Source organism: Ixodes scapularis, unplaced genomic scaffold, assembly GCF_016920785.2.
Source record: "Ixodes scapularis isolate PalLabHiFi unplaced genomic scaffold, ASM1692078v2 PGA_scaffold11__112_contigs__length_91849675, whole genome shotgun sequence".
Taxonomy (NCBI): Eukaryota; Metazoa; Arthropoda; class Arachnida; order Ixodida; family Ixodidae; genus Ixodes; species Ixodes scapularis.
This window is the reverse complement of record NW_024609837.1, coordinates 22,344,410-22,632,767: the sequence shown is the minus strand read 5'-3', so window position 1 is coordinate 22,632,767 and position 288,358 is coordinate 22,344,410. Positions and strand designations below refer to the sequence as shown.

The following is a 288,358-nucleotide window of genomic DNA, read 5'->3' as shown; positions in this document are numbered from 1 at the left end:
GTTTGTAGTAAAGTTTCTTGACGTCTGATTTGTAGAGTTTGAATCGCAGCACTAGCGCCGCTGTAGCGAGCAAACGTGCAGGCGATCTTCTTCGGCAAACTAAATTAACGACTATATGAAAAAAAAAATCAAAGAAAATTAAATCTCTTTTTGTTCGGTCTGAACTCATCGATGAACGTACCGACCGTACCAACCGTACCCGCCGTACCCGTGGTAACGCGGAAACCTTTTATATATGTTATTTGTTGTTTTGAGCTCATCCTCAAAATGGCCGACTGAGAGCTTCTGCTGCGGGCTAAGCCAGCCAATCAGAACTGGATTCTGCGGGATTGATTTCCGGTAAGCGGACGGAATGGAATTCGGTACTCTGAAGGCATTCAGTGACTTCAGGGCATACCACGAGTCCGGTCGTGGTGTACAGTCGCACGCAGAGTCCACCCTCCTCCCCCCCCCCCCCTCCTTTCCCACGGGTTGAAGGTTCTAAAGTATGTAACGGGACGGTCTCTGGCTTGTCTAACTCGAAGGAAAAACAACAACAACCGTGATATGACCCCGAGTACAAAATACAGAAAAAGTACTTTAAGACTCAGTTTAAATGAAGTAATAAAACTCCGGCTTGTCGTCCCAATTGTCATTGGTCTGCCTGTCTTTTCAGCCGACTTTAAATTATCGGCCTCTGAAATCCCCCGAAAGCCTCGCTTCGGTCGAACGAATATCTGTTCGCATTTCCAAAAAAAAAAAAAAAGGAACAAAAGAACGAATTATTTCCACTAAGGCATTAGAGCCTGAAGCAAATCCGAAATTAGATTGTCTTTCAGAATCCATTCCCTCCTATCACCATTTACTCTTGAACGTTGGAATTCTTCCCGCGCTTTTGTGGGTAATTTTCTTATTGTACTGTTGTTTATTCTTTTGTATTTTGACACGCTTCTCTTACGTTATTGTGTCCGCTCGACCTCACCTTGTATTGTGATGCGCTATTAAGCATATATAGGTTATAGTAGTGAATATATACCTCGAGAACGAGATCGGCAAGCATAGCCACCTTTTTAAAAGGGGTCATGAAACGATATCGGGTGGGAATGTTTTAGGACGTTACAGAGGCGTACTGGTTCTGGCCCAAGTATTCTCGCACGGGGCCGCCACTGTTCCCGAAGCTTCTTAGTTGAGGTGAAATTGCGTGGATAAAAGGCGTCTATTGCTTTGAGTCTTGCCCTCGCAAAGCTTAAATACGTAATTGTGGGATCGAAAACACCCACCTGACGACAGTCGAGCGCGGCTCATCAATTGGACATGAGAACTGTGTGAGCACTCGACTTCGACTCCTAGTGGTCAATGCCTCGGGGGACAGTCGGGTAGTGGCTCGTGCCCAACCACTGCAGTAATGAGAGTAGCCGAATTCTAACAATGCCTGGAGCTCAGCCCGAGTTTTCTACTTTGCCGACCCCAGCGGGTGGCTATCATTAACGTTGACAGGATCGGATAAGCACCAGGCCACGTGGCCGCTTGTTCTGGCTCCCTGTTGAGGAGACGAACGATGCTCACATTTATCGAATTTTCTTTGGTGAGCTGCCATTGCTTAGAAAGAAAAACTACGACAAGTTTATTCAGCTATTAACGTTAGGGAAAACAAAGCAGTATTAAGCGAAAGTAGAAAAATCGTTTCATGCCCTCTTTAAGAGGTGTAGAAGAGCTAGTTAGATTAAAACTCTCTCAAGCAAAGTTCACAACAATAAGCTCGCAGGCGGAAAGGTCACTGGAGTAAAGCGCTTATTAAAAAAGCCTTTCGGCGATAGTTGTCTGGAACCGTCCGATGCTAATGAAAGCTCTCCTAGAGTTCCCGCGTTTATGAAGAAGAGCTTATCTCTACTTACAAGAACCGTTTCGAAAAGCGCGCGCGCGCGCGCGAGCGCACATACGCACGCACACACACGCACGCGCGCACGCACAGACGCAAATACGCACACACACATGCCTAAATTTTAGCTACACATTTATATTCCTCACAGGTCACTCGTGATTGTTTAATTAGATTATACAAACTCTTTCAATTGAGGATCAGAGGTTTATATCATAGTCTCCCGTTGTAAATCATATCCGGTGTTCCAATAGAACGGGTGTTCCATTGCACCCTCGAAAGTACGGGAGTACTTTGCTTAAATGTTACTTAAATAAAACTGTTACCCTACCAGACGTGACATTAAGTGGAGTGGACTTTAACAATAACACGCAGTAGTGAGAAAGAGAAAGAGAGAGAGAGGAGGAGGAGGAATGTAGGTGAAGCGGATCGCGTAGCAAGCTCATCAGGAGCGCCCTTAATTCAATTTGGGCTACCAAAGATGGCGGCCTCTCACCTGGCGCGCGTGTTGCTCCCGCTCTATCTCGTTTCTCGCTCGACGAGCGTGTTTGTCGGATGCCAGCTGGAGGACACAAGGCCTGCGTATGACGTCATATGTTGAGGGTCTCCAACCTGACCGAAGCGAGGAAACTCGCTGAAACTCGACGAGATTCGCCGCAAACCTTGTCCTATGGCGACGCTGCGTGATCGCGTCACGGTCTTTGTGAGAAGCTGGGAGACGAGCTGGCGCTGACACTGACGCAAGGTAGGTAGTAAACTAACCTATTTTAAGGAACCGAGTATCTCGATTGACCATGTATTTCTTCTGTAATCAACAGCATATTTGAATATTTTCCGAGACGTATACATTTATACAAAGCACAAGTCATAGAAACAAAAGTTTCTAGAAACCTGGAGTACAGTACGGCGACGTCGCGACTTTATATACATTTTGTAGGGATAAGTTAAGGCGTAAATTTGCATGCGACCATGTTTCTACTCTGGAGACAATGCTCACTTAATCCCCACGGTGGCACGCTTCTCGAACGCTTAATCCCGTAAGCCGCGAGCGGAAGATTGCGGCTTGCACGTTAAGTGGACGGAGACAATGGCACCGCGATCCCCTTTTTGAGTGATACGTAAGAGGACAATGCTCTTGAATGTTATTCTTTCAGTCTGCCGGTCCCCACCAAGCAGCCAAATTTGCAGTTCTTATCTTCTCGGCGGACTGCGCAGAAGGATGTAAAGGATTAATAGAGCCTTTGGCTTAATTAAAATCCTAGTGGAAAGTCTGTGAGGACAGATTTGCAAATTTGTTTTTTTAAACCGCTGCAGTAGACTGACAAGATCGAGTTCGTTACTCCGGGGGATCGCTTGGTGCCTGCGCCGGAAGAAGATATTGCTGGGTTGTGTTTAAATTAGGTAGGATTTAAAATACAGTCAAGTTTTGTTCGTTTGACTTTGTCACGGTGACTTTGAAAACATGTTAAACAGCTCTAAAGAGTAGGTCAAAGCTAGATTCCCCGGTGATGAGCAGATATAATTACCATATGACAAAAATTTACGGGAGGTTTCTGGGTATGAGTTCGAACTCTCCGGACACTTTTCTTCTTTTTGCATTTTCGTTCTCTAAGAATTTTTCGTATCAAAAACGCACCCACGTTGTATACATACAGGCCTAGGGATAATACGCAAAGGCGATAAAAAGTGTTTCTGAACGGCTGGTGGACAAATAAAAAAAAAATCGAACCAACAACGAGGGAAACAGATTTATAAAATTACGCAAAATACTCCCAAAAATGTATTGAAATACAAATTGAAAGTAGTTCGAGAAAAATGTATTTAATTACAAATTCCATTACACTTTTAGAAAAGTATTTAAATAGAAGATACAAATACAGCGTGAGGTGTTTGATCATCTTCTGATACCTTCCCAAATCTATTTTGTTACCATTAACTCCTATCTTAAAACTAAACATAACCCTGCGTAAAAAAAGGGACTGCTCCAAAATACAGAGTGGAGTCTATACATGTATCTCTAGAGTCATGCGTTTAAAAATAAAGTTGCAGTTTTAAAAATAAAATATTTGTCATAATATAAGCGGGGAGTACACGAGCAAACAAAATGTATTCAATGTGAGTGTAATTTAAGGGGGACTCACCCGGTACCGTCATGTCCGCTCTTTCTCATAGATGGCGCTGGAGTTTGGCCAGAGGAAGTAAAAACACGCAAGAAAAGAGAGGTGGGGAGAAAGTGACAGACAACCAGTCTAACCAATCCTCGCCGCTTGGACTGTGACGTCTTGAAACGGGGTGGTGTGAACAGGGGGGTGGGGGGACGCTCTCCCGCGGTCATCTTCCGGCGACCTTGAGAGTTTGTCCAAAGGCACAGAGGATCGGGGAAAGTCGGGGTTTTTTTGGGGGGCACGAAGCGGCCTATCCCCCTCCTTCGCGTGAGCCTTGTCGACTCTTTACGGGAAAGGGGAAGAGAAGGCCCTGGAAGGTGCTAGTTAGTGGTGCCACTGACCTGGCTAGTGATGCCAACTTGATAAATTTTTCTCTTGACCTAATTGTTTTTGTTTTTTTGTTTTTTTTTTCTCTCACTTTATCATTTAAAGACCGGCCGGTCTGCAGATATAAAAAGCCGGCGAAAAGGGGTATTTACTTAACTGTGTACAATGCCAAGTGTGGTTTAGTGAGATTGCTGAGTTTTACGACATAGCCTATCATGCCAACAGCTTTTGTGGTCTGGCATTTAGTGTGTGACGAGTAAGCAGACAAACGTCGCAAAACAGAACCTTTGTGGCCAATAGGTCGCTCAACCTACAAGGGCACGGCTACTTTCTAATATTCTCGAAAGACGACTATATAGCTCTAACCGAGCTCCGAAGCAATCGGATAAACAGTTTATTGTGCCGGGATATTTCTTATGGTTATTATTTAACACACAGGAGAAATACGGGCAAGTAGACTTGCACTGATCCGAAATTATCAACAAGACAACACCTGAACCTATCGCCCCTTTGCATTTCCGCAAGCACTGCAAGGACGGCGACTGCATAGCCGGAAATACTCTGGCTGGAACCTCTGAATACGGAAAGGGGTTCTGTCTCCTGGGTTTTCGTGATGCCGTAATGCTCCAAATATTTACTCGTGCGTCCAAAAAAGTTGTGGTGTTTTGTGATGTCATTTTCAAATGTATTGTATTCGTCGTCACCCTCGTTCACTGGACGATGAAACGGAAATGAGGAGGGCACATCGAGCACTTCCTAGAAGTCGGGTGGGGTGGCGCCGTGTGTGTTGTGGTTTTCGGGGCCGGCGAAAGAATGCGACGGGGTCCATCATGGCTCGTTTGGTTCGTAGGCGGCTAGGCCTGCCTCGGCGGGCAGCATCAGGAGGATCCAAGAAGGGGCACTTGCTTCTCAAACTAGATTTCCCTGTGCCCCCGACCCCATCCGGTGTACGCGATCACTAGGCATCTCGATTATTGTAATGTGAAGTGCTAAAAACACCAACTGCCTGCGAATTGACAGGAAAAGGATGCCCCATAATTGTGGCATGTTGCGTCGGCTATCGAATCGGTTCAAGAACTCACCGCCTCTGGACATTATCTGGTCATGCTAAGAAATATCATGGGAGTATTCCGTTTTTCCCACATATGTTTGTGGGTAAAGAATATTGCACAAGGCGTAGGTAATTTCTTTTTCCTCCAGGTTGTCTCAACAAGAAACGCGCGCCGCAAAAAATGATGATGTTTTATTGTTGTTGTTGTATTCATTAGCACGGGAACAAGGAATCGACTCCCCTCCCGTTTTACAAAGCCCTGCCTGGTCGCCGTTTCAGCTTAGCTCCGACTCCGAGCGTCGCCAAAGCTGCGGGTGGCCGGGGCCAATCAAACGCCGGCGGTAGGACGCGACCTCGCATGCACTTCGTATATCACACCGCACGGAATCTGCGCAGAGGTGCAGAGGAGTGGAAGAGAGACATTTCATCTGCTACGGGAGTGTTGACGGCATCGTCTGCTACTTAATTAAAAATGCCATTTCGTGTTCTGAAATAAAACTCCGGTGCAGTGCAGTGGCTGCTGGGCTTTGCGGTGGTTCGTCGCACTGCCGCCAGAGGAAGGCCAGAGCTGGAACGCGGAAGTTGGTAACATTCTTTCCGCTAACGCACAACAGGAACAGAAACATACCACGTATCTCTGGTCGCACTGGAGTACGCGTTTTCTAGGCAGTCCACCGATACCGCATGGTTTTACATTACTTTCGCCTTTGACCGCCGCCTAGATACACGATTTTGACTCGTTTTCCATCGAAGAGCGTTTTCCTCCGTCGGCGGATCAGCCTTTCGTCGATTTCCCATTGTCTGTTGGTCCCGATGTTCGTTGAAGAGTTTACGCTGTACGACGCGGTTTGAGGCTCCCGACGAAGAGTACACATTCATTACGATCTTGCGCCTGACGTCTAAACGTGACTTTCTTCTTATCTTGCGTTGTCAGTGGTAATTAGAAAAGCACATAACCAAGGGATGTCCGGCAACTTGGCAAAATTCGGCCGTTGAGTGCACGGAACAAAAATACGGGAAAAATGTGTAGTAGACGGATCAGCGTTGCAAGCAGGTAGGCGTTTTTCGTCGGATCATATTATTACTATATTATGAAGAACGAGGTAAGTCATTTATTTCATTAATTTTTTGATAATTACTTCTTAGCAGGACACAACTGCGAAATTGTGCGATGTTCGCGCACAAATAAAATATTTATAAATTTTTACTTTTGCGAACAACTTCGTGATGCGTACGAACGCTGTTTTCCCAGTGGTCAATCGGCCCCTAGCCTTTGGCTGCGCTCGGAGCTCAGTTGAAACGAAGTATCAAGCCCGCGGAGACGCGGTCTCTGCTCATCTAGAAAAGGAAACGTATGTGTGTCAAAGGAAGGCCCGCATATTTACCTATCTAGGGAATTTTCAACATTTACCCAGAAACATGCCGGGAGATGATCCTAAGCGTCTCGTGTCCTGTTTCCTATATGAAATAATATAAGCTAATAACTGAGGCAAGGCAACAAAGAACGCAATAATTACATTTGTTTTAATTCAAGTTTTTTATTATGCAACCCGCTTGTATAAAAAAAAGTCCTACAAAAGTAGCTACGTAAAAAGCTCCAGCTTTATTTTTGCTAAAAATCGGCAAAAAATTCTTGCCATCTGTTTTTCGCCAAGTTAGTTTTTAATATGGATTAATTTTATACACCTCCGCGGTTTTGGGTTCTTTCAGCGCTTTTCATCTTGTAACTTGAGTGACACAAGGAATATTTGAACAAAGTATGCAACGCAGCTATCCTAACTATCGCTGCTAAGCAGAGCAGCACGGACCCCAGCGCGTCCTCCCCGAACGTCAAAAACCGCAAGCTTCCGTCCGACCCCGGCGACGCGACCCGTCTTTCCAGGACCACTCCGAAAACAACCCCCCCCCCCCCCCCTCCAAGACGGCGACTCGCTTCCTTCCCCCTGCGGTAGATTGGGACCTCCAGGCGTCTCTCTTTACTTTCCCTCTCTATCTCCGGAGATGTTCGCTCGAGCAAGACACACACACTTTTGAGGGAACCCACGTCTCGTTCTCCCAAGGATACAGAATGTCCCCCAGCTATTTCAAACTGTATGTTAGCAGACTTCTTTCCAAAGCGCCAGTATTTTTATTCAGCCTAATTATTTCATTAATTAAATCTAATTAGGCAAATTCTTAGATACTGCTTCAAGAAAGGAGGTGTCGATTGGAAACTTGTAGGGAGCCCCGAGGAAGCAGTCGGTGGAGGGAGTTGCTTGTATGCTTGCTTGCGGACATTTCAGTGCCTCCGGACACCGAAATGTCCGCATACGCACGGATACAAGAGATCATATCTCTGATCGAAACTTTCAATGTGTGTCGATGAAATGAAAGCTGTCTCATTACTACAAAACGACTTGTCGACGGAAGGTTGCAGCGTCGACGGACCGATCTTTCGATGACGCGTCGTTTGGTGCACAGCGTGATTGCCGCCGAATTGTTTTACCGGGTACATGGTTGTGTACAAAAGGTTTGTACTACAGTAGGCTCGTAGAACACATCCGCGCCAAATTTCGCACTCTGACTATATTTTTTTAAAGAAAAAAACGTGTGGCCTTCATGAACTGTTCAGTTCCACACGCTTCCCCTCAGCCCCCTGATCATATGACATGGGTTTCTCCACACCGTAAATGATGCACACAATCATCGACCCGCACTTGGCGACATGCAATACACGCGTCCGCTATTGGGTCAAGCTGAGGATGGCAGTATAGGCCGACCGGCAGTTAGCAACAAGCAAGCATGCCACGCGCCCGTTGTTGAGTCAAGCTGACTAGGGCACGAGGCCATTCACTTTGGCGCCCTCTATACCAGCGCAGTACCAGCCCTTTGCTCCGAGACGCACGGGACCTAGCTGATAAAGCTGGTAAGGCGACCCGACCCCCGCCCCCAACCACCCCCACGAAAAAAAAAAAAAGAAAAAGAAAATAACCGCTGTGAAGAGACGGGAACAACGAAACGTGCAACACATTCAGCTCGACGGTCCACGCAAGCCGTAAAACGGAGGAGGAGCGTGGGCGGAGCCTGATGTCACGAATACAAGAATATACTACAACGACAACAGCAAACTACAAAAAGACTCTCTTTCTAGACAGCGAGCGCCATCCAGGGCAAACTAGCTGAACTAGCTAGTTTGTCGTGACAGTTTCGTGAACAAATGCTCTGAAACTTAATTTTTGGAAAATATTATTTCACGTCAATGATCCAGAATACGATTTCCACAATGTGGATTTGTCGGAAATTAGTTATAGTGCCGCATTTATCTTAAAAAAAATATTTTTAGAATTTCTAATGCATTTCTATGAGGAAAAAACGTTTCACAGTTTATTTTTTATTTCGGTGCAAAATTGATATTTTTAAAAACTAAGTAATCCATGCCGTTAGGAACACTTACATGATTCTGTAAAACGCTTGTTGCTTCTTTGTGATGATTTTTAAGACAGCTAGTCATGAAATAGGAAGTCCCATAGAAATCTGATGAGGTGAGTCCCCCTTAAAAATCTCAGTTGATGCATCAAAGCCTTATCAAACACCGTGTTGTTATTGAGACTTCTTTAAAACATAAAGTCAGTCTAACAGAAGGTCAAGAGTGGTATCCATTCCGTTCATTCCTTGTTATACTGTTCCTTTCTTCTTCGGTGTTTATTATAAGAAAAGCGCAGCAAGTTTCATGTTTTTTGTGTCTAATTAACACTTGTTGTTTGGTCCGTTTTTTTTTTCATCGTTCCGTGTCTCTAGGTGCTATGGAAGACCTAACTCCCATCGCTAAGAGAGCCCAATGTCGCGTTTGCTTGCGCTGAAGACTGCCCGAAATTGTTTTTGGGCTGTATTTAAAACAAAAATAATTTAAATACGCGATTTTTAGTATTTAAATACAATTGACAAATGCATTCCCAAATGTGTACTTATGTACGAAATACAAAATTTTCAAGGTGTTTTAACTAAGCTTTTCAAATACTTGTATTTGAGATACCGCCCATTCCTGGTGGCAGGGTAGGGCAGTATTTTATAAAAAAGTATTTGAAATACGTATATAACATACTTCAAGCGCTTTGTGCTTCGTATTTAATTACATATTAGGGAATGTATGTGTATATTGCAATAAATTACAATAAAATTGAGCATTTCAAATACCGTTGTTTCAAATGCTGCCCAAATACAATGTTGTGCACTCTTGTTGGCAATGAAATATAATTTTGAGCACTCTCCTTTTGCGATGAGAGTGTGTGCGAAAAAACATAAATAACGATGCGCTTTGCGCACCTAACATTGCAGGAGGAATGAAAGGAAGGGGATAACAAAGAATGAAAGAAATTGGTAGAAGTATGCACTTCTTGAATGGGTGTCTATTTCGTCGCGCATCAACGACATTCTGTTTGAAAAGACTTTGTTGCTTGAATTAAAATAATGAAATTAAACCCGCTTTTAATACATTGTTTCTCCTAATGTACTCGCCCTTAATATGCTAAAAAAAATCTTTTAGTTTTAAGTATTGAAACTTTCTATTTAAGCAATTCTCTCTCTTTACATAAAGACCTCACTTTATATTTTTGAATAGCGTTTTCATCAGGGGCTAAATTTAAGCCCAAGATGGCGAACGATGGGAATCAAATGCATTTGAAAAAAAAATATTTGAGGATGATAAAATACAATCGTTGTATTTTAATCTTGCATTTATATACTCTTTTGTATATTTTACTATTTTGAAAATTGTGATTGCATATTGTAAAACCTGTAATTTTCGCGAGCCTTTAATTATCGTGAAGTTCGCAAACTGAAAAATGCGTGGAATTTAAGGGCACTCAAAAATTTCGGTTTTTAAGAGTCTCAATGCAGGCGTCTGGAATTCGCAAAATTTATTGGCCGCGATTATGTCCCTGTGAATGATTTGTGAATAATAGGGGCCGCGAAATAAAAGGGTTTTACGGCTAGTCGAATTATTTTGTTTTGTATTTCGATAAATGTTTGGAAGTATTTCGCCTATCTCTCACTGGTACCTACCAATAAAAGTAACAAGAAATTATGATAAAAGTGGCAAGGAAATAAGTTTTTTTATTTAAATGGTATTTATTTGTAATAAATCAGCATAATTTGATTTCAATCATTTTAGCTAGACATAGTCATTATTCATCAATATGTACATTTTTGAAGATATATGGCGGATTCATTGGACAATCCATAGCTCAATAAAAAGATGTACAAAAATTACTCTGAATTTACACTTTTAAGGTACAGTTTAATGAACAGCTTTTATATTGATGTAAACCAAGCCATACAAAAGCCACTCAGATATTTTTAATTATAGAAACATATTTTTGTTTCTTTTTTCGTGTTTTTATTCCCTTGCAATATGACATTGTGAAAGTAATGACCACAGAGAAAGGTGGAAAAAAGTGTAAACCTTTTGATTTGCTCATAAGGGCACCCTTTTTTGTTCGTGTTGAGACTGCTATAAATCTTTATCGATGAATGATGTTTGTTTATTTAGAACGAAAACAAATGCACACAAAAAGCATCAAATGAAAGCGAAACGAAAATAAAAATAATTTTGAGATTTTGTTATTACGGGAAATATTATTATAGTAAAACCGGTGTGATTTAAATCACAGTTGAAATAATTTGTTTTGTTTTTTTTTCATTACCCTGCTACCAATATTCCGTTTGACTAAAACGCAGAAAAGCACCGTTGGCGTGTTCGCGCCAACAGTGTCGCTCAGTATACCGCCAGGGATTAATGAGGTTGCTCTGCACAGGTAATCTTGAGGTTGTTCTAATGAGGTTACTAGAACACTGCAAAAATTCGCCGTTAGAAGACCAAATTCAGAAGCTAACTCCTAATGCAAACAGCGCATAGGAAGTCTAATAGCCTACTCTAATGCTCCAACACAGGGGAACATTTATCTCCCCCTTTCGAAGTTGTTTTCGCCTCTTTGTTCAAAGTCCTGCATCGAAGCCGTCGCCGTCGTATTCCCCGAGTAGTCGTTAGTGCGATCCTCGGCAGACAAAGAATGAGTCCCTGGCGACTTCGCGATATCAGCAAAGTACTTCTAATTCCTCCATCTAAGCCTATTTCCGCCTCACCTTCGCTCTCACCTCCGCGCCGTACTTACACAACACTCAAACCCCCCGAACAGAAACAACATGGCGCCGTGAGTTCGTTGACACCTTTGCTCCATTTGCAAGTGCAAAAGGCTCGGCAGCAGGAGACGGCGGGGGGCGCTTTTAGCGACCGCTGCGCCACCGGAAGTGGGGGTGGTAATTAGCGCGTCCAATCGCGGAACTTTCTCGCGTCAATGGTCTTAGAATATCGCTGACTCTTTTCACTGACTCTGTCGCCGGTCTTCGGGTGAGTTGTAGTCTTCGTCGATTTGTGGACATCCCCTGGGAAGAAGTCTGCGATTTGTGTGGCAGCTACGAAGACGAAGAAGAGGGGGCTTTACACACCATTGGGCGAAACGGAGTGCACTAAAGGCAATGATAAGGGGCTTTTAGCTGGCTCACGTCGGAAAGTTTTTGCGTGCTTGTGAACTCGGGGCATTGGCGAAATGGGAAACTCACAGCAGGCTCCTAGTGTAGTATGACGATTTTGTCTGGTAGTCGCCACATTTATTTTGAACATTGCGGGAAAGAAACGTTAGACGGGCGGCAATCAATTTGATTTTATTCAAAGGCGAAATAAAGAAGAAAAAAGTATATTGTATCGTGTTCTACCGTATTTCTTGGCATTACATTGTATTGCATTTTATTGTATTGTGTTGTATGTACTTCATCTATTGTTCCGTTATATGACAACATTTTCAGTTCCTAAGGAGTTCTGACTTTTTAGTTTAAAAAAAAGATGGCTGGATGGATGGTTTTATTGTATATCGCTTATCCGGAGAACTAGTGTTTAATTGCCAGTCTACATTAGGTGAAATAAAAAGAAAAACGATTACGGTGTCTTTAGGTCCGACATTACGGCATTACAATTTTGTTTGTGGGGATACACCGTAGAGGTGTGCCGTGTAGAAAGAATTTAAGGACGGGTCAGGCCGTAACGCTTAGCCCACGTTTCCCCATCGCTATTACTTTTCGCTGGCCTTCTAAGCGGCAGTGATTTTACTGCTGCTTAGAAAACAAATTTTCCGGCTGCAAAACGTGGCAGGACTGCTGTGGAGATTGCTTGATCCCTGCCGAAGAGCAGGCCGCGAGCGCACGTTTTGTAACATTCCCCTTTTTATATATATATATATGCATATTCATTTACAGGAAAGAAAACACGAGCCGATGCGTAACTAGTACGGGCTCGAGGTGACGCAGATGATGATGATGATGATGATGCCTTTTCATTTCAAAAACGGAGAGTTCGGATGAGTGTTGCGGTAACGATCGCCACTGGCGATTTCCCGTTGCAGCTCTAATGGAGGATCGCTTGCGCCAAAGCGGCCATCATTTGAATGGCGCGCGTGTTTGGCTTTTATTCGGCCGGTGTCGAGAAATGAATGCCATAAAGAAAGTTAAGCAATCTGCCCTTCAAAAAAAAAAACAAAAAAAAACATCTGTGTTTTTTTTTAAAAGCCGTGCGCAAGAAACGATAGAAAAATTCAACATGCAAATTGATGGGGACTTGTGGTCCTGTTTCAATCAGTTTAAGGTTAAACGCTGCCTGGAATTTCTAGTTGTCCAACACCTGTTTATTTCTCTCTCTATTCCTTTTTATGTTTTACTTTTAACGGATTTTATTATCTTAAGAACAATGTTTTACCTCTATTTCTTTTGAATTTGTATGTTGTCATCTATTTGCGGTATAGTATATTATCCGATTTTTTAAAAATATTTTATTATAAAATTAGACGTGTATTATAAAGCCGCGTACTTTCCGAATATAAAGCGATTTCACTTTTTTCGTACTCACTCTTTTTTCTGTTTCTTTCGCTCTCACATTCAGCGGTATTTTAATATTATATAAATTTCACTTTCTAGCTATCCGCCGTTTTCTTCGATATTTCTTCCCTCTCCTTCTTAATCTTTTTGCCTTTAGGATTTTCTCTTTCCCGACGTCAGCGTCGCTTCAAGTTCTTTTTTCAGTACTTTTTTTTTCTCTTTACAACTTGCTCCACTTTCCCACTAAAAATTCTTCGCGGCTTTTTAAACCCGAGATATTTTTTTTTCTTTCTGCGCGTACTTTCGCGCCACGCTACGATTGGGCCGGGCCCTTGTACCGCGGCGTTGTGGCTGCCACAGCTTGCCGCTTCCCGACGCCATCGAACTTTGCATAGCTCGCCGCGCGCGCGCGCATTTCAGGTGAGGTACCGCTAACATCACCGCGTGATCGCTGGCAGTTTGGCTTCAAACCACCCTCCTCTTCCTCCTCTCGTTTGCCTCCTCTCTTCAAACAGATGGCTTTCAAAAGCACGTTTTCTCTTGACTTCGCGTTGAACCCGCAGCCCTCGAAAGCGCCCCAAAATGTGATAGAAACAAGACAAAAAACAAAAAAAAAGCAAAAAAAAAAAAAACATTTCCAGGCTCTGCTGATCCCATTACGAGGAAGGGCTTGAACCACGAGCAACGCTCGTGAGTTTGCCGGGGTAGTTTGTCTGAGGAACCTCCGATGTTAAAGAATTCGAGACGGCGTTGTTCGTGATGAGGAACTGAGGAGGCGGAAGTAGTAAACAATCGAGAGGACAAAAAAAGTGGTATTATGCAAGGTTTTCTTTTTTCGACGGCAATAGTTGTTAGTGTCGAGGTTTCCAAGGAAATCCCCTGTTTGGTTCGTGCGCCTCGTGACCCACTAACTATAGCGGGATAGAAATTATTCGGTCAGTTTAGCGGGGAATCCCGCTGTCGTCACATTGTGACATCACAATGTTACGTTACGTCAAGTCGCATGACGTCACAACTTTTCCGCCATGTTGGGGAGGAGATAAGACCGCGGCGCCCCAACCGGTTAACTTTAGAACTACACGGATGGGGACAACAAATATAATGACGCAGCGCTGGGCTGACTTAACCGAACGCGGCAACAGTGTTCGACTGGAGCTCGTGTTCTTTGGTGAGGGAAAGGAGAGGCTCCTTTGTTACCACTCTGGCCTGCATGAACAATGCAGCAGAATGTGCACCCAACTCAGCACAAATCTAGAAGTGGGTCTAGACGCATTCTCTGACGACTGCTTCCGGGAGAGATCCGGCACTTAGCCTCACATCGTTAAATGTTAGTATTTTTTACATTGCACTGTGCCCCGCGCTCTATTGAAGAAGATGACACGGACGTGCCCACGAGGCCTGTGGGCATGTGCACGGGCCTTGAGTTGGGTAAACAACGAGGAATGGGGAAAACAAACGGGTCAGTTCGATCTCCTCGCCAATATCACGAGACTTCAGTCTTACGGGACTCCATGGTGCCACATGACGTAACGTTATCACGTGATGTTATGGCGTCACAGGTACACCTGCCATTAGATTTAGTGGTACCTAAGACCGCTAGTGTTAAACACGGCATGACGTGTAACCATACATCTAAAAATGACCCCAAAAAGTAACTAAATGCCGTAACCCCTTACTCGCTCAAAAAATACGTGTCTCGTTACCGATTCTCGAAATGAACGCTTTAATTTACCTCAAATATCACGGGTTACCTTTCTCGTTACTTTGAGAACCAAATACACAACTCTTTTGCTTTCATGGTTTATTGTTCAATTTTCACTAGTCGTTGCACATAAGCAGTCGCTGCCTTTCAAAATTTTCATCGGATATTCTTCCCCGCTTCTTTGGTATTTCATCTCTGGCTACTCAGAAGAGTTGTTCTACTGACGCCTCGAAGTAACGGCGGTGTTGCGCTTCAGGAAGAGCTGGCGAAACTGGGATTCCCCCTCTCTGTTTTGTTTTCTCTGCTTCTAAAGCTCCGAGTTGACAATGGGTTTTTTTCCTTTCCGTGTTGGCAACCTCTGGGTTTACATTCGGTCTGTACACGATTCTAGAAGCTTCAACCAACGTACCGTATTGTGTTCTCTGGGTGAAGGGCATTCCCAGCTGCAGAGTTCGACTGACGTGTTCAGCGATAAACGTTGCCTGTTGTTTTATCGGGTTGCCCATCTGCTTATGTCGCAATAGACGCGTACCAAGGTTGCAATTTAAACGAGGCTGTTTAGATGTCTGTTGTACACGTTACTCCTCAAAAGTAACTAGGTAAAAGTAACTCGTTGCTAGTAACGCGTTAGGTACATGTCTGAGTATCAATATGTGTGCGGTAGTGTGCAGTGCCATAAACACGCCAACGAAACGTGTTTTTTTTCTAAAAGAGTAGTTACGCTTGTACACCTTACAAAAGACACCCTGGTCGCTCTGGACACAATGACATACTTATGTGCGAAATCGTCTTAAGCATGCTTAAAGCATGTTTGCTTAGTACATGTGTATGTTTCGAACATGTTCGCAGATAGCTTTTGTATGATCGAACGTGACTTAGGCTAGGTGGCGCAAGCTACCGCCCGTCACAAAGGGTATAGTCATTGGCCATTAACATCCATCTGTGATAGGACTCTCATACGAGAAACAAACACGTCTCGGACACTGCCTGCAGACTGTCCTTTGTTCGAAGTAGTCACAGCGTGACGGCGCCTTAAGAGATCCGCTCTACACTCTAGCACGCCTGCATCTTTATAACATTTTTTAGACATCAGATCTGCGTGAAACATGTGGTTAGGTTAGGCGGGTGCTACCGAAATTCCGTCCGTGCTGTTAGCAGTCCTACTCAAATGGAACCGTGCCTGTTTGATCTGACTGCGTGAGACAGAACAAACGTTTTAACCTCTAGACTGATTCGAGGCTGTAGAGAAATATTTGTACGCCAAATGCATTTTATCATGTTTTGCGGGTAAAAGCTCCTCGCGAAACTGACAATCTGCAACGTCGGAGCGTTTCTTCGTGGTCCTCGTTCAAAAATTTGAGTAAGTGCATTATGTGCTTTGATAAAAAATATAAAAATAAGAAAAACGCATTTGATTCTTTTTTTCTTCTTTTTCAATGGCGGAATGTGTTAACATACCGAAGCTCGGAACACACAAAGCTATAACCTGCGCAGCAAAACCCAGACATTCTGAGTTTACTCCCCACACCTGCTCGGTTGAATCTGAATTAAAAATATGGAGGACGCTTAATGGGAGCCTGAAGCGGTTCTGTATTGGAGGAAAAACACTTCGATTGCCTTGATTCAGGCTCCGGAATCACGAATATTCAGATTTTCTTCTTTTTTTTTTTTCAATTTGGTTGACGGAGGTTGCATAAAATAAATTTCAAAGGGTCGCGGAATCCCCTCCTTCCTGGGGCGTGACGTCATACTAGAAGTTTTTGGAGTCTCCACTCTCGCGCATCCTCAGCGGCCGTCAGGGCTATGGACGAGCACTCTTGCTGTTCTCTAGAAGGTGAGAAAGAGACGTCCCGACTGGTGTCAGTGTAAGAGAATATATCGGGCGAGCCTGCAATGGCACGCTCTGCCTGCACGAGCGGCCCAAAGATCCTAGTATGACGTGACGACTGGTCGGAGGTTTTTCGTTTTTTTTTTTTTTGCGTTTAGTTACATCAACGGGGAAAACGAACGTGATATTCAAATTCACGGGATAAAAATACGCCAAAATGTACCTCTAACTCGTTGTTTTCAACGAGTATTTGAGACTGACTCCCTTTAAGCTTTGCCTTTAAGAGTAGAACGTGATAACGTTATCGGACCCCGTTCGCAAAACCTTCTCATATAAACCCGCGCTCGATCCCAAAGCGTGCAAGCGAGTGCGCGTGGCCTAGTCGGCAGCGTCACGTGTCACGTATGACGTCAGACGTCCCGTGACGTCGCACGTGAGCGTTGTGGCTTGTTTGAAATTCCCGTGCGAGGTCACGTGGTGTCACGTCACACGTGGTTGTGACGTCATGACCCTTTTGACCAATCAGGATTTTCCGGACCCACCGACGCCGGTGGTGAATTTTCTGTGACGCGATCTCCTTAACGCTGTCACGTTAAAATCGTAGCGGCGTGCGGTAGCGCATCGCCACTGCATGATGCACGTCAAAGATCCCGCACTAGTGGATGTACTGTACAGGCTACATTCCTCATCCACAGGGGGGACACCCGATACCCACCGAGGGTTAATTAACTGCACGCTGTCTAAACATACACGCCGCAACATATTTATTGCTGCCGAATGTGGGACAGCGGTTGGTAAACCGGGCCTATCGCTCTTTCACGAGAAAAACAAAATTGCAGGAGGACTCTGAAGCTTCCCCTTTAAGCTTCGCCTTTAAGAGTGGACTAATCAGTAGCGTGGCTGGCTCGCAACCGAAGGGTTGTCGGTTCCATCCCGCCACGCCCAAAATTCTTCGAATGTTTTTCTTTGAGGCAAATGAAGTAGTTATCGACCAATTTAAATTGATCGGTCCTACCGACGCCGACACCGAGGCCGACGCCGGCTTCTCTGCGACACTAGCTCCTTAAAGCTGTTGCATTAAAAGCATTTGCCGCTTTTTGCTTCCGTGGGCTCAAAATTAACTGCGGCAAAAGACGAGCCGCTGCACACTCTGCTGCATACTCTCCTGCATGGGCGTACCAACCGGGGGGGCAAGGGGGGCACTTGCCCCCCCAGTTCTCAGAGTGGGGGGGCAAGGCATGCGTTTTGCCCCCCCTGAAACGGCCGCCACTGGGCAGAGCAGACACAGGCCGGCGGCGCCCAAGGAATACCAAGGGCACTGCCCCTCGACCCGCGCGGGCATATTTTTAACGCGCAGGCGATACAAACCCTAGCAACGGTGCTCACGCACGCCGGATTGACTGGTTCGTAAAGCCTTGCTCCACGAACAAGGCTACACGGTAACCTTACGGAATCCATCCGCGAGACATGGGCCGGACGGGCCGTCCAGACCAGGACGTAGGCCCTTACACAAAATAAAGTTTTGCTTGCTTGCTTGGAGACAGGCGCTGCCGCCGTCAACATAGGCAGCGGATGCAATGCGAGTTTCCGAAGAGGTAGCGTAACTTAGTGGTGAGATGTCTGCCTCATACGTGTCAGACCCGGGTTCTATTTATGGTGTGGGCCGGCGTACTTCTTTTTATTTTTTTTCTCGAACATTTTGTTTTGTCGAGGCATTTGGCGATATTTACATTTCTTTTTTACCATTAACACTAAAAAAACGAATGTTGTTGACGAAACATCGCTAAACTAAATCGTATCGACTCTATTTACGGAAGTGCATGGGGGGCAGCGGGGCTTGGGTTGCCGACCGGACGCCGCAAAGCGGTGTGTACGGGGGGTGGGGGGGCTAGGTGGGTTAATAGATTTGTAATTAGCAGCCGCACACCGTCACCGCGAAGCGGCGTGAACGCAGGCGCGGGGGTGGGTTAACGCGCTTCGAGTGATACACGAGCAGCCCATCCGGCGTGAGCGTCGTTGTTAGGGGTTCTATCGCCTGCACCGTAAAAGGAGCAGTGTGTGCACCTCCTGTAGTGGGCAAGAATTCCTACATTGGAGAGAAGCGGGGACAAGCCCTTTCTTCAAATGCGTCAAGTCTCCTTGAGCTTCGGAATACAAAGAAACGCCACTATTCGGAGCTAATCCCACAGTTACTCGACCTCTCTCGCGTCGTGTCTGTTCGCTCCCCGCGCCTCGTAGCGGTGTTGTTGCAGTAGGGGGGCTCGTTAAAATTTTGGGGTTTTTTGGACTATCTAAATCACTTTCTTCCTTCCCATCCCCCCTTTTCTACTCCGCATGCTTCCCCCTCTGCAAATATCAGCTGAACTTCCGACATCTTTTCTCTGTTGATAGGCAAAACAACCACTAAAATTAGAAAGTAATTTGTAATTTGAGTGGAAGTCACTCGGAAAAGTAGTTAAAGTAAACTACGAATTACTACAATATAAATGTAATTAAAAGTTACTAAACTACCCAGAAAAGTAGTTAAACTACAGTAACTTGAGTAAAGTAGTTGAACTACGTACAAGTCTGGCCCGGCAGGCGCTCTGCGTAAGGGTTTTCACCTATCTGCCTAGCCCCGCACACCATCACATGGGCCAAGAAAGGTGTAGTTTTACTGCAGAGGATAAATCAGCAGGGTCCAAGATGGTGACAATGGAGGATGGGGGACTGTTCCAGTGGCTGATGGCTTGAGAAAGGAATGACCAATTGAAAGCGTTAGTAGAGCCAGAAATGTGTTTGATGGTGCAGACGTTGTTAAGACGAGAAGATGTTCGGTCGGGGGTAATAACAAAGTGGTTTTGAGGTCGGAAATGGTAGTAAATTTTGTGAATAAGGCACAGCTGAGAGACTTTCCTGCGAAGCTGCAAAAAGGACATGGTTAGTTCAGTTTTTAGCGCTGAGACACTGAAAGAAAAGTCATAAGTGGATGAAATGAAGCGAGCAGCTCTGTTCTGAACTGCCTCTATAGGGTATTGATGAGGTACAGTCGATGGGGAGTCCAGATGGTTGAAGCATATTCTATTTTTGGTCTGACGTACGTGTCAAAGGTTAGCTTACGGACAAAGGGTGGAGCGCTTTTTAAGTTTCGTTTGCTTAGTCCAAGAGTTCCAGATGAATCGGAAGTAATGACTTCAATGTGGTTATTCCAGGGAAGGTCAGATGTTAGTCTTACACCAAGGTGTTTATACACAGTAGCGGTCTCAATCAGATCGGAGTCCAAGAAGTAATTAAATGACAGAGTGGTTTTTTTCTTGGTGAAGTGGATTAGTTTGCGTTTATACTTGTTTAATGATTTAATCCACTCTTTGCACAAATTGTTAATTTTATCTAGATCTTTCTGAAGCTGGTTATTATTTTGCACACAAGTTACTTTGTTATCGATGACGCAGTCGTCGGCGAAAAAGCGTATTTTTGAAGACAGCCCAATGTGAATGTCATTAATAAATATTAAAAAGAGTAAGGGCCCAAGTACGAACCCTTGGGGAACACCAGAAGATACATTTATTAATGAAGATTCATGATTATTATGGACTTGACCTGTACATGGGAAAAAAGAAAGTCACGAATCCATGCAAACGGTTATTGGTCGAGGCAAAAAGAAGATAGCTTAGAAAGAAGGCGTTGATGGAGAACACGGCCGAACGGTTTGGAAAAAAAAAAAAAAAATGCGTCAGTCTGGACGTGACATTCAAGGTTAGTGTGCAAGTCATGGATGAAGTCGCAGAGCTGTGTTTCGCAGGAAGGTACCTTTTGAAAACCGTGCTGTTGTTTAAAGAGAAGAAATGGGATGATAGGTGCCTCATGATATTGGAGTAGAGGATATGCTCAAGTAGTTTGCAAGAAATTGAAGTCAAAGAAATATGGCGATAATTAGATGCGGAAGAGCGGCTGCCCTGTTTAAAGACTGGGAATTACCCTTCCCACCTTTTGGTCAAATGGAAGGCAGCTTTGAGATAAGGACTGAATAAAGATGAGTTTCAAATACTCACTAGAAATAACACTGGTGTTTCTTTTAAAGTTTAGAGTTGATGTTATTGGTTCCAGCGGACGAAGTAAGTTTTAGTTTGTCAATCAATGTTTTAATACCGGCGGAGTTAACGTTAATAGGATGCATGCGCTCGTAAAGCTCTTCAGGGAGAGTAAGGACGGAGTCCAAGCACTCGTTAGTAAACACTGATGAAAAGTATTCGTTAAACACAGAACTATCATGGTCGACGTTGCACATCCGACCATTCCTAACTCTCCCCATCTTCCTAAACGTCCGTGTGTGTCCTAACACCAGAAACCGGAATTTTAAAGGTTAAAAACGGCACGTTGCGAATATGGAACGCGCACTTTCATGCAAAGCTGACGTCAAGTGACTCAAATCGAAAAACATGCATATTTACAATATTGTTATCTCTTCTGGCTCAGCAACGGTTGCATCCGTTTTCGCGCACGAAACGGCGACTCCCAGAGAAAGTAAGAACGCAGTGATTGCCTTTATTTTAATAATGTAAACACACTTGCAGGCGTGCGCTGATGAAGCCTCAAAATCAAAGCTCTTGTAGTGTGATTCGTGACTGCGCCGGCTACTACCCAACCTCGTTGTCACTCCACTTTCTTCAAGCAAACACTAAAATTGCCAGTAAACACACAAAAGCGACATCGATACAATTATCTTCTAGAATATCACCTTACTTAGTCATAACTGTTTCAATAGGCACTACAAGTTGTATTTAAGAAGAAACAAAATTTTTTTCGTTAAAAAAACAAAATATCAATGTTAAGTCTGGTAACGTTGTAATTTTGCCGAATCATTGCCAAATCTTTAGAAAAGTTGGACAAAAGTTGCGCCGAATTTTCGATTTGGGGGGGGGGGGGGGAGAGGGTCTGGTTTGCCCCCCCACTCAAAAACAAGTTGGTACGCCACTGCTCTCCTGGCGTTTTAGGACGTCAAGATGTAACGCGAGAAGACGTGATGTCATCACGTCACTGGCGTCAAAAGACGTCACAATTTTCTTCTAAATTTTTTTTGAAGGGAGGGGATTTTTTTTTTTGTTGAATTTAGTGGGATCAACTTCCCAGCCAAGTTAAGCCGACGACGACTTAAAAAATGTACACAAAGCACGTCCCGGGACCCGCTACAAAATCACTCCGATACTCCTGTAGCCTTAAAATTTACTTCACTGCACATTACAGTCAGTGAGAAAAAAAAAAACCAAAGAGCTTTTATTTTAATTTAGCTAATGCAGCCTGCACGATAAACATTATTTTGTTCTAAGGAACATTGCACGTGAACATTTGCACGTGAATCACTTCGTACTTTATTAGCTTCGCGCCTTCAACGAGAACGGGCGGCTCCAGACTTCTAACGAAAAGTAACTCGGTTGAAGTGTCTTTCCGTCACAAACGGCAGTAGAGGGGGCAGAAGTTCCCTCGATGAAAATCAATGGTTGGTCGTGTAGTTTTATTTCCACGAAAAACGTTTTGGGCGTGGGTTTTTCCGGTTCTAAGGTCTAGAGACGATTTGATTCAATTTGCTTTGGACATTGTTGTGATTTAGTCGTCAGCATTGTCGGGCTATTGGAAGTGAGTATCGAATACCGAATCAAACGCCTCAACCCCTACGTTTCTTTTCTAATGTCAACATCTAAAAAACAATCTAAGTTAATAACTTTCAAGTTATGAACAATAAACCAGATTGCTGATTATAGTTCTCAGACTACAATATAAATTTATGCTTGTAATATTTTTATATATTTTTTGTAACTTTTACGGTTAAATACAGATATATTTTCGGGAATGATCAAAGCCGAATTTTAGTTTTGTTTTAATACTTACATTCTCACTTTCTACTCTTTTTTTGGGAAAAGAGGGGAAGGGAGGGGGGGGTTATGTTTGTAGCTGGACCGCTTTGGTTTTTTTTTTATTGCCGCAAAATGTCAACGTATGTATACCCGCTTGAGTAACATCTACGTAACGGGTAAATAACTCGCCATCGAGTGTGAGTGTCATTCTGACAAGCTAAAAGGACGACTAGACTGTGGCTACTACATTCCACGTGATCGATTAAGCCGTGGTTTTAATAAACCGAAGTTACCCTTTGTGAATACCTATATATCTGCTTAAAGCACTTTGTTTTAAAAACAAAGGTCTTTGCCGGGCGCGAAGGAAAACAATTAAAAATAGGTTCCCACTCCTTTTTAATAACTTTAGTTTGTTGTGGAAAAGACTTTGTTTGGCCGCGTTTTAAATTTATTCGTGAGCGCACGCTACCATCTGAAGCAAAGGTGGTAGAAACACCCATGAATGAAGGCAAATCAATTATGTGTCCTTATTCCTAACGCATTTACGACAAACGGTATCTAAGCACCCTTTTCTATTTGATTTTCGTTTTTAAATAAATTACATTCGCGTTTTTTTAGGGATTTGAGAGTCGTGACATGGACGGTCGAAATAACCCAAGTTACAATATCGCAGCTCAGTAGCGCTAGCTCACCATACAAATCGCCGCCTCAATAACAATGCCCACGAGCTGTTGTCAAACGCTCCAAAATATTAGAAACAGTGCGCCGACGCAATTCGGGCAACGTGCACACTATAAGCGGATTTAGCGTCGCATAAAATGGTAATGTTGCAGGATGACTCCGACTCATTACAGCGATTGCGTATGGCAGGTGCATGGGCGTGCAATGCACTACCCTTCGCTCGCCACGAGTATAATTGTAGGGGGGAGCACGCCAGTACGGGTTCTGAATATGAACGGGAGATTTATGCCGAGTTTCATCGAGCCTCACCTCTTGCACGCTCGGAATCGGTGTCACGGCGGGACGGCGGGTCGCAGCAATACGCACTATACTCCATTTCACCCAAAAGTGTGACTGCAGTCGGCGCTACGATCGGATATAAGCAATCTATTAACGCCAAAATTGCAACGTCACGTCGCTAGTTGTGTTTGTGCGTTTGCTATCACCGGTTGACCCAATCACGCAGAGCGAATGCGCCGTGATCCTGCACTTCTAATGCGTTAGTGCCCTGGTATATGCGTTGACCTTGGACTGGTTTCGAGCGCACGTATTCAAAGTTCGCAACGTCGTCACGGGATGGCACCACAGTCACACTGGCTGTGGAAGCATGGCTACGAAAAAGCTTCTGCAAGCGCCGACAGATGGCGGCGGGGTGAATATTTCGAGAGGCTAGGCGATAGGACGCGTAGCAAAGGAGGCCGCACTAGATTGGCTGATTATAGGGAGCGACGCCCTGACGTAACAGGTAGCAACGGAAGATCGCCGGCGAAGTCTCCTTTTCACCAATTTGAGCGCCGTGCACTGGTTGTCGGCGGGTGTATCACTGGGGCGCTTGATAGGCTTTAACTCGCCCCCCCCCCCCCCTTTCCCTGTTCACGGCGCTTCGCGGCCACAGCCTGCGGATGGCTCATTACAAAATATTAACCCTCCTTGGCCCACCCGTAAACGCCGCTTCGTGGCACCCCACCGGCGGTCCAAGTACGCCCTAGCCCAGCTGTGCCCCACTACACCTCGGTTACTGGGTGTTACGTCACGCAGTCGCTCTCAATAAGCAGCCAATCCAGTGCGGCCGTCGTTGCTATGCGTTCCATCACCTAGCCTCTCACAATAAGCGGCCGGGGTGCGGGTACGTGTTTTGGACGCCCTCGGAAGTTCCTGCTACCGGCTTCGGAGACCTGTGGACGAGCACGGGCTGCGTTTCCGTTCTTAGTCCTGCCACGGCGTGCTTGACGCGCAGTTACCATGTCGCCGGGCCGTAACCGCACGGTTTTGTCGCCCCTGCATACCTAACATGAATGCACAACATGTGTGCACAGAAAAACAAAATGGCTCTGTTGTTTTCCGCACAACGCGCTCACCTCCTTCATGCACACACTAAATCACCTGACCTACTTGCACCAGAGAGAAGGGTTTCGGGGGGGGGGGGGGGGGGGGGGGAGTATTTCACTTCGTGAAATCCTTACCCATTAAGATAATCGGCGTGGCGGAACTAGCGATTTCCACCCATTTTTGGTTTTGTGCCTGAGTCGATGATAGCGGACGCATAAAGACGACGTGATGATGCACTCCTCGCATTGCTTTATTGAATCCATTATATTGTACCGTCACCTGCGGTCGGGCTTATGGTAAACGGAGTGTAGTGATTCTCCTTCTTTGATTCGCCAGTTTCATGAACCAGAAACACTGCTGAAAAACATGCCGATTACTCGGTGTCCATAGTCTTATAAACACACTACACTCCCCCCAAGTTCTTTTTTTAATCAAGGCGCAGGGATTAAATACGCGCCTCATAAAATAGACTCCCCACCCCTTCAAGAAAAAAAAGAAGATACCTTATATTTAAAATACAACACTGCTTTTGAGCATCTTCGACGAAGTTTCTATTTGATGCTTCTATTTTAGAAAAGCTCTGCCCAAATAGCAACATGCTTCGAAATAACACCTTAATCAAAAAAGGGCGAGGGGCAGAAAAAAGGGGCTATTTCTTGACCTGTGTGTGCAGCCCAAACACCTGAAAACAAAACATCAAGGGATGTTTAGGGTTTTCATTAGCGATTCAGAATAATGTTTTTATTTCGAGTCGGTGTGCCCAAATATCAAAATGCCTTCCCAACTCGAAATAAATTTTACGACGGAAATATTGCGGTAAAATTCTTTTTCTCGTGGAAGCTTTCTTTTGTGATATAAGTTCAGGTACTTAAAAAGTTTATTGGCAAGATCCGTGTTCCTTTAAGAGCGTCACTAACTTCCCATACAGTGTAATAATAATAAAAATAATCATGAAACAAGAATCAAGAATAACTTTTTATTTGGTGTCCAGGAACGACCACGCGGTCTTGGTACTGGCACACTGAAACTTTCATACACACTACAAAAAAATTAAGAAAAAATTTAAACACAAAAAAAAAACATTAAACGAAACAAAACATTCAAAGTATTCAGTAAAAGACATGATACACACAACGCATGCTGACACAAAGATACAATTTACACAACAAGCAAAGAACGGAACACAATGTCCAAACGCAGGGTAGAAGGCTGCCACAAAAACAACAATAATAATATTAGTAATAATATTAACAATATAATAATTATATTCATATCTCCACAAACAGAACAAAGCGTATACGATGGTACACTGTCATAGAAAATAGAAAAGCACGTGCAAATTCCGCCCCCCCCCCCCCCTCCGCCCTTCTAAAAGAAAAAGAGAGAAGCGAAGTTTTAATTATGAACAAACTAGTGGCTCGATTGCTTGTCGAAAATTGTTTGTGTCACATCTGTTAACAAGCAAAACTGCGTTCTGATTGTTGGGGTCACTAAATAGCTTTTCTTTTTTTTTTCTTTTTTTTTTGAGGGGGGGGGGGGGGGGGGATCAAAATGAGTGAATTTCGTAACCTCGCGAATGAGCCATTGAGGACACGCAAAGCAACATAAAAAGACAATAGTAAACAAGGCTACAGAGACGTGTCATTTTCGACGCGGAGCACGTAGGTTGGCGAACAACTAAAGGAGTGTTCCCTAATTACCTCGAAGGGAAGACAAGCGCTCTCTTATCGGCAGAAAAGCCCAACTCCGGGGCGTCAGTCAGGTTGACTGACGGTGTCAGGTTCGGCACAGGATGTAAACGAAATCAAGACTCTTTTTGTGAAGGCATCGTGAACACGAACTCACACCTACGCACGCCCACACAGTAGTGGCGTTCACGAAACAACCTGACAAGACTGACGGGAGGTGAGCGTGGGGGCAAACAAGAGAAACAGTAATCGAACTCCAAGAACAGTGGATTCCACAAATAGTACGAGCAAGAGATTTACCAAAGAGGGGAAAAAAGTAGATAATAAACAATGCGGCTGACAGACTGACGGAGAAAATGGAAAAGATGTAGATTTGGGAAAAGGTTTTCTGTTTTCTCGTTGCCTTATTGCTAGGCTTTCGTGTTTTCTGAGTTTATTTTTCGTCAAATTCAGGGGGTGTTTTTCGAAGTTTATTTTATGTCAAAGATTCGGAGTTTATCAGAGTTTACATATGTTTGTTTCTCGATTCTCCGAAATTCAGAGTTTAATTCCTCGTTGTTTCCTAATAAAAACAATTATATCAATTATAACCGAATGTAAACGTATGCCAGATAAAGAATAAAACACGCTTGTATCAATTAAAATTTCTTCACTTGAATTGGTCGTTGGTGCCATTGCCATTAGCAATACTAATTTATCCCACGACAAATGTCGCAGACAGGTGTTGTTGCTTCGATGAACGTCGGTACCTTAAATCAATAAACTCCTGAAGGTACTCGCTAGGAAGCTCGTAATCATCCCATACTATTCCATCAATCTAGCCCGCGGCCGCGCGAGGTAGAGTGGTTAAGGATCTAATAGAGGAGTTTCAACTGGCCCCTCTTTCCTATTTCATACAATTTCTATTGTCATTGTTACAAAAACATACCCTCTCCTTTCTCTAAATCACAAAACGCGTGGCCCAAACTGGAAACCAAAAACAGTGGCTTTTGTCGTGACCCGAATGTTCAATGACGTGTTGCACTGAATCCACCTTGAAAAGACAAGCGCTAAGATCCCTCTTGAAAACGGTTCGAGATTTGAAAGATAATTACTGTGGGATTTCGCCTGGACCATTTTGATTTTTACATTAAAATGTAAAAAAAAATGACTTTTTTTTTTGCGAGGGGGGGGGGGGGGGAGTGGTAGGCACATAAAAGTTCAGAGTTTATCGGATAAATTTTACCGGCAGGTGTTTTTCGGAGTTTTTCTAAATTTATCCGAAAAAAAACGGAACCCTACTTGTAGCTAGGGCTCCGTGTTTTCGGATAAATCCGAAAAACTGCGAAAAACACCCGTCGGTACAGTTTTTGTCAATTCGGATTTATCCGATAATCTCCGAATGGCTATGTGCCCATGCCACCCCCCCCCCCCCCCCCTCGCAAAAAAAAAAAAAAAATTTTTTTGATTAGGTAGCACAGAGCATTTCTCGGGAAACCTGGAAGGCAGCGCACAGCTTTTGCAGCGGCGAAGACCCGAAACATTGTTTTCAAACCCGACGAGAAAAGATGCGGTAGCGCGAGGAACGCGAGGAGCACGAGCGGACATTTCCTCGCTCGGGGGAAGTGTGTTTCGGCGTTTCGCCGCAGCGAGGCGCCCGTCACGTGGTTCTGCTCTCATCCGTTGTCTGCCGCTCGGGAGAAGTGTGCTCGGGAGAAGTGAGTTTCGGCGTTTCGCCGCAGTGGGGCGCCCGTCACGTGGCTCTGCTCTCAACCGTTATCTGCCAATACACCTTTCCAATTTCGGTGGCCGCTTCTCCTGGCGATCTGCCAGGCTTGGTCAGTCTAAAGGAGGCTCTGCCAGAGGGCATGTCTGTATTGCCACAGTTATCCCTGAATGAAGGCTTTAAAGAGCGAGTAATTATAAACCACCACAAATATTGAAAGCGGAAACTTCTTCATGAAAACGACACATCAAGAGTAACAAGAAAATGTGGCGTTATTTTCAACTTAATGTAACGCGTTCCTTTTGAATCGCTTTGTACCGAGTAACGTACCTTGTTACTTTTTGAACGAGTACGAGTAATGACATTTGGTTACTTTATTTCAGTAACGTGTACGCGTCTGGAGGTGACTCCAAATGATTTACTTCAGCGACAGCGTCGATCCGTCACCTGCGAATGGACACCTGCGTCATCTTAATTACACCCGGATGATCGGTAGTTGACTGATCGCCGCCGCGAGCAACAGCCCTCTCCAGTTGTGCGCGTCCACACCTGGTGTTTACGCCTGATGCGAAGCTGTGTGCGAGGCGCCTCCTCGTCTCATCTGTCCCTTTTTCTTGTCTGTCTCGGGGAACAAACGATCTTGAATTCTGAGGCCGGCTTGTGTGTTTGTTTGTGCGAGTGCACAGACGTGCAGGTGAGAGTGCGTCAAGACGCGAAGACAGAGACAAGGCCAAAATCAAAATGACAGAAACCAGGAGCCGGCAGTGCACAGAAAGAGCCATCATAAATCAATAAATAAATATACAGGGTGTTTCAGAAAACTCAGGCGAAATCGCTCCTGCGAAAACTACTCATCGCAACGAAAAAAGGCTTGTGTCGTTTTGATCCTGGGCCTGGAATATTAAAGTCCGAGATAATTACGTTGGTAATTATTTTTGCGTAATTAACTTTATATATATATATGCTTTCAGTAAAGTGGGAGAAGAAACGGGTGTCTCTACGTGCGTGTGCCTAGGCATGGCGTGTGGCTCTTTCAGCGTCATTCGGTAGTGTCTTTGTATTTATATTTGTCTATTTCATTCTATGAGTTTGTTAACTGTTGTTATACTCTTTTTATTTTCTTTTGCGTGTATGATTTTGTACGTTCGGCTATGTGTATTCTGTGTTAGCGTTTTTGCTTATATTGTTGTGCTTGTTTATTTCTTCGTCGTGTTGTCTGTTTTATTTACTTTGTATTTTGGCTACTCACTAATATTTAATGTACATATTCTGGTAGTGATTGTCTGTATGTGTTTCGCTATCGATCTTTGCTTTCGTACTTGAATCTGTTTGCTGAAGTTTTTTTTCTCTTTCTCAATTTCAAATTTCATTTTAAGTTAAAATTCAAATTTTGTCTTCATTTCTTTCTGTTTTAAGAAGGGAGGCAGAAAAAAAAATGCAACTTTGTTGTTGTTTGACGAGCTCCGGCCTCCCCATTGCTGCAGAGAGGACAGCATGTGCATATAGGCACTGTTTTAGCATTAATACTTACGACACAAAAAATAAACAACAGGCGCTAGTGAGGAAAATGGCAATCGATTGACCCATATTTTAAAGATTCACAATTTCCACGGACACTCCCTCACAAACGCAGAACGAACACTTTGCCGGAATTTACTTCACACTTCTGTATTCAGTTCTGTCAAACAATTTAAAAACGTGGGACTATTAAAAACGTGGGGCTATATTTGGACCTTGTATTTTTTGCCGGAAAAATATAAGAAAAGTGAGTAAAATCTGAAAATAAAAAAAATGTAAAAGGTTGTGTGTTCTTTTCTTTTACCCTCGTTTACGGTTTTAAAATTTACTCATGTGTGACAATATGTAACATTCCCAATTGCACTGACCAATCATGCGGTTACTTTAGGGTTATGATTTTCAAAGTGATTTCACTTATACTTATGTCAGAAATAATATTCTAGAAACCCTCATTTAGCAAGATTTACGTCATATTGAGATCGCGAGAGAAAATGAGTAGTTCACAGCCACGGGGTAAAAAAGGTTTCCGAACAGCGCCCTTAAAGGTAGCTTTTCCCCGTAATCATACCTTGGGCGGGGATGCACCCTTTACAGGGGAAGGACTGTTGTTCAAGCTGTGATTGCTTGCCGAGCCACCTTGGCTGAAATAGTGCCGTTAATGTCACCGCAACTCCCTCGTGGTATATTCATCCTCGCGTTTCCCGCACCCTTTATGACTAATAGTTTATTCTGATACGTCCCTAATACCTGAGCGTTATATGAGAATCCGAATGCTTGTATTGATCATAATCCAAAGTTAATCTTGTAAATGTCGATATAAAGGCCCGTTCACACACTTGCGCTTTCCTACGACCGAGTTTCTGTGACCTCTCACCGCGACGGAACACACTGGCACGGCCGGCGCCATCTATGAGATGACCGTGGAACTGCATTTGACTAGTGCGAATGTTTTGCAGTATCTGCGAGATCAAATGTACCTGCAATATATGAGAAATGACCATTGAAAATATTGTCAAAAGCTTTTCACGCCATAAACGAATTATGCGCGATAAAAAAAAAGTAGAAAACATTGTTAATTGTTCTGTGGCCGCCCGATAGATGGCGTCATTGTGTTTTCTAGTCGTAAGAAATCTCAAGGAGTTTTAAGGCTCTCGCTCGGAAGTAGTCGCAGGTGTGTGAACCAGTCTTAATTCGCTCCGTTATATACGCAACTTTCCCATGAGTGGAACTTTGGGGGGAAATATTGTAGTTTCTAGGTTTTTGAACGTAAGCTGACGCCATGAACGATGGAGGACATGCCTAATTTTGTCTAAAGGGCTGGCTTGCAGTAGACCTGCTTTGGGTTAACTGGTGACTAGATAATGCTATCGTATTATCTAGTCGCCAGCTAACCTAAAGCAGGTCTACATCAAGCCAGTCCTTCAGACAAAATTAGGCAAGTTATAATTCGGTGGTCAAAGCTGTCTTACTTTGGGGTTACTATAATCAAGGAAATTTTGGGGCACCTATGTGCTACCACCTCTCGCCTTAATCTATATTTCTATAGCTCTCTAGCAGATTTTTATAAGTTGCGCAAGTAACACTCAATGGATGGATATTTAGTGTCGAGCTCAGTTGGGAAACGACTTCCACCTTTTTCCTTGGCGTGGTATGCGCTCGTGCCTACACAGATCACTTGTGTTTCTTTCGAATCGACATACGAGTATACTCGTCAGATAGTAACCGGACACTTTTTTTTTCGCGGTGTATTTTTGGGATAGAATAATAGATCTTTTCTTTAGCTTAATTTTTTCCAATATTCGCTGACGTAATCGTAGCAATAACGATGTAGAAGCAGTCACGTGGATCATCCCGATTTAACGGTAAAATAACGCGGCTTGGGTATTTGATAATAGCACAAGTCTGTGAACTCTCAACACTGGCTTGGTTAAAATCAATACATCGACATTTTTTATTGCATTTATCTATTTATCAATACTCCCAGCATACTGCGAGAGCCCCGAGGTAGAAAACAAATACACACCTCACTGTCAATAAAAATACGACTTAAAAGTGAAATAAAGACAACCACTCGACAAAAAGGTACCCAACTATTTCTTCATTAATCGGAAATCTACTTAACCATTTTAAGTGAGCCCAACTTTTAGCCGAGCCTGGGTATATCGCTTACGCATTATTCAGCTGCCACGAATCATGTCTTTTCTTTATTACTATTAGGACAAACTTTCACGGGCTGAGCGACTCTCGTGGAACAGCATTGCTGTTTGGCAATATATGGCTCCAAATCCAAGTTTGTACGATTATTCGAGAAGCAAAACTTTCAAGGTATGTCACTATTTTATACGTGATTGTTGCCAGCGTAAGCCATACAAAACATTGTGTTGCAGTTGATATGTAGCTCGTCACGTTTATTGGCATATCTCATTTGAGACCACGAGTAACGATCACGCACGATAATATATTTGTCTAAAATACATCACTCAGATTTGATGTGTAAAATACCCGGGGTAGATGCTGTTTACAAAAACAAGCTATATTCCGCGATTGTATATCCGCTGCTGATGGGTCGTCAAATTAGGCGTTTTTGTGCATTCGTTGCGCAATACTCAATAAAAAACTGTCCTCTTTTTGTGACAAAAAAAATCACAACAGACAGCGATTTTTATCTAGACTGGGGTTTTAGCAGAGGACGACACAAACATACAAATGTCTAAAAACAACATGTATAATTCTCAAACACTCCGTCGAGTGAAAAACACACAAACACGCGTTGGATTTCTGATTGAAAGCGGTATGTCGCTTTCAATCTGTAGACTTTTTTCTATATCGACCTTGCCTTAGTTGTCCTCACTCTAACATTGTTGTGTGCCTATCCGTTTTCAAATGGTGTTCCGATTGCAGCATTCGCTTATTCGTGGAAAGACGAAGCTTGAATTTTCCAAGCGACGATGTGAAAGTAGGTGAATGAGACCGAAGAAAATGATGCACAAATAAAAGAAGGGAATTGGTTTGGTTGAATCGGGCATGCCCTGCATGTGCAATGAGAAACTGCTGAACGGGATCTTTTTTTGTATTTATGTTGAATGTCGCTCAAGTTTTTCTGTTCATTTGTTTTGTGGATTCTGAACTTTTCTGCACTCTTTTTAGAATCCAGTTTTGACAAGTACAGGTTCGCAGCGGCTGTAGAGGCGGTGGGGTCTGAAGTAGTAAATACTTAAATAAGCGATGTATCGACGAAGAACCTGAATGAATGAATAAACAAAGCAGGTACCAAAAAATTTAAAAACGTGAGCGAGGCAAAAAGTGATGTTGTAAAGTTTGCGAATCGACGACAACTCAAAGCCCTTTTCGTGAGAGCCCAAGCTTTCTTTCAACCTTAGACTGAGCTCGATACCCCAGAAAGCAAATATAGCAAAAATTTGATTGGCTGAAAACTATACGGATTTACATTTTGCCGACGATTTGAAAAGAGGTCATGTACAAAGTTTTCCAACTTAAAACTTGTACTTTTCTATTAAGCGGTTTTTCTTTTTGATCAAATTGACGTTTAGTTTGCTTTTATGTTGAAGTTAATGTGAAATTGTTATTTTACTTCAAATGATAACTCTCTATGGAGTTTAAAGAGATGTATGAATAAAGAGAAAAAAAAAATTAACCTTGCTTCTTTCTATGGTTGATGTTTTCACAACCCAACCCACCCCATCTTTGTTCGTAACAATTGGTTTGCCTGCCAACGAGATACGTCACGTCTAATTTCGGATTCGCCTTTATTTTTTCCCCATTCAAACAGTCGAGTACTTACGAATAAGAATGTAGTCTCATTGTTGTCAGCCAATAGTGGAACTTTTGGTTTGAGCTAGCCTAATCCGATTCGTCGTGTTTTCGATCTATACGTTTCCAAATACAATTTATGTGTGCTTTATTTTTTTTTTGTACCTGGCCAATTTTTATGTTTGCGTACATGTTCAGGCCTGCATGCATATCTAAATATAAATTATGTATTTAGGTTCTGGAGAATTCTTTTGTCGCTTTTTGGTTGAGGCGCGTTCCTATGGGCGTGCGGACAAAGTATTGATTCTTCAATGAAAAAAAAAAAGAAAAGAAACACGCTAAAGAGGCATTCAAAGACGCACAGACTACCGGAAAAAGACAATAAGAAAACAAAGCCCTAACAATGACCCGCGGGAGGGTCAGCTATGCAGGATCTGAGGTTGTTCTACATGGTACGCTACTCCATGAAGCCATTCCATCACAATCAGTGTCTGTTTCTTTGCCTCGTTCGACCCTTTATCAGATCTTGTTTTCTTGCCTAGTTGTTTCTTCTCAACATCGCTTCTTTTCTATGCACCGTGCTTGGGTAACGGCAGAGCTGTGCCTCGCACCTTTATAACCTACTTTTTTTTTTACTCGTTCGTTCTATGTGAGAAGTTTAAGCGCTTTAGTTTAGGGTAGACTATATTGTTAACTTTTTGCCTCTTACTTTTTTCCAGCTAGCTTAGAAACGCTCATTTTATTAGTTTCTTGTTTTTGTCGTCTTCTAATTAGACAGCAAAAAAAAGTTGACAAATTTTGCTCGCCTGCTTCTGTACACCCGATCTTCTACGCGCAACTAAAGACACTTTTTTGTGTGAAGCTCTAAATTGATTTTCTTTAAAGGGGGCGCTGCGTGCGACAACCCGAGTTATCTCAGTTGGCCTCATATAGTAGGGTGTAAAATGATTCAGTCGCCATCTTTCTTCAATGAGCGGCCGTAACTGGCATGAATTTTTTTACCTGTATATTTTATTGCTATTTGTTAATCGCTGAATTTGTGGCTTAATTTTCATAGTTCTTTTGTGACTTGCCGGGAGGGGCTAAAGACTCTGGATAAAACCAAGCAGGGCGGGACAGCGTCAAATAGGATTAGTAATTATCTAGTGAATAAAGTAACAACAAAACCGGTCACCTACAATAAAAAGATATTTCATAAACTGGTCAAGAATCACGGATATGGTGTTCGATCGAACCCTTAGTGTAACCTAATTGTTTATTTGAGAGTGACCGAAAACGCAGAGATATTGTGTCTCTAGTCGCCGTAGACGTTTGCTTGTAGGCCACCCGAAGCAGACCCCAATACAGAACGGGACGCTGCGGTTCTCACCAATGCTTGCTTTTTCCTTGGTCTGTCGCTTCAAGAAAGTTGCTAATTGCGCTGACTGTATCGTGGAAAATGTCAGAGCACACTTAAAACAAAAAAAAAAACATAATCGAGTCTTTATGTGCGATATTCTAACGCGCAAGCATTCACAGCGCTATATGTGCCGCCAGTTTAAGTAACACAGATGTGGCTTAAAATGTTCATGATTAATGCTTTTTGCGATTCACTCTTCGGAATTCTTATTTATTAATACTGTATTCTCAGCGGCTGTGGAATGATAACAAAATGCCCGAGAAGCTCCATGCCTCGTGTTTCCTAAGTTGTCGGTGGTCATAGGTGAGCATAGCAGCGTGACAGTTTCGTAAAATAAATATTTCGTCATTGGTACTGCTAACTCAAACAAGTTTAAGCAGAAGTGTACATTATAAAAACAAGAAGACAAAGGAAAGATTATGGTTATAATTTTTTTGTGTTTCTTTGCTGCGATTCAAAGAAACTTCAGAAACTTACTACTTGAGGAGCAATGCAAGAGATCACGACTGGAAGCTCTTACATAGTAGGGTCAAATTCGATGCGACATACACGGACGCGGAACTGCGACATTGTAGTTGGAAGGAAGATTGTTCTGACACGTACCGGGCTATTTCCGTCGTGCTGAGATTTCCCAGTTTCGCAACTAAGTCTGTGGATTGTTTCGGCTAATTTGACAACACACTCCACCCTACGCAGTTATAAAAAAGAAAGCGGAATTTAGATATGGCCTGCAAAGTGGCCGTCTACGACGATTTCCTACAATGCTGCCGCAAGGAACCTTATATTTGTTAGGAGTTCATTTGTTGTAAGGCTAATGACGATCATACGGCTCAGCGGTGTCAGGCTTGAAGAAAACTAATTTGTTAGCATTTGTTTTTCTACGCAGGTTTGGAGCTATTACTTGAGTGTACTAATAAAGATATCGAATATGTCTTCAATATACCCATTTATTTTGTTGACATTGTTACTAATACGAATCCTGGGGTTTTTGGTTTAGCCATTAGCAAAGACTGCAGCTTACTAGCCGCGATTGATTCCATATTGCAGCCACCACTCGAATCTCACATGGCAATTAAATTTCAAAATTGAATAAAAAAGAGGGATCATTGTTGCGTCTGGATGACCTTATCCCAGTCATGCTTATTTCTTACCTTGAAGATACAGTACCAGCCGGCGAACGACAGACCAGAATAGCAGGTCCGGTTGAGGAGAAGAAACAGTGTTTTGAGAAAATATTATAAAGGGCTTTATGAAGTAATTGTTTGTACTGAAACGTATGGACATTGCATATCTCGTGTGGGTTATACCATCTAAGACTGTCACCTTGTGAGAGTCAGAGAAACTGCGAGTGACGCCGATCGTGCAAGTGCAATATTGTAGTTTCAAATTATGCTTCAGTTCCACAAGCACGCGGGCACTGAAGGCGAAGAAACTCGCGTAACTTCGAGAGTCAAAGGCCACGTATCACTGCATAATCTTAGCTTTTTTAAGCAGCTCTGTTTTCCTTGTGCAAAAGATTGGTATAGCACCGTCATTAGTGTGTCCGTTCTGGCTTTAGATACTAATAATTAAAATAATTATAGAAAAGCGTCAATGCTACACAGAGGGTTTGTTAATTGAATAGAAGATATCGCAATTGATGTGTGCTCTCGACACGCTTGGCTTGTGGCCTTCACTTCCCAAACTGCCCTATGGTATCTCAGACTGCTCTGCATTTTGTAAAGAATCTGGGGAACATGCCTTAAACTCCTTTGGCTACCAGAACTGATCGCTCTAGCGAACCTACAGTACCATCATAAAGATGTCATAGCCGGAGCATTCTTTTTTTTAGTTTCGTGCGACTATATAGAATGCTACACGAACCACGAACTATCCAAAAAATATACCCCTGAAAGCATATTGTCTTTTTTATTCAAAAACCTGCAATAACAATCATCGTGGTTTGAATGATGTAAAACACGCGCAGCGTTGGTTATGACTTATAGAGTTACAGCGGCTAGGTGAGCACTTTATTATTTCTTAAGTTTGCATTCAAGCGAATTGGGTAGAATAAATAAAATATTAGAAAAAATGAATTCTTCCGCACGTCCAGCGTAAGTTTAGAGTTTTACATTTATAATATTCCACTTTTTTAACGTAATGTTAATGGGCGAAATTTTGGGTGTAGTCAGAGACGTATTTGACTTAGGGAGAGGGTAGGCATTGAAATGGCGCTTTGGGAAGAAAAAGTGAGGAAGCTGGCAAACCGCTTTTCCAGAGTGCCTAATCCAGAAGTCAAACAGTATGCAAGCTTCCTGGATCTCAAGAGCAGCCTATGTATGGTATTCAAAAATATATTAATAATATTTTTATGATTCCTTCGTTACTAACATATCGATAGTAATAAAGACATGTATTTGGAAGCGAGACAAAAAAAAAGTTTGAGGTCTTCGGGAATAAAAGATGAGGAGGCCAAATAGGAGCGGGATTTGGATGGGGATAAGGGAAGAGGAAAGAGTGAGACTAGAAAAGAATAGTGTGCTTGTTATTTAGCCAGAAATAGAAGATCAGCAGAGTAGTGGTCTGAAGTGAGGAAAAGTCTGAGAAGAAAATTTGATAGTAAGAACCTTGTAGAATAATGGTTGAAGGAAGTTAAATAACCAGCACGAAGCAGATAGAACCGAAATCTAGGGAAATACCAAAATTAATAAAAAGCGAGCAGAAAATAAATCAACTGAAAGATAACGCAGAAGTTTACGGTAGCAGCTTTATTTATTGTAATTTGTAAAGTCAAGGCGGTCCGATTCAAGAGGATATCAGCAATGCATGGTGGCCATACTAGTTTCTTTGTACTACTCGTATTTTAGTAAGACTCATTTAAATTTCCTATGACGTCTCAAAACACGTTAGCAGAAGACTGCAGGTTATTCGGGGTATATGCTCAGTAAGGCAGAGGCTTGGAACATTGTGTGATCAGGGCACAATATTATTTCATGGGGATGTTTTGGATTATGTACTTTTTTGAGGGATAAAATGGCGTTTATAAACTAGCATTCACCCATCTAGGAGTATCTGAGATAAAATAAGAATAGCGATTCAGAAAAAATAGGGGGAAAATGTTCGATAGAAAATGACGGCTACCGGTGTAACAAATCGTCAAACGATTTTGGTGATTGGTTTTAAGTTCGCTTGCTTCTTTCCCTTTTATTTGTAGAATCTATGACTGGAGCTGTCCAATGCGCAATGTTTTAATTATTTCCTGTTTTAGAATGGACATGATTTATTTTTTCTTTTGTTGTTTCAGAGGGGGGGGGGGGGGGGGGGGGACGCTTCCGAGTGTGCAACAGATAAAACAAAATAATTAAGAATAAAATAAACATAACAATGCGGGTTAGAAATATTTTTACCATCTACCCTCCATTAAAAGTGTTCTATCGAGTGTACTGCTGGTTGATTTACGCTATGTTCATTCTAATAGTAAGGTCCCTCGATGTAATTCTAAATTTTTCCTTTCTTCCCGTATCTTCCTCTTTCAATCCTTGTGATATATTTCTATCATTTACTTCGTCTTCAGCTTCCATATTTTTTTTACCTTTTCTTTTTTTTACTTTTTATTACTTTCCGCGAACACCAGCTAGGTTAGTAGTATGAACGGTGGGGAGCAATACCACACCTTGGCAAGGTTGCCTTCACATCCTATCTTTCTTTCCTCTTTCTTTTTTTTTCTCGCTCCTTCCCACTTTTACTCTCAGTTCCGTCTTTTGTTCTCTCTCAATCTATAACTTCTCTTCCCCATATCCTTTATCTCCCTTTATTTAAAAAACAAATAATCCGTCGCTGTTTCTCTTTAGAAACAAGCACTTCGCACCGAGCAAGAAGGGGGCGCCATTTAACCTCTCTCTTCTCCCACCCCGGCACGCGTTACAACGTCTATTGCGAGCTGCTCTTCGTGCGGCTCTGACAGTGAGATTAACGGGCGTCTTTAACGAGGCTGGCGCGCGTCGGACGTTGTCAGAACGGCCGCTTTGTCGGCGACCTCTGACTTCCGGCTTCCGCGATCGAGAAACACAACTCCTGTCTTGAAATACAGCGCGTTGTTGTAGTGCCCGGTTAATTTCCGTCGCGCCGTTCCTGCCAACCCCTACGAACACATACAGACACCCAATCTTAAACGCATGGCGGTTAGAGGACCCTCTCTTATGGCTTTTCGCGTCCACAGATGTAGCCCCGATAACGTCATAATGTCATTTTAAAGGCGCTCTAAATGCGTACCGTTTATAAGTACTTCGTGACGCCGCGTCACACCATGACCAGACGTGGAATTGTGACGTAAGTTGGCACTGTCACGTCACACGACCCTGCGACTTCGGGTATCACCGTGATGTGACATCGTCATGTCACGTCACGCGACACCTTGATCTCACTTGATGCCAAGGTGTTACGTAACATTGCGCGTTATTGACACCTTTATACAAGGTGCATTTGGTAACACAAGCCAAATCGCTTCTGCGAAAACTGCACATCACACTGAAAAAAAAAAATAGTTTGATGCCGTAGTGGTTTGTGCCGAAGGACCCGAGAAACGATTAACGTTAACGCTATCAATTAAAAACGCCTCATACAATTTACCAAAGAGACAGCCAATGATTGTCCGCCAAAATGTCAACCTAAGTTTTTTAACAGTCCCAACGATCTGCCGTAGCCCCGCTTGTTCCCAAACGCGTTCCATTATGAATTGCCGCGGACACTCGAACATAGGACAAATATTGATAACAAAGGATACGTATAGCACGTTTGCGAGTAGTGTTTGTTTGTCGTCGCTGCAGCAGTAACGAGATCCCCCAAACAAAGCTAGCTCTAGGCTAAAACAATAAGGCAACGTGATCGTCGTGAAAGTTCGATCAATTGTGCTTTGACAAACAGTACCACAAACCTTTACGGAATGCCACGTACATATCCCACCAATAGCGCGCTTAACGTGACGTTAAAATATGCCTATATGTATTGATTTTTATTGAAAAAATCGCAGTCCGAGAAAGTTCAGCCCCTGACAGTATGACTGATTTTCCCCATTGTGTGGTAAGTCTAAATAATATAATGTGGATTTGAGATCTGGCATTCGCTTTTTGACAAAAAAGCGATCACACGTAAAACGCAAAAGGGCGGACACATTATGTAGGAACTACTTCGTGGAGCGTATACTCTTAAAACCTGTTTTTTTAGTGTAGGACAACGAGTATAAAGAGCATTCATGGCTGTGTTTCACTTTTTTTACCTTTTCCTTAAAAAAAAAAAAGAAACAATTTCGGCTGTTAAGAAGGGCAAATAATTATTTCTTGTTACGTGTATCCCATGAATATTCGTAATACAACAAAAACTTTTTAAAACTACATGACTAAGTACTTCTTTTTTTATAAAGAAAATTAAACCGAAAGCGGTGAATCAGGGTAATGGAAAGTGACCTCAAGTTCTCCGAATATGGCGAGAGTAGTTTCGTTCCCGGAACTTTACGCACGTCTTTCCTTTGGGTAAATTAATTTGTTTCTGTTTTAGTTGCAAAAAATATTCATTCTCTTCATTAGTTTTATTTATGCACATGCGCGTCAGACGGTTCAGTGTTTTTTTTTTTTTGTTTTTGTTATAAGTATGTAAATTTATTAAATAAAAAGAACTGCGTATCGGTTTACTTCAGAACAAGTGTTCTCGCAGTCTGGTTGATCGTAGTGAAGAACGAAGTACATTTAAGTTTTACTTCGCCCTGCATACTTATTAAAAATAACAGGAAGATCCATTGGTGGATTCTTAGGCAGCGCGTTAGCATGACCCTTGGAAACCCCACACACGTCCCTCTATGGTAAACGCTAAAGCTAACCCTTTCACTTTTCTCCTTTGTTTTTTATTCCTTCCTTTATTTGTTGTTGCCTCTTTTTGGCCTCGTTACAAGGTCAGTGTTAGAGTTTCTCAAGGGGGAACGTATGTTGCGTTTCCCAAGGGTCATGCTAACAGATTCCCTAATAATCCCACAATAAATTTTACTGTAATTATTAGCACCCCTTTTTTGTACTCTGCCTGTCACAGTACGTCGACGCCCTTGAATACTGTCATTCATATCTCGTAAAAATAACCACATCCATGCCACTCGAGGGGAGGAATCGCATCCATATCCCTCGTGGAGCGAAGCGCATTTATCGTTTTAACTACACACAAACATCATAGTTCACGCTCCGCTACTACAAAAACCCAAAGCGAAGAACAACCGGCGACGGCACAGGCGGAAACTGAGCACGCTCGCATTTTATCGCGCAGCGGCGCAAAACCTCCTAGATAACAAAGCCGTAGTGCTGAATGCTATGTCGTTATGAGAGAAGGCCAACACTGGGCACAGATTGAGCACAGCGATTGCGTCAGCGTTCGGCTGAAACTTGACTCGAAGCCGAACGCTGACGCAGTACTCGTTTCTTATCGGTGTCCAGCGTTGGCCTCCTCTGATTACGCAACCTCATTCAGCATCATGCCTTTCTTTTTAGGAGGTGTTGCGCGGCGCCTCCTCCGCCCTGGCTCCGCGCCAGCTGCGCGCGTGACTCTGACGAAAACGAAAGAGCTCGTTTTGACGAAAATCTGGCGGTGTCTGTCAGTTTGTCAGTGCCGGGGAGAGAGAGAGAGGCTGACGCGTGTTGACGTAAGCTCTTCGGACCAATGGGAGGGTCGCACGCGTCACCGCCACACATAGAAAATTTCGACACCGCCGGGTTTTCGCCAAAATAGGCATTCTAATGCCAACGCCTTAAAAAATTACGAAACAACTCTGTCACGCCGGAATTTTCGGGCAATGATAAACCCTGGGCCTTATTTTTGGCGGCACATTATTATGTGTTCTATGGTGAGATCTCCGAAGAATTAGAATGAAATCCGGTAGCGCTACATTCGTGAAATTTTGGTTGGGGTATTGAATGAAAAAGGAGAGGGAGCTAAAAGAATATTAGGAACTAATTGATTACTGGACTTTCTTTGAGAAATGAAGCGTGGTCACAGTCTTTTAGACTAGAGCGATAAAAACCGAAGGTACATTCCGCGGGTAGTCAAGATAGTGTCGTTTTTGTGGCAAGCTGTATGCTGATACTTGCGTAAATTGTGTGTGACTCTGCTCCGTGTCATATACATCTCCTACATACGGAGTTCCTACCCCTACCACTAATTATTGCATTTTGCTTTGTGGATGCCGCTTTTAGTCATAATAAATATTTGTTTTATGTTTAGATTATCACTAAACTTTATCAAGGATATTCTAGTCACTAGAGTGCTGCAGCTTTGCACTGACACGGGAACACGTGCCTTTGTCATGCGTCAGGTTCGCATACGCTATATCCTTCGAAGAAGATGCCAAACATATAGCCACGCTCTCGCGGAACTATCTTTGATAGCGTGGTAGGCTATGTACAAAACCGTGTTTCGATAGTGTTGCCTTTTATAAGAGCACTATAAAATTTTCCTTGACGTGGAACGCCTTACCCAGAAACGTTGATAACACCTGGAATAACGAAAGGTTAATCTTACGCCACGTAAATTTCGTTGTTGTTTAAGTCCGACGTCACAGACTCGTAGCAAATTGTTTAGCGCCAAAACTTGATGGAGGTATGTAGGATCGATTACGTTAGCTGCTGGAACAAAAGTATCACTTCCCATCGACAGTTTGGAACTAGATATGGCATCCGTGGAAGTTGCATGCACGTTCAAGTTTTCGTATAACTCAGAAAGAAGAGAAGAGTTTGGTGCATCGCTTTGGTCGGCGCTCCAGCTGCGCGTGGTTTTTACTGCACTGCCACAGTTTCTTTTTTATTTGTTAACCTCGTTGTAATGCTTGACCCTACAACCTGGCCCATTCTCGATGTACAATGGTCTACTGGCAGTAGGCAACTGTTCGAAAGAAAAAAAAAAGGAGGGGGGGGGGGTAGGAACTAATTTTTCGACGTCTGCCGTCGTTCCGTACACCGGCGTCGGAAGTGGTCGACACAAGAAAGCGGAAGGCCGGACGCCGGAAACCGGAAGTTGGTTGCTAAAGGCCAGCGGGGCGCGAGGACCGGAAGGAAGGGAGGAAGTCACGTGTCGCTCGGCCGTCTCCGGATAAAAACGCACGCAGAAAAACGAACGAATAGTGCAAAAAAATAAATGCGAAAACCACGTCAAGTCGAGCCTAGTGGCCTTAGTCGAGCCATGTCGAGCCTATCCTAAGCCAGTCGAGCCTTTCTGATCGACGGAGCTCGCTGGGCTTTCCAAAATGGCCGGCTCGCGTGGCAGGTTGGGCGCGCAATGATTTCCCTAATGGACGGCCGAGAAATTGGCCGGGCGCACGCGAGTTTTTAAGCGCACGCACCTTCCGTTCCCAGTCCTCCCTTGGGAAGTTTGTCGCTGACGTCACCACCACCCATGGGCTGGTATCGACGCCACGCGACTCCTTGCGGCGATTTCTGTGCCAAAGGGAGCGAGTGCCAATTGGATGTTTTGATACAGGCCGCGCACAATGATGGATATTGAGGTCACGCTTTTATTTTCCTACTGATTTTGGGTCACATGGTTCGTCCATTGAATCGGAATGAGTGTGGTGTTATGGAGATATGAGTACGTTTATGTAGATGTCGATATATGCATAGATGGGTGAATGCGTAGATAAAGATGTAAATGAATAGATACTATACTAATAGACTCAGGAACACAAAAGGGGACGAACACAACACAACGTCTCAAAAGACGTTGTGCTGTGTTCGTCCCCTTCTGTGTTCCTGAGTCTCGGGTTTTATTACCATGACTCATCACCAGCTCGCTTGTTCTTTAAGTATTATTGCAGAGACTATATAAAACGTTAGAAGGAGGTAAATAAATGTACTATAAGTAACGTACAAGTAACTGATAAAATTATTTGATACGTTAATCGATCAATTAGTGAATGAGTAAACAAATTGATTAGTCAAGCAAACGGCAAACTGTCTAAACTGTGATTTCATTATTGCGGGCACGAGAATTTTTTAGAATTATGTGTCTCCTAAGTTTTCTACACTGAAGCGCCTATCTGACATTGTACCCCAGCGATGGGGCTGTGTGCGGCATGTAGCATCTAGAGTCTTATTGTCTCTCGCGAAGTCCATTCCTGAACATGCCAAGTGTCTGCTGCGGGTCTACGAGCCACTTTTTGAAAATTGTCTTTTTTTGCGCAATCGAGATCGAACACTCAAATTTTCTTCACACGGGTTAATTTCCGATGTCAGGCGACACCATTGAAGTTCAGGTTTTTTTGGGCTGATCGGGAAGAGGCCTGTTCGAACTTCTGACATCTCGATCTCTCCTTTAGGCTACAGTTATTGACAGGCTTAGAAACGCGAGGTTTGGCTTGATATTGTCCTCCAGCCTTGCTATCGACTAACGCAACCTCATTGGCTATGAAACTATAATAAGATACTGATTTGTAATAGATAAAACAGACTTTGGAACAAGTAGAAATTGTGGCAATGGGGCTTTGAAGCTTCTTTACTTTGACATCTAGGCTACTTGCTTGCGGTCCCTTTGTTCGTCAGCTCAAAAAACTCTGGTTTCAAAGTGACAGCGTTATGATTGCGTCGAAACATCGCAAGAAGCCTCCGTTCGTCTCCATATTTGAGTGATTTCTCAAAATGCTTTCATGCAAATCGGGTTTCTAGTAAATTTAATATTCGATCCGCAGCTGCCACCTGGCGTCGATTTTCTCGTCCTTAGTGGTCAGGCTCATTAAAAGCTCCTTCCGGAAGTTGGAGGCTTTTCACTGGTGTGACACTTCCGGTCAAGCTGACATCAGCGGCCGTCATTTTCGACGTGTAATAACTCTTGGTTTTTGTGTATGTTTTAAAGTAGGCAAATGACCGGATTTTCTGATGTATACGCCGCAGTATATACAAGTTTAAAATTTAAAATTTTATCCGGTGCGGGCTATGTACAAGTGCGGACTATACAAGGTTTTGTGTTTTTCTAGATCGTTCGCAGTAAAAGGACGTGAAGAATTTCACGAATAACAAAGTATAGTAATCGTGACTTATGTTGGATGCAAGCTCCCGTGTGAGCTAATGCAGCAGAAATTTGTCAAGTTGTGAACTTTTTCGTTAGGATTAAGCACGAAGTGCGGACTATGCACCGGGTACAAACTGTCTAAGGAATTTTTTTTATTTATTCTCAACTGAAATTGGCTTTTGCGGGCTATTCACCGGGTGTCCGTAAGCAGACTATAGTCCGGAAAATGCGGTACTCTTACAGTTGCGTTTTGAAGACAGGACCAGCCCTAACTCTGCCGTGCTTAAGGACTTGTTTTGTTGAGGCGAAGAGCACACGTGATAAAAAACGTAGCTCGGCCTTGCTCGAAATTTAGAACACAAAAACACAGTCAACGCTAATTTGTTTAGTACAAATCCAGGTGCTATTTATTCCGGCTTAACTGCACAAGTGTTACATTTTGAGAATTGTATTTGCGATAGCTGGACAATATAAATTCGAGCCTTTTTTTTTTTGTCTTGTATTTGCGTTTTAAAGGCTTGAACAGATTGGGACACTTGTGCGAGAAACGTTACCGAAAACTTCACAAAATCATATCTAAAAATGCTTTCATTTTCTAATAAACAGAAAAGTCAACATTTACTGCATTCATGACAGGTACTCGCGCGTGGTGATTTTTCGCAATAAAACGACGAGCTTTGTTTCGCGTTTAAATTTCTATGCGCTTAGTTTTTATCGAGTCTTTAGCGCGTATTACACAGTCGTGATTACGTGACCACATGCGGAAACAATGTTCATTTAGATCGCGCAATATTCCCCTTTGATGATCATCGTCTCTCGATGTCGCAAGATCCACGCGCGTATACATTACAAGGGAGCTAACTTCCCCAGTCCGCCTTCTACACGGCGTCTTGGTGTCCGCGCTCGATATTGCCTCCGCCCCGCCGTCACCGCGGGGTGTCCCGATCAATTCCACGGAGAGGACGGCTCGGCGCTGACTGTCGCCCATCGTACGAGGTTCGATTTCTCCGAAGTGAGCTTCTTTGCTACGTCGTCGGGGAAGAGTTTTTGACATTGTGTTGCGGCGTCTCTGCTCTTGGGCCGGGCGTCGATAGACGCTGCACACACTGCGATAGGGGTGCTCTGATCGAAGCTCTTAAGCGTCTCAAGACTCGTTGGCGCCGACTTGATTGTGATATACTTGCTCTCCATTTGGCAGCAATAAAACAAATACATTACTACACTTTTTTTTAACGGCCTCGTTTTGTTAAGCGTTCAAAAACGAATTTTACGTTTCAAGAAATTTATCGGGAACGATAAAGCAGTTAGTCGTGTCCGGCGGAAATTTCAGCGCTGAGCGGGGTTTTGGCATAAAAAACGGTGTTTATTTTAATGATAAATTTCGATATTCTTCTCAATTATCGCACTGGTCATATTAGCTTCTGATATTTCATTAGGTTCGGAATAACGATTGAATGGAGAACGAACTGTGCGGTAGTTCAGACAGTGTGGACGGGTAATTTTGGCAGCTTCGGTACGACTGTTAACCTATATGCCGATGCCCGAATGATTTATCCTACGATAGCAAACACACGAAGTGTATACATGAGGTGCTGTTTTACTCCTAATTCCCCTTTAGCAGCACGCCGTCCTACCAAGATTGAAGTCGCCCCTAACATTTTTCTTTCATTTTTATTTTGGAGTATTCAGGTTGAATTACGCAATGACCTTCGAGTATCGACCAACACGGTGCACCGACAGAGGAGCTTAACGTTCGAGGGTCAAGGATCTCCAGTTTCGAGGGTTGGACAGTCGGTGTCCTAGTGCGCCTCCTCGGAGACGTAATAAACGTGTCTGGCCGATTTTACGATCTCTTTCCACCGCAACGGTGAAAGGACGCTGGCCGTATATCTTGCTTCGATATCCCGCGCGAGCTTTTTGAACGAAGGTGGCCGACCACTAGCGGGGATATTTTCGGAGTCCTAGTTCCGCACCCCGCGTTCTTTTTTTTTTTTAAAGCTCGTTTTTTTAGTTGTTTTTTAATTTACTGTGACCAATGTTGTGGAGTTGTTGAATATTTTCTTTACGCACGGAGGTTGATTGTCAACGTGCACAATGTGAATCGTGATGTGGAGAAACCTGCCAGACTGGTCAAAGTCATGTTATTTTAAAACAACAAACGGCAATTTTATTGGCAGAAAAAATTATTGAGACAATTAAGCTTTCCTGGGATTTTTTTTTATTTTTAGTAATTTATGTTCGTATATATATTACAATTTGTTTACTTTCATACATACAGGGTAAAAAATGCTACCGAAATAAACTCCAGATATTCGAGAGTATTTTTCTCATCGACTGCTCACACAGGACGCGGCTATCATGCGTATGCTTCACTTTGCGGTTCACAGGCATTCCAAAAGTTTAACTTGAAATAGAACACATAAAGTTTTTATTGTCTGTTCTGTGATTTTGACTTTTAAGAAAAAAATGTCGCCTGTGCTTTTTGGTGCACGTTTATTTATTTCTATCCTTCCTACGCCATTTAGCGTTGTTGCTATGACAACCCTGTAAGCATTTTCTATACCGCCGCGCCTTTGTTGCCGTTGTTTATCTGCGTAGGCGATGTTGAACAGTCGCCTATTCACTAACATGCACGTTCGTGGCCGGTTGACGACGCTCAAACGTCGCCAACAAGCTGCATCTGACATGTCTGCCAGCCATGTGTATTGTCCATCGCTTCAATGAGACCTGACCCTAAAAGCCTCCGGAAAATAGTTACAACGTCAACTTGTGTCCAGGAAGAAATCGTGTTTTTTTCGTCTTCCAGCCAATTAATAAAGCTGGTCTTTCAATATTATGCTGAGTTAATCATTCGATCAACTAAACGCGAAATAATAAATGAGATTGCAGAATCGCGTAATAACAACGGACTGGTACTATCAGTAAAATCACAGAATCTGTGAATATATGGCAAGTGTCTTTCTCATGTTGCTGGTACTGACATTTTCCTAAACATTTCACGATTAACGGCGGTAAAAAAAAAAGGACAAAATGTATTAGACAATCAGAGTTCTTTGGTTAGGTTATGAACGAGGCTAATTTTGTATTCCAAGTATCTTTAACCTTCGTTGCTCGGGCAATTTGATTAGACAAATAGAGAATTTAAGGAACAGGGACGTCTAGTGAGTTCGTTATTTTTAAATCGTGCTCAAACTTTCTACACGGTTATGATTACACGCCTTGAATGTATACGAGTGTTTCAGAATGAGACTCGTGCACTTCATATGTTAAACAGTCCTGCCTTCTACAATCACTGACGACTCAACCAACGATGGCAGCGTAGCGGCGACTCCTCACCTTCTTGTATTCATTCCGGAGTCAATCACATTGATACATTACCCGACAGAAAGGCCAAAAGAACGAATCACGTAAGAAAAAGCGCGAACATAGTGAAAGACGACCTTCGTATTTTAATGCGTCATTCACTATAAATGGCAGTGTCGGCACTGCCTCTACCTGTACGGCAGTGCGGTCGCGTAACTCCCCCTAAACGACCGTGTTTCCCAATAAGACGACGCTTCATTCCGAAAAAAAGGTAATATAATTTTTACGCTTTCTGCAGGACCACGCTTAACTGTCACCGCTGAAGCTGACCGCAAGGAGGCGTACCCTCAACTTTTTATTCTGGACCCTGATTGGACAATAGAAACAACACGCGGTCAATATGATTGGTTGTGGCTGCGACGTGCGCTGCGATTGGGTATAGAAGGCTTAATCTCGATCCTGCGGCGACCAATCGTGGCACTCGACGTGGTTATCGGCTATACGCTATTGTTTTTCGCTTGTCGGTCTTAACGTCAGAAGCAAAAGCAATTCTTAGTGTTATGGGTCTCCTTATCGCAATGTTTTCGACTGTTACTAACCAAGTAGGAGTAATACGATCGACCTATTTTTACGTTAGAGGAGGTAAGCCGCTGGAAGCGGCCGGTTTCCTGTGATAACGGGCTTCTGCTATTGCGGTGGTTTGTCTTTGGAAGGATTAGAAGTTCTGAGCACAAAGTGGATAGCCATAGAAAATATCGTACAGAAAACATAAACAAATCTGCCGATCGGTTTCGGGTTCGCTCGTACAAATAACAAGAATCCCCAGAAAAGACCATAACTGCGGTGCAATATATTGGATCGCGCAGTCGTTTATACTGTTCTTCAGAGATTTTGTGAAAATTAAATTGGCACGTTGGACATGTTTTTATTTTATCTAGTACTTCCTTTCCCAAACCCTTTGGTACTTTGAAAAAACGAAAACGACTTAAATTCTAGCGTAACAAAATTAATTTATCGAATTTAATTTAGCTGATATTATCTAACATAATTGTTTTTCTTTTTCTACATTTTTATATTTATGCCGGTGCTTGAATCTGGTGAAGAAATCGTAAATCTGTCTAATGATTGCCGACCGGTCCTAATTAGGTTTTTGTTTCTGAATATGTTCAACTTTGACGATTTTCGTTCGGGCACATCGAACAAATCGAACGAGCGCGTTGAACGGGGAGGGGGGAGGGAAGAAAAAAAGGGGGGGGGGGGGGGGGGCGAGAGGTTTGCATGGCAGATGAAAAGAAGACTCGATAAAAATGGAAGAGGTGACGAATGTATTTCAGGTTTTGATCATTGGCATCCGACGTTAGAGGATCTATTTCGTGCATGAAGCGCTTTGGAACATTATTCAAATCACCTGTAGTAGTTTGTATAGTTCCAATTTTTTACGTATATAGAATTTGGACTGCTGGTTGGCTGGTGGGCCGGAGCGGGGAGGAAAATGGTGCACAAACTCAGCTATGAGCAATGCTTTGTGTGTGTGTGTGTGTTTTTGTACTCAAAAAAGGAAGTCATTTTCTATATTTGAGACCTCATGACATTGCAGAAGTTAGAGTGCCAAGGCGCTTTGTCACTGACTTGTGGACGAATGTTCAGAAGATACGGCTTAACCTTTTTAATTAGACGGCGTGTTTAGGGTATTCATTCATATACTTTTTTGGAGTTGCCGCCTGGTGAATTCGCCGTGCTGCAAGTTGTGGTAAAAACAAGCATAACTTCGTATTTCACTGTATGGCGCCCATGTTCAAACCTGAGACTTTCTGTTCAAATAATTTTCAGTTCAGTATTTTGAAGTGGCTTGTAATCTCTCAAATACTTTGAAAACACGTGCTACGTACGTGCACTGTTACCTACCCTAAGCAGCAAGGTAACGCTAATAAAGTTCACGGGTAAACTATTATAACGAGCGTATGCATGATCGTAACCATGGAACTTTGCTACCAAAGGTTGATCTTCTCGAAGTTTGTAAAATGCATATAACTAACAACAATATCAGATTCAAATACTTGCGATGAAAAATGAGGATCTCCCAAATGATCGATACGAAAAGAACCCTCTCAAGACAATCCGCTTAGAACTGATTCCCTTTTTCTTTCTGTTATACAAGTTTGGTTTTGATTCTACGAGTATTATATGGCGATTTCGAAAATCGCTTGCAAGCTTTCACGGAATAAGAAGCTTTAGAACAATGAGGTTTTCAGGAAGGCTTTGCTTTCTTTTTTTTTTACATCATCTACCTCTCCTAGAATCTTTTCGGTCTTCGTAAACTTGCTCTTCAAAGCAGTCTGAGAAAATCCGATCCGGAGCTGCAAAATCCTCGAAAACATCTCCTAGTTCTTCCTTTGTTTCTTTTGTTTTCATCTTCTTGTGGACTGGCGATGGCGGGTTTTCGGAACAAAGGATTTCTCCTCCCTTCAACCCTCTAACACCGCCAGATTAGAGCGCTAGAGAACGCGGATGGATGGACCTACCTTGTATCGCGAAACACCATTCGCGGTTGGTTTCGGTGTGCTACATCCATTTGAGAGCTTATAAGGGCGGTTTGAAGGTGGAAAATATAAAACCAGTTATACCCTATCTTGATTCATTTTATTTTTATCTACTAGTTCTTTTTATTAGGATTGCCCGTACATAGCTCACGAGATGCTGTCTCTTCAGAAGTCTTACTGTTGGTAAATTCCTGCAAGCTGAAAGAAATGGATTGATAGGAGTTATCGGGACGCGCAGTATTTTTCTGATCAGAATGTATGTCAGACTGACTATGTGACGTGTGTAAATTTAACAGAATGTTATTTCGTTTCGTGGCGTAGCTTTTCGCAAAGAAGTTGGAGATTAACACATAGGAGTTGTAAGCCAGCTCTCTCATTAGCCTTTCTGTATTTGTTTCCTTGTTATTCTTGCATTTTTTTCACTTTTGGCACCTATATTGAATCACCATGCGACAAAGTTTTTATTTTAACATACTCTGATCACACTCATGAGCTGCTAAAGACGCGTGAATATCAGCCGTGTTCGCTAAACGGCGCATTTGAGCTAAATGGTTTAAGCGCATGCTCAAAACGGAGCTGGCACTTATCGTCTTCCACGAACAAATACCTTGATTTTGTTCGTATGATGCACGTTTCGGAAGCCTTACCGATGCTTCTCACCAGTCATCGCTGAAAAAAAGCATGCACAGCTATGGCCATGCCACAGATACATCCGCCCATTCATGGCCGTACCCACAGAGCTTGTGTGGGACAAAAACGCACTTGCTTTTGAATAGCGAGTCTATGCGAATACGGTGATTAAACTTAACCAATACGATTCATAAAATCCTTTTAGAAAAGAAAGAAGTAGAAATGAAAGTCATCAGAACCAAAAGGTACCAGGTCACGAAACCTAAAAAGGCGCGCACGGGCCTGCACATTCATCCAAGCAGGTACACGCGAAATCAGCCCAGCGCGCTAAGTCGTCTCAACCCTCTTCCTTCCCCTTTATCGAGGACCGAAATCTGATCGCATGGTCTGCCGGCGGCCCCGGGACTTAAGTCCTCTGCCGTGCCAAGCTTCCATCGCAATCCGAACCCTGGGCTACGACCCCCGACGTAGTCAAGGTTCAGCGGCGTTCTTCTTCGTGTGTCCGTATTTGCTAGCGGGGATTAGCGTATGCCTCGCGAAGCAGCGTGGGGATTCCGACTTGGCTGAATCCTCTTCCAAAATGCATGAAGCTATCCGTCTTTCTGGCCGACGCGCCAACCCTTCAACGTGTGGGTCTGGCCAACACTTTGGCGCCATCGAAGAAGGCAGTGTGTTCAAATCTTTTTCTTTTTTTAATTTAGTGTTCAGGGTGAGGGAAGGGGTGCGGTCTGTCGGCCGCCATCTTGAATATTAGGATTTCGTTGTAATTATTTTATAAATGGGACACATGTGTGGGTATGAGTGGCTGAGTGCGTTAACGCATTGCAGCTTGGAGCTCGTGAAGCGAAAGCTCGCGCTGCAAAAAACCAACGGATCATGGGTTCAATCTCAACCCCCGTCCGTTTCGATCTGGACGAGCATTGTACTGGCGTGCGGTCGTATGTCACTACTACGTTGGGCACGCTAAAGACCCCAGATTAGCTGTGGCACCGCAGTAGCTAAATTGTTTCCCATGAACGGCTGAGACACCAGACGGCCGTTCAGGCGGACTAACTTCTGGCTGTCTGAACGTGCAGACAAAACAATTATTTTACACCTAAGTACAGCCTGTTATAATTTTACGTCGATGATCTTGTTTTAGATTATCTCGAAGGTGTATACTCATGAGCAAAAAAAGGAAAACTTTGTATTTAGTGGGTAAACTTAGTAAACTCTAGAACTTTGTGACATTTCACATGACAGGCTTTTAAACATACAAAAAAAAAAACGGTAACAAGAAGAAACTAATGGAATTTTGACAAAAAAGTACGGCAGTTAAAGACTATTAGGTAAAACGTTAAAGGTTTTGACAAGCGAGCTTAAATTACTGGAACGCAACGTATTGTCATACATATGTCATTACCGACTCAACATAGGAATATCTATCTGCGTACCAATAGTGTCCTGCAATTTTTCGGACATCAAATGCATTTATAGCTTAAGAATTTTCTAGACAGCAAATATATGCTACATTTAACAAAATATTAATGCACGGTTAATTTTGTTTTTGTTATATATAGTTTAGTATTTTATGCCACATGTTCGATGGCACTAGATCCAATCAAGCTGCATTTCAGTTGTTTTTTTCTAGTGTCTTAACTCAGATCTTTCTCAGTGCAATATCACCGAGAAAAAAAAACGTTCTAGTTCAAGAAGGCATCAAGAATTATGGGACAACGTGTCCTTTTTGAATACTAGCTATCCAAATAATTCTCACAGGGCAAACAAAAGAAATGTTTAGTAGACAAAGCAACAGGAACGTTCACCCTTTCGTGTAATCCTCGACAATGGGTCATCAAAATGTTCATAAAGTAGATAAAAGTGCTTGCTCGAGTGGCCTTTATATATGCAGCATCATAAAAAAAAATCAATCAAATGCTAAAAAAAAAAACTTTGTTACGTATCTTAATATTATTACAACGTGAGAATTAATGCAGCACTTTTGTGCTAAAAAAGTAATTTCCTTAAAAACGTAGCCAGAACGACATACTTTATAATTGTTTAATTATTTGATTGTTGATTAAACAGTTAAAAATTGAAGATACCTATATCATCATTGAAGACAAAAAGAGTAACTCGGTTTCATTGAAGTGAAGTAAAGCATTTGCTTAGAACATGACCAAGACCAACGTACTCCGTAATACCCTCCTTTCATGACAAACCTTAACCGCAGTTAAACCACCCTCAACTGCAGTTACCTTTCATCAAACTTACCATGCTACACTCTCGGAGAGCTATTTCAGAAGTTGCGGCAAGTCCGCGTGCACAACTTTGATAGGTGCTGAAGATGCTAATTCAAACGTCCGCCCATAGTTTGGACTGCACAGCCACAGATTATTGTTCAAGAGTATACAACATTCCAACAATTACAAGTCCTCATCCCAGCACGCACATGTTAGTCGCTTCGGAAAGTGAGCAAATCACTCGTCATACGTACGAGCACTGAAAATGAAACCGGCCTAAAGCCCTCTTACAGCGGAGCTGTTAAGGGCTAGTTTCCCCAGGATCGTGTCCCCCGCAAAGGAATGAAGGCACCGAACTCTGGACACCTACCGCCATCTATGAGCGACGGCGGACAGCAACGTCTCTGGTTGCCGCCGTCGCTCATAGATGGCGGCAGCCTTTCCACTCTGGCTTGCCAACTTGCGGCCGGCCATTACTTTTCAATGTTCAGCTCCGCTGGCATCCCTTTTTTTTGGAAGGTGACGTGCGCAATCGAAAGCGTCGCGGTGGTCGGCCTGCCATGATTGACCGAATGCTGATTATGATGTCAGCAAAGGATTTCTCATCGACAGAAATAAGAGTAATGTAAGAACACGAATTTTGACGTTGTTGGCAGCGTTGCTTTCAGGGCGCAATGACCCCAAGCTTCCACCATGCTCATTACAAACACTATCGACGTTGTTGTTCTCAAGGTAACGACGTCACGAGAGGGAACCATAGGAGGGTGTGGCTTAACGTAACTGTAGTGAAGGGTGCCCGTGCAACAAGGGTATTACTGTTCGATGGCATATGAAGTAGCATGTATTGATATGTATACTTTTTTCAAGTAAGGTGTTTTACCGTAGACAGTGTGAGCTGAAACAGCCGTCTATGCGTTTTTGCTTAACCTGTCAATGCTTCTTTGGTTCAAATATGAGTCGAACGGCAAAACTTGGGTTTAAGTCTTCGAACTTTTGGACAATTTGAGAGATAATAGAACTTGCGGCGAGTTAATAAACAGCAAGACAGCAGATCGAGTGCTTGTGCTTATACTGTCCGAATGTGTAGATGCATTATAAATTCAGGCACATGTGGAATTGTGCATTGAAAGAAAGATAAAAAGAAAGAGCTACAACGTTTTGATGATTAGCCGACAGAACCGCACCGCTTCTAGGACCACTTCTGCGTCCCGTCTGCCTTAATAGGCTTAATAGGGATGACGAGAAAGGGGAAAGCGCGAAGTTGTCCCTACGTCATGCAATATACATGAGGGCGAGCGGGAATTGCTGGAAGAATGTTCTGTTAGGTTTTCTATCTTGCTTTTTGTTTTTTTTCTTTTGGTGCAGGGAGTGTTTCGCCTGTGATCGATTGCCCTGCATATTGAAGGAGGTGTCGTTTGTTGGGTCTTTGGCTTTCATAGGGTTTACGAATAGACGGTCAGACACCGAAGATCTTTTCCGTTTAGGAGGAAGGATGCGGTTGCTTTCTTTTTCGGGACGAATTGTTCTTCGGGACCAGAGGCGAGGTAACGTGACGGAGAAGAAGGTGACCGTCCTTTTGCAAAATTGCATGCGTGAGCACTGAATTCAGGGAGCAATCTACTTCGCTATTTGCACATAGTGTGCTTTACTACGCCATGCTATTAAAAAAAAGGCACATTACTTTAAAATTAACGAGAGTAATTACAAAAATTATTTTGGCGCAATATTGTAGCATACGCCCACTGTCAGTTAAATAGCTATGCAGTAAAATAAAAAAGAAAGTTTGCAATGTCCCCAGTAATGCGGTGAGGAGCCCGTAGAAATACAACGTGCGCACGCTGAAAGTGGAGCTTCTAAATTCTTAGCCTTTCATATATAGGAAATTCCATCGGAATACTGCGTATATCGCTTATATACCCCAATGTTCTGTTTTTGTTTTGTAGCACTGCATTGTGTAGACATGGCTTCTTCTGTACTAAAAGCACCCTGCAGATGGGCAAAAAAAGAAACAAAAAGAAGGCCAGCGCATTACTATAATAGTGACCGAGACTTGCGACATATACTTACCCTGTAAGAAATGCCTGCGCGTCTACTTACCCGCAAAACACTCAAAGAGTCAATCTCTGCGTCTAGGAAATCAGCTCAGCGAATGATGAGGCGGAACATCTGTTCAAACCTCAAAATTAAGTCTGCGCTGTGGCATTACATAATGGAAGGATAACGCTTTGCATTCCGTAATGCCACAGCGCAAACTTGATTTTTAGGTCCCCTAAACGGATGTTCCGCCTCATCATTCACTGAGCTGATTTCCTAGATCGCAGAGATTGGCTCTTCGAGTGTTTTTCGGGTAAGTAGGCGCTCAAGAAATTTTTAAAGTGTAGACTTCGAGGATTATCGCTTAGAAAACAAGGCGTGCACCATTCTGCTCCTAACGCCATTACTAAATGAATGCACGTAGGCCGCTTGGCTGTCTGCCGTCAGTGCCGTCACCGCGCGCGGAGTGGGGTCTTGCTGCGCATCGTAACGCGTGTTCCTGTTTTGTTTTTGTTTAGTTCGTTATTGAGCGTATTAATCCATGGGCTGCACCTACTATAATGCCGAAGTTTCGGCGCTGCAAATTTTCTTTTGCAAATAAAGAAATAGCAATGCTAGTGCATGGCGACGCCAAGACGGGCACATCTGCAGCTCTGTGGCAAACTCCGGTAGAGCTTCAGATCGTTTTCTGCCTCGGGGGAATCGGAGAGCCTCTAGCGATTACGTGATGCGCAGGACTTGTCTTCTAGGTAGCGTTGCTCCGAGTCGCTTTTCCGAAAATGTCGTCAGACGCTGCGTAAGAGTGCAGGTTCGAAAAAGAAAGCAAATAAAACCATTTTTTTCCCTCATAAATAGCTTACGAATTGTAAAATGCTGGAAATCTGCGTGGACCATGGATACCTTAGGAGTGGTTCTATACCTCGTTTCAGCTTCGGTCCGAGCGCGGCCGTTGTTATGAGCCGAAGGGCCAATGAAACAGCGAAAGAGGCACAACGTCACGGCGTGCTCTCTGCAGTTGATAGGAGCAGCCGGTATTCGCCGTCTCTTTGTGCGGGCTTCTCCGCCGGCTAGTCCTATCAAGCGCTGAGAGCACGCCATGACGCTGCGCTTTTGCGCTGTCTGATTGGCCCTTTGGCTCATAACATCGGCAGCGCTCGGATCTAAGCTGAAACGAAGTATAGAATGCCAATGTTTGAGAGCATGGCATTACCTGAACCGAGAAATACGATAGAAAACGAAAATTTCTTTGTGAGCGACGTCCACACAGGCCTAATATTCCACAAGTAAAGAAAGGGCATTTGCGGCACATATAATTCAGCGAATCGCGTGTCAGAAAGAACTAGAATGTATTTCTTGCTGACGATTTCTGCAATTTTCAATGCCATGCCTTTCCGAAAATTAAAAAAAAGACACAATTTTGCTGTCGCCATAGCATTTGAAAATATTGTTTCGCATCGCATTTTTTTTAAACTTTTTTCTAAACTGGAAGGTTTCCTTTCTTTCGCGTCATTCATGCTTTATTTTGGAATACGTTGGGTAAGGAGGAAGGTAAAAAAGATCTATAAATAGTGCACACCATTAAAATACAAGAAAAAAACATAAAGGACGTTTGGACATACGTCGATAGGCATTTGAGGAACATATACACATTCCTAAGTTTCGCCTCGAAACGTTCCTTTATAAAAGCCTCTGCTAATGTTTCGCCTTTTTCCTTTACTTTTAATCGCGAAGCAACGTATAATTAAAAAGTAAATATACCTGAAAATGTCTTCAGTGGGCTTTTAAAAAGGGTAGTGAGGTTACTTTTGGAGGTGCTCGGAACAAAGACAATTCCTCTGGAATCACACTTGTCCAAAACAAACCGCGTCCACAACTACTTTGTCCGGACATCAACCCCCAACGAGACACAGTCGAGTGTCCCGTAACAACGCGGACAGACAAAGGGGTCGATGCATCGAACCAAGAGGTCGTCTTCGCGTCCGAGTGTCGCCCCGCATCCGTCATCTGGACCGTGACAAGTCTGACCTGGCGCCGTCTCCTCGTCCCGCTGAGCGAAGCTGTCTTTCCGACACCGGCTTTCGGTGTTGAGATTCCGTTGCCGTGATCGCTTGTCACGAATAATCGATGAGTCGCGTTGGTAAGGCGCCGTCTCAATTTCCCTAATGACGAATTTGTTTTTTTTTACCGCATACCCGACAAACATGTAGAACGTAAACGTAAACGTAACATGCCAATGTCGAAAAGTTTGATGCGCGAGAAAATTAATTGGGACACGTGAGTGGATCTTATACACCTGTTTCGTAAAAAGGAATCATTTACGGGTATTTATTACGGCGAAGGAGTCGTAGATTTCTTTAACAAAACCAGTTTTTGCTCTCTCTGTGTAATGAATACACCAATGTTTAGAAATCAGCCTGTGACAATTTTCGCATATTCAATATTTTTGTGCAATTTTGGGGGGCTTATTTGGACATGCGTTCAAGTCTTTAGTTTTTAAAACAAGCAGGTCCTCGACCCTCGAAGAAAGTAAATGTGTACCTTTTTTGTCCTTGTTTGGTACATTACCGAACCTTTGTTTCTGACCCTGCTCACTTGCGGACAAGGATAACACTTTCTTTATGATGGACGTTCGATAGGCGAAACTCTGAAGTTCTCTGAAAGAAGCTATTTTTGTTCTGGCTGTTTCGGAAAGGTATTGGAACTTTCCCAGATTGGAAACTTTCGCAAGTCTATTTTCTTTCATTTTTATTTTATATTCCTTAACATTGGTGACTATGCTTCATTTTAGTTTTGTTTGATGGAGCAACTGTTAGTTAGTAGACGATTGAGCATACAGGCGAGCTAGTAAATACTTGACATGCTAAAATAAGAACAATGTGCACCGTCTCTGAACACAGCTAAAACTTTATTGAATCGCGATGTGTGTGTGTGTGTGTCTGTGTGTGTGTGGGGGGGGGGCGGGGGTTGTATCTCTAAATGAGGTTCTTTCTTAAACAGTCTTAGCGGCGTTATTAGATGGTGTGCTTCGTGTCGCTTTTTTACCTATCTTCCTTGAGTCACGTCACACATTTTTTATTGACTTCTTTTTGCTCACTTCGAAGAAGCAGAAAACATTTGTTTTTGTTATATGTGAATTATAAAGCCCATAGAGATGGTTACGTATGTTACTTTCACAACACCTTCCTATTACGAAAGTAGCTTCCTCACCTTTCTAAAATAAATAATATAACGTGATCGTTTACACCTCCCCCAATGGAGTTGCTGGTTATTCAGCCTAAGCATGTACAATAAAACCTACATCACCGTAAAGTAAGCATCCTCAAATGAGTGTGCTCTTCTGCGTAAACTGCCTCTTCGGTACTTTCCAACGAAAATACGATGGTTTGTGAACAGATAGTTCGCTGTCGGCAGCTTTTAAAAGATGATATGTTATCCTCCAGTGTTCGAAATTTTGCGGTGGCGCACTCGATTTCTGCCGCACACCGTTCGTTAAGCGTACTCCGGTTTTGGCAGCAATGAAAGAACGGAACCGAAAAGTAAAAGCGATCGGCAGTGTTGCGCAGACTCCCTTCCAATGAAACGTTTGGAAACTTTTGACTAATGATGAGACCGCAACTCACGAGGCTCGAAACGCACTGTTTACAGCCAACGATTTTTGCGCGACTAAAACTCCCATTTATATCCGGTGACACATCGTTAATAGTAAGGCTGACAAAAGCCGGTGGCCACTTGAAAGTTGCTCCGATGTTCGCCAAATGCGGTGGCTTTTTTAATTCTGCGAGAGCAGCAGGCTAGATACATCGGCAGTCACCATGTTGAAAATGTGTTTAATGTGTGACCGTAGGTACGAGCATCAGACAATGACAGGAAATATTTCCAACTGAGGTTGTGTTAATGTGCGGCTCAAAAGAAGTACCAAATTAAACGGTAATAAGAAGGGCTATCACAGAAAAAGGACTCTCAGAGACTTAGTCAGATAGTATGCTCCTTTAGTCACGGTGCCTTTTCGAAATTCATGCTTATTAGAAATACGTAATGAAATCATTTTTATCTCGATTGATTTAGTCATAAGTGCAGCAGCAGAAGTTGCTGCCGTTCACCTGAGTGTGTTTTATGCCAACATTGGGCGTGTGCAGAAATTAAAAGTAAACAAGCAAAGGGAACGAATTAAAAATGAACATAATGCTTTCTAATGGATAACTGAATGGCGGCACTAAAGTTTTATTATTTATTTATTTAATATAACTCAAAGCGCCCTTTCGGGCATTGTATGAGGGAGGAGTACACGCTTACTTACAAAAATAATAAAACAATAAAGTTCGTACACATTTGCCTAAGGACAAGAAACAATGCAAATGTACCCACTCAGAAAACACAAATTCAGGTTGAATTTATGTTTTCTGTTATAAACACTGGGATTGGTTAGATTTCAAGTTTGCAATTTTACAATACATATTTGTTGATTGCAGTCCGCCAGAGCCGCAGAAAAAAGTATTATTTTTCAGACGGAATTCAAGGCGTAAAAAAAAACTACAACAGTTCTAATAAGTGCGATACGGGTGCTGATTCCCGTAACATTACGTGACATACACTGACGTCACATTAGATGTCATCGCGGTGGATTCGTTGCTGAGCGCGTATTTTTTTATTGTTACGCAATTAGCTTCAAGTGTAAATAAAATATTTTTGATAATTTTGATCAAACGAGATTGAAGACGACCAAATTTCACCGCCAAAGTTGACGTCCCCAAATAGGAATTTCGATGTGAACTTTTGACTTGTGTCCCACTTTGTTCGTCCCTTGCGAAAGTAACAACCATGATGCAATACTGCGAAGCCAACATTTTATGAAGATCATAAAAAAATTAAACATTATATTTTCACACTTACTTAAAGGTCAAATTGTAAACAAAAAAGGGTACGCCGTGCCAGTTTCAGTTGCGTTTTATGTATATTTGTAAGCATCAGTAGTAAAAACAAAAACAAAAACTAGTTTTATTAGCCTTGTCGCACCGAGTGACACAACTGTTACAATAGTTTTGAAAATATCAGTGTATACACTTTATGTTCCTTGTGCTTATCATTCTTCTTCTGGTGAGACTGCATTTTAGGTAACCTCAAGAAATTGAGTTATCACGCGGATTTGACTGAGTGTACCTTTTTGTGGTTTTATTTCACATATCGGGTAAATACGTCCTTACATTTTACTGAACATTATTTACTTTATTATACCCTTAAAGCGCCCATGAGGATTTATGTAAAAAAAAATAAAATAAAATAGAAGTAAGTTAGGTAAGTTTAAAGTACTATCATAAAGATAGGTAATTATTGAATGACGACAATGTTATCAGACAGAAAATTTTATCCAGAAGTTAAGAATTTTTGGTAACCATTTTAAAGAGATTTGTTTTTGGTGGGAAGAACTGAAGTTTTAAGGAAGCGCGTAAGGATATGTGGGATGCAGCTGGACAACACCGCTGTCTCATCACTTTGATGGGAAATGTTAAAAGAATATGTTATACTTTCAATTTATTGGCATATGGTTGTCGTTATGTGCGATTGGCTTCTCAAGAAAAAGTATATCTTCATTTAAGAAAATTAATGCAGTTCTTTACGACCGTTAATAACTATGTTTGCACCTCTGATTAACGGCATTGTATTTTTATTAGTTGCAATGAGATATTTTTATGATGTTTAAACCCTAAGGCTGGGAAGGAAACTTGTAGATAAATTAAGAAAACCAAAAAAAAAGATGAAAGCCCCTATCTCCTATAAGCTTTCTTCTGCCTCTTCTAATTTATCTTCAAACTTCCTTCCCTGTCTCGGGGGTTTAAACATCATCATTAATACGCACCATCTGTACTGCACTTCGACCATTTTTTACCCATTTCTAAACCCTAGAAATGTGCTCAGACAGAAATAAAAAGTTTAAATTTTTGTTTTCACAAATTGTTCTCATCAGCGTGAAACTGACTGCTCAGACAACTGCTGTTGAAGTTATTTCATTCTTTCTTGTTTTCGCAAAGAAATAGGACAAGAAAATATTTGCCACGTTAAATCACAGCTATGTCGCTTTTCATTACTTTGTGACGGTAAATAATATCCCGATCAAATTTTATCATAGGCACAAAAAATGTATTATGATGTTCGATGAACAAGCAAGCGTTTCTAATGATCACTGATAACCTAACCAAATAACCTGATTAGGCTTGATGAACCATCACAAGTCTCTGACGGTGGTTCTACGATAACACGGTTGAAACACTATAAAATGCGACGTGGCTGGGTTCTCGAATGGTCCCAACAAAACTCTGACAAACTCTTTTTTTTTCTTTTGCCAACCCATACACAATTCCTGAGATCTATGTTTTCTTTTTTTTTTTCATGGCTGTAAAGATGAAACATAAAAAAAAATGAGTTAGTACTTTTTTAGTTGGTAACGTATTCGGGACTGGAAACGCAGATGGAACGTGACGTCGAAGAGTGACCGAAGGTCTGCCGGACGCGTTTCTGTTCCTGAAGTCTGGACGTCACGTACTTACACGCTGCCGCTGCAAACACGTGATCATGCGAGGGTCTTTTTTTTATTTTTTTTCCTTTATTACGGTTTATGTTCGCGACTATATTATAAACAAACAAAAAGTAGTTATGGATCACAATTATTATGAATCCGCTACTGAGGTGGTTGGAAGACTTTTTAGAAACCAACAAAAATTAATATAATTTAAGCGTGAGAGCACCTGCCGAAAGATGTGTACGTTCATTCACGCGTTACTGGGCAAAAATGAAGCCAAAGTGTCATCACAAATGTGGTTTGATGTCATTGCCCTAAGCAAAGGCCGATTGACGGCATCATATGTCTGAGAAAACTGTCGAACACCGCCGAACTTTGCACCAAATATTTGGGCATCCGAACGTCAGTCATTTTCGTTTTAGCAGTTGCACTACTTGCAAGGTGTCCCTTCTTTTTGTGGGTTTTGTACGCAATATTCCAAAACTAATTCTTCACACATCCGTGAGGCCGAAATAACTTTGGTTCACAGGAGGCAGGTTCCAGGGGAGGGTCTACGAGAACAGCGAGGTGTGCCGGATTCGTCGGCCTCTCCATAGGAGCTGGTAATCATCTGGCCCTATTTTGCCGCAGGGGCGGGGGGGCACTGCCAGTGCCAGCGGGGCCAGGAGGCCGGTCAGGCAGCGTTTATCGAGGCTGGCTTGAGGCGCGTTGGTGGGACAATTTCTTCCTGTTTTGCGTTCTGTGTGAAGCGATAGAATATTGTGTGGTTGCTAGCTCTGCCGAAGAGACAAAAGACTCTCAACGATGTCACATACGGTGAAGAAAAAAACGTAGTGGTGGTATTTTGCGCCGGGGTGCAACTTGGGTTACAGCGGATGCAAAGGTAAACCATCCTTGTTTCGGACGCCGAGCGACTCCTCTCTTCTCGTGGAATGCGTTCGTCTGATTTCAAGAAAAATAACAAGACTGATGCAGGAAAAAAAAAAAAAGAAGAAATCCGAGAAGAATGTGTGACATGTGCAATATGAGAAATCAAATTTTTTTTTTTTATGTGGGATTACTCTTCAATAACGAGAACAGTTGAAGTTGCTCTATTCATCTTGCCACTCTTGGTATTCATTTTCATATGATGCATGCTCACTGGATGAAACCATTTGAGACATTTCCTGGTTTAGAAGCTTTGAAGCTTTGGCTGAGAATGCAGAAGTAAAGAAAACCCCGCTTTCATTAATTCATGCTACACGAAAAAAAAAAAAAGAAAGATGTATTACCACAAGAATAAAAACAAAATACCATATTTACTCGAGCAATAGCCGCACTGTTTATGAAGAAAACCTGAGGTTTCGTTTTTTCCGCGTGGCATGCGGCTTGCCAATCACCGCGATCGGCAGCATGATTCCAGCGGTTTACAGGGCAGCGATAACATCTTTGTGCGAATATACCGTCTGTGAAGATTACATTGGTATGGAGAATCGTGTTCTCGATCTTGTTATTCCCTAGGTTATTTTTGCGCAATGCGATGATTGGCTGTAAATGTGTTCTGCGGGAAAGCAGACGCAAGTGCTTTGTTGATAAATAATGCGTCTATTACTCGGGTAAATACGGTATTTAAAGGTCTGCAAGACGTACAGCCGCCTAAAACGTAATTATAAGAACTTTGAGGCTAAATTAGAGAGGAAAGCATCGCATATAATAACATACTCAAACTTCGCTTTCCTAATTCTGGTATGCAAGGTGAGATAGAGAAGTATTCTTCTATAACAGCCAAACAAAAAAATTAAATTAAAGCAGCAAAACTACGGAAGTGTCTGACCGCTCCCAAAAGCATTTTCACTGATTATAAGCTTCTACCACTCATGGAAGTCACGTTTTTTGACTGGTGTGTGAGATAGGACTGAACTTATTCTTTTTCAGAACCGAGCAGACAAAAGCAAACGAAGAATACGACCTTTTTCACGCCGAATATTGCATACGTGCTGTGATCGCCAGGTTTCCGTCAGAGGGCCGTGTTCTGACCCTCAGCGCCTCCACCGGCGTGCTTGGACATCGGGACACTCTCATGGCCACCGGGCGGCACCACCTCCCTATTCTTCTACACCCTACTCCGTACACCCTTAAGCTGAGAGCAGAGGCTACGCCATCGGTGCGAGCTCGCTGGCTTCCGCAGTGCTTTGCTTGCGCGTGCCTGCACGTGCACACTTATGTTAGCAAGGGCAGAAAGCTCGTGCTGAAGGCGGAGCTACTAGTCTCAGCTTAAGTGTGAACGGAATATAGGCAAGGTGCCAGTGCACAATGACCAGCAGTGGAGTTGTCGCGCGTGCAGGAAAACCGATGTTCCCACAGTACATGCCAACAGCGGTTGCGGAAGGAGACTGGCGAATACGTTCCCACACGAGCAAAGAAAAAGGATGCTGCGATTAGATGCCTTGATTTCAATTGTACATATTCTGTTTCACTTTATGCGTCAGCGAATTTCAAGCTACAAGCACGAGTGCTACGGGCGGGGTGCATTAAAAGCGTCGAGTTGGGCATTTAAAAATTTTACCTAGGTATGACGAATCACGTGATAGACAGATTGCCACATGTGTTGCCTTTCTAAAGACTAATGCTGTGTCGGAGAGCGACATTTAACTCTGCATAGCTATATAAAAATAGAAGTATTAATATAATGCCAACATCATGAAGTAGTAGCTTAAATGTTTTTTGTAATCTTGGTAAGTACTATTTCGCAACTTCCATGTCAAGCTGAACATGACTTTCAAAGAATAGGACACGCATCAGGTTGTTAATTGCGGCAATCCACCGAGAACACGGATCTCCATTTTCAGCATTGCAAACTCAACAAGGCATCACCGAACCCGTTTAATTTTTATCCACTTCGTGTCATTTATTTAGGCGAAACTCACCAGAGTAAAAGTACAAGCTTTTGCAACGGCGACCGAAATTTACGTGATACTTTTATCACAACACAATCAAGCGAGATGACAGCAAACTGTGGTGGTAACAGATTTGAGTGTAGAAGGCATTTCGCTCGCTTCTTTGGTCCCCCACGTACGTGATCGTCCTAAAAGCTCTTCACAAGAGAAAAAAAAAAAAGCAAAAGCAAAAAGAAAACAAGGTTGTCGAGGGCAAGAGAACGAAACACGTCGCGTTCCCTGCTACGCTGTGTCACGTGACGATCGCGTGTACGGGTTGCATCAATATTGCATTAGGCGGCAAGCTCGTTACACGGTGCTGAGAACGGTGTGCTCGTATCCCCCTTCTTCGGAACAGACGTGCAGTTCGGCGCTGTCCGCGATTAATGGCCGAGTTTTATTTCGCCGTTTACTTCTCCCTTTTTGATCTCGTTAAATATTTTCGTTGCTTCGTTTCTGTTTGGTTGAAAAAGGGGTGACGAAATCTAACGCTGCACACACTGTCGACCTTGTCAGACTGACCCCATAACTACACGCGTTTTCCTTTTACTAAACTGGTCACGATTAGCAATATAGGGTGTCCCAAGTCCCAAGGCTGGATCTAAAATGGACCGTAAAAATGTACACCTGCCCGTAGCAATCTAAACTTTCCGTCAAATGTGTATCTCACAGGTTGGTATTTTTCTTAATTCATTCATTCATTTTATTTATTGTGCCCTTATATCGCTTTCAGGAGGCTTTACATAAAGGGGGGGGGGGGGGGGGGACAGACAGCTATATATATTAAAACTCACAAAAAAACACACACACACACACAAAATTTTTAGGTCAATTACGTGTAAAGAGCGGCAAGTGCTGCTCCAAACGTGCTGGGCTCTTTTAATGTTGCAATGTTATTGGGGAGTGAATTCCAGTCAGTAGTAGACAGGTGTGAAGGTGAAAACTTGTAGATGTTAGTTCTAGGAGTGGTGACGTGAAGTTTCCGTGTGTTGTCTGTGCGTGAGGAGATGTGGATGGCGGCTCTGCAATACTTATCTTTTTTTGGATGGCGAATGGTAGTACAGCTGGCGCAGGGCAATCAGCCGTTACATTTTCCCACGGTCTGCAAGAAGTGGAACCTTAATTCCTATTTTAATTTTGTAATGCTTGTGCAGGTGTAGTTACGAAGTGTGAAGCGAGTAGCTCGGTTTTGTATGGCTTCTAATTTATCGATTAAATATGTCTGATGCAGAGTCCAGATGACAGATGCATATTCAAGCTTGGGTCGAATGAGAGATAAATATGCGATCAGTTTAGTGTCCCGTGTTGCAAGGTAGAGGTGTCGCTTCAGGAAACCGAGGGTTTTGTTAGCCTTTGCAGTAGTATAATTTATGTGAGGCTCCCATGAAAGATTGCAGGTGAAGTGAACCCCAAGATATTTGTATGTTGGAGGATTTTCAATAGACGAATTGAAAATAGTGTAGTTGAACAGGGTTGGTGTACGTTTGGTATGAAAGTTGAGAATTTTTTGGGGAAACATTAATTTTCACTTGTCACTTTTCACACCATCTTTCAAGACATCTCAAGTCGCCCTGCGAAAATGCACTGTCAGCTAGCCTTTCGATTTTCCGATAGATTACGCAATCGTCGGCATATAACCTAATTGTGAACCGAATACAAGTTTGCAAGCCATTTACATATAGTAGAAAAAGCAAAGGACCGAGCACGGTTCCCTGGGACACACCCGATTCGACATTTTGTTATGCATAATTTTTATCGTTATAGTGAACGCTTTGTGTGCGGTTATAAATAAAAGTTGAGATTCATTCGATAACAAAAGGGTCTAGTTTCAATGAACGTATCTTTAATATGAGGCGGTGATAAGGCACTTTGTCGAACGCTTTCTGGAAATCAATGAAGATGGCACGTGTTTCGGTGCGAGAGTGCAGGTTTTCATGGATACCATTAGTGAACTAAAAAAGCGGTCTCTCGCAAGACTGAGACCTTCGGAAACCGTGCTGGTTTACAAAGAAGTAGTTGTGCGACCATAAGTGGTTCATTATGTTTGAAAATACTATCTGTTTCATGAGTTTACTAGGTACACTTGTTAGAGATATTGGCCTGTAGTTAGAGAATCCACTTTTTGAACCACTTTTATAAATTGGAATCACTTGAGCATGCCTACAGTCGTCGGGTATTTCACCGGAGTCTAGCGACTGGTGAAAATCAAGGAAAGTAGAGATAAACACTCATATTTACAAAGTTCGAGTAGCGTTGATGTTATTTTGTGAGGGCCTGGTCCCGAGTTCAATGGTAGGTCGTCAATCAGTTTCATAACGCCAGATGCGTAGATAGTTAAAGGGGCAATTTCTTTGTAAGTATTATGGTCTTAATCGAAATCTGGTAGAGGAAACTGGTCCTCGGAAAAAACGTCTTTGAAATACCGACTGAGCTGTTCGCATGTTTCAGTGGTGCTCATCTCTTTTCCGGATGCATCAGTGAAAGGGAAACAGTCTTTACCTTGTTTTGGGTTAACAGCGGTTCAGAACTTATTGGGGTTGGTTCTCATAAGTTTACTAAGATCCTTATTGTAAAATTTCATTTTTGCGTTTTTTTATTTTGAATTTAGACTTTTTTGACGTTGGTTGTATCTTTCCCATGCATCTACAGACTGACAAAGCTTGGCCGTCCTGTAGAGCCGCTGTTTTTTATTCAGTATTCTCTTCAACCGTGCTGAAAACCAAGGTTTTTCAACGCACAATTGAATGGTTATTTTGGGAATGTATAAATGTGCTAGTTCATGTCATTTATGTTTAAGTAACAACCAATTTTCGTTAACCGATCTACAACCGAAGTCAACCAGGTACAGATCTGAAAATGATGTTAAATTCACGCAGATTTCATCACCATTTGCTTTTGAATAATTCAAGAGTGTTTTGATCAAACGAATTTGTTTCAGCGTCGTCTGTGACGCCGTCCGCAGTTGACCCTGGCAAGTTTTTTGGCCCTATGTTTAACAGAAAGAGAGCTACGCTTTGTAATTTTACAAGAACAAACCGACCTGTGAAATACACTTCTGACAGAAAGTTCAGATTGCTACGTGCAGGCGTCGATTTTTACGGCCCACTTTAGGTCCAGCCTCGCAAATTGGGACACCCTTTATTTCCTACAAATATTTTTTTTTTCAAAACAAAAACAAAAAACGAAAAATAAATACAGCGCAGGACTTACTCCGTATACACTCAGTGCGATTAGTTTAGCTGGTGATTGCAGACACACGAGGACCACGAGCGCCAGGAGGATACATTTTTGGCACCGCTTGATTTTCTCCATCGGTTCGAGGCTTTAGCTGCGGTCGGAGATGGCGTAACGCGGAGCATAGGAAGAGTTACTCTAGTCACGGACAGATTAATAACTGCAGGGCGTGGTCGAAAATCCGTGCAATTCTCGCTCCGTAATCGGTCCTTTGCCGTCCTTTATCGATTAGTGCCACAATATCGTTGGCTGTGGAGCCATATTCAAATTCTTGGGACTCACCACGTCATGCGTTCCTTAAGCTGTTAGTAACTATGCGGTGTGCAAGTTCGTCTGCTTCCAGTGCAGGGGGCTGCAGTGACGTCAGAAGGCCGAGCTTTGATTAGCTCTGATTGGAAGGATAGTGGATAGACCTCAAGGCAGCTTGTTTTGACATCTACCAACTATTCTTCAATTAGAACCGATCAAAGCTCGACGTTCTGGTGTCACTGCAGCCACCGCAAGAGAAGCAGACGAACTTGCGCTCTACATAGCCATCTTAGAACTTACCTGATGTGTAAACAACTCAAAATGGCTGCCATTATAGTGATCATAGAGCGATATGTGGCTAAAAGTTAACAAGCTGCACGTAGCTTTGTGGGGTACAGGTAAACGAGTTGTTGAGCGTGGAGAAAGAGTGGGACGTTTTCTTGTTTCTTGGCCTCATCAAATGCTTCCAACGATTCAGTGCAGTACCGGACACGTCACCACTGAATGCAATTCCATCGTAAGGTGGGGTGCGTGCTGTATAACCATCTCTTTGTCGGTGAATATTTAGGTTGTCGTTCCAAGCCAATCAAAGGAGTGGCGAAAATCAACCATCTATAAGGAAGTACTTTCTTGGCTAATTTGGAGCGATCCAAAAGGGTTCCTTGATCGTAGCTTTAGTGCGGTAAGTGCGAGAGCGCGCTTGCACACGCAGAATGACACTAACAACAAAGCGCTCCTAAACCGTTTCAATACACCGAGGAAATTCCGCCTAACAATGTCTAATGGCCAGCATTATACCAGTGCATTGTCAGCCCGGCACTTTATGGATATGAACGACAGCAGATTGTATATATTTTTACATCTTATTAATTGGTTGCACAAGCCATCAAAAAAGCTGAATCCAAAAGGACTTCAGACGTCCTACATATCTCGCGATTGCTGATTTCGCTGTTATTTTGATATAAATAGCCAAATTCGTTTTTGATTTTTTTTTTCGAAGCAACGCACTAAACCAGAACAAATTCATGCTGTGTGTCCTATGCACTTCGAAGATTGGCCGTGGTTGTTGTTTAGCGCAAAGTTGAAATCCTATTTTATGACTTTTTAGCATCTACCTGCAAACGATAACCCTCGATCTGGTCTGTCAAAATGCAAACGACGCAATATAGTATACGACGGCCACTCCTAGCATTCTCGAGCCGATCTGCTATCCAAGCACGAAGGTGACACGTGAAGACTTGGCTTTTCTGCGTTCCCGGCCAACCTGGGTTGTCGACCGGGCATGAAGCTACCTCCTTGCGTATCTAGGCCGAGTTGGCACTTGAGGCGTAGTAGCCATGGCGCATTCTAGATGCTGGGCAGCGTCCGGACATCTTGCTAAGACCGTTCACCGGTCTTCGCCCGGAGGAGTGTTGCGACGTGCTTCGCAACCAGATGCTCAGAAGAGGAACTCTCTTCTAAAGGCAGACTGCATTCTGCGCGACCGTTCTCTCCGGGCTTAGGCTTTGTTTCCTCGGCGCTCAAGCTGGCGATGGTCGGGGGCTTAACTTCGGCGAGATAGCGCGTCTTGTGAATTTGCGTTGAGTGGTGAAGCTTTAGAGTTAACTTTTTATTCGAAAAGCAACAAAACAACAACAAACAATCGAGCATTATAAGAAAAACAAACCTTGCGCCCATTTTTTTTTTTTTTTTTGTGGCCCGCTGCACGCGTTTTTCGGAACCCGGATATATATCTATCTTTTTTTTTGTATCTGTGTATTGCGTGTGAGGGTTTATGGACATTTGTATACAATGCGTTTGCGTGTATTCGTGTTTTGGGCAGCGTGTGCATGTGTAGCGTGTTTTTATGTGTCTGTATACCTCTACGCGTGTTTATGCAGGCATTGTGATGGTCGGCGTGTATGTATATATATATTATATTCTGTACGTGTCGGGTTTTTATGGGCGTGTACGTGTACGAATGTGAATGTGTGTATGCTGCCTTCATGTTTGTGGCATATATATATATTTTTTTTTTTTGAAGCGAATACGAAGGTACAAGTTAGCCTACGAAATGAAACACGCCTACTTTTCCAAACTCACACCAAAATGCAGAAAGGCTCGTATACGTATGTGTGCGAATACACATGTTTTTTTTTTTTTTATATACCTACGGCTTGACGTTCGCGTCTACATGTCATCATTATCACTGGGCCTTTATGCACGTCAGTACAACTTATAATGCTTTTTTTTTTTTTTCTAGAACACAAACCTTCGTGACATCGCCTCGTTTTAAATCACTTTACTTTCGCATGCCCTGTACACGTGCGAACTTGAAGCAGAATGCGCATCACAGAGTTACGACCCAGGATAGTGCGTGCCTCAGCGCGCTGTCGGTTGCTTTCGAAATGTGCTTTCTCTAGAAACTCGTGAGACACGGTCCGGCTGCTGACACATCATACAAAAAGACACGGCGTTTTGCAGCACACACGATGACAGAATCGTCTTGGGGCACGCTTCAGGTACTTTCGAAGCACCTGTGCGTCGTACACATGTATGTTTTGAACGTATATGTAGATTTTGTTCTTGATAGGACCAATGAGGCTGGACCATTTTACGAGGAAAAAATGACACGCATCAGACTGTGCCTATACACTGTCTTTTCTGCGATGAATTAGCAGTGAGGGCGGGGCTTTTGGCGCATTCACACTAATTGCACGCATTCTAGTATGTGTATGAACCGTTATTTTTATATGATCTCTACGTTTCCGCAACTCGATCGTGCTTTTCTTTTTAATGTTTTTTTATATAAATTGCCTTGGCGTCTTGCATTTACGAGAGGTTGATTTCAAGGAAGTCGTTCACGTTTGGCAGTAGTGTTGACGCTGCAACTTCAAACGCATCCCTCCGTTCCCTTCGTCCCGTTTTACTCTTCTTGGTAACGGTGGAAACACGACGGCGCTGGCTCACCTTTCCTTCTCATTCCCTTTTTTTTGCTCCTCCTATCCCTATTTTTGTTTTGTACTCATCATGTCAAGGTTTGGGGTAGTATTTCTCCCATAAAAACGAGAAAACAAAAGAAAAAAATCAAGTGGGAAATTAAGTCAGCGGTCGCTCACTCAATGAGGTGCTCTCGTCTAGAGCAGGACGCTGGCCCTCGTTCTTGACGATTTCTTCCCGAAACAACCCAACGATTAGAGTCATTGGAGACCGCCCATTTGTCGTGGAGTTTTCCTCACTTATGTATTTGTTTTAACATCTTCCGTGCAGGCAGTGCATTGTTTGGGAGAAAGTTTTCGAGACGAGGGGATTCCGATGAACGCGCCGGATGGCTCCCTTCTCTGAAAATAAGTGTCCTATTGCCCATTTTCGGTCCTCATCGTTTTCGAGTTTTGTCCAGAAGCCAGCGTAGAAAGGGGCGTCTTCTGTCTGGTTTTGAATTGTCTCTGTGCTTTTTGTTTTGTTTTTCTTGTGTTTTTTTTTTACACCGACAGATATTGCAGGAGCGCCACCTCCCTTTCCGTAATGGTCATCGCGCGCGTATATGAACAGTTCCTTCTATTTTTTAAGCTAAATGTTTCGTGATGAAAATTTTTTAACAGTTGAAGTTAAGTTTTTTTTTGTTGCTATGAAATAAGATATGATATATTATTTCATGGCCATAAGAAACGTAAGCGGTCAAAAAGTTGACAAAAAAAGACGGTAACATATATTACTAAAACGATTATATTTTTCACCAGATTAAACCACCACGAGTCATTTGGGTGAAAGAGAAACTGCGCTCCTTCGATGTACGAAGAGATGGGTAAAATTGTGTTGTTAGTTCAAAAGTTTCAATATTATGTAAATTCACTAATACTTTTGCAATCTGTTTATACGCCGTTTAAGAATAACTTGGCAAGAGAAGAACGGCACGGACGTTTTAAACCACATACAGTGATAGAGCTAGACACGTTATGGTTCGTCACAGGAGGAGTGCTCACGATCAGTAATTCCTCTCACATGCCTCACTTCGACGTTCTAACTGGGTCACCGATGCCACAGTTTTAGTCCTCCACCAGGTTAAGTTAAAACGAGATATAGATGCTCAGTGGACGAACTTCCAGCGAAACAATTGAACCGCCCCCCCCCCCTTTCCCATTGTCCTTCCCACAGTGTTGCTCACTAATTCCTTAAAGCGCCATCATTTTTGCACGCTACGGAGCCTTCCCGTAACTGCACACTACCGCGTGATGGACGTTAAAGGCTCTAGGCTATCAGCCGTACTGCACTCGCAGAAGTTCTCGTCTTCATTGGAAACGTCAGACCCCTATTGGGGCTCAATAATTTCCCACTATCTATAGTCCGTTGCAACTCCAGAAGGTAGGGTGAGGGAAAGGAAGGCTGGGGAGAAGGAAGCAGACGGAACGCTGTAGAAGAGAGGGGGAAACCTTAACCTCTCTCCAGCGTTCCGTCTGCTTCCTTCTGCCCAGCCTTTCTTTCCCTCGCCCTAGCTTCTTGAATAGCAACGCACTGTAGACGTACACCCAACACAAATTGTTAACGGCTTCGTCCAGATATTTGCGTTTGGAAACGACCGACTGCGTCACGTTTCCTTGGCTTCCACTACGACCCTTTTGCGCTGAAACCCGAATGTCACAGTAGTAGCATTTTTAATCAGTCATAGGCGATCGTAACGCCAGTCAGTGATATTCAAACCCAACGCAAATGTCTTCAAACTAAACTTAAGCAGAACGAAAAAAAAAGCTTTTGTTCTTTTAGATCTAGGAATGCGTAGACATGGCCGCTCTGATTTTCTTGTCCTTTTTTCTGTTGGAACGAAACCCGGCCCCCGCCCTTTTAAAAAAGTGTCATCCACTGTCCTATAGTGGCTGGACAAAGTACCCCGTAACACGAGCCTCCCGGGGGATGGAGGGTTTTTTTTGTGGTAGAGATGACCTTCTGTATTGCTTTCTTCGTTCCTCGAGTGTTTTTTATTTATTTTTTTATTTATTTATTTGTCGTTCTAGGGATAAGGATGTCCCTTTAGAGCGCCGCAAACGCCTCCTCTTCGTTATCTCGAGCACCTCGCCGCAAGAGATAGCTCCTCGGGGAAGCATAAAACTCCCGTTTCCTTCCACCTTGTTCATTTTCTTTTTCTCCGTGGCATCAAACTTGAAGTTTGACTTCCTTCCCTTTTCTCGCAACAATATTCGTGTCTTCGTAGATCCATTATTTTTTTTTTCTTCTCTCTGGCGCGCAGTTTTCAAAATATTTTAGAACAACTAATTTGAGAGTTTCAAAAAATGTTTCTCTTCCGGGTTCCCCTGTTTTTTTTTTAGTTATTTTATCATCACGTATAACTTCGATGTTATTATGGTTGTTGTCTTCGTTTTAATGTTTCGTTGACTTGAGGGTGTGTGCTTGCCTACGTTTGACCGACCGGCGGGCCCATCTTTCTAACCAGGAAAAAAGGAATTCTAAGCTTCGTAGATAAAGTTTATAATAATATTAATATTATTAAAAATGAGACGTGGGTCACTTTGAACGACATTCTTGAACACGGACAATGGGATGACTTCTTGGTGCGTTTTTTCTGAGATAACCTAAAACTTCATTCGGCCCCTTGAAAGTAAAAAAGGCAAAACATGTTTCCTCTTTTATTTTATTTGGAGGAGAGGGGGGAGGGAGAGAGTGGGAAGGGCGAATACGAAGCAAAAATCAGCTTCTTTCTCAATATAGTTGTTTGAGAAAACAGCAGAATTTTGCGTGCTTTAAAGTGTTCGCGCGTAATCTAAATTAACCTCGTATGCTCCTTTCACGGATGCACTCACCTGTCGTTGACTCAACATCCATTTGTAGATTTTATGGTTTGTCGTAAACTTTAGTTTTAATGACTAAACAAAAGTTATCAACTCAATTCTTGTGTTGATTATAAACATTAATATAATGGCTGAAAAATTATTTACGACTGCACATTCAGGATGCGAAAAGTACGACATTTCATTATTTTAAATTTCTTTTCTTCCTATTTGTATATGCCAGTTCGCCGATTCTTTTATTTTATGGTTCGAGCTTTACTTGAAGCCAAAAATAACGAAAACAACAACAACTGGAGACTATATTTGGTGGCTGCCATATTTGTGCACATTGTTTCTGAGCGGGCGCCTACAGAAAACCGGTGAGTCTCCACGACAAGCATTTCTCGTCCGTCACTCTTGGCAGACGACAAATAGAATCTCACTTTCAGCGCCTGCCCAGCAGCTGCCCCTCCCCCACCCCTCCCAACACACACACAGACACACTGGAGGATATGGTTTCCAACGAATACCACGGATATAAAAAAAAAAGTCTCGAGCAGAATCTTGAAGGTCTATGAACTATGGAGTACTCGTATATCTGGGTTTTATGTAAAAAAGGGCCAACACGTTCCAAAAGAAGCACTAAAGGCGTAATATTTATATACTTTTTTTCTTTCAGTAAGAAACATCTCCTATCTCGTCAGCCGCCTGCCAGAATTCCAGTGTATTTCGTTTCCTACGAATACTTCTGTGTATTCGCAAATTGGTTCTTTTTAGTGTTAAGTTATTGTGCTGTTGCAGCCATGTAGTATGCCGTTTGTTATTGTGAAAGACGGTGTGCATGACCAATATGACGGGCGAATCGTTCTTGAGAATGGAAAAAAAAATGATCGTACATTTGGAAACGAAGGAGAACATGTCCAACGGCAATGGTTTGTTTTTGGCTCGAGTAGTAGTAGGTAGCATACTTTATGAATGCCGTCTTTTCTTTGCTGTCCGTTCAGGCAGCAACGTTATTTAGCCGAAAATACACGGAGGCAAACAAAATCGGAATATACAAGAAAAGTCAATCTCTGTGCCTGTGTTTCGTTCCCAATAGTGATCGAAAAACAAAATACCATGCAACGTTTGGAAATGGATTGCAGCGTGCCTCGGTATTTTCTGCGTATCTCGCTGCCCGCTGAGAGCTTTCTCAGAGAGAGAATCTTTTTGAGCGAAACGAGTACCTTCGGTCATAAAACATGGTTCTCAAATATATCGACTGCCCAACTAAATAATATTGTTTTTATGCATTTTGTGCTCCTATGTACACCATTGATTTGGAAACGGCGGTGTAGGGTTGCTTAGTCCTCCGGACCATCCGCTGGAATAGATTCAGGGTTTCAATGTGCCTAGATCAAAAAGAAATGCAAGCACTTTAGTAAGGTATAAGAACCTAGATGTTTTCTCTTGCTTTATGTACGTTTATCGTCCATTAGTTTCTCTTTTCACAAGTAGTCACGTTCCTCACACTAAAAATAATACACGCTGTGTTCCATTTTTTTTTTCATGTTCTGCCATTCTTGATGCTACAGCGACTAGATACGAGCCCTATGCCGAACCTCCTTCAGGAATTTGATAGTAACGTGGACGATGTCGAGTGCTCCCCCGGTGTTCGTGTTCAATTCATGAACCAGACTTGATTATCCTTGTTCAGGATAATCCATGCAACTCCGTCAACATTGGGGTGCCCAGAAATATGGCATCAACCTTTGCGCAGGAGAGCCTGAAACATAAAATTCCTGCTTTTAACCTTGACACAAGACCGCACCAAAACAGCTTCTGGGACAGTTGCGTGGAGTTCGAGCTTCGCTTGGGCCACACTGTAGTATCAGTGAGCTTCTGTATGGTGAGAAACGTTCAAAGTTAATATGGTTGCAGGGCACATTTAGTACTAGCTGGGTTTTTTACTTACAGTGTAATACCAATATCGCTCAATCTCAAGTAGTGCATGACAGCTCTGGCTTCATAAGCATTACCGACATCCAATTTGGGATGGTGCTGTGATTCCATAATTTCTAAGAAGCAGCATATCCTCTTTCGATCTCATAATTGAACGTAGCGCGCAAATAAATGAAAAAAAAATGTTTCACCGTGACCCTTGCTCTTTAGGCTTATAAGCTACCCCAAAGCGATTATTATAATTTTTCTATCGCCACCTTTGCTGCATGTCGTCCATTAATTCCAAGGTGATTAACCCTGCTCTGCTAAGTGCCGTAAATAACCCGCACCCTTCTTTTTTTCTCGATAATATGTCGTACACTTTCTTGTTTTGACGGAACCTGCACGTTTTGGAGTTTGGCGGAGGTTGTCCCGGTGTCTGTGTGTGTGTAGAAAAGGGGGGGGGGGTCTTTACGATAAGACTAGGACGGATTCTTGAGAGATTGGGAGCTAATTATAACTCCGTTAATGCGGCCTGAATTATGGTTCGCTCGGTTTTCTTTTTGAGGAGAGCTAGTGTCAGGCGTTGAAGGATAAAATACCAGCGGCAATATGCTAAGACACTTATACGAGGTGACTTGATTGCTGAATTTTTTCCTCCGTCGCTCGAATTGCCTTTTCTCATACGCGAAAATAACAAAAAGAAAAAAAAAACTCCTAACATAAGATGTTCAGTAAAAGCGCAGTAGTAAGTGTGTATCGCTTATCACAGTTCACATTCGGTAGCAATTATTTTTAAGACAAAAAAAACAATAAAACACCGTTTTATTTAAGACGCTGTACTGGCCTTCATCGGTATTTTTTTGCTGCCTCACCACTAACATTTAAATATGGAAAGAACTATGAATCTAGAATCTAGCTCTTATGACTCACAAGAAATGAAAAAGGGTATTACTATATGAAACAAAATAAAAGTTAACCAGGATCTCCATGACGTCGTTTATAATATCAGTCTATTTTCCTTCCGCGGTTTCCCTCTCATGTTTTAAATCCCATCGCGTTCAAACGAGGACTGGATAACACGCGATTTTCTGCTCTTGGGTAAGTACCGAAAAACGAGAATCCAAGATCACAAAATCAACTCTGCTATATAAAAATCAAATCTTCCTCGCTGCACGAATTGTGTTCGGTGACGGTCAGTTGCTACACCACCTAGAAGGAAAGCCGCAGCGTTGAAGTTTGTACGTCGCCCAATGAGGAATACTGCGAAGCACAGATCGCTCTTGAGTGCCACGTCAACGTTCCGGGGGTACTCGCGTTGATTCAGTAAGAACTCGATTTATAGACAAATGCTAACCCTGAATTTGTGTACAATATGTGAACTGCGATGGCCACCAGCGGGTGACGTATACAAGTAAACACTACTACTTTCTACATAAATGTTGCTGCCAGTTGTTAAAAGAAAAAAAAAGCTTTCGGCTGACAAAAAAGAATTGACAGAGAACAATAAAAAAAAACAAAAAAACAGTGAGACTCCACGATTAAGTTGTGCATGATATAAAAAGAACAGAGAGCAAACAGCTAAAGTTGCAAATTGGTTATATCTAAAACTCGGGTTTGAGGACTTCACCTCACCAAACCTGCAATATTCTGCTTCTTCCACGTTAAGTTAGGAAAATGAAAACGAATCGAATTTGTTACACGTGACAGGTTCGAGCTTATTTTAAATTATGTCTCCCACAAACTTAAGGGTGGCAGTTCATGGGTTGATGTTTCAAAAAGAGACGAATCTGCATTTGTCTTAGGCATATGAATTCCGCCTAATGTTTCGGTCGAATATTCGCTTCGCAGCGAATACAAAGTTCACCGCACGTTTTAGACGTGCCAACTTGTCTCGAGTACAGATCCATACCACTATATTAAAGGTTGCACAAAAAAAAAACAAAAAAAACATTGAAACCTACTCTCGTAGCTTACCCACTCTCCTCCGAGCGACTGTTGTTATACAACCGAAGTTTTGAATCCAACTGGGCAGTCCGAATATCTAGTTTCTTACTTCGAAACCCTAAAAAAAGAAACAACAAAAAAGAATTATGCTGCTTGGTATCAAGGGCCCTAGCGACGTTACTCTGCGTAGCAGCTGGTCAAACGGAAAGTAGAAAAACAGTTTATTGAGACAGTTGTGCGCCTGTTCGTCACCGGCTATTTGGAGTTTCGGCGCTTCATACCAAAAGGACACCCTGCAAACTAACTTTCTCTTTGAAAATAAGAAAAATAAAAAATGTGAAAACTCGTTTTTACAATTTTCACGTTTATCTAAGCAAAAACCAACTGTCTGGACGAAGTTTGGGGTACATTTTTTACGAAAAGATCAACACAAAAAGAAGCCGATATGAAAGTGCGAGCACCCTTGCATTCGTCATTTTCTGCTTCAAAATACCGGAGTTGAGCAAACCTTTCCTTAGAGCTTTGCTCTGTTTGAAGTTTGAAACGAAAACGCAATTTCAGAGCAACTCAATAGAAAGTTTGCTCCGAAGATCCATGAAATATTAGAACTTAAAAAAAATGCTTAGTTGACATCGAAGTTATTTCTGTGAGAATACACTCAACACTTGACACAACATTCTAATACAATATTTTTTTACGATATAACTAAAGTATAATTTTGTTCTACTTCTGTTTTTGGTTGTTTTTAATAAGGTACATTTTCTTTAGCCGCACCTGAAATTCAATTGGAGGAAAGTAAGTTCCATATCTCCTGACCATGGCCTCCATAATACAAAAAAGAGAGTGAATCTACTTGAAAAATTAATGCTTTAACAGCAATATAAAAGTGGATGTGTATTTGAGTTAATATAATAACGATTGAAATTATATTTTAAGCTATATACATTGCAAACGACTCTCTGCGTGACACTAAAAGTTGTCTCCACCCGCTTCGCATCTTATCCTGGTGCATCTCCCCCCCCCCCCCCCCCCCCCCCCCCCATCATGCTGGTAACCATTCCTATTGGTTCTGTCCTAGAAAAACAAACTATTCAGCGCAAAACGTGAGCTGCAGTACGTACTCGCCCAGTATCATGAGCGCGCGCTGAGCCAGTGCGCGCTTTAAGTGCTACTAACGGTGAGGTTCCTCGCGCCGCGCGCGCCGAGTGAGCAAAGATAGCGTTGACAGATTTCAGCGCCTTAAAGGGCTGTTCATACTCCGACGTTGAGCGCAGTGAACGCAGCGTAGCGCAAAACGCACGCCTTTGATTGGCCGGTGGCCAGGAAATCGATTTCTGCGACCAATCAGTATCTGTGTGCGCTGCGCTACGCCGCGCCCGTCGACGTTACGTTGGAGTATAAACGTACCTTATGAGGCGCAATGCCGAAGCTTGGGGAGCGCTGAGCGAATGCGTTAACAGATAGGGGTAGGCCACGCACCCTCGCCCCTAGGCTTACTTCCAGGCTGCGCAGCCTGTAGCGCGAGCAACGCGCTCCTCTGTTCGCATTTCATTTTTCTCCGGTAGTACTTTCAGCCTCACCCAGAAACAAAACATAGTCCAGAGCCGTATATGAAGAGAGTTTGGCCATTCGTTGGGAAGTATAGGAGACAAATGAGGAGGCGCCATTGGCCGAAAACGGGCTGGGCGTGTTCCAGAGCGTCTTTAGAAATTCGAATGTGACCAACCAGAAGCCGGAAATAATACCCTGGCGGTGGTCGCGAGAAACAAACCTGATAACTGCATCGGAGTAACTCTCGGTGACTGAAAATATGGTACACGTGATGTTTCAATCACGCTCATCCAAAATGATGGTGGAAGAGTACGACTGGCGGAACGACCGACATAATCCGTACGCCAAGCGCCGAGGGCCGGGAATCCGCCGTCCGAGCGGTCACACTCTGTCCGAGCAAAAGAGAGTTGAGCGGCGCATTCGTTTCTCACATCTTTCTGCATGATCATGATCAAAACAACACGTGCACCCTATTTTCAACCATGAAGAGCAACTACTCTTCAATGTTACGCGCTTATTTAAGTCATATACGAACGTAGACCTTTGATAAGAGCTGTTTCTCGCTACCACCACTAGGGGATTCTTTTCGTCTTCTGGTTGGTCAAGAGAGCATGCCAAACCCTCTTTGCGGGTCTGACGCACGCCCTCGCTCTGCCCGCGCCTACCATTGACCAAACTCTCTGTATACACGGCTCTGACATACCTGTGCCACGGTACGCGGCGTCTTCAAGGTCATCTCAGAGATCTTTACTTGGCACTATCATCACGGGGGGAATATGCGGCGCTGTCGGCGGCACCGCTTCCGGCGCACCACCCCGGCTCCCGCCGGCTTCTCCCGTTGACCAATCTCTATCTAGGTAGGGCTCTTGCGAGGCCACGCTCTCCGTTGGTCTATTTCGTTTCATTGAACACGCACATTACTCGTTACTGCGATTTAAAACGAACGCGTTACTATTCGTTACTCTGAATGTTTTCTTTTCTCGAGTAGTTGCAGCCTTTCAATATTTCGCATCAATATTATTTTATTGCTTTTAACGCATTCATTCAGGGATAACTGTAACTATACTGACATACCTTGTGCCCCTAATCTTTTTGTCTAAATTTTCTTTTGCGTGAAAGTTATAGGAAGCAGCTGGGCTGAGAACTAGGTAGCGTGTGTGTGTTGTACACATTCCCTTCCAAAAGTAATGAAATACCGTTACTCGATATGCCAACAAAACCTAGCCAAAATATGTTCCGTGTCTTTTTATAGAGTAACTTGGTCGTTACTTTATTACCGTCAGGAGTAACACAATATAAGTTACGCGTTATTCGTAACGCGTTACGTAGAGGCGGGCTGTAGACCCGTTTTAAGCGCGATTTTCAAATGAATATGGCGGGCCATTAACCTACTTCGCATCGAATACAGAATGGACAAACGAAGCTGTAGAGAAGGCACCGGATGCGTGGGCCGATCAGATACCAGAAGCCGAGGCAGGTGCTTTCCAGTGGCTGGAGCAGGTAGAAAAGCCAACGTCTTAACGGAAATAAACAAACAATATGAGAATATTTATACATTTTCAATATCGCAAGACGATTATAGAGGTTCGTTTATTAAGCCACCGTTGAAAACCCGACTTTTCAAAACGAGCTCTTAGATAAATTGGCGCTAAATGCCATGTAGGATGGCAATCATTTCGTTTCGCTCGAATAACCTCGTGAGTATAGTGCTTTGCCGCCTACAAACACGTTCTTCGAACGTCGACTTTTAAGCCCATCTTACCCTTTGCGTAAAAAAACATTTACCCGCCTAAATTTATTTCTCAATCCAATCTATGAATCTTTTCACTTATCGTCTTCATTTTGTGTGTATTTTGAGGGAATATTCGGTATCGCTGTTGTAGGCTTACTATATAGACGTTGCAGTAGCTTCTAGGTACAATTAGTAGCTGATTTTTAAATGGCGTTTAAATAACACATGAATCCAGGACTGTATGCCAGGCAATTTCCGCGTAATCGAAAACAGAAAAAAATTTATTAATTATAAAATGCGCCAGGCATGATCTGCGTAATAAAAAAACCTGAAAACTTTGTAGATAAAAAAGAAGTTTGAAAATTAACTACGTTTATATTTAAGAAGGAACTAAACGAATGTTACGACAGGAACATCCGGGATTTCTCATGCCCTACATCACCCATTTATTGGCTGCTTTTTATTGGTTAATATGGCTACATAATCTCCAGACAAGCCTATGAGACGCCGAAAGTGTGTAGGGTAACTGTAATTTGCAGTCTATGCTGCCAATTAAGTGTCCCGGATGACCCCTGCCACCAGCTCCCTCCTGGGGTTAAACGGGTTGCGATAATTTAAATTGATTTGCGTTTTGGGGTAATAGATTTTTTAACGACAGGATAATAAAACCTCGAGAAAATTTTGTCAACGTAAGGAACGAATCTTCAGAGTTCGGAGAATGTGACTAGTCAAATGCAAGTATCAGCATACCGAAATGAGCAGTCCTTAGAACTCCCAATGCTCTACGAATCCTTGTCTCTTTCATAAGTTTTCTTATCCGACGTCAATATAATAAAATGACGGCCAGTCAATTCGACATGATAGGAATTTGTAAATTAAGACGACAGACCCAAAATCTGTACGACTGACTCCAACTTCAATGGCACTGGACATGTTTACATTGTTGTCTCCTTGTTTGGTCATTTTAAACTAAAAGGTGGAAAGGTTATTATAGCGTGACATCAATAATAACAGCAGAATCGTTACATATGGCACCCAGTGGTTGTTAAAATTTGAATCCAGTTTCAAGAAATAATCCTGCGATGAAAATGGCGCATACGATGAAACCTAATAGCAAATTCGAATTCACGATATCAAACGACCCTGATAATTGCATAGCTCACTGTGTGCCTGACTTACTAACGTTTTAGCCATCTAAGTTCGTTTAAGCTACGGTTCAAGAGATGAATTGCGTGCAGATTTCTCAAGTTACTATCCTTATTAACTCGAACTGTATAGCTATAGGGTATTTGACAAGTTTTGTTTTCCTTGTGATTAAATAGATGACAGACGCCTATGCCGTGGCGAGAATACAAGTATTTCTTGATTTTTTTTTTTATGTGTGTACAGAAGTGTGATGCGTCGATTTCTTCCCCGTTTCTCCCGTAGGGCCTACAGAAATAATTCGAGACGTGAAACAAAAAAGAAAGCGGCTTTTTGGAAATAAACAGAGCTAAGCACACATTCGTCCTCGAGTGGTAAAGCGAAAATTAGTATCCAATTCTGAAAACATATGAATGGATTCTTGCGATATTTTGCTGGCGATCTAATATTTGTCGTGAGTTTTCTCATAGCCTTGTAAGAAAGGATAAAGGAACGCAGTGCATGTTATAAAACATCGACTCTAGCTCCGGTTGTTTTGTTTATTCCTTTTTGTTTCGTTGATATTCACCACCTTCGATTCTTATCGCAGTGTTTGCAGCCAATTTTGCTGCTTGGTATTCTACAAGGGGCAGAGGGCGGAAGGCGGGGGGTGGATTGAATAAGGACGTCTGAAGGAAACTGTAATTCTGAAGCATAATATTTTGTTTAGAACTATCCCAAACAAAGCTAACAACATAATAGCACTAAAAAAAAAAACTCACGGTGCATCGAATTATCTGACCTAAAAACTGCCATCACCACTCGGCGAAACTTCATTCCCGGTCGATATGTTTTGTTATGCATGTAAAAAGAAGGCTACGAAAAAAACTCCGAGGCATTTTAGCAAAACGGTTCAATAGTTCTAAACTCAAATCTCTTATTTGTCACTATTTGCTTACGTTTTGATATAAAAAGAATGTTTTATCCGACTTATGAAATACCCACTCCCATCGTGTTTCCGGAAATTTGATATAAACAACTAGAGAGCAAAAATAGCATAGAGCCAGCAGCTGCGCTGAATATTGAATTGCAGAATAAATTGACGTTTGGTGTTTGCATCCGACATCTACTTTAGAGCTTATGAAACGTACAGGGTTTGTTCGCTGAGGCTAATATTATCTGTAGGCGTGGAGCGGGGAACAAAGTTAGTCCGAACAGGGCATCAGGAATTTTCGAGTGTTAACACAGTTCTCTTCATTTCCGATGGAAATGGAGATGTCCCTGGTTCAATATGAGGACCACGCGGATATTTGCGGTCGCGCACCAGTCACCTAGCTGTGTTCGGAGATTTGAGTTTGTCCTTTGTCCCCCATTGTTCCCCTTCTCCAGAGATCATTTTCATCATTCTTGTCCAGCTCGCTTGCACCTTTTTACTAAATTGCATTAAAATATTAAAACAAAGCTGACACACTTTAAAAAAAAAGGATCTTCTGCAGTTTTGTGAATCCAAAAGCGAATGTCGCATGGACATTGGGCGAGGGTAAAGGTAAACCGCTCTTATTAAAAAAGAAATTCAAGTTAAAAAAAAAATGAATGTGTGAACACTCGTAATTGAAACCCTTCAGGCCAACAAAGTCAAAGCAAAAGATCCAGGTTCTATAAGTTCAGAATATGAGCCGTGACAAGTAGTGCAGTAAAATTCAATGATTTCTACTATAGGACGCTAGATGGCGCTTAGCTGCTATCCGAGCCGGGCGCGAGTAAAGCTACCGGAAGTTTAACGCTTGTCCTGGAAGTTGGACTTCTGCCGGGCTTCTGAGAGCAATCAGTCGATGTTTTGGTCCACGCTTTCTTGTGCTTTGAAGGGGTTTTAAGAATCCCCTTTAGCATTAAATCCCTTGAAGCTGGCATTGGAACACGGGGCATGTAAAGTTCATTAAATAGAATGTCGAAGTGCTCAGGCATCAAACTGCATTCGGGAAGAAATATCGGCTCTCGCGAAATGAAAATAAAACAAAACAAAACTACGGCACCTTGGACACCGTTCGGGCCAACACTCGGAAGTGTTAGAAAGTCTGTCATACGCTTACTTCCGGGACAAGACGTTTACTTTCGGTGGCTTCATGCATGTTTATTCAATGTACCATCCAACCCCATCTTGGATATCGGTAGTAAAAATAGCTCGGTTCTGCACCTTTCCCTTCACTGTTATTAGTCAAACTAAGATGGCGGTGTGCTCCCGCTCTGTCGATGCAACGGGGCGACTTCTCGGCATTTGTCTCGAGGTAGTTTCTTCCTTGAGCGAATTGGAAATGTGAGAAGGATGATTGAAATCAATGGCGGCATCGACTGGTATCGGCGGTATCGAGCGCATCGCAGCCAAAGTCCTCCCCCCATCCCCCATCCCCCTGGGCTGTTTCGAAAAGCTGGCACCGCGGTCGAAACTGGCCGAATGCTACAAGAGGCGTTGGAGCGCGGATTGGGTCGTCCGCGGGAGTAATATCTGAGTGCCAGCCTGTATCGGAACCACGTCGTAAGCACCGCGCTTTGTATACGATGTAAAAGGGGTGCCCACTGAAAAGCTCACTGTCTCATTCTGTGATGACACACGCCATCTTCGATATAGATAGAGCAACTTTCGTATTTCAAAAGTTGTGTGCTATAACTTTTTTTTTTGTTGTTGTTTGAAGTAAGGACGAGGAGAATATTTGCAACTTCAGACAACTATAAGTTGCGCGCTGGTCAGGCAAAATGGCAGATGAAAGGAGCTTGTTTTCGTCGTTAAGCACGCGGACCACCATACATTTCATGCACTGCAGCGTCAAATCGGTGCTTTATGTCAAAGCAAAGCCATTTTTCGATGGTAAAAACCTTCTTATAGTCAGTGCGTAGGAATGACACGGCAGAAGCATAAAAAAATTACTGGAAACGATGTTTGTTTTGATGCTGCCAACGAGAACCAAGCAGCGATAGCAGACGACAGAGTTGAAACGACCTCCTCTCTTGAGTTTCTCAGCGTTGCCACTACGCGGTGTTGATTTCGCTGGAGCCGCCAGCGAAATCAATACCGCAAGGGGGTTTTTATAGCCTCATTTTCTTTGCAGTGCGGAGTGAATATAGATTTCACATTTAAATATTTTAAGCTTAAATGGTAAAACAAAATGGCTAGGTGGCGTAAGCTACCGCCCGATCCAAAGGGCTCAACCGGATTCATCCATCCATCCGTCCATCCGCTAATATTGTTTACCAAGACGGAAGGAACTGGGCGATTTGATTGTTTACTTCGCCGGTAGCCATATAAATTGCGTAATTTTCCTAAATGTTTTCGAACGAGCATTGCAAACAGTTCCCTCTGCTTCCATGGTGTTTTACCCCCTTTTTGCTTCATCGGCAACATGGATAGCCCCGCAGCGTCAACGGTTCAAACGGTTGAGCAGACTGCATTCAGAGCGACCAAAACGACAGCAGCGAGCAAGGCACCAAGACAAGCGTTCGCCGCACACAACTGGGAAAGTAATAAAACAGGTACTTTCGGGAAGCAATCACGACTCACAATTAACCCATTGTCCCCGTCGTTGATGTCGTGTGTGGACGCAACCAACGCCGCAGATGTCTGAACCAGAGTTCATGCTCGCGAATTCGCCCACTTAACCGTGCTACACACACAAAAGGGCTGCACACGGTAACGGTTAGCTGAACGCGGGCCCTTGTCCGAGCAACATCAAAGCCAGTCGCGAGGGCTGGCATCACAATAGTCAACAAAAAAGGAGAATGCGTAAGGCGCTTTGCTCTCACAAGTAATGGGGCCTCCTCGACTTCCTCTTCTGTCTATAGCACATATACAAACACACACACAAACACACACGCGCACGCACATGCACACGCACACGCACACACATACGCACGCACGCACGCACGCACACACACACACATACACACAAACGCTTTGTCGGATCTACGACATCGACTTTATGCGGGGGTAAAACAGCCAAAGCTTGTTTTTGATCCGCTCGCTCTTCTACGTCAAACAAAGTTTCTGACAGTAGGACATGGCGGCGATTTTGTTATATGACGACTTTATGCGGGGTAAGGTAAGTCAACTATCGTTTGCCCGTCTGAGCGTGCGGCTGATTGCCACTGAAGGGCGCCAAGTTCCTCAAATGATTAAGGTCAACTTTAAAGGTGTATCTGCAGTAGGCAGCATTTATTCATTTACTTTAGAAAGGTCAATCTGACTCGAGTCAACCAGCTCGGTTGCGGCTGGTTTCACTCGAATAGACAAACGAAGCGGTACCACTTTGATAATAAATAGCTTTAGTACTGCTTACTGGAGCCAACGAATGCATTTTGGGCTCCGCGTTATGCGCAATATGGAACGCGTAAAGCGGACGCAAGCGCAGAGTGCTTGCGTTCATTCGTATACGCAATACTATAACTCCCTAGTAGTGACAGCGGCAATTTCATGCGGCTTCACAGAAGCCATGGTAAAGAAGAACTGATGCCGTCATAATGCAGAGACGTAAAATAAAAATGGGGCCAGCAAAAGGAAAATGAATGAAGTGAAGCATTTGCGATTGCGCTAAGCGTTTTGGCGCACGCACTAGGCTGAACGCTGGAGCTACAACGCACTTAAGTAAATAGTGATCGACCCTTTGGATTCTCACGTCGTGCGGGAACTACCGAGAACAAGTGCGCGTAGAATTACAAAAAACTGAGACGGATACACGTCTAGGTTAACATTATGCCGAAAAGCAGAATGCTCAGTACGAAAAATCCACGTCGCACAAACTATCTTTTGCTGGGAGCCTGTGTCTACGTGGAAACAAAGTCTGTTCTATTGCGTTGTGCCACATTACGGATATTGTGGTTCATGGGCACAGATATCAAGAGGTTATAATGATGATGAAATAAAATGCAGGTGGTTGACTGACAGAACGACGTTAGTCTTTTTGATGGCATTCCTAAGTTGCCACGGAATAAAACTGAAGACTTCTGTAACGTTTTCTGTTCCATTGTAAGTTTTAAAAGAAATTCATAATCCAACACGAAAAAAAATTCGCCAGGTTTTAAACAACCCTTTCAACTTGAGCAATGTTCGACGTCCTACCTAGGACATCCTAAGACACGTGAAAATTCAGCTTAGTTCCTGCAAAGGGTGCATTCTAGCATAAAGGGTGTCAATGTGGGGAAGCCCAACTTTCTCTCTTGAGTGTACGGGGCATTTTGAAATTATGAGTATTTGGGGAAGTCTTTTAGAAATCTAACTTCGCATGTATTATAGGTGTAACGAGAGGGCAGGTGAGCTCGTGTGTTAAAAAAAATGAACTCCTACAGATATTTTTTTACGTGACTCAATGGTACACGTTTAAAAAAGAGCAATAAATATATTTTAAATAAATACTATTCCTATATATTGCCACGCAGTACCCATAGTGTGTTTTTAAAAAAGTATTAAAATTCTCCTAATTTTATCGTTTTAGTTATTTTCTTTCAAACGTGCCCCCTCCATCAGTGCTCGTTAATGCCGCTATCCACCTCTTCATGCCTTGCGACTTTTCCTGTTCCCAATTTTTTTTTCCGGTCAAACCTTAGTGGGGATTGGTTTATACGAGACATCAGACAATAGCATATAAGAAAAACATCAGTTGATCTGAAAAAGTCGACCAGCCACTCTTTGGTCGACCTTATCTGAAATCACCAATTATCTGAAATCACAACAGCTAAGTGGGGATTCAGCATAGTGCCTCTCTGCTAGCTTTATATTTTATCTGCCTTGCATCAGAGCATTTTCAGCCGAACTTAGCTATACTTCGTCTCACTCTACGATGGACTAAAGTCAAAAGCTACGAAGCGCCAGACCCCATCGCGAGCCACATAAAAATTGCATGGGACATCCCTTGAACTCACGTATCGGTGCCCGCGTCTCGTATCGCTGGTGGGTATGGGCGAACAGTGGTTCGAATCGAATAGCACTGAGTGACTCATTAATTTTACATTGCAAAGAAAATAATGACATACGGGCTTTTTACAGTGTTGAAGCTATAGGAACTATGCAGTGCTCTTTGATTCGGAGCATTATTTGCCCATCTTAAATTAATGTTCAGCATGACAGAGTTTAGCGTGGAACGTGATTGGACCTGGCGGCCCGTGGCTTTGGCCTTTAGGCCATCGGTGGAGGAGAAATAGCTTTCAGCCTTTCCACTCTTGTGAAGAAGGAAGACCGGCGAAACTGTACTATGGTGGGAACGAAGTAATGGTCGTCCGTAAGCCGGGAAACCAGAGTGGAAATGCTGGAAAGTTTGCCACGATCTATGAGTGACGGCGGCAAGCAGACAACTGGCAAACACGACACTCTGGACAGCTACCGCCATCTATGAGCAGCGGCGGCAACCAGAGTGTTGTGTCGACATTTGTTTGGTACCGGACACGATCCTGAGCAGGGTGTAAGATAGACAGGTGGGGAAACGAGAGCCAAATGAGCGACCGTATTGTGTCCCTCTCGGTTTTCTCTTTTTCTGTGGCGCCATCTATGTGGAGCACCGCGAACTCTCACTCCGGGTGGGTGACCGGTTGCGACCGGCTAAACTGACGGAGATGGTTTCTCGTTAATTTTCAATGAAGGACTGTCGTGCTCTCGGTTTATTTTGGGCACTCTCCCATAAAGTTTCATTCAAATCCGATTCCAAATTTTTTCTTCTCGCCGCAGCGCCATCTGTCGCAACTCGGCGGTACCCGCAAGCAGATGAGTACACAATCCGGTCACGGCGCTGCGGTAGGCTTCTATGGGCCGTTTCCCCACCTGTCTATCTTACACCCTGATCCTGAGTAACCTTGCCTTTAACAGCTCTGCTGTAAAAGTTCAGATACTACATGTTTCGTGGACGTCTTGTCACCGTAAATGTTTTTCATTCGTTGCCCGGCAGCCGAAAGAAAGTAGCGCAGTTCATACGAGCGCGACGTGATGTTTTACGCTCTAGATTGGGAAACTAGGAAACAGTTACGATATGGGTGGCGTTGAGTTACCGGTGTACGCCAAATGTGCAGTGTGATAGTTGGGAAATACCGTTCAACCTATATATTGTGCAGCGACGAAATTTATCTTATCGCTGAACTCAATACCTTATATTTGAAAATGGGACGTTATTTTTAACAATGTATTTAGTCAGACGTATTCTACCAAAAAATCACCGTGAAGAGCCGTGACCGAGATTTGCCACGTGACGTCATGAAGGCACGTGGCTATCTAACGTCACGGTGCCACGCGAAGTCACCTGATTTTGTGACGTCACGCTACCAAGTTGTATGATGGGGCACCTTGTGACACACTGTGACTTCACGTGACTATGACGTCGAGTGACGTCGCAATATTGTGGCTTCACTGGGCGAATATGTGGCATCACGCTACGCCCGATAATATATTTTTTTAAATTTATTTATACATAGTACCTGCTGCGATTTGGCAGCCAAGGCAGGAGAGGGCATACAGGGCAACACACAAGAGGAAAACCACGTTACACACTAGTGAAAAAAAAAAGCATCTAGGACTGCACGTCTGAGAAATATTGCTGCAATGATAAGCGAATTTTTGAACGGACGAGATATTTGGTAGTTTTGGCAGAAAGACTATTCCATTCGGTAATGGTTCGTACGAAGAAGTAGTTTTTTTAAACGTTGGGTTCTGCTGTAAGCTACCACAATTGTGTTGAAATGCTTATGTCGTGGGTGACGGGACGTGTTAAATTGCATAAATCTGTTAAATGAAAGGCGTGATGAGTCATGTACAATGGTATGTAAAAGCTTTAGACAATTAATTTTGCACCAGTTTGAAAGAAGCTCAATTTTCGACCTTCTGTACAAGTTAGTTACAGAGCTTATTCTTCTGTATTTGTTGTAAATGAAGCGCAGTGCTTTCAACTGTAACCCCTCGAGTTGATCAAAATTAAGTTTAGTCACAGGGTCCCAAACAACATCCGCGTATTTTAAAACAGGTCGTATTATCGTCGTGTAGATTCCAAGCTTGGTTGCAGTAGTACGGTGCTTCAGCCGCCTCTCGACCGACCATGGCTTTGCTGATGGCTTCTGAGCACTCCAGGTTATGTGGCTATTCTAACTGAGGTTCAAAGAGATCAGGACACATAAGTATTTGAATTCGTGCACAACTTAAAAAGGGGAGTTTTGTATACAGTAGTTAAATTCCAAGGGTGATTTTTCGCGCGTTACTCACATTCGAGCTGTTTTGTAACATGTGCCATTCGTTACACCATTGAGGATTTTAACACAGACACTTGTTTAAAGTACGTTGGTCATTGCTTAAAGTTATTTCAGTAAAAAGCACACAGTCATCTGCAAAATATCGGCAGTATTTAAACTCATCAACCGTCAAATTGTTTAGAAAAGCAAGAAAGAGCTGTGGGCCCAGCACCAATCCTTGTGGAATGCCCGAGATAACTGGTACAATTGGGAAACTTGTCTCACCTACTTCAACGAACTGATGGCGGTTGCTCAAGTAAGAATCTAACCATCGCAAGAGCTTATCGTTTCATAGTATCAGTCTTAGATTATAAATAGTTTGCTGTGTGACACGCATTCAAAAGCCTCGGCGCAATCTAGGAATACTACATCCATTTGCCCACCCTTGTCAATGACTTTTGCAAATTGCTTCGTTATATAAGGGAGCTGAGTTACCGCAGAGTAGCCACGCCGGAAACCCCCCCCCCCCCCCCCCCCCTGCTGGCTCTCTGATAAAACATTATTTTGATCAAAATATGATATAAAATGACTAAATAAAAAATGCTCTGGAACCTTGCTACACTAGCAGAGCAAGGAAACGGGCCTAGACTTCGATGCGTCATGTTTATTTCGTGTCGTATTGATGGGTGATATAAATTGTTACGTCACGTCCTGTGACGCGACGGTGATGTGACGTCATGGGACGTCAGGGGTGTATGACCCCATGATGTCCCACGACATCCCGCACACATACAGCTCGTGTCCAGCTCCTTCGTAAAAATATTATGCACTCCACAATCTTTGTCGGCCTAAGCAAGCCAGCGTCAAGCCAGAACAAGCCTGATCAAGCCAGTATTTTTCTCGCAGTGCACAGCGCAATATGTGTTCTGCGTCGACAGCTTTTAGCACAATGGTGGGGTAAGTACAGGTAAACAACGTTATCTGTAGAGGACCCGAGGGACCCGAAGGCTGTGATTGGCCGACACGTCACCATTACAAAAAATACGGGAAACAAACAAACAGGGCCTGCATATCAAGAGAAGCGAATTTGCGTCACTTTATTGAATAAAAAAAAAACACACTTGCCACAAGCGTACCTCTACGTTCTTTCGCGTGCTAAGAACGATATCCTTCAAATCCTATATTTCAGTTTGTTTTTTTTTGTTTTGTTACTGAGAGAGAGAAAGGAAATAAAAAATATTGATCACCATAACGACACTCTGCTTCGTTCCTCCTCCCCCAGTTGTGGCTTCTCGCTCTCGATTTATCGGGAGGAAAACCGGAAACGAAAAGGAAGAGTTTGGAGTGGATCCCAAATTAGATTGTCTCCCGTTTCTTCCAGTATTTCTCTTGCTCTTCTTTAATTTTTCACCAGCTTTCTTTTATATTTATTTACGTGCCCGCGATTGCGGCACCATTTGTGTCCATCTTCTGCTTCTCAAGTTTAGTCCTGTTTGGCCCATTTTTTCTCGTTTCCTCTGCTTCCAGCTTTGATATGTTCCCCGCATATTCTCCTTACCTGATTTACCTAAATCATCGCGGAAAAGCCTTTCTTACCTAGCAGTCTTTCAGAAGCTCCCGTCTTCACGTCCTCTCATTCCTTTTCCTCTTCGCTTGTTTTATTTTTTATTTTCTATTTCTTCTCCCCTCTCCTGTCTTTGCTCATCGGTCTATCGCGCTCCGGTTCGTCTTCCCGCGCTTCCCTCTTTCCCGCGCGTTTGTTTCCCGCGCTTTCCGCCGCGCCACTGAACCGTGTCCCCAGCGGCACGGCGGCAGTAGCAACGGGGGTTCTCGCCTGTGGAGCCACTTCATCGTGGACCCTAACTCGATTTGGCTAACAAAGAGGGTAGCACCTCGGCCGTACCCCCTTGGCTCCCCGTCTCCGGACTGGCGACTACGCCCAGGACCGCCGTTCCTTTGTCTTCACGTCCATTCCGCGCTGTGCTTCCCGAATCTTCTTCTGGTTGTGGGACTTGACTTGCCTGCAGCCAAAGTAGCTGCATCTCAGCCCCGCGCTGATTTTGTCTGGCAACAGTGTAGACTTTATGGACGCGCTCCGGTGGATGTAAACAGAGTTACGTTCTAATGGTGTGTTTCTCTTCTCGATGTGACTAGGAAGGAACGAAGAAAAAAAAATATCGGGGCAGCACCGGACACTATTTTCGCGCAAGGACTGGCTCTTGCAATTGGCAGACGACTACATTCAGTACAGTGAAAAAAACAAAATCTATATTCAATTGCAAGGACTTCGAGAGCAAAATAATAAAAATTTACCTTGATCCTAGGGATAAAATAGGTTTACATTGAATGTGTTTACTCGTCATATCCTTTGGAGGTTTGGGTAAATATAGTGTATTTTTTATTTTATATTATTTTCTTACGTAGAGCTAGCGGCCTCTGTCTCTACTCGCTATCTGAACAATGATGGGAAAACGAATGCAGCTTTCTTTTGCGTTTATACACTAGTCATTCGAATCAGAGATCGATGGTTGCAAGTTTCCCCTGTGTCACGGTGTAATAAAGATATATATATATATATATATATATATATATATATATATATATATATATATATTTTTTTTTTTTTTTTTTTTTTTTTAAGTCTCTTTTGGTGCAGCGGTAGGGTGTCAGGCTTTGGATCATGGGTTCGAGGGTTCAGTTCTTATGAAATTGCGGTTTGAATTAGGTTATTTTCTCTCAATTAATTACTATTTCTCGTCAATTATGCGTTCATTTGTAAAGATTTTCGTTGCGTTACCTCACACCTTCATCAGGATCCCAACTCTTAAACACAACCTCTGTTTAAAAAAAAATAGTAGTAATTAAAAAAAAATACCACGTAGGTCGTTAGCGCCCGAAAACAACAGGTACACTTTAGGAAACACTTCAGTTTTGCTTCGCATTCCTCTCTCGAATATCCACTTGATTTCGTCCTTTCGGACATGCGATAGACGCCCCCGGGTTGCTCTCAACGCGTCCAAGTTGCAAGAGTGGAGCAACAAGTCTGTCGGTTCTGTCTTGAAAGTTTTGCTTTGTTTTTCGGTTGCCTCCTCCTTTTTTTATTTTTTGGGAACGCTGGAAACGTGACTGAGAAGGTGATTACCAAAGCCGCTGTTCTTTTGCAAATTTGTATTTCACCCGCAATTTTTTTTTCTGGTATCTATTCTTTCTTTTTTGACGGCGAATCTCCCTAAAAATTCAGGACGCGCTCGGCCCTAATGAGGACGCTAACGAAGAGTAATTGCGAACGGATCTATACGCGCACGACTTCTCCCGGTTCCGTTCCCTTGTTCAGCCGCATCCCCATTTTCTTACTTTTTTTTCCCCAAAACTTCGTCATTACTTCCCTATACCGGCTTCCCCTTCCCCATTGAGGGAACAGCGAAGGTACGGTTTCTCCCTAATTTATGCGTGAGTTGGTTTCGACTTTCGACTTCTTTTTTTAACCCAATTCAGAATTAATCTTTTCTCGTCTTCGTCGTTTATAAAATAAAATAAAAGTACTGTTACATCGTCACTCCACGAAATTTTAACATTTTATTTATTTTACGATTATCTTAACTTTAAATGCCTATTCCTCAATTTGTTAGAAGTCTTAATGTTTTCAGAACTTTCTATTGGTTCCACCCTCATTTTCCTTTTTTCCTTTTTAGGGGAATGGTGAAGGAGGGGGGTAAAATATCTTGTAACAGTTTTTAGCTGACCATTCCTCCCGCGTTTCTCGTCTTTCCAACATCAGGATGCATTCGTTGCTTGCAGCACATGCACTTAAACGATGTTATCACTGTATCTCTTCCATGTAAAAATAAGCTTTTTTTTCCCCACTTTATGTTCGCTCTAAATTGAATTGCACTTCCCGGTTTGAGAAGTGCAATTTATTTCTGGTATCAAAATATGTGTAAGAAGTTTCTATTTCTGCTCATTTTTCTCACGATCATTTATTTTTCGCGGGGGTTAGTCCACAAGTAGAATATTATAATTACTATAACTGGGTATTTTTATAACAGTTTAGCTTTTCCCCTGCCTCTATTATATTTTCCTCGAACCGGGTATCCGTTATTCGCAATTCGTTCGCACAAAAAAACTCCTTTTTTTCTTAGAACTTGCTTTTGCTAATGCGAAAAAAAAAATGTTAATCCGGGTATCTCACCAGTTCTTCACACAATTTTTTTTAGTTTAACTTTTGTAACACAAAATATAAACGCACATTTCGGACGTGAGGCACCTAGAGGAACAAGAAACAAAAAAGACACACTAAAAAAGGAAAACTATATTCGCGAATTATGTATCGCCCTAACGCCAGTTGAATTTGATCTTTCTCTGTGCATAACGCGGTATTGGCACGCCTCAGATCCATGCCATATTTTGCCCGACATCACTGAGCTAGCTAATGAGGATGAATTAACAGGCGTGCAGATTTGCTACTCACACTTCTATAATGCCTCAACATTTCTTGCGAATTCAAATCGAGCTTCGCGTTTTTCTTTTTCTTTTTTGCCGATTAAAAGTTACCCTCGAAATCTCTAGGCGGCAGGAATTGCGGCTTCTTATATCCTTGCTGCAGATGGGAAACTTTGGCCACCATGATACACCTGACATCCTTAAACCTTTAGCAACATACGTTCTACGATTAATGGAGGCATTTATTCAAGGGGTTAGTGAAAAGGAGAAGAACAAAGCCAACCAAAAAAAATGTTTTGGTCTATAATATAAAGTTTTAACCATGTCTTGATTCCATCTGATCAACTGAGAGACGCGCAAATTGTGTTTCAAATAAGGTGGGCACATGCTGTGTGCTGGACGTCACGTGATCTTATGATGTCGCGTGAGGTCACAGAATCTCGGGACGCCAGATTGTTACGTGACACCATGGCACCAAGGTCATATAAGCATTATAGCCCCTATGAAGTTAAACTGCTTACTTGACCTTGACCTGCGTGTTGGTAGAACTCAGCTGTCGGGCGTAACGGTCGAGCGTAACGGTCTAGTGTGACGCGTCGCTGTTATGAAACCCAGCCCCTTCACGTTTTTTTTTTCGTTTTTTTTTTTTTAATGGCCAGACCATCTGCGGAAAAATGCAGCCACGAAATTTAATAGATGACGCCCTTGGGGTAAAGATTGCATCTTGGTTATTTGTGTGCTACATGTATCCGTCCACTACGAAACCAAACAGTGTTCCCTATGACTTTAGCTGATCAGGAAAAACGATTCCTTATATTAGAAAACCCTTTATTCTCGCGGCCCAGATTTTTTTGCGACTCGGGTAGCGGGGTTTTATTCGCGATCATTAAATTTTCGCAAATTATAAAGGTTGAAATTCGCCTCTACAGACAATAGAAATGTCCGCGTCCTATAAAGTTCGCGAATTTTAAGTCGTTAAATTCGCGAAAATTAGGGGTCCTTGAATATTAACGGTTTTACATTATCTGCTTTCTTCCATCCGGGGTTCTGAGTAACCAGTGTGTAGGCCCTTCCTCTCCCGGTGACGTTATGAATTATCTGCTTTACAGACACTTTCTGTTATCCTCTACTCTATTTTTGAAGCTTAGTTGCGCTTTCTTTACTATCACTTTCCCCATCTCTTATCCCTAATGACGTTCCGGGCTCTTGCAAACTCAAGTCACGAAAATCGCGGTACTATTACACTGACGCAATTAACCAAAGAACCCAATCCCTTCCAAGCGGCATCGTATTATACTCCTAGGCTCGAAGCTGTTTGCAGATGGTGGAGGGATTTTCCCCGCTGGTAGAACGGCTGCGCGATTGATGAGTTGAGAGCACGGAAACATTTTCCCTCGAGCCGTTTTCTATGTTTGCTCGCGTGTCTTTCCCCAAAAGTAAGCTCGTTAGCAGACTACCTATTTCGTTACGCACCGTAACTTTTCGAAAGCCACGCTTGCGCACAGTGGTATTTTTCAGCCAGAACCTTTTGATTTCCTTTCGTGGAAACGCGAGCTTGAAAGTGTCCCTGCGAAAGAACGAAACCTGTCGTCCTCCCCGACGGTACCGCGGGATATTTAGTGACAGGATTAGGCAAATGAATTAGAGAATAGGAAAAGAAAAACGAGGGAAGTGGAAGGACAGTAGCACCGACGTCTATCGCCTCCCTCTGAGGAAGGGGAACGCTGGGGAAATTATCAATATGACGAGATAAAAGAAAAATGTAAATAATAATATTAATTCAGAATGCAATCTCAAACGGCAATTTCGTTTTTGATTAGAGGAGCGACTGAAGCATACAGGAAGCAGACGATTTTTCGGTATTAGAGAATCATTTTTTGGTGGAGAAAATTCTCGAATGAAACCATGGTAATTAGCGCTTCTTTATTGCAGTCTGGTGTTGCCGTCTGTTTTTGTGTCCCGCACAACGTGCGTGTTCGCGGGCAAAGGCCGGGCAGCCGTTTACATTAGGGATAACAAATCTAACAACAGCTGGTGCAGAGGAACAAGCCCGTTTATTAGTTTTTTTCTCGATTACCCGAGCGCCGAGAATGTAGCTTCGCCAATGTTTCGGCAGCGCAACAACGCCATTGTGAATTCCGAAAATACGCTCGACTTTTCCGTAAACAAGACGTGCGCGTTCAAAGCCGTTCACCTTAATGCGAAACTTGCCAACGAGTATCTCGTGTACATATAACTTTCTCACGAATGCGATAATCAGTGTGCACATGACACGAAGGTATAATGTAAAAAAAAAACGCAACATGGTTTTTATAAGTTGAAACGTTCGTGCAGAAAACAGTTCCCGCTGTTTTGCGTGGTGTCCTCCGCGTGACCTGCGGTGACAGCCGAGGGTGTGTGCAGCTGCGCAGAAGTGCGCAGTTTTTCGCTCTGCTGCGCACTCTTCCGCGCAGGACGTCACACGCCGCTGAAACGTTGCTATGAAACTACTGCGGAGTGGAGAAAAATTCCCGTACAATTTGCGACTCTGAAATGATGTAGGATGACGAAGAAGCGGACTTTGTTTCATGTATAGGGTTTGAACTCTGGCGGTGCTTATCTGCGCGCCTGAGTCTCGGAGCTACAGCGCTTCCCGTAGGAGGCTGATTCTTGAAGGCTGCCTATAGGTGACGGGACGGAAGATGAGGAGTTTACGTTAGCAAAACGCTTTACTTGACAAGTCTTTTGCTCAGAACGGTCAGATCACACAGATATACACTGAAGAAAAAACCTATGTGAGCTCACCTTTTTGCAGAACACGGAGACAGCCCATCACGACAAAGAACGAATGGATCCCAGCAAATGACCAAACTCAAAATACGATTACATCTATAAGAAAATGGCGATGTGTTCGGGTAGAATGTACAAATGAATCGTGATGCTCATTCTGTCTGATCGCAAGGTATATATTTTTTTTAAAATATGTAATCGTATTCTTAGCATCATCATTCGTTTGGATACATTTATTGTTTGCCGTGATTTTAGAAACATTCATCCCCAAATATCACGACTCATTGTCTTAGTCTTTATAAACTAGATTGAACTCTGCTTGTAATTTTATTTATGAATGAAACAAAAATGGTAAGGATATGATAAGTCGGCCTTCTTATTGTTTTTATAGCATCAGCTCTCTTTCGCTTTGGTTTTATTAATTATTTAACGATGCTTGCATCCGTAATCTTCGGCACCTTTAATTAGGGGGCGCCGCCGCCAATCTCGAGCTCCTCTTTCGCCCGCCATTCGTGTAAACAGAGAAGCAGACAACTAATTGCAGAAAGCCGCTGTTTTGAACGCTTCGATGTTTACATCAAATACAAACTTCGAAACTACCTATGATAACAACCTATCTAATACGATCGCTCTTTGTTTAAAAATGAAGCGGGGTTTGTATACGCTGGGCAAAAAGCGCGCGGCGTAGCGAAGGCCTAGTCGCACAGATCCCTGCTCATTGGTCCCCTTTCCCTTTGCCCCCATTAACCTTCGATTTATCTTCTACAATATCGGAGATGCAAAACTTACTAAACTTGTTAGCGAGCGCGTTGGTAATGATGTAAGTTTAGAAAGAGTTATATACATAAAGACAGGGGACGGGACAACACATCTGAAAGATGTGTTGTCCCGTCCCCTGTCTTTATGTATATAACTCTTCCCAAACTTACAAAACTTACTGTTTGTTGATATCAAAGTTCGGAAATTCTTGACTGGGTTATTCGGGACATTTATCTTTATTTTTTCTTGTTAAATCCAGTCAATATTTTGATTTGGCACAAATAAGCACACCTGTTCTTGCGTGACAACCGCTGAGATGAATTTGCCTAAACTTTGCGAAACAAAAAAAGAAAGAAAAATATATAACTTTTTATATGTCATTTTAAAGTTACAATTAGGAGTAGCTTATTAGTTGCACCAATTCGACACTAAATCTCAAAGAAAAAAGGGAAGCATAGAAACTAAACGGATGTAAGTCTTTACTTTATTCCTTTAAATATACTTAGCTTTTCAACACTTCGAAACTATGAAAAATGGCGTTGAGGATCCGATTAATCAGTTTTTGTTTTCTTCTTGCTGCTTCTAAATGGCTTAGTTCCGGGTAATTTCTCCGGGTCTAAAGTTCCCATCATTTTCACGGCTTAACGCGTAATATGATCTTCAAAGTTTGGGCTAATTATAGGAGCCGAACAAATAGCTATTAATAAGAAATATAAAAATAAGATCCGCCGCGCTTCTGGAAAAGTATATAAAGCATGTGGATAGCGTATCGCCAATAGCTACCCGTAAAGATGTATGATCTAGTTTAGAAAAGAACTCTAGAAATAAAGAAAAAATTCTGTCAAGATAATGCGCATTAATGGCGAAGCGAAAAAAAGGGGACACTGTGATTGCTCGCAAAATTACTTGAAGGGGTAAGTTAACTTATTTTATTACGCAGCGTTCTTCTCTGCTAATGTTTGCGTTTTACAATGGGTGTCAGAGATTGAGCGGGAGTTTTGTTCTTTAGAAATCACTAAACAAGTGTAGCATAATGAAACTTGCGGAGGACGCTGAGGCCATCCTTGTCGAATATTCGGCGCCTGGAACGAGGTATTCGACGCATGCGCTTCAAAGTCAAATCAAAGTTGGGTGTTTTACGTGCGAAAACCAACGAAAAACATCTGGCACGCCACAGAGGAGGACTGAGGATTCATTTTAAACACCCGCGGAGATCGTTTGACGGGCGACCAAAATCTCGGTCACGCGGCTCCTTCTCCGAAATTAGCCTCTTTCAGATTGCGGGCACCTCGTCCGGGATTCGAACCCGCCACCTGGGGATGCCGAGGACCCACCGAGGTGGCTCCTTAGTTGTGCAGCAGCGGTGCATAGTCAAATGTCTGGTGGCAAAGGAAGTTACACCGGTTGAAAGTTTTAGAAGGTTACAAGCATGGCCTGGGAAACAAACTATGATACGAACAAGAGTGCACAAATGTTCGGGCGAGGGACGACGCTCGGTGACAAAGAAACAGCACGGACACGTTTTTCCGACTTGTGTAACACAGTCTAGGTCATTATATTTCAAAATATTCAGAGGACTCCCGAAGTACCAGCAAATGTGCCTGGAATCGCGGAGGGAGTACTTAAAAAAAAAGTGACATCGTTTCGTGCTCGTCGGGTTTGTCATTCCCGCTGTATGAATCAAAGCCCCGGTAAGCATTTGAACGACCCTTGTATCATGCGGCGACTCCGAAATGTAATATTGAAAAAAGTTTTAGTAAGAGCCTTCACTTTCACGTTTGTCTTTGCTATTTAAAAAAAAAAAAAGTTTCTGCTTTTTTTAACGCTGAATTAGGAAGCAGTGTTTTGTATGGCAGCGTCTTCCGTCGAACTTGTCGTCTAATGATTAATAGGTATACGCGTGGCATTTATATCACCGACAAGATGGCATATCTGTGCATATAGAGCCGATCTTCCAGCAAACTCACATGAACTTCAAACAGGCAAATTTACCGCGCCTTTATATCTTGACTGTTCCAACCACTGCGGAATTATCTTTCTATATTTTTAGCTCATCAGACTGCCATAAATAGAAATATTTTCTTACGTGTTTGTTCAAAGAAACTTGACACCCAATTTTGCCCTTTGCCTGAATCTATCACACTGTTAAAACACTAAACACATAAAATTTATAAAAAAAAATATTAACAGCAACAACTGGTTCAGCAAGAAGCGATTTAATTTTGATAGTGTGCAAACTAAGGCAAAAGGTCAACTAATTTCGTAACTCATTCGCTTAAATTCATAAAATCCAGCGTAATTCAGATTGCAGTCTTTCACCATGACCGATAAGGTATAAATAATAAATTAAAAATAAATGCGGTATTTTTCGATCAAACCTTTGCGTGATTCTCTCCGTACCATTGATCGTAAGAAAAAAAAAATTGTTGGTATCGAAGCATAAATAGGAAAGAAAATACTGAATCTCGTTAAATAACACTACGCAGTTGTTTGCCGTAAAGATTCACCGACAGCTTAAAATATGCGGGGCGTGCCAAATCTCTATAAGCTCATTATAAGCTTGCGGGATTAGCAGACGAGAACGCCCGCGAGCCAATCGGAAAGCGTTAATATACAAGCCACGCCCACGGGATTCTGCAGCTGTCGGTGATCGTAGCCTATACAGTCGACGGCAACTCAAGACACGCAGGACGCTGCTTATGAAGTTCGCGATTTATGCTTCGCGGTTCGTTCGTGCTTCGCGGTTTTGTTTGCGCTTCGCGGTTCGTTCATCGCACTACGTCTCCAGCGATAAGAAGACTACTAGGGCTCGTCAGACTCTGCGTTTTTTGAAAGAGCCGTGAAACAATATTGGGTTCAAAACGTTTCTCACCTTACACTCCGCGGAGAGCAACTCGTCTGCTTCTTGCGTAGGAGTTGTGGTAACGTCAGAACGACGCAGAGCTCTGATTGGCTTTGATCAGAAGGAGAGTGGGTAGACTTGAATGCTAGTAGATGCTTCGAGCTCCAACCACTTTTTTTCAGTCAGCCAATAAGAGTTCGGCGCTCTGACATCTTCAAAACACCGGAGCAGGAAGCAGACGAACTTGCGATCCGCGTCATTAGCTAAAGCTAGTGGGACTCAAGTATACTGGTATACGTGACGCCACCGATATTGAAGTTTCTTGGTGGCGGAGTAATTTCAAGGATAAAAATAAACTTCCTCTTTTCAGTATTTTCTTCGCGAAACTTGATGACGTAAAGTCTTGAGTTGCGTCATGGACGTGAGACACTCCGGGTGACAGTATTCAAACGCAGGTCATAGATTTGACGCGAGCACTGCGTGAACACGTCTGGACGAGCATTCTGGCAGTGGCTAGAGTCCATTGGCTGGAATGAGAGCACAAACCGAACTCTACCAATGTCTGGAAGTTGGCGCGTGTTCTGCGCATTGCCAATCCCATCGCCTGGTACGATGAATATTGGCATGTCAAAATAAAATATGAGATAGTTATATACTATTGGGACCCACTATGGTGCTCCTATTATACTGATAAATTTGTTTTTGAAACCGGCGCGAAAGTATCCTGGATAAATCAATTCCTATGCGGGGACCCTCAGATCCACCCCGTTCGATCTTCACGTCTTGACCTTGGTCTCGAACTTCAGGTTCCTCGTTTACCTTCCGCGTTCAGAGCGCGGTCCTTGACGATTACGTCTGCGGCATCGCTTGCTTGGTCTAAGTCTTCGAGACTGATCGCAGCGGGGACGAGTGTGATTGTTATCAAGAAATGTTGGAAGCTGGTCCTTTTGACTGCGACCCGCTGGCGACCAGCTCCAGCGACGACGAGCCACGGACGAACTCGCCGTGGTCGTCGTCGCCGTGACAATTCGCAGGTTCTTGCAGGGCGTAACGTTAAAGGGCCGGAGGCGAGACCGAGAATAGCGTTGGGGTTGCCGAGTTGCATGAGCGGATTGGATCGTACCGTGGCGAGACGAGCTTGGGCGATCATGGGAGCGCCTAGAATGAGAGAGCGTTCATGATCACGTGGTTCATGGGCACCATGGTGTCATTAACTTGGGCAGTGTTGCCTGGTCGCAAGATGAAATTGCTAAAATTCGTAAATTGATTTTTGCAATTACTAGGGCTCTACAAATGCCCAAAAGTTAGTGCATGTGCTAAGCTGCCTATGAGAAATACAGTTCGAAAATTATATACCCATTTAATTATCGTGTCCTAACCCCTTTTAAAAAATTAACTTTTTTTTGCGAATGCTTTTGCGTATAGGAAAAAGATTAACGGGAGTTTTACAGGTTATGTATGTAAAGAAACAGTTATAATCGCTATTTACTAAAAGAGCAACAATTGTTGCATCGCCCCTTGAAAGCGTCCAGTGAGCCCAGCAATTTATGACATTCTGCACAGATTTATGCTTTGAAGCAAAAAAAGAAGAAAAAAATTAATTTAGTTGATTGTCAATAAGTCACACACACTTCCGCACCCCCAACGAGTTCCCAATGTTAACCTCCTAGAAAGATGACTCGAACAAAACTAAGAGCAGACTCGAGACAAGACGAGCAAATTGCGTGTCTCGATGTCTTGTCCCGCTCGCTTTCGATGGCCACCCTCTAGAGTGACCCGGTATCGAGAGCACGTAATCCGCCGCTTTAGTAAAGCCGTCCTTAATCCCCCCTAATCTGAGCCAAGGAGAGGTCTATCGAGAAAGCCGCCGTGGACGCAGCCACCCTAATTGCCCCACACAGTGTTGCTGTCCCGCTTTCCTGGAACCGACGTGGGACGATAACGGAGGAATCAGAGACAGTGAGTCGTTGGTAAGGACAGCCGCCCGCACAGTCTTAGGGTCCGGGCTTTCTTTCTTGGGGCACAAACTCGGTGTTCGTTTAGCATCGCGTTAAACGATCTGTGCGCAAAAAAAGTGCGGGCTGTCAGTTTCCCCGAAGAGTGATAATTAGGGGGGGATCGTAATCGTTTTAGCAAGGACTCTAGATTACGTCACTTGAGGATCTCGGCTTCATGCGAGTTTACCTATAGGGCAGCTCTGTCGTTCAGAGTGCGCAAGTGATTCTCTGCCCAACTTTAACCTTTTTGCGATTACCCTTTCCAGTGATTTATAAAGAATATCTAGAGGTTATGGTATTTTATAGAAATTTTACAATAGTGGTTCTTGCCAATAGGCTGCGTGAAAAAATCAACACGTTCGTTTAAGGGTGGAGACTGGCACTTTGGTATCTGAGTACTGTCGCAACGCTCTCTGACTACCATGATTAGTGGTATCCTACTTTCCGCTTTGTTAAAGTAGAAAGAGTGGAGATATTTGTAGAAGGAGCCTTCCCTGCATATTTTACGTTGCAACAAACTAAATTGCTAAACTCTCCTGCCACTTCTTTTGGAACTTTGAATGTACCTGGATGGCTCTTTGAACCTTCGGATAAACCAGAGTCACCTTTCATGAAGATTGTCGGCACCCCTCCTCCGGATCCATCTCCACGAGTCGTCTGCAAGATGTGTTATTAAAAATGTGAGATGAATTTTTTTACAGAAAAACTTACAACCTTTTTTTAAACTTATGCTTCTTTAGTTAGTGATCCTACCTGAAAATCATTTATTTATTGATTTAAGGATTTATTTATACAGTACATCTTCAAGTATTCTTAATATCTTCCACTCGATTAGTCTGTTACATTCTCTGCCAATCTAGCTACAATAAATCCCCGATGTAGAAAACCACCATATGTCGAACGTCTCCTGAAGTAGGGCAGGGTCAGTGAGTACCGACATAGCATATGCCCAGTGACCAAAGTTTCTCAGCACTCATACACAGCTGAACATACACAGTTCAACTCCTTACAATAAGTTGTACTTGTTCCACCTTTTACCGCACTTATGTTTTTGGTGGAAGCTGGAATCAAGCTCACATATCAGCGTCATAATTATTTAGATATCATTTTCTGGCATAAAATCCTACTTTCTGGTTAATTTGACTAATTTTTTTTTCAAAATTTCCAGTAACGTGATTGGATTGAATCGTTTTGAAGCATTCTTTATAGAAAACAAAAATTCGTTTCAAAACAAACTCCCACCAAAAAAAAATATTGTATTACAAGCTTATTTTTTATTCTAATTTGTTGCACTGCATACATTACGATAATATTGAATATTTTCCTTATAAATTAAAAGAAAATGTCTTTTTCGCTTTTCCACCCATCTGAATCCACGCATTAGCTTTTATTGCAGGGCAAAAAGGTCAATTGGTCTAAACTGTCAATTAGCTGTTAAGTCATGCATCAAAGCACTAGACACAACATGAATACTGTTGTGACAAGAATCATTTTGCTCTAGAGCCTGTGAAAGAACATCTCAAGGCACGAGCTCTTGGTATTGATGCTGGTACGGACGTTTTTTTCTAGCTTTTTCCGCTCATAATATGCCAAGTGCCATGCTTTTTATTCCGAGCGTCCCTGAATTTAATTCAGTGATACTCCAATTTAATCGACGTCGTCTTCAATTTAATCTAAGAGCAAATTAAATTACTTCGTGTTGTCACCAACTTAATCCCAACGCCATCCATTTTAGTCGAACAGCCACTCAATTTAATTCGTTTATATCTGTGAATTAACGAAGACTGCTGCTCACCTATCAGAACTGCTTTAGAGGCCCGAGCTCCTTGCGAGTCATGAGTGCATTTTAAATGCACAGGCGAGATTCAGGATTTCTTTCTCAAATTCAAAAATAACGCATTCGCGGTATGCTTTCGCCTTGGCGCGGTTCCAGACGTCGCATGTCGACTAAACGATCTTTCGATGAAACGTCGTTCGACGAGTTGATTGCCACCGGAGCTGTCGTGCCTTTGGGACCCCGCAAAAAGAGGGTCTATACATCCGGTATGTGCATTGAGCCGCGGTACTGAGTGATAGTGACTTGAGGTCAGTAGTCAAAGGGTTGTCTCTTGGGCTGAAGGCTCCTTGATAGGCCGAAGAGGGGTTTTTGGGCGTCTCCGAGATGACTGACGACCATGCCGAGCCCCCAGGGCAGTAGTGTAGGCAGGGTAAAAACTTATAAAGCTTAACCCTCCTCCCCTCCCCCCGCCCCCCCCCCCCCCCCAAAAAAAAAGAATTTAGCTGACCTTATAGGGCTGTAGCTTTCAAGCTTTGGCAGCTCCCCCAGTGAGCAAAATACAATATTTATAAGTCGCGTATCGTTTGCGTGTCATTATGCTCCTCTAAGTTGCTCACAGATGCTATAAAAATAGAAACAAATTAGCTGAAAGGAACGTACTTTTAGCGTTTCCATAGAACGTTGTGGCCGCGATTTGTATAAATTTGTTCATTGATTATAATTTTTTTCTCCAGGCTCTTTGTTAGCGCGCATAGCCAGACACTGAGAGACGTTTGTATTCAAATCTAACTCGTGCATTATATAACGATACAGCGCCGCCTTTATGCTTCATTCATGTTTGCGGTCTAACCGCAATCATGAAGCGGTTTGCGAAGGTTGCTGCCTAAAAAATCGGTGCATGGATCCTGCTGGTTTTATTGAGCTGCAGTGACCTAGATTGGGTTTCCCCAAAGCCCCTTGTGTGCCTACTGGGGATTAACTATGAATCCCAATCTCGTTCCAAAGCATTTCTTTTATCTCGTTCAGAATGCGCATATTGTTTAATTCTCAGTATCCTCTTACCCAGTTTTCCTTCAGGTGAAGCCAGAATTAAAACCCGTTTCGCGGACACCTTCTTGTATCACTTGTGTTTAAATCTTGACCTTTCTAACATATTTTTGACAGTTTTAGGGTACAGGCGCTCGTCTCGCCCTTGGCTGGGGAGACAAAATACTCGCTTTGGTCGTTGATCCGCGACAGAGGCTGCTGTCCTCCGGCCGATGTTTCTTCTGTGCCTGCGGGTTTTTTATTCACTCGCGTACCTCATCAAGTTTGGCTGCTTGATCAACTTCTAATTCGGCTGTTAGGATATGCAATGCCAGACTATGTGTAAAGATTCGCCAAATCGCGTCATATTACGAACTTATCGCGGAATACGTCTTGAACCCGAGCTTACCACGAAAAAAAAGCACGCCAGTTGCCATGCATATAATACGTGAATCCCCCTTGTTCCTAAAATCTTTCGGTACCCATTATATTGTATATCCCGAATTATTTCAAAGTAAATTTCGATTGCAGAAGCTAAGTCGCTTTTTAAAGGTCATAAAGTTCACAGAAGAATGTGATTCTCAGCGAAGTCATCACAAATAGAACACACCCCTTTTGACTTTTTTTATTATAAAATTACCAGCTTGCAACCTACTTGCCAAGTATCTTAGAATGTAATTCAATTACGTTTTCAAAGTATTTGTACTCTACTCAAGACGGTTTGTAGAAAAAGTAACTTAAGTACTACTCTAAATACGTTTTCAAATGGGCATTTCGTATCTTACCTTAAATACTTTTGTTGAGTATTTTACACAACACTGGTATACACATTAAGGGTATCCATATTAACGAAAGATGACTGTATAGACACCTCGGCAGTTTCAATCAATAGTAACCTAATTGCCTTTAAAACGTAATAAAATTATACGTTCGATTCCTCACGGCAAAACAACCACGGAACAAAACTCGCAGAAACCAATTAGTCACTCGCGTGCGATACAAAGATTCCCATTGATCCACCTGAGAAAGAGAAATAAGAAAAAAATAAATAAAAATACAACAACCTAGCTTCCGGATAACCGGCAGGCAAAGAAACGATGCGCGTGTACACCACCCATCTCCCACCACCTCGGACACCCCCCTGGCGCTAATCACCGCCCCAACTTCCGGGGGCGCTCCGATCGGCCGGAGGTGGTCTCCTCGCCCTTGTCCTTCCTCCCCGCAAATGGATTTCCGGTGTCGGAGCTCCGGCGATCCGAGACCCCGGGACCGTGTTCGGCGTTTCTTTCGTTACACGCGACTCTGTAGCGCCGGACTCACGCCAGCAATGTCGCAAGGTGGCGCCGCGGGACGAATGGAGGCCCTCCTTTCGCAAGACGGGAGAGCGTGATCCTTGGTGCGACCCCAGCCGCTAACGATGGTCTGGGGAATACTGAAACCGATTTCCGATTGAGAAACAGGGATGAGACGGAGAAAGAAAAAGTTACAGGGAGAGAATTATAATAAAAAAAGGTTTGGAGGGGAGAACATTTTTGGAGAAGTTCTCTCAAGAAAAAAATACTCGAGGTTTTAACCTCGAGACCCAGATTGGGAAGCGTGCTCTTGTTTATTCATGGTTCTCTATGAGGCACGTGGTGATCCACTGTTTCCACAGTGGGGGTGGAGACAAAGATTCCACACTAACGGCCTGAAGCACGGGCAAGGGTGTGGAGCACGAGCTCTTGACAGTTGATTTCAGTGCGGGAGCGCTGCATTGGCGCCTCCCAATGCTTGGGTTTCGCGTCCGTATCATTAAAAAAGAAAATGGATTGTGTGTATGTTTATACAGCCGGAAGTTAGTCTGCCTCAGTGGGCGTCTGGTGTCTCAGCTGTAGATGCAGCTGAGACACCAGTCCGCTGAAGTACAACCGCTAGCCTGGAGTCTTTAACGTGCACCACGCAGTAACACGACCGCACGCCGGTGCGACGCTCATCCAGATCGAAATGGACAGGGGTGGGGATCGAGCCCAGGATCCTGGGTTCTGCAGCGCGAGTTTTCGCTACACGTGCTCCGAGCTTGTGTGCGCTAGCCCAGTGGGCCACCCGTCCCCCCCCCCCCCCCCTCCCCCCTCAGCATTCCTTTTGCTCCAAGTCCGTGTAAAACAAATCGCAGTTCTTCTTTTCACCGTATGAGCCGTGCCGATCGAATCTTAAAACGAATACAGTATCCAACTTTCCTATCTAGTGCGGCACTAAACCACGTGTCTGCGCAGATACTCTTGTAGACCACTTCCCCGAGATTGTAAACCGATCAGACTGCATTTTCATTACGACACGTCCACGAAACCATCAAGATGGTCTTTATTAGCTGACCATACTTGGTAGCTCGTTTTTAGCACGCGCCGTAGACAAATCACTGGAATACGACATTTAGATAACGTCCATTTTGCGTAACTCACGCAGCTTTATGCTACACCAGTGGTTCTCAAATGGGGGTCCGCGAAGCCCCGTCTCATCAATAAAGCCCGGCAATAAAAGTTGAATTTTTTTCAGATCGAGAAGAAATGTTTTTGTTTTGCGGGGACGTTTTCTCGCGTGTATGTCAATAAGAGAAGTCTACTTTACACTAGCCCTTAGTCATATTAATTTATTAAATCATTATTATATTTAATCTATACCTTCCCCTCCCCCCCCCCCCCCTTCACCACGAATGGGGCCCTTCCTCATCTCAGCCGATGCACAAGCCGCGAAACATCGATGGTTGAGAACCACTGCGCTACACGTAATACTCCGTTTTACCTTATGTTGTACCGCATCGAAGGCTAGAGGCGTGAGCTCAAAGCGCTGGCAACTGTCCTCAATGCACGAAAGCTTGTGCCGCAGAGATGTGCCCTAGAGCAAGGAGCTTGCGCTTGTAGCCTTTCCTGCGGTATATCATTAGGTAAAATAGGGTATAAGACCCCCCCCCCCCCCCATATTCATATACTAAAGCGAGTTATCCGATTAAATAAATACGATTAGACGACAGTTCGGAAGTAATTAGGCCTCGCCTCAACTCATGTTCAAGGGCTCAGACTAAATCGAATCGGGGAGGGCAGATCGGAGATTAGAGGAGGAAAGCCATTATAGGAGTCTCGAAAGTGGAGAGAGGGCAAAGAAACGCGAGTGGAGGGCGACGTTGTGTAACTGAGAGAAGGAGAGGGAGGAGGGCAGCTAACGAGGATCAAGAGGCGGTCTAATTGGCCGGCGAGAACTCCGCACTCGCAGCGGATATCGGCGTTTGCCACCTTCTCCGACGGCAAACAACATTGGGCGACAAATTAAGACCGTCTGGAATGGACGAAGACAGCGCTTGTGTCGTCTTTGGGGAGGAATGCATGCTCAGCTGGAAAGAAGGAGAGACGCGTTGTTTTGGAGGACGGCGCGGATTTAGGGTTTCGCTACATCAGCAAATCTCTTCCTTCAGGAGGAAGATTTAATTAGAGGCGCTAAACTCCAGGGTTAGCTGTTTCACAAAAAAGAAAAAAAATCTTGCGGCAGTTGTTTTATTTGTCGAGTACGGTACGTGCAACGACGCAGCGTTGGACTGCTTCTCTCGCCCGCTCTATATGCATGAATGGAGGCTGAATTGCGTGGAGTGTGTCTGGGGATTATAGCGACGTCTCCACGCTAGCAGTTACATTGCCTCGGTCAAATTCGCTTGACTGTGGAAACATCGTAGACGGGACGCGATATATCTATACTTAAAAGTTGTTTTTTTTTCAGTCCATAAATTATACGGTATTGAAGTTGTAAATTTGGTAGAGGCTGTGGAGTCGACAAAAGTACGGTACATTTATCCAATAAGTCATTCGGGGATTTTAGCAGCCTTTCACGAACGCTTCAATCAAAGCACAACAAGCCGATCTCCCCGTTTGTAAATTCCAGGAAATATTCAAAGTGAATAGCTTTTCCCGGGAGCTTGCCTTCACCAACCCTCCACCCCCCACCCTCCCTTCTACACACACACACACAAAAAGAAGAAAGGCGAAGTGCAATACAGCTTTTTGTGTCGGCAGAATTTCTGGGAAAACGCGTCTTATTTCCGAAAGGAGGAGAGGGCAAGCCAGACGCCGGGATATTCGCATTATTAGTTCTGGGAATAAGGGGACGTGACGCCAGTATATCGCAAAAGGTTCGAGTAACGGTGCATCTGTCGGGCACAGAAAAACACCAATAAACATTCATCGGTGTGAGAAATTAAAAAAAAAAAGTCGGTTTCAATCGAAAAGTACCACTAAAAGACCGTTGGTGTCAAAAATTCAAGATTGGTTAAAACCGAAAACACACACACACACAAACACACGCACGCACACACACACACGCACTCTCACACACACACATAAAGAACTTAAATTTCTGAGAATTGTTGCTCCATTCAGAACTCTTCTCGTTGAAACCCTCTCCCTTTAGACTAAAGGTTTTAGTTTTCCTCGAGAGTTTTTCACCAGTAATCCCCGTCTGCCGGTGATCACCTGTAATCACCTGCAGACACGTGTGCTTCGAACATGTGTGCGGACGGTTTCTATATGATCAATGTATCAGGAACGTTACACAAGCGCCTGCAGGCGGTCTTTTATATGACGCATTAGCAGAGCGACCGCGGCTTCAGGCATCTAACAAAACGCCTGTGAATCTGTATCCAACCCTCCAAACCCATAAACTCAATCTTCTAACTCAACAATTTACGCAAAAAAAAAAAAAAAACAGCGAATACCGCTTTTACTCCCTAAACTTTATCAAACATTCTTCTTCATCCTTTTCACTCTCTGTCTACTCCTTTTCTTTTTTTCTCCCTTTCACCTCGGGGAGTAATTGTATGCACACAAAGAGTGACTCTTTCCGCCGTCCATCGAGGAACGCCCGTCTTTTCCCTAACAGGATTCGCGAGCAGCATCGTTGCGTAAAGGACACGTGACAGGTCCCTCCCGAAACAAGCGCGTCGCTCCCCATTAACTAATTGGGCGGCTACGCGAACAAGGCTCGCTCGGGAAGTGGCTGGCTGCAGAAAACCGGTCGCAGATTAGCACGACTCCAAAGGAGCTAAGTGGATAAAGCGTTCGTATACGGGATAGAGCCAATGAAGAGTTCTCTTTTGTTCTTACGTCTGTGTCTGCCTTCGTCTTTGTTCTAAATGAATCAGCGGCCACGCCTGTAGCGGGAACGAAGTCAATTAAAGGTTTTCTTCGTAAAAAAACAAGAAAAAAAAAACACCATAGAGGGACTCAATTTTGTTGTTCTTAAAACTGTAATTACACTTTAGTACAAAACACAGTGTGCAGAAAATGCCTGGTGCGTGTCCTGGTGTGACCGTTCTATCGCACTGATCGCACGAAGACCGTGTGAGGACATGCTGGAAGCATGCACGAAGAAAACATGCTTTTAACATGTTTGAGGTGCGTCCACAGGTATATTCGTCATCACGTTTGGCAGTGAAAACCGTGTCATTTGTACGATGTATGGGCAGTGTGCGTGCATCTACAATATCTTGGCTTAAAAACACTGTCAACGCAAGCTCCTCAATGAATCGGGACTGATACCCGACTCCTTCAGGCGCCTAGTTGAATCGTGACTGATACCCGACTCATTCAGCCACCCCAGTGGATCAGGACTAACCCCCGATTCATTCATAAATCGGGATATAACGCGATATAAAAAAAAAAAGAAATCAAAAAGCGCTTTTGTATGACGACACCGCCCGATCCCCAAACCGTCTACTTAATCATTATTTTCCCAGATTGTTCATTATTCTGTACAATTCCTCGCTTTCACTTCGGAGATTTATCTGTACAATCTATTTATTCGAAGTGTGCGGCGTGTACGGTACAGGGAAGCAAAGGCTCGATCTAAAGCTTGCACGAAATAAGCCTTCTATAGAGCTACGGTCTCGCGCATGCAATCTGGACCGGGCAGTACACGCAAAGAACGTGTCATATTCAGCGTAGCGTTTTATTTGAGCGCGTACGAATGATTGACACTTTTAAAAAAAACAATTTGTACGAAATTTGCTAATTCATAAGACCGTGCGGGCACCTGCGGCGTATACAATATGTAAAAAAAAAAAAAGAAGGCTACCACGCATGCTCTACACTTTATCCACAGACACATGGGTAAATTAGGGTGCATCAAAGCCTTATCAGTTGTGTTTTGTTGGAAGTTCAATTTCGAGAGTAATTAGCTCCGTTCAGTCAGCAAAAATTAGTCATATGATAATGTGCACTATTTTCTACAACTAAAGACAATCAACGAGCATCACGAAACACGCTTAACACAACAACAGAAATAGTGAAACAACATCGCGCTTTTGAGTCCGTTCTCTTTCTGTACGCGACCTTCTTGATATTAAAACCTGCAGTGTCAAAACAATAAAGCAAACAACAAGTGTGCCGCTAAAAATATATATTTACTCGCGAAGAAACACGGAGAGCCTTCTATGAACCAAGTTTTCTCCAACTATCGAAAAGAGGATCTCAAAATGTACCCAAAGAAAAGGCGTGACATTTCAAAGGTGATGGAATAACACTTTGTAAAGTTACCCCTTTCAAACATCGTTCCCCCAAATACAGGAACGTGCGCGTCAAACACTTTCTACGTGGAGAAAAGCCCGTCGATTCGTCAAAAGGCAGCGCCGACTTGCCGGGCACGGCACCCGCTTCCACGGGGACCCAATATTCCCATTTAAAAGCGACAGCTCGGAAACCGAGCACCCACTCACGAGCGTGCCTCTGAAATTGCGGAGGGGACGAAGCCTCTCCTAATTCGCTTTCGAGTCTTTTCTTTTTTTCTTCATCGGCGGTCATTCGAGGGTGTGTAAAGCGACTTCACTCCATCAAAGAAAGGGGGAGAAAGTCGACCGCTCGCGCCTAAAGAGCCCCATTTGTCATCTGTCCATTCGCCCGCATGCTCTCTTTCTACTCCCTTCTCAAAACACTCCTCTCCTTTCTCCTTCTCTATTGGGAAAGGAGGAATGCGGTTCAATTACATTCGAAAACGCATTGGGTATCTCTCGCGATACGCCCCGGTCACGCAACGGTTACTGATGCAAGACTGTTTCGGTCCGGCGGCGGACGCGAAGCTTTGGGCGCTTTGTGATTGTGTGAAACAGACTCGCGAATGTTCGCGTGCCGCGGAATGTAGAATACGCCGCACGCGGCGAAAGGGAACTTGCGCGTTCGAAAAGAAGAAGACGACCTTTGTGGTGTGGCCTTCCGCGTCAGTTCGTAATGGAGTTCGAGTGGACGAGATGGAAGAGTGTTTTGACCGAGCTAATTTGTGTACGGAAGTCTGTGTGGCTGCGAAGCTCGCACGTTACACACTTCTGGACAGGTGTGCCTTCATTGGAGGGGAAAATAAATATTCCTTCCAATATTCAGAGCGCGTGTGCCATATCGTTTACTACTTGCACTTTTATTTTCGCGCTATATATTTTCGTGGTCGAAGATAGAATGTAGAAATATTGTTGTGAATCGGCTTGAATTGGCTTTTCATCAAAGGCCGTTGTTCAGATCTGTAACCGAAGGTGGCGCTTTTCAAACAACGAAGAGTCACACGCTACGAGTTTAAAGTAAGACAGTTACAAATATTCACGTTCCGGTAACTATAAGGTGGAAACAATCCGTGGCTGTCAATCACTTTGATTAGCAATGAGGTGATGGCTTTGGTGTTGTTGAGGCACGCTTCCACTTTATCGCGTCGACCTGTTCCCCACAGTGCGGCCGCCAATCCGGAATTTTAACCCGGCGTCAAAAATGGAACCTTAACTTCTCCACGTAAGCGAGCATCTGTTAAAGAATGACGCAGGCGGACGCCGTGTTTCCATTATAAGAAGGTCCATAAACGACTAGTTCTTTTTTTTTTTTAATATTAAACAGTGTTATTTGTTTTAAATGTAAACATTTCGGCGGAACTCCGCCTGGTTAGGTAAGTAGCAAGCAAAAGTACTACGTAGACTAACCAATTTCTTCAATGTGCCCGACGTTTCGAAGCCAGCTCGGCTCCTTGTTCACGGTTGAGTGTATATGGGCCCAAAGGTCCATATACAGTCATTCAAAGGCCCATATACAGTCACCCGTGAGCAAGAAGCCGAGCTGGCTTCGAAACGTCGGGCACATTGATGAAATTGGTTAGTCTACGTTGTACTTTTTCTTAGTTGTTATCTGTAAAAAAAAAAAAAAAAAATGGACAGAATTTGCGGGATGCGAAAACCAAGAAAAAAAAAACGAAGGAAATCACAATTCAGTTCTTTTTTCTTATGCACACGAGTATTTTCTTGCTTGCGAGGCGTTTGGCGTGAAGCTCCTATATTCTTTGGGAATACAATTTCCATTAACCTCACTATCTATATTGCTGCGGCAGTTTTGTAGTTTTCCTTGTTTCCGACGCTCTCACTCTTCCACCTGACAATTACTCTGTCAGCACATCTCTAAAAATTCCATGTGTATCAATAGTGATCTTTTAATACGAATTAAAAAGTGCTAATCTATCTTTAACACACATGACCAGAAGTCCCTGGAGCAATATTTTTTTATATAAACAAAACAACGTAAGTCCTGCGTACATGGTCAGTGCTACTTTAACCTTCTGAAAACTGCTCTAAATTTCTTTTACTCTCTCTCAAATTGACGTTCGCAGATGTTCTCGCTTTCTCTGACACCAATAGGGGAAACCGCCCGAGGTAGTTCTGCCTTCCGCCACTTCCAGACACTACATGACAAGATTACTACTCCCATGGTCTTACTTGTTTCCAAACTTCGTGAACTAGAGTGTAATAATAAAAAAAAAGTGTCCGTATTTCTCTCACTTTCTTAATGAAAAAGATAAAATTTCGTTTAAATCGAAATTGAAACTCTCTGGTTTGCTGCCGTGTACTCATCTTCGTGGTGCAGGTAGGAAACTTTGAAAGCTATTTTGGTAAAACAAAAACTGTTAGATTAAAACCACCCTGCCCGCGGTGGGTAAACACCACGTATACAATTCGGATAAAAGTAAATACTTTTAATTACATAGGTCCTCGAACTTGGAGAGCAGGTGGTCGGTGGAATCACCAAGTGCCTAATTTCTAAAACACCTAAGCCAATCATTGAGCCCGGTCAAAAATCCTTGAATTCGTCATCATGAAAGAGTCATGCTCAATCAATCAATCAATTTACAAACAGAAACGAATAGAACATGTCCCATTTTTCGGCATTACATCCGATGTACCGTTTTCGTTCGTGAACAGGAACTCTACCGCAGAAACGCAAATGAGCTGTTTAGGTAATGAGCGTTCATTTCCCCCAATGAATATAAATATTACCTTAGGGAAACCTCCATAGGTGCTTGGTATAACTTCCCCGCACATTGACAGCGTTTAAAAACGACCAAAATCGTTATTTTGTATCGAACTTTATCTTTCCGCGCGAGCACACCACTACGTGAACCGCATGCAGTACGCAGCGCGCAAAGTGCAGAACACGCAAGATCACGCCACTCAAGAGAGTCGAACCGGCTCCGGCGCCGCCTGTGGGAAAACCATAAAGTACGGCTTTCTTCGGCTTCATGTCTTCACCGGTTGTTTTTCCAACGCTTCCGTATACATCTAATCCACCACTTACGTGAGCCCGAACTTTGCACGTGCACCTTTCTTCCGCAGAACGAGCGCTCGTGCGCACACTCTGCAGAACAACAGCTGCCTTTGGGATTCGAAAATTCCCCTTTTTGACATTTCATGCCCACCAGCACCCGCCTTTTGGATACCACCAAATACAGGAAGTTAAGCTGTTACCCCAGTGGGTTTCTCGGGGTTCCACCCCAATTTTTGCCGCTCCACCTTGCCGGACGCCGACCTAAGCCTAACCGCCTAAGGGCAGTGGGTAGCCGGGCATTTTCTCGGGCAGGAAAGAGGGGGCTGAGGTGGTTGGGAGTAGGGAAGTTTATCACTTGGGGTACGAGGGGGGGGGGGGGGGGGGGGGGAGTCAGATGGATATGTATTTATAGGCCGGCTTCTTTCGGCCAGTTAGCTCGAGTGCGACCTCAAGACGCGGCCGTTTAATAGTGACGGTAGCAAACCATGATGCAGTATTCACACAGGCGTTCGAATCACAACCGCCAAGCAGATCCGCTCGTTTTCATCATCAAATGCGCGTGAAACTAGGGTGCGGCATCGTAAAAGGAAGCTTGTACTGCACCTTTGAAGAATGATTTTCAGCGGGCGCCAGGAGCGTTGTTGTGCCCACGGCCTACGGTAAAGGCTGGTTCACACGGTCTGCAGTTTTCTTACTATGTTCACGTAACAAAAGCTTACGTCTGCTTACGCCAGAAGTCACCTGTACATCTGTACTAAATATTAAGCGTGGCAGCCGGTCAACTGTATTAGCCTGGCATGCGACATTTGGGACACGAAATGCTTCGGTGACCTATACACAAGCGTTACCGAAAAAAAGTAACGAAATACGTTACTCGTTACTTGTAATTAAAAGTAACACGTCACCATCTTTCGTTACTTCAAAATATAAGGAACGCGTTAGAGGTACCGTTAACGACAAAAAGTAACGAACGTTACTTTTGCGTTACTTTTTTGAATTATGAATTAACACGTTTTACTGTTTTGACGTTACACGTCTGCATAAGGGCGGTGTTTCAAGAAACACTATGTCTATGCAGAAACTGAACACAATTACCTTGTTTTGTTACGGTTTCACCTAAATACACTCAAGGAAAAACGCAAAGAGCGACGCAAATTCTAAAAAATTATCATGGCTTGCCGCATATAAGAACAAGAAACAAATTGAAGTGTAGTTTTGTTGAGTCTTGGGAAGGAAAAGTAGCGGGTAACGTAAATCCGTTATTCGTTACTCGAAATAAGTAACATAAGTACGTTACCCGTTGCTGTTTTGAAAAAGTAACGAGTACGTTACACGTAACCGGAAAAAAGTAACGCGTTACTGGTAACTCTGTTACTTGTAACGCGTTACCTCCAACACTGCCTATATACACTGCCACGTAAGAAAATTGTGCCTCGTGAACAGGCCTTAATGCTATACTAAAACTGCATAGTAGAGAGTTTGAGTACATCATACGCTGAGCGGAAAGCGGGCCCAGCCGGCGAGTGCTCGATCCATGCTTCGAAGTGACGGCATGAGTTCCCGATAGGAAAACAAAGCTCCAGCGTAAAGTCTTGTACGTCCTACTAAAAATTTCCTACTTTGGCGTGTCTTTTTTAACTTTTATTACTGCTCTATCAAAAAGAAATATTTAAAATATAGAGTATACAACACCTGTGTGCCGTGCTACCCAGACAGCACAAGATATAGTGCCAACATTGGTCTCAGCATGGTTAAGGTGGCCCCATATGGGCCCAACTTGACCAGTCTAGGGCCAGCATTTCATCATGCTGCCACTAAACTGGCTACATGACGGCAACATTGGCCGTTTCTGCCAGCTTCCAAAAGATATTGCTGCATCCCGGCTACATGACGGCTACGTGATGGCAACATTTGCCGTTTATGCCAGCGTCCAACCAATATGTCGGCATCCCGGCTAAATGACGGCAACATTTGCCATTTCTGCCAACTTCCAAAAATATTGCTGCATGCTGGCTACATGACGGCAACATTTGCCGTTTCTGCCAGCTTAACTATATTACTGACAATATATGAAGTTCTATCCTTGGTATATGTAAAGGGTATATCGGGCTCTGTTTTGCAATCACCGAATGACGGCACTGCACCAGCCAAATCGCGGCAACATCGCCGGGATGCTTCCGTATGTTCTAGGAATATTTAGACAAAGAAGCATTTTTGTCTATAAAACCTTAACCATCAGACTTTAAAACCTTAAATGATTGATGTTACTTTCATCTTAGAGCGCTGCTCTTAGGCGCCCGTTTCCGCTTGAGCGGCGTCGCCGTCGGCGTAACAGTAAAGATCTCGAGACCTGGGGGGAGGGTCACTAGACCCCCAGGTCTCGTGACTCCCCAGGTCTCGTGACCCCCAGGTCACGTGACCCCCGAGGTCACGTGATCCCCCAGGCCACGTGACCCCCAGGTCACGTGAACACCGAGGTCACGTGACCCTCTTGAAGTCACGTGACCCCCCTGAAGTGACCCCCCCCGAAGTCACGTGACCCCCCTGAGGTCACTTGACCCCCCCCCCCCCCCCCCCGAGGTCACGCGACCCCCCACTGAGGTCACGCGACCCACCGAGGTCACGTGACTCTCCTGACGTCACAGGACCCCCCTGAGGTCACGTGACCTCAAGGAGTCACCTACCCCTCAGTACGCTTCCATCCTCCTTCTCAAGAGCTGCGCTCTAATCCGGCTTACAGGGAATTGTAAACGGCTTTCATTTTTTTTTACTTGTCTTTGTAGATATGTGAAAGCAAGTACGCATTGTTAGTATTTCGGAAGATTTTGGAACAAACGGTCATGTTCCTTGTCAGCGCCCTCCAGCGCGTAAAATGAGAACCCATTCCTGATTTCTATCGCTTAATGGACAGACTGCTGCGCGAGTACTGCTGCGCAAGCTCTGCACTACTACCAAAAAAAGATTTTTTTTTCTCCCCACGTTGCACACAGATTGAATTTACCACCGCAGGACCCGAAATCCGCAGCGCATGCAATCTACGAAAAGTTCCTAATGAAATTATATAGGCACCCCGGTTTCTTCGGGCCACGCTACAGCGAACCGGAACGCAACACGTTGTATTTTAAACCACTCGCGTGTTCCGTTAAAACTGCACGATGCACCAACATGCCGTCGAGATCCACCCCCGGTAACAGCAGCGCCAAGGGTTCCTTCCGCTGTCTCCGTCGCCGTCCCCCGCCCCTCTAGTTTTTTGTCCGCGAGAGGGCGAGCGCCGGGCTAAAATAGCAAATACATATATATATATATATATATATATATATATATATATATATATATGCGCGCGATAGCCGTTTTTGTTTTATATTTTATATATTTTTTATTTCAAAGTTTAGCTCTAAATTAATGTGCATAAAACTTCTTGTAAAACGACGTTCGCGCGCCCCAAAAATACCTTTTCAAAAGCCCATCGAGCAACATTGGTATTGGCCATCGCTTAGAGATACAGCGAAAGAATGTGGGTAGGTTGGCATTTAGGGCACATGGGAAAACACCAAATGAGGGAGTACAGGGGGATATGGGTTGGGCATCTTTCAAGGAGAGAAGCGATCAGTAAAGTAAACTTTGAACAAAGACTTGCTTAAATTGAGGATGCACGGTGGAAAGGGAAAGTGTACAAGTATCTATATATGAATAGTAAAACACTAAGTGCACAAGCCGAACCCGGAAGCTGAGATCTAAATACATTCAACGAGATGGGGCCGATCAGATCTCGAGGATATCAGTAGAAAAGGGAGTAAAGGAAACAGAGAGGAAATTGTGGAAAGAGAGAATGCAGGGGAAATCAGCTTTAACAATATGCAGGGATCAAAACAAGAAATAAAGAAGGAACAGTTGCATGATAAGTCATTAGGGAGCTCATTGCTGTTTGAAGCTATATCGGGGGTGCTAAGAACGAAAACATGTAGGGCTGAATTCCAGAAATTAGACACCTTATGCGGCATATGAAACTGCGAAAGGGAAACTATAGAGCATGCAATCCTAAGGTACACGGTGCTTTGTCCCAACCTCTTACGGGGGTTGGGACACACACGAAAATCGCCAAAACCCACCATCGGCATTTGCTATTTTTTTAGCATATTTAGTGGCTTAAAACTCAAAACAGAGGCAAATAGCTCTAACGTAATGTATTCTGGCTAAAAGAAGGGTGTGAAGAAAACGTGACGCGAGAAAAATAGAAAAAAAAATTAAAATTGTTTTTTTTTAATATATACAACGCGCTGAAATTGAACGAAAACTGAAAACACTCTCTGTTTAATAATTTATTTCTCAGTACTCGTACATGATAAAAACACAAATTTTGCTTAATTTAGAACGCAATGAAAGGTTCTACACGTGGTATTATTTTAAAAGCGATACTAAACATAGTCGGCTGAAGAGAAAATCCGCAACTTATGACACAGTTGTTCGCGGAGGCATGTTTGGAAATGTTTAAAAAGATTGGAGCGACGCATAATAAATAGTAGTTATAATGTCGTTTTACCTACTTTTAAATATCGCACTAAAAAACATAGACGCTTTCTTTTGAATACTTTGAAATTGAGAGTAGTTCAAAAACATCACACACGATAATCGTCAAAACTTCGTCGTTCTTTCCCGCTTCTTTGCGATTTGTTTTCTCAGAAACCAGACATGTCAGGACATTAAAATAAAAAGGATTGTTATTCTTGGAACATGCGCCACGAAATATAAAATTTGAAGCAAAATAAGAAATACGACTGCCACTCGTTGCCTGAATTCAAATGAAACCGCCCATATATAAACTTTGTCATGCGTTCAGTGCTTGGTCGTGGTCTCGCTGCCGAACGCCTGTGACAGATGATGAGAGTATTGTAGAAACGGAAGGCAAATGTTTCCTAGCCGTAGCTTGGAATGTGCCCGTGAGGGACCGGCGTGGCCCTTTTCGTAACCCCCGAAACGGGGAGAGCTGCCCCCCTCCAGGCGTTGCGCGCACTAAATGCCCCCTCAAAATGACCCCTTCAAACCCCTCGAAATGCTCATGTCGAGAAAGGTCTCCTCTTGGTTGGGGTAGCGGAAAAAGTCGGGACGGGCGCGGAGCAACAGCAGTGGAGCCTCCGCGACGGTGAGGGGGCCAGGGGCGGCCTGGTCGGCTTGGTCGGCCGGATTAGGGCTAACTCCGCTGCAAGGCGGACCTGGTGAAGGTCGCCGCCGAGATGCGTGGCTCGATGGGTATTGCGCATTCCGCAAATGGGCCACAGGAGCCGGCGCTCGGCCTCATTCTAGACGGCCACCGGCTCCACGGGGTGCCGGCCTGCATGGAATCGGGTGACCGGCAGAGATGGCAAAATTACTTTCAAAAAGTAATTAAATTAAATTACTAATTACTTTACTTAAAACTGTACAAATGTAATTAAATTACATTACAAATTACAGCAGACTAAAGGTAATGACATTACATTACAATTACTTTCCAAAAGTAATTATATTTCTTTGAAATTACTTCGACATTACTTTTGAATACGTTGAGGCAGTAATTCGCGATCATTTTATTAACCGTATACACAGTGCTTACAAAGAAAGCCCTCGTTTGCCCATACAGTGCGTGTGCAGGAACCACATCCGGGAGAAGCGACGCGCTGCGCATGCGCAGTGCCTACAGGAGCGCCACCGCAGTGATGTGTCGTCAAAGTGCCAAGTTGGTCTATATGTACCAAAACTCAGATCTTCCTGTTTACACCGCAACAGCCTTATGCGCCTCAAAGTGAACCATGCTGAACAATGGTTTTGCTGGCCCACACCACATAAGTGTTAAACATGATGAATAGCTCCTTTAGATGTGACTCAGAAAGGCAGTCGACTCACCGGTTTCGCTGTCCATTCAGCGGTGAAGGTTCTTACTAAAAGGGTGATATGTTTCCGTCTTCCTGATTTAGAAGTTGTAGTCCGTGTCAGTTTGTTAAGTCGGGCAATGGCAGCTCGTTCTTACAAGGAGTCGTCACGTGAAACGTTTCCCTTCCGGCTCGGACGCAATCTAATTATATCCGCCCTAGAGCGCAATACACCTTTGCACCGCTTATCCCCCGGGGCAAAAATGCTGAGTCATTGAGCTGTGGATGCATGCGCAGCGTCTGATAGGCCGCGGAACACATCAACAGCGCACGCTTAGAAGGCATCCACAGCCCAGCAGACAAAGATGGCAGCGCGCAGGAGGCGATTTTTGCAAAGGGCTGTACTCGGAGACTTTTCTTGGCAATGCAGTGGAGATGAGGAGAGCCCGAATCGCGCACAGCTTTATTCAGCGCTCTAAATGGGAGAAGGAACGCGTGCCTGTACCCTCCACTACATTGCCAAGGAAAGTTGTCGTCGAGTATAGTTGACCTATCCTCAATCATTTCTTTCAAGGAGCATTTTTTCCAAACACCCGAAGAGCCCAAGTTTTTGCGCATTGTCACACAAAGGGCCTGGATAATTGCTAAGCAGAAGCGTTGCCAGTTGAGGAATGGCTCGAGCTTCCTAAATTGTGTACTTTGCCAACAAGCGAATAAACTTCCCAGGGGAAGGCAGCGAGGCATACTGCAAGCGACACCTGCATTGCTTGAAGACGCACGAAACGTTCTGGGGCTTTGGCAAGGCATTTGGAATTAACTATTTATTCCGGTCGTTTGTTGTTCACAATGGTCGAAGCTTAAAATTTTACCTTGCTTGACGAAAGTACAAGGCTGGGAATTTGTGTGTTCTGTCCTTTCAGGTTTTAAATTATATTTAACTCAGTGGTGATGTGCCCATCACCTTGTAGCCTATGAGTCGTTCATCTTTAAAGGGACCATGAAATGTCCTTTTTACTTTTTCCAGATAACTTTTACATTAAACCGTCAATGTTCACTGAATGCCGAACAGGCATCCGTTTTCGTCTCGGTTTATTAACTTTTACACAAAAAATTATTGAAATATCGACTTTTTCATTCTCTCCAACTGACCGCAAAAGAAGCCGTGACGTAGACCGTTTCTGGAACCGGAAGTTCTCTCGGCAGTAGGAGAATGGGAGTGTTAGCGGCAACGAGTTGGGGTGCGCCGGTAGGTTTTACTGCGCTGATGTCACCGACGTATTTCCTGAATCGGCGCCTCTCATCGCCGCATCGCAGCTGAGCGAAATTCAATGAGATATGTTGCGCTACAGCGACAGCATGGGACTAGTCCCATACGCCGGTATGCCTGTTGGGAAGTGCAGCGAGTCTTGTCACCACCCCGTCATTGTTGGCAGAAGGGCCGGCCCGTGTCAGTCGTTTGCAAAGCGACGTAGACGGCGTTTTTCGCGGCCTCGGAGATGCAGGAGCGAGCCGACGTTAAAAAAGATACGTTTGAACTACGAGTGTCAGCAAGAGCCACGTAAATACCTGTTTACACTCGGAGCGGACGCGCGCGCTTGATGGAAGTCTTGTATTCGCGCTGTTGGTAAGCGCTTCGGGACCGTTCTTTTACGATTGCAACTCGATACTGACGCGACACTCGGCAAAGAAAGGTTGGACCGGGGTCGACAGTGACGTGCAGTCTGTCAGAATAAAAATGGCATACCAATAACAAAGTGTACATACCGTGTTACGAAGGCAATCCATACGGCGTTTATTTCAGCTCTATATCACACAAAACAAGAAGATAGAATCGACGAGAGTCCCTTTTCGACGAGTGTTCGTCAACACTGCCTCGGAAAACAAGGGGAAGAGATTGACCTCCTCACCTCTTAATCTAGAATTGAGGTCAGTGATCAAACTATAATACGGGAAGGGTCCACAAGGGTCGCGCGGGCATATTCCATTTAGCACGCCAGCCGGTCGTAGGCAGACGGTCTTGCGACGAAGCAACGCAGCGCCGAGTCGGAATGCCTGCTAGGCCTATACGCTTCGTCGGAGTCGGTGAATCCAGCGTTCTTGTTCGTCGTGGTCTGTTTTAAGTACTGTTTTCTTGCTGCTTGAAGTCGGCACGCGCGGGAAGAACACGTAGAAAAATAAACGTTCAGTCAGTCAGAGTTTTGAGAGGAAGGAAAACAAAGAAAATAAATGTTCGTCGGTCGCCGTCACCAAAGTAACTGGCGGCCCTGCCCTACTGCGCACGCGCAGTAGTTGCTTTGTTTACCACACGATAGATGGCGCTTGGCTCTCAGCATTATCAAATTTGGCAATTTTCGCCACACATCTCTAATTATGCTACAAAATGTGGATCTGAATATTATTTAACAAAACTTTTAGGAAACATTCGCCGGCTATTTATTGTTTACGATCGCGGTGCTGGTGAGGTAGGCTCTTACCCAATAGGCGATGTGGATTCGGCTGACGTGCACCGATTCTGCGTATGCATCGTAGTGAACAGGCGAAGGAAGGAAGGCGCAAAAGAGTCCAGTTTTCTTTTAAAAGTTCTATAGCAAATAATTTTTTTGGGCTCCCTATTTTTGTGTTTTTGTGTTTCTTTTCACACCTTTTACGACGTGCGGTGGATGAAACTCGATTTTAAAATCATTTCATGGTCCCTTTAAGCTGACACACTGTCAGCTTAGGAATGACCGAACCACAGTATCGTCGTGATGACGCCGCGCCGTGATTCTGTCGTGCCTGGAGTTCGTGAACCGTTGCCTTCCAGCGATGACTACACGTTAAATTTTTTCCTTCGCCTTTCCAGCAATCTGTTGTGCGCCTGTTCAGCTCTTCGTACAAGGCTTTGGGCTAAGGTGACCGTTAATTATTTCCTCTTATGCTCTTTCACAACATTTCACCATACAAAATAATTCTTCTCTTCTTTTTTAAAGTTTGCAAACAAACTCTGTAATTTAGAACAAAAGTTAATTCAAAAGCAATGAGGAATTTTCTCAAAATTACCGCCTGAAAGTAATTTATTACATTACTAAGTTACTCCAAAAATTAATTTAATTACTGTAATTTCACTACATTAATGGCATTACTGCCATCTCTGGTGGCCGGGCGCGTCGAGGAGGGTGTCATAATGGGGTTGGTCTTCGTTGCGGCCCTGTGAACACCGCATCAACTCAAGGACAGGCAGAGAGATTTATTGGGTCTGATGAAAAAGATTCTGTTTGTTCATAGGCACTCGCAAACTCTCAACTATCTCTTTGTGAAAAACAAAGGGCGAACCCGCGGGAAGGAAGTGCGGCTGTTGACGACACGCCTCTAATGGCGAACTGCAACGGTAACCTCGGCTCCGAACGCAAACCGCGTGTACCCTTCAGTGGTTCCTTTATCTTGGAAAACAGTCAAAAGTCCCACGGCAAGAGGTCCTGTAAGGCAATGAGACAAAACATTTTTGGAACTGTAGCTCTTCCAGCGCACCGTTGGTCTCGTCGATAAGCTCCTTGCATTGCCGTCACATCGCATACTTTTGACCACCATGTAAGAGGAGGAGAGCGAAGCTGCTTGTGTAAGAATTTTGAGTGACAGGTTAATTTTCTATAATCTTCTGGGAGGAGAATAGCGACGGTCTGTGCAGATCCGGGAGGCACAAAGGAGGATCCCGATAAGAGGGGAGCCCCTTCTTCCCCTTTTCTCCGGAGGGCATCGGAAATTGCGTCATGTGCAAGCCACGTATATACAGGCTCAATCATCTTTAACGGCACGCGAAGAGTAGGGCATCGGTAGCGGAAGTGCTTCGCACCGGTGGGTACTATATTCGAAAATTATATGCTGCAGGGAAAGAGGCGGCTGCAAACTTTCATTAGAACGTAACATCTTTCAATTTCATCACCGAATCAAAAAAGTTACAGTGTAAGAGGCAAAACGTATTGATCACCCCTGGTATTTTTGTTCGCGAGGAAGTTTCATAGGGTTGAACTGAGCGCAACGAGCCGTCCATCTTGTTTGTCAATGCCAGCTGTGCTGCTCGAGCGCCGTCAGTGTCAACAAGGGCGTCAACAAAGACGGGCAGAACGTTTGTTTATTGACTCTCTCCGCCGCGAAGAGGACCGACTGCTGGTTTCTCTCGCACGCGAGACGGAGCAACGCGACGGCTGTTTGTTGATACGGACGACCGAGAGCGCCGTAAGGGCGCAGACACCCGTGGGGTCAGTGTCTTTTCCGCTTCGCCGCACTAATACGGGACAGGATGAGCAGGAATGGCAACCTGAGCATGTATGCTTGGGCTAACTCGATTAGACAGTATTACAAAGACGAAAGGTTATGAACGTCGTCGCTTTGATGAGGCGCTTAGTAAAGTACGTCATATAAATGAATGGATGCATACGGCAGAATCCTTTAAATCGGGCGACGGATATGGTCACTGACAGGGTAAAAACGACTGAGCGCTTCTGATGAGCTTCAGCGTGCTTGTCACTTAGGGCGGGGCGGGGAGCCACTTGCAATGACATCATATCTAGGCCTTTGTCTTTTCGTATAGGCCTCGCAAGTGGGCTCAATTTCGTCTTCTGCGCATGAGAAAGGAAGTAGCGGTGACGTCAGAACGCCGAGCCCTGATTGGCTGATCGCGACCCCCTATCTGAGCGTCGTCTGCTCCTTTGCAACGTCGTCTGCTCGCAACCTCGTCTGCGTCTGTCTTACCTTTCCTGCGACTTTCGGAAGTGCTGGTCTTTACGAGCGAGCTCCACTTCGCCTTTCAGAGAAGGCAGACGAAATAACTCGAGCGGTACGTTGTTTGTCTAACAACTAGCAGACGCGCATCAAGGAGGGAAGTCAAAGGACTCACTGGCGAGGTGTCCCGAGGCGCCGAGGTTTGTTTGCTAAAAACCGAGAGTGAGCGTGTTGGCGTCCGCAAGTTCCCTCCCAAATACTTTTTTCCTCCTTTCGTGTGCGGCGAAACCCCTCACTCTTTAACGGCGTCTGCGGGTTGGCGCAGTTAACGTCGTCTGCTTTACGTCTGCTAGTCAAAGCGATGGTTGCTTACCTATGCTGCGTCTGTCGGAGATTCACCGCTTTTTCACCGGCGAGAGTCACCGTTGCCTAGGGAAACAAGCAGATAACAAGAGGAAGAAATTCACCTCTTAATCTAAAATTGAGGTCAGCCATCAAAGTATTGTACGGGAAGGGTTCACAAGGGTCGTGCGGGCATATTCCATTCAGCGCGCCAGCCGGTCTTGGGCAGACGGTCGCCGAGTCGCGGAGTGCCTGCTAGGCCTAACTGCGGAGCTCGCTTCGTCGGTGTCGGTGGAACCGTGGCCGATGGAGCTTTTCCCGGGTGTTTGTGGATCCAGCGTTCTCGTTCGGTCTGTTTCAAGTACTTTTTACTTTTTTCTAGCTGTTTGAAGTCCGGACGCGTGAGAAGCGCACGTAGAAAAATAAACGTCCGTGCGTCGTCGCGACCGCGACGCTGTCGGCCATACTGATTTGATCGTAAAAGTGCGTAAGACAGCTTCGGAGCTGTCCTAGGATTTCGTCGTAACCTGCGCAAAACTTACAAAATTTTGTTTCGAGAATACGAATTTGTTCTTAAGTTTTGTCTTACGCACATTTATGGCGTAAGACCGCGTCGTGAATCTGGCCTCTGCACTTTCGAAAGTCGCATTAAAGGTAGGACAGACGCAGACGACATTGCGAGCAGACGACGTTGCAAAGGAGCAGACGACGCTCAGATAGGGTGTCGCGATCAGCCAATCAGGGCTCGGCGTTCTGATGTCACCGTTACCTCCTGCGCAAGAAGCAGACGAACTTGCCCTCCGCATAGACCACTTTCAAGAATACCATGTCTTGTTGAGCGGTGAAGTGAAACGACCGGAATAGGCAAAAAGTAAAGGTTGATAATGGCTACGCCCGTGCACGGCTGACGCAAAGCGTCTGTGGCTTGTGCTTTGAATGCAAAACGACAGAGACGCCAGCTTTTGCGTTGGCTTGCAAGCGTCCTTTTCATCGGTGGCGCAGAAATTAACGTCCAGCGGCGCGCAGACCTCGTAGACCGTTGCAAGCGTCGCGTTCTGCGCGCCGCTATATCTTGTCTGACGGTGCTGTAGAACACGTCTTGATCACGCGCTATAGCTCTCTCTTCCGTCGAATATTGGATAATGAGGATGCGTCCACAAGCCAGTGACCCGGCTTTTTTTTTTTTGTATGAGATGAAAATAATTGCTAAAAAAAATATTTTGAGAGCATTTTTTTTTTTGTGGACGGGCGAACGTTTTTGTATTTAAATGTAAAACGCGGAAGTAATTTAAGTATGTAGCGCGAGAAGGAGATGCACCTCTATGGTATCTTGGAAAGGGCAGACGACATTTTGCTTTGTATCCGAATTCTCTCCCCAAAGTGAGAATGAAACATGCGAGAAAAGCAATGTCACGGATTGTCGCGACCCCAGCGGTCAGTTTGAAACGCCTCAGCTACCAAAACCAACCGCCGCTCGTCGCTGTCGTCGCTGCGTCCCAAACTCCACAGTTGCTCTATAGTTTCCTCCCACTGGTCGGATTGCGGGGCACGCTACAGCAGACCCAGGGTCTTCCGCTCCCCATTCGCTGCTGTACATAAACCGTCGGTGTCGCAGCAGACAACGGCATGACGCAGTCGTGACGTCACGAGCCGAAAATGGAGGCGACACAATAAAGACTCGATAAACGCACCTATCGAAAGCGGATATTCCAGACACCCTAATTCTGCGTCCCTGCGAGGGAAAGACGGCGCGCGCGCATTTGCGTGCGCGTGCCGCTGGCGTGCGTGCGTACGAGCGCGGCGCCGCCTCGCGGGGCGTCTGTTTGTTGGGGCGGAATCGTCTGCCGGTTGCGGGGGCACGTAGCACCGGTCCGGCACGTCCCAAACATTTGGCCTGGGCTAAGTGATGCCGCGCGCTTTGGGAGAGCAGCGGCAATCTGCGTCGGACCCTATCTACCTCTCTCTCTACCCCCGTTCCTCCACCCTTCTTTCCCCCCTCCCCCCCCCCCCCCCCCCCCCCCGGCCCAGTGTGCGACCTTAATCTGTGCCTGGGCAGCGGTGAAAACATCGGGGCTCGCAAACGGAGAAGCGTTTAATTAAGTGGGAGCAGTCTATGTGTGTTTCTCCTAATCTGAAAAAAAAAAAAAAAGAACAAGAGTGTATGGAAAATGAAAGGGAAAAAAAAGGAAAAAAAGAAATGTCCGGGCGTCCGGATGAATAAATTAATATGCTTTTTTCCTAATTGACAATTCGATTCTTGCTTATTTTATTTTTCCTCCTCTGGGAAAGAGAGATGTCTTTGGATAGTGTGATTGTCGAGTCTATAACGTGCGACACAGACCTTAAATTACAAAACAAAAAGATATATATATATATATATATATATATAATAAATCTACAATTATTGAGGGCAATGCGTTAGAAATATCAATTAATTTACGTAGAATCCGTGTTAAAAGCAGGTTGAGATTGTCGGCTGTAAGCGCACGTTATCGCCGAAACCACGAGCAAGCTTGCTTCCAAAACCAGAGCGTTTCGATGCCTGATTTGCTGGATCTAATGCTCGACATAGACGAAAGCCTTGTAGGTCCACATGCACCGCCGTGAGGGTTTGCTAAAACGGTACCAGTTTCGTGCGCGCTACTTGTCTCACTTGACTGCGGTTGCATGATTTAATATCTCTGGGCATTTGTTTGGTTCGCCTTAAGATCTGTAGGTCTGTTCCATTTAACACTGTTCTTAACCACCGAAACCATAGAGGGTACGGCCTTGCCTCTGGAGCGCGTGCACCACATCCATGACCGTCACGGTCTTCCTCTTGGCGTGCTCGGTGTAGGTGACGGGGTGTTTAGAGAGCGTCACAAAGATGCACATAGGCAATCCGTGTTCTCTAGGAAATTTATGTTACTACTTTCCCCGAAGTGAGTAGGTTATGGACCACGTGTATCTCGTTTCAGGAACTACAAGCTCGTGTTATTCCCGATGCTAATGAAGACTCACACTGCAGGAGATTGCGCGAACACGAAACTAGATCTTTCGCTTACTTTATTCAAAGAAGGCAGTAACTAAAAACATAACGTTTTTTCAAGAAATACTTTTTATTTAAATTTATCACTATATAACAAACTATACGGAAAGTCCCCAAGGTGGAGATTTATGTAAGAAACAACTGGCTGCTTCTTAAAATGGAATGCAACTTGCGCCCTCTAGGCGACTGATAGCCAGATAAAAAATTCCCTGGACCTCTGCAAGAATGGCGGCGCGCTACGAACTCAGCTAACCAGGAGCTAAAATTCAGTAGAACAAACGGATGTTTTACCTGCTTACTGCAAGGTCTGGGTTAGCTGAATTGGTAGAGCACTCCGCCATTCTTGCAGCGGTCTCAAAATCGAAGCCCGGACCAGGATGATTTTTTCAGCGGCCACCAGTTGCCTTAAAAACGATGTTATTTTTCTTTTTTTTCCTTGATGGAAGGAAATTTATTTTTGTAATAATGGCACTTGATTTGCATCATCGTTTGGAATCTAGAGTTCTTACCTGTAGGTGAACCTTCGATCAAGCTTATATAGTTTTGACGGCTGCCTTTCAGTTTAACAATGAGAAGAAAAAAGAACAAGAGTTGAACGTGCTTGTTCTTACAAACTATGTCGCGCGTTTGTTTTTATTTTTTATAGTCGATTTTTAATTGAAAAGCGACCTTAGATTTGAATAGAATGCCGTTGAAGAAAATTGCTTTCGGAGAAGGGTGAATTGTCGATGTTTAGGGTAGTTCGCTTCGCGCCCGTAGTTCTCCCCGGGGTTGGCACGGCGATTGCGAACGCATATCGCTAATTGGGCTGATTTATAAACTCTGAAGTGCGGCCATTAGTGAGTCCTTTGGGTACAATTACCGAGAATGCGGCCTTGACAATCTTTTTCGGTCGTTAATTTTTGTCTAGAGACAGGGAGAGATAGAGTGAGTTTGACGGAGAGGAAGAAATTCAGAAAAAATATGGAAGTACGCCACAGAAAAGTGGCAGAAACGATGTGAAGAGAGGGTAGAATTGAAAAAGACGCTGACAACTGGGGTGTGTGATTCATTAAAAATTGTAAAAGAAGAAAGGAAGGTAAACAAGCAAGAAGGAAGAAAGTGAAACTTTTTACGTTTAGATGACCTTGCGTACACTTAAACTCAAGCAATTCTGTTATGTGGAATGTTTCAGCAAGTGTGTAATTTAGCGAGACAAGGTCACAATAAGAATATAAAACACTCACCGAAGTAAAACAAAATTGCGGCTAATTTTTATTGTTTTCTAAAACAAACTTGTACTATTTTAATAGTCGACTAAAGAAGAAATGATGCTGAATATTCATGATATACAGCGTGTCCCAAAACAGGTTCAGTACATTTTTTTTTTCACCGCAAGAAATAAATTATGCCTCGCCTAGTGCTCATTCTCCTCCCAAATGTAGCGCTACCGGTCCGAACCACATGCCAAAGTTTGAACACGAACCGTTAATTTATTTCAAAGTTAACTGTGATTTTCTGAAAATTTAAATGTGAAAATGGGGTTCATTTTTGCCAGCTTTCAGTAACAGGCGCCTTAGAGCTCAATGCATTAAAGTGGTTTGTCGGACGCCATTTTCCCGTTGAACATTTCGGAAAATCACCTTTGACGTTTGAATAAAATGACAGTTATAGCGGAAACTTTGTAACCTGGTCCAGACCGCTAGCACTACCTTTGGGTGGAGAATGAGCGCTAGGCAATGCAAAAATTATTTTTGAAAAAAAAAAAGAAGAAATAAAAATGTAAATTCTGTTTGGGACATTTTATACCGTCTTTACCTTTAACATATAAATGTGTGATTTTATTTCTTTATACAAAACGTTGAATCTTAATTCGAACATATATATATATATATATATATATATATGTGTTTTTTTTTGTTTTTTTTATCTGTGAAGGCTACTTAATCGGGTTTGTGCAAGTGGGTGTTATAGCCTAGAGTCACTGAATGCCTCCAGAGTACCGAATTCAGTTCAGTCCACTTACCGGAACTCGGTCCCGTAGAATCCAGTGCTGAATGGCTGGTTTAGCCCATGACGAAAGTTATCACTCGGTCATCTTGTGGATCAGCCCAAAACAAACAATAAAACGTATATAAAACATTTCCCCGTTACCACGGCTATAGGGTGTATGGGAGCTCTGGGCATCGATGAGTTAGGAACGAACAAAAAATGCGTTAATTTTCTCTAGTATTTTTCTTTTGTTTTTTTTTTAGATAAATTAGCCGCTATTCTGGTTCGCCAAAGAAGATTACCGGCTCGTTTCTTCGCTCCGGAAGCGCTGATGCTGCGTTTCGTACTGTACGCCTCAGAAGCTAAGCCTAACACTCGACTTCAGTGTTTTTTGAGGCGAGAGAAAGAAAGACTTGGACAGCGAGGAGGAGTCACGCACCGCTCGGAACAAAAAAAAAAAAAAAAACAGTTTTGCCTTGTTCCAAGAACGTGGATTGAAGAGCTCACACCAGAGCCTTGTACAGAGAGAGTTTGGTCGATGAGAGGCGCGGGCAGAGTCAGGGTGTGCACCAGACGCTGAAAGAGGGCTTATGGTTCAAATTAGAAACTTGCTGAGCGTCATCAGACTCAACTAAGTTAGTAAACTTCAAATGAACTTTAAGTACGTGGGAAGCGCAGGGAAGCGCCAAAGTTACCACTCGTACAGCAGGCACAAGGCTAACGGTGCGACAAAGTGGACGAAAATCTTATCATCCGCGTCTATACGCACTGCTAGCCTTGTGCCTGTAGCACTGGCGGTAACTTTAGCGCTTCCCACGCACTTTGCGCCAATTGCCTTTGTGGCATCTGCGATCTCCTTTGCTAAACCCAGTCGTTTTCCTGTTGAAATAAACATGGTTATTTACTGAATTTCTGGCAGCCACAAGATAGACAGTTGTCCCTTTACTCGTCTTGCGGCACCTAACTCACAATTATTTAAAGCCGCGGGTTTAGACAACAGCCTGACAAGTCACGTGGTTTTTGTCCTTGATATGTCTGCCAAACACAAAAGAATGTGTTAGTGGAAGATCTTAGTATAATGGATTTATATGGAGACTCATCCTTTTTCATAAAAATTTATCTTTTTGCTGGCTCGTAAATATCTTGGTAGCATCTGTAATGGGCTAATTTCAGTAGGCTGGGGACTGACACGCGAATACCATTACCTTTTTGTTTCTTTTTGACTGCTTCAGCAACAGACAAATAAGAAGAAAAAAAAAGAAAACATCAGAAGATAAAGATTGCAGTTTGAAACCTAATTTGAACGCTCTGCTTTCCTTTTTTTATTTTTAAAGCAGGTATTATTTAATTAAATTATCCGACTGTGCGCCCTGTGTTGTAGTTTGTTTTCTTACTTGACTCCACAAAATATATATATATATTTTTTAAGACCTTGTTTGATAAAGATTTGAGTGGGTACCTTCCCAATTTACTCCGAAAAAAGTATCGTCAAACAACAAAACAAAAATCAAATGGCAGATAATTACCGGTTGATCTAATTTTTCAGGACCGCTTTATTCCCCGGCAGAGATTGGCGAAAGACCTTCAACAACCGTTTCTCTCTTTAGTCTTTGTTAAGCCTTTTTTTTTTTCGTGGTTATATCGAAGATGTTGTGCAAAGAAACAGACATTTCATTCCCCCAATATTTGCGCGAATAATTACGAGCAGAATTGCTTTCTAAGTAGCTCCGAGCGCCGTCACAAAAAACTACAAATAAATACGAAAAAAAAAAAGATGAAACGTTCCCTAACATCGCACGCTAATCATAATGCAAATCATCGTGATAATCCTATCAGGAATAAAAAGTAGTAAAAAAAGGGGATGGGAAGGGGGGCGCCTGAAACATATTTTGTTGCCCAATGTAATACAGCGAATTCATTCAGGAAACGAATCTAGTTCTGCGAAGTGTAGGGAATGAAAACAAGCATTTCTTTTACCTTATTTCCTTCGAAACACGCGATGTGTAGATCAACCAAAACGAGAAAAACTGAGTAATTGGAATCCCAGACAGATAATAATGACTCTAATATATGCTCTTGTTCGCATATTGGTTTACCGTGGATAATGAAAAAAAAATTCGGAATCCGGAATGTTTAAACAGCTTGGAAATAAGTATCATTCTTGTTTCATTGTCTTGTTGTGTCAGCGATCGTATATACGTATATTTCTACCCGACAAACTTTTCTTTGCATCAGAAAGCGTGTCTTAAACGAACGCGAGACCGTACGTTTTTGCATTATTTTTAGCTCGAGATATAAAAAAAGGTAAGTCCCGCCATATCACTTGGGGAGGGCATCCCTTCTGTAGTTAAATCGAGATTCGCGAAAACAATCAGTGGAGGCATTTGTTTTCATGGTAAAGGCAAAACATGTGCACCTTTGTACTCCCAAACGTACTTTTAGACGTTAGCTAGATTAAATTTGCTCGCATCTCCGTTGTAATGTTGTTTACTTTGTAATTAAAATAATATACACCATAAAAATAACCCATCATGCCTTTCACTGTGCTTTTAGTTGTGTGGACACGAAGTGTAACGGACTAATTTACCATTTCATGCGATGATTTAAAATATTGTGTGTGCATAAAAGAGCTGCGGTCTTACGAATGCCCTGTTGGGCAAGACATTGGGGCCAATTGTGCTCTCGCAGGGGTGATTACCGATGTCCTCGTTCCCGTTTCATTCGCACACAACGCTTTACTAGACCACAGGCGCAGAAAGGTCTCGTGGGTCGAAAGGCCGGTGGATGTGCAGGAGAGATCCCAGCGTGCTAGATGAGGCCAGACGGAAGTTTTTGACATGTGATGCGATATGGGATGTGATATATTTATCGGTTATAAGGAGAACCGCGGCGCCGCAAAAAGGCAAGTCGCCTCGCCCAACCGTCAAGGCCAGCGGGGCCACGTCCAGCTATGATAAAATAGTATCGGAAAGATTAATAAAAAAAAATGGCGATGATGGTTTAAATGAAACCAAAGGAGTACCGGAAACTGCAGCTCGTCACCCTGGAGAAGTTTCTGCCGCTCCTTTCACGCGTGGAACCAACAATCGCGCTACAAAACGGACAAATCACAATGATGCACCATTGTTTTGTTTTTGTCGCGAGTTAAAAACAAATATTATGTCGTTGCTACGCTAAACGCTTTTCAAGTCAGTTTTTGTTTAATATTCACGAGTGAAAAGCCTTCGGGTATTTCAGTCCATGCAGTGGAGAGAAATATTCTTTTATTTCTATTGCAGTAAACCTTTCTGAGAAAAATATATGGTTTTTATGGTTACTAAATAAAACAACTATTTAAAAACAATTTTTGTTTAAACACGAACAGGAGCGAACTTTGTTCACTTCGACCAATCGCCTGACGAGTCTCAATTGACGTCACACTCCACGTGACTCAAAATATGGATTTTGTTTTCGCGGTCTCGGGGCGTGATTATTCCCGGATCTCGTTAAACTAACTTATGTAATGCGCAAGCGCAACTTCGGGCTAAAACTTAGTCACTATTACCTGGAAGACACCTGACATCTATTTCAATCGTTAAACTAAACTCCTAAATCGTCATGATCCCTTTCAGAACCAAAAAGAAAAAATAAAGAAAGAAGACGAAGTGCGCTTTTTATTTACGATTTTCGCAACCGCCAAAGAGCCGCAAAACGCGAAGATCGCAATCTTTTTCCTAACTTCCCGAACCGGCCGCCAAAACAACAACGGCGCCACCGACGGTCTCTTCCTCCTTTCCCGCGCACGCGCAGGAAAACAGCCGCGCCCTCGCCCTCTTTCAAAAACCACGCCGCGCACGGAAGCGAGGGAACCATCCGCCGACTCTGGGAAGCGTCAACAGCGCGCCCGAACACCGCGCGGTTCAGACCGCCTACGCTGCCTCTTCGGAGCTCCGAGCGTTGCAACAACTGACCGTTTCAGGCTGACGTCGTCAGAACTCTTCTCGCGTTAACAAACAGTCGAAGCTACGTGTTGTAGTGTGACTTCAACAACTGGGTGTCGCTGATTTTGGAAGTGTTCCCGCGTACTCGCTCCCCAAGTTCGCGACTTTTGCAACAGCATGGAACGAAGTTTCAAGCTCGAGTCGGAACCCGGCGAAACCAGTGATCCCACGTGACAGATACGAGTGGTCGACTGCACGACGTGGTTCTAGCGTTGAACGTAGACGTGCTGTGTGTTGTGTTTTGTGACAATTTCGCCGGGTGAATTCGTGAATTCGTTTTTGTTTTCTTTTAATTTTGGTGCGTCTGTGTGGTGGTTCCGATGATTGATCAGCTCTTTTAGAACCGGGTGGATGTTTGTGCTTGTGTCGGCGATTGGAATGCGATCTTGTCGTCCGGAGATGTTTGTCTCGGGACTGTTGGGAGGGTGCTTCTTGGCGGTGTTGGTCAGGTCGTCGGCTAGTCACGGTGAGTACGTAACTAAGAATCGTTATATTTTAAAAGGTTTCGCGAAAGAACTGTTGCGTCAGAAGTTTGAAATTCGTGGAAAAACGTTTTCTGTATTTTAAGTTATTGTTCTGGTTTAGGAGGAACGCGCAATTAAAAGAATGATTTAAGACTCACAAATTGTTTTAAGGTGCAGATAGTCCTTCCGATTTTAAGTCATAGAGACGAGAGTACAGCATTAAAATACGGAGAGGGCATCGGAATGTTTTCCGTCTAGATATTCAAGACAATCACTCCTTTCAAAAATGACTCACTAAGTCTTAAACAGTGGTATTATAGGATGCTCAACTTCGAGAATGCAAGATTTGCAAGATAAAATGAGAACCCGAGAAAGAGTTGCCGCACTTTCTATGGTTGGCGTCAATTTCAGAGAAAACAAACAATCCAACTAGAAAACACTACATACCTAAATTATATTACGAATGACGAGATGAGTTAAAGAGTTTTGATGTAATGAATAAGTAAGAGACCGCTTTAACGTACAGTTAGAAATGAAGGTCAGACCAAACATGGAATCGCAAAACTTTAACGAGTTTCTGATAATCAGTGGTGAAAACCATTCCCCTCGCCTTTTCAAAACGAAATTCGGTGCACGTTTGTAGATTACATTTATTTAGGGAAACCCACGGAGTAACGCCATTGCAGCAAAGACAAGATAACTACTCTGATATCGGAGAGATACGAGAAGGTTTGTCACAGTCTAGAATACTTTCCGGTAGAATCTCGAGTATCCTTATCCCTGCAGGCGTCGTAATTTTTGCGACAAGTACACCGCATTTCGTAAAACAGACCGGTTCATAACGGTCCAGAAAACCCGGAACACATCTATAAACCTCTGCGGCGCTTGTCACCCGGGCGAAAAATGCCGAATCACTGGGCTATGGACGCATGCACGCCTTCTCGTGTTTCGTGGTAGAGAGCTACTACGCGAGCGCATGACGCCTTCTACAGCTCAATGAACAAAGATGGTAGCGCTCAGAAGGTGATTATTGGAAATGTCTATAGTATATAGTCATAGCCTAAGAAAGGCTGGGTGCAGCTCGTTGCGTTTAAGACTAATGGCTTACTTAACCTTCGGCGCTTTTATTGGCAAAATATGTTTACGGAGGAATAATGAAATGCGGGGAGAATCACACGCACCCGGCGTTGCTTGAAGTGGCAGTGACTGTAACAACTGTCAATTAAAAAGAAACAATACATTTACTTTATTTTTAGATTCTCAAATCGAGACTCAAATACCACTTTCACTTAGCGGGTTCTAAAAAAAAAAAAAAAAAAAAAAAGGAATACCCTTTTGAAAAGTAAAGACGGATCACAAAAGACTCACCTCCGATTGCATACGCAAAATGTGAATGAATACGTCGAATAGACGTACGAATGAGTGAGCCGTATTTCGCGGTCTTGTTGATACGTAATTGCACGTTCGACGTCGTTGCTCGAAATCACGTGGAACTCGCACGTAAAGCTGTACAAACTTTAAAGTCCTCACGTGCGTGCTTCCTTCGCAGACAGGAATAAGCTAAACGCTAGAACACCATATTGTAATAATTCATGGCAGCAGTCAAAAATCCTAATCTAAATAAAAAAGCTTAAGAACGATTTCTCTTTTTTTCGGTGGTGCGACGTTACAGCAAATTACCAGAATTCAAACGCGAGAAGCCAAGTCAGAATAAGCACAGGAGGTCTCCTGACTCCTGATGCAACTCGCGCACGCTGTCCAGGATTGCGTGTAAAGTCCCAGGAAAAGTTGTGGATCTCAGCCAATAAGCTTAGGACTGCCGAGAAGGCAACCCGCCCTTACGATAGTGAGTGCCTCAATCCACCAATATGTGGTTTGTCGGTCACAGGATGCAGACGGTGTTTCGTGTGTTGAATGACTCGAGTTATTGGCTGTGAATACATTAAAATCGCTTCTCCATTGAAAGACAAAACGTCATATAAGTACTCGCCATAAAATCATCCTGTTTTACGCAACCACACTTAAAACAGCTGAGCCTTTCCTCAGGTAGCACGCTAATAATTTTTTTAAATTTTGGGCTTTCTTTAGCTCTACTTTTTTACACACAAAAATAAAAACGTCGGCCCAAAGAACTGTGCTACCTAGATCCAATTCCTTTTTTTTTCTTATGTTTTTTTCTTAACTCTGTCAACGATACATAAAACAGGTTGGGCGTACTACAATACCTTATCTCGCCTAACAACAGCCAATGCAAGAAGCCTCCATGTCCAAACCAGGAGTCGGTTTAAAACCACGTGGCTGAGCGTCATGACGTGCGTACCATAATGGGCTAAAACGCGCACAATGATAGGCACGTCGGAGCAGCATGCCACGTGGTTTCTAACTGGCTCGTAATTGGACCTGGCGCTTCGTAGTTCAATCTTCAGATGGCACATTGCGATGACTTACTTTTCAATATCTGATGTAGTGACTTGGCAAGTTATACTCAACCGGATCGCAGGCGGTAAGGTAAACTGGACTCGTGTCGTGGTAGTTTCAATACCGGAGATTTCCTTGTGGGAGTTCTGGTATGTGGTTGACGGACTCTGTTTATTAGCCTGTAGAGTCTCTGTGCATCAAGGTAAAGTAGAGCAATGGGCTCAACTCGTCCGGATGGTTGATTTTCAACAGGCCTTTAGCCGTAAACCCGCCGGCAATATGAAGGTGAACACCTTACCTGGATTCTTGCCTGTTTTACGGCTCCCTAAAGCTATATTAACTTTCAACGTCTCCAATGGTACGTGGCTTGGGGTGTAAACTTTGCGTTCTAGCCCTCTTCTGGAACAGAGCTTGTTCCAAAACTTGCAGGAGCGTCAAAAACAAGAAAACAAGAAGAGGTTTGTTCACCTTCATTTCGATCACGGGTGTACATGCCCATTTGCAAAGGAAGTAAAGCAGCGCAACTCTACCACACTTGCCCCTTAATGCAAGACAGGCATCGGTTAGCAGAATGTTTTTTTACAGCCATTTTGATATCATCAAGAGTGCGAAGCGATGGCCGTCAAAATCTGCATCAACCGCACTTAAGTCGAGAAAACACCTCATTTGCTTGAGAACGGTTCTCCTCCTTATTCACTGTGTTCAAGCGGCGTTTGGTTCCACCTTTCCTAACATACTTATCTCCGCACATATAAAACATTTTTTTTATAATTTTAAGAAATAGTTTAGATACTGCCAGATGCTTTTTTTAAGCAAGAGCGGTTAGATTGGGCAGAAAATTTGAAAACTCAAGTTTGCAACGCGCAGCAAATGAAAAAAAAAAAAAGTAATATTTGTATAAAACAAAATCTTTTTATTGAAAATTGTTTTCGTATTGAAATGGACACGGGAAAATGAAACTAGAAAATGGAGAAGTGTACGCAACAAAAACAGTTTAAAGCGGAGCCTCTATTTTTATTCGGCGCGTATGATGTAATTAGGAATGTCTTGCTTGTTTCCGTTTATATTTATGTTTCTTACTATTTTCTGTTAGCGGTGGCTTCATTCCGTCTGATGTCAAAGATAATTTTAAGGGAAAGAAAAACTTTAGCAAACTGATTCCTGCAGAATACCTTCGTGATATTCGACACGCAAACGAAGTCGTGTTTTAATACGCCTCTCAAATCCTGGAATACGAGCATCACTCGTTTCTTGAATTGGAACTACACATGATACCATCGATTCAGCGCCGATTAAGTAATGTGCTTTAATACTTCAAGATGCGCGCGGGACGGGGTAGGACATTTGGTCTGGACGTATCATGCATGATAAGGGCCCACTCACCGTGGTGCGGAAAGAGACGTCTAAAATGTAGGGGGGGTGGGCAAGCAGCGGTTCGAATCAAAAAGGCACTGCTTCATCCATAGCTTTCGAAGTGCCAAGGAAATCTGCAACCATAGCCTCTGATATACTGACAAAGCCTGGCAGATCGCCACGAGAAGCGGCCGCCGAAACGGAAAAGGGGGAGGGGCAGACAACGGATGAGAGGAGAGCCACGTAACTGGTGCCCCGTTGCGGCGAGAAGCCGAAACACACTTCTCTCGAGCGAACAAGTGTGTTTCGGGTCCTCGCCGCTGCAGAACTGTGCGCTGCCGTCCAGGTTCCCCGAGAAATGGCTTTTTGATGCTCTATGCTACCAGGTCCTCGCGGTTTGAATCTGCGACAGGGCACTCTATGACTCTGTCGTTGAACTGACAGGGTTTGCGAGTATAGAGGAGCCTAAGCTACAACATACGAGCTCTCTTTCTGCAGCGTTAAAGATCGACACTGCTCTTTTTCATTGGAACAGATGTCCGTACATTCCTATAAAACATGCTTCACGCAAATAATCAGAATGTAATGTTTGGCTACTTTCCTTAAAAAAAAAACAAAAAAACATGGAGTTACATGTTTAGTTATATCCTCGAGGATAACGAACGTGATATTCATATTTACGGTATAAAACTACGCTAGAATCAACCTCTATTTCATTTCTTGAAGAAAGTGATTCCGCTTCCCTTTAATCACCTGGTATAAGAGTGTTCTCTGGCACAAGAGTGTTCGAAGCTTTACAAGTGGCATGCGGCGGCAATCGCTTCCGGACAGATTCCTTTCAAAGCAAAACGCTTGGAGTATGCGCCTTTGCCCGTTGACACCGAAAAATAGCACAGATTCAAACGCAATCTGCTGACAAGTCGTCGAAATGACCTTTCCTCTTACCCTTTCTCTTACCAAAAGATAACAGTCAGTCCACGGCAATTGAGGTCTCCCCCCCCCCCCCCCCCCACCCTTCTTTCCTTTTGATTTCTCTGTACTGTCCTCCATAAGCCACACTGGAAGAGAGCAGGATTCTGCAGTCTCAGTCGCATGCATAATTGGGCAAAGCTTCTCTGGTTGGCAATAAGCGGAAAAGTCCGCAATACCCGCCAATTCGTGTCGCGCTAAGCGGCCTTGTGGGGACACAAGGCGGCCTGGCCTCGTGGCCCTCCCCTCATTACATCGATCGCGGAATGGAAAATTAACGGATGGCGCTCTTATTCGGGCGATGGTCGCGGCTGTAATTGCCGGGGAGGGGACCGACGGAGCACGAGCTCGGAATACGAACCGCCGGAAGTGCCCGCTGTTCGGTGGTCTCGGTGAGCCGCAGCTCGCTTCCGCTCCTAATAATGCTGTCCGCGCCAATCCGCGTGCTTAAAAAAAAAAAAAAAAATGTTACATTGAAGTCGTGTACGCCAAAAAAGAGGCTATTGTAATTAAGGGTTTGACTCTGACGGTTCACTTAAATTGGGCTACGAAAAATGAATACCACAATGGTGAATGTTACACTTCCTAGTAGCACATTTCTTTGGGATAAAAGTTGTTTTCTGCCTGGGAATTTAGGGCCTTCAAAAATGTCAGAAGAAGCCAAAGTCAAGCCAAACTTGACCATTTTTGGGCGTACAGAGTTTTGATATAATGGCCATAATTCGCCAGACCAGTCAAGTTAGGCATCACTGCTGGTAGTTCGGCTGTCATGTGGCAGTTCTGAGCCTAAATTGCCAAGCAAATGCCTGATTTAGGATTGACTACTGGTTTTTCGGTTCATTCATGACATCTTTGGTTCAAGTTTGGAATCATTGGCAATTATGCGGCGAGCCAGAAAAAAAGCCAAAGAAAAGTACAGTGGGACTAACTAAGACCCCGGAGCAAAACAGCATTAGGCTCGAATTAAGTCCCCTAGGATAGCGGAGCATGTGCAAAGTTAGGGGCGTGTTCTGCCATGCTACCAGGACTCATGCAGTTTGCCTGTCCAGATATAAATCCGTTCCAATAAAGCGCTTTTTTCTTCTATAGCAATCCTCGTGCCACGGTTCTTGTTAATTCTTGGAATTCCGGGTCATCGATCTAGCCAGAAAAGACCACCACACAAAATGGCAGGAAATTTTGCCCAAATTACCTTCACCTGCATTCCAGATGTCCTTGGGCATGCAGGGCACCAGCCAGGATACATGATAGCAATTGCACATCTACGAGTGGAAGCGTACCGTCCCGGCTAGTGTGCTTATTCCGTGCAAGCTCGTGACGTAATTATAATCATACATGAGTTAGAATGAGTAACCAACACCTGCTGCATTAGGTCCGAATAGATAACTGTTGCATTGCTACGATTGCATTTAATTTTGACGATTGGCCACTAAACTCTGATTATAATGTGCCAACAAACGATTATGTTTATAACGTGAATGAGCGAGTTGTAAGTAGCTAGTTGGCCAGTTATCATGTCTACCGCGGGGAACAAGTTTATTCTGGAGAATTCGTTTCTGCTATTTATGAGCCGATGTGCAGACACGCAAGTTTGAGCGCGTTACTAACGAGCTAATTATTCGAAGTAGGCATAAATGCACGACAATAGAGTTCCTTTTATTATGAATTGTCTCTATCGTAAAGACGACGCACGGAGATTAAAAAAAGAATAAACAAATTAACGGGAACTTCAGAGCTACAGTAATCGTCTGTTCCAGCTTTGTTATAGGAGCAGCTCGTCAGACAAGTCATAAGAGCGCCGCCAAAATCAGAAAAATGCATAAATTGCGATTGAGAAAGACTAAACCATACCAAAATTTAGGTTATTTACACATATAAAGATCTTCATAAATAAACTCTGGAGAAATACTGACGAACGGTGACTGTTATTTTTGTTGGTTTAAATAACGTCCACACGGAACGAATCACTCGCACTGAAGCAAACAACCAAACAATAAGAAAGTAATGTTGTTTTTTCTAAGCTAAAATTTGATTTTTTGAAAGACCTAGCAGAATCAACAAATCTGTTTTCGGTTTGCTCCCAACGGCGGGAGAGGATTGGAACTGAATCCGCCTGTTCTTTCTGGGCGCATAGCAAACAGCACGAACGAGCATCAAAGATTGCTTTTCTTATGTTTCTTTGTTTTCATGCTCCCTTTTTTGCTACCTTGTTTTCGTGGCATTATGCTTCTTTTATTTGATCTATTTTACTCTCTGCTTGTTCCAAGATTACAATTGTTTTGAATTCGTGTACCTTCACCGCCGTATCTCAGATGTTGAAATTCTCAGCGGAAATTCTCCCAGACGACGTTATACGTAACAACGGTGAGCAATTTTCTCACGGGGCTCTTCTGCTCAGCTGCCTAGGTTAACAATTTCATCACCGAGTCTTTGTGAGACGATTCGGTTGTAAATTTTACGGATTTGACACTTTTTTTTTCGTCTTTCCGTTGTTGGGGAAACCGGTATTGTCTTGCCAACCTTCATTTTTCTTGTGGCCATACATATTGCGATCTCTTATTGGATTTGCGTTGCTGCGTTGTTAGCAAAACATTCCGGCTCTTCTAATGATGCGTTGCAAGAGCAATGGCGAGCGTGGTTTCGAAATTGCACTGATTTGCCGGGCCCATCAGCTAGACCAATCGTGTTTCTTGAATTAGCTTCGTCAGCAGACGCTTTTTGACTTAACAATAAAATAAAAAAAAAAACTAAGAAAACTTGTGTTCACTTGAGCTTCGCCTTAACACAACGCGATAGCGTTATCAGGTCCCGTTCTTAGGCCTTCTCATATAAACGAGTGATCGTTGCCAAGCCACGCAAGCGCGTACATGTGGTCTAGTCGCTAGCGTCACGTCTCACGCGACATCACACGTGACTCTGACGTCATGACCTTATCTATCCGCTAATTGCGGCGGGAAAATGTTCCGCCAAATTTGGCGGTAAAATTTTCCGCTAAATTTGGCGAGAAAAGTTTTCATTACATTTGGCGGGAAAAGTTACCCATCAAGATATAGCGTGTAAATCATATAACGGAACACGAGCAGCCACGCGTGACGTCACGTCTGGCACAAGTGACTTCGCACGTTGCATGATGGAAATTTTTGGCCGCGGCGGACGCCGGATTTTCTGCGACAGGAGCACCCGAACGCTTTCGCGTTAATGTCGAGAAGGCACCAATATTGTTTAATATTGAGGGTAAAAAAGAGGTTGCAGCTTAAAACGGAGTAATGATACAAATGGTTGGTAAAGCGACGGATTGTAGGGAATTATATCTTGTTGGAAACTTGGACAGCTACGTAAACCGTCTCTCTATTTTATTTATACCTTACAGCGCCTTAAATGGGTGTTTTCGTTTAGTAGTGCAAAACTTCGCTTAACAGGTTTTACGATAAAATGTAGGCGGTTTTTAAAGTTTTAGGCTAGGTGACGGAAGTTGGCGCTCAATAGTAAGACTACTGTCATTAGAAATCTATTTATTCTTCCATCTATTCATTCATTCGTTTTAAGTAATTATTTCTTACAGTCGTTGACAAGTCAGATAGGGCAGAGTGCGGTGAATAAGTGTGGCGTTTTTCTGCCTTGCTACTCACTCCTGGTTCTTGCCAGCGTTGTACGGAACGGCGTTCCAAGGAACGGCGTTCCTGGAACGCGTTCCTTTTAGGAGGAACGAAGGAACGCCGCCGTTCCATTTTGCATCGCTGAAACTGGAACGGGAACGCGTTACATTTTTACTGGAACGGAAAGAGTAACGGCGTTCCTTTTTTCGTCCAGTGGGGTCATTTTTATTTTATTTAAAACAGGAAAATTTTGACAGTACAAAAACAATATCTTTACGAAGTGCAGGATCTCGTTAACTTTTTGGCTGCTAATCTTATGGATAATTTTGTGTGGTCCTCGCTTGCATATAGTTTCGGGTGCAGGAGAGCTGGTGGACATTGATTCTTTTTTGAGTGCCCGAAACTGCGACTCAAAAAGCTAAACTTTTAGTCGTAGGAAAAGACAAAGGGGGTCATTTCAAACTCGGCTACTTTTTTGGTTTCACGAATCCTCATATACCAACACCCAGAAATCTAAGGCCAACTACAGCCATTTCTGAACTTCCCTAACGAGACCTACAGTTACAAGATCAGAGGTTGCCAGACATGTAACGCACCCTGTATCCCAAACATTGGTCACTTAAAAAAAAAAAAAACACAAAAAAATAACCTTTATTTCTTCTCTTGTCCCCTGCCTTCAAACTGAACAACAAATCCAACCTTCACAAAGAAGTATTTGTAGTTTGCAAGACTGACTTTCAAAAATCCCTACCCGCTCTTGTACTTGCTCGTCTTGCGGACAGCAACATCGAGAAGCAACTGTTGTTAAGTTCTAACAAGGGACTTTGTTAAATTGAAACGTTCGAGGTTGTTGTATAACGCTCGTGCAATGTGGTTACATTTGGCTCGTCTCAATTGTCCTCTACAAAAATGAGTATGGTTAAAAGCTGAGATTTTTAACTTGAATATATCAACAAATAAAACCCTGCTTCCGCTTGTTTTCTTCTTCTGGTGCCCTTCCATCGAGACATACAAACTCGTATCGTATATTGCATATTGATGGGATAGGTAAAAAAGAAAACAATCTTTGCTTGATTTAACTAAATATGGTAATTAGCAAAATACAAATGTAACGTATAGGTAACGATACGTTCCATTTTCTACGCTGTAACGGGAACGAGTTCCTTTTTCACAGATGGAACTTGTAACGGGAACGCGTTCCAAAAATCAGAAGGAAGGAGGAACGAGCTTTCGTTCCTTTTTTTGAGGAACGTGTACAACACTGGTTCTTGCTGAAAGGTGCTCTCAACTTCAGTGATCTCATGGACTGCCTAATGATAAGAAGAAAATCTTAGTTGTCTACGCTCTCTTATGCTTTAATACATGCACTTTAGGGCTAAGTAGAAACAATACCGTTGCGTGAAGTTAGAAATAGCCTCTGGTCTGTTACTGTAGTTCCACACAATGAAATCTAGGCTCGCTCATAATTTCAGCACTCTGACGAAGATTGACGATGCAAATTATTAGAGTATTCTCCTCAGCTCTTTCTCTTCGAGGTATCCTTTATTCATGGTCTTTCTACTTTTACATCGCAGGTGACCGGAGCGCCACCTCTCACACCAGCGGATATCCGGAGAACGAGAGGAGAAACGACGTCGCGCACCGGCAGCTTGTCTTCGATGGTGCGTACGCTCGCCATTGTACACACTCATACGCAAACTACTAGTATACGCGAGTGAACTATATTGACAGTCTTGGAGGAAAACGCCTAAAAAAAAGGACAGAAGAAAACATTCCGAGGACACCTAAACACTTCTTATGAGTTGTGAATGCGAAAGCATCAATGTCGTTCTTCCACTCCCTTGGTTCGTCTGCGGTGTAGTGGCGTAGACGGCCACGTTTTGCTACTGCCGAGGTTGCGGCCACCGATGATATAAATGCCTCAAGCGCCGCTATGTTCTTCGGCGTCGAGAGGAGCAAAAACAACCGTAGCCCCCTTTCCCCTTGCCCTCCTGGCGGCGATGACTCGAGAGCGACTGCCGAGCGTGCTCCTTCCTGGCTTGTATGCGGGCCGGAGCGCCATGAAGAGGGCTCCTCCGTGGGGTGGCGTTCCTTGGAACTATGACGCGTCCGAGCCAGTGGCTATCTAGGAGCCGTTTCACTGGGAATTTCTTTCGCGTTTTTCGTGGTTACAGACGCCACCGGTTCCGCTCCATGGGAAAGTTAATGCTTTCGCATTAATAGATGCTAATATTAAACGGCCAACTTTTAACTGAATGGTTATTTTGAAAACACACGAGCGAAACGACAAGAAACATAAAACATATGCTCAAAAAGCAATAAATTGAGAAAGGCTACGCCCCATAACGCATGACCTGCTCACTAAGAATATCCACATATCCCATAACAGGAAGCGCTAGCAAAGGGACGCAGCGCTATCGAAGATGTGATCACAATGTACTGCCAATTCGCAGCACATTGTGAACGCTAGAATGCAAACTAGATTTTAAAGGGGTTAAAAGTGGTGAGCAAAGTAACAACAAGGAAATGCGCACGAATATCGTGAAGCTGTCTTTGTCATATTTCATGGCAATGATGTCTGTGTGCGCCCTTTTGCTATTCTTCGTTTCAGCTTATCTCCGAGCGCCGCCTAAGGCTGGGGGACAGTTCACAACTTCCAAAATCCGTTCGTATGCCGCACAAAGTAATCCGCAACACTAAAATTTTATAAATAGTTTGTTCGTGTACGAACATTTCAAACTTTCTTGAAAGGTCCTGATGAAAACTAATTATTAAAAATAAATACGATAAATGACGTTCCACGTTTTTAATAATGTAGTAATCAATATAATTCGACAAAAAATGATTACTTTTTGGCAACGCGTCGCTTACTACACTTTTGTTTTCGCGTGATTTTATGTTCTCAGTGGCCGAATCGTATGCTTGTAGTTCGGCACTTTTCCCGCCCAGTTACTTGAGAATATCCTTTGGTTGTCTCGTTTCCTAATTTCCACACACAACGCAAGAAGAAGAAAGGTACACTTGGGCGTCAGGCGCCACAAATCGTGATGAATGTGTACTCTAGACCTCGTCGGAATTCTCAAATCATACCGCAAAGTTCAACAAACATTGCAGCTGACAGGCGTTGGAAAATCGACGAAAAGTTGATTTGCTCACGGCGCGACACGCTCTCTGATGAAAAATGGATCAAAATCGTTCGTCGAAACAAAGATGAGAGGCAAAATCATGCAATGTCAGTGGAGCAACGAGAAAACGAGTGCTCCAGTGCGATCGGAGGGACGCGGTTTGCTTTTGTTGCTGTTATGCGTTTTCAGGAGCTAGCGTGCTTCTTTGTTCGAATTCGGAGGGAGGGCAACAGTCGACCCAAAGAGGTCGTGAGCTCAACCCGCTTTTGCCGTTGACTCCGGAGGGCACCGCTGCAGAAAGCAAGGGTTTGGGCACCGAACGTTACCAACTTCCGTGTTCCGGCCCTGTGCGGCCTTCCCTGCCGGACTGCATCAGTGCGATGACCGTCCCCGAAGCCCAGAAGTCACCGTACCGAACAGGGATTTCAATCCACGACACGAAATGGTATTTTTAATCGTGTTGCAGACGATACCGTCGATACTCCCCGTATCAGATGGAAATGTTTTCCTAAACTCCTTTGTGCAGTCGACGCGCGGAGTGATATACAACATGTAGCTTTGTCAACGCTCACAGTTAAGTTGAAACGAGGTATAGCGTGGTCTGATAATTATTTTGCGTATATCCGCAAAGAGCAACTTTTGCATTCCGGGGCGTAGCCTTTCCATCTTTACTAGTTTAGCGCAGCGCCTATGTTTTTTTTTTTATGTTTCGATTGTTTGTTTTCAAAATACAAATTCAATGGAAAGTACGCCGTTGCCTGTTAGCATATATTTTTTCTGTCCCTGTCTTTGGGTGTTTTCCTTCAACAATGTGCAACCAATTGTTTGTCGTCTTAATTCGTGGCGAGAAGTTCGGGCCCCGCCGCCTCGCCGATCTTTTTTCAAAACCCAGAGTGAGGATACTCCGACTTCCTCTGATGATGCAAGCACGTGCAATGTCAAGCTTCTATGCCCATTAATATTGAGAACATAACCGCGTGGATAGCGCGTGAACTACCCTGCTGTAAAACCAATTAAACTTTTCGCTATCTCGGTTATGGATCTGGAAATCTGTTTCTGGAAATCCAAAATTCATATTGAAAACAAAGAAATAATCTTTGAAAAACGAAATCAAGATAAAATCCAGACACATTTCCAGTTCTATAATTCCGATAGCGAAAAGTTATACTGGGTTTTTTGGTAGGGTACCGATATGGTGAGGAAAACAGAAGCGCCCCTAGCGAGCTTCTAACCACGAATATGTTGACAGCGGCTTTCCAACCTATGTTTCAACGCTACTCTCACTGATCTCCACCAGGTGGGCTGGATGGTGGATTAAACATATATTTATGGCGCCACCGGAAATAAGCGGCATATCCCAGAAGTTAATATTGGACAGGCTTTCATAACTCTTCCGAACGTTAGTACCAACAACGTCCAAGACGTACAATTTTTTTTTTTATTTGTTCCCAGAAAGCAGTTTTGTTGTCCAATTATAGCACATGCAGACCTGAGACGTTTTCTGGGCATTAATTAAATGTCTGAAATATTTTGAAGGTTTTCATAGATCAAATGTGCATGTCTCACATAAAATGCATAATATTCGGGGTTTACCGCTAATTGGAATTAATAACAACTCGCGCTAAAAAGAAAAAAAGTAAAAAAGCGTGATCCGAAGCATTAACGCAATGTAATAAGAAGCCCCAGCATACGCCCGACTTCCTTGAAGAGAATTTCACTTCCGGTGACTTTACCCGTGTCCGGCTTCGAGAGCTGCTAAGCGCCATCCAGTACCCCATAGTAGAGATCAGTGCTCACTACATATGCATAGCTACTATTGAACCGCATGTTAAAATATTCACATCATATGTTATAAAGGCTCCTTCACGCATCGCAAAACGTAAACATCTCGAAAGATTTTTTTTTTTGAGTTGGCTGATTTTGATTAGGTAATTAGCACGTATTTAAATGCGCTTTAAATACATCACGTTTCTTTGAGTCGTTATTTTGTTCTATATAGCAGTGTTCATTTTACTGAAGTGCGGCATCTTGTAAGGTACAGCGGAATTGAAAAGAGGCCAACCGAACATTTGAACGCCGATTGTCATAGCCTCGTTTACAAATTCTTTTTTTTTTGTATTCCCAACGTGCACGAATTGATCCCTCTAAAGGAAGTTTGCTGATTATCCAAATTTACACTGACATAAAAAAAAACTTTATTGCTTGTGGTTTTTAGTGGCTTATACTAAATTTTAGAAAACGTATCTCAGTGGACAATTCGCATACATTTGTTCAGTTAAAAAAAAAATCTCCCGGCGGAATTAGCATATTGTCCCTAAGAAACAACAATGTTTATGACGCAGTACCCTCTTTAACAAGCACCTCTATCCGTTCTAAACCTGGGGCATCAAAACAAACTATTCGATTTCAGAAAACAAAGATACGCTTGGAAGCACACCTTCTGTGGTACTCTTCATCCGAACGCGTATGTCCACTGCTGAAGAAGTAAATAAAAGTGCTCGAGCCATGTCACCGAGAAGTAATACCGCACATCTCATCTTGCAAAACAGACACTGACGAAATGAAAAAAAAGAGCAAGGAAGTTAAGAAAGGTGAATGGGGCGAGGTAGTGAAAAGGGAAAAAGAAAATATCCTCAAACGGAGGGTAAACAAACACACACACGCACAAACACACGCGCACGCTTGTACGCACGCACGCGCACACACAAAAAAGGAAGAAAAAAGAATCAAGTTGGAAATTCGACAAGGAGTTTTAGATTGGAGAAGTACTCCCAGAAAATTCTACACTGCTGTTTTTGGACAAAGTCCGGGGCTTCAAACAGCATCTGTCATTTCACGCGTCATGATGGAGACAGAGTAAGAAAGGGAGGTAGACAGAAAAATATATATGAAGGAAAACAAGATGGGAAAAAAAAAGGGGGGGGGGGAGAGTTGTAGCAGCCTTGGGCAAAAAAAAAAAAAAGTAAAGGAAAAGGCGGGGAGGGGGGGGAGGGGAGGGGTGTGCCTTCATCACCTTCTAGTTTTCGAATGTAAACAACACAACGGATTCTTTGGAAAAAGCCTGTGTGGAGGAATCTAAAGTGGGGAGGGTAAAAACTCAGAAAAGGGAACTTGTAAAATTATCAAATCTCGAAGAAACCATTCCCAAGAAAAATACGCAGTAGCGGTAAAAATACGTATAAAATATTTTGACATTTGTCAATAATCGATCAGAGCAGACTACAGTGGTGCCGGCTGTTCAATCAATGGCAGGCGCAAGAGCGAAAATTCCTAATCGAAATTCGAGGTACAATTTATATATATTTGGGTGCGGTGGTGTTTTATTGTATAAGTGGTCTTTCTCTCTCTCTCTCTCTCTCTCTTTCCTTTCTCTCTTTCTGTTTTAGGTGTCGTTCTTATCTTAAAGTATCACATTTCGGTGTTTTTTTTTAAATTTATATATAGTTTATCAAACTCTATGGTTGAATGTGCGTCTTCTAGCAATGTACAGCTTCGTGTTTCATTGATTTTTCTTCCTGCGTCTATACTAGTTTCCGTAATGAATGAAGTACGTTGAGTCCGCGAGGTTTCATCTCTCAGCAAATTCATCAAATGACCCGCCTCTGCTAATTGTCCCTGATGACTTTGATGTCAGCTTTTGCTATAGATGCGACGTCAGGGAAAGGAAGAAAAAATAAAGAAGATAGGTGTAGACTTGGTACTGCCATTAGAGCGGTGAATAAAACAAGAAGGACAACAGATGCTGGCTGGTGTTGATTTGAATCCCGGCTCGGTATCGACGAACGGAGGTTGTCGTTCTGGCATCTCGGCTTCCGAAGTGTCGCAATAGACTCAGATGTGGATGTTTTTGTATGAGCCCTCTAGCGCATATAGACGGGGCTCAGCTAAGATCCTAGTCCTCAAGTCTAGACAAGAGGGTAAAAGTGGGTCTTGAATTGTTCCATTTACTCTCGCGTGGATTACGAGTTTTTAGAATGTGCTTCTCGTAGTGTTCTGCCGAGAGAGCGACAAAAACTCGCGCTACAAAATCAGGTATCGAGGCCTCGCGGCGCGTTTACACTCGCGGATTCGCGGCCGGGTTCGTGAGCGGTTTCGCGCAGGCGGAAAGCGGATTTTGAAGCCGGGCGACGAGATCGACTCGCGCTGGCGGAAAATCTGGATATGGGTCCCGGACCGACCCAGATTCACCACCAGCGACGAGGCGGTTTCGCCACCCCGGGTACAAAATCCGCTTTCCGCCTGCGCGGATCCGCCCGCGAATTCGTAACTGCAGACGCACCATTCGTGCTCACTTCTATTGACTTCAATGCGATTCGGTATTTGTTTTACACGCGTTCAATAATTGATTTGGTAATCCAATTATGCCGTGAATATTTAATCATTCGATTATTTCTGTTTTCGTATATATTTTAATATAAAAATGGAAAACATGTAAAGCATACGGCGAAGGGTCTTCTTGTATATAAATCGTTGTCAGACACTGATCTCCGAGCGAAACCTCCAAGTATTTTTGAAAAAATATACGTGTTTTTAATATGTGTCTTGGATGTAGAATCTTGAACATTATATTATCACTTCCGTGTTACGAAGTCATCTGCAAACTGCCAGTCAGTAGTAAGTTTGTTATCGGGATATAACTCTTTTAAGTACAGTTTAACAAGTGAATATTATTTGGTTAGTTTCTTTTTGTTTTAAGTTCTGGCCAGGCAAATTATTAAGCGTTGAGCCAAAGTTTATACCCTTATGTACCAGACGATACCAGTTAAATCCTAAGAACTGTAGACAGCCCTAAATCAAGAATTTGAGAAGCTTTGCTCACGCGCGTTATGTGTCGGTTTCTAGTATCTCTGCTGTCAATAGCGCAGTACGTTTTCTGCCGCGCCTCATCGACCGTATGCTGAAGCGAAAAGAGTGAAACTTGCTGCTGATTGAGCCTTCGTCGCGTAGCAACGAATGTACTTGCGCTACATCGCACGGCACATAGAAGGGTGACTGTTCAATGCCGCTAATTGTCACAAGAAATGGCAATAATTGAATATGTGAATTACCGCGCGATCGATTTCTACGACGAGACTTGACAGGAACACTACGTTTCACACCTGAATGCACCAGGCTTTGAAGGCTGGGTTTTGGCTGGCAACCTTCAGTTATTAGTTTCATAAAACAAAAAAAGGCAACAAAAGCCAAATACTACAGCTTGTTGGGGGTGACGGTGTCAATCGATCACACATCACACCGCGTACCGCTTTGATGTTTGGGAAACCAGCATTTGTACGTCGCCTCATAGAAACCAGCGCGAAAAAAAGTTGAACAGTGACATGCTGTTTCGACGTACCGTGAAGGGAAAGGGATTAGCGGAAAGCAAACGAGAATAGACAAACGGCGCTGGATGGAAAGCATCGGTGGAAGCAGCAAACGTAAACTTCGTTTCACCTTAAAGTCAGAGCGCAGTCAACCCTACGCGCCAAAAAAGCCAATCACGCAGTGTCAAAAGCACACCGTCACACGGCATTCGGAATTGATCCGAGCGTATATTATCACCAGGTACATTAATAAAGCTCAGGCATATGCGTTATGACTATGCGCCTTAAGATTGTGCCTTATACCTCACGTTTTCTAAACTCATTGCGCCCCGACTCATGATGACACGAAGTATAATCGCTTGAGCTAGCGCGCACATTATTGAGCATCTCGACAAAATATACAATCGCTACATTCGCACACTGTTGCAAAAAAGTGCCGCGAATAAAAAAAAAAACAATTCTTCAAGATTATTTTACATTTCCGCGCGTATAGTTCATCGTAAAAATCGGAAAACTCGCTGCAAACATATTTGTATAATATTATGTTACTAGGCGCGCCCTAAGCTGCTGAACAAAGTTTTTTTCCAAGCGCTGCTGCGTTATGACGACAAGGGGAAGTATATGGCTGGCGCGGTGAAACATTTTCTTTAAATGGAGAGCGTTAATAAATTATTTGCCTGCAACCGGCTAGAAGGTTACCCATCATGTCATGAATTGGGATATTCGACGTTATTGATTAGAATGATGAAAGTGCTGCGTCTGTTCTGGAAGCGTACAAAAATGAACTAGGAATGATTAAAAACAAGAATAAACCACTGTGGTTTAAACTATAGTATAACACTACTTCGCGTGCGGCTACGTTTCCGTGTGGATACGCAAACAACAAACAAAAAGGAAGATTCAAGTTGCTCACTTGTTTTCATGACTCTATTAAGTTTCTTTTTTGTCCTCATATAATAAAAACGAGCAACCAAAAAAAAACTCGTTTCACTTGATAGCGTTTGTGTTTCTTCGTGTTGCCTCATGTGCGCTGCCAGGTGACTCAAAAGTTGCTTGAAGTCACATCCGGGCTTTGGAACGCAAAGCCGAAGGCTCAAATGTTATGAGACCGGAATTTATTTGACTGTGGTGGCCTTTACTGGCGACGTTTCGGAGCAGATGCCTGGGTGAGTATCACGCAGTTGTGTACACGCTCCTGAAATGAATTAACTTAATACCGCGTTGCTTGGTACCCAGTCCAAAAGTACAGTGTACGTTACTTGTTACAGCTATATAAAAAGAACGCGTTACCGCGGCTTGAAAGAAACGCTTTCAGTCTTTTTTCGCTACTCTGAATGTGTCGTTTTTTTTGTTTTTTTTTACGAAGTGGTAGCCGCCTTTAATATTGTGTAACGAGTTCATTCAGGGGATGCTGCGGCTATACTGACATATCTCGTGCACGTCCTTTAATGGTTCAAGTAGCCTTTCCCGTCGTGCAAATTGCTGGCACTAGCGGGGGGTGGTAACTAGATTGAGCACTTGTTTCGTACATCCTTCCCTCCAGAAGCAACTAAATACAGTTACTTGTTACTTGGTCAAAAAGTAACGAATATACGTTACTCGTTCCTTTTCTTAAAAAAAAAACTACGTCATTACATTGTTACCAAAAAAGAGGAACTAGATCCATGTAACGTCTCACTTGAAGCGCGTTACGTACCAGTCCGGTGTCAGTAGGTTGTGGCTAGAAAAGTTCTCCGCTCGATTCAGCGGTGAAATATCTCTACCAACCTTCATGGTCTCACGTGACAAGTGACGTCACACAAGGGCATGGTCAGCGTTCAGTGTGACTGCGAATGGCCTGCGTGCAGTAGAGTGTATCTGCAGTTTGTTTGTCTAAACACAAAAAGATACCGGCGATTTTTTTTTTTACAAGTCAGTTTTTTTTTTTTAATTTGTGTGTTTTCAAATAGTATTGGCTTGTCGATCATTTACGCAAATTAATACTTGCGAATTTTATCCTTTGGGAACGCCTCGCCTCTTCCGTGGTAACAATTAGGCCTCACCGTTTCATCCTCACCTATCCTCGCCTGGAGTCCAATAGATCGATGTCACCAAGTGAACTGCGCAGGCGCGCGCATTCCGGAAGTGTTGCCGCCGCCATGCTACTTGTAGTCATCCCTTCCCGGCTGCATAGGGCTGCGCGTACATTATCCTAGATTATTGTTTCGGACGCCCCGGTATCAGCTTAATTCTCTCGTGTGTCTGTACTTCATAAGATTGTGTAGTTTGTGATGCCTTAGTTTGTCAGCAAGCGCGGAAAAAGCAGTTCCAGTCGTTTTATCGCTATCGCTTTGTCGTCTGCTTCACCGTCTTCGTGAATGCGTGAGCACACTGCCGTCAACACAATAATCACACTAAGGCCGCGTGAAAAAAGAAAAGAGAACGACGCCATTACTTGAGCATTCCGGCCGATCGAACGTCTCAATTAATTTGGAAACTGAACATCTAGTTGAATGGCAAAGAACAATAAAGTTCGAGGAACCATGGGCTTGGTGTAGCATCACAGAACAGCATCGAATGTGTTGGTGAAAAACTGAGCTTGGTAGTGCTCAGTCTTGTGCATAACATATAATCAACAATGAATTAAGAGGAGTTAAACAGACATTCTTGGTTAAACGTTGTTTCATTCTGGTTGACAGCCTGTGCGACAGGGTACAGATGAACTGCGGGGAGAAGCCTGTACACAGAGAAGACATTATGTACAGGAAGGCTATGCCTGACGCGCCGTAACAATTGTCATCTATCAAAAAGAAGCAATCATGTAAGATACCTGAAAAATCGGGATGGGGATGAGTTTTCTTGCAGAGTTTCAATTCAGTTTTATTTTGTTTTCGCAAGCTCCGAACGCTGACACTCGCCCGACGGTGGAAGCTTTTATCTGCGGTCTCGGGTGGTGTTAATGCAGAATGGATCAGTAACGCCAGCATAATAGACCACCACAAAATAAGTGAAGTTCGTTTACTATATTTTTAGCGGCAAGTGCTGCACTTATAAATTGCATTATGTAGTGTTTCACGTTTTGCATGAAAAAAGAAAAAAACTCTTTTCCAATTTTTTATTTTTTTTATTTCAAGTGATGCATATCGGGAATCGCTGTTGTTTTTATTAGTGATTGTGTGATCTTTTGAAGCACAGTTGTGCTTGAAACATGTCCTCGCAGTGACAGTTATAACCACCAAAATACATCGAGAAAAAAGTGTATTAAAAACGGCCTCAGCAAAGCAGTGCGGAGGTCCCATTTCATATATACCAACTAAAAGACCGCTACGGAGCGAATGCTCAGAGATATTCCAAAGTACGGAACACTTCGGCATGCCCTATGTCTCGTGCAGTATATAATCTTACACTTTTTAGCTGATGTGCAATAGGTGGATATAAATTATAAAGCAAATCGCGAAACAAATCGTAAAACGCTATTTTTTCTGCCGCTCTGTCCGGCTCTGTTTACATTTCTTTGCCGTGCTGCCTTCTTTCGGGCAGACATAATCTCCGAGGCCTTTTTGCCTGGTGCTGTTATTGTAGTGCCGTGCGGCATACAACAGGTGAAGCCACCCATTGAAAGTTATGAGTAAACACCCGGCTAGAAGTCTCGTTCTTACCCCAAAATTTCCAAACGCCGGGCGTACAATGCGCGCTGACGCGGCCGGAAAACTGGGGAGAACTACGGGTACCACAATGCACCGCTGTAGCGGTGGCGTCGCGCAACTCATGGTGAGATCGTGTATTCTTTTCTGGAGAGTGGTCGTGAGCCTATCCGTTTTCTTCCGAGTCGAAGCGCAAATTGGAAGTACCGTGGGAAAATGCACTCTCTCAACACGAACTTCGACAGCAACAAAGCTTCGAAGGAAACGAGAGGGGAAAAAGAAGGGAGACTGAAGAAGGTAGGGCAGAAAAGCCGAAGCGAAAGAGGAATTTCTCGGAACGAACAAGGCACCACGCGGAGAAGGTATCCCCGGAGAGATAAGAGCCTTGCATACATCCTATAAACACAAAAGATCAGATATAAGCACGTAGCTCATACACGAAAAAAAAAAAAAAAAAAGGGTACCGCACATAGTAGGGTGGTTGTGCGTCCCCGTCTTGCTTGAGAACACTGCGGTGAAGAAGAAGCGTATTTTGGGGATGTCTTGTCGGGGCGCCTGTTCTTCCTTCGACTCGGTTGGCTAGAGCGAGTTGATAGCGGTTGCCGATTTCCTTGAGAGGGTATACGTGCGCCCTTCGCTACTTGGCTTGGAGTCTCGCACGATGAGCCAAAGATGGGCTTCAGTTCTTGATCGAGTCAAGCAGTGGTGAGTCAGAAAGGAAATGATGGAATAGTTTGGTTCTCCCACCTCCCCCCCCCCCCCCCTCCCAAAAATATGTTTTTTTTTCCAGGTATGTATTAGTCTGTTTACATGACGAGCTTCCTGGGGCAATCGGTCGAATAAAAAGTTTTCGAAGAAACGTCAAAAATCAAAATGATTAGCGTTCTATTTTACCCAGGTAATTACAGTCATCGGGAAGATTACGATATATTTTTAAGGAAAGCAAAAATTAATAATTTTGTTAATATAGGACAATCAAATTAGGCGTGGAATTTATTTATTTATTTATTTAATCATTTATTGATACTGTCAGCCCTAGACAGGGCTTTTACAGGAGTGGGTAATACACTGCAGTAAATCATATACATGCACACAACAATGCACAATAAGAAAAAAGAAAAAAAAAAGAACGGCGGCAGAGATTACTAATACCTGCTGCGACAAAAAGCACGGAAAAAGAAAAAAAGGTGCTGCTATTATATGACTTGCCGACTAGACAGGCAATGATACGGCAATCGAAGTGCTCAAGTACTTATAAAGATTGACGCCAACACAACAAGTGAAAAAAAATGTTGGGAATGGACTCTGAGGGTAAGAGTAGAACACTAGATAGGCATCGTGTTTAATCAACATTTACGACGCGTGACAAAGTACTAAGCTCTCGACGTTTTTAACAAACTCAATAATTGAGGTTAGGGTGACAGTGCCACTTGGCAGAGCATTCCACTCCGTAATTGCTCTAGCAAAGAAACTATACTTGAACCAATTGTTTCTAACAGACGGCTCTCTTATGTACATAGAATGACGGTGCCTTGTGGATTCACCCATGCGTATGTCCATGTAATTAGATTTTTTTATGTAAATTAAATCATAAAAAAAATTAAGAACAAAAACTTTATACATTCACACTTTGTTCTTAATTCTAGAGCTGGGAGCTCGGCACGGCAGCGTAGTTCAGTGGGGAATCTGTGCGGCTATATTTACTAAAGATGAATCTAGCTGCAAGCCGCTGAAGCCTTTCGAGTTTAGTATTATTGGTTTTTGTATATCGGTCCCAAACAATTTTCGTATATTCGAGAACTGGTCTCACCAATGTTTTATACGCTATATTTTTTTTTTATTTCTGGTGTGGCGCTAGCTATGTTTCTTCTAAGGTACCAGAGTGCCTTGTTAGCTTTTGAGGAGACTTTTTCAATGTGAGTGTTCCATCGTAAGTCACTCGTGAATGCTAATCCTAAGTATTTGTGTTCATCCAAACGGATGAGTTTAGTGTCATATAAAAAATAATCATAAGTTAAAAATGTCTTTTTTCGTGTAACTGTCATCAATACCGTTTTCGAAGGATTTAACTCCATCTGCCACTCATCGCACCATTGTTTACTTTTGCTAGGGTTATTGCTTAGTTCGATTTGATCTTGTTGGGTTTCAATGTTATTGTATAATGCACAGTCGTCGGCAAACAACTTCATTGAAACAGAAATCCCAAAGCGGAGGTCATCTATAAATATTAACAATAATAGTGGTCCCAGTACACTACCCTGTGGAACTCCCGAAAGGACAGGTGCAAAGCTAGACTTATATTCTCCAGACTCGACAAACTGAACTTTCGAAGAAAGATAGGAAGAGAACCAATTTGTAGTTATGGGGTTCTTAAATATGGTATCAATTTTAAGCAACAATTTAGGATGAGACACTTTGTCGAATGCTTTTGTGAAGTCCAAGAATATTACATCAGTTTGACTTCGGTTGTTAATAGATTGAGCAAGATCATGCACGGTTTCAACAAGTTGTGTGGTCGTAGACAGACCTTTGCGGAAACCGTGTTGATATTCATACAGTATATTATGGCCATCTAGAAAAGTCAACATATGTTTAGAAACGATGTGTTCGAGGAGTTTGGAGCATGTACCAATAAGAGATATGGGGCGGAAATGTTCTACACAACTCTCCGAACCGCCTTTATGAAGAGGTATCATTCTGGCAGTCTTCCAGGCTTTAGGCACGTGACCTTCATTTAAGGATGATTGATAAATTAAAGTAAGATACTTAGCAACCCATTCACTGTACCTTTTTAAGAACGCATTTGGAATTCCGTCGGGACCGGAACTTTTCTTAAGTTCCGGTCCCGACGTATAAAAACTATACTTGTCAAAGAGCCCAATTACTGCTTATTGGTATTTTATGACTTTCATCTTAAATATTCGCAAGGAATATTGCGATGTTTGTTCAGTTGAAATTCACATTTTAAGGTATGCACTGAGGCGTTAATGTTCAAGAAAGTTCGCATGTTTGAAATACTGCAGTTTGTTTTTTCAAGCCCTGGCAGGGCACACACATACAAAACCCGATTCTAATGCATCCCTCCGCGCGAAACAAAAAGAAACAATGAAGTTCTACGTTATTTTTAGCATAAGCACATGATGATAGTATACAGCAATGTCAAACAAAAACACTCGAAATAATAGCGTAGAACTTGCAGGGGCGCAAACTATATACAACAATCATTAAAACAATATTTTTATCAATTAAAAAGCAGTGGTAAAAACCACCAAAGAAAGTCACCACGGAAAAAATGTACAAAGCACCGAGTTGCCTGTTCCCATGACTAAACCGTACAAAATTCTCAGTACCTAGAAATCGTTTTATTTCGTATGGACTCTAGAAGCTGAACCCGACATTGCGCGACCCTTTGTACACGTGCGCTTAGTGCTTGCGCCTTACCTACCCCAGCTAAGTGAAGGTAATTGATGTGTAGTATGGGTATCCTATGAGTTTACATATTTCCTTTAGAACTCTCTCAATAGGATGCTGTTTATTCATTCGTTGATGTAAATGAGGTTAACATAACACTATATTAAAATTTCTTTTCATCACCATTTACAGAACTTAAAATTGAATTATGTGTGAATCAGGACACCGGAAAGGCTTTTTATTATCTATTCCTCTTATCACTTGACTTCTTTTCTTTCTTCTGGATTTGGTTTTATGCGCAGTAGCCCAAACCATGTCAAACGATTTTTTTCAGAATTTAAAGTATATATTTACTAGATACCACCTCAGTCTTTTGAGAAGATGAAAAGTAAACGAAATGAAAAGTGTGAGCACAAGAGTTTTGCTCTCTTCATTCGTCGTACCTCATTGGAACGTCTATCCGAAACAATGACTGCATGGCAACTGAGTAAATCGCGTGTCTTGACTTTCATGCAACATTAAAACCCTCCGCTCCAACCAAATTCCCAGTAATGATCCGATATATTCATGGTAACTTATTGGAAATATAACAGTAAGATTTGACACCTAATTATTTTTCACTATCCTTAAGCGGCGCTATGTCCTCCTCTTTCTTTGGGTCTAAAAACACACTGGTAAAAAAGAGAAACCTACTTACCGAGTCGAACGGATCATTAACATTTAATAATTAATTAGCCCCCTTCTCCCACTATATACGTCTTCACTGTCCTCTAATTTCGGAAGAGAACAAAAAATCAAGAGGATATTTTACATAGCAGAAGAGCAGAGCTGTTTATAGTCGCTGTGTGATTTCCGGTTACTCACATACTACATCACTTCTCCCCTGCAAATTGATAACATGTTTTTTTTATTCATTATGGTACCGTTGATTTAATTTAACCACAGATCGCCTCAGTCATAGTATTTTCTTTAGTAGTTTAATCGTTTAATGAATATAGCCTCGGTCTGCCGCGTCGTTAATTTTTACTTCGACTGCTTCGACGCGTGTTTTCGAGATGGAGTGAAGGGATGCTTAACGCTTTTATCCTGTCAGCAGCAGGACTTTCCCAATACTTCTCTATATTTTTTTTTTCTTTTTGACGCTGGGTATGTGTAGGACACTTCACTCCCCAGAAGGGATCTCGAAGCTAGAGATGCGGTTTAAATTCCAAAGGGGATTCAACCCACAGGAATGTCGTCGAGTGAAATACTCTCTTTTACGGGTACTTTTATCCCGACAAGGCGTGTATAGCTTGAGCGTAATTTTACCCTTGGTACTCTTCATTTTTTTTTTATTGGGTTTATTATTTCGTGGAACGTTTCGTCGGCGTGTATTTTTGTGACGAGTCTGGGTTGTCCGGGTGTCTCGAAACTTCCAAAAAAAGAGGGCGCACTCCAGTCGCGCTGCACGCACCGCTACGCTTCGACGCGTTTGAGGAGTCTCAGCCCAGACAGAAACTCAATTGTTTACTCCGACATAACGACAAAATAAAAAATAAAAAGCAAATCTAAAATTTGAGGTTCTAGTGAATCGGATGTTTTCTCTTCCATTCAAGACCTCTATTCGCAGGGGAAAACTTTCTTTTTTTTTATTGTAGTAAACTTTACACTCTAAAAAAATGCCCGTGCGTCTGTTTTCCCGCACAATACTCGGAGAGCCAATCACCGCAACTTACGAAGGCAGCTCAGCGAATGACGTTGCCGAAACAAATGTTTAGACCAAAAAACGCAGTCTGAGTTGTGACATTAAGCAATGCAAAACGTCACGCTTGCATTGCTTAATGTCACAACTCAGACTGCGTTTTTTGGTCTAAACGTATGTTTCGGTATCGCCATTCGCTGATCTGCCTCCGTTAGTTGCGGTGATTGACTCTCCGAGTGTTGTCCGGGAAAGCAGACACACGGGCTTTTTTAGAGTGTAGTTGAGCTGTTTACAATGGCAGGTTTTAGAACGCAATACATACAATATCGAGTTACGCAGAAATAAAGACTAATATTTTTCTCGTTACCCTTTCCCTAGGGTTAACCCTCGCCTAGTTGGAAACGAAACTCCAAGTTGCAACTGTATCAAGTTTTGTAATTGCAGCTTTATTAATAACGAACGTCAGCCCCCCCCCCCCCCCCCCCCCCCCCCCCCCCCCCCCCGGTCCGCGGCCTCCTCGTTAACGAGCGTCTCGCACACCTTGTGTCGTTTGTTCTAGGTGCTATCGCGGCGGATTATTTATTTGTCCTTGATATTTTTTTATATGACGAGCGCGCTTGGCGTATTGCGTTTCAGGCTTGCGACACTCGACGCTGAAGCACTTTGATGTTTCGCGCGATCGTTACGTTGCGGCAAAGTCTCGGATTGCGAAGCCGCACAACCCCGAGCGATCAAACTTTGACGCTTCGAAAATTTTATGTGTTGCAAGAACACATGTGCACCTCGAATCTTTAAAACAACAAACCTTTCGATAAAAAAAAAATAAAAAATAATAAAATGAAAATAACTAGCCACTGCACAAGGCGAAGATATACGCGGAGGCTTTACCTTTATATTTAGGTTGCTTCCTTACGCAAGAGTCGGTCAGTCTGATTTTTGCCTGCTAGTTTTAAGGAGCGGGTCGTCTAATAAACGACTGCTTTTGAGACGAGTGGCAAGTTATTGAAGCGCGCCTGTACCGGGACACCCGCGTCAGGGATGAACTCAACTTAAGTATACTGAGGGTCTGCGAAGTAATGCGTGACCGTTCATATGGAGCAATCCTTCCTCTACACTCTGTCTTGCCGTGTAACTTGGCAAACGGCGAAGCCTAAGATCCCAGTCAGCCAATCAGCGCGTCAGAGGGAAACACGTGACTGTACCGCATCTCACTAGTTGCGCGCCGTGCTGTCAGAGTCACGGGCGGGAGAGAGAAAAAGGCCGGAAAAGCAGGGGAAAAGCCGGCCGGACACACAAAAAGGGCGTCCGGGCCAAGAGGGTAGTGTACAAAAAGTAAGGGCGCAAACGAGCTGGTGTACATTGCACATGGTTGAAAAAAACCCGAGACTGCGGGTAAACGACCCGCAGTCTCGGGTTTTTTTCAACCATGTGCAGGGTAGTGTTCTCCTTCTTCTCCAACAACTTGGGTTACACTCTCCTCTTTGTGCGTTTGTTAAGGGCCGCTGATTTCGCTCTTTGACAAGTTAAGTTTGTTCCAAGGGAGTAGTCATTCGTAGAAATGGCGTGTCGTTAACTCATCTCCGTGTGGTCGTTTCGTAATCAAAGTACATGTACATTGCTTTAGTTTGTCGGGCACCAAAGACGTCACTAGAAAAACCTGACTTCGAGATGGATGTTGCAAGCCGCATGGAGGCGCAAGAACTGGAGAGGTCGCTGCGTCGCTCAATCAGTCTTCCTTGCGTTCGTGCCGAACTCAACTGAAAAGTAAATACAAAATAAATCGCTAAAGAACAATTTTATGGCAGAAATATGCTTTATTCGTGCCGGAATTTGATCTCGAAAAAAATGACTTTGCGACACGGCTGTGAGAAGCTATATTGTAGAATGCGCGTTTCTGCAATTGATATTTTTAAAGTGGTTCCAGTATGTGGCAGTACTTTCTTTTGAAAGTTAAAAAAAAAAAAAACGAACTACAGAAAGGGCTATTTTTTTTTTTTTTTTTAGGTTTCAGTTTTTTATTTTTTTGCTCCGCATTTTTGTCTTTTGTTGTTGTCTACGTTCACCGACGCCAATTTAAATGCCGGGATCCAGCAGCTGTATCTTTTGGAGCATTGAATACATTGAATTGCGTGGGTCCTCTCTCGGTGTTCAAAGGCATTCCATTTTATGCGGATGCCTTCAGGGTTTTATTTGCCGCAGAGTCGTGTGTACCCATAGAAAACAAAAATAAAACAAACCACGTCCTCCTGTTCTTGTTCTTTTTTTTATACATTTAGGGGAGAGGGGCGATACGGTTCTCTAGAGTACTGTCCTTGAGAATCTTGGGACTCTCTAAAGTAATATTATACACTCGCATTGAACAAATATCCCCACTCAATGCTCCGGTGGAGGCAAACGTATAAAATATCACAGTGTTTTTGTTTCTGGAAGAATAGCGAAGCTACACTCGGCCTGAACTACTTTTCTGTGACGTTGCCAACTCTACCTTACTTTCCAGAGTGTTGCGCACCCCCCTCCCCTCCCCCATGCACACACAGACTGCTGTGCGAGCACGTGGCTAGGCTAGTCCTTACAACGTAGTGCAGAAACGGTGACTCCGCTTATGAGCAGTACAGCCTTTTCAGCCTTTTCTACCCATGGCGCTCGCTTTGTCTCGCTTGCCGAAGTGCTACGTATGTTCGTCGCTTGCCGAAGCGACGAAGATACGTGACGCCTACTGGGCCGTGATTTTACCAATATTAATGGTGTAAATATCTTTGACTGAGATTGTTTCGAAAGTCGGGACGCTCGCTTCACACATTTCCTCTCGAATATTGTACGCTATGATGGTATGGTCTGAAAAAAAAAAAATGAAAGCCGTTTACAACTCCCTGTAACGCCGAATTAGAGCGCAGCTCTTGAGGAGGAGGAGGGAAGGGTACTGGGGGGTGGGTCAAGTGACCTCGGGGGGCGGGGGGGTCACGTGACCTTGGGGGTCACGTGACCTTGTGGGTCACGTGACCTTGTGGGAGTCACGTGACCTTGGGGCGTCACGTGACGTCGGGGGGTCACGTGACCTGGGGCCACGTGACGATACCGATGACCTCATCAGTAGCGTCACTGATGACGCCATCAGTGATGATGATGACGATGCGGATGCCGGTGACGTCATCAGTGACGTCACTAATGACGTCATCAGTGATGATGACGATGCGGATGCCGGTGACGTCATCAGTGACGTCACTGACGACGTCATCAGTGCCTATGACGTCAACGGGGGGTCACGTGACCTCGGGGGGTATCCCCAGGTCACGTGACCCCAGGGGGGGTCACGACCTGGGTAACCATCGTGACCCTCGTGAGGGTAACCCTAGTAACCCTTGTGAGGGCAACTCTCGTGACCCTCGTGAGGGTAACTCTCGTGACCCTCGTAAGGGTAACTCTCATAACCCTCGTGACCCTCGTGAGGCTAACTAACCCTCGTAACCCTCGTGAGGGTTACGAGGGTGAGTAACCCTCGTGAGGGTAACTCTCATAACCCTCGTGACCCTCGTGAGGGTAACCCTCGTGAAGGTTACCCTCACGAGGGTTACTAACCCTCGTAACCCTCAAAAGGGTTACCTTCACGAGGGTTACCTTCACGAGGGTTACTAACCCTCGTAACCCTCGTGAGGGTTACAAGGGTAAGTAACCCTCGCGAGGGTTAGTTACCCTTGTAACCCTCACGAGGGTTACAAGGGTAACTAACCCTTGTAACCCTCGTAACCCTCGTAACCCTCGTGAGGGTTACGAGGGTTACGAGGGTTAGTTACCCTCGTGGCCCTCGTGATCCTCGTGAGGGTAACCCTCATGAGATTAACCCTCGTAACCCTCGTAACCCTCACGAGGGTTACGAGGGTTGCGGTTACGCCGACGCCGACGCCGACGGCGACGGCGACGCCGACGCCGACGGCGACGCCGCTCAAGCCGGGAACGGGCCCCTAAGAGCTGCGCTCTAAAAAAGGAGACTGACGTCGCAGTGTCTCATTACTGCCGTTGAGTAGGAATGTATTTATTCTTATACTCTTTGATTATATGCAACCGATATTGTTGTATATATTTTTAAGCGATTTCCATAGGGGTTTAGTCGGAAATCAACATAATTTAGATACGAGAAACGCGTAAAAATCAAAATTTATTGGGTCGGTTTTTTTTTTTTTTGTTTACGTAATATGGCACTGAGCGGTAACAGAGCCTCCTAGATGAACGCCTTTTTTCAGTATTGCAATATTGATTTGATGGCTTACAAAAAAAAAATCTCGATTTATGTAATCATATTTGCCGTTGCTAATATTAAGCAAATGCTACGTAAATAGGAGCCTGGGTGATGATGAGAGTTGTACACGACAGGTACAGCGAGTCGTAGACATATCGCTGGAAGAATTAGTGCGGCAGGACGTGCCTTTCGAAACAGCGGTCTTCAGCACGCACCCACGCCTTCCGTCGTGCTTCGGATGCACGCTCGACCTCGAGCTGACGGCGAAAATAAAAGCATCAACTGAAGCTTTTCTAATAAAGCAATGGTTAAGGTTCAGGCTAGCTGGTGAATATTCAGCATTTTGGTTAACCCGAGACTGGGGGAAAAAGGGATAAGGACGGAAACACAACTAAAACAGACGAGTTTTGAAACTTTTCGGTGTCAGTTGTGTTTCCACCCTTGTCCTTGTTTTGTTCTCCCCTTGTTTTTACAGTCCCGCGTTTACCAAAATGCTGAAGCGCCTCCGTGCCGTTCTTACATTGTCAGCCCCTATAGAGACTAAATGTTGGAAATAGTTCGTGGTCGAAAACAAAAACTCGTTTATATGAAAAAAAAAAAAAAAGGCACGTATACAGATAGCCGTGGACGTGGCAAACAACAAGAAAAAACAACATAAAAAGCACCGAATATGTACAGGGACATTCAAAAAATTCGAAACGCATAAAAAAAACTTTATATGAAAATTAAACAAAACAAAAATTACGCGAAATTCCGGGACTGCTTTGGTATTCGAGTTTCGTTCCGCTTCGTAAATGCACTACACCCTTATATATTTATTTTCTGTGTGTTTTTTTTTAGCTTAGGTGTTTTGGTTTCGGTTTTTCGTCGTTGATCAAATGCAGGGCAAAAAAAAAAATCATGCCGTCCTTTTTGGCGACGCCGAACGTGCCGCTATGCTCTGCGAATCGGATGAAACGCACTCCATAAATATATTTTTGCCCGGTGTCCTTCTTTGTCCACTCTGTCTGTATATGTACGCGCGAAGTCGATATGGGCACGTGTACGTGTCTGTTTTTAGTTGGCCATGCGGGCGCATGTACTCAACTGCGACATTGTTCCACATTTCGGTCGGGATTCGTATATGTCCGAGTTCTTTCATGATTTGTTGCATCGGAATACTGCATTCCGTGCAGCAAAGCAGTCCCCCGGAAAAAATAAGGCAAGTGTGTAAATCAAATCTGTAACGTTCTACATTTACCGGAAAAAAAAAATTGAACTTACGTATAATTACATCAATCCTTGGTTCCCATGCGCTGAATTATCGCGTTCAGTTATGATACGTTTAGCAGAATTAAGCGTGGCTCCGGAGGTCAAAAAAGGCTATAAAAAACGACCCGTGGTAGCTCGAAACACTCAGCACAGGAAGCTCGCCATCAGCAGGCGCTCAGCAGTCGCGCACACAGCTATGGCCACCAGTGAATACCTCATATACCTTACATCTTCGCACCATTTGCCAGAAACGTTTTGGGACTGGAAAAGGCGAGATTACTATTTAAAGAAACATCAACGTTTTTATCACTCTTCGAGGTTTTTTCCCCCCTAGTCTCGTCAATGGTGTCGTACAGATCAGACCACCAAGAAACAAACATCACTCGCAAACATTTCAAGCATACATATTGTACACACCGCGACACTGTTAGCGCGAACACGACATCGGCGTTTTTTGCATTTTATTAGGAAAAAGTATTAGTGGGCACACAATTTTGCCCTTTGCCTTAGAGCCCTAAATGAGTTCTTTCTATACCCATGACATCTTTGATGACAACCTTTCGGTTCTAAGAGAAAAACACAGAAAACTGGTGATCGCTTGTTCGCGCTAACAGTTTCCGGTCTGTACGCAATCTTTTGTACGCATCAGCTCTATTACAGGAAATTTAGTTGCGAACAATCGGCTCCTCGGAAGAGTATTAAGTCGGAGTCACAGACGTTTTCTGCTTCCTGTCGTTCTCAGTCCCGTGGGTTCCGTATCTCGTATGCGGGACAAAAAAATAATAAGATATTTCAACCTGGAATATGCGTGAAAATATGGGTGAGGCGAAACGAGAATGCGTAAGGATCACGCATTTTTCGTAAACACCTTCCAGCGGTGTGAAGAGATCAAAACGATGTTTTCTTACCGCATACCAGAAGTGACGACATTCAAGATGGCTGCGCCTTTGTCGAAAAGGTGCCTAGACGATGGCAATCATCAAGGCATCTGACCGACGCCATATCTCTGCTCGTGCGGGCAAGCACGCGCGATTGCAGGCTTGTCAAAGTTGCGTGCACACGCACGCTGCACGCGTTTGCACGCGCGGGGCACCAGTGAGACGCCATGCTTGCCACTGTCTATACGTCATCCAAAAAGACAGGCTGAATACAGATTCGAACGCGAGTCACCGCGAGATCCGTGCTTCGAATGCCGCATGGCAATGAGTTCAAAGAGAAACTTGATACGCGGCATTCGAATCACGGATATTGCAGTAACTCGTGTTTGCAGACTTCCTTTAGTATGGTGGTATGAGTAGCGTGAACCCAGTTTTACCCGAAGCTAGTCTAATTTTGTCGGCATGACACCAATTGCAACTCATCGCGATTGATGGACCAAACCGTATATCTCGTCCCTTTTAGAAGGGCAAACACGACGGTGGCAAACACAAGAAATACACGTTATACACGCTTGACCTAGGGTGCCTCAATGTCCCTCTGTTTAGGGTGATGCCACCCTTTGTAGTACCAGATGCCGACAGCACGCGCTCACGGGCAAAATACAAAGAAATCGACGAAAACGAAATGTCGCCATAACACAGTCAGCGCCACAAGCGCGTGCAGGCACACGCTCTTTCACGCGCTTCTCAACAAAAAATAAAAATAAACGTGTGTGACAAAATGGCGAGATGCCACCACCCTAAGCAAAGCGCACATGAAGGCACCCTAGCTTGACCGGCACTAACCGTCCATAAAAAAAGGTCATTTATTTATAAACGAGTCAACCATAAAAAATTGCCCAATATTCCGATCTCACCAAGCGTTCAGCGTATGCGTGAGGCCGCCATAACTTTAGTTCAGAGGGGGCAGGAAGATGTGCACGAGACTAAAGAACCTCTAACCTGGCGAAAGTGGCGCCATTCATTGTTGTGGAAATGCTCGAAACACGTGCCAGCGCCACTTTTGGGAAGATCATGGCGTCTGATGAAACCTAGCTCAGTGGTGCGCTGTGCCGCCATGCTTTTCCCAAGGGCTACACGTTGCACGTGCCTCGTGTATCGACGGCCTTTTCTTTTACTTTTGAAACATGAAAGGGCTTTACGTGGGATGGCCCGTGCCGTTCTGCGCTTTAGACGCGCAGAGCTCCAGCGAGGCCGTCCCACGTGCAGAACGAATATACTCCATCCAACAAACCTCTGCAGCGCACACAAAGGCATGGGCAAGAGCGCGTGGCTTTGGAAAGTGCCTCGTATGCAGGAGTTCTCGTGCAAACAAAAACATTCTACTGAGCTGAACTCACGTGCCCGTGCCTTCGTTCTTGCTGCAGACATTTGTGAGATGGAGTGTAAAGTTCCCTCCCGGCATTGCGGCAGCGGGGACGTAGTCAAACTGGCTGGTGAGATGGGTCTGGTCGCCTGAAATTAAATTTTGTTTGAGTGACGCTAAAAACTTCCCTGTGTGTACAGTAATTGGAAACAAAAGGCTCGAGGTACACCTAAGCACTTCTTATGAGTCGTGAATGCGAAAGCATAAATCATTCATGCGCGCGCTCTCTTGAAGTGGCCGCGCCGCGCTCCGAAGAAAGCCCGAGCGGGCACACTCTGCGAGGCCCCGCGCTAGCCAAATGCTTCCTTTTCCCGCCGCGCTCCGGCGCGGCTTTGTCTGGCGCGGGCACGTAGCGCCATGGGGTGGCTGTCCTTGAAACTGACGGGCCTCGGCCAATGGGAGCCTCGTTCCTTGCAACTATGCTCACGCCAGCCAATGGGAGCCCTATTCATAAGAAATCCAGCTTCACTTGGAGAGGTGATTTTATCTGTCGTTTGGCTCGGCTTTTTTTGCGCGGCTTCAATGCTGGGATGCCCCAGATCGCGGCTTCACTTCACTTCATTGGGAAAGGGGAATTTATCTGCCGTTGGACGCGGCAGCTGATGGCGTCGGCTCGCTCCATGAAACAGTTAATGCTTTCGCAATAAGATGAAGGGACGAGCCGAATGTGCGTTCATCCGCGGTACGCTGTGTTTGCACGGTGTAAATCACTTGGCCTGCGTCAAAAATCACTGCCTCATGGGGAAATGCGATCCTTTACGTTGCATGTATAGTGTCCGGCAACACGACCTTATAATTGGCTGGAAATACCGCACTGTTCAAAATAATTAACAAATAAAATTTTCCACCTGCCTTTCAGCTTATACCTACATGATGTCCAAAATGAATCCTAGCGCTGTAAAACAATAAAAAAGCAGAAATAGCACATATAAAACTAAAATGTTCACCAAATATGAATTTCGGAGATACACATTACCTGCTAAATTTTCAAAACTTAACTCCCTTCGTGTAAAAAAAAAAATAAAAAAATTAGCCGTGTCACAAACGACCGAGCTAGCTGCACCATCTCCCGAAAGGTGCGCAGAGCAGACTACGAACTGCGCTGTCCGCCCTCTGCGTACGTAAACGAAATGTTATACCTAAATTAACATTCGGTGAAAATTCGAGCTTTCTATGTGAATGCGCCAATATTTCCAGCTCGTTTTACAACGGTAGGATCAATTGCGGATATGGCAGACGAAATAAACGCTTACATTAATGCGCTGGATGAATTTCGCTAAGCACGGTAGTTTACCGCCAAAGTGCGCCACAATAAACTGCGCTTGAGCCAAAAATGGCACAGCATCGCCGCAAATACGGCACGTCGCCGTCAGACCACGCTAGACAAATAGAAACGCGCTCATAATCGACGCCACGTCGCCGGCAGTCGCGGAAAACCGACAGGGGCAGGCGCGTTTACATGTTGCACATGCTGCGAGCCACAAATGGCGACACGTCGGGGGGGTATCATGCAAGGTACAGTGGTGCAAGGCATGCACGAATTTAACCTGCACTCTTAGCCCTCTTAATCAATTTTATGTGGCGCGCTGCTCTCTGTGCAAGCAACGCCCACCCACTAGGTAACTAAGGTTTTACACTTTCCGTCTGAAACAGTGGGCATCGAGTAAACGGAGACACGACCTAGAAATGTCGAGCGCTTTAGCTTAAATGAAACGACAACGTCAGCTATAGTCGTACGAAAGGGCAAACAACATGTCGGAACACACTCGTGGAGTCCGTTGATGCCTGTTAGCGTGGGGAGACATAGAATCACTTCCAACGAAAGTATAATCAAACAGGAGTTAGAAAGATTGATCCGACACAGCGGAGGCGAAATGAGGTCAAAGTGGCGTGGATTGCGCAACACGGGTCTCTACTCAACACCGTCGTTCCATCACAATCATCCTCTTTTGGGCGGTTTTTTTTTTTTTTTTGGCACTTGGTTTTTTGGCTATGGCGACTGTTTTACTAGATTAGTCGTTTCAACAAAAAGAGTCTATTAGGTCTTTGACCCGCCGTTGGCTAGAAGTTTCGTCTAAAAACTGCACATATGGCACTCTTGACATAAGGGAACGCGGCAAGTGTGATCACGCCGCGGGAATATGTTTAAGCGTTTGAGGTCGTGGCGGCAGCCCTCGTAAATATGCAAATAAAGCCTCGCTTATGTAAAACTTAAAGCCTGTTATGGCACTTTTACGGAGAGATACTTTTTTCTGTGATCAAAACGACAAGGGATAGTGAAGCCGAGACCGTATTGATTGATTTCCCATCGTTAGACGTCCACCTACATTAGCGAGTTTAGGACAGGGGGCGCCTTAGCTTTGGGCGCCCCAAACAACTTAGGGCATTGCAATGGGCATGCGCAGAAGTTCTGCGCGTGCGCACTGGGACGCCCCAAGCTGTTTTGGGGTACCCAAAGCTGTGGGGCCCCCCTATTCTAAAATTCGCTATTAACTCATTCATGGCTATAGCCACCGGCAAAATAAGAACGGCATGCCGTGTTAATTAAACGGCCGGTCACCGGCACCCGGGCCTTCCACCATGCTTCGGCTCCACACTGGAGGCGCATGAGAGGCCAAAGCATCGTGGAAGGTAGTAAGCTCGCGCTAGAGGCGCGAGCTTACTACCTTTCGTCCTCTCTCTATTAGTGACTATAGAACGTTCAGCAAGTGGAATTATATACCCGAACATTTAGTGAACGTATAAAAATACAGAACAAGGGCGAACAATATACTCGCATGCTATAGCATACAAACATACATTTGTACCATTAGCGCAGGTCAATTCGTTTTTAAAGGAAGTCATTCTACAATTTTACTTCGTTTGTAGGTCTCGTGTATATGCGGAGGGCAAGTTCGTCTGCTCCTTGTGCAGGGGGTAGCGGTGACGTCAGAACGCCGAGCCCTGATTGGCTGATCGAGCCCGCCTATCTGAGCGTCGTCTGCTTCTTTGCAACGTCGTCTGCTCGCAACCTCGTCTGCGTCTGTCTTACCTTTCCTGCGACTTTCGGAAGCGCAGAGGCCAGATTCAAGAAACGATCTTACGCCAAAAATGTGCGTAAGACAAAACTTAAGAACAAATTCGTATTCACGAAACGAAATTTCCGTAAGTTTTGCGCAGGTTACGACGAAATCCTACGGCAGCTCCGAAGCTGTCTTACGCACTTCTTACGATCAAATCAGCATGGGCGACAGCGTCGCGGTCGCGACGACCCACGGACGTTTATTTTTCTACGTGAGCTTCTCACGCGTCCTGACTTCAAGCAGCAAAAAAAAAAAAAAAAAAAAAAAAAGTAAAAATTACTTGAAACAGAGCACGACGAACAAGAACGCTGGATCCACAGACACCGGGGAAAAGCTCCAACGGCGACGATTCCACCAAACGCGACCAAACGAGCTGGGGAGTTAGGCCTAGCAGGCACTCGCGACTCGGCGACCGTCTGCCCACGACCGGCTGACGTGCTGAATGGAATATGCCCGCACGACCCTCGTGAACCCTTCCCGTGTTATACTTTGATCGCTGACCTAAATTTTAGATTAAGAGGTCAATTTCTTCCTCTTGTTATCTCCTTGTTTCCCGAGGCAACGGTGACTCTCGCCGGTGAAAAAGCGGCGAATCTCCGACAGACGCAGGAAAGGTAAAGCAGCCATCGCTTTGACTAGCAGACGTAAAGCAGACGACGTTAACTGCGCCAACCTGCCGGCGCCGTTAAAGAGTGAGGGGTCTCGCCGCACACGAATGGAGGTAAAAAGTATTTGGGAGGGAACTTGCGGACACTAAGCAAACAAACCTCGGCGCCCCGGGACACCTCGCCAGGGAGTCCTTTGACTTCCCTCCTTGATGCGCGTCTGCTAGTTGTTAGACGAAAACAACGTACCGCTCGAGTTATTTCGTCTGCCCTCCCTTAAAGGCCAAGTCGAGTTCGCTCCGAAAGTCGCAGGACAGACGATGTTGCGAGCAGACGACGTTGCAAAGGAGCAGACGACGCTCGGATAGGGGGTCGCAATCAGCTAATCAGGGCTCGGCGTTCTGACGTCACCGCTACTTCCTTTCTCATGCGCAGAAGACGAAAATGAGCCCACTTGCGAGGCGTATTGTTTTCATTCCGAGTATCTATTTTTGTACCCCCCCCCCCCCCCCTTAAGCCCCGAATGCACTGCAATAAAAAAAAAAATCATCCAGCACTTTTTTTTCTCTTGTCATAAATACAACCAATGACGTTGGCTTTTAAAGATATTCACATATTTAACTATGAGTTTGAGTAAAAGTTGACTATGGTGTATAAAAAAAAGCCTGCTCATACATACAGTCCGCTATATATTCATGAACGGTGGAATTGATTCGTTAGTCATTTAATAATTCATAGTGGAAATAAACATGAATTATTTAGATCGAAGGGTGTCAGAGCGTTTGGTGGGGCTGTTCTTTCTCTTGTAAGATAACTTGTATCAAATTAGAGCCAACCTGTCAGTCTCTATTTTTGAAGCCCTGCGCCGCTCGCTAAATTCCGGACGCCAGCTTTGATCTCATACAAGGTTACAACGATAATCTTCTAATGCCGTTAGCCAGGAGAAACGAGCAGTGGTCGCTCAATGCCGAGTGCGTATCGGGGAGTCTATTTGTGCCCTTATATTTTGTCAGAGAAGGGTTAAGGGGAAGGAGGCGAGTGAGAGATTATGCGAAGGCAATGTTTTGTCCGAGATAAACCCGTTTAGCCGATAAGCCTCTCATGCGTCGCTGCTAATTGGGCATCCGGGAGAATTGTCCCCCGGGGCAGCTTAATCTTGTCAGCCTGATCCGACGCCTTGGGGCACTTCTTTGCCGGAAATGGCCGTCCCTGTCAATTTCTCGACTCAAATCTTCGACGCTTTAATTGCAGCAGCCGTGTCTCTTACGAAGTGATGGGACGCGAAACTTGGTCAGCCTTATTTCCAAACAACGTTTACTAGAAGACTAGAGCTTTCCTGCGCCAAACGACGTCACTACAATAGTGGATACACGCGGTGCCGACTAGCTGGGTCAGCCTCGGCAATTGGACGTCTTGCAGCGCCCCACAGCGAGCGTGACGATAGCGCGTGGCACTGCGAACGCACTTGTGCGCCGCTCCGCGGCGTAGTCTCGTCGAGCATCGGCGTGTTTGCCGCATGGGGCGGGTCGATCGGCTTGTCTTCCGGGTGGTGTTTACTCTTTACTCTCGTTTTCTCCTCTCTAGCCACGGAACGTGACAAGAATGCGGTATTAAGGTATCCGCCCAATTTTGTTTTATTACACCTGTTTTTTTTTTTGTTTTTTTTTTCTGGGCAAAAACTAAACAAGAAAAAGCTCTAACCAGTGCTCTAGTGTGAACGAACGTGATGTCATAAACTTTGGAAAGTTTGTTTCGGTCCTCGCAATTACACGATCAGGTTTTTCCTTAGGTCGATGCATATTGAAGGTCTCGAACGTGTTATGCTACGCAATTTGATTTCCATACGTTTTATTCCTTTGAGGAGAGCAAGTCGTCTGGTTCTTGCGCACGGATTTCGGTGACGTCAGAATGACGACAAGTTCTGATTGGCTTTGACTGGAACGTGGGTACGCCCCAATGCTCGATGCCTCGAAGTCTACTCACTATTTATTTTTCCAGACGGCCAATAAGAGTTTTGCGTTCTGACATCATCGCAACTGCTGTGCAAGAAGCAGACAAATTTCCGCTGCCCATAATCACTGACAGAAAAAAAAAAAAGAACATGGGGCGTGGTTTTTCACGCTTCTCGATTTTTGATTGGTTCTTCGGAGCCCTTGTCAACTGATGCTAGAATCTTATTGGATTTGAAGCGATGATGGGATGCACACCACTCGCCACGCCTCGCTTTGGTTTGTTTAAGCTCACTGACTATGCGGAACGGAAGTTCGCATAGTCAGTGACGACACAGAACTATGCGGAGCACAACTTCGTCTGCTTCTTTTGCTGGGGTTGTGGTGACGTCAGAAAGACGCCGAGTTTTGATTGGCTATGATTGAAGGATAGTGGGTAGACCTCAAGGCAAGCTTGCTCTGAGGTCTACTCACTATCCTTCCAATCGGAGCCAATCAGAGCTCAGTCCGACGTCACCACAAACCCCAGCAAAAGAAGCAGACGAAGTTGTGCTCCGCATAGTTCTGTGTCGTCACCGCACGTGTCAAGGTAAGGAGAGCGCCCCGTGGGTTGGTGCTAAAAAGAGGGCCTCATTTTGAGTGGCCATTTTTATAGCTCTTCGAGCCCTTCAAGGGCGCGTTGCCCTGAAATTTTTAGCATACATTAAAAAGCCTTGTCAGAAACCCTTCAACATCGCTTCAAGTGACATCTCGGCCGGAAAACGAGCAAAGAACAGAACCGAGGAAACGAGCGTTTGCTGGCAGCGCGCTTCACAAAAACGCGGCCTTTGTTCGACGGAGGTAAGCCTTCCTTCCTCCCAGGCGTACGAAATTCCCGAAATAAAAGCAAAATATCAGAAATTACACGAGGAAGACAAAAGCAAAGAGAGTGTTTTTGTCTCTTCTGTAAGGTCTTTGTGTTTCTAGGCTGTCTCCCGTTGCCTGTACCCGCCACTTGGAGATTTATGGCCAGTCTTTAACGAAGGCCGACGCCTTCTTTGCCGCCGCGTGTACACCAACCTTTTTGCTTCTGCTATACTTGTGGGTCTTTTTTTTTTTTTTTCTTTTTTGCCTGAATTCGAGGGTGTTCAATGAGCGTTTCGCTCGTTTTTGATATTGTTTTATTGTGGAAGGCAATTCCTGTTTATTTGTGTTTCTCTCTTCGTGCTTAGTTTACTTTTTTTTTTATTTTTTTTTTTGCCTGTTGCAAAAACGTTAGGAGTTCTCTTATTTTTTTTTTTTCGACACACCCATTTCCCTTATCGGCAACACAAACTATTGTTTTATGGCCCACGCTAGACATTCCGGAAAGCGTTACACCTTTTTTTCTTTTTTCTTGTTCGTCTTCTTCTTGATATTTCTTTTGTAGTATCTGGTGTTGATTATTTTCCGTACATGATCATTTCGCTGTTATCTTCAGTGCTATGCCGGAAATCTAAAACCATTTGTTCTTGCTTTTGAATCGCCCGGGAAATTGATGTGTCAGTGTGCTGCCTCCAAGTTCGTCTCCCGACTACACGTTCTGCCGTTAACCTTTTGGCGGTTCCTGGTCGTGGTTGCGTAATTAGTTTTAATTTTCTAGAGCTTTGACGTTGGAGGAACTACAAAATAATGCAGAGTTCAAACGTTACACATAACCTGGCCGTAAAGATTGACACTATTAACATTACTTTCTTTTTGGCGTTAGAAGTACCGCGCTGTGAAGTTGAGTTCACATTTTACGACGTTTATGACAATGCAGTGTCGCTAGGGATTCTGGTAAATTGTGCAGAGCTGAGCTTTTAGAGAATTAATGCCATGCAACTTGACGCCTTTTACTTCTCGACAATGAAGGTCCTGTTAGTAACATTCAGTTCAAATAGTAAGATAGATTGCGTGAGGTTGACATCTTTATTAATTTTACATCAAAGTAACCACGAAACAACACGAAGTTAAACGTTCACGAATTTTGGCGGAACGGTGTGACCTATGGAAATTATTCGGTACTAAGGGGTTATACAGGATATCAAATGCAGAGTGTAACCCATTTGTTTGCTTCGATTGCTGGGTAAGATTAATTCGGGGGCTCTACTAGGTTATTGCCAGGTTAAATGGGGAATAAATAACCAATTCACGCAAAGCAAAGGAATAGTCGAAAGTGCTAAGAATAACGTGGTGTCAGGAGAATGTTTGAATGGCTAAATAACGTGGAGTATTATTATAGTAGTCGATGTAATAGTAATCGCCGTTCGATTCAAGCACTTTGGCCGGAATGGAAGAGTAGATTACCTCCAATTAGGTGTTACCAAGTTAGGTATTTTTGGTTCATCAAGGAACGTTCTAAAAAGACTAAAGGTGAAAAGAAACCCATATTTACTGAAACGTGTTCGTCATGATAGCTTTGCTTTCAAGTGAAACATCGGCTTCTACCTTGAGACCTAATAGGGAGGTTACTTTCATTCATTTCTATTACCTTTACCACCTTTTGCATTTTGTTTAGGTATGCTTATATGAGATATAGCATATATTTAGCTTAGTTAATCATATCGGCATTGGTTCAGGTCTTTTTTGATTTTATCGATCGGTATCTCCATGAAACAGAATTGCAGGAGTCCAACACTGCTTTCTTATCTAAAAGAAGAAAGCCAAAAGCTTGCATGATATTAAACTATTTAGAGCCGAAGGACATATATATTAAGCGAAAGTATCTATAAAGCTTACATGCCTTATTTAGTTTTGCACACTCACTTGTTTGATCTACCTTTCACGTTTGCTACTTAGAGTACAGCCAGGACCCTTTGTTGTAGAGACATACTTAAAAACGGAGTCAACGACACGAATAAAGCAGAACACCGCGCAAACCCGGGGCAACCTTAATACACCTTTATAAAAGGAAGCGGAAACAGGGCCCGGCTCCCATAGGCCAGCGCTGGTGGGTACCGAGGAAAAGCTGGCAGCCAGCGCTGTTATCCCGGGCCGAGATGAGAATTCCTAGCGTAAGCTGAAGCGCGCAAAAGTAATGCCCACCCCCCAAACGCGCACTAGATGGTGCAGTACTTGCTAGAATGGCCTTCACTGCTCCTGCCGGCAAATGGAGCTTGACTAACGTCTTCTGGCGGCGGGAGGGCGAGAAGCCTTCCCTACTCGCTGCGGTGTCGATGCCGCAGCGGCTTGCACTCTATGCTCAACGTACTCACCTTCCGACCCGCAGGGGCGAGTAGGTGGGCACGCGGGCGCGCCTTTGGGGAAAGGGGAGGGTAGGGAAGTCGCTGAGAAAGCATAAGTGGGAAATGAAAGGGATTCCTAGGGAAGAGCGAGGCGTCTCTGTGAGGAACGGTAGGGAAGAGGTCGTATAGCTGGGGAAAATGTTGGGAAAGATTGGTGTGTTTTTGAATGAGGAAGTGTTCGAAAAGACGCCGAGAGTGTGATGGGTAAAAAGAGGGATTTTGAGGATAAGGCCTGTAGGGAAGTGGCTTATATAGTTTGGGGAGGGATGTCTGTGTGTTTTTGAATTATGACGTGTTTGGAAAGGCTCTGAAAATGCCCAAGTTGTCCGAAAGATTGCTTGCGTCCTTATAAGGGAAGAGGTTCAGAACGGTATGGGAGAAATGAGATGGGCAGATGTTTTGTAATATCAGGAAGTGCTCAAAAGGGTCTAAGGATAAAGTGTGGAGGAGTAGGGACGCAGGAGAAGAAAAATGGGGAATTGCTTAAATTGCTTTGTATCCAAAAATGTGTAGAATATAGTAAAAAATACCGTGTTAAAGTACTAGAACAGTTGACTGGTTACAGAAGGAAGTCTTTAAAAGCTGTAGACAAAGAAATGTAAAATAGAAGACATTTCGCTTTTTAGCGTATATGTTCTAATACTTGGGGGTTTGGGGATGAAGGGTTAGTTTGCACCTAGGAAACAGCGGAAAAAAGTCTAGACTCAGCAAGGAAAGAGAGCGAATCCCTAACGATCTTTCCCGTACGGAAGGGTGGAGGAGCTGGGTTGGGCGAGGGTCCGGGAAGACGAGGGAGAGGGTTCGGCAGGGAGAGCTGCCCTGTAAATCTGGCTAAATGGGAATCGGGATTAACGACGCTGAATTAATAAACTGGCGCGGTGTGTAGCTCTCGCCCGGTAGCGGGGAAGCCATCCCATGATTACGGGGTTTTAGGGTTGCGATGGGTCGGGGTACGAACCTCGTGATGGCGTACTTTGTGGGCGCTTCGACCTGTCCTGTAGATGTTGTCTTGAAAGGCAACGCGCGCGTGCGAACGACTCGATTTGTCTGAAGACTCAATTATCGCAAAAAAGTTGGTGCTAAGTGCAGGTTCGCTTCTGCAATACCTTTGTTGGTTCGTTGTTTGGGATCCAGTTTTAAATAAAACCAGTCAATGTGAGTAAAATTTTAATTTTGAGCGTTTAAAAACTCATAGAAACCTTCTTAACTTCAAACCTAATGTGACATGTCTGTAAGGAATGCTTAACTGTCTTGCAATCTAGAGTTACCACGCGAAAATATATTATGAATTCCATAATAAAAACAATAGCGTGCTTTTGATCAACCAAGGTAGTATGACATGGAAGGACATTTCATAAGAGCAGATTTCTATAAATAGTAAATTATATTCGAACAGGACACCAAAGGCATCTTACAGGAATACCTGTATAGGCATAACGCTGTGAATATTGCATGTGTCTGTGAGGTATGAGTCATATTAAACTCAACTGTTTGCCTGGGAAATAGGCTGATTAAACTGGGATGTAACCGTAGGAGATCCTATCATTTTTTTGTCGATTCTGATTAGAAAGAAGAGTAGGAATAATGGTTGACAGAACACGCGTGATTTGTCCCCTCGCGATTCAATGTGCTATGGTCACATGCATTCAAACGCAACCCTAGCCGAAAAATAAAGGAAGAAATAAACCCAAGTAAGCTTATAACCTAACCCTATGACTTTGCCATGTTATATGAAGAATCCTAGCGCGTTTGCCAAAAGTAAAGCTCGGCTTAAAGGGACACTGAAGCCCCCAAAAAATGTGTTTATTTTCTGCCTGGCAATCTATTAGAGTGTATGAAGACTACCCAATCAATATTTTTAATAAAGCGCAACGTATATTTTTAAAAAGGCGAAAAAAGAAACGCAACTGCTCGAAACAGAATCCAAAAATGGACTGGGGAGGAAGAAGAAATATGAAGAAGGAGAAAGTTACCAAAAATCACGTGGTTGTGCAACTTTCTTGTTTTCGATCAACGTATTTTTAATTGGACGAGTATCAATTGCTTCCACTTAAAATGCTACAATCATTTGTGACATAATGTTTTCATGTGATTTATGACAGATTGTATCAGAGTTTACACGTGTCTAGAACTTAAAGGGACACTGAAACCCCCCAAAACTTTTTAGTTTTTTGCCAGGCGATTTTTTATGGTGTTAGAAGACTACCCAATTAATATTTGGCAACAAAGTCACGCATATTTTTTATAAAGCCAAAAGACGCAACTGCTCGAAACCGAAACAAAAACCTGCGCACGGAGGTTGGAGAAGTGGAGAGAAGAGAGTGAGTGGCAGAAGTCACGTAACTACACCTGACCGCGATTTTTTTTTTCTTTTTCTGGGCGCAGCAGTGTGCGATCGAAACTTGAATACGCAAAAAATGTCTGCACTCCCCTCACAAAAAAAAAAAAAGCATTTTGAAGCTGGAAATGGTTTACAGGCGCGCGGTTAGATTCGTCTATGGAAAATTTATAAGATTAGGCTTTCCATCGCAGCTTATGGAAACGAATGGCATAGCTACGCTTGAGCCGCGTAGGAAGATCTCCAGGCTAATTTTTCTTTTTATTTCTTATGGTACGAAACAATGCACCGCTTGGCACACATAATCACCTCATCCCGTTAATGTCACGACCTACGAGGCACCATAATCAATATTCATTGACACCAATCTTCGCTCGCACTAATCGTTTCAAATTTCCGTTCCTTTCCCGCACCATTTCGGAATGAAACTCTCTACCTTTTAGCGTTTTTGAGCCTGCCATTTTTTTGTGATGCCATTGATAGTTATTTTTCTTAGATGTGCCTAATATTTTCATATAAAATATCTTGCATGTTAGTATTTTTCACGTCACTCTCTTTTATTACATTTATTGGTTGATGCCTGGAAGATGTATATCAATGCGTTTTATTTATTTATTTTTTTTGCTTCAAAAATGCTTCCTTGTATTTTATTTGTTATTTTCGCTCCCGCTTGGGCCATTCTTTGGCCCACCCAGTATGTTTTAAATAAAAAAAATAAAAATGTGGTGTTTTTTAGGAGCCACAAAAATGGGTATCATATTTCTTTTCTATTTTTTAATATTTAGTGCGTGCTTTCGATAACCCACGGCTTTAAATGCCTTTGTTGTGTGCGTCTGAACCATAAAAAACGGCACCTGACCAAGCAGAAGAGAGTGAGCGCGACTAAAACCAGCCAGTTCTCGATCGGCGGTTTTCGGGCGGTGAAGGAAACGAATTTCGAGCCGCTAATTGTATCTTGGGTAGTTGGGCTCTCATATTTCATGTACGAATACAAATCTTGGCGAGCATAAATACCCCTGTCGGTATCCCGTTAAGAAAGCACCCTACAATAGATCTGACCCACGCTTTAAGGGCGAGGATTATGTCGTGTGATCCATCGCTTTGCCACATCGACGAGGCTCGTTCAACGATTGTCGCAAGGGGTGTCGGCTACCCTCCCTTTGTCTCCGAATCGCGTGGGGGAAACATTGGAGGTCGAGAACGCGCGATCCCCCCGCGTTCGGCAGCGTATTCCGGAACCCTTTGAAGCGTCCCGTTCCTCCGCTGTGCGTGAGACCGAGCGGGCGTTCTTCCCGCGCCCTCACAAAGGGCACAATGGGTTGGGCGTGCCCACCGCCCGGGCCGTCGGTGGCCCCCCAACCCGGGCTCGCTTTTAAGCCTATCATCTTTCGGCGATCCGGGATCCTGGTGCTGATGAATCCTCCCCCTTCGCACACCCTTCCTCCCATTCTTGGGAAGCGGGCCTTTAAATGTTTGATCTGAGGTCCTCCCGACCGCCGGACACGTGTGTGCTTTGTCTTAGCTTTTAATTTTGAAAATTGATCTCGTGTTTCGCTTGAATATTTTACCGCCCAATATCACGCTGCACAGAACGTCGTATGAGATTGTATTTATATTGTGGGTGGCTCGCTGAACGAGGTTTGTTTTTTGAGAGTTTAAACCGCGATTATAGTTTTCTTTATATTGGGAGATATTCTCTTTGAGTGTGTGAGGCGAGCGTATAAATAACATATTTCTCTTCGGGTTTGTGTTAATAAATATGTATTTTTTTTAATTATTACGAGCTCATTCTTGATTAAAATGTTGTGTAATTTATACCATTATTACTGATATTAATAATATTTCTCTCATTATGAATGCTATTGTTATATTAAGGATTAAAAAAACTCGCTCGGAATTTTGTAAGGTTAGTCATGGTAAAAGGAAAACGTAAAAAAAGTGTCGAAGGCTGATCGGCGAACCCGTGATTTTCTTAATATTTTTTACGACTGTATTTTGAAGACGCTGTGTTTCGCACTCGTACTCGTTTGGTTATCAGAGAATATTAGGAGGACGTTCTGGTTTTATAAACAAGAAAGCATTAAAACGTTCACCCGCAGCAATCTCATTCGGGGCAAATAACACGTTGGCGGCACACGCGTACTCATCGTGCGCTATGTGGAGAGCAAGTTGTCTGCTTTCTGCGCAGGAGTTGTGGTGACGTAAAAACGACGCCTTGCTCTGATTGGCTTTGATTTAACCCACTACATTTTTCAATCAGCCAATGAGAGCTCGGCGTTCTGACATCATCGCAACCCTCGTGCAAGAAGCAGACGAACTTGCGTTCCGTATGGTCCCTGAAATTCTAAGACGCTCAGGGTGTGGCGAATCTCGATCGTCTTATTAACACTCTATAGCCAATGGTATTGCGGGATTTTCCGAGAGGAATTCTGAATAGCCAATCACGAAGCAAGGAGCGTCGAGATAGTGAGCCACGCCCTTCTTTTCTCGAGCTGCCGGTGATTCTCGCGTTACCGTCTTTGCTGTGCTCGAACTCTTGTAAAGCACGTTCCTCGCGTGTGGAATAAAATGTAGAATATCCTCACTAAAAGTTTCGAGAAAAACTCACCAGACGGCGACACCCAAATTTCTCGGAGGGCGGGATAGATGGCGCAAGTCACCGCTCAATTCAAAGGGTCGAGACGCGTATCACGTCCATTCATTTATCGGCTTCACTTCAAGGCACCAGAGTTTCTTCGTTCACGACGTTTCAAAAACAATAATTTATATTCGTGGGTGCAGCTTAGCTCCTTCTGCGTACCTTTCGTCTTTATCCACGAGCTCTGTTCTTTAATTGCCCCTTGTGCGGCAGCGTTTGTTCCTCGAGAAACTGAATTACTGCTAAGATAAATAACAATTTCTCTCTGCGTTCGTTTTTATGGGAGTCCTCCGGGGCCGTTCTTTATTCGCTCTTAAAGTGCGCGGCGAGCAAATCTTTTAATTTGCGTAAAGGCACCCTGGGACCCAGGCTCGCGAGCCGGAATATACCGGCCGTTTGAGATCGAGGAGAACCTTGGAACCGTATTAGCGGAACCGTTTTAATTAATGGGACTTTGCACTGCCACGTTTCCGCCTCCTCCCCTCCTTACAAAATTTCTTGTTTCTTCTTTCGCTCTCCGGCATTCTTAGTCCCTCTTATTTTAACGCTGCCGTCCTTGTCGCACACAAAAAGTTGTTGGTATTTTTTTTTCTTTTGTTCCGAAATGTTTGTTGTATTACACAGGGCTCAGGATAGCTTGATCTAATATAGTCTCTCTTCTCCATAGGCTTCTTAAATTTTCTGTTTCTAGCCAATTGACTCTCGCCTCGAATCTTTGTTTTGTTGTTTCTCAAATTTTTTTTTTAAACTTTTAATGTTTCGTTTTTGCTTTTGTCAAGAGTCATTGCCCTCAGCCTCTTCACTTCTTTCTTTCCATCTCTCGTTTTCGCTCGTTCGATTACCTCTTGCCCTTCCTTCTCGTTCTCTCCTGTCAAATTACAGTTTCTCCATTCACCTCCTTTCCACATTTTCTATCTGAAAGATTACCGGATTCCTCTTTCTGATCTGACAGCCGCCTTATTATTTATTGCGTGTTTTCTTTAGTGTTTTCTTCTTTTGCTGAATTTAATGGAGTATTTTAGAATTCCCTACGTCTTCCTTTTGCGGTGTAACGTATGTGCATCGTTCCATATCCGAGTGCCTCATTTTTTGTATTTATTGTTTTGCGACTCTCTTGCGCCGTTATTAGTTTTTTCTCGGTTCACGACATTTAGTCCTGTTTTTTTTTTTTCTTTCCATCATTCTGTCGTCTTCATTATTATTGGTATCCTATTTCTTTTTTAAGGCGAAAGCCATACTTGTCTTATTACTCGAAAAGGCGTGGGCGTTGTGCCCGAAAGATGGTCATAAAAATACGTCATCAAGCACGCGCCGCTCATGTTTAAAGCGGACGCGCCTCAGAAATAAAACACAAAGAAAAGCACAGCAACGCAGATGCTTCGTCGCGGAAGGCGGCGGGAGCGCTCAAAGTCAAAGCGTAGGCGCCTCAGAAATAAAAAGGCAAAGAAAAGCACTGCAACAAAGATGCTTCGTCACGGAAGCCGCCGTGAAGCCGGCGGGGTTCTCCGCGCCTGCTTTGGGAGAGCGTGATGTCACCTCCGGAGCGCCATGTGCAAAAACGAAAACGTGTCTCTGCCAAAATTTTCTTGTGCATTTTCTCTTATTTTTTTTTATATAATTTTAAAAATATTTAGGAGCACGCAAGGTTCGTGTTCTTTTAGCGAGATATATATTTATATTTCACAATTATATGCCTTACCGTATATTATGAGAGTTCCTTTTTTTATCAATATTTATTTACTTCCTTCTGCTTTTGATTGCTGTAGTCATGTGCACGGTGTTCGGCGGTCCTTGTCTAGATAATTGAACGTTTATTACGCAACCCATCTTATGTAGGAAGTTTCAGTATGTAGGAAGTGTCCATCAAGAGTTTCGACACATCGTGTCCTGCCATCAGACTCGTATCGTCGAAGCAAAAAAACACCAGGGCTTCTTTGTTGTAGCAAACAATACAAGTAGTGAATTCCGCTCCCTCTTGCCGCTTCTGAAGCAGAGGACGCACTGTGGCGTTTCTAGAAAACCATTTCTCTACAGCGGAGAAGCTTGTTGTGGTCACGTGTCTCGCACATTTATGACGAAACCGTCCAATCCGACGTCCGATCAGGCAATACGACGGTCGGACGCGACTTGTTCGGTCGTGTCGCAACGTCGAAACGGCGTTGCGGCATGCGACCGACTGTCCAGAGGTGGTTGCGGTGGACGGATGGCCGCAGCCAATGGCGACGCAGGTAGCGGGAACGTCATGAGGACGTCACGTTTTGGGGAGCGGGCTATTCAGGAGCAAGGATCCGGTTGCGAGTCCCTCTTCCGATGTTCTGTAATGGCCACCGCTGCGGCGACAAGCTGTCGCACGTCGAAAAAACGAACACCTAATTTCGCTGATTGAGAGTCGGCCAGCGATTTGGAACCAAAGGGAAACTGTACAGAGACGCTGATGCGCGACTTGGGAGTTAGACGTTTGTCGCGCGAAGCATGGGCTGGGCGGGATTTCCACGTACGTGTACACAGCCCGACAGCGATGGTGTCCCATGTTCCTTTCACAGGTTAGAGGCTGTGATCCTCTCCACATGTTTACGAAGAGCCTAAACTCGGGGAGGGGTGGCGGAGGGGGGAGGAGGAGGAGGAGGAGGGTTTCATGAACTTACGTTTCGTGGACAATTCACCACTGTCGCTTCTTTCTGAGCTCCCGCAGAAGAAGGATAAGCTTCTTTAGCAGAAGGAGTCTCCGGTGGTGCGGAACGTGCAACATCGCCAGAGCCGACATCGAGCTACGCACTTTGGCGTGAACACGGCGCGAAACAGATCGGCAACCGAGCTCGTTGCCAACATTGGATATCAATTTTCTCCAACCTCGTAGCCTAGGTAATAATGGGCAAGTCAATTAGCTCTCAGTGAGTAAATGAGGTGCAAAAACAAAGTTATATTTTATTTACAACCATTTAGTGTTGTTTTACAACCCGAAAAAAAAAAACACGCTAGTATTCTCTATATATTTAGCAGAAGGGCGATCGTAGGAAGTCAGGCAATACGGATTTGTCACGGAACTGGTTGGAGCCGATCGGAACCGTCGGAACGACGCGTCGCCAGCTCGGTTGGAAGCATATGTCTCAAAGAATCGCTTGCGGCGAGTCGGAGCCGCGATCGGACGTCGGACCGGACTGTTTTGTCGTACATGTATTTCGCGCTCAAAAGCGCGAGCCACATGCGCGTCAAAACTGTCCGATCCGACATGCGAACTGTCGGAAAGTTGGCTGCTCCGATTGGCCGCATTCGACAGTTTGAGACGGATATGCTTCCGAAGCGTCGCGGCATCGCGTGTTCAGCTCCGCACAGTTTCGGGTATCCCTCTGCCGGATAGATGAACGGATGCTAATGGATTTATTTTTAACGGGCGGTAGGTTGCGCCACCTAGGCTAGTAACCTAAAATACTCCCTTCATCCCGCGTGATTTTTGTGACTTTAAAACAAACGAAATATTTTTATTATATTCAATTAAAGTGTCCGTGTGCGAAGATTTTACGTGAGGTTAGTTTTCTGCTCAACATCACGTAATCACGATGGACCGCAGCGGACCTTAGGAGCCATCCCAGCGAAGCGAGCACTGCGCACAAATCACGTGACTACGCACCCCCGCGCATTGCTGCGTCTTTCCCGAAGTTCACGTTCACGTTCAGATTAGCAGCTCGATTTGTGCGCGCGGGAAAACTCGATGGCGTCTGTTTCTTCAACAACGTCGACTCGCGTGACGCACCGCCACATCCGCTTCCCTGCACCATGTAGCACCTCTTCTCCCAATCGGTCCGAAAGTCACGTGACAACGTGACATTCGCGTCATCCGTGCTGCCATTGGCTGCGGCCCTCCGAAAATCAGACGGCAGTGTGACGAATATCTGGCAAGTTGGTTGCACGCCGGTGCCGACGATCCGGTGCGACGAAAACCCTCGCCTCCGAACGTCACTCCGACAGTTCGCACGGCGGATCGGACAGTTTTGACGCGCATCTGTTGAGCCTCTCCAGGATTCTTCACTTGTCCCTGATTAGAAGTGATTCATCACGACTCCCCAATAGCCTACCAGTTCGTTACCTCTTTCTCTGCCCACCACCCCCCCCCCCCCCTTTTTTTTTTTCGCTTCTTCTCTTACATTGCTTTCTTTTCCGGAGTGTCTACACCCTCAAATCCTTCGTTGTATTGTAGACTTCTGCCGTCGTATTTTTTTCCCAGCTTACCACTCTCAGAGCTCGGATTGCAGTTTCGGTCTCCACAACACCGCCCGGAATTTCTAATTCGTGTTCGGCTGAAGAAAGGAAAAAACATTAAAGGAGGGCAGGAAATCCCACGGACGTCCGGAATTCGTATTATTCCAAACGGGTTCTCAGCGGGAATCGAGTCGTCAGTGTATCCTTATACTTTTAAAACTATATTTTTTTTTTCATTACTCCACAAGTTCCTTTGTCTGATTTTAATCCTTCCGCGTTCGTCCCTTGGCTGGGTTCCCGAGCCGCTCTTCCTATTACCATTACCATAATCCAGCCTGGATTCTTTTTAAGTATAATTTCTTCGGTTGTTTTTTTTTTTTTTTTCTTTCCTTAGCAAGTTGCGAATTGAACTGTGAAGCTCCAGTGGCTCTTTCCAAAGCTTTTGGCTTGGGTTTGTGCAACTTCCCATCCTTGAACCCGTTCTTTTTTTATGTAGCAGTCTAGTTAGACCAGCACGACTGCGACGAATACCTGACCAATGACATACCAAAAACTACGTCAGTTTTTAGAGACTTTATAAATGGTTGTCTGTGTGCGTGCCTGTAAGCAAGTTTGTATTTGTATGTTTTCTTGTTGCCGTGGTTGGTGGTTCTCAGACCTCGGCAAAGTTGCTAATGAGGTGTTTTTGGTACGGCTTTGAACAATCTGTGTCATCTGTTTTTCTAGAGTAGCGGGGTGATTGGGGCGGTCACAAACGCGTAACGCCTGTTTGCAGTTTTTGCATTGAATCTGTACACGCGTCTTTAACTCACACTTAGAAATACGAAATGTTTAATTTTCAGTTCGCATGGAAATCTAAAAGGAGCCTGTCCTGTGTCACAAATTTTGTAGTGTGTTGCGTAATAAAGATGTTTTATTGCTACGATACGTCTCCAGTAACTTAGCCTGCAGTTCCTAATTAAAGAAATCTACAATTCGTTTTTTTTTTTTAATTTTAGTAAAAGGCAATGTCGCAACTGATATATAATGATTGGCGTTTTGGGACCGCTGCCTTAAGGTTTATCTAGACGAAACAATATATTTTTGTATGTGTAAGGATTTTTTTTCAGCTATCTTTAGCGGCGAGATGCTTCGGTGGCGTCCTCGTTCGGCTACCTTCCGTAACGTCATTACCTTGTGATCAACAAGCTCGATGGTGTTTATAATGGGCATGGTGGAAGCCTGAAATCATAGCGCTCTCAAAGTAACACTGCCAACACCGTCGAAATTGAAGTTCTTACATTCCTCTTATTTCCGTCGATAAGAGATCCTTTGCTGACGTCATAGTCAGCATTCGGCCAATTGTGGTGGGCCGACCACAGCGACGCTTTCGATCGCTCACGTCGCCAATCGAGCATGCACAGAAACAGGATGATGGTGCGTTTTTAACGTAGTCTGACTGGTACCATCAGCTCGCAGATTCGACTGCGTCTTTACTTCAGGTGAAACAAAGCGTAAATGATTCCTGTCTTTTCTTTTCTTTTTTTATTATGTGAACAGCGAGGTTTAGAAGAACGCACGCAAAATATTTTCGTGCTTAAAAAGGTATCTCGTCGTCATCATGTGCCAATCCAAAACGCGGATTTATGACCGGTGCACTCGCGGTGGTGTTGACCCCATCGGTTTGCGTACGCACATCTTTTGCGTATACTACTTTAAAACACGCTTTAATGGAGTTTCTGAATACGGTGACCCAGCGGTTTTGGGTGCCCCGAGTAACTTGAGGGCCCAAAGCGTCGGCCACCCCCCCCCCCCCCCCCCTCCCCTGGCCATTCTAAAATTTTCTATTAACTCGGAATGGGGATATCAACCGAGCTTGGTGCCACCTTAATGAAACCAAAATTTCCCGGTTCGCAGAAACCGCTATTATTAATTTTTTGTACTCCGCTCTTTTTGCTTTTATTTTATTTATATTTATCGATTCACTCTCTCCTTTCATTGGCTGCGCGTCATTTGCGCCGATAAATGAAGTCTCCCGTCGAAGCTGACCGCCTCAATCGAGTCTCAGTTCATTGTCAAGATGAAACAAATTGCGGAGATCTTATTAGGTTCCTGAAGAATTCCCATTTTTCGACTTTCCTCTTTGACAAACGCTCTTTTATTTTTTTTCATCTTTTCATAAATGGCAAACCTGCTGTAAAAAAAGGGAATATGCTTCACGAACAATACTCATTGCGGCAGTCTTGACCAAGCGGTTATGTGGCGCCTACTGGCTTTTTTTATTTCGTAACATTAAATATAAATCGGTAAAATATAGGCGCATCAGCTGCCTAGTTGCCCACTGCCATGATGCCACGGCTGGTGTCTGTGAGCAGCATAACCTCAGTCCGTTTAATAGCCTCGTGCACACTATAGGGTCGCGGACAGCCAAAGAAACTTATCACGTTCACGGTTCGTGATCGGCCTTCCGACGTCCTTGAAGGACGATGCCGGAACCTGATTGGCCACCGAACGATGATAAGATGCTCAGGAGTTGGCCATGCCCTTCAAGACGTCGGTGACCATCAGGCGAGAAATAGAAAGCACGGCTCTTCAGGTATGAAAAACAAACTCGGCCAGCAATTTTTTTTTTTTTATTTTTCATGTTTTGGGGCGTCATTAAAAAGCTTAGATGAAAAAATAAAAAAAGGCAATAACTTAAACTATTGTGAGAGTTTGTAAAATAGTGGCGAAAACTTCACGCCCAGATTGATCCCTCGTGCGCATGGGTGGAGTTACTAAGAGGGGCAAGGAGGGTATGCGGGGTAGAGAGAGACTGAGCCAAGCCTAAAGAACTCTTGCAGACGATCAACGCGTTCGCCTCCTCGTGGCGGCTTGTATTGGAAACGCAACCCGTAAACCACGTGATCGCGATTGTGTGCAGTTGGAAACACTTTCAAACCTATATATACACCACTGTAACGGGACGGCTCTTCTGACTTGTTCTGTATAGCCATTTTAGGTGACGCTAAGTGCGTGGGAGGTCTATGGGGCGCTAAACACACCGGACGTAAGACACCTTCTTACATCTGATGTGTTTTTCAGGCTCAAGCAAGGAGGTTATAATGATCAGGAAGGGGCGTCAGTATTCTCCATGTATGGAGCGACGTGTAACGAAAGTGGGCGTGGCCACGGAATGTCGCCTCAATCTCTCGGCCAACGAGACGAACCTTTTCCTGCGTCTTTTTTTTTTTTTCTACTAATTTTCCCATCTTTTACCACAGTGTCTGCGAATTTTGATTGTGATTAAGAAATTATGTTAATGAACACCGCCACTAAATTGGGGACAAACAACCAGGGTGTCGAACCGGAACCGAACCGAAAACTGGAACAGAACCGTTATTTTTAGCCGAACCGGAACTGAACCGAACCGAAATCTTCGCCGCCATCTTGGAACTGAACCGGAACCGAACCGAAAAAAAAATATAACGGTAACCGGTTCAAAACGGTTCAAGGTAATTTATTATTTTATTTTTTGCTAGTATCACAAAATGAACATATGGGAATAAAAAATTGGCGGTTGTATTTCTATTGATCAAATTGTCCTATACAGAATTGCAACGTATGGTAAAATGTGGGTTTTCGTTGCGCTTTTGTATTGGCACTATGATTAACCATGTGTCACGTTGTCACGTGACGTCATGGTGTCAATACATGTTGTCAAGTAATGTCACGTGACCTCGTGGCGTCACGTGACTCACTGCGTCAACTCGATTTAATTTGAGGAAGTCACTACATGCATTGTTGACAGCGTGACGTAACATGACATCACGATTTTGCACCGAGTCACGTGACACCGTGACGTAAGCGGTTTTCATAACACCTAGTCAAGTGCACGGGTTCTTGACAGTCAGCATCGTCAAACATTCGGGTAACGGCTCATGTCAATTAAATATGATAAGAGCCCAACTCTAGCAATATCTGAAGCTCCAGCCCAAGCTTTTGCTTTCCAAACACTAGCCACCTAGGGCATGACTGTGATGAACACTGACGGTATATAATTAGCGTCAGATCACGTGGCCGTTTGTTCAAATTTCGAGTTGAGGAGGGGATCGACAGCTGTCTTTTTCTTTTAATTTTTCTGCATCTCCTATTGCGCGGAGAGTGAAACTAATGCATAATTTTGCAAGCTATAAACGTCAGAAGTTTCTTCTTAGCAGTATTTATTGAAAGTACAAAAAAATGTTGCAAGACCAATTTTACATCATTGAGGCACCCAAACATTTTTTCGTTGCTGCTGAACTGCATCCGAAAGATGTCGCCGAGAATAGAAGTATTGAAATGACTAAATGCGACTTATTAATATGACGTTCGATAGAACTACATGTGTATACGGAAGGAATACTTAAAAAAAAAAATTTAGTGACCTCAGAGGGACAGCCGAACCATGGCAGTCGCTGTAAGTCTCACGCGAGCGTCGTTCTCAAGTTATTGCCCAAGTTTCGACCCCCTCTGTATTTCTCTTAAAGAAGCTATAAAAAGATTCCTATACATCACTAAATTCTACTTAGGATCACTCCCTAACGTTAATAACTGATTGAACTTGGCTATGCTTTTTTTTTTTTTAGCTAGGCAATGGCAGTCGCCAAAAAGTTAGAGAAATATGAGCATCGTTCATCCCCTCAACTCGGAGCCAGAAGCGGCCACGTGGCCTGGTGCCTGTCTTATTCCGCCAACGTTAATCATACCCCCGCGCTGGGGTTGGAAAGGAAGGAAACGCATACTGGAGCTCCAGGCATTGTTAGAGTTCGGCTATGCTCATTACCTCAGTGGTTGGACACGAGCCACTACCCAAGTGTCCACCGAGGCATTGCTTGTTACGAGCCGATGTACAGTGCTCACGCAGTTCTCCTGTCCAATCCATGAGCCGCGCTCGACTGTCGTCAGGCGGGTGGGTTTGATCCCACAATTACGTCATCAATCCTTGCGAAGGCAAGACTAAAAGAAATAGTCTCATTTTTGGCCTCGCAATTTCACCGCGACAAAAAAGCTTCTGAATCAGTGGCGGCCTTTGCGAGTATACTTGGGTCAGACTAGGACCAGTACGCCTCTGCAAAGTCATGAAGACTCCAACCCGATATCGTTTTATGACACCTTTAAACTTCACGGGGTGCAAAATAAAAGCAGTAAAGGGTTGCTGTTAACAAGTGAAAACTAAAATTGTCGAATTAGCACACACGAACGGATGAAACAATTTCTGAGGAATACCATCAGCCTTTCCACTCTGGTGAAGAAGGAAGACCAGCGAAGCTGTACTATGGTGGGAATGAAGTAATGGCCGGCCGCAAGTCGGCAAGCCAGAGTGGAAAGGCTGGAGAGGTTGCCGCCATCTATGAGCGACGGCGGCAACCAGATAACCGGCAAGCCGGCTGTCTGGTTTCTGTCGTCCCTTATAGATGTCGGTAGCTGTCCAGAGTTTAGTGTCGTCATTTGTTTGCTGACGGACACGATACTGGGGCAACTAGCCCTTAAAGGGGCCCTGCAATCATATCTAAGCATCTACCTTTTTTGCGGTTTCCACGTCCCTTGGTGTACGGGCAAGCCAGCAGGCACGGAGAGAGTAACTAAATGTTAGTGCGTCATATTTTTATCGGACGACGCGGAAACCTCCTCCATTGATGAGGGCGACCCGCGGTACCGAAAGGGCGCAAAATTTGACGTCTTTGGTCCTGGGCTTACTACTGGTCAGAGCAGCTAAAAGCTTCTTTTTAGTCGAAATACAAAATAAAAGTGGCGCGAACCGTTTCAATTATTTATAAAAGTAGTTTTTGTTCAGTATTTTAGATAAAAAAAGAAACGAATGCAGTTCATAAAGTACGGAAACAAGAAATGACCCGTCGACATACCCACCACCAAGCGGTGGAAAAGGCGGTGCATACTAGAATGGAGTAGTGGGATCAGGCGCCGACACGGAAAGGTCCCGGATGTATGCGGTGGCGCTGCGGTCATATCGGCAGGAGGATCCGACCGGCTCCGAGCGTTCCGAAGGCCTTCGCGAGAAGCTTGGTCTTTCGGTTTGGCCGTTTCGCGGTATGGCAGCGGAAAGTAGCTCCCATTCTGAACTGATCCTTACCCCGTGTTTGCTGTCGTTTGTGGCCAATGAAGTGTCATGCCGAATTAGTATTTAATCGCGCAACAAATGCAATGAGAGCCGCTCTGGCTGCCCATTGCATACGGCTTATCCAGAACACGCTTTAATGGCGCCCTCTCGCGCCGTCAACACGGAGTGCGGCAGCGGTGAGCGCTCGATGAGCTCACTACTTCTCCTCTAGTTCACGGCCACTCTCAAGCAACCAAAGACGTCATGAGGGAGGTTGTTTTTTGCTTGTTTTTGTAATTTTTATTTGCCTATAACTTTCATAATAAAGGGAATTTCGAGAAAATAAAAGTTTTACTAATTTACTACATTCAGTGCGCTCAGGTTCGGTGCAAATCAAAAATTAGTAAAAAAGTCATTGCAGGGTCCCTTTAATAGCTCCGCTGTAAAAAGAAGTGTGTGTGTGTGTGTGTGCGCGCGTGCGTGTGTGTGGGGGAGAGGGGGTTAATTTTAAAAACCTACTGTGTTGTAAAGGTTCCTCTTCCCATTACAGGTGGAGCGCTCTACCAACTGAGCTAACCAGGGGTTAGACGTCAGTAGAGCAAACGGGTTTTATCAGCTGCCACCAGTCTAGCACCAACAAGGGTGAAGCTTGCGATTTAAGATTATAAGTACAATGCAATTAAATGCAAAGGTGCAAGCGAGCTCTTCCCCACATCTTTGTCGCCGACCAAAAAGCGCTAGCCCGGAAACTACTTTGTGTGCGAAAGGCTCTTGCCAAATAGCACGTTTTTGTCGTTCCAGACGCTCGCGCCGTTTTTCACGACGATCCACTAAGAATAGTAATACGTGATTTTAAAATACTTGGCTTTCACTGAGCTTGAACGTTATGCAGCATGCATTTTGCGCCATCGAATTCGATTTTCTCGGCAGGAAGAAATCACAATGACTACCAGCCTATAGTGTGATGACGTCACTTGCATACCATGTTAAACAGTTAAGCTTTCTGGTGAAATGTGATGTTTGCAAAATCAGCAATACATGTCCTAATTGTAAATTTGTGCAATTTTTTAGCAGTCTCGCGATGATATATGGCAGCCTAGAGAAATGTTAGCGTGCATGGCTATTCATGCATAGGGATCTAAAGTAAGGCCAAAACAAGTGCAGGTGAAACCGAATATAACATTAGCCTCCCGAGGCAGAATTTGGCGAAGTTTCGAGCTCATGGAAGCTGATAAAATGTGATTTATGCTAAGATTTTAAGAATCTTTGTCTGTCCTTCGCCCTATTTATGTAAAATTATAAATTTCATTGCGTGCATTTTTACGCACATCTTTTTGCAGTAGGGCGTTAAGTAAGGAATTGTTTAGAAAAATTACATTAATTATCTCTCCATTTTTGAACATTTCATGTATTTGACTTCCAATCTATTATGTGACCACAGAGCCCTTTTTAATGTACCCTGCAACCCGATGTTTCACACTGCCAATCAGCAAACAGAAAAACACTTTTATGCAGAGCCCAGAGCTCGCATAGTTTCGAGTATCGTCCTTCCGCGTCGGTCTCAAGCGGTTATGGAAACTTTATAAAGTAACATTTATTGATCGTTATAAAAATATATTTAATTACTAACTGAATATTTGACAACATAAATAAGTGGCCGACGACCCTAAAGCAATGCCCCCCAAATTATCTGAAAATTGTTCTGCCAATCTTCTCCGTCGTTTCTATCCTCGACAGCCACGTTGTACGTGATATGGGACAGCCTTACACACATTCCTGATTTTGAAGCTAATTTAAATAACTATCTGTTCCTCACATATAACTTCTCAAGCATATAGAAGTCTGTTATTGCTCTTTTATGTGGGGAACATGACTTTTATGTGTCTGTGGGCTGGACAAAAGCAAAGTAAACAAGGGCGCGCGGCGGAACTATGACGATTACGCACGCAAAGAGTCAGAAAGTGTCCAATTAAGTAGCTGCCATGTCGAGTAGAACGTGAAATACTATTTCGTTTTACTTAACAAAAAAGAATCTTGGAGGACGCTTAAGCTTTGCTTTTAAATGTGGAACGAAATAGCCTTAACAGGTCTCGTTTGCATCGCACTCTCATTTGCCACGAAAGCGTGACTCGCGTGGCCTAGTCAAAAGCGTCTGACTCGCAACCGAAGGGTCGTGGGTTCATATCCCACCTAAAATTCTTAATTTTTTTCTTTAAGGCAAAGGAATTACTTTAAAAAGTAAAATCATTTGAGACATACGGCGAACTTTAATTCGCATTACATGTCATGTTTTAATCACTCTCATTCCACGCGTGATGTTACGTTTCACATGAGCATTGTGGGTTGTTTGAAATTCTTGCGTGAGGGCATGTACCTCTGACGTCATCACCCTATCGACCAACCAAGATTTCCTAGTCACGCCACCGACATCGGGTTTTCTGCGACATGAGCTCCTTAACACTACCGCGTTAAAGTCATCAATTAGCAAGGGTGATGCTCCTTTGCTAATTAAATTGAGCGGCATCTTGGCAAGAACAAACCTCAGCAGCCAGGCTATGCCAGCTTCTCCTGTACAAGAAAATGTTAATTTGGACAAGCGCCATTTTGGGCCAGATTCGATCGGAGTGCGAAGGTACGTATAGATTAGGGTGAACAATTGCGATTACTCCTTGCTGCATGATTAGTCGCATGCATACGGTACTGAGTGTAAACAATGTTTGGTTAGAACAACAAGCAGTTTGATTGCCGCTCGGTGTTCCTATAAAAAATTGTCTGAAAGGAATTATTCTAAAACTGTTGTGACATATTGAAAATTTCATTGCTTATAGCTAAGTTGTGTCGTCACCTTATACAAATATATTGTGAAGTGTATTTCGTGAACAATATCTGGTAATATATATGGCCATGAGGTGCTCATTTTATAATTTTTATGTGATATATTTAATTCCTTGGTTCAGAGACACAATCACAATTTCACTTTTTATACTGCGACATAAAGTTGTACCAATCACGGGTATTTTAGGCGACCTACCACACTTCGCGACAATATTTTATACCGTGTAAATAAATCCGCTTGAACTTTAGAATTTTACTTAAACACGAAGAATGGACAAAAAAATGCAGTATAGTTCTAAATTTCAAGCCGATCTATTTCCAGATGTACCAACAAGCTCACCTCTTCACTCTTGTACTTAAGCATTTTCATTCAGCTAAAATATATGTTACTGGTAAACAAAGGGATGTCGAGTCGTATGAACACGACATTATGAGCGTTAATGTAGATTTTTTTCTACTCTTGCGTCAAAATTAAATAAGTGAATTTCATATTTTGGTACCTAAAATCAAAAGTAAATTGCACGGACGATCGAAGAAGCTCAAGAGTTAATCGTTTTACGGCGTAAATAGTGTATATGGCCAGAACAACGTGGAAAATATATTCTCAATTTAGCGGTTCAAACCGGTTCGAACCGGTTCGAACCGGTTTGAACCGTTATTTTTGGCTCCCCGGAACTGAACCGGAACTGAACCGAAAGCCGTGAACCCGAACCGGAACCGAACCGATAAAAATTTCGGTTCGACACTCTGCAAACAACCGCGTTGCCATGGGATGGCCGTGGCGACACGGTTATTTGCCCTATATATTTACATGGCGGCGTTCACTGAATCGGTGTCAAACAGGTGAGATTTGGAGCCCAACACTTGCCTAACTACTAGGAAGTCGGCGTGCGGCAGACGCTCTCAATATTTTGGCTTTGAGACTCCGTACACACGAAAGCTGAGGATGGCACCGGTTTGAGAAGATCATACAAGCCCTGCTTCCAGCAGGTGTTCGTTTCTCTTAGTGATGATGAGAATGCTGGTGCCAATCGCACCTTCTTTTAGTGCGCCGATTGTGTCGACAAGCAGCCGCGGCAGCGGGCAGACGAAACAAACCGTGGGCACGGAGCAGACGTAACCTAAGCCTAACATGGCCGACCGAGCGCCGAGCAAACAATCGGAGCTTGTATGAGAGCGCGTCGGTGCGCAAGGCAGTCTGGAATGGAGTTCCTTTTTGCCGGCGTCGCTGAACACGACATCATACCGCGGGTCCTGGGGTATTTAAACGTCCTTGGGCTCGAGGTAAAAACATACCCGGCAAAGCCAACCAAGCAGTAGCGTCCTTTCCTGCACGTGCGCTCGGTGTTTCGCCGATATTAAAAATATCTGACAGAGTCGGCCGAACCTGGCGCGAGCGGAAATGTCAGAGAAACCTGCCCCCTCCGTGATCCCGAAGAGAGCTGACGTTCGGATTGAAATTTACTTTTTGTGTGTGTGTGTGTGCGTCCTGCAACAACTATAGTGGCGTTCTAAAAGGGTCGCACGAGAAAGACAGTGGCACGTCGCTTTGTAGGGACGAAAGAGACGCGTAGGTATACAGCTAAAAGGGTTTGTAGCAAAAGATAGGCGGCATTTCGCAATTCTGCTGCCTTGTGTGCGATGGGAGTTCCGCTTGACGTCCTTTTGAGATTGCGAGAGACAATTTCAGCAAAACAGTGTTTATTTTTGCGTTCTACCAAAGCTGAAATGTAGCGTGTGACGCGCATCGCTTCATTAAAAGAAAGAACAAAACGATGCTTTCTCTTTTTTTTTTATTTTGTTACCATGAAAAACTGACGCTTAAATAAATCGTTCGCGTTAGTAAATTGTAAGAGCTCTATCATGTTTATTTTGTTTATACGTTCTATATTTTTTTTCTCTTGTTCACCGTAAGAGATTTGAAATTATAGTTATACAGGGATGTATATATATTGTGAAATTTCCCTTGGTTGTTTATTCACTGATTGACTGAGAGATTGATTGAAGGTGCCTTTATTAAGGAGGATTCACCCGCGAGTTATTTGTAACCTTTTCCTCATAGATTGCGCAGAATTGCTCTGCAACAAACGAGTTTCTGCCAGCTGCGCATGCAGTTCGGGCGCTCGGAACTGACTCGGCCCGTGGACTGCTCGCCGCCGTTGCAGATTTTGTCGGTCCGGCGTCCACCACTACCGGCAGGCGCCAACTAGAGCCCCTAGATGAGCTACGCTTAGAGTATCGGCAGTCTGCTCCTGATATTGTAGTGGACGCCGCCATCTTGGTGCATGTGCGGAGCAGACGCAACTGCCGATCGTCATTATTCAAGAGTGCGACTGCATCAAGATATCTTTCAGTGTTAGAAAGCTCATGCAATATATCTTTGCTCTGTCGCTTAAACATTTCTGGAGGACGGAAAAGCGTTTTTCGTGATTTCAACTAAAGCTTTAGATAACTGGCAATCATGATTTTAATCCACAAGATGGGCAAGTGTCTTTACTCTGAAGCTTAACTTATTTAGTGGCACTACACTCTAAAAAAAGTATTTGCGTCTACTTTCACGCACAACACTCAGAGAGCCAATCAGCGCAACTTACGGAGGCAGCTCAGCGAATGACGATGTTGAAACATATGTTTAGACCAAAATACGCAGTCTGAGTTGTGACATTAAGCAATGCAAAACATCATGCTTGCCTAGCTTAAAGGAGCTGTGCAACAATTTTTGTACTGTGCACAAATACCGCTTAAAACGGATTTCTAAAGTTAATGACCTATGAAACACGCGTTCGTTTTTCACCCCACGCAATAGAAGTCCCAGAAAAAAATTAAGAAAAACGAGCAGCGTTCACCCCCTCAACTCGCAGCCAGAACAAGCGGCCACGTGATCTGGAGCCGATTATATGCCGCCAGTGTGGATCATAGCCACGCGCTGGGGTTGGCAAAGCGCAGGACACGCGCTGAGTTCCAGACATTGTTATGGCTCGGCTGTTGTCGTCGTTGCAGCGATTGGACACGGGTCACAACCCGAATGCTTCTCGAGCTAGCAATTGTCACGAGCCCAAGTCGAGTGCCCACGCAATGCTCGGGTCCAATCTATGAACCGCATTCAAATATCGTCACTTGGGTGTACTGCGATCCCCGAGTTACGTCATCAAATTTTGCAAAGGAGAGATTGAATGAAAATGATCGTTTTTGTCCTTGAAATTACACCGCAACAAAGGAGTTTCTTGGCCAATGACGTTGCGTGTGAGTATCCTTGAGTCCCAGGTGTGCCAGTAAGCTCGTGTAGAGAGAAAAGCATTCCAATTGAATATCGTTGCACAGCACCTTTAATGTCACAACTCAGACTGCGTTTTTTGGTCTAAACAGATGTTTCGGCAACGCTATTCGCTGAGCTGCCTCCGTAAGTTGCTCTGATTGGTTCTTCTAATCGAGTGTTTTGCGTGAAATTAGGCGCACAGACGTCTTTTAGAGTGTAGGGCCAATAGCCAGCGTTTTACACGGGCCAGTAATAAGAAACTGTCTCTAATAGGTGAGCGGCGTTTGGCAACTTCCGGTTCCTTATGAAATTTTGTTTAGCCGTTTACAAACGGCGACGACGGTCTGCAGGCGTGTCTAAGCATAGTTCAAAAAACTACAGTCTAGAAGTTTCAGAATTATGCTTGCAGAGGCCTGCAGCTCATTGTCGTATTTTGTCAACAGTGTAACAAAATTTACTAAGGAACCGGAAGTTGCCAAATGCCGCTCACCTATTTTAGAGTGCATCCAAAGTTTCCACGTTCGAACCATTAAAACGTATTTTGTGAACACCCTATTTACTAACGGTGTTGAGCCTGCAATGAATGTGTCAGACCATGCACTAGTCGCGGTCGTAGGTAGAAAGGAGCTTCTTACCGTGGTGTCTTTTTTAGCGCGTGTACGTACGGCGCGTGCTTTTCTCGCTTTCGGAATTGACGAACATGTAAGTGCTGAGCTGTGCTAAGCATGCGGTCTTTACAACTCAGTATGAATAACCAAAGAGCTTTTGCCCGGTGCGATTTTCAGTATTCGTCCGTACGGCGGGTGCTCTGTTCGTTTTCTGAGGCGGCAATCAAGCGTGTGGTCGCCTCTAAAGATAGCAGGATGGGTTGTTATTTTGTAAACATTGAAACGGTGTAGAAACGGTAAGAGCATCCTTCAGCATCTGCTCACTGACACTAATAAAACGTTAAAAAACACTTTTAGCGTGCTATCAAAAGACTAACATTGATTTCCTTTTGGCTTTCTCGTAATTCTTGTTCCCTTTCACACATTTATTGTCCTTGCTCAACGTGGGCGACCCTGCTGACGCGCGGGACATTTCTGAAGAAGTGAAGAGCGCGCGTGTACATACTTGGTGATTCATACTAACACTTCACAGCGCAAGAAAACAAACGCACACAAAAATACATTTGAAACACTCAAAGAAAGAACACCTTCAATGCACTGACTCTGATCTCTGTGGTGTATTACACTTTATCTTCATGCTCTTTTTTTTGCTATTATACACATGGAAGTAAAAAAAAAAAAAAGGAACAAAGAAAAATAAAAGGAAGCTCTTAACGCGCTGGTAGTAGACGACGCGCGAGACAGGGAGGTAAGATCCGACTGCAGCGCCGCTAGTTCTCGTGACAGCCACCTGGGCCACTCGCCTCTGCAGGCGAGAATAGGGAGCTGCGAAACTGAACTTGCTCCAGTAACGTTGGCCAATCCAACATGCTTTCTATGGCATTAAAAACAAAAGAAAGAAATTGAAAAGAGGTGGGGTATAGCTTTGAGCGGCGCTCAAGCTGCGCGAGTGCACGGACGCCAGTATCTTTGGCCATAGCCTCTTATTTAGAGGCCTACAAGGTGTCCCAGAAAAAAAAAAAAAAAGTCAGGTTGTTTTTTACCGCTAAAATAAACTACGAATTGCCAAACGCTCATTTTCCAAAGGTAGCACTATAGGTCAAAACCGATGCCAATGTTTCAGTGCGAACTGATATACAATCTACAAGTTATAGGTGATTTTCTGAAAATTTAAAACTGAAAGTGGCGGCAGACGGAACCCTTGAATACATAGAGCTCTATCACTGTAGCTTTATAGCCCTAGGAACCGAAAACGGGCGAATTTGAACCCCATTCCCCTATTGCACGCACGGCGAGTCCCAGTCTGTGCAAGCTCGGGAAAACAGCAGCAACAACAACAAATGCTCTGGCATGGGACATTTGGTACTAATGTCGCCATCTCGTTGAACCCATTGAAAATAAATCCCGCGAAAACTGCCCTGTCAAGTTTATTTACACAAATACGGAGACACCAAGACATTTTGATCTCCAGTAAAAGTTTAATATTTAAGATATGAAACAGCTCTAGTACGTACTAGCATTATTGTTTTTTGCTTTTATCACCTAAGTACTTTTTATTTCAAAATTTTCTCAAAATGCGCTCAAAATAGTCAAAACGGTCATAGTTCTGCATTTTATTAGACACCTGCAGTCCTCTAAGGGGAAAATCCAAGGATAGTATGACCTTCATTGCATGTTCATAGTGAACCACAGAAATAATCAATACTCTGGTTCATTCATGAACCTCAGGCTTATGCAGCAAAGTTGATCCCTTGAGTGACGAGCGGGTGAATTGCCCTTAAAGGGGCACTGAAGTCATTTTTGATGAAGGTTGTTTTTGATATTATATTGTTTAAAAGGTGTTCATTCCCGCATATACTAAGTCATATATTACAAAACCGCCTAGTCATCTCAGGGTTAGAAAAAAACATGTGAGGCCAGATTCACGAAGAGCTTCCTAGGCTACGACAACTTAGCTAAGAAGTTCGTAAGTTAAGAACATCGTAAGAAGAGGAGAAATCGGTATTCACGAACGCGTTCTTAAGTGAGAGGAGGAAAGCGACGTTCTCGTACGGAAGAACTAGAGCTTACCGGTGCTGCTGCTATGGCGATGGCGTCTTGTGCAGCACGAACAACCAATCGCAAAGCTCGGCATGGTACGGAGCAGTTCGGAGCAGTTCGGAGCAGTTCGGAGCACGTGGATTTTTAATAAAAAAACACTGGCGGCCTTTCTGCCACCGCTTGTCTGGGGTCCGTGTCCGTGCAGTGACATGTCGACGCTAACACTATTTAAACGCGCCCGAACGCCGAGGCCGGGAGGCGTAACCGCATCCGTTGACTGCTGCGAACTCGATCGCTACGAAGTCAACACAACTATCATCTTTGCTAAAAGACGGCTTCTGCCAGTCGTTTGCAAAGCGACGTAGATGGAAACAAATCGCTGCGGCATTTTTCGCGGCCTTGAGGATGCAGGAGTAATCCGACGTTAAAGAAATAAACGTATGAACTACGAGAGCGTCAGCAAGAGTCACGTAAATACCTGTTCACACTCGGAGCGGACGCGCGCGTTTGATCGAAGTGTTGGATTCGCGCTGTTAGACCGCGAATTGGTAAGCTTTTCGGGACCTATATTTTACGATTGCAACTCGATACTGACGTGACACTCGGCAAAGAAAGGTTAGACCGGCATTGCGTAGCTCCCACGAACTGTCATAGCTCGACAGTGACGTACAGTCGTCAGAATAAAAATGCCATACTAATAACAAAATGTACAGACTGTGTTGGGAAGATAAACCATACGGTGTTTATTTGAGCTCTATATCACACGAAAGAAGGAGATAGAATCGAAGAGAGTCCCGAAGAGAGTCGACAACAGCATTTGTCAACGCTGCCTCGGGCAACAAGGAAATGACAAAGGGAAGAGATTGACCTCTTATTCTAAAATTGAGGTCAGCGATCAAACTATTAATACGGGAAGGGTCCGCAAGGGTCGCACAGGCATATTCCTTCAGCACGCCAGCCGGTCGTGGGTAGACGGTCTTGGCCAAGGACCGCCGGAGCAAAGCTGCGCCGAGTTGGAGTGCCTGCTAGGCCTATATTCTGCCGAGCGCGCTTGGTCGATGACGGTGGAATCGTGGCCGTTGGAGCTTTTCCCGGGTGTTTGTGAATCCAGCCTTCTTGTTTGTCGTGATCTGTTTCAAGTACTTTTTACTTTTTTTTCTTGCTGCTTGAAGTCGGGACTCGCGAGAAGAGCACGTAGACGTTCGTTGGTCGTCACGACCAACTAACTGAGCGACGCTGTCGGCCATGCGGATTTGATCGTAAAAACGTTCGTAAGATAGCTTTGGAGCTGTCGTAGGATTCCATCGTAACCTGCTGAAAATTTGCGTTAATTTCGTTTCGTGAATACGAATTTGTTCTTACGTTTTGTCTTATGCACATTTTTGGCGTAAGATCGATTCATGAATCTGGCCCGTGGAGTCTTTTTTTCTCGCGGACTGCATTGTGGTTACCAATGAAATCCCTACAATACGCGCATATTCCGAATTATTTTATTATAACTCGTTTCGAAGAGAGCCTGATAGGTACGCATTCAAATAAGACTCCCCTTCTTCACCGCGGACAAAGGCCATCGCTTGCAACACGCCGACAAGTGTCCTTCGTCGACCACTTCACTCGGAAGAAATTTCCCAGAAAGGGCGTGTTGCGATCTTTGAACACGCTTTTACCGAGCCAATAAGTTACGCACGAATGTGATTTCAGGTTTGTCGGGATGCTTAGAGCGGCTAGATTGAGTTGTCACCACAAAAGGACGATCTCAAAATCTACTTCAGTGCCCCATTAATGCGTCAGCATCAGTACCCACATGACAGGGAAAAGCTGACGGCTTCCGTCTGTGGACAAAACACCGGAAAGTGAAACGCGCTGCAGAAAGAAGAGGAGAGTAGTGAAAGACAAAGCCGAGAGGAAGGCGACGTCACGGGTGGAAGCCAATGCGCGCTCGGCGCGGCGAGGCGAGAGGGAGTGACGTCACGGTGTGGAAGCCAATGCGCGCTCGGCGCGGCGAGGCGAGAGGGAGATGACGTCACGGGGTGGAAGCCAATGCGCGCGCGAATTCTGGGGCGAGTCTGAACTTGCAGGCGTGCGGAGCCCATATATGGCTTGGTTTGTGCAGCAAAATGGCGTGTGAAACAAGTACTAGCGCTATTCCAAGGAGGCGGCAAAAATTAAAAAAAAAAAATCATTGGGGGTCCTTAGGGAATGCGTTAGCATGACCCTTGGAAAACGCTACCTTTGAGAAATGCTAACAATCGAGGAAACAAGAAAGCCGAAAAAGAAAGTCAAAGCAGAAAAAGGTGAAGGGGTGACCTTCAGCGTTTCCCGACATGTGTGGCGTTTACCGAGGAACATGCTTACTCATTTCCTAAGGAACCACCAATGGATCTTTTTACAGCGGAGCTGTTAAGGGATAGTTTCCCCATGATCGTGTCCGGTACAAAACAAATGTCGACTCCCGTTGTTGACACACCATTCTGGTTGCCGCAGTCTCTCATAGATGGCGGTAACTGTCCAGGGTGCTGTGTTTGCCGGTTATCTGCTTGCCGTCGTCGCTCGTAGATCGCGGCAACATTTCTTCGGATGAAGAAGAGTTGAAAGGAACGGGCGGTGATCTGCGCAGCAGCGCGATTGGTTCCGCAATCGCCGCGAGGGCGCTATCGCCTAAAGTTTCATTACATCGAGCGCTTCAGGTTCCCTTGCGAAAGAAGAGCATATTGCTCGCCTGGAAAGCCACCGCCAAGAACAGAAGCTACAGCTCCGCTGCTCTTCCTTCTTCACCAGAGTGGAAAGGCTAAAGTTTTCTCTTTTTTTTTTTTTTTTTTTGAGCAGAGAAGCATAACAACGTACTTAAAAGGGGAAGACGTCTGAGGGTAACAGTAACATTTCTGTTCAATTATTCTACTCCTCCGTTTAACTGTCACATTCACGAGTGAAATGACCAAGCGGCGGGTTCCTAAGCAACTTCGTTTCAATTAAAACTAACAAGAAAAATAATCAAGTGTTCAAATGAAGTTAAAGATAGTCATAACACTTTTTTTTTTAATTTACCTCAAGCATTGTGAGGTGATGAAAATTATAAACTCCCCGATACTGCGTTGTTTACGTGACCTGTGCTGGTTACCTAGACGAATGAACAAATATTACAAAATGTGCCTCATAAAATACTTTAAATGTTTTTCTGAAAAAAAAAAAAAACATTTTGACGTTTACTACGGGCCTTGTTTCAACACACTGTTTCTTGTTATGAGCATATGCATTTTCACTTAATGTTCGCTAGAAAAGAGATCTGCATTTAACTACTGCCACCTTCCCCCTGACATCCCCTCCCTCCCCCCCCCCCCCCCCCCCGCACGCACGTACTACAGTGAGTAAAAACGTCAAAAAAAAAAGGGCGTGACCTATATTAATTTTTAATGACGCATCTTGCTTTGGGATTTGTTCCTCGATGCGATTGTTTATTAATTGTGCCTGCATATTGGTTACTGAGAATAATTCTATGTTCGGAACTAGCCGTTCTTTGCGTCTGTAAAACTGCCAGTGACAACCTATAGGTCGCACACATGCGCAGCACACATGGGTTGTGCGCCCTCACATACGCACCCATTCGCCGTCTGCGTGCCTTCAAATAAACATTCGCAGGAGCACAAATAGAGATCTCACCGCTGAATACCATCCGGGTCTCGGCGTCCACGGGCCACCCCTAGAGAATCACGTAAAACGTCTCCGGGTTTTACTGGCCCCCCTCGGCGTTGCGCAAGACACAGTCAAAGTCTCTCTTCGCCCTTTTTCCTCTTTCATTTGGTTCCTTACCGTCTCTGCTTTTATCGGTCCCTCTTCAGTTTTTTTATCCTTTATACGCCTATTTATGCTCGGCGCGTTTATTTGTTTTACGGCCAACCAGAAAGGGGGGCAGACCCCTCGAGTTCTCACCCTTCCCGGAGCGTGCCGACATAACGGCAACTGCGTCTTCTCGGAGTTACTCACAGAGGCTTTCATTATTCCTGCTTTCTTTCTCGAACCCCGGTTCCGCACAGCAACGCTGCGAGGGCGAGCATCCTTCCTTCTTTCTGTTTCTTACTTTCCTATCTCCGGGCTCCGTTTCGACTCACGATGGACTGCGGAGGGGACTACGAATCTGCCACGAGCCAATCCAGGGCCATGCCAATACCAACCAACTGACCTTCGGAAGGAGCTCTGCAAACACGCGACGAGGAAGGGTCACGTGACACGTTTATGGCTCTGGATTGGCCACGAAACCTTGCATCGTCAGCCACCGTCCGTTGTAAGGTGGAACGCTGTACACCTATAACAATAATCTTTTCTCTCTTTCTCTTTTTCTGTCCAACGCAGTGCCCGGTTGAAACTCTCTCGCTCTCTCTCGCTCTGCCATCATTTGCGCTTTCATTATCTTTATTTCCTTCGTTTTCTATATTTTCCTTTTTTTGTTTTTGGTCCGTTTCGTAGTGCGGGACTTAAATCGATGAAGGTGAGTCCCAGCTTGAGTGCGAGAGCCTGGTGTTGAGTGTGCGGGCGGCAGGGTACTCGGTCCCACCAGGCGTCTTTCCGCGAAAGATAATAAACGAGGGGCTAGGCTGTCTCGGTGGCAGAGACGGAAGTTTTTACGGTCCCCACCGCCTCGACGACAAGGTTGCCTGCGTTGGAGACGCCGCGTGGCTACGTCCGGTGACACTTCGGACCTCGTATACCCGGGGTGGGGGGCCTTACTCGTCATGATTCATAAAACGGCGTGACCCGGCTCGGAAATTTTACACATACGATGCAAACAAATACTTGTATATTGATATTTTCATTTTTATTTTTGAAGACGGAAAGGGAAGGGCTTGAGAAAGTTAGCAGAGACATATTATTAGACTATCAAAGTCACGTAGATATTTTGGGGTCGTATAGGTATTTATGCACCGAGTGAGTCTAGTATCCAACTCAACGGTCAAAAGTACGAAAGATTTTTTTTTTATTGTCTTATATTCTATATAAAATGGCTCGGATAGACTTCGGTTGCTGTGGATTGGCTTGGCATGGTGTGATGATTTGGACAGAACAAGCAGATTGGGGCACTGATTTTTTTTTTGCAAGTATTTGAATGAAATCGGTGAAATCTTGGTATCAGGCCCAGACGTAGAAAATTATTTTCCGTCAGTGGTTGTCATAAAGTATTATCCATGGCACCAATATATTTGGACGCTTTTATCTTGCTCTGAATTTTGAGCCGGTGTTACTGACACTTCCTTGAGTTAGAGTGATCGATTAAAACTGGCGAGCACAAATTCCCTCAAAATCTAGCTTCGGTGAAGGCACCAAGGAATCTATTTCTGAATTGAAACGAAGAAAATGAAATGCGGGATCAGCGACTGAGACGCGGTAAGAGTAAAGTTCGATTCCGTATGACCTGGTCTGTGTCAGAAAATATAAAAAGTGCATCTCGTCAAACAAATCCGAAAATTGTCCTATGCTTTCTTGTGCTTTTTTTCGGATTCGGATATTTACCTTTCCTTTAATTAACTCCTATTCTAGCAGATTTCAAATAATCTCACTTTCTGCCGAAATCTTAAATTACTTTCTCATCAGCATTGAATTTATTGTTTACTCAGTGTTTTTTTTTTCTCGAAATATCTCGAGTTACCGAATAGTTTTCTTCTATATGCAGACAGCAAGTTCGTCTGCTACTTTTGCTGGGGTTGCGGTGACATCAGAAAGACGCTGAGCTCTGATTGGCTCTGAATGAAAGACAGTGGGTAGACCTCAAGGCAACTCTCCTTGAGGACTCCCCACTATTCTTCCATCATGGCCAATCAGAGGTCGGCGTCTTTATGACGTCACCGCAACTCTTCCGCAAGAAGCAGACGAACTTGCTCTTCGCATAGTAATGTACTGATTAGCCTAGTGAGGCATCGACATCACGTGGTCGATAGCGTAAACGTTACAGGTACAGTATGTTTGCATTGAAAAGTTTTAAGAGTATGATGAGAATGTTATCGAGCCTCTAATAACCTAGAAGTTTGATACCTGTGTATCTTCCGAGCTCTGTCCAAGGCGTCTCTAAAACCCGCGGTCACACATCTACTACATCAGACAGGAGACAGTCTGTAAACATCGTCTTATGCGTGACTCGTTCTAACTTTCTTTCTCCCCCTAACTATCGCCAGGCACACACTGTCTGGTGAGAGTTAGTGGGAGAAAATTGGCAAGAAGCGTGGGAGAAATTATATGTTTGGTCTTTTTAGACTTAGGCTAGGTGGCGCAAGCTACCGCCCGTTACAAAGGGTATAGCCATTAACATCCGTCCATCCATCCTTTCTTGCGTGTCGGTCCCGTCGCGTTGGTCATACAATAACCGTCTGCAGACGTGTTCCAAGCGTGCATATGTAAAGCGACCGGGCTTCGAGCATGCTTGACATGCTTCCGCAGATAATTTTCTTTTCATGCTTGCAGTGAGCACCGCGACTTTTTGCTGGAATGTAAAGCGGTGTGGCCTTGGCTTTGGCGGGAGCTCCACCTAGAGGGAGTTTCTTGCAGATTGTTTCACACCGATTCCGCGGCAACGCTCTAGCCGTGACCCGCTAAAGGCCGGTTCTCACATGCAGCGGAGCGCTGATGTAGCGCTGCTCACGTGTCGTCAGCTAGTTATCGTCTGCCATGAGCAACAGTTTTGATGGTGTGATGTAAAGCTGGTGAACGCTCCCGTCAGCACGCGCTTGGCGCGAGGTCAGCGCTCTGCTTGTAGCGCTCCGCTACATCTGTGAACAGGCCTTAAGAGAGCCGTACTATCTACATACAAGGCTGGCGCCGCGCATGCGCAGTAGTACAGCGTTTTTGTTGCGCATAACCATAGATTCCATATCAAGAATAAAAATAAAAATATAGGAATATGATAAAATGACTGAAAAAAGAACGAGAATGTCTTTTCTTCATGTTAGTTCAGATTCCATTTGAAGAATATGGCATAACTTAACGGGGGGGGGGGGGGGGGGGGGGGGGGGGGAAAGCGGTCCACGGAAAATTTTTTTATTTCTAGGGACCGAAACAAAGGGTGGCTGCGGTTTCTTTCCAAGGTAATACCGCGCTTCCGAACGAAAATAAAACTACAATCGGAGACTGGTTTCCACGATGAAAACAATTAAATTATGGCGGCCTCTTTGCAGGATAAGGCAGCGCATTATTTCTCTTTTTTTAATTTTTTTTTATGAGAAAACTAATTTGGACCTTAGATTCTATAAATCTGGGGAAGGATTTGGAAGCGGAAAAAAGAAACTCGCGGCTTACCGACACAGAATTTAGCTTGCGATAAAGCCGGGAGTGGGGCGCGGGCACAAAGACACTAGCGGCGATGATCAGAACAAACAGGGAGGATATTACATGGATTAAAGACAGTTTACTTTCTCTAGTTTCAGAATCCGCTCACCTTATCAAAGCGGTCTCCATCTCCGAAACCCTCCGGAGCAATTTTCTCCACGGGAACCAATAAGAAGTTCGATGAGAAGCAAGAAAAGGAAATGCCATCTCCTTGGTAACCCTATAAGAAATAACTGACTCTTGTTTGTCTCTCGCTTTTTTTTTCTCTCTCTCTCTCTTTTCTGGAAGCGAGGACCGTTGGGGAAGCCACAAGAATCCGCTTAAGAACCGAATGTGTTTTGGGGAACGATTTCTTTCGAGGAGGGAGGCCACTCTTAGGAGCCTTGGGGTAATTCGTGCACTTGTTATATATATATATATTTATGTACTTGTATCATTTTGTATTGTTTCCATTCTTCTACCTATATTATGAAAAAGTGTGCCGCAGTGTATTACAAACTTCGACAGCATCTGTTCGCATTATCTTCTAGGTTAAGCTGCGCAAATACCCATGTTTACAAAGCCCTCATTTCGTTTTCGATTCTTTACCAACTTCGGTATCTCTTAAGATGGTCTGTTCTAGGGATCGTAATAGAGGGTTAGGAGATAACGTACATGAGGATGGATGAACACAGCGGCATAGCGATACCGCCGTAGAGCTTGGCCAGTAGCATCTTCCAGTTGTCCAAAATGTAATCTCGAAGGCGGGGGCCGTTGCTTTGGTTTCTTTTGCTTTCTTTTGCTTTCCGATATCCAGTTTTACTCCGACTTGGACCGACACCGCGGCTGCCACTTGGCAGGGTACCTTCAAGAAGCGTGGTGCCAAGACTGCTTCCTGAGCTTTGATTGGATTAAGCGGCTAAAGAGTGTGTTGATTCTGGGCAGCTCATTGGCTGACTCGGAAGAAGCGCGACGTGACGTGTCTGCTTTCCAAGTACGTAATTGGTTCTCTATAACGTTTGTAGCCTCCGCCATGTTCCAACTTCCGTTAAAACGGGACATATTACCTGGCCGCCGAACATATTTCATTTCTGATAGCCGTCGCTGAGGTTCTCAGATATAAGCAGTCTTGTCCACAAGGTTTATCTTTTCCTTTACTTTTTTTTTTCTTGCCTTATTGAATTAGATTTTAGTTCTTGTTCAGTTGGCGGATTTATTCTGGTCTGGTTGTATGTGCCGGTATTGAACCGAAAACGACTTTGGCATTTCATTCGGTTTCCCGTCCGCAACATCTTTTTTCTTCTTTTTTTTCTTTGTTAGAATATGAAGGCCAATGCCGATATTCTCTACATTTCATCGGCTTATATAGATTAGAGACGGTGATTTTTACTCTTCAATCTTCTTTATTTTTGTTTTCCTACAGTCTGCATCTGGTTTCTTTCTTTCTTTTTTTACGCCTGCAAGCCTGCTTTAATCGGGGCAGACAGTTTTTTTTTTTAGCGTAGTTATGAGAAAATAATTCATACGTACGACAAAAGTCGTTTATTTTTTATTATTCGGCGCTTTATGTTTGTTTTTTTAAATTTTGAGTAGGGAAACAGTCTGGCCGGTACAGTACGAAGAGATTCCCACAGTCTGTAACGTTCACGACATAAATCTGATTACACGAACGCACCAAGCGAAAACAATTAGTCCTATCAAAACCGCGATATGTCAAAAGGGGAAGCACCTTCAAACACGCTCGGGCCTCTTGCTTCTTGATTTTCCAACCGCTGATTTTGCTGCCTTTTTACGACACAGTCTCAGTAACTTTAAATGCGGTGAAATTTTGTTTAAGTCGTATTATAATACTACAAAATGTGTACTCGCGGGGACAACGTTGAAACTGTCTTAGCTGATCCCGAATCGTTGTCTGTCGGAAAAAGGAAAATACCTTCCAGGTTCCTTCCAGTTCAAGAATGTTGTTTTTATTGCGTCCTTTCATCGTGAGTGAGGAACTCATCGAACTTTCTACTGCGGTCTAGCTTCAAGCCCATTCACACCTCAGAGAGAGCGAATGTAAACCATGTAGCCATGCGCACCATACCCTGTCTCACCTCAAGTCCGGACGCAACCGACGCTCCGAGCTGATGAGGCCGATCAAACAACATGAAAAGTGCACCAAAACGGTGTTGACTTATCAATTTATTTTATGAATTTGCCTCAAAGGCGTAAGCCTTAAAGAGAAGGAAGTTGATGCACCCAAATTGACACAAAAAATAACACATGCGAGAACATGTTAAGCGTTAGTTAGATAATAAGAATCCCGAAAACAAGCTCACTTGAGATAAGCTTACAGAAAAAACGCGTTTCTTCGGTGAGCTTTTCTCCACATCCGTCAAAAGACCGGTGTACTTTTCTCCGGATCGGACAGTTTTGCGGTGAGCTTATCTCCGGTGAGCTTGATCTCCGGTGAGCTTTTCTCCGGTGAGCTTTTCTTCGGTGTGCTTTTCTCCACCGCCCAAATGATAAAACGGTCTGAGGCGCTTTTTTTAAAAAAAAATTATTTATGATTGAGATTATGGGAACGGAAAGCTGGTTTCAGGCCCACACTGTAGATAATATAAAGGAGTGGTAAAATAAATTGGTGCGAGCATATGAGACGGCAACTTCGTCATATTCCCGTGCGTGCTCTATCATCGCTGAACCGATCATGTACAGAGAAGACACAGTGACTTGCGCTTTTGACGTTGTTTGCTCGGTACAATCCGCTCGTATTGTCGGCTCCGTCCAATCTTAAGGTCCAACGCACAAAAAAGAAAAATGAAACAAAGGGACATTACCTGGACGCGAATAAAAAATCGGTTTTCCCAGGCAGTTGCAAGAACTCGAGGCCAGGATAATTATGGACAGTCATGGTCCGGTGTGGCTGCCTTCCATCTGTCATTCGAAGCGGGGGAAAAAAAAAAGAGAAAAAAGGCTGGACGTAGTTGCTCTTTGTGTAGCTCTGCCGCGGAAAAGATTACACAGCGAGGATGCATCCGACAGGACCGCCATTGGAAGGCAACGATAAGCAGGCACTAGAGTGGGAAGAGTGATTGACGGTGGTTGGCCGAGTAATGGCGTTCTGCCCGCTTTCGGGAGAAAAAAAATATATACAGTTTGAGTATGCCGTTGCAACGCGAATAGGGTTAGATGGTATTAGAGGTACAAAACACGATTTCGGGAGAGAGTGGAATTTCGACGAGTTACGTGAAGGGGAAATAAGCATGCTACATACTCGCGGACAACTTTCAGTGGCTATGCGGTCAAAGGTGCGGGGAGACACGTACTCAAACGCTGATTAACGCTGTTCACACGCAAAGATATATAGCTGCTTCTGCCTCTACTCCCACTTCGAAGTCGTTGGGTTGCCAAACGCCGGCCTCCATCGTCCCGCCTTCGCATTCGAACGCGCTATAACAGTAAGTAGAAATACAAGCAGCTAGCTTTACGTCTACCCACAAAGTTCTCGTTATGTCGTTGCGAGGGGATTCGCAAGCCGCCCTAAGTGTCAAGAATGCCGGAGATTGACGTCAGTACACCGCCAAGCCGCAAACGCGTCCATCTCGGCGTCGCCGTACACCGGCATTGAGAGACAGCACCAACGCGGCGGTGCTACAGGCATAAACTCAGGAAGACAGCGAGTCTTATCTTCAGGGTGGTGTATGGCTCCAAAAACTGCAGCCAGTGGCACCGCTGTGCAACAGGCGTTTTTAACTGTTAACATGTCGCTCGGTGTGTCTAGCTAGAGATAGATAAACAGAAAGACATCTTCCTTGATTTTATTTTCCAGAACAAGGACTGACCTTTTTTGGCGGCTGGCGGCATGAAGCTTCCGAAAGGACAAGGCAGAGGAGAGAGCAGGCATCGGTTCCTTTCGTCTTTGACTGGCATCGCAAAAACGTTTCCTCGGGACTCAGTGAGTTCGCATCATTTGCATCTGCTATTGCCTTTGGAATACTTAGTTACGCTGTAAAAGATGGCGGCGACGTGTCTCAATCTAGAGCTCAACAAAGATTCTAGTTGATGAAGTTAAAACGATCCCTGGTGACTTCATTTCTTACATTTTAGTTTATCTCTCACTTTGAATTAAAGAGCTAACACAAGGGTCGAGCGTCCACTAAGACTTAACTTCAAAGAGAATAACTAAGGCTTTACAAGAGACGAAACTTGCCTGACTTGTTTCTTGCACCATAATGGTCATTAACGAAAAAATGAAAATTTAAAATTTAACGAAAATTACGACGGCTTCTTTTATAAGTATTAATTTAAACTCGACATTCAATATAGCGTTTGTTCTAAGGCTCCTTCGTGATATTTCAGGTCTGTCCTACAATTTTAATTTTTATGTTTTCCTTTTCTTAAAGTTCGATAAAAACCTCCAAAGCACAAAGTTGTGAAAAGTTTGTCTATGTTTACTTCTTTCGGAGATCAAGTGTCATAGGTTGAAATGTGGTGTACTGCTCAGTCGCAAACTGGTTCCAAGTTTTAAGCCACTCAAATGTTTTTAACTTTCAACTATTCGTGTTCAATGCATTTTAATGTCCCGATAGCTGAGCATTTTATGATAGTACGAAAATGCTTTTTTTATTGTTTTCATACTTCAAACCTTTTCTTTGTGATGCGTATAAAAAGCTCGCCAGTAAAAGTGTAGCTACGCCTCGTTCGCTCATAGCTATTTACTTAACATAATGAAACCTAAAATCAGTTCGAAAATTAGTTCAAAAATACAGGCTACATCGCACGGGCTATGCAAACGTTAACCACACTTTGGTGTTGCTTTCATATGAGTAATTCGGTGCCTGTTCTTCAATCAACTAAAAAAAGGAAAGGATTGTTATACATCCCAAACGAGATTCTTCATTAAATACTACAAAAAACAAATAGTGTCGAGATGTTCCTCCACACCCGAACGCGCCCTAAAGGGCAATTAAAATAACATAGTTTTTTAATTAAATAAAAAAATTAACAAAACATACAACGTGGAAAGGTTCTGATCGTCTTAAAAGTACTGCGCTTCGGTAAAATTTGTTTAGGAGGAAAAAAGAGCAAGAGAGAAAGGTTAGCCTCGCGAGCTCTGACATGCCAGTGGGTGCTCTCGTTCGACGCTCAGTTGTCGAATTAACTTACAGTTTCTCCTCGCGAACATACACGAACTAACGCTTGTAATGTCCAAGGCTTAGAAGAAAAAAAAAAAAAAAACGGATGCGCGAAATGTTTTACACGCAGAAAAGAAAGAAGAAAATAGATGGTGCTATGGAGAATTTGGCAGCCTTGAAATAGCGCCGGCTACTCTATTTACACGCAGATAAAATTGATTTCTGCGAACGCGCAGTACCCGGAGCTCTTATCATCCATTTGATCCACTCAGAAAGAATGATAAGGCGCATGACGCCAAAAATCATCTACTAATCACCGGTATAAAAACAATACCACAAGCAGAGAAGATATTTTTTCTTCTGCCGTCACCTGTCACCGACATCCATGCACCGGCAGCAGCCATACACAACTTAACACGGGGACCGAGGGCTCGACCGAGAATTCTGATCGGTGTCGTACCAAGCTGCAATAAAAACAAAATAATGAAATGACTGAGTAGAATAAACCGGCATCCCGACTTCGCTGACCTCCCTCAATTCTTCGCCCCCTGCTTCCCTATTTGGTTCCCTCGGATTAATGTCCCGAAGCCGCAGAATTGAGAATGACCGAGTCCCTCTTCTAAAATGCATGAGGAACTGCTCGGCGCGCTCCGAGTCGCTGGGCCACGGCGCATCAATCCTTCACGCTGTGCTGACTCCAAATCCGGCCGTGCTGGGAATCACCCGCCAAATCCAGGTTCAAAGCGAGGGGGATCTCCAGGGGCCTCCCTATACGCGGGATGTGGGGAAGGCGGCCTTGTTGGCTTGGGGAAGTGAAGGGGATCAAGCACGCAGGTTGCCCGAGGTCGCTAAGGGAGTGAATCCCCAGCTCTGTTATGATGCCGGAAGAATTAGAGAGGTTTGGGTGTAATGGGGAATGGAGAGGGAATAATATTCCCCAAACTCATAGCAGCTATGCTGCTGGAAAGGGGGGGGGGGGGGCACAGAGTTTACGATTTATTTGGGATGCAACGAAGCCTTTTTCTTTGCGATTGTTGCAGTAAGTAATCGTGAGCAACCCCATGCGCTGTCGTAAAGTGGGAAGGAGAGTAAGGTTTAGCGTTGTTGGCGATAAAGCGGTGGGATATGTTTCCCGAATGAGCTAAGGAGCTACAGGGAAGGTAATGTTTGTTGCACTCCTGAGGCTCCCTTGCTTGTTATTTTCCTCTGCGATTTTTAAGCTGAACAGAGTAAACTTTTACTGGCGTTTCGGGAGTAGAAGAGTGTAAGAGCCTAAACAATATAATTTTTGAAAATAAAATAGAACAAATAATTTTTTTTTTTATTTTTAGGGCAAAATAAAAAGCAGATTTTTTTGTGACAAAGTGTTAGGGAGGCGTATTTGGTGATGCTTCACGCAAGGTATCTTGGTTTGTCTAGCGCTAAGCCCTCGAGATGAAGTGCAGGCGCTGTAAAGCAATCACAAGTTCAGCCAAGTGCTCTTAGAAGTGCGAAGTACCCGAATGTCTGCCAAGAATACCGGAAAATGGTATACTTGGCATGTCCCCTTCGAGCCCCGTGCTTGGTCTCACTCGATGCAGCCAGCCCAACATCTCAGATAAGTTAGCAAGGCCCAAGTGCTGATTTTTCTACGTCACCCTAAGAAGTCAACGCGGGGCACGAGTTCGACTCGAGTACCGGGTCGGCGTTCGGCTGGGATTAGTAATCTCGTTGATTGAACAGGAGCCCCAGCGGTACGCTGACGCAGTACTCGCGTCCAATCCCGTGTCGGCCTCTTTAGGGTGACGTAGAAAAATCAGCGTTCCGGCCTCGCTGTCTACAAGGTCTTGGCTGGCCTCCAATGTTACGGGGAGCAAAGGAAAAGGGGGCTGGAGACTTCAGACTCTAACCCGGAGATAGCGGCCCTGAACTTCTTAAGGATTGCGGAGCAGCCTTAATGGGGGGGTAGGGAAGCCGAAGTCCTGGCCGAGGTGTGAGGGAGAGTGAGACGGTGTTTCTGTGACGCAATATACTCGAAGATGGGCATTTCGTTTTCGTCGTTGATCCATGTCGTCGCTGAATATTGTATGAGCGATAATTTTTTTTTTCTTTTTTGCTGCGTAAACGGCCGTCGCTGCTGTCGCCTCTCTCGGTGGAGGCCGAGTGCGAAGTACCGCGTTGCTCCGTAGCGTTGTGTCATACCCGTATACCTTTGTAAAAATTGGGAATAGCTTTTTTTTCTTTATTTTTGTTGGTTGTGCGGTACTGGAGGGAATGCGCATAGCCCCAATTCCACTGCTCATACACCGTGGAAAAGACACAGTGTTTACTGCAGACATGATGAGACAAGCCTCAAGCATAGATGTCCCAAGCCTGTTTGCTTTACAGATAAGTATGCTTCAAACACGTCTAAAGACGGTTTTCCAATGTTCATTGTAGCAGGGCCGCCATGCCAGAAAGATACTATTGCGGGCTCTCTTAACTATGACACGGTAGCCATGGCCGCTCCGTGCCCCCAGCGCCACATAGCGGGGGAACTCGGAGAAACGGCGCCTACACCGCCTACCCTGTGCGGCGGGATTTCCCTTTCAGGATGCGATAACACTCTCTCCTTGTCGTGTGCTAGGCGCAAAGCAGGCGCCGCCACAGCACTTGCCGATGTTTGCTTCCCAAACTTCTGTTTGGGCGTCTCTTTCGGTACGGAAGTTACCTGACTCGTGGGTGCGAGCCAGCCACAAGTCCATACCGAGCTAAGCATAATTAACGCAGCAACTTTGTCACAAGTAAAAGGCATGAAGAGGCGTCCGTCTGATTAAAAAAAAAAACAATAAAAATATATATGCAATCATCGGCAACGATTATGCTTAGCCCGGTGTGTCCCCATCGTTGGTTGCTTGGCTGACTCGTTTCCGTGAGCCAGGGAATCACCGTACCGAAAGGGGCACCCGCAAAAGCCCCAGCATCGGCAAGTGCTGTGGCAGCGTCTCTACTTTGTGCCTCGCAGGGGACAGGGAGAGAGTGTGATCGCCACCTGGGAGCGTAATTCCGCCGCACAGGGTAGGTGGGGTATGTGCGGTGTTTTGCGAGTTCACCTGCTAGTTGGCGCTGGTGTTACGGAACGCTCAAAGTCATTTATAGGGGAAGGGTCTGGACACCTATTTCCCTCGGTGACCTCTCGCCGTACCCTCGCTCCTCCCAGACTCCTCCCATAGAACTGACGTCAGTCCTAGTAACTGCCTAGCAACAGCAAACCACGGGGGAACTGCGGGGGCCTGTCCACTATTACCGATCCCAGGTCAAGACGCGCGTGCCATGCAGTTCCTCATGGTACCCTGTGTACAGACCTTTATTTTTGAGTGTTCTGGTGAGAAAATGGTCGGTTGTTGTGCGGGTGGATGTTATAATCACCACCGTCACAATTTTTGTGTTTTTAAAATTCTAGAAAAGGAAGACGAAAAAAGTCTGCAAAATATGGTTGAATAACATCAAGCGCGACAATTGTCCTATACATTTACCCTATATATGGCTCTGGGAACGGCCAGCGCCATATATTGAGAGAGTTTGGTCAAGGGCAGGAGCCGGCGGGAGCCGGGGTGGAGCGGCGAAAGCGTCCGCCGCCAGCGCCGCATATTTCCCCCGTGATGATCTCGCGAAGGGAAATAAAGTCGAGATAAACTTGAGAGCCGCGTACCGCGGCGCAGATATTTTTTTGTTTCTGGATGATGCTAAAAGTACATGAATGAATAATTGTAATGAATTGGTGGGAATAAGGAGTATCAAAATGCTGAGTGCGTTTACATAGTCAGGTAAAAGTCACATTGACGAGAAAAGCCTTTTTGAAACATAAGTCGAAACTGCGAACATTGGGTGCGCGTCCGGAGTTAGGGTCGAAATCCCCACGGAGTCGTGGGGACAGTTTTAACCGTCTACTCGATCGTTGCCGCGGCTGTGCTATTCACTGCAGAAAGTCCGCTTGCTTCAAAAAGTCAGGCCAGTGCTAGAGTTGAATTTGGTAAACTTCCAGTCTAGGGCAGGCACGTAGCCAGAATTTTGTTTCGGGGGAGGGGGGGGGCCCGCCCATGACAAAATGCTGTATGAGGGGAGGGGGGAGTGGAGGTCCCAGCAAAACGGAAGACTTAGGGGGGGGGGGGGGGGGTCCGGGCCCCATGGGCCTCCCCCCTGGCTACGTGCCTGGTCTAGTGTAGGTATAGACCATTCCATTTAGCGCTCTCTGGGCGGCACCATTTTGTGCGACCGCAGCGCCCTCTCCACACATCCGGGAAGTTCAGCGGGTTCGGCGGGGCAAAACGAGAGAGAGGGCACGCGCACGACTCCGCTAGCAGACGACAAACCGGGAGGTTGCCGTTCTCCATCTTTGGGCTGTATCGGCGGGCTCTACCGAACATCGAACTCTCGCTCGTGGCTACCGTTGTGAAGTGGTTCACGTTCTTAGAATAGTTGTGGCTACTCCAAAATGAGCCTATAGCTCTCTGTTGTTCTATTTTGCTAAATGATCAACTAGCATATCTTTTTTCCGTTACTTAAATAGCAGTTGAGAGAGCCGGCAGTACTACCCTCAACTACTGCTTGTATTGCGGCAGGATTGCACGTTTTATTTATTATTTCAGACTTCCACTCACGGTCGCTAAAGGCCTACACCAGTACGAACTAGTGTATAGTAAAAAAGGTACAGCAACCGGATTTACTTTTCGCCAAAGAGAACGGCCAATCTGACACAGTTTTCCCAATATTTTTTTTTTATTTGCACGCAGGTAACAGCGCAATTGGACCCCGTGAGTCTTTTTATCTAGCATAATATTACACGACAACTGGCATACCAAAATCTGCGCATCTGCGCTAGAAAGTTCCAAAATGACGCGATTTTAAACAGAGTTTGCACGCCAGCCGGACGCTAGCTACAGCCCACTCGGCGGAGCGTACGTCATGCGGGGTGAGAGGGGGAGTGCATTTTTTTCTCTTTTACCCTCTCTGCTATGACCCTAATGGAACGGTCTATAGACTGTAGACAGTTTCATTTCTCTCTTGAATTGCACCTTCAGGCAACAGTTGTTGAATGTAATGGTCGGAAGTATGTTCAGAGGGATGGCGTCCGCACCGGATTCTCCGTGGCTCCGACGCTAGCAGAAATCTATTTAAACACCTTAGATTGGGCCGTAACTGACCAGCTAAACAAAAAAAAACCTAATGGTTGGTTCTTTTTTTTTTCGTTTGCTTTTCAAGAGAACGATTCTCGGGGCTTGGAATCGATCGCAAGAACAGCAGCCCCGGAGTTTAAGTTTACAGCGGAACAACCTGAAGATGGGATCCTGCAATTTCTTGATTTAAGCATACATGTAGAACAGGATCTTTGCTGGTAGCACGGGGAAAAAAAAGCCAGAAAAGTAGAAATAGTTGTCACGCTAAATCGATAAAAGAAGGAGTTGTAAAAAGCTTAATAATAAACGCGTTGCGCAAACTTTGCACTCATTTTATGGGCAATGCGGCAAAGGACAATAGTTGAGGCTAGAAGCTGCAGGATATGAACAGGAATTCATAAACATTCAATTGGAATTGAAAATAAAGATGGCAATTAGTGAAGCACACACGCTCACACACACACACACACACACACAAAAGAAGATAGCAGTGATCCTGTATTTCCAAGGGATTTCCCATAACCTAAAGGCTTGCGCCAAGCCTTTAGGTTATGGGAGTAGACGAAGTATTCTCCTCACATTTTAAAATGAGCAGGTTGACGTCATCTCATTCAAACCATAAATGCTGCCAGAAGGCTCATTGGGAACCTTCTATTCCTTGCGTAGAGAGTGTGGTGGATGAGATACTGTTAGCACGTAGGTTCAAGTACGTGGGATAAGCCTCGAGATGCGTTAACGACAGGTATTAGATTTAAAAAAAAAATGTAAGCACAAACGCGTCAAACTCAGAAATTGCGAAGCACATTCAGGAGTGCCAGACGGAAGTTCTATTTAAAGAGCAGAATGATATAAAAAGTCTTAAAAGAAACAATAAGGATGAGGTCTTTTGGAAACTGTAGAAGCCTCGATGCAGTTTGGAAACCACGGCAAGATGTTCCTCAGCTGATAAACACCACCGTGGAGGTTTTTCTTTCTGTTTTTTCTTGAGAGAGGAGGATTTTTTTTAGCTGTGGTAATATTTGGGAAGCTTTGCCCCAGTTTGGGTACAGGGGGGAACAATCGCCATGTTCCAGAGGTCACCCAGATGCAGGTCCCGGAACCCTCTCCCGTCGTTCATGATGACAAGGAATATGGGTTAGACCGCGTGGTATCTTGTTAGTGTACACGTTACTTGTATTTGGGAATGCTTTGGAGATCTTTGCCTAGAAGGTGGTTGACAATGATGATATTGTGGGTTTGACCACTTGGTCTCTGGTAAATATGTGTTCTTTTTTTAATGCTTTTAACAGAGGAAATATCTCATTGGAAGGTGGTTAAGAGTGTCTGTGTGGATATATCGCATGATTCAATAATGTAGCTACGCTTACTTGTCACATTAATAGGGACTTCTCGTAGAGCCCACACGTGAGTATGCAAGAGTTTTGCGTTGCTCGGGAGAGCCGTCAATTTGAGGGCGGACTGAGCTCGCGTGTGGCCTGCAATCCATCGCTGACGTTCTACGATAAGTTTCTAATGTAATAGCTACGATGGTTCCTCGTGGCTGCCGACAAAATATACCCGAATATGCAGCTACTATTTTTTTACACAATTTGAAAGTTGAGAATTAAGCTCACTTTGCCTACCCGCCAATTTTGTTCCCCGAGTTTAATAAAAAAAAGCTAGTAAGCAGCAATAGACTAGAGGAAACACGAGGCAGATAACCGTAGCCCCTATTGCGTATTGACTTGAACGCATAATTGAAAAGTAATTGACGGCTGTATTCTAGTTTTTTTATATATTATTAAAATGATGTAGTCAGCTGCACAATAGGTATAATTGCATTCCAAGGACTCTCAAAAGCTGACACTAGAACATCCCTGGGTCGACCAAGAAGCGTGTTGGCAATGCTATATGTTCCTAATATAATAGCTACGGTTGTTCCCAGTAGCTGTCGACAAAATAAACCCGATTATGCAGTTACTATTTTTAAGCAACTTTAAATTTGAGAACCGAAGCTCACTTTGCTCACCTACGAATTTTTCATTTTGTTGAATTACTTGAGACTGGGTCAAAAAAAGAACTAGAAACATCAACCCTAGAAGAGACAGAAAGAGGTATATCTCTTGCACAGATGATATTTTTGCTTTTTTTTTGCCCCAGTCTTGGGCTATTCATCCAAATTGTTGATATACACCCCAGCTCGCCTGCGCTCTCACAGTAATTTCTACCACATTCTTTCCCCAATGCTTACAAGAGAAGGCGAGTAAGCAGCGAAAGACATGAGGGCAAATGTAGCATACACATTATACAGAAACTGGCAGTATAGTTCAAAAGCCAACATTTAATCGGAACAGATGCACCCGAAATTCATAAAACAGTTTCAAACCGAACCGCGTACATTGAGGTGCTTTGCAGTTGTTGTACAACTTCTTAAGATTGTCTCCCGAAAAACAGAGGTCAGATTCACGGAGAGCTTCTTAGTTTACGACAACTTAGCTAAGAAGTTCGTAAGTTAAGAACATCGTAAGAGAAGAAATCGGTATTCACAAACGTGTTCTCAAGTGAGAGGAGGAAAGCGATGTTCTCGTACGGAAAAACTAGAACTTCTGGTGCTGTTGCTATGGCGACGGGGTCTTCGGCAACACGAACAACCATTTGGACAGCTCGGCGTGCTTCGGAGCAGTTCGGAGCACCTGAATGTTTAATAACAAACCAGGCGGCTTTTCCGCCACCGCTTCTTTGGAATTCGTGTCCGTGCAGAGATATGTCAACGCTTACACGATTTAAACGCACCCGAATGCCGAGGCCGCGATAACCGCCTTCGTTGGCTGCTACCAACTCGATCGCTACAAAGTCAATACAACTGTCGTCGTTGGCAAAGGACAGCCCGTGCCAGTCGTTTGCAAAGCGACGCAAATAGAAACAAACCGCCGTGGCGTTTTTCGCAGCCGCGGAAATGCAGGAGCGAGCCGACGTTCAAAAATATACGTTTGAACTACGAGAGTGTCAGCAAGAGGCAGGCAAATACCTGTTCCCAGTCGGAGCGGATTCGCGCTGTTAGAGCGCGTCTTGCTAAGCGCTTCGGGACCGATCTATTACAATTGCATCTCGATATTGGCGTGGCACTCGGCAAAGAAAGGTTGGACCGGGATCGCGTAGCTCCCACAAACTGTTTTGGCTTGACAGTGACGTAGCGTCGTGTCAGGATAAAAATGGCATCCTAATAACAAAGTGTACATACCGTGCTGCACGTGTAATCCAAACGGCGTTTATTTGAGCTCCATATCACAAAGGACAAGGAGATAGAATCAATGAGAGCCCCTTTTGGACGACAGCGTTCGTCACCGCCGCCTCGGAAAACAAGAGTATGGCAAGGGGAAGAAATTTACCTCTTAATTTAATATTGAGTTCAGCGATCAAACTATTAATATGGGAAGGGTACATAAGGGTCGTGTGGGCATATTCCGTTCAGCAAGCCAGCCTGTCATGGGCAGACGGTCTTGGCTAGGACCGTCGGAGCAACGCTGCGCCGGAGCAGGTCGAAGTGCCTGCTAGGCCTAAACTCTGCCGAGCTCGCTTGTTCGGTGAGTGGGATTGTTGCCCTTGTAGCTTTTCCCTGGTGTTTGTGGATTCAGCGTTCATATTTTTTTGTGGTCGGTTTCAAGTACTTCTTTCTTTTTTCTTGCTTCTTGAAGTCGGCACGCGCGAGAAGAGCACGTAGAAAAATAAATGTCTGTTGGTCGTCGCGACCAAGTAACTGAGCGACGCTGTCGGCCATGTTTATTTGATCGTAAAAATGCGTAAGACAGCTCCGGAGCTGTCGTAAGAGTCTGTCGGAACCTGCGCAAAACTTATGAAAATTTCGTTTCGTGAATACAATTTTGTTCCTACGTTCTTTCGTACGCACATCTTCGGCGTAAGATCGTTTCGTGAATCTGGCCTCAGATTCATTGATCTCTCGCTAGTCGGTTAGTTGTAGATGTTAATTCGACTCACGTGAAACAGATATGTAAAAAATCAAACCATCACGAAAAAAAAAAAAAAAGAAAATGGGGTGTAAGTACAGTTTGTATTTTTAGGAAAGTAAATACACAAAAACGCGGCAATTGAACGTGTGCCATTATACTGCACGTAATTCATGTTGTTATTCCTTATGAAATAAACAATGTGCAGCTACTATACGAGTTCGTTTCGGGAGTGCTCACCTTGGATACATATAACAACAGCGAGATAACATGGTTGCAGACAGCGATTGCATTACAAACCGAAAGTACCATGGCTCAGCGACGAAACTGATATCGCCCCAGGTGGCTCCAACGCTTAGAGAGCCTCTTTAACGACCGAGCACGTAACTCTCACCAAGGAACCGGTTTCAACGTCGCCAACGTCGTGAAGTCGCGGGAGCGGCGTCCAAGATCGCGTTAAACTTGATCCTGCGGCTTCTTAACGAAGCTAACTTCGTTAATTCTCAGACTCCCGCGAACTCGACGCTGCCGACGTCTGCAAGAAGGAAAGGGGAGAGGTCTTCCTCCTTACAGACGCTAGCTTGACATCATTGTTGCCGACACCGTGCCGAGAAAGAACTCTTGGGCACCACGAGCGAGACGCTGTATATTGATGCGAACAGACCCGCGAGAAGTCGGCCGTTGCGGGATTGTTTCCTCCGGGTTCCCGTGTCTTGGTCACAGATCTCCCCTTCCCAGACTAATTCTGTTTGGTGCCCTTCCCTCCTTTCCCTCCTTCCTTCGTCGCCCTTCTCCTCTCTAACCTTCCTCGTCTGCTGCTTGTCGGAAAGGGGACCTCGTTTAATTTGTTTGGCCGAGTTATTAATTCGCTAATTGAGTCTGACGGAGGGCGGATGTGTCGAAATGTTTGGCTTATTTTTTGTTTCTCTCGGCTCGGGGCGAAAACTGATACGCAACGCGAGCCTTTTTTTATTATTTTATTGAGGTATTCGCAACCGCGGAACCGTCGTGTGTGCTTCTGTGTATCTCTAAGATTGTTTAGTATGTGTACACTACAGGAAAAAAAAATTAACTGCGTTGTAATGGCTTAGAAAAAATGTAGAAAATAAGCCATAGGAAGAGAATCGTGTTTGTTTTAACACGATATCTTTACGGAGCTCGGAAAGCGACAAAACCGGCGTCGGTGGCGTGACAAGAAAATCGCGGACTCGAAAATTCTGTTTGGTCGATAGGGTCATGAGGTCACAGCCACATGACCTCGCACGGAAATTTCAAACAACCCACAACGCTCACGGGAAACGTGACGCCACGCGTGGAATAAAAGTGATTAAAAAAAAACACATCATGTAATGCGAAACAAGGGTCGCCACATGTCTCAAGTGATTTCACTTTATGAAATAATGCCGTTGCCTTAAAGAAAAATTTGAAGTATTTTAGTCGGGATTCGTACCCAAGGTTTTTTGAGTTGCGAGCCGCACACAGCCGGGTCCGCCGCACTTCTTGCTCACTGGCAGAAAAAGCATGAGAAGCGAATATGGGAAGGCGATACGAAGGTGGCCTGATAACGCTATCGCGTTCCATCTTTGAAGGCGAAGCTTAAGCGTCCTCTATTCGCAACGGTAAACTTGAAACATTCGTCTGCGAACGATTGAACTAAGCCTAACTTTAACTCCGGCTGTTTTTTTTCTTTGTTTTTTTTGTAATTTGACTTATTTTGTTGTATTTCTATTCATTTATCATTGTTAAGGAGACAATTATTGGAACTATACGCTTGAAGGGACTAGATCTATTCTCTTTACGTACCGAAGCCCGTCCCTTGAGAATAACTGCATCAGTGACTGCTCTAAAGTCCTATCAATACATATAATTGTAAACATTAACAAGTTTTGGAGTTGTAAACGAGTTGAATTAGCCGACATGAAAGTACATTTTGTTTTTATTTTCTTTATTTGTATTCAGTACGTGTCTATCGAGTCGGGAACAGACGGCTGAGACGCTCATATTGTATGATTGTATGAGCTGGTACGATTCCGTGATTTTTGGGCTCCAGGTTTATTGGTAGGAAAATAATTTGCTCCCTCAATGTGGCATATCACAAGAGCAGGCAGGCTGATCTAACTTCGGTTGTCATGCTCACATGGAGCTGTACGAAGCGGGCGTAAATTCGCTTACATCGTTTTCCACAGCAGAGTTCTTTCCCACACCCTTTTAAAGCATTAAGAAATAAAGGGTATTTTATGAAATTGTACACTATTTAGAGTTGAAAATCGATTTATAACTTAAAACAAGGTGCTTTAAGCGTGTAGCCATTGGTGTTAGTATCTTTCATAAATCCTTTATTAAATACCTTATACGGTCTAAAACAAATGTATATATATATAAAATGCGTATTGTTTATTTATTTTACATCCTGCCACTTCTATCCAGGACTTTGATAGGACTGTAAGTTTTTGGCACAATGTCATGGTTGAGGGACAGGATCTACGGTATAACAGCGAAAAAATAGCCGCCAAGTTCCCCTCTCTTTCTGTGACTCCGCACTGCTACATTTATTCGTCATCGTATTTTGCTGCCAGCTGAATCGGACATTGATTACTGCATCATTTGGAAGCTTTGAAGTGTCGATGGTTGTGTAATTGACTGTCGATGGTTGCTTCATTGCCGTTTACAACACACCAGCAACGCAATATCTGTGTTTGTATCAAGAGTCCAATATCTTTTTGTTTGTTATTAATATTTTCTTTTACGCACACACGCATAAACAAATAAAATACACGATCTCGCACAGGCCCACATAATTTGCTTCCATTACCAGTCGTAAGCTCGATTGAAGCAACGTTTGCTGAGATCGTTATCATAATTGGGACACTAACCTTGCCATATTCAAATTACACTTCTCTCGTGCGTCTGGCAATCGCTGTAATTTATAACTGGTAAACGAATGGGGCCTTACGACAGCAATGCTTCTCTTGTTTCGTTGTTTTAAGTATTTTAATGGTTATGGTTATATGGCGTTGTCTTTTACTGAATTGCTGACATGGATGAACGAATTGCTGACATGGATGAACAACATTTTGCGACATGGAGCCTTACCTTTCTCGTGGCCTGTTTTGGGATCTCGTGAATGATTGGTTCTGCCTAAACCACCATTTATTCCGCTGTCAGCCACGTACGCCATCTACGACCGACAGCAGAGCTGAAAACAAGGTTAGAAAAACACTGCAAAAAGTGAATTTCGGTTAGATGCCGGGGAATTGGTAAGCACCGCGAAAGCGTCACTTCGGGAATGCCGAACAGGTGATGGATAGTCAGCACGAAGCGTTTCCCTATTGGGGACGCTGGAACGAGGGCTTGCAGCCGGATACTCTCAAAGCCCCTTTCCTTCTCTTTCGCATAAAAAAAAAAACAACTTTTTTTTAGGGACAATTTATATTTTTACGGGACATTTTCAAGTCTCGTGACTTCCGAACAAATGACACGATTTATTTAAACTTTATATAGTTGGAATTAGTTTAAAGGAAAACTGGATGCCCCCCCCCTTCCCTACCCTAAACTTTCCTTCTTCCCAAAAAATGGCGTGATGCTTACGTCGTTAGACTTATTTTGAGTGAGGAGTGATTCATAAGTGCGCGTCTTTGTACGTCGTCCTAGAAACACGAAATAGAACTAAAAAACATTGTGGCGGTAAGTACGCAAGCGTACGTACTGCCACAATGTGAATAAGTTTTTTCTTTTTTAATTTTATATACTCTTCCTTAGCTGTCGCCATCAAATTCCAAACGCGCAGGTAGTTTTCTCTCTCTCTCTCTTCCTTTATTTTTCTCCTTTTCTTAAATCTAGGTTCTGTATAGTGTCAGGAACACGTGGATACGTGTATCACACCAGTCTCGTGTGCCCGTTTTCGAGAACCTGCGGCATTTTCACGCAACATTACCCCCGGAGTCTTTCGGAGGCCTTTTGAGTTTACTTGTCTCTCTAAACGGCGGCTGCAAACATAATTTCGAAGAATGAGCCGACAGGAACAGACACCGGAAAGTGGACGACTTCCAGTTGTAAAGTGTGTTTCCGGTCTACACAGAGTAGTGAATGCGGAGATAAGTGGACGTAGAGCTCGGTGGCCCGTGCATAAAAGTTCAAGCGTTTGTTAGAGGCCTTTACCTACTCGCCACCTTGAATGAAGCCGGCGAATGAAAGAGCCTGCACGTTGGCATCTTAAAAGTCGCTCAATGGGAATAAACGCCCTTCTGTTAGTCAGTAGCACGCGTTTCACACCAACTTTTAATGTATAATTGCATTCTTACTGAGGTTAACTCTGGCTTATCTATAATAGGGAAGCGTGGCACGGTCGAACAGAGTTGGCCAGCTGCGAAAAACGCGCGCCGCGAGCTCCGTTGGTCACAGAACGCAACTGTAGAAGAAACATAACTAAAACAGAAAAGGGTAAAGAGAGGACTCCTAGACGGGTCGAGAAGACTTTGCCAGCCGCAACAGCATTAAAAGAAAATATGAAAAATCCACTGGTAGATCCTTAGGGATTACGTTAGCATGGATCTTGGGAAGCACGCCCCTCACGTCCCCTTTTAGGAAACGCTAACGCAGACCCCTTCACTTTCCTGTTTCGGCTTTCTCCTTTGCTTCCTCTATTTTGACTGCGTCTTTTTGGCTTCGCTAAGTGGTCAGTGTTAGCGCTTCTTAAAGGGTCATCTGTGTGTGGCGTTTGCCAAAAGTCATATGCAACGCTTTCCTAAGGACCCACCGAGGAATTTTCCTTTATTTTTTTGCCGCCTACTTGGACCAGAGCTAGTACTTGGTTCACACTCCATTTTGTAGCAGGAATCATGGCATACGCGCACCGCACACCTGCAAGTTCAGACTCGTCCCAGCATCTGCGCGCTGATTGGCTTCCACCACGTGACGTCACCTCCCTTTCGCCATTGACCTTCACCGCTGTCCTCTCCTCTACTCGGTGCGCTTCTCTTTCCACTGTTTTGTCCGCAGACGGGAGCCGTCAATTTTCTCTGCCATGTAAGTACTAATTTTGACGAATTAAAATAAACAAAAAAACAAAACAAAAACTCACAAGGGAGGTCTCACGACGCAAGACACGGCATCGGGTACCTGGAAGAGCGAGAAACTCGACTAACGACGCCTTAACAACTTGAAGGGGGGGGGGGGGGGGGGGGGGGTTCTGCGCGTTACCTTTTCGCCAAAACAGGAGATTGAGGCTAACGAAAACACGCTGGGATTCCATTCATTTACCATGTATTTTGTCAATAAAGGCAACGTGGACGTTATTTTGTTTACATGCCGCTACTGGAAGCTCGTTACATGGCACGTAAACAGCGTCTTGGTAACGATCTTCGCCCGGGGGGGGGGGGGGGGGCTCTGCTCCCCCCCTCCCCCCGGATTTTACCAGGGGGGGGGGGGGGGGGCACGAGCCCTGATGTTCCCTAGTCTACGCCTGTGTTTGTATGTATCATATATTCGTATGGGCTCAATGTGCATTCAGCTGATGCTTGAAGTATGAGTAGTGTGTCTACATGTGTGTATAATAAAGGTTACCGAAGCGGCAATGGTAGCGTGAGAAAATAAAATACTTTTTGTTGAACATGAATTGGGTGGTACCTAGCTCCACCTAGCCTAGCTACTTGGGATTACTTTGCTTGACCCTGCCATCTTGTGGCAAGCGATTTAACCTCCTTTTACGCTACGCGGCTACGCCAGAATTTCTTACCGTGCTGAAATGAGCCAAAGGGTTGCTTCGGATTTGTTGTTTTCGAGAGCGGCTTTTGTTTTTGTGGGCGAATGGTCTACCACTCCTCCGTAATGTGCGGTTCACGAAGGAATCGTGGCTCGAGGAGTGCGCGAAGTAACTGCCGGTTGTCCCCGTTTAACATCGCAGTGCTGATGATGAGAAGACTGAGTGACTGCATGCTTTCGAAACGTAAGTTTCTTTACCTGCAGGGGGAAGCCGGCTTCAGAAATAGATACATTTCGCGAAAGCTTTTGTTACGTTTTTATTTGCTGCTCCTCTCGCCCCGTACAATAGACTTAGTGTTCTCGTTAAGCCTTATTGAGCTCGACTTGCTCGATTCGCGGCCGCCATGCAGGCGACGGAGGAACTTTGCTACCCTTCTTTCAGGGACGAAAGTTTCTCCCTTTCTGAAGGAACATAGGTGTCAAGAGCGTTCCTCCCTTTAGGGAGGACTATACTGACCCTTTTTTCTAAGAGTGTAAGCTCGGATGTTCGATCTTCACGACCTCTATGCGTTCCGTTAGCATACATATATTGTTTATCGTGGCTCCCATTGGAAACATCGGTATTGCGAAAATGAAGCAAACGAGTATACCATCCTTCGTCAACCTGTGCTTACTTATTTATCAAAAAACAGTAGAAAATAATAAAATAATGAGGTATTCGAGTGCGTGTTTTTGTGTCGTCTGGCAGTGCGAACTGCAAACCTTCAGAAGTGAGTTTCTTTTGTTTGGTATATCATCAAACGTACTATACAGGTCTCCGTAAGTTTTCTTTTTTTGCCATACCAGCGTAATACTCGTTTAAGAACGTCAGATTCAAAGTATTGAGTTATAGGTTTTGATCCATCTTACCTTAAGGTGGATGGCAGAAGACGCTGCGATCTATGTAAACCAATCTGGCGCTTCGCTGCGGCCTCCTCAAGGAAACGCGACATTCTAAAGGCACTTCATTAACTCCGATGTCTCGTAGCATCTGCTGCAGTTCGTCGTAAACTAACTGCCTTTTTAACTGCCCTTTTAAAGCCGATACATGAGACGCGATATTTCAAGAAGGACGCCGCTCCCCATTCTATGAAAACTTACACAGTTGAGTCTACTCCGCTCACGCATCCCGGAATATCTACACTGTGTTTCCTACGCATTAAAGTGGAGGTTTCGGCTCCATTAACCGAACTACTCCCTTTAATATGCGCACTTTGGTCTCGGCCAGAAGAAGAGATACTATTCCTCATTTTTATTTCCAGTTTTCTGCAGCCCTTTAGTAAACATTAAATAAAAATAATAATTTCGCTCGCTGGGAGATAGACACAAGAAGATCAAATTGAAATCGGGGAAAGAAGAGCGAGAGGGAAGTATGGAGAAAACGTGCATAGTGTTTATTTCCTCTTCCCCTTGCCACTACGTGCGGAGCGGAGGCGCGTTCCGCTGGCGCATCAATGTTGCATTCGCAGCGTTTCTCCTGACCCGCGAAAAGAGCCGGCGAGTGACCCCCTCGGGAGCGGCTAGTTTGCCCGGTCCCTGTGTTCATCTCGATTTGGGGAAGCGCCGCTTCCCGTTTGGGGAAGGACCCGGAACGGCGCTCAGTAGCGGCGGCTGCGTGTCAAGCGGACGCGGAGATTCGGAGACCGCGCGTGTGTGGCAATTTGTTCGACGTCACGCGCGTTCACTAAAGCCTGGTTCACACAATTGAGTTAGAGTTCCATCAACTGCGTTTCAACCGCTTGTGCCCGCTTGCGACGAGAAAAAAACACAATGGCGCCACCTATGGGCTAACCATGAAACCATTCCGATCTGCGAACGCTTAAGACATTATTGTTTCACCGTAAAATTAAAATAATTCTGAAAATGTTGTAAGCGAGCATTTCTCGTGAATAATGCCTGTGACGAGTGGGTTTCCGGTGCATTAAATGGGTATGGGTCGCATGGCATCTGTTGATAATGCAGTTAATGCAAAGGTGCAATCGACCTGGACAAGTTATCGATAATATTCTCCCGGGAGAAGGGGAACCAATTAGGACAAAGGACAAACGCATACATCCAAGCACAACTAGGTGACTGGTGCGCAACTGAAAGAATCCGCTTGATTCTGTTATCGAACAGAGACCTCTCCACTGGAAATTCAAAGGTCCGGGGTTCGATATCAGGACTAGGCGGATTTCTTTCAGTCGCGGAGCAGTCACGTAGCTGCGTTTAGAGACTTGTGTTTGTCCTTTGTTCCCTTTGTTCCCCTTCTTCAGGGATTATTATCAATATGGCATATCTGTCTGGGTCTGAACTTTCAAGGGGCGACTACTACTTTAGCAGCGCCAGCTGGTCGTCTCTATCTGCACGTTAGAGGGTATTTTATTCGGTCTCACACTATAAACCGGTTTGTCATTCGATGAGGTCGCATACAAAATAACCGCCTTCTTTTCGTCGCCAACATTAGGGTTGTTTATATAATGCACGTAACAAAGCCTTCCGTAGTGATTTCTGCGTGTATTTTTTTCGGAATCAACAGCTTGATGCAAAAGGATCGGTGGTCGTTGAAGGGACTGGGTAAATCGTTTTTTTTTATAGTACCCAGCTAAGATTCTGAAGAAGGGTAGTCGAATAACGTGCATTAAAAAAACACTGCAATAAAAGAAGATTTTTTCTCAAGGGCATAGATGAGACACTTTTTTAAATATATTTTTCACAAAAAGATGTTTTTTTTGCGCAATAATTTTGCCGTTAAACGCAATGCAGTTTCAGAAGTTGGAGGTCGTAGCCTGCTAAGCCCCGCTCTATGCTAACAAGAAACTAACATATCTCATTGGCTAGAGAGATGATTGACGTGGGAAAGATTAGTTGTAAATTTGCATCTCCGCTAAGTAATACTATTTTAATCGTCTGTTTTGTCTTATGTTTGAGAAGCACATAGTCAGGATGGAGTCATTATTGTTTTCAAATGTGTTTTCAGATGGCTTCCCTCTCTTTGGTTTGAAACGTTAACAAATATGGCCGCCGGTGTTTCCGGAGTGCTAAACGGTTGAATTTTCAGGTTTTTTCTAACCCAGCTCACTACCCCTCTACAGTTATATTCCTATTTCTACATAGTTTCAAAACTTGGTCTCGCAACACTAAAATATTATCGTTCAAACTTTCTGTCAGTGTAAAAAAAAAGAACGAGAAAGCATGACACCGCGGTATTTGGCGGAGCACGTTTCACGTTAAACCTTTGGCAAAGAACAACTCCTCTTCACAGCTTTTTTTCTCCAGTCTCAATCATATTTTCTTATTTTACTTTTCTGCTTCATCTCGGTTTCGTAGAGTCGTACACCGCTTCATTGTTGCCTGGAATTAGGTGGTCCTCCTGGAACGGTTCACAAGAGCCCATCTTATTCGTTATCGGTTTCGGCACGCCACACTGAGAGCGATCCCACGGGGCACATCCTCCATTTCTCTCTTCCTCCCTCCTGCTAACTCTCTTACTTTTTTTCTTGCTCTCACTGCCGCGCTTCATTTTCCCTCACCTTTTGTCCCTTTTTATTATTTTTTCTCGAACCTATTGTTTTCTATTTCCCCATTCCCCAGATTCCATTCTTCGTGTCCCCTTTTTTTCCTCCTAAACCTTCTTCTCTTTTCCCCACTCTTTGTCCCTCTTCATTCCTAGCTTTATTTTTTCTGCATGTGCTTTCTTATAGGAACCAGGAATCGTGTTCCAGGGTCCGTGGCATTCCGCTTTCGGACCTCCCGTCTTCCCCCTTTCCCGGCCGCATACTTTGGCAAAGCTAAAGCCAGAAAAAAAAAGGGGGAGGGGGAGAAATATCCGGGTTCCTTTCCGCTAATTTGCGGCTTTATCGTTCGCGGTTTTCGACGGAGATTAGATTTTTTCCCGTATCTTTTTTATATATTGTATTGCGTTTCTTTTCAACGTGGCCTTTCCTCTCTACCTTGAAGTGAGCAATTTTTTTATGCGATTTGAGGCTAGGACGCGAAAAAAAAAAAAAAATCCAACGTTACAAAAAATAACAGCAAGAAGAGAACTTCTAAAACCAAAGGGAGAAGAAGTTTGAAAATATGCTTTCACAACATATTTTGCTTTTTGGAACCCACATGATGAATATTAATTAGGTTGCTTCTCAAAGGAGCCTAGGATTTTGAATACCCGTAGAATACCGCGCATCCGCCCGTTCCACACTAAGCGCCAGTACCCGAATTCGTAAGATCTGAGAAAATATGCGCAGTACATTGATAAGTAAAATTGATGACCGGACAAGCGCCCATCCCCCATTTTTTTTTGCGATTATCTTTAAATTTGGAGTGGGCGCTTGCCCGGTATTTTACGGTATACACGATTTCATTGTTTACAAATCCACATCCGAACGCGCAACCCCCGCACCTCAGCAGGTCCGTTTTTGTTGCTTTGAAAAGGTGGAAAAGCAAGCGAAAAAAGCGGGAAAATGAATAATAACACCAGATAAACGTCGGTTATTTAAAATGGTATCTAGCTATACACCAACTCATGTTTACAAACAAACTGGTGCGCACCTAGCGGACGTAACGGACGCCGCGCATGCGCGATGGAAATGTGGGCAAGAAGCTCGCCGTCGCCCGTAAACAAACCATTGGAATGGGATGTTGTCGACGTCGCTGTGAGTCCCCGTGCTCTTTTTTCGCGTTGGAATTGTTGATTTTACGTCTTCCTGGCAATGTCTGACTACTTGATCGGCCTCAGCGAAATTTACGAGGGTCGTTAGACCGCAAAGCTTGGCGGGGATAAGGTAACATCCGGCGATTCATTCCACATGGACGTCGCAGAATGGACGCTAAAGCCTGATTCACATGGTGAGGTTCTGCTCGCTATTTTCAGTCATGACATCGCTCGGGCTGCAAAAGCCTGAACCGTAGCTGAGATGTCGACGTCGATACTGAAAATTGCAAGCAGAATCGGACCGAGTGAATCAGGCATAACAAGTCGGTGGCGGCCACCGGTAACAATTATCAACATCTCCTTATATCTACTGTTTACACCGAGACTACTTACGTCTGCTTAAATCGTTAAATGCTTGAATGACTAAATCGTTATATGTCAAAATGCGTAAATGCGTAAATACTTGAAATCCTAAATTCTTAAATTTATAAAGTCTTAATTTTTTTTAAATGTTAGATGATAAGATTCCTATATTTTTATATTCTTAAATTTTTAAAACCTGGCCTTCCTAGATACCTAAATTCTTAAATACTTAAATTTCTTAAATTTTTCAATTATCCCTTTTTTGAATACTTAAATTCTTAGCTGTGACGTTGCTTTTCTCTGCAAACTTACCTCGCCTTAATAAAAAAAAAAAAAGAGTTCGCTTCAGTACAAACCTTGAATTGTCTTTAACCATCGTCTTTTGTCTATTTAGCTTCTTCTCTGGTACCTGATGATGCAACAGATCCAGATCGCGGCTTTATCCGATTTTTTTGCTTCCTTTGGCCCGTTTACGCTTGAGTGAGAGTCGTTGTGTTGTTTAGAAAACAAAAACATTGGCCCAATTTTTTCCCGGAAGAAATCCACCAACCCGCTCGTTTAACAATTCAGACAGTTTGCTTCATTTCCGTTTTTTGTTTGTGTGTCTGGAATCTCTTCCTCTTTTGGCTGCTTTTTTGTTGCTGCTCTTGTCATTTGTTTGCCAAAGGTTCAAGGGCGAAAAAATTGGAATGTCTGTATCCGTCTACAAAACGTTCGCAATGCCCATAATAAATCAGTAAAACGAAGATTACTTTAAAAAGTACTTGTTTTGTGGAAAGTTATATTTCTTTTTTGTATTTCATTTGTATAACACTATGGGCCATCATATCTTCGAATTTATGACATATAAATATATTGCACCGTTTTTGCCTTAAAACGCATGTCTGCCTTTAGACGACCTCTTCTTTGGAATAATGGAGTCGTGGCAAATTACGTGAACTGCATTTTAATCCGGGGATAGAACTCCAAAATATAAGAATTCATCTTAAAGGGGCACTGACACCCCAAACGTCGTATTTTTTTATTGTCTAAAACGATGAATAAGCAAGCAAAAAAAAAAAAAAAACGCGTCGCAATCTTTTTTTTACGCGCGCGGGCGTCTTTTTTTTTGCGTTTTTTTTTCCGCTTTTTGCCTCCTCGCTTTTTTTGATTCATGACGTCTAGAATCAGAAAATTTAGAAGCTTTGTAGGCGACATTTCTAAAATATTTAATAACGGCAATCGTAAAACATGTTTTTTAACGCAATTGCGAACGCACTACAGCCCTTCTATTGGAAATACCAGGAATCGGAGTCCGTTGTGATGTCGCCTTCTGGATTTTTATCCTCCCTCGGAAAACATGGCGGCGCTTGACGAAAGTAGCAGACGGTGATCGGTGAATCGGGGAATCGGACGAAGTGGCCCTTTTTAGGTGCGCGACGACCTCTCAGACTTCAAAAAGAAAATCGTCAAACGGTCAAAACAACTGGGTTTAGTGTCTGTGTATCGTAGATTCGGTTGTAACACCGCCGGGGCACCGTCGTCTCCTCGAAGCGATCGACAGCACGGCACTCACGCAGGAAACCGGTTTCCCGGTCGGTGGTTCCCGCGACGCCGGCGCCCTCCTCCCAATCTCTCGCCTCCTCGCTTCGGGTCGCGGAGACACGTTTCGGAGCGGAGGCGCAAAAGCAACTCGACTCTCAGGAACCCTCAAAATTTGACGTCACTCCACTGGCGCGGATCGCGCGGGAACTTCAAATTCGGCATTTGGAAATTGTTTTTTTACTTCACAAATACTTCAGAAATAAAATTTCTAAGTTTCAAATTTTGAGGGTAATGTCCAGGCATCGTTTTCAATCCTTTCAAACAATAAAAAAAATATTATTTGGATGTGTCAGTGCCCCTTTAAGCTTGGTTTGTTGCTGTAATGTATAATCAATAAGAAAGGCTGAAATACGTAAACTGCGTTCATTTTGGACTGGGTAAGTGTGTCTCAATTAAAATATCGTATCATGCAACCGTTGTAGGAGCAATTTGGGCAGTTCATAACAACTGTTAACTTAGGGCGTTGAGCTCACGTACCAATGAAGGCTACACATTGAAACCACAAGAAGAAAAAAAAAATGTGTACTGATGATTTTCGCAGCTGAAGTAAAATTTTTTGTTCCACAAGTTTCCTCGTTTTGGTGCGTTAATTATGGCACTCGGCCCCGGAATTCCACCGAAAACCGGGGGCTACTTGTTTGACTGATATATTTAGGTATAAGTTATTTAGGTCGCAGCCGCAGCTCTCTAAAAAAAACAAAGCGCACGGGGCAGATAATTAGATGGCTGGGTTCATCAGTCTGGAAATTGGCGACTCGCCCACCAGATTTCTGCAGCTTCCAGTTTGTAATCATGAAACGCGAACAAAACAACCTCTCTGCAGGGGCGCCTCTTGTCAGCAGGTTGCTTATAGTCGAGTTCTGATGTGAGGTTGCTCGAATATTTGTAAAGTTAATTTCACACCCACAGCGCATTTGATAGTCCTGTTTTTTTTTGTTTTTTTTTTGTTTGCTTTTCGCTTGGCAACCATGGGGTCCAGTTCTAGCGCTCTCTATATACAATGAATAAGTATATAAATGCATATGGCGGAGCTCTTTTAATTGGGCGGAGGCTTACGCCATCTGGACCAAGCTTTTAACTTCATTGGCTAACTACATTTCGTTTTCACATATCGTCCAGACGAAGCCGACGCTACGAGCTAATAGGACCAACCAGAGATGGTCAAAAGCGCACCATCATGGTGTTATTCATGTTTCTTTACTTGTTTTGTCACCGCTGAATCAATCGTAAACAGCTGAGGCCCAGTGATTTCCGCGTTTGATGCTGCTTGATTGGTACCATTACCTCGTAGCGTCGGCTGTGTCTGAACTTAAGCAGAGACGAAGTGTGATTCCTGACTTAAAAAATATTCCTGCATTAATATATATATATATATATATATATATATATATATATATATATATATATTGTAGGGTTCGGTGCTACTGCTCACCCGCAAGAAGGACCAACGAGGCAGATCTCCGAAAAAAACAGACCTTTACTTTCTGGTGGCAGTCAACCGACTGCCCAGCCCCCCGAGCCTCGAGCGTGGCTCGCGCGCACGTTGCGCGCCGGGCGCGGAGCACAGGTTCTTTTGCCCAATGATGGGCCGCAAATCCCCCAAACTTCCCCCCCCCCCTCCCCCCTTCTCTGTCATCTGGCTCCGTGGCTGTTCTCTCTGGTTGTTGGTGGTAGAGGAGGAGGGGGTTGTCACGATGCAGGCGGCTGGATGCGGTTCGTGGAGGCCGCCTCCGGATTGGTGATGCGGTCGTTGCAGTTGCCCATGAAGTCCTTGAAGGGCGACGTACTCTCAGGATGCTTAAAGGTCCTTGCTCACTCCTTGGCAAGGTGATCCTCCATCTGCTCGATGGCACGGCCGTTCCTGTTCTTCGAAAACTTGATCTTGACGACATTGTTATACAGGCAGTGCAGATTGAAGAGCTTCTCGGTGTTCATCTTGTCAGAGTTGAGCACCATCACCATAGACCCCTGATTCTGGTCCGCCGCTTAAGGACGAGTGGGCACGTCCGGAGCCGTCGCTGGTAACGTCGGGTTTTGGTGGACCTTGGTAGCGGTCCTGGTCTCCATTTGTTTGTCCCGTAGCCGTCGTTGTAGCCGCTGCCGGGGCTGCTGATCTGGCGGCGTAGCTAGGGCCGGTAGAGGGTCCTCGGCCGCCCACTGCGTTGCCGTAGTCCCCGAAACCACGTGGCTCATCGAAGGGGTTGAGAGAACCTCCGGCAACGGTTGAGGCGGTAGCGAGACATGTCGAAGGTTCGAAAAGAACGAAAGGAAAAAAAAAGAATCAACAGTTGTCTTCTGGAGAGACTTCTACAAGAAAGCGTCGGTACGTTGGGCGCGGCAATAGACTGGCTAAATTTGCGAGCACACTGTCGGTGTATATCGCACAGAACTACGCGCACAATCTGTATGGTGCGGAAACTAGTTCTCGTCAAAGCCTAATGCAACGCGCATTTTCTAAGTCTTCGTCTTCGTCTTCGTCACCAACATCAAAAAGAGTCCTCGCAGAATTAAGTTTATTTTTAATTATAACCCGGATCGGCATCACTCTCCACCTGCGAGAGAACTTCGTCATCCGATTCATAATACCGTTTGAGGTTGGTGACATGAACGGGTCCAGCGAGTCGTCCAGACTCACAATGAACGAGCGTGTACGTGAGGCGTGAGACCTTGTCTCGCACTCGATACGGACCATCCCACCTGTTTGCCAGGGAAGCTGTGAAACCTCTGGAGGCGTCACTAAGTGGGTGTGTCCGACGGAGTACAAGATCTCCAACTTCGAATTGCACGTCCCGGTGGCCACGATTGTACTGCTCAGCCTGCTGAAGCCGTGCGGCGTCCAAGCTCTCCCGGGCATCACGAACGATGTCCCTGAGTCTGCGTCGTAGGCTTCCTGCAAACTGACCGTATGAGCGAGCAGCACCACGGTTGTTGGTCGTGCAAGTGTTTTCCAGCGGGAAAGTCAGCTCTTTTCCGAAATTAAGGCAAGCTGGAGTAAAACCTGTAGACCGGTTAACGGTTGTGCGAGTTGCGAACGCGAGCTCTGGGAGCTTTGCGTCCCAGTCAGGGTGACATTCGGTGTGAGCTATTAACATGGATTTCAGGTTTCGGTTCACCCGCTTTGTGATGTTTGCCTGTGGGTGATAGGGAGACGTCCGCTTGTGTTGTATGCCCAATGCGGCACATGAGTCTCGGAACACTTTGCTGGCAAAGTAAGTAGCGTTGTCGCTAATCAATTTCGCCGGAAATCCGAAGCGTGTGAACGTCTCCATCAGACACGACCAGATTTTCTTGGACGTCAGCGACCGTAATGCAAATAGCTCCACCCACTTGCTAAAGTGATCCGTGACAACCAACAAGTACTGGTTGCCACGCGGACTGCGTGGGAAAGGGCCCATGACGTCGACAGCAACGCATTCCCATGGGGATCGACTCACGACTGGCTGCATGAGACCAGGGGGCTGACCACCGCGCGGTTTGGCTTTCTGACAAACCGGGCATGAACGAGCGTACCTGAGCACGTCCTGACGAATTCCTGGCCAAGTTGCAGTACGGCTTAACTTTTCAAAAGTCTTGCAGCCACTACTGTGACCAGCCAAAGCAGAGTCATGGTAGTATCTAATGAAGGACGTGCGAAGTCGGCGAGGTATCACGGCTCGAAATGGAGTGTCTGTGGAGCCACCCTCCTCGTCGTCGATCTGAGGTATGTACCGGAGAAGCAGACCGTCTTCGGCCAGCAAGTACGAGTCAAAACCCATGTCAGCGTCTCTGTTGCCACGTCGGTCACGTGAAGATAACCACTCAGAGACCCTGCGACAAAGTCCATCGTTCTGCTGTGCAGCACGAAGCTCATCTCGGCTAATCAAAGTACCCCAGCGCGAGCCAGCATCTATCGCAGCCACAACATTGGCATCCTCGAGCACGCGCTCTTCGCCGAGCGGAGCGCGCGACAAAGCGTCTGCAACTTTGTTTTGTGAGCCTGGTTTGTGCACAATAGTGTAGTCATATTTTTGAAGCGTTAGTGCCCAGCGTGCTAATCGTCCTGCCGGATTTTCCAGCCGCTGAAGCCAAGACAAGGCGGCATTATCCGACTGGATCACAAAGCGCGCGCCATCAAGATACATGTTGAATTTCTGCAGGGCGAATATGATGGCTAGGCACTCAAGCTCGCAAACGTTGTAATTCCGCTGAGCTGCTGTCAACGTATGGCTAGCAAACGCTACGGGTCGTAAGACACCATCAAAGTCTTGAAGCAGCACAGCACCTAAACCGTAGCCGCTCGCATCGGTTTGCAGCACAAACGGACGGTTGAGGTCTGGGAGCTTCAAAGATGCTGTCTCAGCAATAGCTCTGGACAGTTGAAGGAAAGCATTTTGCTGTGCCTCCGTCCAACGCCACTTGACGCCTTTGCGCAGCAGTTCGTTCAGAGGCCGCGTTATCTCTGCACAGTGGGGAATAAACTGGCGGTAAAATCCAACCATGCCAAGAAATCTCTGCAAACTCTTTGCATCATGTGGGGGAGGAAACTCAGTTATGGCCCTCAGCTTGTCCTCATTAGGGCGAAGCGATCCATCGTCGATTACAAAACCGAGTAGGTTAATCTTAGATGTTGCCAGTTGCATTTTTCCCGGGTGAACTGTCAAACCAGCATTCTGCATGCGCTCAAGTATAGTCCGATGGTGCACAAGATGTTCTTCAAACGTGCGTGAAAAGACTACTACGTCATCCATATATGCCATGGCGTAGTTGTGCCGTGCGTCTCCAAGCACAATGTCCATAAGACGCTGGAATGTGGCAGGAGAGTTGCTCAAGCCGAAAGGCATGCGCACAAACTCGTACAACCCTCTGTAGCATGTGAATGCTGTTTTCTCAATGTCAGCGGGCTCGACCTCTATCTGGAGGAAACCGCGACTGCAGTCAAGAGTCGTGAAAAAACTCGCGTTTCCCAAGTTGTACATGATCGACTCAATCGAGGGGTACGGGTAGGCGTCACGAACGGTTACCGCATTCAGGCGCCGGTAGTCGACGCAAAGCCGAGCCGTTCCATCCTTCTTGGGGGCAAGGACGATCGGGAAGGCCCAAGGGCTCTGTGACTCACGTACTGATCCCCACGTTGGGCGCCAAATAATGTAGGGTTCGGTGCTACTGCTCACCCGCAAGAAGGACCAACGAGGCAGATCTCCGAAAAAAACAGACCTTTACTTTCTGGTGGCAGTCAACCGACTGCCCAGCCCCCCGAGCCTCGAGCGTGGCTCGCGCGCACGTTGCGCGCCGGGCGCAGAGCACAGGTTCTTTTGCCCAGGGCCGCAAATCCCACAATATACATATATATATATATATATATATATATATATATATATAAGACTTATGAGACGGTGTCGGATTTTCGTAAGCTTATGCATGCCCCTTCCGCAAAACGAATTGAAAGAAAAAATAGCAACATAGCTTTATTATTTTTTTTGGATTATATGCCACCAGTACAATAACTTGTGCGTTGTGGTTTCCACTTTTCAAACCTCCACACTTTCAATAATATTGACACCGGTCGGATAAAAAAAGAAAATTACCGGAGTGTAAAGTGGCATAATTTTTAAGCAAAGAGGTATACAAAGACCATGTCATTTCCCCCAATGTGTCACTTTTTTTTAGGTTTACCTTTGTGTAAACATGGGCGCCTCACGCGTGCGTCATTTGATCGCGCGTGCCTAATGAATTTTTATGCCTCTCTACCCGCAGATATGGAGACGTTGCCGGAGTTTGCCGAACCGGTTCCCAACGTGACGGCCATTGTGGGTCGAACGGTGAAGCTACCCTGCGTGGTCAACAACCTGGGACAGTACAGGGTGAGTCGCTCACTCGTAGAGTGCGCGACAACGCCTGCGCGAAGACGACTTTGGCGATTCTTTTACGGCGGGGCTGTTAAGCGCTAGTTTCCCCAGGATCGTGTCCGTCCTCAAATGAGCTGATGACACAAAACTCTGGACAGCTACCGCCATCTATGAGCGACGGCGGCAACCTGACAACGATTCTCTGGATGACGCCTTTGCTCATAGATGGCGGTGGCGCTGCTGTCGGTACTGCGCATGCGCAGACGCTTCGCTCCTCCCGAATTTGATTTTTGCGCACGCGGAGTGCCCGCACCTGGTATGGGGAAGGCGGGCTTGTTTGTAAGCACTGTGTTGGTGTATACGTATCACGACGCTGTTGGCACGTAAAAGTGGAACGATTTCTTTTATAACTAAAAACAAAAAAAAAATCATTATCAAAAGTAGTATTGTTATTTGATGAGTCCCTTAGGAAAACAAATGTGAGGGGTAAAAGAATGTTGTGCTCCTGTATACCCTGCTTGAGCAAATTTTAAGTTTAACGCCTTACCTTTCGTTATTTTTAGCTCTAGTTCTGCTAACACATATGAATTAATTACAAATAAAAAAGTGCAAATTGATTAAAGATTAACGCAAGAACTGTGGTGGATACTTCTGGTTCTTAGGACAGCTGGAAAGAACTCTTAGGAGAAATTAAGTTGGTTTAAGTTTGAAGCAACAGTCACGGTGATGCTGAACAATTTTAATAAAGTTAATGTCCTCGTTTTTTTTTTCTTTTCTTTTTAAGCAATTTTGGCTTAAATTTATATGAAATATAAGTGCACAAAAGACAGCCAATTAAAAGGGTGGAAGTCCGACCAATCCCTAATTAGGGACCCGACATTTCGAGGTCTACTCGGTCTCTTCTTTAATGGCGCTTGCGTCGATGGCCGTTGAGGAGCAGCGTTTTTGTTGTTGCTGTTTTTTTTTTGTTTTTTTTTTCTAATATGATTTAAGGGTGGAATGGGGCTTTTGGGTGATTTGAATCCCCCTAGTAGCCAGCGCACGTACCAGCACTTCGCTTGTTTTTTTAGTATATTTGGGAGTCTGATTCGCCTGGTTGAGCGAGACTGCGTACTGGCCTGTGGCTGCAGCTTTGAATGACTTTGGCTCACACGACGGCCAGTACGGTGGATATGAGGAAAAGTCATCGACACCTTCAGCCGCAGACGAGTACGCCGTCCCATTCAACCACACGGATCAGCGCTTTATATATATATACACGGAGTAAGCTAAGCGCTTGCACGTGTTCTTGCTAGAGAAAGGATCCAGACGGGCCACGAGCCAGTATCGACACTTGGCCTGCTTATGCCAGGACCAAAACGTCGGCCCCCCTTTCAAAAGCGATCGCGAGTCGTTGTGTACAGGATTCCCTGCGCGGATTGTCCGGCGCGTATATTGGCGAAGCCAACAGGTTCAGTAGAGGATCAGCCATCACCAAAACGACGTTCGCAATTTTCGATCACGAGCGTTACGCGGTCGCTGAACGCTGCGACGTAAAGGACCACCCGACTCACTTCAAGAACAACCGCATCTTCAGCGTTGAAACTAAGCACAGACATATACTTAAGTTTTTAACTATTATGACACACTTAATCTACGCCAGAAAAAATCGATAGGTCTTTGGCGCTTTACCATCTGCCTACGTCGAGCGGCTTCGCAATATCACCAGACCACGAAGAAAGGCATCATTATAGAAAAAAAAACATTACAAACTAATGATCCTCGATGGCCATCGCCAGAGTAACTCCTGAAGAAGAAGCGTCGAAACGTCGGGTTCTAAAATGGAGCTTGGCCGGACATCCATCCCTTTCAATTTGTCTTGTACCAACCAGAGAGTCATCCGTAAAATGTCCACGTTAATGTCTGATAATAATGAGATTATCACAGTAATCAAACTCACCGTACATATATGCTGTATTTTTTTATGATATTGTTAGACTAAGCAATAGAGTAGTGTCTACTGCTTTTATACAATATTACTTTGATTCACTTGAAATTTAGGTATTCTTGGTTCAATTAATGTAAAATCAAACTTTGTACGGCGTAGTGAGCATGTATGCTACCCGAATAACAGGCTTCTTTGTGACTGTGACCCAGTTTCGTGTGTTTGTTTCACCGCTATACGTATCGACTTACGAAGAAGCCACCCTTCAGTTGTTCGCCCTCTTGTGCCTGGTCCGGCGGAGGTGGCGCGTCCATTCACGTATACATTTCAAGGCACTTTCGTCACGCTGCTATGGAGAGTTATCGCATAGGATACCCATCCACTCTTATATAATCATAGTTTTCATTGTTCCTGAAAAGTGCTCTGAAATATGTTTAATAAAGTAGGTTTTCTGCTTTCATTCTTAGTGCTCGCACTTTGGATGACACAAAACCGTAAATTTATATTTAAAAAAGATTATACTCTTAGGCATTAGTATGCAAGCCAGACTCCGAATCAATAAACATTCAAACTGCCTTTATCTGAATTTTTTTTTTGTAATTAATTTACGACTTTCACGCATTGCGTTCGTAAAGAGGCGAGTTAAAAAGTTATCTGAGGTTATTTACTTGTTTGTTTTATTTTGGACTTTCGCGACTCTCTTCTCGATGCATATTCAAGAAGTCTGCCGAAGTTCCCAGGGATCGATTCATCGCATAGTTTTGAGAGTCGCGCAGTCGCTTCAACTTCCATAATCTGCATCCTCTGAAGCAAGGGCACTGGTTCGCGTTGCTTTATTTGGAGAAAAAAAAAAAAAAAAAAACGACCCACTATGACAATCGTAATGTTAAAAAATTTGCATACACGATCGGCGAACATTAGCATAACTGCGGAAACAAAAAAAAAGAAAGAGAGAAAAAAAAAACGGAAATTAATTCCCGAGTTAGCTTTCTAAGCCTATCGTTTCCCCTTACACACTCTTCTCAAATATGTCGTTTTTATTCGTGTTTCTTGTTTTCGTTCGTTTATGAAGCGTACAAAAATGAACCTAATTTTGCGGTACAAATTAATATTATTTTTTGCTCTCTCCGCCTAATGAAAGAAAACGATAGGCTCGGAGCGTGGAACAATGACTCCGAAGTGCGGCATAAATTAAATTTTCTGAGAGCGTTGAAAAATGTAAATATCGAGAATGGGGCGACGGAAAATGTGGAAAACAATTCAAAATGACGGTTGGATGCGAGAAGATATAGTGTTGAGTGCGTGCCCACTCACCGTGATAATTTCAGGCAGGCAAATGAGATTGGCTCTGTTCTTTTCCCCTTAGCTCGGAATACTTTCATTCTCTGTTTCATGCTTCTCCCGCGCATAATTTTGGACGTTCCTCTCAGCGTGTGCTCGAGAGGTCTGTGTTGAGAGTAATGCGAGGTCTCTTTAATTAAGAGTGGAGCTTAATGCCGCTATGGATATGTATATATATTATAAATATCCTTGATTAAACACGACTCGGGTGTTTTGGCTTTCTAAAACCATGCAAAGGGTCCTTTTTGTTTTAGAAAAAAAAAGTTTTTATTTAATTTACCCAATACGGCTTGCCCTGATGTACGGCTCGAGTTAATACGTTATTTTAATTTTCGTGGTAAAACAATTTTTTACTAGTTTCATTCAGTTATATTTTTTTCGGCGGTGATGTAAGAAGTAGAAAGGAAGTAGAAGTTTTGTGTTTTAATTTAAAACTTGTATGTTTGTTTCTTCTGTTGACTGTTTAAGTTATTTTGTTGCGTATGTTTTGGTCTGAGCCAGAGTTACCGTCTTATGAAAATTAAAAACAATTATTTTAAGTAATCACTCTTCCCGGCGTAGACGGCCGTTGCCTTTGTTTCTTGATGTTCGCAATCTTGTACCGTTTCAAGTTTATTGAAAAAAGTGTTTCGTCAATGCAATGCTTCGTTATCTTCATCCTGATCCGTAAAAATGATTTCATCATTGAGATGAGAGCCGGCTCGTGTAACAATGCTACAGGCTACATTGTTTAAGTACTGCAATTGGTATGTATGAGAAGGCGAATTGAGTTCATTGATAGTTTAGCGTACTTTCCATAAAATAAGCTTGTGGCGTCCGAACAAACTCGTGGAACTTAACGATAAACATTAGTTTAACATTACCATCTCTCTCTCCACCCCTTAATATTTCAAGTTATTGTTTATTAAAAAAATATTTTCATATTTCCATCTGACACAATCAAATGATACCTCTTCCCTTTTACATTTTGTCCCGTGTTGATAACAAGCATAAAGTTGGACTTCCAAGCTCGCTAAGAACTGCATTTTACAAGTCCTTTCTTCTTCGCAGAGCACGAGAATAGAACCACCTCCCCGGTTTAACTGCTGCCATCACTGACCCTAATTTATTTCAAAATGCTATCACTAACCATTTTGTTTTCAATAGATTCACAACCTGTTTGATCGTTAGTTTGTTCAATTATTACTGCCGCTAAATTGTAACAGTTTCTCTTCCTATCTTTTTTTCGCCTGCTCTCCCCCTTTATAATGCCACCAGGCCCCGAAGCATGTTCAATAAATAAACTAATAAATATTCACCGAAGATGCACTTTTCAATATTGTTGCTTAGAATAAAAAGCTTTAAAGAACATATTTACAAGTTAGGCTGCAATGCCACCCAAAAAAACAAATACCGTAAGAGAATTGCGCGTTGATAACATTTTTACAGCAAGATGTCTCTGTCTTTAAAGTAGGCCGACACTAATACAGCACTTCAAAGGAGTTTGTGCGGTTCGACTGCCAAGCTGGGGGTTGGGAACTCCACTGCGCAGTCGACTTAGGCTACTGTACTCCGCTGCAAAGCCCACTCCTAACACTTGCTTCAGACGACATGTTTTATGGACGTTTGGCAAGGCAGAATTCCTGTGCAGACTACCTTTGAAAAGTGCATAATAAAATGAAAAAGGCGGGGGGGGGGGGGCGATCTGTTTAAAGTGTTCTCAATTTACGTAATGTAGTCGTTAAAACAGCGCAGAGGACGAGGGACCAGAGGAAGTAAAACAGAGCGCGGCACGTACGCAAGAATAGCTTGACTTCCGCCTGAGTTGGAGCGTAGCTTGCGCCCCCTAGACGCGAGTTCCGATCTATAGGGCTCGTATAGTAATTCGACGCTCTTTCTCGAGATTTCCAAGATAAGAAAAGGTTATGAGGTGTCTCGGTGGTTTGTGTAATTAAGCAGGCTTGTGGAAAACCGCCGAGGTGAAGCATAGGTGTTAATGTGTTTTTTGTCGTTGTTTCTTTGCCAGACGCAACATTTTTTAATTTGTTTTTGTGAGACCCAGGTTTATGAAACGAGCTCGTAAAATTAGTGCAGGCCTTTTAGCAAACTAATTTGAAGCAGGCCGAGCGCAAAGTAACACAGAAGAAAATTGTGGCTGAACTATGGAAGCGAAAGTAATTAATCACTCCCCCCCCCCCCCCCCCCCCCCCCCCCTCCTAGCATAAGAAAGAGGATGCAACGTTCCTCCGATCTTAGAAGGAGAATAACAAAAAATCTTATATCGACAGCTTAATTTTTCGTTCCTCCCTTCCTTTCCTTGCGCGGGCCCGCTCAAGCTCGATAAGGAAATTGGAAAGCCTGTAGACTCCTGTAGGGAATTATGCGTTAATATAAAATAAATGTTGTATAAGACGTCTTTGTATAAACCAGGACAGCGGAGGATCCCAAATCCTTCGCAGAGCCTCCCATACCAGCGCTGCCGCAGTTTGTTACAATGTTATCATAACGGCTATAATTTGAGCACGTCCTATATGTTTTTTTTTTTTTTTTCAATTGTTCAGTTGCCTAATATATGTATATCAAAGTTCGGTATTTTCCGCAATCGAGCTTTGTCGACGAATTCGAACCGTTCTGGAAGTTGGGAGCCGCCTTTTGTTGAATGGCAATGTAAGCTCTTAGAATTAGGGCACCTAAAGGGAACATGCTTCAATTTTTGGGGTATTAATGTTCTGAATACTAACATACCGGCACAGACGTGTGGTGTGATTTTTAGCAATAAAACTTTGTTTGGGTCTAGTTGGTTAATAACACTTAAAAGGTTTAAATGAGCGAACTGAAACACAACCGGCGCTATATGCAGCTGTTGTTAGTGCAGTTGTAAGTAGCGACGGTCCTTGTCGTACGTGTTTCTCGTTTCGTCCATGTTTCAGTTCGCGCTTTTAACATTTTAAGTAATTTTAACATAACACGATGACAGATAAGTTCAGTATATTTTTTAAAGCATGCTGAGATATAGTTATTAGAGTCATTAAGTGCAATAGGTCCTGGGGATCAATAAAAGATAACAGTGGTCGAAAGCCGTTCATTGTTGGCACACAGTTACTGAGTGAGGCCACTCGCTTGTCTCGTGGTTAGAGCAAACGCCTTGGCGGACATTCCCTTCAGAGCTCGTGTCTATTTTCGCTGTGGTGAAAGAAATTGCGGACTCTAAAACACTGTCTCGAGAACAGCACGCATCCTATACGCTGCCAAACTCAGCTTGCGATTATGGTAAAAGCGTTCGCGGCACATAATCACCACATGACATCTTATTCTTGGAGTGAACTTACTTTCGTTAACTCATTGAATTGTGAGATATACCAAGGTGAAGCCTGAAAACTCGAGATCGTAGCTTTGGACGCACCGCCAGTGCTTTGCAAGACGTCGCGCAACTGAGAAGCGTCTTTGAACAATGAGCTTGCGCGCTCGGTCGTTTTTGGCGTTGCCTCGATCTTACTAAACCAAATAATTACTTCCCGTATTATTACATCACGAGTGAAAGCGATAAACGTTTGTTTGATTAGACTGAACTATTTATTTTTGCCAGAAGCACTTCTCTTTGGAACTCAACATTCTAACGAGTGTTCTTTGAACAAGCTTGTATGATACTTTCTAGGGAACCTCTCGCTTTCTGCTCACTGATTTTTAAACTCTATAAACAAATTTATTTTTCCGCGAAAGTCACCTTGTTAAAAAAAACTCACGCCAAACTCTTCTAGAAGATTCTCTAGGTAGCTCTTTTGTATGCTTTGAAAACAAGAAAAGCCATACGAGCTTTATTTTGTTTTTCTCCACTCCAAAGGCTTTACTTAATAACCCACATCCATCAAGCTCACAGTCTCACACACTTTTCCCTTCACTCTGCTTCCTTTGTCGCCGCTAATTTCCTTGCATAAATGCATCAATTAGGATAACGATCTTTCTTGTGCGCTTCGGTGGAGCTCTTCCAAGTTTTCGAAGTTCGAAGATAATTCGAAAATTTTCTGAGGAGCGATGATTGTAATTTTTTTTTGTTTCGTCCAACCACACAATTATGAGTCTCATTTGTGTATGAAGTGCTTTTCATAACTTTCCATTAAATTTATGCGATGGTTAATCTTGGTTGTTAGATTTTGTTTTTAAGATTCTTTTAATGGTTTTGTTCCGCATTGCGACTTTATTTCTTTTATGTAGTTTACTGTAATTCTACACTTCGTTTTGATATTGTCGACACGTTTGTAAGCAAATTAATTTAATTTTATATTTCTACATGAATCGTTTGGTGTAAATAAAGTTATGAGGGGTTCACTTAGAGCACTGAGTGTCGTAGCGCGGGTTCGCGTTAAAGGTTAACGTATTTATTTGTTTATTTATTTATTTATTAGCACCTTGAAGGCCCTGAAACAGGTATAAAAGGAATGGGCAGCTCAAATTTGTAGGATAATAAAGAAAGAATAAACACACATTAACAACAAAACAAAAAGGCAGCAACAAAACTTGAGAAAGAAGAAATGAGAAAGAGTCAAACACACTTATATTAAAAAAAAAAGATCCTTATAGATTAAAAAAAATCATTTTTTTATATAAATACGTCTATATTGTTAGTTAAGACAATGTTTTCGGGTATTACTAGGCTGGATGCTAATCGCAAAACCTTACCCGGGGTTAAAAACCGTAGTTTCGACATTCATCGGTTACAGGAACACCATGAGCGAGAACTTGAAAGTGTCATTAGAAAACTCCCTGTAGGCTTCTATTTGAAATCACTTTCCTGGGTTAGTGTAGAGCTGCCTCGATCATCTTCGAAAACAACGCTTCTGCTGACTGAGTAAACATTTCCGAGAAACGTTATTGAGCTATTAATTACTATGTATAGTCCAGTTTGTGACGAAGGAAAGGCACACTCCGCGATTTCATTCTCGAGCAAAATAATAAAAAAAAGTTCAGAAAATTAAGACTAAAAGAGAACGCACACATTGGTGCCGAAACACATAGAATTTATATATATATATATATATATATATATATATATATATATATAGAAAGAAAGAAAGAAAAAAAAACATATTCCTTCGAGGTTACGACTGAAATTGCTGTGAACGTCTAAGCACGAGTTGAACCAGTGTCTATCAAATCACTTAACTTAAATTCACCATTTCGGCACCTTCTATATATACAGCTTTACTTGGCAGATTTTAGCCGGCCTTGCAACTAGTGGTTTTAATATTCTTGAGAAGTATATAGTTTTTTTTTTTTTGTTTTTTTTGCCATAAGGTCTGGTTTTGTTTAGTCAGTGAAGAATGTAGGCTGTGTATGGTAACTGCTAGTTTAAGCCACGAAGGGTATGGCGTGACCCAAGCATGTTACTATCGTATTGCAGCCAGTTAGTTTGCAGCCTTAGCGGATTATTGCACTAAAGTACGAAAAAACGATGCAAGAACCATGAAGCTGATAAGCGGCGACCTGTGTTTTTTTTAGCTGTCGGGGACTATACTTGAACTTGAGCTTATTTATTTCAGCACTATTGTGCTGAGGGCACTAGACAAAAAGCTTTCAAAAGGTAGCTTGACTGGCTCCAGTACCCCTGCACTTACAGGGCATGGTAATAAAGAACACTATACAGTATAATTTGTCTGATGAAAACACCTGCGTACAATTATTTTTTGTTAAACAGTTAATATTATTGCGATGTATAAAAAATATGTTAAGTATTCTAAGCAGTTTATCAGCAATTGACTGCAGTGCGTAATTGGAACGAAGATGACGCACATTCTAGGAATTTCTTTATCGAATATGGATAGGAGATTCACGTGTTGTCAGGTCGGATAAACTATACAAAAAAGAAATAAACTAACCAGTTGAAAATAAATAAGAACATAGCGAACGGTACTCGTATACACTAGCAATTCTCATGACGTTGAGTTTCGAAAACCATGGTTTGGTATTTGTGTCGGAAGGCATGTTTGCAATAAAACGCAGCATTTCCCTTTGGAGGATCGTAAGTTTGTCATTTGGTCGTACCCCAAACCAAATGACAATGGGTAATTTGTGAATTAAACAGAGCCTGATAAATTTGCATTTTAATAATCGCAGGGAACAAAGAGTGACAGTAACATAATATTCCGACAACTTTTGACAACGTCTTAAATAGGTAATCTATGTGAGTATCCCACTGCCTATGTTCTGAAACAAATTTCGCCGAGAATATCGTGCTGCTTCACTTTTTCAAACTGGCCGGTACCAATATTTAGATGACAATTAGTAGTAACGTGCTTATTTACAGTTATAAAACAATATAAAACTTTTCTAAAACTAAGTTTCCCTTGGTTATGAGTTCCTGCATTTTCGCCGCCGACAGACAACTCCTGTTGTCTGCGTACATGATAACACGCGATTGGTTGAAAATATTGACTAGATCGTTTATATACACATTGAACGACAGAGGAACGAGTATGCTGCCCCAGGGGGGAACACCAAACTACAAGAGTTACAAAGAAGAAACATGATCATTCAATGAGACGCGTTGCTTACGATATTCTAAATATGAGTGAATAACTACCAAAGGCATTCCACGTGTACCATAACACAAAGTTTATCAAGGATTGTTAAATAGTCACGACAGTCAAACGCTTTATTGAAGTCAATAAATATTAACTGCTTACGTTTTATACTCTGTATTATTATTCCTTTTTGCAAAATTAAAGCGTACTCCGTAGACTTTTCCGTGAGAAATCTGAACTGGAAGTCAGTTAGCACCGAATGCTTGGTAAAAATGTCGTCCAAACGATGTAATATAATATTTTCCAGCTCTTTAGAAGAAATTGGCAAAACAGAGATAGGTCTATAATTTGTAAATGAATATTTGTATTCACCCCTATGCAGAACAAAAACTTCCGCGAGTTTCATGCTATCTGGAAATATGCCACTGGACAACGCTAAGTTCGATATATATATACTAAAGGGGGGGCCACCACATCGATTACGAATTTAACGGACTTTATTTGCATATCGTCTGTCATGTCTTTGTGGGTATTCAATCCCATGCGGGATAAACGAGGAAGCATGTTCAGTGTGCGCGTTAGAAGTGAGGTTAGTAAAAATGGCAGTTACAGAACTCAGATAGTTAGCTGTATTTCGGGCATACTTTCACCAGAAAGTAAAGGTCCATCTATTGAATTTTTCCGTTTCGTGCGTCAAAGGACTACGCTTATCGACTGCCCAACAATCGCAACACGCTTTTTGTGAATGTCACAAAAAAAAAATAAGTTTGTGATATTTTCTTTACAACCAGATGTGAGTTGATTGCGATACTTCTTAAAAACTGCAAGATCACCGCCATCCTTGGAAAAGAAGCAAGACTGATATCAGCGATTCCTTTTTCTATCATGGTTAAAATAGTTGCGGTTACACATCGTTTTCTTATTCGTTTTTTAAAGGGGCCTTGAATCACGGCTATCTTCCATGCTTTCGAAGTTTTGACAGATGGTTTTACGGGCTTGCCGTGATTGACAGGGTTTAAAGCCGTCACCAACGACGGTGAGAAAATCTATAGTAGCAGGGGCGTAGGATTACGGGTGGAGAACCGCCAACTCTGTCGAAAGTGTTCGTGGAGCTTTAGCTCATGAACAATAAAACAATTTGCAGTACCAATACTAAGAATAAAAAAAATTCCGAAAACTTGTCATTCGAAGAGAGGTCAAGAACCGAGGTGGAGGTATGCTGCAACCCCGTGATCCAGAGATATCGCGCTAGTCACAGAAGGGCTCGCTATCGCGTAATGGCCGCTCACGGCACTTTGGGGCGGAACTTCGTCATTGTTGTGTCTTTTAGTTTCTGTGTCTCTGGATGAACAGCTTATATTCGCCTGCGAATAGCTCGAAGCAAAATTGAGTTTTCTAAATCAAGCATTTTCTTCGCGCTATCCTAACGACAGAGCAACCATAGGCAGCCGCCTATAACCATAAGCGGCTGCCTATGGTTATAGCCATAGGCAGCCGCCTATGGCTGTAACCAAATCAAAGGTGCTAACTAAGAAGGATACCTATTTAATGGTTAAGCTTTTACGTAGAGCAAGCGCGATGATTTTACTGCGTTGCAAGCTAAACACAGAATAAAAAAAAATTATTTTGCTAACGCCGCTATTTCGCCCATCCGCATGCGCATATTAGGTGCGTCGTCACTCCCTCCGGCACTTTTAATTTACGTTGATTCCTCTTTTCCCTTTTACTCTCTACGTTGTGCTTTCTCGCGGTTTGTATGTCTGTTGTGCATCTTCGTTCAATGCGCACGCCCAAAAAAAGGGAAGCGTGCGCGGCCAGCGGTATAGGCTTCCGGGCGACTAATTGGACAACTGGGGCTCTCATGAATTATTCGCCTAATGGCTCCCATTACAGAGCCATTTTTTCTCCACTAGGTTGCGCCGCTGTGGCATCGCATCTCGCGGATAGATTTCTCTTCCCCTCTCCCTCGTTTCTCTCTCACTCTTTACTATCGGCTGTTGCTTTTTTGTCTCTGGTTTTTGTTTCTTACTATTTGTTCCTCTCTATGTTCTCGATAGCTTCTCATTCCGACCGCGTGACTGACTGCAGTTTTTATTTCTTCTGTTTATCTCCGGTTCTATTTCGTTTGTGTTTTTTTTTTTGTCCTCGTTCAATTCGTGCTCTCGTTTATTGGGCCGTTCACTGTTTTATGGTTCGGGAAGGCTTTTCATTCGACTTTGATTTTTCCCTTTCCGCAATCCCTTTTACAGGTTGTCTGTCTCCGCCATAAGGCTAGGCCGTTTTGACAGTTGAACGTAATCTCTGGCGTGTGTACGCTTCCATCACGGTTAACGACTCATCCGAAGCGCTTTTGTGTTGCACCTGCTCACGTTTTAATGGCAGCACCCTGTAACAAAAAAAAAAAAGAAAAGAAACGTGTTACAGGGCTAGTTTGCACAAGGTGAGCATGACGTTGCAACGCAGCGTCGCGACAAAGCGTCTCAACCCCGCTAGATTTTAGACTTTCGTTCCAGTTAATTTAGTGACCGGGATTATGGCTAAATGCTCGGCCGCAAAAGTTCGTGAAGGTAATAGAATACTTGCCTTTTTTGTTACTAAGGATAATTATATTTATTTAATTCTACAAAATCAAATCTGCGGATAAATTTTTTTAGATTTTTATCACCAGGATTAAGATCATTTCTTTGTTTTGTTTATTGCAGAAGAGTGGCTTCCTTACATGTTCCTTACTAATGTTTCCCGAAACTCAAAATAATGAATTGGGCTGCTTTACATATCTTGTCGCAAAACAATTTTGAAATAAAGAATTGCATTCTACCGCCCCATACTTGAACAGTGTTTGTTTCCCCGCGCCTCCAACTGGTGTGCTTACCTCGTCCTAAGAAAGATGGTTCCTCGATTTTCGCCCCACGACTTCACAGAAGTGGTATGCTGTTGCCTATCGCGATCCTGCCTCTGGCGCAGCAAATCAAGTAGATGCGGCGGACGACTGTTCTTCTCTAGGCCGATCCGCAGTCGCAGTCAAACAGTTTACGAAAACCAAATGCAGGCGAGAGTTGAGACACCCAAGCGACAGCGACCCTTCTATCTCCGCTCGCTGGCTAGTGTTTCTTCAATGAACCGCCAGAATCGCGACATCCAACACTCCTGTGATGCAATCTGTTGCCCATCTCAGGACCATACTTTCGATTCTGGGGCGGTATGTAGGACGGTCAGCAGATCGGTCGTAGACGCGTTCGAAGCACCGTACTTTTAGTAATTTCCGTTGACTGTGGCGTTCCCGATAATCCATTTCCCAGAATGCGAAGTCAAGTTCACTTTGTCTTCATATTGCATTAATTAGCTCCCACCCGTATTAGTCCGGTCTTGCTCAAGGTGTCTCTTCTTGCTCAAGGCGTCTCTTCTCGGAACTGTCTTACGAACAAATTAACTGCGGAAATAAGATTACCTTCCCACAGTTATTTTGGATCTGTACACATACTGTCGTCAGTCCGCTGGTAACGATCGTTTTAAAGGTGGTCTCAAAGTGTGCTTCATTTTGACTTTGCGCAAAACAAACAAGTGCACCTCCCCGCCCCCTTTCCCTGTGGGGCTTAGACTAAAATCAACACTTGATCGTCTTCTATAGGAGTTGGGTGAGCGGATCAGCGTTTGCCAACAAAGGGCAGCTCCAGCTCTTTGTTTAGCTTTCCGCCGCCCCTGGTTCTAATGCAAACAGATTCGAGTCAAGCCGGGAATATTTCTTTCGCAAGTATCTAAAATTACGAAACCAAATCCACTCCCTTTCTCCTAGAACCAGTCCCTTCCACTTTGAACACAGAGTAAGTAATAATAATAAAAATAGCATACAGAGCACGCCACGACGGCGTGCTTCTTTTAGACGTACCAAGTTGGAAGCATGCGGACACACTGCAGCTGAGAAGAAAACCAATGGGTGTAAAACAAATAATATAAAAATACGACCAGAAAAAGAAAAACCTGGGGCTGAGAATCCGATAGGGGCGGTGTACTTTCTTTGGTTTCAGATCCTTTTTGTAGATCGGAAGTATCTGCTCGCTGACTTTGGCAAAAGGTTCGCATTAGGCCTCCTAAGACAAAAGGCCGTCATTTATTTATCTCTTGCTTTTCTTTCGAACAAGTCCCTACATCTCCAACCGCCCTACCAAGCTTTTTAAAGCTTTCATTCGAGAAAAAAAAAAACAGCTAAAAGAAAGACACAAAAAGGAGCTAAAAAAAACGCGCGGTCTTCGACGTTTTGCTGCCTTTCCTAACGCAAACAAATGTCCGAAAGTCCGTGCCCTTTCAGCCCCCTTCCCCTCATTTATTCCGCCCTCTTTACATTCGTGTGTAAGCGGTATTTCTCGTGTAGCGTGGCGTCCCCTCCCCCAATCTCCCTCCCTTCGATGGGCAACGTTAACGTAGCGCCCTCTTTTGCCCTTGCTGCGAAGTCACCCAGCGGCACCGCCCCTTTGGTGTAGTTCGCTTCTGATGGATTCCGATAGATGGCGTTTTCTCTTGTAGGCCGATCTTTTTCTTCCCCGCCTGGCGCAATCCGAATTGGGGACCACCTACAAATAACTGTAAGGCCGAAGAGAATAGCATGAAACTAAAAAAGAACGTACAGTGTCTGTACGTGGATAAAGAGTGTACGAATAAAGTATTACGAAGGAAAGACTACGAAACGAAAAAAAAAGGGACAGGAACATACTAATGCGGTCTTTGAATAGCGTGACCTTAGCGTTCTGCGTCCGCTTAGTCAAACCTTCATAATAGCGGCGCTGCTTCAACCAGAATTCGGAGAACACTAATTCTAGACGGTATAGTCTCTCAAGGGGATTCCTATAAAAATCGCGATCATCAGGTATCCCCTCGCATGAACTTAATAGTGTTTGGTTTCATTTTTTTACTTAGGTTATAATTGATACCCGAAGGAAACACGATGGAATTCTTATGTTTGAAATTCTTGGTTAGTGCTAATTTCGACATTAACTTCTTGCTTCACTGATTTACTGTAGACATTACGCATTGTCATTCATTGGGTTTCATTATAAACTTAATGAAAGTTTCAGAGGCGATAGCATCTGTGCGGCGCTATTAGAGGCATTAGCACGACTAAAAAAAATATAGAATAATAATCTCATTCTTTGTTTCATTAGGGAAACAGGGGAACCGAAAGAAAGGGTACAATGACTGCTTGACGAGGCTTCGGGTTCCCTTTACAGCAGGCAAAAAGCAACAAATACAAATTCACAAAAAAAAAAGAAAGAAAAGAAAAAGAGTACCACTTTCAAATGAAACAGACGGTAAGACACTTTGACCACAGCACACACACACACACAAATACAATATAAAGAATAAAAATATAGCATTCAACACATGGCAGTGTGTAGACATGTATACACTACACTTAGCCTACTGTTAGAAAAAACACTGAAAAAATATGCGCTTACCTCTGCCAGCATCATTGCATCAATGTCCAAGCCTGCAACAAAAAACTCATTTAATACGGTAGTCAATTGGTGATTTAATCTCTGGTTAAAATCTCTATAAATCCTTGGTATAGCGAATACCACGTTTCAAGGATATCGATTACTAAAGCAAAGTGCCCGCACCCATTCCTTTCAAAACACTTTAAATCACCGAGAAGACCTTTATGCTAGCCGGGACTTCTACTGAAACAGAATCCATGCAGACCACGCGAATTTTGTATCCAGCGGTGGCCTAGATACAGTGTTGTAGGCGTTACCGAAAAGAAGTAGCGAAATACGTTACTCGTTAATCGCAAATAAAAGTAACGCGTTACCGTCCTACGTTACTTCAAAATAAAAGGAACGGGTTACTGTTACCAATAAAAACAGAGGCACGTTACTTTTATGTTACTTCCTAATTATGAATTAGCACGTTTTACGATTTAGCGTTACAGTTATGCATAAGCGCCATATTTCATGAAACATTATTTCTATGCAAAAATTGAAGCTAATGACTATCTTTTTTACGCTTTCACCTAAATATTCACCAGAAAAAACGCTAAGAAAAACGAAAAAAAAAAAACTCAGCAATTCACATGGCTCGGCGGCTAGAAACACGCAAAAAATTGAAGCGCAACTTTATTTTTTTTTTGTCTTACGTTTTGGGATGAGAATTAAGGGATAGCGCAAGTTCATTACCCGTTACTCGAAATAAGTAACGTAAGTACGTTACCCGTTACTGTTTGAAAAAAAAAAATAACGAGTACGTAAGATGTTCCCGTAAAAAGTAACGTGTTACCGGTAACGTCGTTACTTACAACGCGTTACTGCCACCATTGCTGAGATGGCGCCACTTGCGCTCCATATAAGGTGAAACCAATTTATTCCTGCGCTGTATGAGCCCATTCTCACGATGCACTCAGCAGCAATGCACTCGCCTAAATAAAAAGACAGATGGTAAATCCACGAATAGCTCCTTTAAATCGGGCGCCAGCTTGCGCCATCTATCCGCTGAACACCAATAGACCGATCTCACCAGCCAGTTGGACTACGCCACCGCTGCCGCAATGCATCGAGGGAACTTTAGTCTTTGTGCACGTGCGACAACCTCGCTGGAGCTCTGCGTGTGTTAAGCACGAGACGGCACGAGCCCTCTCCTGCACTGCCGTTGGCATCTTGTGAACTAAAGTTATGGCAGCGTCACGCATGCGTCGAACGCTTGGTGAGATCGGTCTATTATTGACTCGATCGATGATGGTCCTCGTGGTTTTACCCTCCAATTTTTTAAATTGGTTCTCATTCCAGGTGGCCTGGCTGCGCGTGGAGAGCAAGACCATCCTGACCATCCACAAGAGCGTGATCACGCAGAACTACCGCGTGCACTTGAGTCCGTCGGACCGCAGCTGGCTGCTCGTCATCGACGGGGTCACCGAGGCCGACCGGGGCGGCTACATGTGCCAGGTGAACACGGTGCCCATGCGCAGCCAGGTCGGCTACCTCGACGTGCTCGGTGAGTGTACACGCACTCTCATGTCCCTCGACTCTCCCGGCACGTGTCGCAGGTGCAGTTGATCAGATAGCTGGAGTTATGTACGTGTCAGGAATGCACTTCTAACTTGCAGCGTAACCTTGTGGATACCCATCAGTGTCACCACGTTAAAGGCCGACGACCAGACTTGAGATTCTGCAAGGCAGAAGATCTTCCTCACCATGGGGGAGAAAGAAACAGGAAATGCTGGAAAGTGTAGAAGGGGGAGAGGAGGAAGCGGGGGAAAAGTGAAAAGCACGAACTGGTCGTCGGTCTTTAAACTCACTACGCGCCAAGCCGCCGCAATGCGATAGGTTGGCACGTATACTTTGGCAACTCCGAGTCACCGCTGCAAGAATCAGACGGAGATAGGTCGTGCTGATTATAACGCTGACCAATTCAACCCTTTCGCTCATTTCAATATCTCGCTGACTGCCAAGTGATCATCGTCATGACGTCAGTTATTGACGTTGCATTCCGCCCTCTATCACGCGCACCAAATAGTAAACTCAGCCGCGCGCCAGACCCTGGAAACAAACCTCAGCTGTCCTCTTCATACCACAGCCCTGGTCGATCGCCATATCCGTCTACTCGCAAGTTATTTCTGAGTTCGGATCGAAGAGCGAGAACGTTGTCGTGTTTGTAGAAGCATATCTTAACATGTAACCGTCTACCTCCCCCCCCTCTTTTCTCTACGTCGACCGAGATGCCGACGTCTCTGTCTTTTCCTTCTCTCCCACCGTCATCACTTTTCGTAGAACCCTTTCGATGATATGACAACGTTGTCCGTTTATGTAGACGTATTAGGAGCTTGCTGTCTCCACTACACTCTTTCTCTTCCTTTTTCTTTTTCCCTATCTCTCTTTTTTCTCGCGGGAGCGATGGAATCGATGCCCACATCGATCTGTATCGCGTATCGAACGACTTCCCTCACTGCCGGCGAGAACCAGCGGCTCCGTTTGCTCTGCGCCAGACCGGTGACCGCAGAATCGAAGTCCCTCCATGGGGCGACACAAAGGCACCGCCCTTTTCTATGGCGCGCCCGGCCTTCTCTCACCTCCATCTCTTGGGCCAATCTTTAGAGATATCGTTCTCTCATCAAAAACACCTCATCAGCTCCAATCCGTCCTCCTTTCCCGGTTTTATCTTCTTTCCTTTTCCATCCATCGGCCTGCGTTCAGAGCTGCTGTCTTGACACTCCGGTGCTTGTCGATGGCAGACATTGAGCTGTCTGTAGTGCGGTGAGCGAGATTGGACGAGAGGCGGATTGCGAGCTCCGAGGTCTCCTGGCTCGGCAAGAGCCCTTCTACCGCAGATGAAATTACTTCACTGCAGCTTGATTAATATGACGGGACCTCAGAGCGAATTATTCGGTGACGACAAGTCTTGTGATTTAGAGGAATAGGAGGTGTGTGGCTGAATTGCCTGTCCAAGGGTGACATTACTCGCCTCATCACGCCTACGTAAAACTTTGTAGTTAAAATTTCATGGCACGGCTTGACTACTGTACTGAGGTCGAGCGTAGCTTATTCTTAAAATACGATATGCGCTTGAAATAAAAGAACTTCATTAAATTTAAATTGTAGGTAATTAGCTAAATAATTAACCCATTTTGCTTTCTTTTCTTATTGGCCATCATGGCCACCAAATTGACCCAAAGGCTAAAAACATTCTAACTGAAGTTCCTACCATTTTCTTAATTACAACAAAGCTAAAAAAAAAAAAATCATCGTCTTAAAATTTACCTTACGTAAGTCCACATCTGCTGGGTGTTCATATTTCACACTTTATTGAAATTATTAATTCTACAGTCTGAAATTACGAGGCAGAGGAAACGTTCGCGGTAGGAGCTATGAGGCATGACGGACCAAATTACGTTGATGCATGCTTTTCATATATCAAAAGTTAGGCAGCGTTTTGATGTGCAACCTTGAAAATCCAGTTAATACTTCTACAAATGTTACATTTAGGACAGGAGATTGAACTGACGTATCTAATCTTGTTGTTTTATAGTTATATTGGTCATATTTATGGCTCCGTGTTTTCGGATAAACCCGAAAAACTCCGAAAAACACCCGCCGGTAAAATTATGGTCAATTCGGATTTATCCGATAAACTCCGAATGTTTACGTGTCAATGTTTTTATTTTTTTTTTTTTAGTTTGATCAGCACAGTGTCAATCGTCCTGGGAAAATTACACCATAATTATCTTTCAAATCTCGGACCGTTGTCAACAGGGGTCTTGCCGCTTGTCTCTTCAAGGTTGATTCAGGGCAACAGGTCGTTCGTTGTACATCCGGGTCACGACAAAAGGCACTCTTTTGGTTTCCGGTTTGGGCCATGCGATTTGTGATTCAGAGAAAGCAAAGGGTATGTATTGGTAACAGTGAAAGCTATGGACCATAGGGATTGTATAAAATTGGGAAGAAGAGCAGTTCAAACTCTCTATTACCTCCTTAACCACTCCACCTCACGCGGCCGCGGGCTAGATTGATGAAATAGGGTGGGGTGACTACGAGCTTCCTAGCGACTACGTCCGGGAGTTTATTGATTTTAAGGTGTCGGCGTTTATCGAAGTGCCACTTGTGTGTGACTTTTGTCGTGGATAAACAGCGCTACGTCCGTGTCACTTCTTTGTCTGGTCCTCGTCTTTTCGCGCTGTTTTTAATTCCGATGGAGAAATTAGTATTGCCAATGGCAATGGCACCAACGCCAAATTCAACTGAAAATATTTCAATTGATACAAGCGCGTCTTCTTTTTTTAAAACCTGGAATACGTTTACATTCGGTTATTATTTATTTATCAATTTTAATAGGAAACACGACAAAATTAAACTCCGAATTTCGGAGAATTGGGAATCAAAAAAATATAAACTCGGATAAACTCCGAATCTTCGACAAAAAATAAACTCCGAAAAACACCCTCCGAATTTGACGAAAAATAAACTCCGAAAACACGGAGCCCTAGTCATATTGTAGAAACAGCGCAAAAGACATGGACGGAGCAGAACAAACACGCAAACTGGACGAGCGCTGACTCGCAACTGAAGTTTTTATCGCTTGAAACAGAAGGGACGAACGTACCATAAAGGAAGGCACCAAACAGGCACTATCAGTGATACATTTGCCAAAACCAACGTTAATAGAATCACTCAATTGGTTAACTGCTATAGAGCCTGTTCTGAAAACGTGGCACCGATCCGCACTCGAGAACCGAGCTAATGGCGATCGCAACGCCGCCATTTCTCCCGCAGCGTCCACTCGAGGAACTGCACGGCTGCTTGTATTGGTCCGGGAGTATCGCATTCGATAGAATCGGCCGTTTTGGCGCTTAAACGTATACGCTAGAAGGGGTTTCAGGGATGCCAATCCCCGTCTCCCAAGCGGACGCGCCGCGAAATACTACCGAAGTTGAGATGCGCCTAGGTCGGGACGTGCTACCTGAAATCACCGGTGAGACATGGTTGTATAAAAGCAATATTAATTTTGCCGTAAGGCCTTCTAAACTAAAAATTAAAGAAAAAATATCACGCACCTGTTATTTTGTACTAATCTCCAATAAACGTTCTTGCAAAGAGAGCTTTCTTTTTCGTTTGTGTTTACGCAAAAGCTTGCTTTCTCAGAGCTTAAGGTGACCACAGCAAAGAAAAAAGATTGACCCGCCATCTTCGCACCTCAAGCGTGGGAGTTTCGGTACTTTGGAAACGTTCGGTGACTCTAGCAGTAGCCATATAAGGCCACTTTCATGTTTCAACTTGCCCCGCAGGGGGCACCTGTGAAAGCAGGTGTTTGGAGAGTGGCGTCTCCACGGACCCCGAACCATGCGGGTTCGCCCGCCCACGTCTGGCTGTGCGTGGCTTTCCCGTGTCTGGGGAAAAGGGAATCCTGGTGGTTGAGCTGAGCCCGGGGTAGGTTTGGACCCTTCGGGGCCCCCCGGGTGAGGCAATACACCACTTCGGCCCCCGCTTCTCATAGACGGGAGTCCTGGTAAGGCCCGGCCAGGATGATTCAGTCTAGTCGCCATTTCTTCTACTATCCCCTCCGATCTCTCACTTTTACCTTTCCTGTTTCCTTTACTTCTCTCTCACTTATCTTACTCCTTCTTCACCCCTCTTTGGCGGCAAGGGCTAACCTTGGGTGGCAATGGACCTCTGTCTTGACCCACACTTGGGTATAGTTTCCCGGCAGCACTGTTAGCGTAACGTCTCCAGCCAAGCCCTTCTTGTTATGGTGCGTTACCTAACCCCTTGTTGGGCTCGGTGGTGGGCGGTGCACCGCGGATTCTGAACACCTTTTGCCCTCCTATGGCGCCCCACCCCTCTAAACCCCGTTCAGGGCAAGCCTTTAAAAGGCGTTGTCTTGAACCCAAGATTACTGACAAAGATCCTGAAATTGAAACATTTACAAAGTTGTTCATTGTTCATTCGCTCGATGAACATAAACCTGTTGCAAAGCTGTCGCCTTTTGTTGTTGCCAAAGTACTGGAAAACCTTGTCGGGTTCTCCTACAAGGCTAAAAAGCAGCACTCCGGAGACCTCTTAGTGGAGGTAACCACCAAAAAACAAAGTGAAGCGATCCTGAAGTTGACTAGTTTTCTTGATGTCAAAGTGTCAGTTAGCCCTCACCGCACGCTCAACACCATCCGTGGGGTCCACTCCGAGGACGACTTCTTGCACACTAGTGAGGAAGAACTCCTCGAGGGACTCCAAGGTGTTGGTGTTGTTGCTGTTAAGCGCATTATATTCCGAAAAAATGGTGAGGAAATCCCTTCCAAACACGTCATTCTTACATTTGAACGACACACACTGCCAGAAACCATCAAGGCAGGATACCTTAATTGCCGCATCCGCCCCTATGTCCCCAACCCCCAGCGGTGCTTCCGTTGCCAGCGCTTTGGCCACGGATCGCGCAGCTGTCGAGGGAGAGAGACTTGCGCAAAGTGTGGTAGCCACGACCATCAAGCCGACATCTGTGAAGATGTCATTTCCTGTGCCAACTGCAAGGGTCCTCACCCTGCCTACTCTCGCTCTTGCCCCTTGTGGCGACAAGAGAAAGAAATCCTTACCCTGAGAGCCAAAGAAAACATTTCATATCCAGAAGCTAAGCAAAGATTCTCCTTTCTTTCAAAAGGCACGTACTCCGACGCGGTGCGCAGGGGCCCTCAACCGCGAACGGAATCGAAGGCCACCCAGGTCTCGCCTGAAGCCCTGGCAGTGGCCCTTCGGGCCCCAACCCCCCCGCGGGGGCAGCAGCTCCCCCCACTTTGTGGAGGGAGTACACCAGCTGCCCCCAGGTCTAAGGACAGGCAGGCAACGCCATTGCCAGTCCTTACTTCGTCGCCCTCCCCCAGTGAGAAGGAGCGACACTCCCGCCCCAACTCACTGGAGAGGGCCTCCTCCAAAGAGCGGCACAACTCTCGTGCTGCTCTCCCAGTATCCAAGGGGCCGGAGCAGGCAGAGTTGAAAGACGCTCTGCCCAGCACCTCCGCTGCCTCTTCCGCTGGTCGCGGCCGGGGCATGGCTCCCCGTGATCCAAGTCGGAAGAAAACACTGGCTAACACCAGCGACACGACTCAAGAGGCAGACTTGTCCATGGAGTTAGACGATTTGGCTGCTCCTGCTTCTGACCCGGATAGTATGGAGTGGCAGACGCAGACCCGTGCTGGGAAGAACAAAAAACCGGTAACTGCGCCGAAGTAATCCAAGTTGTCTCTCTCCCTAGTTTTAATCTTTTTACTACCGAGTTTTATTGATTTACATTTTCCGATTTTAAACAAATTTTATAAATGGCAAAAGTAAATTTTTTGCAATGGAACTGTCGCGGTCTTTAAGAAATATTGATGATATAAATCATTTCATGGATGAGCTTCGGCCGATAGCTCTTGCTTTTCAGGAAACTCATCTCCATGATCGCTCTCCTCATATTTTAAGACGTCACCGGGTCTTTAGGAAAGACCGTCTTAGTGATACTGCCTCTGGTGGCGTGGCAGTGGTTGTACAAGGTAGGGTCGCCTGCTCTGAGGTCCCGCTCTGCACACCACTTGAAGCTGTGGCAGTGCGCCTTCTTTTAGACCGCCTCATAACTGTAGTATCACTTTATTTACCACCTAATACTCCATTTCATCTTAGTGAATTGCAGGGTCTTGCAGATCAGCTGCCACAACCCTTTATCATTCTAGGCGATTTTAATGCCCATCACCCCCTTTGGGGTAGTATCCGTCAAGACTCTCGTGGAGGTGTAGTTGAACGTTTTTTATTGGCATCTGGGCTATGCCTTCTTAATGGGAGAGAGCCAACATTTTTCAGTGCAGCTCACACCACATTTACATCCATAGATCTGTCGATTTCATCGCCCTCATTGTTTCCTTGCTTTACTTGGAATGTTCTTAACAACCCTTTTGGCAGTGATCACTTTCCGATTGTTTTAAAGAGCGTTGTTCAGCTGCCCTCACTTTTGAAACGTATCCCTAGGTGGAAGTTAGATAAAGCTGACTGGTCACTTTTTGGGTTACATTCCACCTTGGACCCTTCTCTGCTTTCTTCTATGTCACCCGAAGATGCTACACTGTATATTACTGAGCAGATACTAAATGCTGCTGAGGTGTCTATTCCACGAACCTCTGGTAATGTGCCAAAAAAATGCAAACCATGGTGGAACAAGGAGTGTGCCACAACCTTAACGGATCAAAACAGGGCTTGGGGCAAATTTCGCAGATATCCCACATCACGTAATCTCGCAGAGTTCAGGCAGCGGAAAGCTAAAGCCTGTTGGACCAGGAAACAGTCAAAATGGAAATCCTGGATGAAGTATGTTTCTTCTATAAATAGTTTTGTGCCAGCCAAGGAGGTTTGGGATAGATACAGGAAAATAAATGGAGACTATAGGTGCTATACAATTCCTACTTTTGATCCCCCTTCTTCATCTTTAGTTGACATCGGCAACATCCTTGGTGAACATTTTTATAGCACATCCAGCTCGGCAAACTACAGTGATTCGTTCAGTAGATTTAAATCTCGTGCAGAGCGGCAAAATATCTCCATGTCTGGAGGAGACTCTGAGCCTTATAACCAGCCTTTCACGCAGTGTGAACTTGAAATGGCACTTGACATAACGAGGGTTTCTGCTCCAAGGCCCGACGCAGTTCATTATGAAATGCTTCGTCGCCTTTCTCCTGAATCCCTGAAAAGTCTTCTCTTGTTCTTCAATTTATTGTGGGAAAAAGCCTGCTTTCCCCATGCCTGGAAGCATGCACATGTCATCCCGCTCCTAAAGCCACAGAAAGACCCTTCACTACCATCAAGTTACCGTCCCATTGCTCTGACGAGCTGTGTCGGGAAAACATTTGAAAGACTTATAAACAGGCGGTTAATATACATATTAGAAAGGCAAAAGGTTCTTGACAAATATCAGTGCGGGTTTTGCCGAGGTCGATCTACTCTCGATAATTTGGTTCGCCTGGAAACCGTTATACGCAAAGCATTTGTGAACAAGCAGCACTGTGTTGCAGTGTTTTTTTACTTAGACAAGGCATATGATACCACTTGGAGATATGGTATCCTGAAATACTTGTATGCTTGCAATATCCGTGGTAAGATGTTGCAATGCATTAAGAACTTTTTAACAAACAGAACCTTTCAAGTCCGGCTTGGCAGCACCCTTTCTAAACCTTTTGTTCAAGAAAACGGAGTCCCACAGGGGGGCATTTTGAGCGTCACTTTGTTTATACTGAAAATGAATTCTCTCGCACAAATGCTACCTCGGTCTATTTCCTACTCTCTTTATGCCGACGATATACAGATCTCCTCATCTTCTTGCAATCTTTCTAGTTGTGAGCGGCAGTTACAACTGGCTATAAACAAACTTTGTAAGTGGGCGGACGAAAATGGCTTCAAGTTCTCTGTTGCAAAGACAGTCTGTGTGCCTTTTTCCCTACGTCGCGGGCTTTCCTTAGACCCAGCTTTGGAACTAAACGGTACTCTGATCCCTGTTAGGAAGGAGCACAGGTTTCTTGGTGTTATATTTGACAAAAAACTTACCTTCATTCCCCACCTGAGATTTCTCAAGGAAATTTGCCTTCGTTCCACAAACCTTCTGAAAGTTTTGGCTCATAAATCATGGGGGTCGGATCGGAAATGTCTGTTGCATTTGTACGCCGCGCTTGTGCGATCTCGTATCGATTATGGCGCCGTGGTGTACGGATCAGCTCGCCCATCTGCTCTCAGGATGTTGGGTCTCGTACATCATCTTGGCTTGCGTTTGGCAACAGGTGCTTTTCGGACATCGCCTGTACTTAGTTTGTATGCGGAATCAAATGAGATGTCGCTGTCTAAAAGACGTCAATACCTCAGCCTAACCTACGCGTCTAAGATCCTAGCAAACCCTGATCACCCAACGTATCATTCCGTACAAAGATCTCAATTCTACCGTCTCTTTGAAAATAAGCCAAGCATTGTGAGACCCTTAAGTTTTCGTATAGAGCAATTTTGTTCCTCACTTCAACTTCATCTGGACGAACTTAACCTAATTCAGAACACAGCCTGCGTTACGCCCTGGAATGTGGTGCGTGTTTTTTGCGACTGGACTTTAACTAAGTTTAATAAGAATAGCATATCTGCTCTTGTGATTCAGCAGGAATTCCTAGACCTGGAAGAGAAATATAAAGATTATGCTCACTTTTACACGGACGGTGCCAAGACTTCATCGTTTGTCGGGTGTGCCGTGCATTCAGGTCGTTTTGTAAAAGTTAATCGTCTAGAGAAATTTGCGAGTATATTTACTGCTGAAATCTATGCTGTGTCTTTTGCATTGGATTATATTCTGAAGACTAAAACTAGACGGGCCGTAATATTTGTGGACTCTCAAAGTGCTATTACTGCAATATGCTCTCTAAAAGCCACTAAGAATATGCTTGTGGAACAGGTGCGAAGTAAACTTAACGGAGCTTTACGTAAGGGTCACAATATAAAATTCTGCTGGGTTCCGAGTCATATGGGTATAAAGGGTAATGAGGAGGCAGACAGGCTCGCTGCATCTTCAGGTAACTTCTCTAAATATCAAGCAAGCTTGCCCTATCAGGATATCAAATCATTAATTAAGTCATCACTTTTTAGTTTGTGGCAGACAGAGTGGGCCATGGAATCTAATAACAAGCTCCGTGTAAGCAAACCAGTCCTTGGGTCTTGGGAGAGCTCCTCACTTAAGAACCGCTTTCACGAAGTTGTATTGTGCCGGCTTCAAATCGGGCACTCCTTCCTTACACACAGATATCTCCTTTGTGGGGAGGATCCACCAGTTTGTGAGCACTGTGGAGACAATCTTACTATACTTCATATTTTGTGGATCTGCCCGGAATTCGACATTGAACGACGCGCTCATTTTCCTGAGTTTTTTAGATTTTGTATTCCATTTCATCCCGCTCTTTTGCTGGGAAAGCACCCTCTCGTTCCTCTTGATCGAGTTTTATCATATATTACTAGTACTGGCCTTATACACCAGATCTAATCCCAGTTTTTTTCAGGATCATCTTTTTGTAATGAAGTAACTATAGGAGTTTCATCAGTTAATTTAGTCTGGCGCAGTATGGCCTCCGTTGCTGTTGCGCCATAAAACCCGCAAACAACAACAAAATGTTTCAACTTGTCGCTAAAGGCTGGCGTTGTTATCGTATCTAGCTCGGTCTCGACGGACGCCAGCGGCCCAGGATCAACGGTGAGTTTCCCAACTGAGCGTTTTAGTAACGTTGGCCAAATCCCTTGTCCTATCAGCCACCTCATAGCCATCACATCACCATGTGGCCACTTCTCACTCTAGTTCGCAAAAATTCAGTCTTTCTTGTTTTTTTTTTTTATATTCTGGAAAGCGTTATTGACGCTTTAATTACGCACTGATCCCCCAGCGGAACAATAGTGAGTTATAGTATCACGTATACGAACAAACACAAGCGCTATGCGCTTGCGTTAGCGTTGCGTGTTCCACGCTGCGCATGCGCGAAGTCGCCATGCGCCAATTCAGGGCCGCGGTTTGGGCTCCGCGCACGCGCAGTATGGAGCACGCAACGCTAACGCAAATGCACAGGGCTTGCGTTTGCTCGTATACGCAATACTAAACCTCACTCATGTGAAAAGCCTCGAGCACCTCCCTGTCATTCTATCTTTGTTTCTTTCTAAAATTGTAGCGTCACCAAAGGACAGTTTACACTTGCACGTTTAACAATGCAATGGGAGGTGTCCTTCGACCGTGGCAGCAAGTGTGTAGTTAGGATCTTTGAGCTTAACGTTTAAACACCTTCCGGTCTGCCCGACATAACACTTTTTTACCCAAGGGGGGGGGGGGGGGGATATGTAGATAACCTCCTCACAGCATCTTACGAAGGGCTTCGCGTGTTTCTTTTAGAGTGCAGCTCTCAGGCGCCCGTTTCCGGCTTGAGCAGCGTCGCCGTCGGCGTCGGCGTAAATGCGCGTTGCAATATGGGACGTTTCCCATAATGACGTCACATGTGACGTCACGAGGGTAACGAATGATGAGAAAGGAGGAGGAGGAAGGAATATTTTTCGCTAAATTTAGCGGAAGAAATTCCCCGCTAGATTTAGTGGAAAAAAATGCCCGCTATATTTAGCAGAAAAATCTCCCCGCTAAATTTAACGAAAAAACTTCCCGGATATATTTAGAAGGAGAATTTTTTTCCGTTGAATTTAGCGGGGACAAAAGAGGAAAAGGGGGAGGAGGGGAATACCCTCCCCTCCGTACTCTACCCTCCTCCTCCTCGAGAGCTGCGCTCTAAATCGGCATTACAGGGAGTAGTAAACGTCTTTCATTTTTTGCCCCCCCCCCCCTTTTTTTTTAGAACACTTCCAGCCCTCGCGTTTACTTATGGCACATATTTGTTTCAATCTCTTGGGGTATGAAAACACCACCTTTATGTTATATCGGCTTCCGGCGTTCTTTACACCGTGGGATACTTTCTGTAGATAAGGGATTACTACAAGCCTTGTATTCTCGAAGCTGGGCTTTCTCGCTTAAGATCATTTAGTCTGTTTCAATAGAGTGCTCGCAACACTGATCTCTATGTCTATTTGCTGGATCGCGTTTGACCAGCTCCTCCTATGGACCGGAATGCGGTCACTGGCGGCCATCTTTAGGTAGAGTTATATCATCTCTAGCCATCATAGTAATATGGCGGACAGCGCAATGGCGGCAGGCTGCCGTGAAAATAGCCGTAGATCTAGTACACTGTACCGTGGGTGACATTTCGTGCTTGATTGAAGTTGTTCGACGAAGCAGATTCTTGAAACCCGGCGTGAACGGTAGCCTCATCTTTGAGGACCCGGCAAAAGTTCTACGAAAGCGCAGCACCGGGGGAAAGCAGCGCAGCTCGCATCAAAAGCAGACTCCGTACCGTCGTCTGCTTTCGATGCTTCTTTCGATGCGACTTTCGATACGTGCTGTGCTGCTTTTCTCCCGGTGCTGCGATTTCGTGAAACTTTTACCAGGTCCTCAAAAACCGGACTACTGTTCACGCCAGGTTTCAAAAACATGTTTCGTCAAATAATTTTTATCAAGCACGCAATATCACCCACGCTATTTTGACCGCAGCCTGCCAACCCACCTGCCAAAACGCTCTCTGCCATGGATGGATGATAGCGGCTGCAGCAGCTTACATTGGCTAGAGGTGATATATCTCTACCTAAAGATGGCCGCCAGTTACCGCATTCGCGGAGCGGGCAAACGCGATCCAGCAATTGTCATAGAGATCAGTGGCTCGCAACGTCAAACAGTAATGGCGCCGGAAACCCCGCTCTTCATAACCTATCAGCCCCTGTTCCGAAACTCTCATCCACAATACGACTGTTTCAAGGCCGCCCCCAAGCGGAGATCGCTGCGCCCCTTTTAGCCAGGTGACCTATTGGTCACATGGAATATTACTCGCCGATGGCACTAGTGGCTAGCTCTGGTGCCCGAGCTAGATAGCAATGTTGATAAGTCGGCGACATCAGGTTACAAAATTGCTCGATTTATCTTTAGAAGTGAGCGTCGTACTCTTCTGTTTGAATCCGGAACGTTCACTCGTAAATTAGTTATCTATCGATCTTAAAATATTCACACACACACACACAAAAAAAAACATTTGGCGTTTAGAATAGTGTCTACACACGTTTGGCAGAAATCAAACGCCCATTGTAAAAATAATACAGAAAAATCACGAAACCACGGTCGAGTTGCTCGATCTAATTAATAAAAAAAGTACCATCAAACTGCGATGCTGCTCGTCCTCACTGCTCGCGGCGCAGATTAAAAAAAAATTCAATTACTGATATCATGAGTGCACGTAAGCATTTCACATAGTGGAAGCGGCTGCCCCCTGTTAGGCAAATGTCATCACCACAGACGTTTCGTTTGTTCCCAATTGTTTTCGTGCAATGCGCCCTAGTTTCTTGCGGGCGACAGACCTTGCCTTCGCACGCTGTCTTAGTTGCAGACCTGCGATAGAGGAACGTCTGTACCTCCACTCGCAGTACTTAATAAAAAATCTCACAATAGAGAAGTGGCTCCCAACATTGCACGTCATTATCCACTAATAAATGTGTTTCGTCAAGAACTTCTTTAAAGATTCACAAAACTTCGTTTGGGAGCTTTAAAGAGGTCTAGACTCGACACCCCCTCTCTTTTTCTCTCTCGGTTAATCACATCTTGTTAAACGCATTCAATCAATCTACACTATTGTTTACCTTTCCTTGTTAATAAAACAAATTCGGGATGGCCGAAGAATGTTCTCGTATCAACTGTTTGGCTAATGCATCTCTTAACTGCAGGCCGCTTCTGGGGGATCACTACGGTTCTATCGAGTTTATGCTATTTATTCTTAACGAGAGTTTCGACTGGGCGACATGTTTTTAGCATACGCGAAGCCGATAGCGGGCCCCATAACGACAGCGCGGACGTGTTGTCGGAGAGCCAAGTTAATCACGTGACAGTCTGGATGGTTGACCTCTCAATCAACCGGGTTTCGATGGCCTTCCGAACCCAAGAAGACAAGGCGCGCGCGAGCCTAACAACGTGCAAAAAAAAAACAAAAACAAAACAATAACAACAACAGCAAAAACAACAACAGCAACAATCGCGTAAAAGATATAAAAGTGCGCGCCGAAATGAAAGCGCGGGAAAAAGAAAAAAAGAAAAATAGCGGGAAAACCAAAAGAGCGCTTCGTCGCTCGCGTATCTCGGGCTTCGTTCGAGCGGAAAAATTGGAGCAGACAGCGCAACATGAAAGCGGCTCTGTCGGGTTCATCCATCGGGCAGGCTCGCGGTAATGAACCGCTGAGAGGCTTGTACAGCGCATGCGCGTGTAAGACGATGAAAAACTGCCCCTATGATTGCTATTTTTTTCTTTTTTTGCTTTCGCGTTTGATTGTTGTTGTTTCTTAGCACAGCCTTTTTTGTGTGTGTGTGTTTGTGCGGGTTTGGTAGTACTTTGGTTGGGAACACAGTGAGTTAAGAAATCTTTCGCCGGAGTTTCTGGATCCTTTTATTGCGAAAGGGGTCAAAGCAGGGATTCGTAAGCACTAGATGTGTTCTACTAATCTAAGGGCAAAGACTCGATATCAGTGCAAGAAGCTAACCTGGTTTTCCACGTGTCTGTATGCGCGACAAGTGTAAAGTGAGACTTCTTTATACGGTGAATCATGTTTCAACCTTATTCAAAGTCCGCAAAAAAAAAAAAAAAAATGACACCGTATCTGTTTCTTTTTTTTTTTTTTGTATAAACATATGAACATTGGGGAAAGCTGAAGTATCGTCAGCATACAACGCCAGTTTGTGTGTGTGTGTGTGGGGGGGGGGGGGGGGGGGGTAGGGTGCGAATATTAGGGTCATCAAATTACCTCAATCAAATGATAGAAAAAGTATATATGTGAGCGGGCATTTACCTAAGCCTAATATACGCCAAACGAAGAAGCGAAAAGGGGGGGCATCCGAGGCATTTATTTTGATGAAAACAAAAAAAATCTTTAACGAGCTAAACGCTTTAGCGCGTAAAATGTTTATTGTCCATGTTGGCCAGCGGAACAAAGATTACATTACAAACAACAAAGCACACCACTAACAGTGTTCATTGCCCCCACCGGTACGGGTCTTCAATGCAGCTACAGTATAAGTAAATAAATAAATACAAGATAAACAAGTACCGCGTCACTTGTATCTAGTTACTTTCTTTGGTATCGAGGCACAACAACTTACTTTTAAGAAGGAACGACTAACTTATTCTTGTTAGTTTTTGATGGGTTAAGGAGTAAACGTATTTCGTTACTTCTGGAGCAAAGCATGTACAAAGCAAATTACCCAATTTGGTTTTCAGCCCAGTTTGCGCCTCTGACTTTCATCGCAAGAAAGAGCCAAAGATCCAATTAAAAGAAATGGTCGCAAAGGATTTTGCATAGCCACACTTATTGCCACCATCAATATTTCCATGAATGCATTTAAGAAAGAGGCGTTGTTAACGAAGAATACACTAAATAATTACTACTGCGTAAAACAAAACGAAAAAAACCCAAAAAATTTAGAGTAACAAGAAAACAATTTGTTACCTTTTGGCTCAAGTATCGCGTTCCTTTTGAATCTCAGTAACGAGTACTGTAATTAGTTCCTTTTTGAGCGAGTAATGACCACGGCATTTAGTCACTTTTTTTTTTTTTTGGTAGCATCTATATATCTGCTAGCTTTTTATTGAATTGAATGCCAGAGGCGCCCGCTAGCTCGTTCCTTGGTTTGACGAATATTAGGATGAGGTAGACTTCGGCTCATCAAGAAATATGTTTCTTTTTGTTTAAGCGTTTATTAATCTATGTTCTCCTTTAATATATAATTAAACCGAGCGAATGCATTTGACTACGAAATAAGAAGACAGGTAAGCTGATACACATAATAAAATTCAATAAGAACTTTTTTTTAATCCTTTGTGATACCGCGTTAGGAATATCACATGATGACACCTCTGTTCTTAATCACATGATTATTAATTCTTAAATAAAATCTAACACAAAAAATGCTGAGCTTGAATTAACATTTACTCGCCACTTGAAACCGCAGCAGGCAGTAAAACCACCAACAAGTGCAAGGAAATTTGTTCGTCCGAATCGTCTCAGTGAGCATAGCTTGTGCAGTCAGTTGGATTGTAGCCTTTTAATGTGAAAGCATGAAAACTGTCTTATGGGGCCAACTGACGTCATCAGATTTTGAAGCTGCGCCAAACTGCACCTTCCCCTGTGCCAATGGAGCGAAGCCTGTCGTCTGTAGCAGAAATTTGACGGACAGGCTCCTATTGGCTGGAGCGCGTAATAGTCTCAAGGCTCTCGCGCGGCGTAGTTCCAAGAAACGCCGCCAGAGAAGCCCTCTCCAAGGCGGCGCACCGCGCGCAGCGGCCCGGCCGCCGGTAAAAGGGGGCAGCTGGCCGCACAGCCCGCACGGTCAAACTCCGTAGACGCTGCGCGGCCGAGCTCAGCACGGCGCGGCCACTTCACAAGGGAGCGCGCGCTCGGCCGTCGGCCGCTACCTCGGCAGTAGCTAAACTTGGCCGTCCACGCCAGCACGCCGCAGACGAACTAAGGGAGCGGAACAACAACAGGCATGCTTTCGCATTCACAACTCATAAGAAGTGCTTAGGTGTCCTCGGAATGTTTTCCTTCTTGATCAGCGAAACGAAACAGTGATAGCCAGGAAATATATGTGGTCACACACGATGGCCCGAGCTGCCACCTATGATTCGAACATTCCCTGGTTGCGCAGGCTCTGATACACGGCCTACTGCTTTCAGAAGAGTTTGTATTTCTTTACATTTTTTTTTTGGTTCGAACGAGGTACGCCTGAACGCAGCCAAGCGGATAGCACTACAAGCCCGACAGCCAACAAGAAGATCCGAAGAAAACAAGACGTAAATTCGACTAAAACAAGGTCGAAAATCTCGACAGGAGGAAAGTCGTGCATGTCACGCGCTCTGCAGGCAGATCGTTCACCTTAAATCCCTTCTTCCCTTTCTTCCCCAACTTTAAATTATCGACTTTTAAAGCGTCTCGCTCATCTCGCTCCCCCTTCGCACTCGGAGTCCCTCGCCATTCACTTATGGGAAGAGATGAGCACTTCGAGGCGGGGAGATCGGGGAAAGGGGAGAAGGGGGTTTGGCACTGCTGGTGAATCTCAAATTAGATTGTCTTTCGTCCTTTCTCATTCCTGCTTCGTCTCCAGCGGTTTCTTCTTCTAATCTCGCTCTCTTCCTCACTACCTGCGCCTTTCCTTACTTTCCCGCGCTTTTTTTCTTCTTTCCCACGCTTCTTATCTCTCACATTTTTCCACTTTTGCGTTTCTTCTTTTCATGCCCTCTTTCGCGTAATGTAACCCGTCCTCCTCTCACATTTTGGTGGTGCCTTAGCAGCGGCTTGGGGCGTGTCGGAAGCGGGAAGCGGCCAGGCAAAACCACCTCATCGAGGGTCGCATCCCATAACTCGATTTGGCTAACCAAGATGGCGGCACCCACTTCCATCAGACGCGCTTTTTGCGTGTCTCTTTTCCTTGGTATCCCGCCGCGACAAACGCCTGTGTCTCCGGTCCGGTCCGGCGGCGCAGCGGCAGCGGCATCAGCAACAACGAGCGTCGTTCCATTTGCGAAGGCAGTTTCCGGGCACTCCCGGGTAATGCCGCTAACGCCGTCGGAGTGGTTCTATCGTGGCGGACACTTGCGGAACAATTTCCGCCGCTCTGCTTTGGCCCCGCATTTCTTTGCTCGGGTTTTTTTCGAACGGGAGTAAAACAGGGCTGGGATCTGAACGGTGAATCCCTTTGCCTCCTCCTTTTCCGTGTCTTGCTTTGGCGGTCTCCCGGCAACCTGCCGTGTCGTTTCTACGGTAGACCGCCTCGAAAGAAGTATGAATGACCGTTTCTTTTAAATCCCTGGAGCGAATGAAACTGAAGCTTGTTAAATGTAAATGCCCTTACGTCTGTTTCCTTCATCGTCCTTGTCTTTTTTTTGCCATGTTTCTGCTATGACAATAGAATTAATTTCATTTGACACTGATGCGGGTGTAAACCTTATACCTATAGAGTTCGAGTTAGCATTCTCGTGTTTCCTAGGCTCGTTTCCCTTCAAATTTCACCAGGAGTAATAAAGTAAAAGAGAGGTCTTATGTGAAGGAAGAGCTAAGGTCGTAATTGCATTCGGTGTTTGCCCTAAAGTTTAACTTTAAACTCAAGTTTAACTTTAGTTTCACTACAAAGCGTCAACGACATTTTAAAATTAAAACACCCAAATAGTAATCATATTCACTAAAATAAAATCAGTGTATTTGCCACAAAGAATACATTCCCGACGAGGGCGCTGGAAAAAAAAAAAAACTGCAGAACTGCAGCTTGACGAGATCCCGCACCATTACGAGGTTGCAATAGCACTGGCAAGATGAACATGTGCATGACTCATACATAAATTTAAAAAAATGCATACAAAATTATACTTTTAATAATTTTATATTATACAAAGTAAATCAGGTTTTCGCCTTAGAATATTTCTTGAATGGTGCGACTGTTTACCGAGAATAATTCAATATCACGAGAAAACGAAGCGTTTAATAAAACGGGTAATTTATAATGGTATCATTGAGTACCAAAATTTGTTCTAACGGTGAGAATACGACAGGGAGCCCGATAGCGTGATTGGTACAGTGATCCATTTGTTTCGAGCTTAGCAAGGATCTAAAATAATTCCGTTGTTTTCTTTTATGGATTGATGATAGTTTCGAATTAACCTATAACAATACATATTTGATATATAAATGATTCTTTGTTTTTCAAAAATAACTAAAACGAGTGATGATCACGAGGAACGTTTTCAATTATTCTTAGAGCTCTTTTTCTGTAGTTGTCGTAACTTGTTCAAGTTTTCCTTTGTTGTCGTTCCCGACACTAGATGGGCGTAACAGATAAATGCATAAAGAAGTGCATTAAAATTAGTTTTTTTTTTATGTTTGCTGGAAGAATATATCTTTAATTATTAATTATTCATACGACTTTGTACAGCTTTTTTTATGAATATAGGCTATGTGAGGATTCTAAGACATGTGTTCAGAAAATATTACACCCAAGAGTCTTGATGCCATCAACGGACTCGATCGTGGATGATACAAAAAGCAAATCGCGTGATAATCTAACACGTGATGCCTGTCACTGGAACAAAACTGCGTAGTGCGTAGCGCAGGCATAAAACGTGACTAAAATCAAACCTGGAGCTCTTCTTATTCACACTGGCTGCTTAGTTATTGAGTGAAGTCTCTTCAGGCACCGTGTTCAAACATGCCTCAGAGCGGCCATGCGCGGAGAAACCGATGGAGAGAAGGAAGCGAGTGCGTGGGGGAATTTCAGAACGCCGAGCTCTTGTTCGAAATATTAGTGGGTACTGTCGAGAGCGGTTATAACGAAGTCGACGGGAATCGGAAATCACTTCACTATATCCGCTATTTCGTTATAACCGACTTCGGTTATAGCGAAGTGCAAAAGGAAATGGGAAATCGTGATCGCTTCGCTGTAGCCGCTATTTTGTTATAACCGACTTCGGTTAACGAAGTGCAGAAGGGAATGGGAAATCGAGATCGCTTCGCTGTAGCCGCTATTTCGTTATAACCGACTTCGGTTAACGAAGTGCAAAAGGGAATGGGAAATCGTGATCGCTTCGCTGTAGCCGCTATTTCGTTATAACCGACTTCGGTTGACGAAGTGCAAAAGGGAATGGGAAATCGTGATCGCTTCGCAGTAGCCGTTATTTTGTTATAACCGACTTCGTTAGAGTCGGTCTCAACAGTAGACCTAAAGCTAGCTGCCTGTTTCCCCTGCACTCTTGGAAAGCATTTGAATGCGAGCGCCAAACACCGGATGCCGGCGTTCCGCTTTCTTATGCGTTCGACGAGTGCAGCGGAGCTTTAGGCCTACCCACTGTTCGTTCCAAGCAGAGCTTAGCGTTCTCATGTCTCCGCGGTCTTTCTACTTAGTCTCTCCCTGAGTTTCTCGGCGCATAGGTTTCTTTGCGGGACATTGGTTGCTTGTGTGATGCGGCTCCAATGAGGTGTCGTCCAAATTCTCCGGTGACGTGTTTGTATGGCAATTTGATTTTTGAACACAGTGTTTAGAATCGAAGTAGTTGTCGGACTTCGTTTTGACGGGAGTGTGGGTTATCTTGCAGTGCCCCCGGACATTGTGGGTTCAGAGAGCAGCTCGGACGTACTAGTGCGCGAGGGTTCCAACGTGACCCTCGTGTGCCGAGCCAAGGGCTACCCGGCGCCTCGCATCACCTGGAGACGGGAGGACGGCCAGTCCATCGCCGTTGGGAACTGGCAGCAGCACGCGGCCGCCAGCGACAGTGAGCCCCGAATTATTCCTGCCTTTAGATACTGGAATGCTTTTAGCAGATAGAGTTTGCAATCATTGTATTGGTACGGAAGCGCTAGTGCCGTTAAGATATCAAAGCGATATTGTCTGATGTCGAACTCGTATTAGAGCTGTATCGTAAACTACATATATTATTTCTGCATCTACGCGGTCTTGTTTTGTAGGCAATACCGATAGGTGCATGATATTGTACTTTAAAAAATACGGAGATCAGTTGAAACATGATGTGCTGTCGGAAAATAAGAGGGAAACAAATAACAAATTTTGCTAAACCCGATCGAAAGGAATTGAAAGGAAACCTCATAGACGCTTTAGAATCGCAGCCTAAATTTTCTAAAAAACAAAACAACGAAGTCACGTTTTTTAGCAAAACGTGGGCCGCAACTGTTGGGCTTTCTGGAGATTTTATTTTAAGCATCCTATAAGGGAGGTGCTTGAAGCGTTATTGTTCCGACGAGGGTGGCCTGCTAAGGCCTCGCCACTCCGCCACGGGACAAAATGCACGACCCTTGTGTACCCAACATAATGAACATTGCTAAGGTTTATTGAGAAGCACCAACATGTCCATGGCGACAAATAGATGTAGTAGCTAGCTTACCACGTCTTCACTAAACGTTCAACTACATCAAAAACATTTATATGAATTTCCTAATTCTACCGCCCTTTTAGCTCAGCTGATTGTCGCGCTGTGGCTTCTGAAATGCAATCTTAGTTTTATTTTTGATCGGGAGTAAATTGTTTAAATACGCTACTTTTACCGGAACGCAATCTCTGAAACCTACATACCACACCGTTCCAGAAAGTTTTTTTTCTTTTTTTTTTTTCTTGTTATGTCCAGACGTGTCGTTCGAAGGGGACGAGCTGAGCGTCACCAAAGTGAGTCGACTCCACATGGGTCCCTATCTCTGCATCGCGTCAAACGGCGTTCCATCACCCGTGAGCAGAAGGATCCTGCTCCAAGTGCACTGTGAGTCACATTCACAAATCCTCGTCTTCGTTCTACATACTGGGTGCCCTAAAGATATTTACAGTATTTTTGTACGGCAATAATAAAACTATTAATCGCCGAACGCGTATTCTCCGCCGCCCAAAAGTAACGAAAGATATTCGAACCAGATGGCAACGTTTAAAAACTCACCATTATCTTATTTATAATTTATAAGTGATTTTTCTTTTCGATTTTCAATGGGAAAATGGCGGCCGACAAGCTAATGGATACACAAAGCTGAATGGCACCAGTTACCAAAAGGGAGCCCTTTTTTAATTATTTTAGTAAAGTAGCTGTTAGTTCTGAATTTTTGGCACGTGGTTCTAACCGTTAGCGCTACATCTGAGCGAAGAACAGGCATACTGCGTTGCGTAGTTCATTTTAGCAAATTAAAAAAAAAAAAAATGCTTTATAATTTTTGGGTGGACACGCTCTACTACACATCGATTACTTCGAGCAACTTTACTCGAATGTATTAGATACAGGGCGCAATATTCTAACACACTCCATCCCTAAGACCAGAAAATAGGTCCTCTTTTGTTGGGCTTGTTAAGGCACACTTCGGGCACAATTTACTTCCGCCTGTCCAGATGCGCTCAATCTCGTGTTATACTCGCGGAGTATTACCTTATCGCCCGGATTAGTTAAGACACGAAGCATTCGATTATATATTACGGTGCCTTCAACGAGTCTCCAACTAATGTGTTTACCGGGTTCAACAAGTGATCCCTCGATTTCCGCCTGATGACGTAGTAGAAGAGTCACGCTGCCGCCTGTCGCGATCCTGGCGGCGTCCCAGCAGCGGATGTGGATGTTGCGGGCTCCTGTTCTGCTACCGATCGCTCTCCAGGTTGACAGCCCACTGAAGCTTCGGCAGCCAGGAGTTAGGAGACGCCGTTACGACGGTGGCACTCGCCCTTTCTCGCGCTTTTTGCCGGAACTTTTACGACCAGCCACCAGGATCAAAACATCCGACAGCAGAACATTCCTGCCTTTGTGACGTCATTTGTTGCCACTTCGTAACCCCTTTCGATGCACGGGCGGAATGGGACGCTAAACGCTCCAGTCGTAAAGGCGTAAGGGAGCCGTAAATTTACTTAGCTTCCTTCCGTCTTCGTTCGGTGGGAGCCCAACCATGACGGTTCTCTTATTCGCCTCCCCGGCACCACTGTTCGCAGTTCCCCCGATGATCTGGATCCCGAACCAGCTGATCGGCGCGCCCCTCGGCGGCGAGGTGGTGATGGACTGCAACACGGAGGCCTTCCCGATGTCCATCAACTACTGGACGCTGGAGGGAGGAGACCTGATCGCCGAGTCGTCCAAGTACTCGCTGAACCGCACCGAGAACGTGTACAAGGTCCACATGCGGCTGAGGATTCGCCGCATCGTACCCGAGGACTTCGGGGCCTACCGCTGCTTCGCCAAGAACTCGCTGGGCTCCACCGAAGGCTCCATACGGCTCTACGGTAAGTTAGGAAAATAAACACCTACAGGATACCGTATTGTGTTACCAAGGAGCTGTTGGCTAGATCCACTCCCTGTGGCACCCTTTAAAGCCGGAGTAGCGAAACTAAAGGTCGGCTTCAGCGCACATCGAAACGCTAAATCAACTCTATGAGGAGCGATGATGCAGGGCAGACCTAGCACTGATGCAGGAGTGTGTCTGTATTGCATCACCAATAAAGGGCAATGTCCTCGCTGCATCAGCAAGGTCAGCGCTATTTCCAGCTCTAAGTTGTGCGGGCTGAAACTGGAGGAGAGGAGTAGACAATAGCACTCGGGGACGTCAGGACGCTGAGCTCTGGGTGGAAATATAAGGGAGTGGGCCTAAAGCTAGCTGGCCTTTGTTTCCGCTGGACTGGTCGAACGCGTTAAACGCGGAATGTTGGCGTCCGGTGCCTGGCCTTCTCATACAAACGGGTTCGTTGGCGCAGTGGAGACGAAGGCAGCCTAAAGCCTGGTTCAGACAGTTGCGTTCGACTGCATTGCGGCTGCGAGGAACCAGGACATCCCTGCTGCTTATATCGCGTGCCAAGATGATTTCTTAAATTGGATTCTACGCTTTATGTGAAACACAGATGTGCCGGTGAGTCGTTTTCGGTTCTCGACGCAACGCAGTCAAACGCACTCAAACGCAAGTTTCTGAACCGGCATTTACGTGTACCCACTAATCACTCCAACCAGGGGTCGGCGCTCCAGCGTACCCGCCCCCCTCTCCCTCACTGTGTGCCCGCATAGCGTTGATGTATCTCTGTGGTGTATGCGAGAACAGGCCTTTAAACTGACCAGGTATAGCGCTTCTAAGATGGTCGAATCTATCTGGTTATTACCGCGTGCGCTGTATGCAGTTTCTAACTCTCCACATGGTTTTTGTACGGTGTAAGCTCCGAACTAGACCGCCCACAGAAGGATCTGGGAAAATGAGCGGCCCAGTGTCCTGACCTTCCTTTTTGCCTAAGTGAACAAGGCAGCCGAGTGTTGCGTCTCTTAGCTGCTGTGGTAACTTGCAGTCGTATATTGACACAGGCGTGCTTAAGGTATACCGGATGTTTCAGCGAAGAATTTCAAAAATTCCTCAAAATAGGGTGGTTGAGAAAAATTTAAAAGGGATTCCTTCTGGGAACAAACTGGCAGCCACGGCGGATGTTATGAATTGCAGAAAACACAATAATTAGCTAAATAAGTAAATAACGTTTACTCAAAACATTCTTAATTAGGGAAGATAAACATATGGCGTTAATTCGACACTTTCTGAGCACCATCGAAAAGCACTAACTCAACTCAATTTAGGAATATATAAGGCAGCCGCAGCAGTCTACGGCGTTCCGAAAATGCGGTTGATTTGGACGCGTTTGAAGGTTTAAGGTTTCCTGTTCTTTGATTGTGCGCCTTCGCCATGGTGGCCAAGGCGCGCAACCCATGTGCGCTATATTTGTTTTCACTATATGAGGTTGGCTAGAGGAAGGTGGTAGCTTAGCGAATCTGTCATAAAATGCTCTGGCTGCCCTATATACTTCTAAAATGAGTTGATTTAGATCTTCCCTGGTATGTTCAATGAAAGGACAGAACGAGCGGGTTGGTATAGATAATTAAACTTGAGGAAGAAAACGAGAAGGGACGGACAAACACAAACACAATAGTTGGAAGTTTGTGTTTGTCTGTTCCATCTCGTTTTCTTCCTCAAGTTTAATTAAATGTTCAATGAGTTTCTAATTATAACCATGTTTAGTTTTACCGATTTAAATGTTCGTAAAGTTTAAATAATTACTTATCTAATTAGTAAGTTTTCGTAATCTCTGACGTGCACAGTTGCTGGTAATTTGTTCCCGCAAATAGTTTTTTTTCTTCTCAACCCCCATATTTTTTGCCATTTTTGAAAGTTTTCACTGAAAGAGCCGGTTTATAATCAAATGAAGTCAGACGTAATTTTACGATACTGTAACACTGAACGGCTATGACAATCCAAAATATGGCAATGAAATTCCAGGAGGAAGGAATAATAATCAAGGAAGGGTGTAGTATATTGCATCACTCGCAGACATTCCTGCATGTTGATTCATAACGAACTGAATTTACGATAACGTGGAAAAATTTTTTTTCTAACTAATGTTGCATGTAGATTACGAGAAATCGAAGCTTCCTAACTTGGGATGTCCGACTTCCTCTAAAAAAGTGCTAGTCTCCAATGCAGGCGACCGTAAAGAACGTAGGCAAGGAAGGACCAAAAAGACAAAAGATATCAGTGGAGCTTGCGTAATGATTACTATGCACGCAAGAGGATCGACATCTGGCATCCTCAATCTGAGTGTGTCTGACAAAACAAAAGAAAAACCTCTCTGGATTACCATAAATCGTTTACCGGAAATACAATCCCGTTAGTCCTACGGCCTCATCAATTAATCGGCTTGAGATTATGTAAGGACTGGACATTGAAAGGCACCGGAAAAGCAATGAATCATCTGTTTGGAAAGCGTGTGGCTTTGCCGCATTTATTGCTTCTTTTTTTTCTTTCAGTACATTTATATCTCGTAGACAGGTTATTTTTATCTGTCTGTGCTTGACCTAAGAGACTGCTTGGTCATTTCCTGCAGCGGCGATTTTCCTATTTTGTGGGAGAAAAGATCGATCCTATATGTTCTCGATGCGAAATAGATCCGGAAGCAACCTGAGATTATGTGGAGTGTGCGTGAAGAGAGGATAAAGATGGAGCATGGAAATGAACTGCTGCAGTAACAGAATTACGACGTGTGCTTTGTGTTTTATTACGTCATAATATACGAAATAAGGCGATGTGATGGTGGTCAAGCGATTCTGGCGGACTGAAGGTTTGCAGCCCGGTCAATATTGGGATCCTTTGTCTTGACCAGGCTAGGCCATGACATGAAGCACTAGGTTGCAATTACTGTCTAACATTATTAACGGCCTAAAAAGTAATCATTAGATGGTCTAAGTTTCTATTCCCAGTTGAAACCGACTTTGCAATATATTTTTTGTTAAATTATGGTTGATAAAATACTCATTAAAGTAAGTTAAAGGATGACGTCCAATACTTCTACAATGTCCTAACCTGAATCTTTGCATTTGTTTTCCGAAAATACGCTCTTCTGTGGTTGCTTTTTTTTTTTTTTGCTTTTTTAAGGTACGTTTATTTTAAAATTTACATTGAAGTTTGAAGTTATATTAACCTTTCTAATTTCTCCGCTATTGCAGAGATTGCAAATGTGTAGGCGTGTAGGCTGATTTTAGCAGGGTCACCATTCCGGGGGCACGCGGGCATAAGGTGACAAGGGAAGTTATAGAAAAAAGTTTGTCACATTTCCAGCCACGGGCAATCATGTGTCAGCGAGAGGTCGTTGGTGTTGTCAGAAAAGGGGCTGTCGTTTCTGCAGGAAGAATTCAGTCATGTAGTGCAAGGGTGAAAGATGTATAGTCGGTGACAGGTCAAGAACGAAGTGGAAGCTCCTCCCACCTCTTTCCACTTTAGTAGAGCGAACGCTGAAGAGGAGGTGACCTCCTCTCCGCCGTTCGCTCCGCTGAAGTGGAAATGGGTGGGAGGAGCTTCCACTTCGTTCTTGGCCTGCCACAGACCATAGATTATGGCGTGTTGCTTGGTTGGCGGGTAGTGTTATCTGTTTTGTAGTCTTTTAAGATACTATCCATGCTTTTTTTTTATGCTGTTTCTTCTATAAAATTTCACAGTTGAGAGTACAGCTTTGTCCTGTCTTGTGTGTGTGCTTCCACCGATTTTGAGCTGTTCATTCCTCTCATCTTTCCTTTTTTTTTTTTTTTTTTGTGTTTCAGAAATTCACGTACCGCCGCCAACCAAAGTCAAGGAACCCTCAACGGCCAGGATTCAAAGTGTCGAAGGTGGGAAATTATGATGTCATGTTCGGCAGCAAATCTAACCATAGCGTATTTTAAAAATTTGGCCCCTTTTTTAGACATTGCATTTGTTTTGTGGGAGATACACTTTTTTGGTGCAATTAGCGAAATTTACACCAGTTGCTCGCTCGACTTGCAGAGGGCAAGCTGGAAGTGTCCGGCGACGCCATCACCAAGCATCAAAGTTTTCCCCTTAGGCCACCTATCTCGGGGCCACCAAAAATACAAGGTACGTAAACCTAAAAATACTTTCTAAACATAGCGGTACATTTTGTTACTGCATATAAAAATGCGAGCTGCTAAAAATAACAAACTGTTAATCCTGCACTTCCACTGCGTGTGCGCTCGGTAACATTGCTATCGGGTGACTCAGCAAAACCACTACGATTGCATCAGAGAATTTGTAAATCTAAAATGGACGATGACGTAAAGGGAGTAAAGTAATTGTGTTGTGTGTATGTTTATACAGCCGAAGATATTCAGCCCCAACGAGCGTCTGGTGTCTCAGCTGTAAATAAGAAATTTAGCCAGTGCAGTATAACCTCTATCCGGTATTTAACGTGCACCACGCAGTAGTGCACGACCGCACGCCGGTACATGCTCATCCAAGTCGAAACGGGTTGGGGTGGGCTGTGAACCTAGAATCTCCGAGTTCAGCAACGCGAGCTTTCGCTTCACGTGCTCTGACTTGGTGCGCGCTAGTCCGCACGGTCACTGATCTCTCATCTAAAGGGAGCATCAGAAAGATTTCTGACTAGTTCTTAGGCACAAATTTGTTTCCCATAATTCCTCAATTTCAAGCTAAATGTACATTGCTGGAGCGATTGTCTATATGAAAATGAGGGCCGTGCACATATGTACAACGTTTCCTTTTGTAGAATAGTTGATGCACGCTGATGCAATTCAGCACTCTAAACCATTCGGGTCATACATTTTTCTCTGCATTTTTGAGCAAACTATTAGTACAATTTGATATCGGCAAATCATAGCATCTCTTACCCTTGCACATCTGAAAATTTTAGATGTTTTGTGCTTTGTTTGCGCGTGCGTTTCAATGTAACCTTAAGTTTTAAAATTTTAATACATAGATTGTTTTAAGAAGGAGGATTTTTATTGTTTGTAGAATCTGTGATTTCATATCTAAAAACAAGTAGAGGATCTGTTGGCAAAAGGCCAGTTAGGGGACCCCGCGGGAGTGTAAGATCGTTCCATATTTCGCACAATTGTTACATCATAAAGCAATGGGACTAAACGTTTCTCGTATAATAGAGGGCGAATGGAAATGACACAATCTGGAGGTTATAGTGAATTGAGGTTAGCGATCTGTAATACAGGGGATGTTCTTGGGTGTTTTCGAGGCTTCGAGATCTGGCTCGCTTAATCGACTTGAATTTAGTGGGGTGAATCACGGTTCATGATTGGCTGAAGACTGAGTCATAAGAGAGAGTTTCACGTGCATGACATAAGCTTCGTTCTCATCAACTGTCCATAACTCGTTCGGAGGCAAGCGTGATGTCATAATGTCACGTGTGGGTGCTTACACTGTCCGTTTTCCCTTTCTATCTCCGGGTAGCGACAGACTCTTCGCCGAGCTGTGTTGCTGCCTTCTACTTCCTTGTGATCGTCGAGATCGTAGTGGCCATGGTCACGTGATCTTCCGCTGCGGGCGTCATTCCATGTGGGCGACCCCGTAGCTACTTCATCGTCTTCTTCCGGTCGGTGCCTCTTTCCCGTGGTCCCCAATCCCTACTCTTCCCGCCACCGTCGTATGCGTTGTCCCTGTAACCTTCCACCTTCGTTCCACCTTCACCCTTCTTTTTCTATTTGTTATCAATATTCTTGCTTTTTTTTTCTGCGTGAGGTTTACTAAATTACTTATTTTATCTCTAAAGCCATATCTTGTTACGTCCCCACCTCCACCTTTTACTGACCCTGACTGATTCTGTTATCTCCTGCTATTCGTTTTCTTTGTTCGAAATTTATAGTTAAGTCCTGTATGTTTAATACAAATTTTTTCCATAAGCTTTTGTTCTTTATATTTGGCTTCCTCATCTCATCTCATTCTCCTGATTAGTCAGTTTTTTTAAAACGACTGTCGTTCTACATTTTAATTCAACACCTATTGCGTGTCATTTCACTCTCATCCAGTTTCATATGGTTCCTAATTTCCTTAAACCCCCCAGTGCTTCCCCTGTGAACCCATCCATGTTATTTGTTTATTTTCGAGTGTTTGTGATGACAACGTGGCACATCCTCAAGTTTAATTCATGAACCACCTGACTCTAACGAACTGAACAACACACCAACCGACCGGCACTACCCAAAAAGTGTGACATCACAGTGTGTTGGAACCCTTAGAAAGAAAAAAAAAAAGTGAGAAAACATTCTAAAGGGATCCGACGCGTGTCCCGATGCAAGTTTGAGACATCTTCGTTTGTAAATAAAGGCTCCATTTTGGTAGGCGATGGACCTCTGCGTAGAGGTACGTAGGATCAAGAGTGGAACTGCTCTTTCGAGTTACGTTGCTCCTGTGAACTCGATGCGACCTTGGCTTGACCTTGAGTTGACGTTGACGGCCTCAAGCGCACTGACTGTGTTGTGTGTGAAATCCATCAGTGAAGACCTGCAAGTGTTTCTTTTGGGATTTGAACATTCGACTTCAACGTTGAGTCGCAAGATCATTGGTGACAAAATACGCGGTTCTTTGATTGATGGGTGGCGTGTAGTTTTACTGTGACTGTTGATTGACTTTCCCAAGCTCGTGTCCATATTTACAACCGGTTTACGGCGGTGTCCTTATGGCGACTATTGTATTCTGAGAAAGTGAAGTGCGCGCAGCGTGGGCAGAACGCCGAACTGTCTGTGGAACACTCGGTTGCTTGTGCAAGTGAGAACGTCAAGGCGCGTGATATAGGTGATTAAACTGTACAGAAAGTAGTGATGAATGGCTGCATCTTATGGCAGCGAGAGGGGACGCATAGTAAAACCGTGTTTGGAGCTGAATGATCCAGTTCTGTACATGTGTTTTTTTTTTGTTTTTTTTTATTAATTTCGGTTGTCATGTCTGGGAATTTAAATGGTTCCGCAAACGAATGATACCACTAGTTCGATGGAGAAATTTCTAACCTAGAATAGAATGTCACACCTTTTAGTAACCCTAAATGAAAAAGTTTATTAAAATGTTGAAACCCTTTGGTTGTGAACGTGCAACAGCAGCTTTAATATAAAGAACATCTACTGATTGAACTACCATAATTTCAGGCCGGAAGTCCAGGGAAAAATTTTCCCGTCTTTGTGTTTTAAGAAACCGACCGTGCGCTTCAACGCTGAAGAGACGTTCTTATACTTATCAACGTTAAAGTATTCTGAGACGTGAAAAGTGGTTTTCTTATTTATTCTACCATGTTTGGAACTAATCAATAACAGTTTTCGCTGATGGGGATGCCAAAAATACGTCTTATGATTAGTTTATCGCGCACCACAGACTTAACCAAATCAGTTGTCTTCCAATCTCGAGCTAGCACTTGCTCAGCTCTTGGCAGTGCCTTGCCAATCTTTACCTATTTTTTGTATCTCCTTTTATTTAATTTATTTGACTCAGAAGAGTCGGGAGCAAGGCTGAAAGGCCTAAACTCGTACCCGAAGGCCTGCAGAGGCTTAATGCTCGTCCTGGGACGAGAGCTGGTACCGTTTGCTCGAACCACTAACCGCGGCTAAAGTTAGCCGCAGTACCTAAAAGAGGGATTTTGGGATCACGTGATTGGCTTGGTAGGGATGCGGGGAAACATGGCGGCGCCCCAGTGAGTGAGCGCCGCTAGCTTTGGAACTAATATGTCGTTGTGGTTGCAATATCGGGCGCGTTAGTCAGCAACGAATGGTGCAGGAGGCTTTCGCTTTG

The 288,358-nt window shown here is 44.1% G+C and overlaps 1 protein-coding gene across 1 annotated transcript; it reads left to right on the top strand.

Annotated features, from left to right (window-relative positions):
- Positions 1-136,101: 136,101 nt before the first annotated feature.
- LOC8041106 (lachesin) lies at positions 136,102-286,236 on the top strand. The gene is made up of 11 exons (XM_029989206.4): positions 136,102-136,189; positions 146,098-146,184; positions 213,388-213,513; positions 241,825-241,931; positions 258,452-258,656; positions 277,885-278,061; positions 278,929-279,057; positions 280,257-280,544; positions 284,380-284,445; positions 284,600-284,689; positions 286,034-286,236. The coding sequence occupies exons 1-11, from the start codon at positions 136,102-136,104 to the stop codon at positions 286,111-286,113; spliced, it is 1,443 nt and encodes a 480-aa protein (XP_029845066.4). The 3' UTR covers positions 286,114-286,236.
- The last annotated feature ends 2,122 nt before the right edge of the window (positions 286,237-288,358 follow it).

Coding starts and splice junctions, on each gene's coding strand:
- LOC8041106 (XM_029989206.4), top strand. CDS start 136,102: ATGCGATCTTGTCGTCCGGAGATGTTTGTCTCGGGACTGTTGGGAGGG. Junction 241,932..258,451: donor ACAACCTGGGACAGTACAGG/GTGAGTCGCTCA, acceptor TTCTCATTCCAG/GTGGCCTGGCTGCGCGTGGA. Junction 284,690..286,033: donor GGGGCCACCAAAAATACAAG/GTACGTAAACCT, acceptor ATCTCCGGGTAG/CGACAGACTCTTCGCCGAGC.